We start from the raw sequence: 265233 nt of genomic DNA, 5'->3' as shown, positions 1-265233 counted from the left end.
GATGCGATAGTGGTATCTGATTCAGCCCCAGCAAGATTTTCTCTCATTCCAAAGAATTCCAAGTCACTTCTTTCTTCAGTCACTTCAGGTAACAATGTTTTCCTGTCAATCACACTATGTTTTATACAGCATGAAATGAGGAATTGGAGGGCTTGTTAATGCTCTGTAAAAACACTGGCATCACTGAGAGTGAGATGAACTTCAAATTAATAAAAAGTGGCCACATTTAAAATAACTTCATACCAAAATTTCTAATATATTTTGACTCTATTATGATCTATATAAGAGATACTGATACCTTCTAAATAGAATTAAGACATATCAATAGCTTGCAACAATTTGCTCACCAGGCATGGTCCTGTCTTGATAGAGGTACATATGCCACTCATAGAAACTTCATGTTTAAATACTGTTGGAAAAATAACACACAAAGTTTTTTTGCTTTTGTCGGTATAGTCAATGGCAAAACCTCATTGATCACAGTGCAAGCCCTTTTCAGTGAGCATTCACACTTACTTTCACTGCAGGCCAAATTATATCCCTGTCATGCCTGGAACCCTTAGTATTTTCCATTGCCACATCAACAGCTGCTAGCAAGTGCTCAGCCTTTCCACGTGTGTGATTCGCTGCCCATGTCCCCAGCCGGCTCGCTCCAGAGGTCGTATTTGGAACATAAATGTTCCATGCTTGTACTGTCCTTCCCTCCCTCCTAGTAACTCGTATCAGCACAGAGTTATCCCAAATCAAATGACAGATGTAAGTGACTTAGACAAGTGGGTGTAAATCTCCCCGCACATACTTTGATTTGGAGTAGTACATCAATTTAATGAACCCCAATAAAAAGCCTATTTTAGCTAACTCCAAATTAATTACTTTCATGCAAAATAACAACATTGTCACCAGTTCAAATTAAGTACAGATCCTGTAACAGATCCTGGTGGAGTTTAAAAAAAAAAAAAAAAGTTCAAAAAAATCTGAAATTTACTTCATCTAAGGTGTTCCTCAATTGAAAAGCTCCTAAGCTCAAATAAAAACAATACCCAATAAAGATTCACATATATTCCATGAGAAACTGCCATTTTGGATGTGATCCAAGCTGCCGTCTGACGGACATACATACATACAATACACACAGGTCATTCCAGACTGAGGCCTACATTAACTGCTTTAAATGACAGCGCAAAGAGCAGATGCAGGACAAGTTGTTGTCCAAATGGCCGAAAGCTAATTGCTTGCCAGGTCCTAAGAAGCAGCTGCAAACGCCTGGTTGTGAAGAGCTGCAGTCTTCATTTAATTATTACCACCAAAACACTGATTATGACAAACTCATCCTGTCAATTCAGACAAGTTGTTTTCTCCAGTTCTGTGCTAACGATTCTGTACTCTTTTCATTTATCATACCAAGTAAAATAGGCAACATTTTGCTCTCTGCCAACACTTCTGTTTCTCAGCTAATGGACAGGACCAGTTCTTGATTACAATGAAGTGATGAAGGATAAATCTCTGCTCTCCTGCTCCCGCTTATGCCATCTTCAGGCATGGGTCATCACTTAGAGTGACACTAGCTGCAGTGATGCTGAAGGTACCATTAACCAAAGGGTGAAAACCACTCAGAGAAGCTTTAAAACACAACTACAAAGATTCATTATTCTTATTCAGTCTTTTTAATAAGGTATGCATTTACTGTGCCAAGCTCAAACAAGTAACATGAACAAACTTCAGCTACCTTGTAAAGAACCCCTTATCATCAGCAAAGACATTCACGGCTTCATCAGTGAGATGGGCAATGACAAGCTCTATTGTACAAGGACGATTTATGTTGTAAAGAGATAAAGAGCTGAAGCTATTATCACAAGACAAGGCTAGTGACATCAAGTACGCAGGCAAATATTTGAATACATTCATGGCCATACATCTCCCACAATGTTTAAACACTTTTTCTCTTCATGTGCATGTGTAACTTTCAGGAGCACTAGTTTTAACTGCAGAGCAGCAGGCAAACCTGTTAGATTCATTATACAAATGTCTGGACTCACAGTGCTTGGTTCTTAGTAAATATGAATGTGGACAAAGTATATCTCTTATCTGCCTCATTTTCTTCCTATTTCAAGAGGCATTTCTGTAGAACCTAGAAAACCTGTTGATTGTGCATAGTTACCTGATTTCTCATTCAACCATGAGGAAAAAAAGCCTCAGGGATACATATCCTAAGAACCTTGTTCCATATGGATGCCAACAGCCCATACCAACACATGTGTGTATGAAACGGGAAGAGAAAGCTCCAACCAGACCCCCAACTTATCCTAAGTTGGATAAGTTATTTCTATTCACTTTCTCCTTATCACCCACGAGTTTAGTGGGCTCAGTATTCTCCTACTTCTCTCTCTTGTCCCTCTTGCATCTCAGCAGTTACACACCTCTAATCATTCTAGAACAACCAGAAAATGTGCCAAGAACTTTAAATGTTTACATCCTTTCATCCAGTCAAAATGACTATAGGGAGTTATCAAATGACAAATGGAAAGCAGTGCACAAAAACCATCATTTATCATATGTGTACACACACAAAATGTTAGGCTATAGCAGTGGATTTGTTGGTACCTTTAACATATAATATAGTAATCAATCTTACAAGAAATGTAGGATTTATGTTCTTTATAGAGTTTTTTTAGCTATAGCTAGGTATTGAAGCATAATACAAAATGTCATATCCTACACTACGTCCATCATTTCACTTATGTAAAATACCATAATTTGCCTGGCAATAGGACATTATTTTTAATACATAACATTTTCTTTAAAAGACTAAGACTGGCCACGGCTTAATGCATGCTGACATAGCTTACCCCATTTTCTGGATAATTTGTGACACAAATGAGCACCAAAAGCACTAAAACAGTTTGATGCTAGGAAGAAGAAAAACAGATGAACGCTGAGTGTACTAATTAGAGGAGCAGCTATTTTCAGGATATGTCTCCTGGTCTGGAATCATTTTTCTAGGATATTGAAAACAGATGCTCTTTTAATTAGAAGCAGAAACTCTGAGTTTCAGCTAGCAATACCCAAGACTAGGCTTGATTGTATTGGAGATAAAATGCCTACTTTAGCTGGGTTTGAGCCCTGCTGTTACGTAAAGGTCTGCTTATGTATACATCTGCTAGATGGCATTTGATCCATTAAAGCATATGCATCTCTGTGTGACTAGAGCAGTCTCCTCTTTAATTTACTAGTCTTACATGGGCTGTCCGTAAATAGTGTGGGCTGGTGGAAATTCTCTTTAAATGCAAGTAGCTGAGGCCTGTACCTTTTTAAACTCAGTATCCTGGATTCTATCCTCAATGTCTATATGCAATTTAGTTGGCAGTTGTAGCCTAAGACTATATATAGCGACAGATTTATTACTACTGGTGTGTTACCAAGAAAGCAGATCTAGATGGTTAAAAGGAAAAACATTAATTCTCTGGAGCTCAAAAATGTCTAACAAATCATGAAAGAAAGTGTGGCCTGGACCTTAGATCTTGGATTTACACACGGCCAAAGTCAAGGAAAGGCTTTTTTCTTTCTCCACTAGATTGGCCATCACAACATAGTTAAAGACAATTCTCATCTTTCTGGCTGTTCAAAGACATATTCTGCTCCCTGAGCATTTCTCAAGGTAGGCATATCCTAACACTTGGACCTTTTCCTGGTTAAAATCCTGGATGGAAGCTCAAAGAGAAGAGTACAATAAGTAGGCTGCTGACTCAAGACTATATCTAATTTTCACCATCAGATTTGCCTAATCTGAGCCAATGAGTTTTGATTTTAAACACTCAGAGTCCTGGAATCACTGATCTCTCTCAAAGACTGGTTAGCTCTGATAAAAGGGAAAGAAAATTCCTTCTAAAACTTTTTTTTAGACATTGTCTGAAGAAAGAGCAATGAAAGAGTACCCCTAACACCACAGGGCTTCAATATGGCCCCCGGTTTTAAGGGATGTGAAGTAACATGCTTAGCAAGCAGTTCTTAGCTAACTTCCTCAAGCTGAACAGAAAAGGTAGAGATACCACACAGATTTTAAAGCCATTGCTTGCAGACCTTGGTCCTAAGCAGAAGATCAGGGTGCATCTGAATGCAGACTGTAGCTGCTTGGTACCAGTGACAGGACAGTGTGGGAGGCAAGCTGTGGAGTTTTAAATAGGCTTTAAGACCTAGAAAAAAGGTCTGAGTCAACTGCAGAGAATAGGGAGAATAAAGTGAAGGAAAACTGTTATAGTGAGATGCACAAACAGATTGCAAGACCTGTGACAGTTGGTGTTTTCTTCAGAAATGAAGAATTAAGAAACTCCAGAATTAAGAAAGTAAGGAAAGCCTCTGATCTAATTTGGTATTAAAAGACTTCTAGCTCTTAACCAAGGTCATTTCAACAGTAAATTTTTAATGATATCTCCTGCTTTTCTTTAACAAAAAGAATTCTTCAGAGGAGGGTACATGTTGTGTTTACAATCCAGCCCCAGAAAATCAGAACTTTCTTTCTTCAGATATAGTTTTGCTTTGGGAGTCAAAATTTTTTTGCTAGTGTCCCATTGAAATATACAGTGAACCAGCAAGATTCTGGACAGCAGAAGGATGACAGAGAATGGAGTAAGAAAATACTGTTTCCTTGATGTAAATCTTGTTGCTTCTGCTATAGTTGCCTTGGTACACAGCACTTAATAGCCTGGTTTCAAACCACACAGCACCATCCTAAGTTCATCTAGAAGTCTTGATGCGAACGGGCCGAATGGTGCTATGGACTGGATCACTCAAGGCATAAAAATCAAGATGTAGCTACAAGACAAACACATTCTTCCCAAGGAATGATCTGATATTTTCTGTTGTAAAAAAAAATAGTTCCTTTTTCTCTTCAGATTCAGAGGGATGAGTACCAGGTATATACGTGGTCTCTTGCTTATCACTACTACAGCTCAAAATAAGATACCCAAGCACTCTGCAAATATCAGTTCTTTTATTAACATCCTGGAGCTGTGAAAACAGTCTTAAAACTGCTTTACAGTTGAATAATTGGTGGTTTGGGTCTACCCCGCAACAAGCTCAAGGTCACACAGCAAAGGAGCAGCAGATCTTGGAATAAACCAGGACAAGCCTGTAATTCCCGGTCCCCCTTGGCTGGCATTCTTTCCTACTCCTATGCTTGAGTCTGATGACTGCACAGCACTGTAAATACCAGCCAGAAGGACAGAGTTTGCTCTATTGCTATTTTTAGTTAAGCAGATCCCACTTTTAAATCTGCAACGCCTTCATTTTCAATATCGTGATTATGTTTAGTGCAGCACGGGCAGAGGAGCGAGTTAGCGCGAGGCGGCAGCTCCGTGAGGTGACTCCGTGAGGCGGCTCCGTGAGGCGGCAGCCGCCGGGGGCTCTGCGTGGGGAGGCGGTGCCGGGCAGCTGGACAGGGCAGCTGGGCGCCGCATCCGGCAGCTGCCACGACGGGAAGGTCGGGAGCGAGTTTACTGTGTACTGAGTTTGGTAAATTACTAATTATTCAGCTCAGCAAGCAAAGCAGGCTCGTCATCTGCATGTGACAGTCCTCCTCCCGGGCCACATATGGGGCAGCATGAGACTTCAGCTCTGTTTTGATAGATGGAAGTAATTAAAGGCCACAATAAACAGCATAAAGGGCCATAATGTGTAGGTCACTAGCAGGTCCGAACACATCTCCACGTTTGTCAGAGAACAGGTGTGAAAAATGAAGTCTTGCTCTGTACTGAGGAAAAGATGATCCCCGTGGAGAGCTTGGGGAGAGCTGTGCCAACATAGTGGGAACGGTAAGATGTTGTTTACGTATCCAAAGGAAGGAATGGCCTAGGCCAAGTTAATGATGGGCCTTCATTCCCACTCACTGCAGTAGGGACAGCAGCTGCAGGGACCCCATGGAGCTGCAGAGACTTCAGAAATACCAACTTGCATAAGTGGGGGAGCTGCTTGGTGAGAAGATAGCCTGGTCAGAGGAGAATTGAGGAAGCGCTCCACAACATGAGGGTTAGGACAAAAACACCTTGAATCAATAAAAGAGGTTGGATCTCCCTGTGTCTTTCAGTGAAAGACACAGCTTTGGAGAGAAACCATCTAGTAACTGATGAGAAGAAGACCTGAGACTGGGCTACCGGTACAGAGCTTCAGTGAAGTCTGAACAGCCCTAGGAAACAAGAGTTTTAAGAACACTTGAAAACTCCAACAGTCACAATGACATCAACCAAGTAACACATACACAGCACTTTGAACTTGTTGTTCATACTGAATGATAGTAAACTCCAGGGGTAGCTGCATGGAGGTCAGTGGTGCCTGACCTCCCCACTAACTCAGTGTGGGATTTAAAGGTGACTTTAGGCACTTGAAAACAGAGGAATACAGAGGAACGAGAGCAGTGGCTTCTGTTCTACTGAGAGAAGGAAAAAAAAGTTTTTTTTTTTTTTTTTTTTTTTAAGCTGTCAGGTATAAAAGAAGCATTTAGCATTCCTAGTGCTAAAGAGACCCCATGGGAGATATCATACTGGGCTGAGCTACTGTAGAATATAATGCAACCAGCAGAAGAAGAAAGGCAGGTGACTATATCCTATGTACAAGACGCCTAGAAGCAGCTTCACCCTTTTTCTCACCTTCTCCCATCCAAGAAGTTGCCACTTACCATCTGGGTTTGAGCAGTACCTTGGCTCCCTTTTGCCTTGCACCTTTGTTCTGTGCTGTAACAAATTTCATCTCAATTTGCCATTTGAGCTTAATAGAATAATTAAGAAGTGACACTTAAAAGAAAAAGCATATTTAGAGATCCTCAGATTGTTGAATAATGTTATTATGGATCTTTGGTTGTTGGAAAGGGCAGCGAAATGTGATGGATTATGCTGCAATGATTTTAGCACATCTTTCCAGCAAACTCATAAATACACGTTATAGCTTTATCCTACAGAACTCAGAGCAGCATTAGTCATTTTAGTGGCAGGCAGAAAGCTTCTTTCCAAAAAGAAGGGCACACCAGTGAGATTTAGAGCTTGCACAGACTGATATTTGCACAAGCACTTCTGCTGCCCTGTCAGCACATCTGCTCTGTGCTCGCCCCACACAGACATTTCAAGGACCCTTTAGGAATCACGTGCCCAGCAGTGACCGTGTGGCCTCGCTCCTGCCTCGCTTGGGGAGTGCCAAGTCATCGGCTCCGTAAGCCATAAATTATCCATCCTGGGCAGTCACAGGATAAAAAATATGAAAGCCTCAGCTTCTTGAATACAAGTATGGGCATGTCTTAGTTCCAATCCAACTAAAATAATAACACACTCATTAATGGTTTGTTGTACCTTGAAGACAAATGGGGAAGCAGATGAGGATGGCTCTCCTGCCATCCTTGGCTTGAGAGTTACAGTCTAAGCCTGATTGGAGAAACATGGAAGACCCTTACAGTGGCACTCCTCGATATTCTTGAGAGGGAGGTAACCTTCAGCACTCCCCTTTTCTAAGTTCTCTTCTGCCTTTCCCTGACTACAAGAAAAAAATAATACTGAGATACAAGACTAACAAACCTAGAAAAAATGCAATAGAAAAGCATATTTTGTTCACGAATAGCCATAGATTTTTTTTTATATGATTCCTGCATTTACTGAGTTTTCTAAGTAGTTTCTGCAATAAATGTTTGGGCTACTGCTTGTCTATCAGCAAACTGAAACCCATCGCTTATCGAAATCCCAGCACTTCACAGAGAGCTCAGGGGAGTTGTTGCCATTACTTTGACTGAAACCAGGTTCCTTTTGCACATCGTTGGTGGAGAATTCAACATCTGCTTTCTTTAAACACTTTACTAAGATTTGTCTAATATTATTTGTTTCACAAACATTCTTGGTCACAAATTTCTTCAAATGTCTTTGCTAAAATTCTTTAAGACATTGTGTTGCACATGAATAACCGAATGCTACTTTTATTCCAAAAACATTGTGGCAAAAAAACCCTTAGCCTTATTTGTTCAGCTGTGCTAACAGAATACTACAGCAATCAACTAAAACATTTATCCAGTTATTGTGCAGACACACAGTACTATGCAGTACTACATTTCAGTACCTTGCAAGCTTCTCCAGACACGTTTCTACGAGGAATGGATGCACTGATCCACTCATTTATAGACCAAGGGCAAGGCTTGGAGAGGCTACGCAACCTTCTAGGGATCACCCAGAGCCTTCAACAGCATGAAGATCGGACTCCTCTAATTAACTCTGGAATATCTCTTCTTTCATGAAGGGAAAAAAAATAAAAATAAAAATAAAAATGAGTGGCCCTCCCCAGCCACCACCACTGCAGCTATTTCTGGTTTTTGCCTATGAATTAACTATACAAACAGAGTACAAATGATGAACCAACATCAGTAAGGCTGGTGTTGCGCTATTTCAGAAATCACAGACTAAACATAGTCCCTAACAATTCCAATACTAAACAGAGGTCTGGCCAGACCAAAATCTTGGGTCCAAATCACTAGAATGAGTGACTTGGAAAAACAGATTGCTATTTCAAATTTTGTTTCTCCCTGTTTTACACTTTGGACAAGACTATTAACCATAGAAAATATAGTACCATTTGTCCAATACTTGAGAATACTTGAATAAACTGATAGAAACAGGTGGCCAATGGCTGGTTGCAATAAGGCATAGATGTCGCAGGCCTCTGGGCCTACGAGTGTCCCGAGTAAAGAAGCTGTTTAAAAGCTTCTCAATACAAATAGGCTGGATGTTTGGACAACTCCTTGACTAAACGCCCTGTTGGAGTTCAGCCACCTCCATTGTACTTTTGCAAAGGCCTGTTTACATCAGCTTTAAGTTTGTTGCTGTTGCAGTTTATTGTGGGGGAGTTGAGGTTTTTTTGTTTGTTTGTTTGTTTTTTTAAAGAGGGTAAGCTTTTCAGATGTCCTTTGAAAGAGCTAAGGTGGCCATGCTGTTTTTCCATGAAAAAAGGCTGCCAAAGGAGAAGAGGAAGCCATGTTTCCTATGCCTCAGCACATAAGGACTCACATCCTGAAAACGGGAAATCTTGACCCACTAAGTATCCAAAAATGAGGGAGTAGAATCTTGCATCCCCCCTTTATTGCACAGCATTCCAGCTATAGCCCCAAGGTTATAACTACCTTTCCTGCAGAAAGGACCCAAAATAGGTATTTTGAATGGCATTTTGAGGGAGAATTGATGCTGTCAATGTCTTTTAGAAATATTCCAGGCAAGACTCTCTGACACTTTATCTTTGAATTCCAGTGGTACTAAGGTAGGATATTCTTCAACACAGTGAAAAATCCTAAACTATCATGCAAGACTTACTTAGATACTTTGGATGCCAAGTACCCCATTTACTTTCAACTCTGAAGTTAAAAAATCACAAATGCTTCAACTAGCTAAATATTTATAATAGCTTGTCTTAAACATGCAATGCATAGTGCCTTCCAAGTACTTTAATAAGCTAGAAATAAGGGAACACTTTACTCAAAGATGACAGGGAGCCATATTTGGGGTGAAAAATGAAAATTGTTTAAAAACACACCATCAGTTAGAAGAGAAATGACATTTTAATGTATGGGCTATTTTAAGTCAAGCAGGCTCTAAGGATTATAGTTAGATGTGGCCAGAATATCAGCCCAGGATATCATACTGGCAGAAAAAACACCTGGCAGTAAATAAGCAAAAGGAGCCCTCCAGAGAAAGGAGCCACCCACAGCCACATTGGACCCAAGCTCAGGAGGGAGCTGTGTCCAGTGCTCTTCTATAAAGAGGCACCCCCCGAAATATCTACTTACTGGCAAAAAAATCGCACACAGATGCCCACGGCAGGCCGAGCAACCGTCTTTCAAAGATGGTGTAACACGGGCCTGCCTTCTGCACTGCAGGTTTTGCGCAGCCCAGTTTGGTGTGAGCAGCAATGCCCACGGTTATGTCACCTGGATCTGCTTCCCTCAACACCCCAGCTCTTCGGCAGCTGTATTGCTGCAAGCAAAGTGCCTGCCTAATACCTATGGCAAGAGGTCAAAGTCCGGGGCTTTTTCCAGGGTACGTCTCCTGCTGATAAAACCCATCCTTGTCAAGAGTCACAATATTGGCAAAAACTGCCAACACACATAAATTTCAGTGATCTCAGAGTTGTCAATATTTTCATCTGGCAGCTGTTGACAGTAAGCTTACCACTGTAGACTCGACTTAGTCTGCACTGCTTTGGATACTCCTTTGAAAAATCTACTCCTACTTTCTCTCACGTCACAAAATTCCTGTTATTTTACTGGAAGAGACCAAAGGGACACACACTTGATGTGCAATCAATACATCTCTTTAGAGGCAAAATGTCAGGCAGACAGACAGAGAGACAGCTAATTCCTTTAAGTGCCTGAAAATTCTCACTAAACACATTATATATATTCCCTCACTCAATTTTCTGCAGCTCAGCTATTCAAAATTGTGTTACACTTGTCTGCAAAATGCAAAGTGTTATTCCCTATGCAGCAAAAATTGTGCTGTGGCACTACTGCTCTTTGCCTTTCCCTGCTTTTAAACTCTGCCTGCCAAATACAATGTTTTTATTCCCTAAGATTTCCTCCCTGGCAGGTGGTGGGTGCATATTGATATTAAAGCTTTTTTGCGAGGGATGAAAATGCATTTGGCCATTCCTACAGACTCACAGGGCAGGGAGGAGAGCAGAGGGAGAGCGGCTTCCCTCATGTCCTTTCTGTGTTGAGACTCAGCTGGAAATAGCAGAGTTGAATATTCTGTGACCAACAAATAACAACTTCCTATTTTGTTTCTCAATAGCTATTTTAGCTCCCAACCACCAGCTCCACCATATAATAGTATTACATTATCTTTTTTTTCCCCCACACATGGCAGTTCTACATGTTTTCCTATTTAGAGTGCAGGGGAGCACAAACCACAGATGACATCACACCACCTTACGCACATTTCTATACAAATATGTACCAAAAGCTTGCAACATAAATCAATGAGACTGGCCAAGAAACATAAATGGTATTTTCTTCATCTCTAGTGAGGCAGAGTGAAAACAACTTTGTGACAGCTCAGTATCACCTAGATAGCCTGGGAAGCAAATAAATGAAGCCGGGAGAAAGGGAAGGTACCGCATACAACTTTGGGTGAAGTTTCTTGAGCTGAGGAAGATATATGCCAGTTCAAGTCATAAATCACTGTATTATCATTACCACTGTAGCACCTTCTTATTTTCCCTTTGAGTCTGCTAAGATTTTCATAAAATATCTTATGTCAGACCAGACTGACTTGCCTAAAACTACAGAAGAAATCCTTGATTTCCCAGAAATTGGAAACAATTTTGAGTACCTATCTAGTAGTTTAGTCATCACCTCTTTCCTTATTTCTGCATCTTTCAACACTGCAGAAAACTTAAAGCAGCTTTGCTTTGAGTAAAAATATATCATTTATGTACAGAGGGAACAAGCCTCCTGTACACTGGCTCAAATAATCTGTCCCCCTTTGTTTTTCTGGTCATGATACAAATCAAAAACTTCAAAAAGGATGGAAGAAAAGCAACTACGTCAAAATCACTTAGCTGATAAGACAATACCCCGTTATATAAATATGCTACGTAAGTCAAGATCTAGGGGCAAGTGGCTCCAGAAACACAGGTCTGACCACCTTAGAACATTTATCCTAAGCTACTGCAATTTCAGACATCCTGATTCATGCAAGTCTCTAGCCCGTTCATCGGAACTCACTTAGTTAAAATAGAAAGGCAACTACCATGCCAAAACTCTGACCTGCTCTCAGCTGGGAGCCTCATTTCACACATCTCACAGAAGGGGTTTTGAAAAGCAGCACATTAACGTAAAACACAAATGATAACTGAACAGGAGACTTGTCACAAACGCCTCATCAATAAACATCATAAAAGTCCTGCGTCAAGAAACAACGCTCCATCTACCAGCGTACGCAAACCACAGCAAGTAATGAAAACACAACCAGGAGAGCAATAAGGAAGACAGGCAGGGACTACAAACGATATAATTGAAACACAAATAAAGAAGAAAGGTTATTGGTGAAAATGGAGAGTATTTTCTGCAGCGGAAATCATGGAGAACTTTCTGCTACGAGAGGGAGTAGCACTGGGGTGGAGAATAAAACACGTGGATATAAAGCACTTATATCAAATGTGCTGGAATGAAGAGAACTCAGTTCTTTATATTGGCCACTTAAAGAAAAAAAAAAAAAAAAAAAAAAAAAGAAACAAATGAAATTATTTTCCAAGTGAAGTGCCTTGAGGGCTCTCATTGGAATTCAAGGAGCTTTGCTTCTGCAGTGTAAATCACTTCAGAAAGCCTCTGTTCTAAAACGCATCTGTCCATACTTTCAGTTTGATTTAACCAATCAACTTTCAACTCACATAACTAGAATAATTGCTCAGAGCATCCCCATACAGACGGGCACTAAATGAGAATGGGAAAAGATATACACCAGATAAAAAAAAAAAAAAAAGAAAGAAAAAAGCTACCTGTGAGCAAGACTAGACAACAAGGCTCATTTTACACTGTGCTAAAGGCAAGACTTGTCTCTAAAGATATCAATTAAATACAAATGCAGCACAGCATTCAAACTCATTCAACAAATGCACAAATTGCATTTGGGTGTAAAATGAGTAAGCTACCATTCATGTGGAAAAGGCAGGCATTAAAAAATAAGTAAAAGGTAAAATTTGAATCTATTTGTACTGAGTTCTTAAAGCACATGTTTTCTTTAATTACAAGCAAGCATTCACCTAAGAAATGCAACCTTGTCATTTTTATTAGCCGAAGCATAGGTATAATTAGTTGTGACGGAAGCTCTAAATTACACACGCTGTAATTTTCTGACCTTGGAGTCACCATGTCTCTCTCTGGCTCTAACTGACACCTGGCATTGGGAAGGCAGTGGCTTTGCAGTGAACGCCAGCACACACGGGTATGGAGCAGCCTGAGGACCACAAGCGCCGCAGGTCCAGCAGCCGGGCAAGGCGGCCGCACAGCAGCACCTTGGGCAGCCTGAGCTCCTCGTTTCTGGGCACCACGGGCCAAGGACAGCATTCTTGCACAAGTCCTTGTTCCACTGCAGAAATAGGTCTATGGTTTGCTCATGTGCATCACGGAGACTGGTGTTAACCCAAAATTTCCTATATGGAGTGCGGAAGACGGCATTTTTCATTAAAGTTGTGCAGTCAAGAGCGTGGTTTGCCTGCAGACAACAGTGTCGTCTATTTATGTGCAGCCGGCTTAAACATCATCTTCATTTGGGGTGTTGCAGATGGACAAGTGGAGATGTATTTTATGGTCAAAATGGCAGAAACGAAACAATCAAAAATGCCCTCTGTGAAAGTTGGCAAGCTCCGTGATGGCAACTGACTGGCACCTTTGGAAGGGCTCATCCTGCCCAAAGAGCAAGTGCTTGGTAAAATGGAAGTCTGCACAATCAAAAAAAAAAAAAAAAAAAAAAAAAAAAAGAGAAAATAACCAAGTCTACACTGAGTTGTTTTCTTCCAGAAGTTCAAGTGCAGACAACATTTAGAGAGGCAAATCTCTGCACAGCTCCTTCATTAACAATCTTTTCTCTAAGACAGAGGGAGTACAGAACTCCCCAAAGCAGGCAACAACAAAATTCAGCTTTTAATTTACTACAGATAATTCCCCTAGTGACAGCTTTTCAAGGGTGCCCAGGACTCACCTGTGTGATTAAAGCGGGGCACGTTACTGCTTTGTATGCATTGGAAATCAGGGGTGCAATTTCACTATAGTGCAGCACTCCCGTATATAAATCTGGGGGCTACCCAAGAGGCTGCATAACACACACTCATCTTCCAGAATGAACCTACAGTGGATGCAAACAAACTTGATTAACAAAATATGCAAGTCCTTCAAATTCCTCAGTTCACTGAAGAAGATGCACAAAAGGATAAAACAACAATCTAGAAAGGAAAAATCTATATCTTGCTAGAGAAGAGTAGGGATTTATGTCCATCTCTGCTCTTTATCTGGTTAAACTGACCAAGTCTGTCTGGAATCCATGGTAATTTCCCTTGGAGGGACTGCCCAGCTTCACACTTGTGTAAGACCCGCTTTACCTCAAAATCCAGGAGTACTGAACTGCATTGAAAACATCTTATTTTTCCCTGGTTGTTTTCTGCCTGCCATGCTGTCTCACACTGCTTGCACAGGAGAACTGGCAAAGCGCTGAGCAGCGGCAAAAGCAGGAGGACATTCTGCCCTTGACCTGCAGGAGACACAAGCACCTCCAGCGGTGGCTGCTCCACATCCTTTCTGGGAGACCAGAGGAAACAGGAACCAGGCGAGAAGTAAATTAGAGAAATGCTGATTGTGAAACCTGCTGGAATGGTATTTCCTGGAGTAATTATTTGCCTCAGTGAGTGCACTGAAATCAGCAGCGCTGAGGCACTTGGACTCTTCACCCAGCACCGAGGAGCAGAGTTACACAGTAAAGAGAGAAATGGGACTCTTTGCTTTAAGGCATCACCATTACGGATTTTAAAAATTCCTTATGATTTCTTAAAAATGAGTCTCATGTAATTGCATCATAGTTTTCTAGCTGTAAAAGAGAACAAGTTTCTTGCATAGAAATGATTGTAACCTTCTGGGATAAAACACGGACTCTTCCAAGACACAAAGGGACTCAAAAAGCAAGGCACAGACTGCCCTTGCAGTCCCATCTGCTAACGTGCAGCTCTGCCTCTCAGAGATCACTTCCTTGCTGTTTTGGTTTTTTTGCATTTGGTAATAAGAGTTAACTCTTCACTGACACTCCTGCTCCATTCCCTCTCAACTCCCCTACACATTGCTAGACTTTATTTAAACATGTTTTTCGAACACAGGCAGGTTGCGTTTAAAATCCAAGTGATTCCAAGACTTTTTACAGAATGTCCTTATGGTCAATGTAAATGCAGAGGAAAGGCTGGAGAACGGGGAGCCTGGGGCTTCCAAAGAGGTGAAAACGGACGAGCAAGAAACTCAGCCCCTGTTTCAGTCCCTTAAAAAGAGCAACCCGAAGCGCACGGAGCAAGTGCACAGCAGGCAGAGCTGGAGCACGGCCACGTTCCTGCTCATGCCAGAGCGACACATTTTCTTGTGCCCTTTGATGGTAGAAGTTAGCACTGGAAACGGGGCACAGATCACATCAAAACCTGTACACAGAGGTGTCTGTAATTTGAATAAGGAAATTTAGAAGAGCAAGGTCATGGCCCAGATGCACAGATCGCAAAAGGAAAGACATGTGGCGACTTCTGGTTCGGCCCTGGTGCATTTGCATATGCTGTACAAGACAGCAACACATGGCAGGGCAGTTTGTTGACAAGTTAATGGCCATATTGCTTACATTAGTACCTCAACAAAGGAAAGATGCACATCAGTACTTACAACTTCTGTAAATCAATAATTCTGGAAGGTGGCACCTAAAAAAACATATAGGAAAAAAAATGCTGATATTACTCAATTTCAGACCTTTGAAATTTTAAACCCAAAATTAGCATAACTGAACATTGCTATTTTAAAGGCTTATTTTCTCCACAAATTTGAACATAACATAGGAGTGTAGACAGCTTTGAATATGGTATAAGAGGAAAAGGCTAATCAAGTCACACATGTTTTCATAATGAGAAATGCTGAATCTGTTAAAGCTCACGCACCAGTGACTTCTGCTGTGGAAGTCTTGTCAAACCACGCCGTAGGTTATTAAGGTTTTAACTTCCTGGTACTGCTCTGATTACTCAAAAGAAGACTTAATAAGCTTTAAATAGAGTTTAACAATCTGCCTCTGGCAGAAGCATTTATAACACGAGAAGACTCAATTCTGTTCTTCCTATTAAGGGGTAAAGAGTCCACGTTAGTAGGAAAACAGAGAAACAAAAACCAAATTGCTTGTTCACTAGGCCCAAACAAGAATAATAAAAGGTATCTAATTAACAGGAAACTGAACATTTCATTTTGAACAGAGGTGGATTCACAAATGCAGTTTCAGAAACTTGATCTGATTTCATTGCATCTTACCTGCCTTAGCAGAAGCAGTTTTAGCCAATTTCTAAACTGTGCTGAATCCCGCAAAAACTACAGAATATTTTCTTTGAGGGCTGTGTGCAACAGCATAACAGTCTGCAAGCTTGGAGGAAAAAAAAAAGAAAAGAAAAAAAGCCTAATAAAAGAACAGGGTTTCAGGGCTTCGGTGTTCTGGGGAGGTCCCTTTGCTTATCAAAAAAAGTTTCAACAAAGAGCTGAGCTTACGATAAAAGAGCTCATGAATCCACAGATTTTAACATCGAGTTATCTTCTGGAAAAACAATCGCTTGTGAAGAACAACCATCTGTTGTCCATAAATTACAACGAGTTAAGTGTGTATCGGAAAATATTTATTTGACTAAACAAAAGAACTGCTTGCATTCCTCCGGATTTAAAGCCAATTTCCTTGCTTGTGTATTCACAAATAGGTGGAAAATAACTCTGCATGGGCTACGCGCACTGAGTTGGACAGCATAAACTGTCCCAAAGGCTTTCCTTTTTAAGTCATACCTTTTCTAAGTAAGACTTGATGCTGAGCCAGATAGCCTGATGCTCGCTCATGCTTTTTGCATACTTTAGAGACTAGATTATTATTCTCTGGTCTCAACCAAAGGTCTGTTGCCATACAAGGCTTCGTATGCCTTCATCAATTTAGACTGATTGTTACTAAATAGCCCGTAATAGGTGTTTTGATTTAGCACACCAGAAATAGTGGATAAGATAATGCAGTAAGAAACCTGCAATACTTCTGAAGTTCTTCAGAAATACCATTATTGAATCTCCATTAAATGTGCATTATGGATTGCATCACACACTATTTAAAAGCTACAACTACTTGGCCTTTTCATGCAATTTCTGTGAGCTACCGATGTAGAATAATCCCCAAGGTTCCCACGACTGGTTTTGCTGGTCCTTAAGACAGCTTAAGAGGAAAGAAGCACTATAGAATACATGTTATTTTCTTTATGCATATTTGTCTAGAATGATTTTTATTACTGAAGTATTTCACTTGCTAAAAAAGCAAGTGAAGAATTTTCTGTTAGACTTATGACCTTGAAGATGATATTTTAAAGCTTTGCTCTTAAGATTACAACAAAAACTAATTAGTACTTTACAAAGCATAAGAAAACTGTGAATGAAGTGCTGTAACTATGAGAAATAAAGGGAACATCAGACAATACTTGATGCATCAGTTTGAATCAAGGAGAGTTTCTCTAACTTTGAAAAAGGAAACTTTAAATAAATGCAAGTCATCTATCATGTATCATTGTTTCTGCTAAAGAAATATTCTGTGTTGTTTCATCTGTTGTAATTTTGGTACCAGCAACACGAACAAACTGGGAATAATGACATATATTCACACTCTCCCATACCAGAAGTATTCTTTTTATTTTTACATTTTATCTACTACATACACTAAAAACCTCCAAAGTTTTACATGCTGACTAGTTATATTGCATGCCTCCATTTTTCAGTAGCTGACTTGATATGACTTTTAAAGGGCTCCTTTCTCTTTCAGAAACTACTGAATTTCAATACTGCAAGGAGTGGAAAGCTGCAAGCCTCTTCCTGATAGCCCAGAAAGAGTTCAGGAAGACAAGGAAGAAAATTCTGACAGCCCCCAAAAACCAACAACGAATAAATTGATTTAGATGGGACAAACCATTTTTGGAAAGAGATTAAAGAAATTCAAATTGAGAAATTTTAAGGGAGGAAGGCTGTGAAAAAGAAGCAAGAATGTTTTCCTTCAAATAATGGGAAATCTGGTAAAACAGGACCACCTTAGTTTTGCTGGAACTAAATACCTCCTTTCAAAATTTTCCAGTGAATATCAGGGGCCTGGAACATCTGCCCTATGAGGAGAGGCTGAGGGAGCTGGGCCTGTTCAGCCTGGAGAAGAGAAGGCTGAGAGGGGACCTGAGCAGTGTCTATAAGTACCTCAAGGGAGGCAGTGAGGAGGATGGTGCTGGCCTCTCTTCACTGGTGGCCACAGACAGAACTAGAGGTAACGGCCACAAACTGAAGCACCAAAAGTTCCACAGGAACTTAAGGAAAAATTTCTTAACAGTGAGGGTGACAGAGCACTGGAACAGGCTGCCCAGAGAGGTTGTGGAGTCTCCTTCTCTGGAGATCTTCCAAACCCGCTTGGACGCAGTCCTGTGCCACGTGCTCTAGGTGACCCTGTGTGTGCAGGGGGGTTGGACTAGATGACCTCTAGAGGTCCCTTCCAACCTTAAGCATTCTATGATCCTATAATATGCTGTATTTTTGCAATACAGGTGTAAAGCAGCCTTTTCTTTTCAAGGTAAGCACATAAAATAAAACACAGAGCAAAATAATGAAAAGCCAGATTGGGTTGTGGATTTTTTTGTTTGTAACTCATCAGCTTAAATAAAATCAACTTTGTATGTCTTAAACCTGCAGTTTTTTGTTTCACTTCAACCAAAAAAATCCAAACAAACAAAAAAACCCCACAGGCATCAATAAGACAGTCATTTATCTATCTGTAGGACTACTGACTTCGAGGAACTGTTCTTGTAGTATATAACCGTGGAATTATAAAAAGGTTTCCAAAGCAGCTCTGGCCATTTCAACAAAGCACAGGACCACATACTGTAAAGACAATCTCACAGGGGACATGCCAGCTGACCTAATTTCTCAATGCCGTTTCAGGATGCTTCAGTCTGGTGTGACCATAGAAACATGAACTTGCAACTTCAGTAGGATGATTAGACAAGTTGGGATAGAACAAACCCTTAAACAAAGCACACATCTCAAAAACAGCGGCAGAGGAACAGAAAGCCATAAAAAGCAGCCAGTTAAACAGATCTGGTTTCAGTCTGGTGGACTTGAAAGTCGTCTCTGCATTAAAGGCCTCTTAACAGCTCAATGGAAAAATAACAAATAGTCTGTTTTATAACACAAAATGATTGTGGCAGAGCTAGAAACTTTCTGCAAATAGACCCTTCCTTGCTCCAATAAATTTCACTGCTCTGTGCTAGAAGAAAGCAGTGGTTATTTTTATGCATGGAAAGCTACATTTCCATTTGTTCATGTTGTAGTAAAAACTGACTATAAGCAGTAGGATTTTCTGTTCTCCTGAGGATTAAAGAGCTCACCAAATTCCCGAGGGCAATACCGACCACCTTGGTTCAGAGCAGTTTCACTCAATCTAGAAAAAATGCAGAGGAGAGCTAGTTGGAATGGAGAAGCTACCATCTGAGAGAAGACTAAGAGCCAGGTTTGTTTGGATTAGTACAACACAATCCAGACAGGACAAGCTCAGTACACCATGAAATAAATACTGAGGCAGAGAAGGTAGAATAGTATTCAACAGCTAAGTATAAAAGTGCCACTTATATTTGGTCTGGATATCAGAGGATTTTTAAAAACAAGGGAATTATCTTTTTGAGAAAAAAAAATAATACTAAATTATGTCTCATCTGTTTGATGACAGGATTTCTATTTCTCAGCAACTCTTGCCATTGGTAGCAGGACTGGAAAGGCTTGCCAGGGTCCCGGCACTCCAACAGCCAACACTGCTTGATTGCTTTTCTTGTTCTTTCCCTCGTATCACATACCACAGACTGCCTACGTTTTCCAAGACTGACAATGTACATGGAACAAAACAGACATTAAGCTTTAGTGCAAGACCAGAAGGGGGAAGAAACAATAAAAAAAACCTCCCAGACATATGGCCTGCCTGGTGAATGTCACTATTTCAGACCTTAATTATTAAACTGGTCTCTGGCAATGTCAGTAATGTTCCAAGATATCACAAGAAGGTTATGACTGGTAGAACAGCAACAGTGCATTTGTAGCAAAGGTCAAGCACCAGTTGGAGATTTCAGACACAGGTAGCAAGTCACTCTTGCTATACTTCATCATACCTTATGGGCACTGAACCCCAATTGTATTGCGGGAAAACCAGCTTAATGCAGAAACGGCAATCCCTCTAAAGCAGCAAAGGTCAAAACGCTACGGCAGGTGCGTTGACTTTCACAAGCTGTCTTCTGTGCTTACCAAACAGATTCTTTCACACACGTACTGCTGACAGCGCTGGAAACGCAGCAAGGCATCACTTTCAGAAATTGCAGACTTGGAATCCTTGCTAAAATATTATCTGAAATTGCAGACTGCTCAGTGTTGGAGTGGATCAGCCGCTGCTGTTCACAAGTTCATCAACAGTGAATATAACAAGTGCATAAAATCAAATCAGTAATTAACACACAACCGCACAGTATGCTCTATGAAACAAACAGACTTTACATAATGTCCCAAAATACTTCAAGGCAAGATAACAGGCCGAGGAAGGGAGGGATTAGGTTGCATCAGCAATGGAAAAAAAATCTTAAGAGTTTATATAGGCAAGTAGCTGTGAAGCAATCACACAAGGACAAAACGAACGAGGAAAATGAGGCAAACAAACGCTGTGCTAAATAAGATGCACCTTGAAAGAAGGTTCAAGTCAGCCAAGCACGCTGGAACCAGGACTAGAAACATTAACATCTTCCTGGGGTTGACTCACGCAAAGACCCAACCACTATGAAGGAGCTGGTGGAGGAGGCAGCTGTGGATCGAAGCCACCGCAGCCCCACATGCCCTTCCCCATCCTGTGCCGCAGGAGCCATCCTCGATGCCATTCTGTGCAGGCCTGTTGTGCAGTGTCAGCAGCAGAACGGAAGCCGAGCAGCTCTGGGAGATCACAGCATGCCGACCTGAGGGAAATTCTGCCACATTACACGGGGAAAAAATGCATTGAATTTACTACATCTTCATGCAAATGAATTCAGAGCTGCAAGACAGTCACCCTGGCATAAAATATGTGGTACCACCTTGAAGAATGAATTCTGAATAATTGAACCTCGTATCAGTCAGTCACAGCAGGTTTTAACAGATCACACTGTAATTGCAGCTATTAAACATACATCTTTTACTACAGTACATGTCAGGGTATAAAATATGAATATTCTCTGCACATTTGAATATTGGAAACAGATTTGTAGCCAAAAGCTCCCACGCTTGCATCTGGTCACGTGGTTCAGCCCACCTCAGATATGAGATGCACATCTAACCACAGGAGCGTCCCTTAAGAGATGCTGAGAACTTGCACCTTGTATCATCTTTGTGGAATTAAGCTCCATATACTCATTTTTTCCAGTGATAGCACTTATTCATCTTCAGATTACAAATCTGTTGGTTAGAAAACCATGTGAGCAATTGCCAGCACCCACAGCACATCTTCACCGAATACAAGTTCGTATTCTGTGATGTGAGCCTGCAACTTACCACAGGGTCTTCAGACTAACTCTGCTGGAGTCTTCCTCTAAAAATGCTGTATTAACACCTGTTTTCTTCATAAAACCACAAGATTTAAAAACACATATAGACTCTTTCCATGCTTAGAAAAAAATCTTGACATTCTTTTATTGCTTATATTATTCAAACATGAAAAAAGCTTAAGACTTTAGAGTTGTCATAACCTGGTCCTAATATTTTCACCTAACTTAGGTTAATCATTTAGATGCTTTGAGAAAAGCATGTTTACTGCTTGTGGAATAGACCCATTTGGCACCTGAAGATATAATGAAGACGCATCAAAGCTATTTCTGATGAGTTAAGATGAATCTTTGGAGAAGCACAAGATATTACTTTTTCTGAAGAATGAAGCCACCATTTTCAAAAAGTTCAAGTCCAGAGTTCACCTTATGGGATATCGGTATTTTTCCCTTCATTTTCTTTAGCTTCCACAGCAGTGCACATTTTTCCAATCCCAGGGTAATTTAAAAGAAACTGTCCACTGTGAAAGGAGATGTGGAATCTTACAAATTACACAAGGTCTTAAACATACTTCTGGAAGAGATTACCAGTCTGCACTTGATCCATGAACACATCCTTCTGAGCAGCATCTAGTAAAGCAGGTCAAGACTGCTTAGGGCAGTGATTGGCATTCACTGCAAGAGATTACGAGACAGCCTCCGAATTGATCAGCGTGGAAAAAGCACCTTGTCTGAGGTGGAAGGGGCTCTTGGAGCCTAATTCTGTGTCTAGCAAACGCTTGCCCTGCAACTGAGGTCAGTGTGAACAGAAAACAGAGGCTGGTAAGCAGGGAGATGCATGGGAAAGCACCAGGGGCAGATCAGGCTGCAGTATCTTCACCTTGTTATGCCACTTAAGACTCTTTCATTACTCAAGGGACATAAGTAAAAAGACCCCAATTTCTAAGTAACTCCATACATGCAGTCATATATATTGCACAGTGACTTAGGACAAAGAATAACATAGCCACACTTGGCTTTCTGGATACCTTACTTCTAAAGCACTTTTGACAAGTCACAGAACTATATTTTTTCACAAGAAAACATATGGAAAAGTTGCTCTTTTTGGAGTAATGGGCAAAACTGCCTAAGTCTAAAATAGAGTGCTGCATCAGAAAAGCATTAATCCAAGCTAAAAGCCTGAAGGAATCTGTTTAGCCCAGAACCCTCAGCAGTTCCAGGTCTCTGCAAGCAGAGCAAGCACAAGGTGAGGCTACTATTGACCTGCCAGAAGCTGCCTATTGCTCAGTTTCTTTGTCCTCTGTTTCAACAGTGGCCCTTGCCATGTTTTTTTTCTTGACAGAAAGCAGATAAGACACAGGTCTTCCGACTAAAGACTATTAGGAAGTATTCAGACTACCAAGAGGATTGACTTAAGCATGAGCCAGATGTAAGGATAGGTTTGCTGACTGTTTGACATTTGAGAATAAAGCCACTACAGGAGCAGAAAAGTTCATATACAATAACTGCCTTCTCTTATCTTCCAGGTAAGTCAACGAACAGAACAAGTTGGTCTGTTTAAAGTGTAAAAACCAAGGTACTGAATTCCAGTGTCTTTAAACTAATAATAATCTTTTTTTTCCCCAGTAGCTTTTCCTCTATTTAGAGCAGGAAGGACCACTATCTTGAAAATAGCAATAGTCTTAGCTAGAGAGGCTCTGCAGTTAAACCCTCTATCCAATCAACTGCATTCTCGGCATATGCAGAAAGGCATTTCTCCTTGAAACCCTCGCACACCATTTGCCCACTTAATAATAAAAATACACCAAGACAAAAGAACACCTCAGTTGTTTTGTCATGCTGTTTTTGAAAGCCTTTGTTATTAATTTAGGGAACACTGGTCAAAAACAAACCCAAAATTTGTTTCTCCCAAAACACTCTTAAACATATATATGTCAATTTTAGAAGGCAAAACCTATATGGAGATTCAGCTAAACAGTCAAACAGAGCATCCCATGCAGACACCTTTGATAAACACACCAGGTTATAGAAATGGACCTTTATTTAACACAGTAATCAGTTTAACTTTTTTTCTTGATACAAAGTGACATTTTTATTTTAGTACAGAAAAATCCATGTCCGAACAGTACCTGTCTGTTTCAGCTGTACCACGGCAGTCCACTCTGACCTCAACTTTAAAAAAAACAAATGAGATAAACAAAAAACAACTGCTGTCCCTCACACCATGAGAAATACTTTAACTAGTAATTCACCCATAAAACAGCATACGTAAAGCAAAATTTAAATTTAGGACCAAATCTTTCTCTGAAGAACTGTGCAGAAGAATCCCTTTTTTTTTTTATTGAACTGCAAACAGAAGCAAAATGACAGGCTGTAGTGTAAAACTAGAAACTCCACGTAATGAAATGTTAGGAACAGTCACTGAGAAAGCAGTTCTACTCAACTGATAATTTAAAAACAATTAAAATACAGTACCCAAAAACATGGCACAAAAGACAGAAAAGGCGGTACAAAACCTATGTTAGGAACACAGACTCAGAAGTGCAAAAGCAAAAAAGGAACCGATACAACGGAGTTTGGTACAATAGGTAAATAAGTACTGCAATGAAAACTAAATGATCACTTACTTGTTGACAGTGAAAACACTAACAATTTAGTACCTTTCTAAAGGCTTTTAATCAAAGCCCTAAAACTGTGGCTGCTCTTATATTAAATAAAAATGATCTATGTGAATGCTACACACTGAAGTACAAAGCTTAAGAATTACCCTGCAAAATTGCACCAACATAAGCTTTCAATATTTACAGTATCTAAAAGTGACAAAACACAGCATGCTAGGCCTAGAGCTTATGACTTTCCCACCACTACTTAGACCAGGCCCAACAATCAAAAATTATTTCTCAACACACACTTAAGCTTGGATTGTTCAGATATATTATGACGCTTAAATATTAGATTCATGCATAAAACAAACAAAAAAACGTTATTTTTGACGGACAAGCGTTGACAGAATACAAACAGTGGTCTGCCCTGTACAGGAGTGTTCTTCTGAGCTTACTCCCAAGACGTACCGATTGAAATCCCATGTTATCATCTGGAAGTCACATCAACAACGTGCCTACAAATGGTCAGAATTGCAAGGCAGAATCACATTGTGCATAAACCATTCACTCATCTGCAGAAATTTCACTCGACTGGGGAGAGTTATCTCATTAAGTGAAAGGAGACAGTTCAAAAAAAAAAAAAACTCTAAAAAAAAAAAACAACGAAAAAAATACAGAGACATTCAAGTAAACAACAACAACAAAATACTTTGAAAAGGTTTTTTGTAAACTTGTCATTCTACAGGGTTTTGCAGCATCGCTGTGTTCACGTGTTGGGGAGAGGTGCTCTGAGGCCGCATCCCCTCCTTGCGGCCAGCCCCGTGTGTGTGTTCGACCTAAGGGACGAGCTCTGCGACGTGACCTACCCCTTCCCACGCGCCTCATCAGCTCCGTGTTCAGTGTATCGCTCCCCTTCATGAAACAGAAGTCACCTACTTGCATCTTTACCAGGACAGAAATGGACAGGGTCCATTGGACAGAAAGTTAACGGGTGGTTTACATCTGCAAAGTAGTTTCACAGCAGCGTAACCTAGAGCGGGCCAGCTGGGATCCACAGGACTTTGTTTTGTTCTTGATCGACCGTTGTCATGATCTGAGTGCAAATGCTTGAAAGGGCTCCTCCTTGGACGATGCCTGCCGAGAGAGAAACCCCACGCACAAATTATGCCCTGGAACACACATTAGGACTACCCACAAAGAGCAGAGTGAGGCATTTTTCTGCCTGTGTTTATCAACACATCAGAATTAATTTACCTAACACAATATTTGCCAGACACACGACTCTATTAAAACATGAAAAAGAATAAACAGAGCAAAGCAGGCAAGCATTCTGTATCCAGGCCCTTCTGCTAGCCCCTAAATCAGCCCAGGGAAGCAGAAAAACTGATGGCTATAATCAACTAAGACAACTGTTTGGTTTGAGTTCTGCATGTGCTGTTTTCAGAGGCATCAGATGGCAAAGTTTAAGTCAAAATATGGCCAGAACCTGTTATACCATAACTTTGCTGTTGAGAATGTGGTGCTAATACTTATATATTTATGTGCTTATATACATAGAGATTATAGTTGTAGCAACTGACACTATTTGCAAATGTTAAAAGCAAATTGTGAGATAGCTCATGGAAAGCCAAGGTATGCAAAACAGCCATGGTTGCTACCCAAGTCTTCCTGACAGCTACGTTTAGGGAATCAGAAGTCAACAGCAAACAACTCTGAAAATTGATTCAAGAGCTAAATGAAGAACACCTTGCATTCTACTGCAGCTAAACATAAAAGCCATAAAAGTAAAATGCTAACACTGACATAGGAGGAGGGAATGCATTATTAGGTTTTAAAATTGAAATACTAAGAACGCTGTGACTTGAGAGTTATGTTAGTAAAACCTCTTGGGCCTCAGCTAGCACTAATGCTAGAAGGAAATGGAAAGCCTTTTAAGGCATCAGACGCGTTTCACTGAAATGCAAAAATTTGATCCTACAGAAAAACTGATTCTGCAATACATCCTGCTGCAAATTTGGACAGAGAGTGCCGTAAGTGAACAGAACTGGAGATGGTGGAAAATAGCAGTTAAGTGATAGTTACACAGAGTGCTTAAAATTTGGTACACAAAATAAAAGGGTAATTAGTCCAAAAATGCATTTACTGAAGCAGTCATAGAGTTCAGGTCTGAGGGAGTGCATATGGCAAGCTACTGTGTCCAACATGCTTAACTCCAGGCATGTTTTAGGAACTAAACTACCATTTTATAATTCCAGTATGCCAAAATGTCAGCCCAGTTTGGACAGCAGTTCTCTGTGCCCAGCAAGCTCTGGAAGTCAGGCACAGCTGGGGTGCTCTGCACTGGCTCCTGCAGGAAGCCCTTCCCCGTGGCACACGAGGGGTTGCACAGGGACCCACCGGGCACAGCGACTCCGCTTCCACTCTCACTGAGAACAAACACGTGTCTGGCCAGGGCTGGGCAACCGATTTGTGAGATTTGGGACTTCTCTCAGAACACGCTGGGGTCGCTCAACACTAAGGAGACCCCCACATGATCCCTCCTCCCCTGCACTTCACAACTACGTCCCAAAATGATTCTGCAAGAATCCCTTATGTCTGGGAGTTCTTGAGCTGGGTTTTGTCTTGTCCTCCAATCCAATGAAATTTTCTGGAAGACTGCAGTTTCTGCATTTCTTCATTTTTTTGATTTAAAATTTTTGCCATTGATGTCCAGATCACTAGAATTTCACCCCTACTCTTTTGAATTTTGATGGAAGCCTATTGAAATATACTCCAAAACAGGAACGGATAGTCTTTAAACACCACAGCATTATGTCTTATAGAACTAAAGTAATAACTACAATGCAGGGTCCATATATTGCATTTATATTTATACTGGGAGACTTCTTCTCTCATGAAGCACCAGAGTTTGCTAAAAGAAAAAGTAAAATGAAAAAAAAAGACTCTGAAGAACCACACAAACTTTAGAATCACAATGTAAAGGGAGAAAATGGCAGTTGAATCCTCAGTGGAACTTCGATTAATACAAACCTGTGAAGTACTTGCTATACTCCTGCTCTATTTTTTGAGCTGTCTCAAACTGTTCTTTGGAATGTTTTTGTGTAACTTTGTCCCTCAGGAAGATTGGGTCTTTTTGCTCTCTATAGAAAGAAAAGAAAAAAAATTGCATAAGTGTATTTATTTTAAACGGCTTTGAAGCAACTACCTCCAATTGGGTACATGTGGAAGATGGGTTAATTTGCAAGCATAACTGCGGACATAGAGTGCCATCTACTGCACTTCAGCAGCATCGGCACTGGATCGTTCTGGTGCAACAGCTTTCCTTAAAAATCACACGTCTTGGGATGCTGCTTGAGGAGAAATAACATATTTTTTTCCTGGTTTATGAGAATCGGATTGTCTTATATACACACTCCAGTATTCTCTACAGTCAACTGGGCTCCACTCAATTGCATTCTTAAAGGGCAGGAGTTATCAAACATTGAGAAAATGGACATCAAGAGGAATTTGTAGCATATGTAATATGAAAAATACACAAATATAGGACAAATTTTGAACCAAACTGATTTTCTGTTACACAAGCTGTAGGCAATGTAATAAAAAAAAAAAAAAAAAAAAAAAAGGAGAGAGAGAAGTGGTAAAAATCCTCATTTGAGGACAAGGGTTTTCACATTTTCATCTATGACTCTGGCCTGGGGTTCCTGCAGTAGGGGATTCTGTTCAAAAGCAAGTAGAATCTATGATCAACTAGCCATGACATATAGACAGGTATTGACCTCATAAAAGCCTGGGTCCTTCTAGCAGCAGCAAGGGAGGAAGGCCAAATTTATTTTATAAAGTGTGGTGGGTAGAAATTCCTACTGAACTCATGTACCACTGCTGCGGTGAGCATGTCTACCACTTAGGGATAAGAAGTCTTGAAGAATGCTAAATACCATCTGTGCTACATCAGAATTTTTCTCTTGATAGACTATTGGTGCCCAGACCAGGCAGAAATAGTGTGTTACCGCATCTTATTTTGATAACTACTTCAATCTCTTTCTCACGTTAATAAATAAATAAATAAATAAATAAAGGGGGGGGGGGGGCGCGCAAAAAACCAATAGCTTTAATGGCCACCATACAATTCTCAAAAGGGCTCAGCACACGCCAGTTGCATTCATCATTCCATGCATGATCCTACAGTCGCACAGAAATGTGTCACATTACTTGATTTCTTGGCTATATTTGACAGTGGTTGTGCTCACTTCTTAAATAAACAACTGGCTGTCAAAATTGCGAAAAGATCAGAAATACAAAGAGTCTTCAACTTGCAAAATGAAAACAGCATAAGGAAAAGATTTCTCAAAAGACGTATTTCTGATACTTATTACGGACATTATAACACTTGTGTGGCCAATAAAAATAGTGAAAGCTAGTTAAAATACTAGGGGACAGACTGGAAGTTGTAGCTCCTGTTTCCTGTTCCTGGCTGTATCCAAGTAGGAAATTCTCACTTAAAGAGTCAGTACTTCATAGAATCATAGAATCATAGAATCATAGAATGCTTAGGGTTGGAAGGGACCTCTAGAGATCATCTAGTCCAACCCCCCTGCATACGCAGGGACACCTAAAGCACGTGGCACAGGACTGCATCCAAGCGGGTTTTGAAGATCTCCAGAGAAGGAGACTCCACAACCTCTCTGGGCAGCCTGTTCCAGTGCTCTGTCACCCTCACTGTTAAGAAATTTTTCCTTAAGTTCCTATGGAATTTTTGATGTTTCAGTTTCCGGCCATTTCCTCTAGTCCTATCAGTGGCCACCACTGAAAAGAGACCATCCCCGTCCTCTGCACTCCCTCCCTTGAGGTATTTATATACACTGATTAGATCCCCTCTCAGCCTTCTCTTCTCCAGGCTGAACAGGCCCAGCTCCCTCAGCCTCTCCTCATAGGGCAGATGTTCCAGGCCCCTGATCATCCTTGTGGGCCTGCGCTGGACTCTCTCCAGCAGCTCCACATCCCTCTTGTACTGTGGAGCCCAGAACTGGACACAGTACTCCAGATGCGGCCTCACCAGGGCTGAGTAGAGGGGCAGGATCACCTCCCTCGACCTGCTAGAGATGCTCTTCTTAATGCAGCCCAGGATCCCATTGGCCTTCTTGGCCACGAGGGCACACTGCTGCCTCATGGTCAACTTGTCGTCCACCATGACACCCAGGTCTTTCTCCGCAGAGCTGCTCTCCACAAGCTCGGTCCCCAGCCTGTACTGGTGTCTGGGGTTATTCCTCCCCAGGTGCAGGACCTTGCACTTGGCCTTGTTGAATTGCATGAGGTTTTTCACCGCCCAGTTGTCCAGTCTGTCCAGGTCCCTCTGGATGGCAGCACAGCCCTCTGGGGTATCGGCTACTCCTCCCAGTTTGGTATCATCAGCAAACTTGCTGAGGGAGCACTCTGTGCCTTCATCCAGGTCATTGATGAATAAATTGAACAGGACTGGACCAAGGACTGACCCCTGGGGGACCCCACTAGCCACAGGCCTCCAACTAGACTCTGCACCGCTGATCACCACTCTCTGGGCCCTGCCATCCAGCCAGTTCCTAATCCATCTCACTGTCCACTCATCTATCCCACACTTCCGGAGCTTGCCCAGGAGGATGTTGTGAGGGACGGTGTCAAAAGCCTTGGTGAAGTCGAGATAGACGACATCCACCGCTCTCCCCTCGTCTATCCAGCCGGTCATTTCATCATAGAAGGCTATCAGGTTAGTCAGGCAAGATTTTCCCTTGGTGAATCCATGCTGACTACTCTTGAGCACCTTCTTGTCCTCCATGTGCCTGGAGACAACGGCCAGTATGAGCCGTTCCATCACTTTTCCGGGGACGGAGGTGAGGCTGACTGGCCTGTAGTTGCCTGGGTCCTCCTTCTTGCCTTTTTTGAAGACTGGCGTGACATTGGCCTTCTTCCAGTCTTCCGGCACCTCCCCCGTTCTCCAGGATCTTTCAAAGATGATGGAGAGCGGCTTAGCTATGGCATCTGCCAGCTCCCGCAGCACTCTGGGGTGCATCCCATCAGGGCCCATGGATTTGTGGGTATCGAGGTTCCTTAGGTGCTCTCTGACCCAATCTTCCTCTACCCAGGGCAAGTCTTCCTCTCCACCAGCTTCTTCTCTTGCCTCTAGGGCCTGGGGCTCTAAAGGGCTGCCCTTGGTAAACACCGAAGCAAAGAAGGCATTGAGCAACTCTGCTTTTTCTGTGTTATTTGTAACCAAGGTGCCCATCCCGTCCTCCAGCGGACCCACGTTTTCCCTGATCTTCCTTTTGCTGTTAATGTATTTGAAGAATTTTTTTTTGTTATTTTTAACGTCCCTTGCCAGCTTGCCTTCCAGACGTGCCTTAGCTTTCCTTGTCGCATCTCTGCACTCCCTGACTACGTTCCTGTATTTCTCCCAGGGGGCCTGTCCTTTTTTCCACATTCTGTATACCGCTGCCTTCTGCTTGAGCATTGCCACAAGCTCCCGGCTCATCCACGCAGGTCGCCTGCCCCCTCTGCCTCCCTTCCTACACACAGGGATGCACTGTTGCTGGACGTGGAGAAAGTGCCGCTTGAAAACTAACCAGCTCTCTTGGGCCCCCCTGCCTTCTAGAGCACTAGCCCATGGGATTCTACCGAGGAGGTCTCTGAAGAGGCTAAAGTTGGCCCTCCTGAAGTCCATCGTCGCAAGGCTACTTACAGCCCTTCCTTGACAAGACCAAAGCTTATCCGCCCCATTAAAAGAAGGAACTTACTTTTTTTTTTTTTTTGAATTAAGTTGGGAAAGCTGAAGTGAATTAGAATACCTGCAACAACTGGTGGATGTGTAACAATGAAAAGTTCACTGCATTTTCACACTTGACCCACTGAGATTAAGAACACATCCTTGTGACGGTCACTGCTTAATGCCTAATTTAAATATGTATCACTCACACATTTATTTTATGGTTTAACAGACTGGTGAGAAGTGTCTGGATTATCTCCTGACATATATACAGTTTAGTTTACACCATTCTATTTCCCTAATGATTCACTTATCCCTGTGCAACTAAAATGAAGTTAAGACCATTTACCTCACAGCTTACAATAGGATTTTACAAGAGATTTAAGACAACTAGAATGAAAGAAACAGTAAACAAACAAGCTTATGTTTATTTTAATGTAAAAATAAACTATCTCAAGCTGTAATCCCCACACACTTACTTGATTTGTTTAGCATTTTTGTAGCGAATAAAAATTACAATAGGGTAGATATGAACACTATGGAGCCGTTCAATAGCATGAGGAGCGATGTCCAGCAGACAGTGACAATCCTAAAATCCAGTGTACATGAAAAACAATCAGGTCAAGAGCAGGAACACACATGCAGATCCCCCATTTCTTCCCCTACCTAAAACAGCAACCCAACAGATTTTCTCTTCATATTTGGCAAATAGGGCTACTGAGCAGTTTGTAGTGAAGACAGAAAAAGCATCAAGAAATCCCATTTACACAATCATGTTTAATGATAGACAAAAGTATTTGAAGAGATAATGAACTGAAAACTCAGATTGAAATATATGAAATACTTCCTCCCCTCCACCCATTTTAAGTATTCACATTAATTTTCTCTTTAAAATGTACAGTTAACACAAATATTCCTTTAGCGGCAAGGCTCTGCATATGGTATAACAGAAAACTAAAAGAAACATATAGATCTTAATTAACATTAATCTGCAGGATTATTACGTGCTGACTGCATTAAAAGCAATAGTTAAGAAAATTAAGTCCACAAAGTATTTTATAGAAGATTAAAAAAAAAAATCTAAGAAAACACTTTACCTTAACTTAATAAAACTATAAAAATACACTCACATACAGTTTTTCTGCAACTAAACTAAACTTTAAACTGTTAAGTGTCAGAACAAGTAACTGTTCCACACCTTATTTTATTGAGACAGTAGCCTGAGCAATCCTTCTATGGCTGTCTTTTAGAGGAGGTCATATACTATGACCATATTTTGTAATTATTCAAGAACTTTACCATAAAATGCAACTCACCTTCTCTGTTATCTCCTTTATTGAAGCTACAGTTGTCACATCAAAATGCCCACTCCTCCGTTTATAATCTATAAACAAGCAATCCTTCACTCCCCGTTCAATTGCTTGCTGGGAAGCTTTCATAACCTCTATTTCACAGAACAAGAAGAGATCTGTTGTTTATTCCAGTTCCTTAGGCACAGAGCAAGACTTGCAGAACAATCACCCTAAATTTAGATTTTTCCTCGTCTTTCCATTTCATATAGTTCACTCACAGATGTTACTATCACTTGTTTTAAGTGAAGATGAATGGTGTACTTACCAAGAGGACATCTGCAAAATTTTCCAGGCGATTCTTTGACCAACATGTCTTTCACAGCATCAAGCAATGGTCCTAGAATTAGCACAGGCCTAGGAGAGGTACAGTCCACTTTTTGTACCCGCTGATAAGCCAGACTCCCAGAATCTAAAAACACAGGAAAAAGTTACTTGCAAATTATTTCATCTGACATTACTCAAGTAATGCAGAGCTATCCCTACAGTAATTATGAAAACAAACTCCTGGTAATAGAGAAGGGCCTTGACAAGCATAAGAAACACCTCCTAGCCATTACTGCAATTTTCCCCACTTCAAAGCTTAAAGCAGGCATTTTTCTTATTGAATTTGGTAACTCCTCTCCCTCTCACTCCTCCCACCTCAATCCTTAAAAACAATCATTCTTGTCTTTTCTAAAAATGAGAACAAGGCATAGTATTTAGTTTCTCTCATTTGATCTATTTGGTTCTTTTTAGGTAATAAGTGTTGTAAACAAATAAGTAGTGTAATCAGCATGACTTTTGTAAAGCAATATACAAATATAAGCAAAACACATTGAGACATGCCCAGGATTTCTGTCTAGATTATATAAACTGGACCAAAAATAAATAGTTCAAAGAAAGACTGAAACCACACATCAAAAGGCAATCTCCCTGGGGAAATGAAACATTTGTGCTGATAGACCTAGGAATAAGCTATTAAAAGCTAACAAAATACACATTTTAATTTGAAATACTGTGGTGTGCTATTTAAAACAGTATCTTTGTTAGTTGCTAAAAATAAGTTACCTAAGGGGACATAGGTTCAGCATTTCTAATGCAGACTAACCAGAAGGCTACACTACTTTTAAGACTCTTGGCATCATACACACACACACAAATATATATTTATATATATTATTTATATAGACACAAACACAAATATATATGGAAGCCCCCTCCCAAGTATTACAAAGGAACTTGCCATCCAAGAAAGGAATGGAGTCTGTGCTGATGGTATCAAGAGCCAGTAAATCCTTTCCATCTTTGGAACCGCTTCGCTTGTGTTTATGCTTTCTCCTGAAGAACGATCTCCGGGCCGCTGCTGACAACGTCTTGGAGGAACTGTTTTCATCCTTGGCCTCAGACATGCTGTGCCTCCTATAGAACTCTTGATCCATCCTATAGTGTTAGGGAAGTTTAGTTACTGAATCTTCTATCACAACATGGTGCTATGCACTCTTTTCCGTTTTAGTTTACTGCAGTAAAATTATTTATTTTAGTAGCACTAAATTATTCAAAATAGCATTTCTTTTTAATTCAAGCATGCCAACACTAAAATAACACATCTAAAAAAATAGTTTCTCCCTGAAAGGATAGAAGCAAGTAAGTCTTTTACACTGTATCTCATTAGTCCAACACTTTAAAGACTAGCATAAAAACCCTGTTGCATTGATCACTCACATATACTTGCTTGGAATCTGTCCTCTTTCCAGCTTCTGAGCATTCTCATCTAGCTGCCAAGCCATCCAGCAACCAAAGTTTCCCTGTGGTAGAGTGTCATCAACATATAAAATGTCATCCTTCTTAAAGCTTAAATCCTGCTCCACCTCTGCCAGACGGTCATAAAGTGCTCTGGAAAAGATGACATAAATAGGCCCTTCAACTGATATTCCATCATCTGAAGGAAATTTAAAGTAAATTTTGAATTTATCAAGTGCGGAGAATTGATGTATTACTTTCCTCATGATGGTTAGCATATTATCCTAACAGGCACATGCAGTCACTGCCAGACACACTCAAATACCTGATATAGAATCCATCTCCAGGAAGCTCCTTTATCTTATTGAATTCTTCCAGTCTGTATTGAGTCTTTATTTTGATGTTTTCTCCTGGCTTCAGCATTTCCAGATAAGCTTCCTCAGCTGTTTTATTTCGCATATCAATGGACCCATACTGCAAAACAAAAAACACAAGCCCTCCAGTGTGATGATGCATTTAGCAGGCAACAGAATTAAGTGTGCTTGAAAAATGTTTGAAATAAATTTGATTTTCCCACTGGCAGGCTCCATACACAAGAAAATCTTGCCACTTAACACAAACACAGTTTCAACCTTAAGATGTCTGGGGGAGGGGAGGGTGCGATGAACATTATGCATCTTTTTCACTTAATTTTTATGGCAAGAACTCAAAATTCATAGAATACTCCCCCTCCAAAAGAGCAAGAATCTTTGTACAATATGTTTATACTGGTTTAGACATTTTGTCAGTATGCTACAGTGTTATTCATAACTTACTTCAAGTATCATGTCACCCAACACCAGTCCGTCAGGTCCTTTTGCTGGGCTATCATCATCTACATCTGACACAAATATTCCATACAGGTTTCCACCACATATCTGGATCCCAAGATCCACCTGGGATTTTTTAACAATGACAGTTCTAGGTTCAGAGGTCCTTTTGTTCATGTCCACAGGGCTCCTTTTGATCAGGAGAAATAACACATGTACCTCATTTTAGAAAATATGCATTAGGAATATATCTGCAACCAGTCACCTGAACAAAATATGTCTTCATAATTATTGTCCAAAGTAGGTCACCTAGAGACATGGTTTTGGAAGACCAACTTCATATTACTTGCAGAAAACTTTAATCAAAACAAGCTGGTCTTACCACTTTTTTCACTCCTTACCAACTTCCACATTTCGAAAAGAGATTGAAATCACATTTCCAACATCGGCCCCGTTAATTTCCCAGCTGACTTATTTCAACCAACCACAGCCTCCACAGAAGAATGCTTTTTTATTATTTTTTCCATATCCTTCACATTCACCCTGCCTTTTTTTTCTGTTTTTACCCTACCTTAATGAATTCCGAGGACTTGTAGTTGGCGTGGTTTGCTTGGATGGGGGTGTCATTGTTCCTTCATCCTGTTCACTCACAGTATCAATTACGGAATGATTATCAGGGGTTGCAGCTCCACTGTCTTGAGGGGTGGAATGATTACTCACAGGTTCAAGGCGAGAACTAATAAGAAAGCAGAACAAAACACAGCTCCTAATTGGGCCTGTAATCAAGTATCACAAGCAGAGGGAGGAAGAAGACAGCCACTAACAAAACACCATTCCAAATGGCACAAGTGTGTTGTAATTCTAAGAAAAAAGACAAAACTTAATTTTAGAGTGCCATCAGGCATCGAAATGGTATAGTTAGTTTCACTAAAATATATGCATTTTCTAATTAGTTTCTGAAAACCCCTTAACTCTAAAAGACTTTCAAACTAGTTTAAAGTACGTGAACCTCCAGAGAAAAACGGGATCTTTGGTTTCAGTTGAAAGGGTTTCAGGATTATGTCCAATGAGGAAAGACAAAAACCAGAAAGCGCATCAAGCATTTTTTCTTCTGATAAGCGTGTTATGCTCACACATTACTTTTTGAAGCAGTCACACCTCTTATCAGCAGATGTTTGTAGATGTTATCTGTACAGAGTTATCTACTAACGAGATAACTGCTCTCTGGTCCGTGCAGCTTTTGCCATGCTGACCAGCCTTACCTTGATCGTGAATGATTGCCAAGCTGATACATATGAGGGTTATACTGAGCCAGAATGGTAATGGTGTCACACTGCTGTCCAATGATCAGTCGAGCTTGTTGCTCTGTAGCATTTCTCAAGTTTATTCCATTAAACTAGGAAAAGAAGAAATCCACAAACCAGGATGTCAAGTTTCCAAATGGCAATTAGCAAAATCATTCTTTCAATCTCCTAATTTATTTAGCTTAGAGATGCTTAAGTACTTCCACTGGAGTAAACAGGCAGATTGAAGTGCTGCTGCACAATGACCCCTAGCATTTGATTACTCTCTGAAAGGACTCTCTGTTGTTTTAAAATATATGGTAACAGGTGGCCAAAAAAACCTTTTCCTGTTCAAAGGTGTAAGCATTCTGAGTTATGATTTCCACAGTTTCTCAAAGTTTGTTCATTGGGTTTTTTTCTGCTATATTTCATGCTTCAATATCACTTATTAGATGCAAGGTAGTTCAGAACAGTGATAAAAAAATCAGGATTTAAAGATAAATTCAGATTCATGATCCACTCTGGTCCATTTAGCTCTGTCGCCCACACACAACATGGCAGAATACTTAGCACAGACATGCAGAAGCAGATATGTTTACAAAGCAGCTCTGTTCTTTATAAAATGCACCTCCACAGGACTGACTAATGCTGTAGGCAAAATGATTGTTTTTAAGCCAGTTATTTCAGGTACTGATGAAAATGTAATAAAGCCTGCGACTTAGTACAGGCCTGCTGCTTGAGTATCTACTCTCTGTAGCAGAGCACACTGGGGTGACTATGTAAAATACCCAAATTAGAGTTTAAAGCTAAAGTATGTCTGTATTAGATGCAACACAATCTTATCATGCATTTTTTGCAGTGAAACTTGACAAACAGTTGCTAACAAACACAATCACTACTTGTCCATTAAAATATCTAATAGCCCTGACATTTCTCAAAGCACACAAGCTGTTGCAAGATACTCCTTGGAGGGAAGCAGCTACAGCAGGGCCAGCTGAACTGAGGCAGGGAAATAGTAAAGCAGCACTTACCTCCAGTAGCTGATCACCATATTCCAGGCCAGCCTGATGGGCAATGCTCCCCCCTGTTACTTTAGAGACAAATATTCCACCATTTTCTCCGCTCACAATGGAAATTCCTAGTGGCTCTGAACCCTTCTGCACTTTAACATGACGCGGCTCTTCCATGTAGGGCCTTTTAGAGGAGATAGTTAAAACTGATATGGACAAAGTGGCACTGGAACCATAACAACGTCCAAGTCACATGCACTACTTAACACCTTAATGAATAAATAATAAAACAGGTTCAAACAGTTCTTTAAAAACTTTTACAATCGCTTGTTGTAAATGCATTCCTTAAACACCATGCAATGTATAATGACATAACCAAATATATACCAGTACAAAACTGCATTAAAAGGTTATGATAAATGTGATCTAAAAATAGCATGGCAGTGAAGTTGGTAGATAAGAAGGTTCCAGGTCCATATTATATGAAAGTAATTTAGGTACTGTATATAATATGCAACTTACAAACCATATTCCAGAGAGGTACATTACAGTTATAAATGCCGGGAGACTTTATTGCCAGAGAAAATAAACATCATCAACGATACAGTGGTAAACCAAAAAAACAACAATACACAAGATCAGCTTTCATATTTGTATGCAGGGAAACATGAATTAGTAATGAAAATTAAGCAGTTGCAAACTCAAGCCATTAAGACAGCAGTTTGCATGGTAGCATTACAATTACCATGCAAATTTATTCGCAAGGAAATTATCCAAACATGTAAAACAGCACAAAGTGCGCAATACTGCTTGAGAAGGACAACCTTATATGAGGCCAACCTCAAACTCCTTAGTGATGAGAACCTAGGCCTAGGAGCCACAGGGATTCTCAGAAAAGACCTATTACGGAACAGATATCTGAAAGATGCAGAAGATTTGAGATGAAAAGAACACTTAAAAAGACACACAGCAATAACAGACACCAGCAAGTACAAGAATAGATTATACAGAACAAAACAGTTAAGTTCCCCTCCCCATCCCCAAGTTTCCTTCTTTGGGGATTACTTGTCTCATTCACTGCTCTTTCTGAGCAAGTCTCTAGCAAGACCTCCCAAAGAGCAGGCTGGTCTACACTTCACCCGAGACACAAACTGCAAACTACCGATGGGCCTCCTAACGTGTGAAATCCAGAACTTGCTTTCAGAGCAGCCAACGCTCAGAGCTGAGCTAGCTCTGCGTGGAACAACGTGGCCAGTGCAGCGTCTGGGGCACGTCACTAACGTCAACACGGCACATGCGTACGCCTGGGACAGGGGTTTAATATCACTAACTTGAGCCTGCTCCTTCCTAACACTTCATCGTACTACATGGACATGCTTCAAGTTGTGCAGACTGCTTAAACCGTGGGAGTCGTGCTGTTTAAACACAGCCCACGTTGAGTTAACTGGGCTTTGATTATCGATACGAGGGCTAGGCAGGCTGGGGAAGGGCCAAGCAGGGGGATCTTGGCAAAGGGTGCAAGGGGCAGGGGTCAGGACAACGGCAACGCACAGCAGGGAGGGGGCGCCATTTCAGCAGTGATGTTTATTGCTGCAGTCTCCAGAGGTAACCACCACCGCCAGCCTTCGCCAGCAGCGGCCTACCACTTCGCCGAGATCCCAACGGAAACCAAAGCCTACGTTGTTTTTGTTTTTGCATATGGCATTAACTAAACTGTGCTAACTCACAGAAAACTTCAAGTTATGAGTGCATACATATACACCCCCCCCCCCCATATAAGAATCCATACACACACACACATATATATTTTCTAGTTGTTTTGATCATGTAAACCATGTTGTTAAAGGCAAAGTTTATCTTTTGTAACATCACAATGTGGTAACTTGTTATGTGGCAAAAAAATTTATTAAACCATTTTACCTCATTAAAATCCAGAAGTTACACGTTAATGTTCTCTATTTGTCACACCTTCTGCTTTCTAACCATCTACCACAGGCATTTTGAATTTTTTTGTGTTGGAATTAGAAAGTAGCAATCAAACCTATAAAGACTGCATAGGACTGTGTCTTGGGGTTCTAGTAAACTCAAAACTACTTGTAATTAGTAATGCATATAGCAGCGAATCAATGAAAAAGTCAAATAGAACGGTAACTTTGGAAAGGTACCTTACTTGATAAGAAACGTTATTAAAAATCAAGTGAAGCATCCTTTCTATCAACATCTAAAGAGTACCTGCCAAAGTGACCAGAATCACTGAATATTGATTATAAAAAAAAAGTTCTAATTGATCCTTTTTTTTTTATGTAAATTTTCTTTTTTTAAAAATCAACACAAACAAAGAGATTCTTTTGGGGGGGGAATGTGGGAGTGGATCTCTCATGTTAACTGGGGAAAAGCCAAGTAAGTTACTTTATTCTGAGAAGAAAAAAAAGGAGTAGAGAGATCAAAGAACCATTTAAAATGTTTAGCTCATCTTAAAACCTTTTCTTAAGACCTTTAGGAAAGTGATCTGTAAATCACTGTAATGATATTCTTTACAAATGATCATAAATATGACCAGCAAGAGAAAAATGGCTAGCACCTCGCCAACTATCAATCTTTTGAGCATCATTAGTGGAAATTCTGTTATTTTCCAAAGATAAGCAAATACATCTTACACTTAGGTATGCCAAAATTACAGCATTTCTAGTAGAATGCTTCACGTCATTGATCACATAAAAGAGGAAAAATTCCAACTTTGAATTCACACTGTAGATGTACATTTATATGAAAACAGAAATTGAGTACCTGCAGCACGAAAGTCACAACAAAGTTAAGAAAGAAAGTCCACAGAGAACTCTACATTTCCTTTCATGGTAACACTGTGCTTTGTACACAATATATACTTAATGTCACTGAAATAAATTTGTTACCAATTGTTTAAACAAGACAGAAGGTTCACGTAACATTTTATGAAAAAGCAAACTTGGAGTACAGAATATCCTTATTAATTTATCTTTCGCATTTTTATGGTCAGATATTCAGAATATTAAGTCCCTTTACATATATCAGGAAATACAGAAGGCTTTTCAAGGCCACACAAATGTAATGACTCCAACACATCATGGTTTCTTTACACTACTAGAATTGCATGTGGCATTGGAGTAAAACGCCTGATTCAGAATTTTGTGTCTAGTACAAGTTCATGCAACCGTTCCATGTATACAGCCTATCCAGATTATGATACATCAAACCCAATAACCAAGACTGATACCATAAGCGATATTATCTTGAAGATCTGAATCATGAGATACAAGAAGTCATTAAAACACCAAGATACTGAACTGAAAACAAACAAACAAAAAAAATCATATTCTGCGAACATCTGTGTACTTAAGGTCACTGCTAACAGTGGTCCCCAGAGCCAAAGAGATTAGTCACAGCCATAAAACTGGTCTATACGTATGTACACACGCCTCCTACACAGTTATGCTTTCATTTTATTCCTATTATCCAGCTAAATTGAGTCAAGGCACAGTGGCTAGAACAGGCACTTAACGATAGTAAGGCAAGTGATCATCGGCTACCAGAGGTTACTACATCTTTGTTATGCTTGTTTTAATAGAGTACCAAACAAGCCTAATAAAAATAAGCATCTGAGGTAACTCAACTGAAAGGAAGTACTCCAGTCTAGAGCACTTGGATTTCACGTAGCCATTAATGTAATGGGAAAACATAAAACCCTTAGGAATTCCTTAGTTGTCTAAACTCAAAACTCATAAGGTTCTCAAGGAAAAAAATCCACATCTCCTACACATTTTGTTAAAAGAATAAAATATCATTAAGAATACATCTCTCTCAGATTTTTGTCACTAAAACCAACTGTTTAGAGTCCCTCCATCCATACATAATTACACAACACTTCATCAGATACATTTATATTAAAGAATATGGGGACCTTACCTATCTTTTCTACGTTCTCCAACAGAAACTGGGCTAATAGAAATCCTAGGTAATGTGGAAAGGGAGTTCTGAGATTGGCTGCTGGCAAAGGAAGATGTTTCCAAGTTTAGAGGTGACTGAGGAGGAGTTATCAGGCTGGGACTGCTACATTCTGAGTGTGACAAGGAGCCTAGAAAAAAAAATCAATCAGTTGTGAGTATCCTGCAGCTCTTACATTTTGGGGAGTTATGACACATAATGAGAGATGCACCATATATGTTTGGCATCCAAAAAGAACTACTAATGATATCTTTTACTCTGTCACTGCACAGGGAGTTTAGGGAGACTGTCCACCTAACTTGGATAACTAAATGTAGGAGACCTACTGTAATCAAATTTTAGGTTCCACAACTCCATACCAATTGCAATGTTACTGTGAAGTACTAATATAGTTTCATTGTATTTTAAAACATAATTTATAAACCAGACCGCAATAATATGGAAAAATAATATATAGTTAAACAATTAAAAAGTGCAGTCCATTTCACTGTTAAAAATTTAAGATATCATTCCAGAAGAAAATTAGAGCTGTACAACACACAACAATGCTAACTACTTTTTGCGGATTTTTTTCTGGTGTGTGAAATCAGCTTTCATTATAAATTTTTTCTTCTCCTTTTTGAGGGAAAATGCAAATTTTCTAACCTTTGTGAAGCCATCGTTCCTAAGATTTTGATGAAGCTGGATTCATCAAATACAATGGCCTTGGAGTGGCAATATTAAAAGCATCACAAATCAAGTGTATTATGAAATGATTTACCTCTGTCAGACCCCATGATGGACCTTGGATATCTTGGTGTTAAAGGGATCTTGATTCGTTCTGTCCTGTATTGCAAGTTACTTGAAGAACCTGTATTACAGCAAGATGATGTAACTAAGATCAGCTACACTGAACAAGAAAACATATTTAGATTCTACTTCTTTCATGACCATTAAAAATGGTTTATGTATTTATGAAGAAGCCTTCATAATTGTAAGTATTGTCTATAACAATTCTAGTCAATTGCCTTTCTATTCATCTCTCCATCTCAAGAAACCTTAGAAACACCCTCATCTTTATAGCAACAGCAGGTATTGAAAGGAGAATTTTGCATCACTCACACTCAGCATCTCAAAGATTCTAAAGACTGAATTCAACTTGGCTACTCCCAAACAAAACCTTTTGTAATGAAGCCAGATAAAACTAAGCAAAGAAACAGAGGAAGCCCTTTAGACTGTGCTAGTATGTATGTAAACAAGGAATTCTCCACGTATTATGTCTCAGACATGGAGAACTCATGAAAGAAACAGAAAATATACCTACCAAGTCTTGCACTGGATGGTAGTGAGTTGGAACCATGAGATGCTCGTGTACGTGAATTTTCAGAGTATTCATTGGAGTGTTTATGACTTAAGTCCAGACTTAGACGACCTTGATGCTGAGCACTACATTAAAAGCAAAGGAGGTGGCAACAGTCATGACTGGGCAATCAGCAAACAGTAAATAGGAGGAAAAAAAAAAAAAGGGGGGGTGGGGGGAAGCACTATTGAATAAAACAAATGCAGCCTATCCATCATATTTCCTAATCAATCTACCACTTTATGAATTAAGAAAAGTGAGAAAAAGGAGAATAAAGTGCTTAAAAATGGGAAAGATTTCCCTTATTTTGGCAAGAAAAAGAACCCCAACAAAAAACTAGTTCATTCAAAAACTTCTTTACCTACACTAGCCAATAAAATAGGAAGGCAATCCAAACTATCAAACACTGAAAGACATGAAAGCAACTGGCACTTGACCTCTGTAATAACAGTATTGAGAACCCTGGGTCAAAACAGCATGACTCAACACAAAGCAGTGTGTTACTGGGCACTGGATAAGCTAGCAGCAACAATTTCACCTTTATGTCTTTTAAAAACAAAAACCTAAGGTGATATAAATTTCAAGACACCTGGGATGCAGATGCTGATGGCATATTTGGCTGGCAACTGATGGGCAATTGTTGGTGTGGACTCTATGGCTCCAGGCTGTATAGATTGGATTTCTCATGACAGCAGTTACTGCAGGGCATGGTGCTAAGCTTCTTGGTACAGTACCTATTTAAAAGTAATAAAAAAAGAAACAGTTAACATTATTAGAGTAAATCTAAGTTATAGAAGATAAATATGGTTATCCAACTTTATATAATTATGTACTACAGTATAGCCACATGTAAGCACATGTATCTATAAATATAGATTAGCAGCAGATAAATGGTATTGAACCACATTAATAATTTAAGTAGTGCATGCACATTTAAAAGCTGGACTATAATTTCGTAACAACTCAGGAACGAAGTAAACCTGGATTACAAAAAAAATGAGGCTGCTCAGAGCATCAACAAATGCACTGGGAACTAAAAGACTTTCTCTGCCTTCTGGTCTCCAACTTTTCTATTCGGCAACAACAATTCTGTAACTTCTCTGAAACATCAAGACAGAAAAGCAAAATTCTATTTGCTCTTTGAATTGACTGCAGCTAAAATTATTCTTATTTTTCTGTTGACTCACATACTCATGCTTCTAGGCATATCCTATGGCTTTAAATAACAATGTTTATTTATGAAACTATTTATACAAGCCTTTCATTTAAGTACATTTACCCTTCAGTACGCAAAAGTGCTTGGCCAATTTCTTTGCAACTTAAACAGCAAGAACTTGTTCACATATTCAGAAATACAAGTATACTGTCTATATAGTATGGCTTGATTAGGTTATTATGCAATTAAGAGTTCAAAGAATGAGATAAAATTTTCAGTCACTTCTCAGGAGGAAGTAACTACTAATACGTTTTCTATTATCACTAAATGAGAAAAAAAAGAAAGCACGTGCTAAGTAAGTGGAAAGAGCATAAATCAGAAGTATTTGACTTGAGCCAAGAGAAGCACACTGACACACCAAATGTTGTCACCCAAACGACCACGTCCCACCTGCTGCCATGGCTCCAGCATACAAGGAGGAGGGCACAAAGCCATCACTGTGCCTGGCCGAGCGCTTCGGGGAATACGGGGCCCACTCCTGTACGTCCGGAGACAGATGCTCTTCGCTTGCTGGAGTAAACTTCTGCGCATAAAGAAAAACAGAAACAAAAATACAGAAGTTATAGACAGATGGGGATGTAGAGGAAAAAGAATAACCCAAACTGCTAGGAGGGTAAGCAGTTGCAAACTTTCTATCATCCATTCCAGATGACTGACCACCTCTTAACATAACAGCACTTGTTACACCTTTGCTTTACCTTCCAACAATGCTAATCACTTCTATCCCTCCTCTCGAGGCCAATTTTCAACCTACCTTATCTTCTTTCCTTGTTTCCTAAGAGTCACTTCGTATTAAAAATTTGTCTGTTGTTCTCTTATTCTGCAGAGCATGGCCCCACATCCTACATTATTTATACTTCAGCTGTGCGTGCTGTATTCCTTCTAAAACCCAGTGCGCAGCATGGGGTATAATCCGGACCCATAATAAAAATGACATTACAGTTATTGTAAAAGTGATTATATTCAAGCAAAAATTACCCTTTTTGAAGCTTAGTATTTCAGCTGGGAGAAAATTACATTTGTTAGGTGAGCAAACCTGACATGGTGGGTATGAAACTATGCTATTTATTATGACACTGGATATTATTTTGTCAGGTGAGCAGATTAGCTTGCATAGACACTGCATAATGAAACCTACTCTAGTAATAAACAACCCACAGACTTCCTAGTGCCATGGTTTATCCACATATTTTGCCATAGCTGAGCATTTCAAACCACATTCTCATACCAAAAAGCACTTTCAAGTCATATTCTCACCTACGGTCTCTATACACAGTGTAATGTACCTACCACACTGGGAATACCAGGTTACCTTCACAAAGCTATACAGGCATGCAGATTGATCATGAGGGTGAGCAGCATATCTTTCCCCAGTAATCCATAAGAGGAGTCAGGCAATCCATCTGATTTTTTTAAAATCAGATTAGGTCCTATTTTCAGCTTTTTTGAAGCTGCCTCTTGCCATTTTTTTTTTTACATTTTTGACAGTCTTAAATATCCTTGAGCCTTCATTAAGGAGCATTAAAATCTGAAACATGGATACAAAGCAGATCCCTATTCTTCTGTTTGATGGCTCCCCCCACCTATTTACTACTGCAGCTCTGTGAATTGCTTTTGTATTTTGCGATACTGCAAAGTGACAACCTTGCCTGGCTGCCCAGTTTGGGGTAGCATCTCAAGAGACCTGGATTTTCAGAATGGGCCAAGCCTCTCCCTTTGTGGAAAAAGCTGGGCACTCAAAGCCACGAGTTACTTATGAAATATTTAAATGCCTGGCTTTATGCTTGAAGTCACTTCTAAAAATATTCTGGCCTTATGCTTCAATATATCAAACTTATACCTGAAGCGCAGGATTTGGAATGGGCATAGGGGTCATTTTATGCCTCAAAGCTGGAGCTGATTTTGGCCTTGGTCTTTTTATCTCTGGCTCTTCAACTCTTTGAAAGCCAATGTCATCTTCACAGGATTTCCTTGAAGAGAGATGAGGGCAGTCAATTCCCTCCTCCCGATAATAATGTCCAGGGTTCCTACTGCGCCCCTTGAGAGTAGCAGAGTCCTGTTTAAGTGCCAAGGAAACTGGGGCTTGGGCAGGGGCTGGGCTGGCGGGCGGCGATCCAGTTGTTACGGTGGACTCCGAGGCAGAACTTGGCTGCTGTTTATGCTTAAATTTGATAGAGTCACTTCTCTTAGGAGGAGTTGGAGGAGTGGAAGCCACTTCAGTTTTAGACGGCTGAGGTGAATGGCCTGTCACCTGATTAGGGGAAAGATACTCCACTTTGGGAGGAGTTGGTGGTCTTTTGAAAGTATCAGGGTCAAAAATAGATTTCCTTTGTTTTGGCTTTTTATACACAGAGAACTTTTCCGTTTCTGCTGTTGAGATATTAACCACTACTTTCGGCCAGGTGCCACCACTATGTTTAGCTCCATGTCCTTTGTCAAACACCGTCTCCACCATCACACAGTCAGCTCCTGCAGGATCATAGGGGAGCCGCCTGTTGTCCAAGTCAACAACTCCATAGCCTCGGTCCCCGTATGTCTCGGGATTGAAGGAGTTCAGGCTGTGTTCTGAATTACTGTGGCAACTGTGGACCGTATTCCTGCGAGAGTCGGCTCGTAATGTGTTGTTAGGGAAAGGCTTGTGATCACAAAATGCCCCACTGCCCTGATCACTCTGGACCTTTTTGCCATCCATGATGTCTGGATTGAAAATGTCAGTCTGCGTCGAGCTGTTGAGCTTCAGGTTTCTTTTATTTTGGGCTTGCACCTCTGATGTGTGAACTCTGCAGTTGGATATTTTTTCTGATTCCTTCAGGTTTTCAAATATATTTTGACCACTCCAAGATGAACTTTGTGGAAAAATCTAAAACAAAGTAAAACATGTGATTACCATATTGTCATGTCAGATTTTTGTTTCATACAAGGCATGTTCTTAACCTCCTTGATTTACAGATCCATTAATATAAACAAATAGAGTTGAAAAAAGCTTAATAAAAATCTTGCAGATTCAAGACACAGATCATTAGATAAAATGAAGCTGAGAAACACTTTCTGCAGCATTTCAAAACAATTCCAGAAGAGCAACTCCACACAGTGGCAGGAGCACAGAACTGACAGCAAAGGGACCCGCATCCCACTTCTGTTACTGCTAAGTGATGCTAATAAAACCATGCATCAGTGCCTGTTTTCCCTCAAGCATTTTTAAGAAGACAAAAAGACAAAAGGTAAATTCCCTGAAGCTGGAATTACTAGTCACTAAGCCTGTGACAAGCCAAATGAAATGCGTTTCTAGCCTCAACAAGCCAACCCAAGTAACATTTTTGTATCAATGAGTTTGAGAGAGAGAACCTTGCACTTAACTATCATTGCAGGCAGAGACCAGTTTTCTGTGCAACTCCCTCCCAAGAGCAAATCTTTGTGTAGTCAGGAGGATAGTTTAATTTTTCATGCAGAGAACTGCTGGAGTTGTGCAGTAGAAACGAATGACAAAGCTAGGAGAAATTTCATATAACCAAGAGATAAATGGGAAAGAAACAGAAGCAATCATGATATCTCATCTCCTATCAGATGGCAAATAGTCTTCCTTTGCAAAAGAACTATGAAGTACATGACAAGTGCAACACATCCAGACAAAGTGTTGCTTTTAGCAGATACTTTTCCATAGTAATATATTGCAATGCTCTCTTCATTTTGCAAATATTTCTATATAAATTGAGGAAAATGCTGCAACCTCAGCTTCTCCTACTCACCTTCATCAGTGACAGGGTAAGGGAATCCCTACAGTTCCGCAGCAAAGCTTCACACTCAGTTAGTGACTTATTATCCAGTGCAATGCCATTGATCTATAAACGCAGACACAAAAATGGACATCCATAAAACAAAGGTAGAAAGTGGAGAACATCTTAAGGTGAAGGTGGTATCTCTAAGACAGCCAAAACACTAGTTATCACTCCATTTGAATCAAGGTTTAAATATGAGGCTTGGTTGCTCTTGCCCTATCCTACTACCCTGTCCACCTCAAGAGCATCTCTGCTTCCTAGAGCTTTGTTACAGTAAGTTTATTTCTATAATGGTTATTTTTACTAGCTATAGCTATTAATCATACTTCTGTTCCACTGAATACTGCATTACTGCATCTACAGTAATTATCTTCCCTTCACAGCATTACATAAGTCAGATGCTAAGGTTACAAATGCATATAGGAAAAAGCTTTCTCAGAAGGATGACACCTGTGATGATCATATGATCATATTTAAAAGCCTGAAAAGTCTGAAATTCTAACCAGCAATATGTTTGATAGTACTTGCAGCAAAGAAATTACAAAAGGCATTCTTAAGACTTACAGCAATTATTCTATCTCCCACACTAAGGGAACCCTCTTTGGCAGCTGGGCTTCCAGGTACAACAGCAGCAACAAATACTCCATTTTCTAGACTGACTCCACTATCTGAAATAGACAAAATTCAAGTTTACTCCTGCAATTCAAACAAGTTACTTTCAAATAGTTACACACCTGACATGGCTGCATGAGAAAGAAATGTAACTACCAAAGTGAATCAGCTTCTTAATATCTGAAAAACTTTCTGAAGAAATGAGAAATTGATACAGAGAAAATATAAGTTTCAAGTATCCCGAAATTTAATATAAAAATATAGACCCAGACTGACTAAAGGGTTTTAGATGCACCAAAACACTCCAGACAAATGGCTAACTACAGGTAAATATGCAAAACAAATATTGTCTTTACGCAATAAATCTATCACCACCATTTTTATTCTACTAAAAACAGCTAACGAAAATGCCATCTTATGAGGTAGCATCGGTTTAAGTGAGATTTGAACAAACTCAGAACATGTACCTTTATATCCATGCCATTTCTGACTGGACAAACATGAAACATTTATAACCAGCCTTCACTCCCATTACCTTTCTGTCCAGAAACATTGATGTGAAGAGGTGTTATCACTCGCCCACCTAAGGACTTCCTTCTTCGAACCACCATATTAATAACTCCTCCTCCATTTAGCACAGCTTTTATTACTTGCTTTTTATCCTTATTAGTGAGATCCACATCATTTATCTTCAGCAGCCAATCATTCACTCTGGCAGACACACAAAGAGGTCAGTGTTAAGCCCATATGTGCCTGGACACGGGAAATGTGCTCTTCACAACAGGGATGCTACACCGCTGGTAATACCCCAACATGCTAATCCTAAATTATCTGGACTTCTCCACTCCTGAAGAAGCAGGAAATCACTAAGTGAAAAACAGGACTCCTAGTCTACACTTCTCTAGCAGAGGTATACCCCACTCAACTAACTGATCACTACTCTGCTCATTTAAAAGTGGCTATTGTGACAGATTGGTGAGGTTAAAAAACTCCTACTGACACTGAGAACAGGAATTGTTTTCAAATTATCCCACACACTATCCTCCTCTTTCCTACCCAAAATGAGGTCACCCTCACATCACGAATGTAAGCAAAAAAGGTTCAAGTTTGAAGGAAAAAAAGAGAGAAAACAAAACCCATATGAACCATTTCAAACCCTATCAACTTTCTGAACCATTTCTAGATACTAGTCTTCCCAAGGCAATTTCCCAATCAACATGAAAAAGCTACCTGTAGCCAGTAAGGAAACAGAACTTAAATGGGAACACTAAAAACTTCCTATGTTCACATTTAGTTTACTACAACCATGTAGAAGAAATAGCCTCCCGAGTTACCCCCTACCTTAATCGGCCATCAGCAATACTTCCTTTGTCTACTTTGGTCACGAAGATGCCACAGTCTCCAGGGAGGTAGGGTTCATTCACACCTTCTGCCACATCAAAACCAAGCGCTTTCAAATCCATATCATCCTAAGAAACATGATTAAGTGATTAAACTGCAATGGCCACGACTGTGCCTCCGTCTGTTAGCAAGAGTTCTTACTGCATGCTTGGACTATGCCCTTGCATTTACGTGGTATCTGTTCTACGTAAGTTCTTGTGTTTTATAAAGTCCCAATTCCATTAGATTTTTTTTTTCCCCCTCACAGATTTAGGCTGAAATAATGCATAAGGAGAACTTCACAGAACAGAAATGGGAGAGAGAGTTAAGACAACATGCATAACCTGTTTTAAGTCATGATATTGGATGTTACAGTGTAACGAGAGAACTACAATACCTCAGACATGTCCTAAAGAACAGGCATTGCTCGGGGAGAAAAGAACAAGTAACTTTAAAGGTAAGAAAACAGCATTGTGTCTTGGTGATGCATTCACAAAAAATTCAGCTTGATACGGCTAGAGATCAGAGATAAATAAAAGCTCTACATTATGGAGGTCTAACTGCTAAATATAGATCAGAAATTATGTTCTGCTAATACTGGCACAAACTAAATAATTCTGGATGAAAATAGGGGTAAACACCTTAAATCAGTCATTGAACCAAACTGGGAAATGCTACTTAGTCTTTCTTTTGGTAAATGGGATGGTCATTGTAAAGAGGCTGGTTAAAAACGAAATTGTGCCCAAGTGACTACACATTTACATTTTCTTGTTATTTTCAATTTTAAATTCTACACACAAAAACAACTATCCTTAAAAGCAATTAGATGAACAGTCTCAGGGTACTGAAGGGAGATGGTACTCAGAGCTTAAATTCTAACAGGCAAAAAAAAAAACCAATGGAGCTTTTTTCGTAATAGGACGATATCATACTTTTAAAGAACAGTTCTAGACATGATTTGATGAATAACCCCCTTAAAATCAGAATAGCAAAAACTCTTGAGGGAATGCAAAACAAGACTGATAAAAGCAGGAGAAGTATGTGGAAAATAGGAAAATTTAACAGAAACAGAACTGATATAAAGTTCCAAAAAATAATAAAATCAATTCCACATTTTTAAAATACTCTTTAGAGGCAGAAAGTTCATAGGAAAAACCTGCCACACTTGGCTCAGCTTTGAGCTGAGTGATTATGTAGAATATGAGCATAAACAGTCAGCTGAGGCAAAAATAAAATGTTTTAAATCTAGTGGATTCAGTCTTCATCCTGGAATTCAAGTGCTAGTATGTCAACAAGGATTTCTCTGCAGGTCTATCAGAGTTGGCACAGTATTACCAGTATAGTTTGATAACAGCAAGTTCCTTTCAGTGAGGAAAACATATTTAATTGACTTAAAGTCTATGCCCTTGATTTCATTATCTCAAACATTTAGAACAAACTTTCAAGTAAAAAATAACCAAATAAGCATCCATGAATGGAAAATCAATCTGGATGCAATATGTTGTTTACTGAGGGTACAGCATATGGTAGAAATAGCTACTTTTCTAAATAAGGGAAATGTGAAGGTACTGATTATCAGTTAAAATGGTGAAAATAGGAATGTATAAAATACAAACAGACAAAGGAACAGGTGTAGAGAGAGAGATGAAAAAATTGTTGAAATAGTAATCCTGGAAAAAAATTACAGGTGGCAATCCTGATGAATCACTATTAGCACCTATTTAATTTAGTCTAATCAATAATGAGTTTAGAGTAAGACATAGCAATGTGTTTGGCTGGATGGCCTGAACAGAGATCCGAGGGTCAGAAAAAGGAAGTGACGACCTCGGCTGTTGCAGTAATAAGAGATTTAAACTGAGAGCATTAAACTTCAAACTTGGCCATTCAGAAGTCAGCAAGTAATTGTCATGTGTGTGGAAAATCTCATAAATGAAGGAGGATCTGGAAGACCACCTGTGTTCTACATGGCCCCAAAAGATTATTAGCAGTGTGATGTATCAACCAAAAGTATCAAGTAGAAACATGTACAAGGCTTGCATTCAAAGTAGGGAACTACAGATTTCTAAGCTACAATGAAGAAAAAGAAAACCAAATGGAGAAATGTTATACTATGGTAACAAAAAGAGGAGCCAAAATAGGAAAAAATATATTTACGAAAAAGTTTGGCTATTTTATGCAGAACTAAGTGATTTGCCTATAAGGGCATAGTACTAAGCTCCAGTGTCAGCTTTTCCACTCAGTCTTAGCTTTCTGCTTCCTTAGCATTGCCATTTTTGTGATGAATCATTTGAATGTTAACAACACTTAAGAAAAGATTTTTAATAGCACATGGACCCAGGCAACTTGTAAGCTCAAGCGATCTACTTTTATTTATACTTAAGAAAAGGAAAAAAACCTGTGCAGCAATGATTTAGGCTTTCTTTTGAATTATGTCTAGATGATATGGAACTTACTTCACATATGTTTGTGGTTCCTAGCATAACAGAAATAGAAAATTAAGACTACACAGATTAAACAGTACTACTTTTATCATATGTAGTATTGGGGCATTACAATTAACTATAAGGCAATTCAATATTTAAGATGAGAGAGTTAGTATCTTGGACTTACTCTATCTTTTTCAAATTCTACCACTTCTGTTTCCCACTCCAGAGAATCCGTATCTATGGCCGAGTCGTGTGAACTATGGGCCATTAACTGACGAAATCTGGCCTCCTTTTCCAACTGATTCTCCATCTTCTCTCTTGGGAAAGAAAATAGCTCTTGATAACTAACCCTTTTTACTAAAATTATGTATAATAGCAAATCTGTTGAATATAACATATGTAATTATATATTAAATATGTTGAAATAAAAGTGTAATGTTATCACAGAGATCCTTATATTTTATTTTGCAACTAAAAACGCAGGCTGTGATACAAGGCTGCTCTATTCTTCTGTCTTTCCAGTATCCTTGGGTGGTTCTCAGATAGACTTGATTTCTAAATATTGTGCTAACTTCTTACATCTTTTCGTACTTTTTTTTTATATGTTTAAATTGCACAGCTAGGTTTCACCTACATTTTACTTGCATTTTACCCTTAGATGAGCTGCTTGAGTGTATTCAGGACAAGTGGGGCATGATAAATACTGAAAGCAAAAACTCTTCCACAACCCATAAAGATTGTGTATGATGCACACATTCTTTATGTTCATAAAACAGTGAGAAAATTTTGGGGATGAACTACGTTGCTGTTAATCTGACTGAAAACCTGTAGTACATCAGGTTATCTCCCCAGTGCATGGGCTCAAGTAAGAACTAAAAATAATAAGTGGTGCTTCCATACACAAAATCCTGAACGCCTGCTGCTCATAGCTCCAGTGACACATGGTTCACTCATGGACACAGGTAACAGAGCAAAATTTCAGATGATTTCTTAATTCCATGTGCAGTTTGGTCATTTCGATAACATACTTCAGCTCCTTCAGCTCACGCACAGCATCATTTTTCTGCTTTCTCATATCATCCAGATTGCGAAGAGCTTCAGCCAAGTCACTCACAGCCCGGTCTCTTTCCCTCCTTAAGTTGTCACACAAAGTCCTTTAAAATTAAAAGAAGTTAAGATAAAATTACTTAAAACTGTACCTAAGTAACAAACCAATTTTACCACATGGCACTTTCTGATGCAATGGGAAGCGGTTTCAGAAGACTTCTCAAAAAAAAAAAAAAAAAAAAAAAGTACTCATTGCAAAAAGTTCCTTTTAACCTGGAAAATAGTAATTCTGCCTTCTAAGATCAGCTTCCACGTAAGGATGTAGGAGCACCTAATTAACAAATTAAAGTAATCTCTGGACACTGCTGTGTAATTGTTACACAATTAAATTGTTATTTACTTATAAGGATAACAAGGGAAAGTATTACTTATGCTAGGTCTTACAGCAAGTTTGTCAAGGTAAAAAACTTTTTTCCTCATCCATTTCCAAAAGTTTATTTTTACTTACACTTTAGGCTAGAAGAAAAAAAAAAAATCACGTAGTATTTTTGTACCCTCCTTTTGTCCAGTAGCAAGTATGTTGGATATTTTATGCAAAGGTCCACACACAGGTATGAGCTATTTGCAGGACTACATCGAAATTAAATACATCACAGCTAATAAGAAGGCACAAACTGTTCTTATGAAATAGAGCTGGCAGGCTCTTAAGTAGTATTTTTCAGAGACATGTTATGAGGATGAAAGCACAAAAACAAAATGTCTTGGGATGTGTCCTCAACATTAAAAAAACATATGCATATCCCATGTCTTCAGCATTAAAAACAAATATATATACACTCTTTGATTTAACCAATCTGGAAGTTCCAACAAGTTGAAAGAAGTGCTAGCAAAATCCATCCAATTCTACAATTATATTAACTGCACACAGGTGTGCACACATGTAGACACATATATCATCTAGCATTTGCTTACCTTATACTTTCTCTTTCTGCAACAATCTTATCCCGCTCTTGAAAGGCCCAATCTCTCCTACACTTGGCTACTTCTGCCTCCTGGACAGCTTCCTTGAGTTCTTGGGACATGGCCTCGTATTGTTTCCGAAGCATTTCAATTTCTTTGTTTGCTCTTTCTATGTCTAGGGTAGCAGAATCTTGTATCTAGGAGTTAAAAAAAAAAAAAAAAAAAAAAAAAAAAAAAAGCCACTAGGTGACTATATTCAGCACAATTTTCAGGTCAGTATGCACATTAGCCTTTGTGATATATGTTTGCTACCTGAAGTACTGAATTCTCCTTTTTTTTTTTTTATGAAAATTTCCATTTGCTCAAAAACTCATTTAAATGGCAACATTGGATAAAAAAGTAACCAACAAACAAAACCCTCTGCTGTAATGTTTCACTCACAAGGCACACAAAGTTGTGGGAGCACAACCTACATGAAAAATAATCCTCATTTCTAACTATTATCAGCATGCAGTTTGTGTTTTAGACATCATATTAAATGCTTACATCCTGTTTTGCACAGCAGACAGGAGAAAAGCAATAAAAAAAACATTTAAGCATACTCTATTACAAGCAGTTATAGTACAGATTTCTTGCATTAACATATGTTATTTACCCAGGGAGAGAGAGATACATATGCTTACAAAGCAGACACGTGACTCCCACAAGTCCCTGATTTCTGAAGCAGAGTCAGAATTACAAAAATTCCTAAACTTCCAAAAAATCCTTTGTTTAAACAATGCTGAATTTAGGTAAGAATTATGTTTCTTCTCAAATTAACTTGACATTCGCTGTTTTGAACAAAACAGATGACAGCAACACAGATGCACAGAGGATGCAGTATGAGGAGCATGAGCCAAATACAAGGTTACAGCCCACCACAAAGATCCTGCAAAAACTGTGTGGTTGTCCTCAATTACATAAATAAACCTCATAATGACTTCAAATTTGAGTAAAAATGTGCTTCTTTGAACATATGCTTTTAAAGTCTGAATGCATGTTTACTAAAAAAAAATAAAATAAAATAAAAAAAGAACCTGCACTGCCAGGGTAAGTATACTCAAAAAGGCTCTTACCTCTAAATGGGACCCATTATCACCAGGTTTTTATTCTGGCCTCAACATACAACCAGACCTTTAACACACCTCATGAACATAACTGACTTTTTGAGGCTAAGGATGAAAAGACGTTTATGAAACTCGCAGTACCTGACGAGCTTGGTAATATTCCCTTAGTAGATGGTCTCTCTGGATGATGGCTTCTGTTCTCTCTTTCCTGGCAACATCTCTTTCTTCCTTCACTGTCTCAATATCCTTGCAAGCTTGATCAAGTTCCTTCTGAGCCTCGGCTTTGTCCTTCACTTCATGACAATATTTTTCCAGCAACTCATTCCTCTCACAAATGGCTCGATCCCGTTCCACTAGAGCTGAGTTTAGCTCCTAAGACAAAATCAATTTTTTGCAGTATGTTAAGTACAGAAGGAAATAGTTCCTCTTACTAACTGAATATAAGTGATACTGAGAACCTGCAGAGTTTACCACTGATGTTCTGTAAAACGGGAGCCTAACAGAATTGTGCACACATACAGTTAAGTGCTAGCAAGATTCGATGTGACAATGAAGATATCACAGCATCACCTTAGCACAGGGCTTTCAAAATTAACCAAGAACCTAGGAGCATTCGCAGTTTTGAGGAGACTAAATCAAGGACTACCACTGCATTCCTCAATATTAACCAGTCAGACCCAGTCTTTTAAAAAAGGCTTTAAATAAGGTAAATGCCAACAAAATATTGCAAAATTCTAGTTGCTTCAAAACTAGAGTCTAAACTAGACTAGCTTTAATCAATTTTCTTTTCTCCTCCTTTCTTGCTCAACTTATCATCCCACTAGAGAGGATTGCTGAAAATTGCACTGACAATTCTTGAGGAACCACCCAAAGACATTTAGCAGCAATTGTTTGACTGATTACAGGCTCCGGGGAGAATTTCATTCATGTTTCAGGACAGTACCTTAGTGAGAGACCAAGACCTGAAATGCAAAAAATCCCATGAAGCAGTCCTAGCAAGTTGAAATAGGCACAAAGCTAATAAGATCTTAGGGTAATAAATACCATTCAATGTGGATGATAATCAGCTTTCCATGTGCTTTTCTAGTAAATATTAATATATCAAAAATAAAGCAATTATATAAAATAAAAAGAAGGACCCAGCTAGATCCTAAAGCCAAAAAAAAAAAAAATCATAAATCTGTAAGTCAGAAATAGAGAGGGAACAGCACACACCGGCAGTGCACAAACCAGAACAGAAACCCCAACCTGCACAGACTGGGACACTGACTGACAGCGATGGCTCGCACCAACAACACGTCCCCAAGTGATGCCACACAGCAAGAAACAGCAGCTTCAAGAGATTCGTCCACTCCCTGACTGACACGGAACAGAGTTATTTTATGCAACTGTTTGGGACTGGTGGTAACGTACTCTAATATCTTCCTCTAAGAAATAAAGCACTAACATGTTAAATTTCAGGCCAAGGCTCTGGATGGTCCAACCACCTAACCTTATTCAGCCAAGGACTATGAAAAGGTCCTTCTACATACAGTCACCTCTCTAACTCTTGATGTTTGGATTTGAAAAGGATTGCTAAAGACAACCATCACTGGAAAAGCAGGAAAAGATTCAAATGCTTAAAAGACATTTTTTTCAAAAGCTAGCTCCTACTTTACTTGGCAGTCTGCAAGGAATAAAAATGAACATTTAGGGCATTAAAGACAATTGCATTTTGCTATACTAACATCATGCTTCCTGAGCTGTGACATCTCATTAGGGCTAGCATAACTGTTGTGTGGCTGTATTAAAATAGACAATCTAATGCTGGAAGTAAGTACGAGAATTAATGATGCACTTGGTGAACTTTAAATACATCAGTGTATCCCAATTATCAGAACACTCAAGATATCTGCTAACATGACCAAGAGTTTCAGTCTCTTTGAAAAGACATTGCCCGCCCATCGACGAGAAGAAGTTTCAGTACAGAAAGCAATGTTTGGTGTGGCTGAAGTGCAGCTTGCATAGAAAGTGCATTCAAATGAATGTATATAAAACTTAAACCACAATATTAAGTCCAGGGTGCAGGAGAATAAAAAAATCACTGTATCAAGGCAGAGGAAAAATCCTCAGCCATCCATTACATGAAAACTTAAAACAACTTCAAAATGATGGGGAATACTTGAAAATGATGCGGGGGGGGGGGAGGGGGAACAGTTATTGCTACAGGTACTGCAGTACACTCCATCTCAACACAAACTATCTGGGTAAGCACAGTCACTGCCTTCAGCAGCCAAAGGTAAAACCCCAATCCTGCCTTTTCAGACATCTACACAAAACTATGGCATGACACAAACAAGGTGCTGTTTGCTGGTGATTAGAGCAGAGACCATTTGGAAATACCACAGCACTTGGGTTTGAAGAGCTATTCTGAATTACTGAGGTATCAGCAGATCATCCTTGTCTAGACAGAGGGTTTCTCCGGACACTGGAGATGATAATGGACTGCACCAACATGGAAGCAAGGATTGTTCACACTCTCTGCCTCTGCATCATTCCAAACTGTTCTCTATTTTGCATTAAAAGGATCATTAAAATCCCAGGCCTGCAGCACTGTGGCCCAAATCCTTGCTGAAAAGTTGTGCTGCACACTTGAAAAAAGGAAATTACCATCCTGCAGCTTTTATTTGGAAACATGCTAATAAAACCATAAGCATAGCAACTAAGATGTTACCTCTGCTAACATCTAAATTAAAAGCTAAACTCTAATTTTACTTGGTCCTCCATATTAGCTGACCTTAATTCCAGTAAAATCAATGGCAGAAGTCACGAGGTTGGTGACTTAGTGGTTTAAATGGAAGTAGAATAGGTTTGAAACAGATGTATTAAAACCGCACGCATTGCAGGGACTAAATCACTTAGCTGGCAAGCATTCAGGGTTGAAAGCTTTGAATCTTTAAAGCCAGAAGTTATTTTTAAAAATACTAGTACCATATGTCAAACCACATTATGTGCCTGAACAATCATGTAGTTTAAACAAAGCTCCACAGCTTAATAATTATTCATGAACACTATTTAGTTCAGTTGTAATGGTACCAAAAAAGGAAACTGAGATTTACAGGCAATGAAATATATTTGCTTTATCTATTTCATGCTAAAATAAGTATTTGCAAACAAAAGACTCAAATGGGTGAATTCAGCTGGAATCAATGTATGCTGTAATGCAAACTGCATTATAGGAACATGCACAGTTCTGACGTAAACAGTAAGGATGTAAACTTTTCAAGGACAAATTGCTAAAAGATAGTTCTGGTTTAGCCCATGTTCTCAAGCATGTCTCAGGTCTAGTGAAAAAAATTCAAAATATGCTTGTTAACCTCAAAAAAGGCAAAAAGTGCAAATAAGTAAGGTAAGAACATGCACATAAGCACAAGCTTTGCATAAATACTTGAGAAATTATTTTATCATGTAATTTATGCCATAATGGTTAGTATTCAGTGGTTCTCATGGTGGTTAAAATTTTAAATAATGAATATTTAGAGCCACGTCCTTGAAGAGGCCACTACTTGAAAAAGCAGTAAGGACTGACTCAGTAAAGGGAGGATTTATAACGCACGGAATTAAGGCAGGAGCAACCTTAATCTGACGGGTACTCTATTAAAATAGAGAAGTTTAATATTTGATAGTAAAAACTGCTTCAGGAAAACACGGAATTTGCTGTTTACATCTGATTTTGAAGTCAGTGATAGGTACTCACTGCCTTCCCCACCAAAATGCTCCATTAGTACCTGTCTTAAAGCTTCCATCTCTTCACTAGCCACTCGCTTCTCGGAGGACGTGTTCTTCAGTTTGGACTCTGCAAGCTCCAGCTCCGTTTGCAGCTTATCTACCTCCTTAATGACTTGATCTCTCTCACTCATTATGAGGCGGTATTCGTTGAAAACCGAGTCCCTCTCTTCCTTGTACTTCTCTGCATCCTTCGTTGCCTTCAGCTGCATCGTTTTGAACCGGGTCACCTCTGACTGCAGTCGCTCCATCTCTCTCTGCAACTCTTTGTTTTGTGTTGTGGCATTGCTTAGTTCCTGCTGGACTGACTCAAATCTAAAAAACAAGCAGAAAAGCCAACAAGATACTTATTCCCCACTTTCCTTTTTTGTACTGTAAGGATTTGCCTGGACAATCAAAACTATCCATTGGTACACCATACAGCTGCAGAGAACATCTCAGGGCTGCAGAATAAAAAAGAATAGACTGATTATTGCTCTGAACATGCAAAATGTGGAGGAAGAAGAACTGCCTGAGAAAAAAGTAACTTAGAAAGAATTTGGCTATTAAAAGTAGATCTCTTAAATTATTCAACAAGGAATACAAAATACTGACATCATTTAAAAGTATGGCCTCAACCTGATTTATTGCATTGTGCTCTGAGCATCATAAAAGGCACTTGCCCCTGCATGTCAACATATGAAGAAAGGATGAGAACAAATCTAGAATTTAAAATAAAAAAGCAAAGGACAACTTTAATATGAGCAGACAGACAAAACACAAGGTTTGGACAGGTTACTGGAAGAGGAAAAAAGGTGCTATAAGTGCAAAAACGATGGAATTAAAATAGTTAATTCTGACATTCTTGTTCATTTCCATCAACAGGGCACCCAATAAAACTTAATTGAGAAATACTTTAAACTGCCAAAATCCATTTTTTTGAAGCGGAACACACTGAAATCCTAAGAATCCTATCTTCAGGAAGATAACCTAAATGGATGACATGATTTAATGCCCCTAAACCTCTGGCACATTCAGTTCTCCCTCACACACACACTTCACCCAGCTTAGACATGACTCTTGGTTGATCCAGCATGCTGAGAACATGCTGTAAACCCAGTTTCAAGCATTTCCTCGGGAGCCTCAGTGGACTCAGGGTATTGCCATAGCATTTTACAGAGGCATCTGCCAGGGGTTTCAAAAAGCATTGCCCTGCTCCATGTGGGAGATGTGTCAGTCTAACCTACCAGGCTGGCAGCACAGAATACCTCAGCTGTTACGAGCTGTATTTCTTTCTGCTTTTTAGAAATGGGAGCATGAAAATAAGAATATACTACAGTAGATGCATAAGAACATACCCAAAGTCTAGGAGATCAACTTTGTGAAACATAACCTTGCTGCCATGTAGGAACCCAACCTCATTTGCAAATTATTTGGGAAATGGAGCAGGAGATATGTGGGAAGACGGAAGGGGAAAGAGATTTAAGGCAATGTTTGCCAAACAAAACAAAACAAAAGGCATGAGGAAAGAAATAAAAAGATAAGCATAGTGTAGCAAAAAAATAACATGGCATTTAGGAAAACGACTTAATAAAAAAAAGTTGATTTTTTTCACTGGTTCATCTTTAAGTCACGGGTTCATTACATCTTACATTATGAAAAGTAAACTTTGAGAAATATACAGAGCTGAAACATTTTTAAAAGGTTGGACTTAGTAATCACCCAAAATAATGCATGCTTAGTTATGAAGAAGAGATATAAAACATAAGACAGACTGAATTTCTGTAACTGGACACCAATAAAGAGAGACCAAAAGTCAAGCAAATAACAAAGCACAAGTTACTGAAGCCAAATTACACTACCTCAATTCGATCCATAACTGACGGGAACAAGGATATTTATCTTGAAATTGTTAAGACCACTGTTTGTTTAATACTGAACCATAACCATCATCTTGCAGAACAGATCTTGCTTAACAACCTTTATTTCTACTTGAGGGCTCACAGAACTATAAATTATTAACCTTGAAAAGACTAATTTAAATGTCAGGACATGATGCAAATCCCCTGCCAAGGACAACTAAAATTTAAATAAAGCACTGAGTATAAAATTCTAATTCCTCTTAAGAGGATTAAGAAGGGGAGCGTACAGGAAAAGGCCATAATACATGTGTTATGCTTCTGAGTGTCATGCTTCAAGCACAGATCTAGAGCTTATCATGTAGGTTAGACTTCCCCTCAATTTCAGGAATCCAGTCAGGAACCATTTTTAAGTTACATAACTACGCTCTCTGAAATCTTTTTAAATTCACATTTATTACAACTTCATGCATACTATAAATGTGTATATTATTATCTGTGCTCAATTTTGGTATTGAAAAGGACTAGAGGTCTATGAATGCTTAAATAAATATTTGCTTTTGGCTGTAAGAGCTACACAATTATCCCTAACTTACAGCCATGAAGACATTCCCAAAACACCCACGGGCACTTTTCAGAGTCCTTATGTATATGAGCGTTCCTCCTACCCCTCACTGGTAACGATGCAGGCCTGGCATGAGGCAGAAGCACAGAGATTGAGTATGGTATGAAATAATGTCTCTGTCCTGCTCTGATTCAGCTGCTGGTGGCAGCTGTACAATGAGGGACTTCACAGGCAAGTGAGGCACATCCATCCTGCAGACTTTGCTGCCCACCTGCAGCACTGCAGATTAGCTCAGAAGCTGCAATCCAAGTGCCACAAGAACATGTTCCATGCTTCAGAACATCTGCATTTCCGCACTTAATATTTTAATAAAAAATGCATGTCTACATATGTAAGTAAACGAACACATATGTATACCCACATACACATACATATATGTACATGCGTGGTTTTTGTGCTCCTCCTTCCCCATGGAGGAGTTCACTGTTTGGAACACTAAATTCCGTTTGCAACACTAAGTCTGAGGGTTAACAAAACTTCCGTTGTGTTTTTGGCTCATGCTTACAACTGACAATAAAAATAGCTCAGAAGACAGAATATCCCTCTCTCACATGACTTAAATAGTGGCTAAAATGCCTCAAACAATGCCTACAGCTTAATTTGGAAATCTCTTTCTCAAGAAAAAGCATTATTTCCTCATCTACACATCTGCATCACACCTTCTAGCCTCTTTTAAAAATATCTTACATAAGAGAAAGCGGGTTTACCCATCACACTAAAATAATATACAATAAAGAGACATTAATACTAGGAAACATTAGTGATAGAGAAAATAAGAAACTGTAACAGAATGGTTGCTGTCTTCAGAGCACATCTGAAAGGTCCCAAAACCCAATTATACCTTCTGAGGGAGGAGGAATATTGCTGCTGGAAATGTATTGCTGTGTCCCTCTGCTTCATTAACATGTCAATCTGCTTCTGAAGTCGTCTATTCTCCTCCTCAGCCTGTTCTAGTCGGCTAAGATCTGTATTGTGACTTGCTATCTTCTCATTGTACCGCTTCCTTAATGCATCATAGTCCTTCTTCACTCCCTCTAGCTTGTCCATTGCTGTATCATAGAGTTTATTTAATATCTCTGATGACCCGTTTTGCTTCATAACCTTAAAGAAACAAAAACCTTTGATAAGTCTCAGCTGTGAAAATATAAATACACATTTTTCCCCTCTCACAATGATGTACGAAAATCATTTGAAACTTGCTACTACATGGTAACAACTCGCTTTAAGGTACTATTTCAACATGAATTTCCTTTGATGCTGAGCAATTAGTACTAAGGCAATGCAATCATGAAATTTGTATCCAAAAGAATCTTACTTCCAGACTAACAAAAATCATAATGCCAAGAACTGTATTACCCAACACAGTTTTTATTCATTCCTTTTGTTACCCATCTGACAAATGTGAATGGAAAAAATGGTTTATCACATCTTAAGCACAGAAGTTCATGAAAGCTAATTTAAAGCTAATTTTGCTACTGGAGGTTTATTAAACCTAGATTTTCTTCAAAGTTCTTCATGGGTAATAGTTATTTGAAGACCAAGATAGCTGTAATTTGGGAAACCACCACAAGGTGGCACTCAGGACAGACCGTCTTATTCTCTCCGAGAAAACACAAACAAAATTCAAAAGACTAAAAGCTACACTACGTTATAGACACAGCCATATACGTGAACATTCTGTAAAGATATTTCATCAGCGCTACCCTCGATCAGCGGATCATGTTTCAAAAGCTATAAGCAAAATATTAACAGGAACAGAAAAATCCATTTAAGCTGAATAAACTCCAACCCAAACCTTAGCTTCAAACTAATATCCATTTACGTAAGAATGTTGCTGTAAGTAATCACGGCAAGTGACCAGCAATGGCAACAGAAAGCCCTGGTGAACTTGCATGGATGCAGCTTTCTCCTCTCAAGAGGCTAAAAAACTGTGCCCCCAATGAGACCTCCCCCATTTTTAAAGGGTGCTAGTTTTCTAAGTTTTTGATCTTTTACTGAAATTTGAACTTGGAGCAGTGGTAAGAAACAAAAATATTTGATAGAGAGCAGGGCAGATATACACGCAGTCTTAATGTGACACTACCAAGAACAACTGCTCTTATGTTGGACATAGCTACAACCATAGCAAACTGGGGAAGAAAATAGAAAGCTCGAAGAGGAAAACAAGTCCAAAAAAAAAAAAAAAAAAAAAACACGCAAGCAACAGAGAAAGATGAAACAAAAAGCATTGCAATTGCCCCCCACAGACCAAAGCAACTTCAACTACCAGGAGTGTTTTCCTTCTGCCACCTACTGCAGAGCTGCGATGGTACAGATTCAATACAGAGCCTCCAGAGCGAAAAGGAGCTGAAGATCATTTCCCTGCCATACATGTTCACATACCATCTACCCAGCAGTTTCAGGTTTCACTGGCTCCTCATCATTTTTTGTTTCTTATTCAGACTAAAGAACAAGAATATTCTGTGCTTTCTTCCTGACCCACAGAAGAGCCTGGGGACTGCAAACCAAAAGGAGCTGTCACCATTTGGAGACCACCAACACTTCCAAGCCCTGCACCCCGAGCTGGACCCATTAATACTGTCACGCTGCTCTGGGCCATTTCAGGTAAGTGGTTACATGTGTGCTCGTGTCCCTTCTTATCCGAGGGCATGCCCCTTTTCCATGTGGTAAACATATGTAAAATACAAGTATATGTTGATTTACACCTCCTCAAAAGTGTTCTCCCGAAGACCGCTTCTCAAGCACACTGAACACTAGTTTGAGAAACTAATATTTGAGAATAAAGAAGAAAACTCATACTGTTTAAAGCATATGTCTTTTGCTAAAGAAATTAAATAAAGGAAAAAAAAAAGAAAATAGGCCAAACATACGAGAATTTGCAAGGAGCTTAACAAGTCTCTGCTAACAGAGATTTGATGGAGCTAAAAAGAAAGAACTGCCCTAAACAGGAAGCAGTGCAATAAGGAAAGTCTCCCATCCAAAGTCCCAACCTGGGCAAAGGTAAATAGGCCCGGGCGGACCCAAGGGGAGAGCCATGGCAACCAGGAGCCCCGCACGCGAGCGGCGGCACCGAGCGCTCCGCGGCTGCACGGCCAGCGCGGCCGCCCCGCGCCGCACACGCACGACCTCCTCGGGAGGGTCTGCTCGCGGGGGTTAGCGAGATGCTGCGTTTGGCTACTGCCCGACACTGAAATAACATGTCAGAGGGATCAGCCAAAGCAGAGCCAGACTAATTCGGATGAAAAGTGACACAGACAAGACGAGGTTCTTGGCGTCCCTTCAAGACAACATGATTCACTTTGACAGGCTGAGAAAAGGAGTTATACAAGTTTCTCACCAAGAATTACGCACATAGTTTTATATAAAAAGGTAAGCATGAAGTTCACATGAGACCAAGTTTCTTTAAATAAATATTTGGGATGATGTTTTAACTTCCTTTTATACTGCCAGATAGACCTAACTAACTTAAAGATAGACCATGGATATACAACCTACGAAGGCAAACCTATGAACCAAGTCACTAACCTATTTTATATAGCAAAACAGCCTCCGAGGCTAGAATCAAGAGGAAATACAAACCTCAGTATCTTCTTTCACTTACACCAAGAAAATTCCAAAGCCACCATTGAACACATGGAGGTTGCTTTGACCTTCGCCCCTCTTGCCCTAGTAAATAATTATTTTTGTTTGCATAGGCTTTGCTTCTAAAGCCTGATGTTTGACTTGAAAGTTTGCCTTGTGAATCAGCCTACACGCAGGTGCCCGAAAGGTTCTGCCGAGCCATTCCCCATGTCACTGTAACTATTCCAACTAAACCATCACACTTCTGTGCACAGGACTCTCAGACCTGATCCCTGGTAGCTCCTTACTATAGCTCTTGCTTACCTTTCTTCACTCTCTGTGAACCAAAAATCCTTGGTGTTGAGACAGCCTGTTACATACAGCTTTGAAAGGTCCATTCCTTTCCATCCCCAAAAGCTTGCTTTTTTATGCTTCAGGTTTAAAAAACACAACTAGTCTATGGCTTTGTTCCGACTGAATCATGGCTGGGAACATAAATAACCAAACCAAGTTCAACCAATCCTCCTTACCTTTAAAGTGTCACTGGAAGAAAGAAAAACCTGTCCCTTTTTTTTCCTGTGACAGTTCCAAAGAATAGACAAGGCCCAGATCTCTTGCCTGTTCAAAGCTACTCCTGTCCCATACAATATCCTAAGATCTAAAGGTGCCACTCCATGCATCTCCTTAGATTTTTACTCACACCTGTATACCCAGTTAAAGAAAAAACTATGCTGTATACTGCCTTCATTTGCATGGCTGTTTTTTAAACCTTTTCTGCAATAAGAAACTACCTACTCTTACTACCTAGTATTCTGCATCCCTCCTCCTTCCTGATGGAGGCAAAAGATCAAATCATAGCGAAGATCTAATTTTCTCCTCTTAACAACTGAAGGCATGTGTTTTTGAATCAGCAAGACCCAGAAGGCAGCAATGCTACACCTTGAGCTGTATTCACTAATTTAACAGAACGTGCATTGACATGTTCTAGGTGATAAATGTGTGCTTCTGGTCTCAAAACTGCTTCGCACAAAGAAATAAATAAGGAAAATTAAGTCTTAAAAAATGAAAGACTTAATCCAGATATGGAAAAAAAAAATGAATTTCTCTAAAAACAATTCACGATTTCTGCTGGCACTTGCACCCCAAACTGTAGCTTACCTGTTGCTGCTGGCTCCGTAAGTCTGTTATCTCTTTCTGATCCTCATCATGAAGTCTTTTCATTTCCTCACACGACTGCTGGAGATGATTGTGCTCTCGTACCAACTGCGTGTTTTTCCTCTTCAAGGTGTCCATGTCCTCCTTCAGCTGGGACTGGTCGCTCAGCAGGCGGCTGTGCAACGTGCTGGTGTGGCAAACAGACACACACACACAGGAGGGCTCGTGGAGGCAAATTGGCCAGGACTGACTGACGCCAAGGTGCTAACCCAGGCTAAGCAAAAACTGACTGCCAAGAAAACATGTCACACTAACACAATTCTACAAATCTGAGCATTTTAAGTACCAGCAACTAAGAGTAGGAATATAAATAGGAAGTCTCAACTGAAACTTGAACCTACATGGTATCCTTACACAGCATTAAAAGATAATGGATTTATGCAAAACCAGAAATATCCTTCCAGTGCTATTCCACAGTCATTTAAAAAGCAAGGAGATGCACACATAGATGTAAGTATCATAGGAACATAGTTAGATCCTGGAGATAGCAGTAATTATACTATTAGATTATCTCCACTTTCCCTTGGGCTCCTTGTCTCATCAGCAGCTAGGCTAACATAGGTAAAAAATATTTAAAAAATCATTTTTTTCTACTGATAAAGAAAAAAAACAGCCCAGTTTAAAAAAACTAACAACATTATTCCATACTAATTACACATCATAACTGTTGAAAGAAGCACACACTAACCTAAACAACTGATAGTCACGCTGCTGAAAGTGCAAGAGTTAAGCAAATGTACTTTACTCTGGTGGATTAAATAAAATGACACTGTAAAGCTTCTTCTGTTTAAATAGGCTGACTCAAATTAAACTCTCACACCTGCTAATAAAGTGTTTAAAGTCTATATTAAAGAAAAAAAGGAAAAATTAGAGACAATGTATAGAATCAGCTTATATTTTAAAAATATCTAGTAAACTAGCTAAAATAGACTTTATGCTCCCTCCTGGTGAAGTGAAATACCAGCATTTTCTAAAGAGAAAGACCCAAAGGGCTTATAGAAACCTTCCTTAAAATTAGGGCAACAGCCTGCTAAAAAACTAAGCCCTTAAATTACATTCATAAGATTAAGTGTACCTCATCTTTACACGCAGGTTACTAATCTCTTATACAGATTTTTACTATAAATCAAAGATTTTTTAGATAGATAGGCAATAATCCCCTGTCCCCCATGCAAGGGTGGGCAGGGGAGAACCATTTTAAAAGCATATCATGCCAGCCTTTTTTTTTTTTTCTCCCTCAAAATTAATCACAAAACAAACAAGAGTGTTATGCGTGGATTTTGACGTGTTGTCATATTCAGGGCATCTAAAACCCAAGGGTGAGCTTTGCCCTTCCTAAAGTTTTAAGTAGGAACTTATTCGAGTCTCAGTAAATGAGCTGCTCTAGTAAAAAGAACAGTATATGCGCAGTTACAGTTAAAGGAACAACACTACCTCTGAAAAGATTAAAATATGCTGCACTTTCTTCAGCGCAGATAATCTTGGTCTCTACCAAATGTAGACAAAAAAAGCTTCTAATTTCCTATGGGCAGCACTGCAGAAGGCTACACTGTGGGTCTCTGGAATACTCCTATATACTTAGAACATGAATATTTCAACCAATTTGTTTGCCTTTCAAAACTCAGATTTCCTTTTTCCTAAGATGAGAAGTTAGATCTTTCTACACTATTATGAAGATAACAAAATAAACAGTATGATTTCAAAGATTACATATCTCCTAAATAAGAGGAGCTAAATGACTATCTTTCAGGACAAAGAATACAGAAGTCTTCCCTTAGCATTGGATAAACATAGATAATTCTCCTTCGGGGGAGGAAAAAAAAAAAAAAAAAAAAAACACACACTTCTACAACAGGCTTTGCACAGAATTAGCTAGCAAGTCGAAGTAAGGTGCTCCGGATGTGACAAAACTTCTAAAAATCATGCAAGAAGCAATCTTTCACAGAAAAAAAAGCATTAAACAAACAGAAATGAGTACAAAAGTGGCCATTGATTTAGAGGAAGAAGAATACACGGGCATAACTCTTAAATGAGACCAGGTAGATGAGTAAAGTTGTTTGCAAGGAAGCCACACAACTTGATAGACTGACCTGTGGGCAGCCTTTCATACTTTTTGCAGGTTTGGCAAGAACTTAAGAGTTACTGTGCACAGAAACAATGTGTATCTTTAAAAGGTTTTTAAAGTTTTGCGTCAAAGTGCAATGTAGGAGCTAGCAGTATTCAATGAAAACAAATGCTGTCAAAATATCCTAGTCATACTTCACAGTGTAAATTTAACTATCTTGAACCTCGTTGTTACCCTCATTTCCATTTCTGAGCCATTCTCCTTTCAAATGAGTAAAATGTGCTGCTACTTACATCAAGAAGAGATTTTGAAACAGAACTTAATGGTGGGAATACTCTACAACTTATTTTATTGCATCTCCATAAATGCTTATTAGTGGTCTAAGCCTATGGTAAAACTTACCAGATTTAGCAGGACAGCTATCAAAACCTAAAAAGAAACAATAATTTCTCACTTTCAAATTACATTCTGCTCTCAAACTTGACAGAAGACTTCTGGATGTCATTATTAAGTCAGGGACTAGGCTTTCCCTGTCAGGGATTCCTATCTCCAATTCTTCAAAACCAAGGTTTCTGGTCTCCTGTATGCTTATCTAATGCATTCCAACATACAAAGTTAAAGAGGAAAAACAGATTTAAAATAAAAATCAGTTATCACATTCTAATACCTTATGATCTAGCAGAAATTGCCAAGCTCTTACCTTTTACAGCTTTATTGGTACTTACTGATAAAAGTCTGCCTCTTTCGCTGCTTCCTCGCACCTTTTTAGTGTCTTAGTATGTTGATTCTGCAGAGACTGCAGGTCTGACATGGCCTTCATACACTGTATTTTCAATCTTTCATAATCATGATTTGGTTTTGGACTTGGTCTGGCATGGAAAAAGAATATGAGGTCAAAGCTACTGAAGGGACTGAAATGACTAGCATTACTCAACCCTTGATACTTTTAGGCTACATTATGCTTTAATTGAAGTACTGAACACCTGACATTACGATGCAACCACAAATGAGAAGATCTGATTTTAACCTCTATCAGCGTGACACGGAGACATGCCATGTCACCCAGCACTGACACAGTCGATGTTGACCTGGATGCACACACATCCCTTCTGCACAGGGGATGCACAACTGCCACCTCCTACGAGAACTGGCCGCTCACAGCTCACTCTGTACAAACATGCCCAAACTTTGTGAGGGGCAACACAGAGCTGCAGAGTGAGGCTGGAAGGAGGCGGCCGAAGGAAAGCGGGGACACGGAGCCCTGGGCTTGGGAAGTCAAATTGGCTAGGAAATAGCTGGAGAACCTTGTCCACAGATCCCTACGAAAGTCAGGATTAGGATTAAGAGAAAACATTTCAGTGCAACACCAAATGCACACCATCTGTGCCAGTGGAATTCGACTAGTTTTGACGAAGAGTCACATCACTAAATGAAGTACTATCTTATTTTAAACTACTAGGAAGGAATGAGAAAACATGTCAGGATCTACCACACATTTCCATACAATATTCCAGATGTTGTTCAATATTATTTGTAGTAATTTCTAATACCATATGATCTCTAATAATTAATTTTTATTAAGATAGATAAAGTGAAAGCCAGAATCAGTCAAAAGATATTAAAATATTAGTTAAAAAATTGTCAGAGACTTCTTGAGGTGGGGGGAATTCTCTAAAATAACACATCTCATCCGGCAATTGACCAACGTAGATTACAGTTAGACCTTTGGCCTTCCTCAATTTTTAACCGTTACCTGTTGCACACAATCTTTTATTTTTTAATCTCATAAATGATGTTAGAAGCAAAATAAACTAGCAGGGTTATGCCTTCTGTTTTTGAAGCACCAAACTTAAACATGGTCTGAAATTGAGATCTTTGTTCTTCCTCTACAGAGTCACAATACTTTTGCACCACTAAATCTCCTAGTTTGACAATGATTTCCCATGTCATTTCCCAGGTATTCCACATTCCTATCAGTATCTCATATGTCAAGTCTGCTCTGCTGCCACAAATCATCCTTTCTCTTGTCCTTCTCATCTCAGGCCCTTCCGAACAGCTTCATTGCAAGCTCAGCCTGAAAAGCCATGAGAATTGTGTTTTGCTTCATACAACAGCCATACGGATTCTGGAACTGAAATTCAGCTGGAAATTGAATTGACAAGGGAGAATGGAAATGGTTTAACACAGCTGCAGTGCCGAGAGCTGTACAAAACAAAACACACCACAAATTACGCCCGATTTGGTCTCTTAAGGAGTTTCTGTACAGTATGAAGGTGTTTTTTTTAAAAAAACCAATCCTGTTGCATTTGGGTTCCTGGGTAAAATGGCTTTTCATTGCAATTCCTCTTTTCTTACCTCACCTCTTCCACAGAGGAGTAGCGCTGGGAAAAAAACCGTCCTTGACTGAGAGTTAAAAAACCAACTTAAAGCCAAATTCAGCCCAAACTAACTGAACATTCATGCCACGTCTTCACTGATCGTTAGGATTTAACTCACTGTCCAGTGAGAGATGCCAAAAGAAGCAAGACTCAGTGCTCAGTTATACATAAATACTACTTTTAGTACTTCACTGAATCTTCTTTCTAAAATATAATCCTAGTTAGCCTAAGTAAAACTTAATTTGCAAGTGTTCACACCCTTGACAGAAGTACTAAGAACCTCAGTATTGATTTAAATGAGACGTTAGGGTGCAGTTATTGAAAGAAGACACCATCTGTCCAACACAGTCATTAAAATGACAACATTAATTGAAGTACAATTCAAATCTCAGAGAACGCATTAGGCTTCTCGACTCCCATTAACACCTGCTCATGTTAGGAATGTAGATTTCTGATTACAAGCCTACAGAATATTCCAGTGTGTGTAATCTAACTCTAGAATAACTGTAGGACATTTTCAAAGCCACAGCGAGTGTTTGAGCTCTTTGAATGCCACCGTGTGTCTATTTCACATGCTTCTGAGGCATCACTAGTTTGACTCTGAAGAATCCTACATGCACAGAGGTGCCCTATAGGTGAATTAGTGTAGTGCTGAACAAACTGCTATGATACTAGCATTCCTGGTTCATGATATCCTGCATTCTAGCTTGACTGCGTCGGGGATCCAAGCATCTGGATAGCCAAGGCTCTATGTTGCGCCCCGCTCACTCGTCGCAGGGTGTATGTCTCAGCAAGAAGAACTGGGGAGATGGCTGGCAGGAACTATATTCTCCGTCAGAAGTCAAAACCTTAACCGTTGCAACAAAGCGATCCGCTCAGAGCCAGGCAGTGGCTGACTCGGGTTCAAAGCGGAGCACCACAATTTGGTGCTGGGGGACGGAGCGGGAAGGGTACACTGAATACAAAGAACTATTATTTTCATAAAGGAGAGGTGTCAGTTACTGTTTTAGAAGAACTGCTGCAAATAAAGAACAAATTTTAAGATGCTAGGGTCCAAGGCCCAACTACTCTTCTGATACTCATAAAATAGCTCAAAAAATCCTTTTTATTCCAGTGGAATTAGCCAGAGTACAAGTCAGGACTATACTGAGAATGACATTTAGATGCACTTGATTACAGTAAAAGCCAATGCCAACAGCAGATCCAACTTTCCTGTGGGCAATGCCTTAACAACAGCTTGAAAATATTTTCATTCACTACATCAAGTCCATGGAAAAATAACAGTTACTGATTACACATAAAGCAGGGTCTTCTCAAAGGCAGCTTGCAAGTCTTTTTGCATTTCACTTCTCTAAGGAAAACATAGTAAGTACCAAGAATGGCAGTTTTCAATACATAAGGTGCACCTTGAGTATGTGAAGAGATCTGACCGAAGCTTTGCTGAACCACCACCACTTGTGCACAAACACAGCTCCTGCCAAGTGCCACGGGCGTCGCACAAGCCACGGAGCTGCCGTGCAGCCGAGCGACGCCCGATCACCCGGCGCGATCACCCCGTGCGGCCAAGCAACACGCGATCGCTCCACGCGGCCGAGCGACACAGTTGAGAGACGCGCGATCACCCGGCGAAGGCGCCCCGCGCGATCAACTGGCACAGCCGAGCGACGCCCGATCACCCCATGCGATCACCCGGTGCGGCTAAACGACGCCCGATCACCCCGCGCGTCGCAACCCGCCACAGCAGCTCCGCTCGCCACGCGCGGCGCTTGGCAATGCGGCCTTCACAAAGCCGCCCTCCCTTTGGCGACCTGCGCTCCCAGCAGCCGGCACAGCCCGGCCCACAACGTGTCGGGAGCTGTGGCTGTTGAGAAGCACTGCGCCACGGCCTGTCAGGATCTGTCTGTGCACCACCTGCCCTGGGTACAGCCCGTGCTATCAAGTGGCTTATACTGATAAGGAAGCAACAGCCCTTCCGGGGCTGTAAAAATCTCCCAGGTCTGCAAGACTGCATTGCTCAGAGTAAGAGCTTGGGGCACCTGCTTTGGCTCCTGGAAGGTTCAAGATGAGCTGTGCATGAGGAAAGGCTGCAGAAAGTAATGTAAAAAAAAAATCAGCAAGTTATAGCAAAGCACAGCTATGTATGTAGATGGGAGGAGTAGTTTCTTCTTTACTAAAGGTAAAAGACTTCAACTAATGATCTTCACTCTCCTTGTGCTCCTATGTGCATCTTCCACATAACCAACTTGGAAAGCACTGTCCAAATACAATGTTTACTCCACTGAGTTCTTAAAGCAGTTTTCCACTGGAATGTATACCCTATATATTTGCAACAGAAGATTGATTTGACAATTAAAGAGAAACTGGGGCAGTCCAGAGAACAGCCAATCATAATCTTATTAATCATATCCTGGATTATAAAGAGAACTCTTTTAAGATATAAAATCCTTAATTCCTCAACTCTGACTTCAAACAAGAAGTCTCTGTAAGAAGTAACTCTGAAAGCTATGTAAAAGATGTTGACATTTGACATCCTTTTCCTGTCCTGTCTCACAACAGAGAGCTTTGGAGGGCTCACAAAGCCCCCAACACTCATAAAATAACACTCATAACTCTTCGCAAAAAAGGCAAGATGATTCACTAAAGAGCATGAGTAAGACGCATCTTCTCTCAATTCTAGTTCATTGGTCAAAACCTTGACTTCATCTTGTTGGGACAAGAAATTCAATTATTCACCTGATTACATACAGAGAGAGCCTATAAAGTAGCAGATAAAAAGGGCAACAAACAGAAACCATAACTGTTCAAAGCAGCTAAGCATTATGGCAATGCCCCCAAGGAAACCTGTGCTTGGCTCTTATTTCAGACTCAGTGTCAACGAGAATTTATTTCAGGGTTCAAAAAAACCTCTTACATGTGCTTACTTACAGATAAAAAGTACTTGCTCAATATGCCAAAAATTATGTTTATGAGTATAACCAAATATTCTGTGCTCAAAAATAAATCATCTCCTATCCAAAAATTCTGTTATCAACAGATAACAGTTAACAGGTAACTCATACTCTTCCTTAATACTACGCTCCTTATAACTAATCATTCCTCAAATTAGAACAGGCCGTTAGAACTGACTTTGAAGAATACTATTTAAATTGTCAGTGCCCACTACCTCTCTGGTTGAGAGCTCCTTTTTCCCCCCAAATGACTGAACTCCTTCACTTCCCTTATTCCTACAGAAACTTAGCCAGAGAAAGCAATAATAGACATTCAGCAGGTGACCTGGAAAAGGTCCTACATCCCTATCACCAGGATGCACTTACTTTACAAGCAACATTAATACACTGCAATAATCATGCTACTTTATGGCAAAGTGGGAGTCAGGATGCTTACAAACATTCACAAAGATTGAAATCAAGTAGGTTTCCTTTATCTATATTTACCTGCAGTCATCAAAAGTTGATCCAGGAGATGAAAGTGCCAGTCGCTTGCGCAGTTCATCTCTCTCACGAGTTACCTGGCGGAGCTGAAATAATATTGTCTCCAGTTTCTCACTCATTTGTCTTGTGTCCGTTACAGGTGGTGGTGAGGATGCTTTACCAGTCGTACCTGACGAGGAGAGAAATAATTGTCCATCAAGGAATTCCTCACAAGAAGTCACATAGAAATCACACAGAACTCCTCACAGGAAGTCACTCCATCACTAAAGGAGTCAAGACTAATGATAAAAAATGCTATATTTTTGCTTTAAGAATCCTATTTAAAAAAAAATGACAGAAAAAATTTGGTCAGTGAGCTGATAAACAATAATTCCAATACCGTCAGCCTCTGCATTAGAAGAGCAGCTGTATCTGCCTGACAAGGTAAGTTGGAATGAGTAGTGCCCTTCCTTGCCTGCTTACAGTTTACCATCAAATCAAGAGTTGACAAACGATGCCAAGTCAAGACCATGACGATGACAGAGAAAGCATGGATACGTATTCTACACCTATGGAGAAGCATATTCTCTTCTCAAAAGAGAAGAAGCAAAGTTTACCCACAGCAGCTTACACAAGAGAGACACCACAGAAATTTCACAGAAAAATAAGAGAACATAGGACATGGCAATCCTACAGTCTCACATGTCATGACTTACCAGTCCAGCACATCAGCTTTAACATTTGAGTTACCAACAATTCACAGAACGTGTTTCATTTTTAAACACCTTTGTCTAAAATGAATACAACCACAAGCACTGCAAACGGACTACTGGAAAAAGACAGTTTCCCTTAATGGACATTTGTATGTTAGGTTCACAGGATTTTATATTTCTCAGCATTTTTTGTATTGTTTTTAACATCAGAGATGAACGATGACACATACAGTCTTCTCCAACAGTGAAACGGATAAAAAAAAAAAAAAAAAAAAAAAAAAAGGTCATCTTCCACCTGAGAGAAGACAGCCTGGAGCTTAAGTTTCACAACATACAGACACTTATTTCAACTGTAATCTTAGTTCTGTCAGGGGAATATCAGGTTCTAACTCTAGATGAGACAGCAGGAGAGAGCCATCACAGATGCAGAAGTTAAAGGTTTGATCTGTACAAGAGCTTATAACTTTCCACCCAGGAGAGGAATTCTAAAAATATTTTTCTAATTATAGAGGTTGTATAAGATGTAGAAATGAGAATAAACTTGATAGGATTTGCTTTTGTTGCTTTTTAAATAGAGAATCTAAAATAATCTTATCTCTAGCTTTTTAAAGACAAGACATTTGAAGAAAAGTTACTGTATCAGATCAAGGGGTAATGAATTGCAAAGCTTGTCTTCTTATCTTCAAACCCAGATCAGAAAAGAATAAAGCGCTTGCAGTACGTAAAATCTCCAACTTCTAAGTAAAACTACCTGTGCTTAAAAGTTTCCACACCAAAATAACTTCTGGGTCAAGGCTAATGTTTATATAGCATCTAGTATAATAGGATTCCTGTTCTTACTGCCTTCAGCTGTTACTGTAATTCTGTAATAAGGATTTCTGAGCACAGACAGTTCCTTTGATCTAACTATTGCAAAATAATGCACGTAAATGCTATAATAGCAAGCAGAAGAAATTAAGAATTGCAGAAAGAGCCTGCAATTGTTAGAAAAACACAAACGTTCATCCCTCAAAGATAATCTTATCAGGTAGAAAGGAATGGACTAAGTAGAAAAAGTGAAAAATATTTTTTAAAAAGCTCATATTCACTTGGAATAGTTTAGACACACTAATGATCAGAGCGATTTCAAAAACAAGCAAAAGATAACAGCTAGAATAACTTGAGTAGCCTTCAATTCACATACTAACTGGCTGCACAGGCCTGGGTAAATTCAGTGGCCACCTGCACGTGCTCTCACTTCTCCCTTTCCACCTTTACAGAGATGCCCAAAGCCTCTTTCCCTCGCGCTGGGGCTGCCTGCCAGCACAACGCAGGAAGAGGGCAGGAGGGCACGACGAGAAGGGCCTGGCCCATGGCCAGCCTCAGCCTTGGCCCCAGCAGCAGCCCCGCGACAACCTCCACTGCAGGAGGCTTCTGCACACACTCCACAACTCACCACGTACAGCTGGATCGCCTTCAAAAGGGAAAGGCCAAGCAGCCTCAGGCCAAAGGCTTTCTGGACCAATGTGAGGCCATTCATCTCTGAATCAGAGTGATTTTAATTTTTTTACTATCAATTTATACCATTGTTTTAAATATTTTCACACAATGGCATGTTCAGCAGAGTATCAGACCATCAAAAAATGCATCCTTTATAAGAGCGGTAAAAACAAAGATGAATGCAATCCAGATACTATCACCCTCTTAGTCTTTCAAAAATGTTTATCTTGGCTCAATTTAGTAACAACCTTACATTTTCAGTAACAGCGCAAAATATCTCATAATGTTAAGGGGGATTTCTGGATGCCGCAAAAAGACTTCAATATACATTTAGTTCATCCAAAAAGAAAAACAAACAACAGCAACAAAAAAAATCATAGCCCTCATTCCTCCAAAAGGGGTTTTTATAGCTGGCTGCTGAAAGCCTTTCACTCCTTCTGGCATCCTGATGCACTCCAAGGCAAGCGAGCTCTAAATCCTCCCTCCATCTGAGTGCATATTTTACACAGCAGTATTTCCTTTCTGCACTTTCACCAAACTGGTCTGAACATGCACAAGCCTGAAGGCTAAACTTCCATTACCCCAATTATGGTACCTTTCAGGAACTTACCTGCTCTCGCACACAACCTGGATTTGTCAAAATGCATTTGCTACCTGTCCAGCCAAGCGCAACTCACTTGTCTACTTCTGTGTGCCTTTAAACAGTGTGGGTTTTGTTGTTGTTTCTGTTTAAGAAACCCCAGTTCCGCACTGGCTCTACGAATGCAATAGTTGTTAAGTCACCTTTCTTGTCTACCTCAAGCAAAGTTGCAGTCCAACACCTGAACGGCCTTATGGCAGGGATGCGTTGTGGGGGAAAAACAGATTTTGCCGACAACACGGTACATACGCTAAGTTCCGAGAAAAAGTTAGCTTGGGAACAAAACATTTTCAGCAATACAACGGATTTGATTCTAATTTTGGCAACCTCCTCAGTCTATCAAAAATATACTGGCCACACACAAGAAGGGCAGGATCAACAACTTGTAAAGGCAACCTGTCATACACTACAAAGTTTGCAGTTTTATCATGATGTGTTTAGAAGTCATCTTATAAATTGTGTCATTTCTTGCTTGCAAACAAAAGACTATTGAGCATACAATCAGTTTTTCATTGCTTTCATTCATTTAAAAAAAAAAAAAAAAGGAAAATGAAGACGTTTGGAATATTATTGCTTTATGGTCTTGTAAATCATGACAGACACTGTTAAGCTAACTGTGAGACACAGGCATACACAGGCCATAGTCCATCCAAATCAGTGTTGAGGGAATTGTCAGAAATTTCACCTGCCAGACATGAAGATATAGCACCATAAAGTGATCAGGTATTGACTCCTGTTCTTAAGTCCAACATACGCATAAACCTTAAGATGCCAAAAATATATCAAGCTTATTCATTACAGGAAACAAAACACAACATCCCCAGAACAAGCAGAAAACAAAGAAACAAACAAAAAATTCCCTCAACACTGTATCAGTTTTCAAACAATTTTTTTGGTTTTGTTTTTTTAAATACAGGGCAGCACACTTCCAGTGAGTAATTCATGCATGCCTCGGCAGTGACCGAGGTTGAAGAACCAGTGTGCACGAGCACATTTGCAGCTCCCCCCAGCACTGCCAGGAAATGCTGGTCATACAAGGAGGTCAGCGGGAACACCACAAAGCTATTCCAAGTACTTACCCTGGAGAAGATGTTTATTAACAAGCATACTGAAAATTGGGCAAAGAAACTAGACCTCAATCCTAGAACCATCTCCACAATTCATGAACTTGATGGATTAAAGTAGCAGGAGACATAAATTATTCTGCATCAATTCATCTATGCCCTGTCATGCTACAAATGATCTTTTACTGAGAAAATATCATAGACCACATCTGCAATGGCATCCTCCCTATGAATGGTGAAAAATGCTACTCTTACCCACAACTGCAGAAAGGGAGGCAATAAAGTGACATCACAGGGACTTAAAAGGATAGTTGTCAAAACGGCTGACATGGGTCTTGACAGCAGTGAATGAAAGTCTGGATGTTGTTGGCGAGGGCTCATCTGACCGGGCACAGGGGTGATGTTTGCTTTGGAGCAAGAATAAAGGACCCCAGATTAAGCAGCTTGAACTGCAATTAGTGAAAACCTGCACCTTTCTGTAAATAGACTGTCAGGCTGATAAGTTATCCAAGTATTAAGCAAGGAAACACCGTTGGTTCAAGTCCAAGTTGGACAAGCCTAGTGGGGACTGATATGCACCTACCTAATGGCTGCAAAGACAAGTCATAAAGTTACAGTGCCAATGAAGAGTTTTGTTACAGACTGCATTGCAAATTCCCCTAAGAAAAGCTAATTCAGCAATACGATGAGCAAAGAGAAAAAGACACTACTGACTAAAAGAATAATTTTCACTTTCTTTTGCCACTTGAAAAGAATTGAAGGGCTGAAGCAGCAACAGCACATTAGAAGTCAAAAGGCAACGACAACTGCAGTGTATGATGTGGGAACGGAGGGGAGAGAAGCCTGATGGCTGCAATCCCAACAGATTTCTGTCAAAAGGACATCATACGTATAAAGGAAAGATGGAAAAACTGTACATAAAATATTACACACCGAAAGAATATACTATGTGAGAACACTATGCAAGCAAAGAGATGTTAAATGAAAAAAAAAATCAGAAGGGAAAGCACACAATACCTTGATGTTTAAAACATGTGGTCTCACTCCTAGACATCACAAGCAGCAGTGTCAACCACGCTCAGTCATACCCACCTCCTGCACAGGATTTGCTAGTTTCCTTTCAACACAGGTACAGAAGGTTCACCAAGGAGTACCAAGAGACAGACAAAACCACAGACTTAAAGCTATCCTAGATGTTCATAATTCCAGTGAAGAAAAAAGAAGTTCAAGAAAACACCAGCTCCTGGACATCAAGAGGAATAGGGATAATTTCCTCCCTGTGTCAGTTTGGCCTTGGGCTCCCCTGCAGCCCACCCTGCACTGATAGGTGACCTCCAGCATGTGTACTCAGAACAGCTGTCAACGGAAGTTCTTAGTCACCCATGACATTTATCTTCAAAAGAAGCAGCCTCATGGAGCACTCTATGCAAACCAACATGCTACAAGACTGAAAAATTAATCCAAATGCAACACTTCTTTATTTTGTGGTCTTATCTGCCGGCTAGGTCAAGCAGGAGATCAGCCAGCGACTGTCACATACAGCTGTGTTACTGGTTCCTATCCAACTCCTAAGCGACAGTGTTGATCCGTGCTTGGCACGCCAGGCACCACCACTCCATAAATAATTATTCTGATGTCAGAGGCCGGATTGGAGCCCCATTCAGAGATGCTGCCAGGCACGGGTAGACGCAGGAAGCTTCTATTTACACACAAAAATCTTTGTGATCAGCAGGGAGCCAAGAGAAGGGAAACGCAGCAAGAGCAAGGCAATTTAATGAGGATTTGTTCCTTTTGGGGGAAGAAGGTGGGGCTGAAGCACAATGGTGGGATGCAGGGATTACTGCAGCTTACACCATCTCTCTCTTGGGAATCAACAATAAACTTTTGCCTCCAGTACTGTCAAAACAACCTCTTTCATACGCACAGCATGGATTTTATCAAAGCATGAAAAAAAGAAAACGAAAGTTAAGAAACAGTGTCTCGTACACAAACTTCTAACAGTAAGGAAGATACACAGGAAAAAATACTCTAAGAAATAATGATCCATCACTCTGCTTTTATTTATATGCTTGCAGACTGAAAAGGAGGAGTCCTGCACAACTGCACAGGCAGAGAGGTTCATGAAGAGTCAGCTGCTTCTCCAAGTCTGCTACCCTGCAGCTGCATGGCTGGGAAAAAAGGCTTGGTGTCAATGGTGTCTTCTAGGCCTTTTGTGCGAAGTGGAAATGCATTCTTGTTGCATCCCTCATGCTCTGCAGGCCCAGCTAGGCAGGGGGAGAAAGGGAAAGAGGTTTGGGAGACGATACAGAAAAGGGATAGACTGGCCATGAACTTTTAGGTGAGTCACATCAGTTACATTGTAGAAGTTACATCAGTACTTCCTGTGTTCCTCTATTAGGCCTATGAGGATTAATGAAAGCTGATCAAAAAAAATCAGCGTGAATAAGTATTACTGATATGAAAGTGAAGGAGACTTCCTAAATTGGCTCCAAATCCCAGTTATTTCTGTGCTTTTCTGTTTCCAAGTAGTGCAAAGGGCATGAAATACGGACACAATTGCTGTGGCCTGTAAATGAAAATATTGCTAAGCTGGTGGGCATCCTCCACTTGGGAGTGAGCCAAAATCCTTCTGCAAGATTCCTTGTGCAAGCAGCAAGAATTCCCCTACTTTCTTACTGGCCAAAAATGCATGTTTGAACTTTACAGCAATAACTAAACATAAGCTATTATGAAAAGCTCACGGACTGAGATGATGATTTTGAAAAAAAATTACAGATTCTTGTTTTAAGTTGACCTTAAAGTAACTGGTAGGTCAGCAGTTCTGTTATCCTCTCTGCATTTAAACTCGAAAAAATATGGCAAAGCTACTTTTTTTTTTTTTTTTTTTTTTGCGTAGTCTGGGGAGCCATCCTGTGTATTTACAGCTGATCCTTAACTATTCATCATTCCACGTCCATACGCCTTCTCCTTGGGGCTAACCAAGGATAGCTTTGTCAGGCCGCTTGTTTTTTATTGCCTACAGGCCAGAACGGGTGTATAAGCAGGCTGAATAATTTGCTCAGCAGCAGAGGGCAAAGACAGAAAGAGATCTTGAGTGTTCTGTATGTACCATGGTTCCTTTTTAACATCTGAAATAATCGAGAAAGCAACATGGCTCACTAGTAGCAGAGGCCTTTGCCTCCACTGCCTCCATGCAATTACAGAACTCATATTTTTTGGTCCTAAAATCTAATAAACTGGTCAGATTGCAACCAGTTTGCCTCACCCTCTGCCTCCATGCTGCCTTTTACCAGAAACCACGCTTCTGGGGTTTTTGCCTCCATCAGCTAATACAGAAAGATGGAGGAACCCAGCTCCATCCCCAGACAGTCAGGGGGACTGTGCTGCCAGCACCTTCCCTGCTAACGTGCTCTGCATGAATTTTCTGTCAGAGTCCCCAGACACCCCTCAAGGCCTCAAGCTTCCACCTCGAGCTCCGTTCCTCTCAGACCTATAAATCGTAGGCGCCAAATCTCTGTATTGAGGCTTATCTCAGACCTCCCAATTCATCATAGAGCCCAAGGGTGACTCAGCTCAAAGTTTTCTTGCTCCTTGCAGCTCCCACTTCCTGCATCCCAAGCTGGAAACCTGCATTTGCAGTGCCCCTCTCCTCCTTTCTCTGTGTCCACTCCGCTTCAACTTTACTAGCAACTTCCGCACACCTCCAAGGGGCTAAATCCACCTCTGCACCCGTTAGCACTGCCTACTCTCATTGCCCATCTCTTACAACGCATTTACCAGAAATTCACCAGAATTGGACTCTGAAGGTTGAAAAATAAGTTACTAGCGAAGAGCCTGTGGAGACATCTGTGGAGGAGCATATTTGTACCTTTGCTACAAACAGGGCAACTTCTCCTCCTTCAAAATTGGTTCCGCATCTAAATATGAACAGACAGATGAGGTAGCTCATGTTCCTGCAGGAACTGCTGCTTCTCTGGTGACGGTCCCCACTGCAGGCTTGTCCTGGCCCCTGGGAGTGTGGGGACGCAGGCACAGTGCGTGCAGCAGGACACCCTGAGGAGCCCAGGAAACCGGCAGTGAGGCTCTGGAAGCGTCACCTCACGCCAGGCACTGCCCGCCCCCCTCGCACACCACCAACAGCTCTTCCTTCCCTCTGCTCCCTCGGCTACCAAGGCTTCCAAAAGGTTCGCAGCCGAAGGAACGAACACGAGCCAGCTCACTGCTGAACGCTGCACTAAAAAGATCAACGCCGCTACACAAGAAAAATATTTTTGTAATGGAGCATCTGCTATGGAGCGAATTAAGCCAAGGGTATCAGCTCTAAGCGAGCAATGTATTTACCTGCCTACAAGGTGGTACCAGGTGACATAAAACCTATCAACGAGGATTTACTCGAGCAACGTGAAAAACAGGAGAAAACTGTGGCACCAGAACAGACTGCAAATCTAACAAACTGATATTCAGAAGATAATCAAAACAATTTTGCTTTTCCCCTTCAGTACTATCGGGCTTGTCTTTCCCACAGGGAATACAATCTGTTGATAAACTCTGTTCATGCAAAAATATATCAGGATTGACAGTCACTGGCATCAGCTCATTTTCATTTCTCCCACACTAATAATATTTTACTACAACTCATGATTTTGGGAGATCAGGTTCTTCACTCTGTAATAACCCACAGAGAAGGTACAGATTTGCCACAGACAGCTCCTGGAAGGTATTTACACCATTTCCAGCACTGTGACCTACGAGAGAAGAGAGAATAACAGTTTTACAGAGCAAGCTGTCCTACCCACCTCAAAAAAAGATGAAGTAAAACAAATTAAAAAAACAGCAAAAAACATACCAACACACATAGACAGTAGACTCGCACCAGCATTTTAGATTAAACATGATACATGAATGCCAGTAGGTATTTCAGGAGCTGGAACTGTACTAAAAAGCCAGGCACACATGAGCTGGCAAAGCTACTTTTAGTACTCGAGTGGCAGAAGCCAGTTCAGCTCTAACCGTCAGCAGGGTGAACATGATGGCTCTCAAGATATTCTTAGATCTACATGAATTTGTACATCAAGGTCTTTTTCTGAGAAATAAGCCCAATTACTATATATCTCAGTTTCACAAATGAAGTCAGAACACTTGGACTGCCGTAAAACTGATATAATCATCTCAATTTAACCAACACCCTGGCTTACTTGGAGCTATTTCAAAACAAGACCATCTAATTAAGAAGGCTGGCAGCAGAAGCCACCTCCAACAATAGCTACACTGATGAAGGTTGGGAAGATGTAGCACTTCACTAGTAACTTCCACGAAATATGCAGTCCACAGAGTAAAAATGACAAGTTGCAGTAGCTCTCCCAGTTAGAGGATGCAAAGATTCACTGTTCTTTACCTGGGCTTAATTAGTACCTAGACAGCTTTCTCATTTCCTCTGAAAGGTAAAACGCATCTCTACTCTGACGGACAATCAGAGCAAGGTGGAACACAAATTAATGAAATGGAGAGGATCACCGGAGTGCTTTGAACCCAGAGTAGAACACATGCCTTTCCTCACTCACAGTGGGGGAGGGGAAATTAAAATATACTTTTATGTGCATGTGTGTGTACACAACCAGTGTCCAACTGAGAACACGCCAAAGCCTTTTTTTTTTTTTTCCTCTACAAACTATTTATCATTTTCCATTGGTGCATTAATTTCACAGGCAAGATTTACTATTTCCACTACTCAATAAAGTATGTGCCATTGAACAGGAAGGCAGTTACGCAAAATTCCTGAAACTCTGCACTGGTTGGGATTTCATTAAAACAAGTCCCACAAAGCCTCCAGGGATTAGGCAGGTAAACAGTTTCAGTTAGCACAGCTTGTCACTCAACAAACAAGTACTAAGATAATTTGGCTGCAGCTTTAGAATTACTTGCAATCATGTCTGTCAATAACAACAGGCAGGTCATTAAGTAAAAGAGTATTTGCTATTGATATCAGACTACATTAAAAAGAGTCACCTCTTGTAGAACAAGATGCAAGTAGGATAGTTCCCCGCAATGCTCACAAATAACAAGTCTAAAAGTACAACACAGAAGAAACATGGCAGCTTCAAATGAGCAGGGTAACCCTGGCTGCAAATGCACTGCGCATTTAGTAGCTAATTGACTTGAGTAATTTCAAGACAGCAAAAGTATGAAGAAAACTACATTACACATTCTGTTTAATAGTTGTTCACTTCATTTTTAGATTATAGACAGCTTTGATCACTGCATGACCTAAAGACATGGAACACTTTCAAGGATAACCCTTTCGGTAAAATGCATAGATCAAGCGTTTAGCAAAAACTGTGAAATATTCAAGTGAAAAACAAATAAAACATGGTTTGGAAAAATATCAGTTCCAAGTCACATATGGAAATAATGGATGTCTGAGAAGCATCGTGTCAAATGCCAAATAAACATTCAGACACCCTGACACATTTTAAGATAAACAAACAAATCAGATTCTAAATGAAGGGTCTAACCCAATCTCAGCTTCTGGCTCTCACTTGACAGAAAACATTTCAAGCCAAATGAAAATATTTTCATCACTGACATTGCTACCTGATTTGTACTAAGCATCATGCAAATGACTCTAGTCACACTGGAAAAAGGAAAACTACTAGACAGATGAAAGCAAGTGTAGTGCAGCCACAGCAATGGCACGTCAACCATTAAGCATCACTGAAATACAATCCATAGAAAATTAAGAAAATGGAGATATTAATAACATGAGCTGGGGATCCAACTACTTTTCCTTTCAAAACTGTAAAATGACTAGCTACAAAGAAATGAGGACATCTACTTACAACCCTATAAAAATTGCAAAAACTTGACCTGTTTTAAAATTGAGGATAAGGGACTAAGAGAGGACCACTTGCTTCAGCTTCACATCTCAGGCGCACTTCATCTCATGATTCCACTCTGGTCTTGCTGCACTCTGCCTTGAATGATCTTATCTTTGAAAGGTCCCCTTTTTGAGTCTGGCTGTCGCCAAATGGAAAAGCCTTCTTCCTCCTGTTTCCATCAATTTAATCATAACAAGCTTCTTTCCGGTAGTGATCTACAAGGGTAACCTTGGTAAAAACCAAACTAACATGTCACAACTTCACCTTTTTTCAGTAGTAGTTTAGTCAAGCCTGAAATCCTGTTCCTGCATGCTGGAGTTAAAAGTTCAACCCGATGAGTACAACACCTCCTTTAACAGACAACTGACTTCCCTCATGCTGTCAGGGTCATCGACAGATGCCTGACACAACACTGGATCTTTAAATATGCAAGAGCCTACATTCTCTACCTAAAACTAAGCACTTTTTATAGAATTTTAGATGCACCTCTAAGTAAAGAGCACACAAACTGACAGAAAATATGGCTATTCCAAGGTCATCTGCCTTTTTTTTGTCCACACAGCTTCTGTCTTTCCCAAGTGGATTTAAAAACTGAGAAAGCCGAGCGACTCCAGGCATCCAAAAAAATACAAGTCTGTATGACCTTGGCTTTTTTTTTTTTTTTTTTTTTTTTACAATGCTTTAAAATCTCACTAGAATTTACAAGTAAACACATACGCAAATATATAAGCAGTAATAGGCATTTTATATAGGTCTAATATTAGGCTATTGCCTAACAGATGCTATGAAAATCTTCAACGTTGCACTACAGAGTAGCTATACCTTTTCCTAATTAAGACACATCAAGACTACTACTTGTAGTTCAACTCTAGTTATTTTATGTTATATTACAAACCAACTCTATCTCCATTCCATGAAGATAATGTTATTTTTTTTTTCAGCATTCAAAACACACACTTTTTTTTTGTTTGTTTTGTTTTAAGATTAATACTTTACTCACCAGTGCTACTCAAAGAACTGCTGCTTTCGGAATCAGAAGGCATTATGGACAGCACACTGTACGTAGATCCTGAAATTAGAAAAAATAAAGACATTATTTTTTCCCTTATATTTCCCTTATATTTTTTCCCTTTCCTTAATAGCCTCAAAACAGGCTATTAGGAACATTCCTCTTCCTGATACACTAGGGGCCAAACACACAACATGACAGAAAGCAAGCATCATTAACATACAAAAAAACTGCTAGGAAAAGAATAATTTGTTAATGAACACAGCACTGGTCCATCAACAAGAAGTTATTTCAGGTAAAAACATAAAAATAAATGCAAAGAAACAAGTAGGACACTGGTTATTTCAAATGCACTGAAAACAGAAGGTTTCTTCTCTACATTATGAAGACTGATTTAAAGTGATGACTTAACAACAGTCAGAACATAACCTTGTCTTTTTAAACTACCAGCTTCTACTACTTTGTGTTATTCATTAACACTCCTATTGTCAAGCTTCTTTCAGATTTAGGAAGAGAGTTTCCCTGCTAAGTGATTTCTGCTTGTATCTATTTGCAACTTCCAGCAACCAGTCCTTGAAGTGACAACCTACAAAATTATCTGCTGGTACTGACGATACCAACAGCAGATTTCTTTCTCGTAAAGACAGACTAAGAGAGGCTTCTTATTATAGTTAATATAGAAGTACTAGAGAGTCTACTTACCAGAAGAACTAGAAAAACAGGTCCTATTACAAAACCTTACAATTCAAGCAGCTCTACCATCTCTCATAAACAAGATGAACGCCCCACAGAAAAGGCAGGGAGTGATCATGGGGAAAGGTGTTGAGCCCAAAGCAGGACATGCAGCCTGTCCTCACAGGCTTGAAATTAGAAAAATAAAAGCTGAATCAGATCTAAGCAAACAGATCTATATTTCAAATGGAGTAAAGACAAGACAGTTTAGGAAGTGAGCACATCCTAGTTTTTCCTATTAGGAAAAAAAACCCACAATACCTGAAGCTATTGTTGTCTTATGATGGAGGAAAGATGAGACACGATGCAAGATCAGGAATTTACTAACACAAGCAAATAAATAAAAAAAAAAAGTCAACAACCACCACCACCACCACCCTCCAAAACCTCACACACAATTTAGAGACACACTTAGGGACAGATTGTCAGCCAGCAAACTGGGGTGGCATCTGTAACCTTTATCACTTTCATTTAGCCATCTGCACCCACATACTATCAAATCAGTGAAAATAAAAAAGCAGGTCATGTCTAGGTAAAAGTAAATTTCCTTAAGTAGTGTAGGGAGGACTCCTTCTCAGCAAACCCTCTAATTTTACTGGCAGACATTACTGAAAATAAGTAGTACCAAAATGGAAGTGTTTCATGAAGCTACTTGTTTCACCTCACAAATATTCATGGAAAAAAAAATCAAAATATATTGGTTGGAAATAATTCTAATTGATTAGACAGTATTTTTGCTTCAAATGAAACACATAACAAGCAAGCCACTCTGATAGTGGGTTCAGAAAGAATAACATCAGCTGCCCACTCTGGCTTCCATTTCAAAAGTAACTCCTTCAGCTGAGTTTTTCATTTATTAGCAGTCATCAGAAGAAAGATGATTCATAATTACATTCAGCAGGAATTAACATGAACCTCTCGGCATATTCTCAAGTCTCATTTGACTTGCAACAACTCTTGTAGCCTGGACAGGAAGGACTAGAATAATAACACAGGCTGATCTAAACAGAGCAGCATATTCAAGTACGACATTTTATGACGGACAGCTTGTACCAAGATCGTTATCAAGACTCAGTGGGACTCAAACAAAATAAAACCTTGTGTCAGTGAGCGAGAATTCCCTATGCTGGGCCAAAGTAGAAGATGCAACAACAGACCCAATTGCTACAGCCATGCTAAGGAATATGGGATTAAAACAGACTTCATTTTATAGATTTGAATTCACAAAGTAACTTGCTATTCTGTAATAGGACAGGATGACTCCAGATACCCAGATAATCACCCAAGATACCTTTTTAAATTGAGGTAGACCAAAGCAGTAGGATAAGGATTTTACTTCTATTTCTTTCCGTTTTCTTGTGCTACCATGATCAAATCACATATTTTCTATACCTCTAACTCCCACCTCAAAGCACTTATTTTTTCTTCTTCTTTTGGGATAAACTGATCAAATTGGAAAGCTCTCAAGTCTGCTGCCTATGCACGCTATAAAGACGTCCAAAACAAAACACAAGCAAGCACAGACTTTCACTCCTAACACTTGATTCTAATCGCAAGTCGGATTTAATAATCATCAAGGAATTTTTAACCAGTACTTAAGACATATTAAGATTCATGACATCCCTCATCAAGTTTTTAAAAAAGATTCCTTTAGTATTAGACTTAGATGTATAATGCTACTTAAAAATAATTGCTACTATAAATCTGCATATAATCAACTATTGCAGAGCGTGTTTTCAAGTAGCACAGCAACTCTTGTCAAACATTTGGTGTTATATTAGAAGGCAGGTGCAGCCTCTGTGAGCGTTCACCTTAAGCTCAGAAGGTTGCTAATGATCTACCTGATGACAGCAGAGACCCCTTAAGTAACAAGGAAATTCCCAGGCCAATAAGAAAATGCATGAAATAAAAACCTTCCTTCACAAGTTAAGTGTTTTACCTCTGTACAGCTGTGAAAAAGGTGACAAAGTTGCACAAAGCCAAAAGAGGCATGGAAGAAAAGATGCAAAGACTGAAGCAAAAATTGGCAAGGTCGTGTTCTGCAGGCATCTTACTGACTATGATCAAGAGCAACCCCCACACCTCTTGGGTCAACAAGTTTGATACAATAGCATTTTCTTTTCTCCTTCCTTAGGCTACTCCATGTCAATACTCTCTCATGTGCAACACTCAAGTGGTGCTTAACTGGCACATGGAATTGAACAGAAATGACATAAAAGTCACGCTTGACTTTAATTCCTAGGGAAAGAGTCCATTCTCTACAACATGTGCCAGCACTATTGGTGGCAATACCGCTTAAGTGTGAGAAAGAATATTCAGAGGATCCCACATAGCTTGTGCTGTATTAATCTTTATCCGCTGTGTCAAAATCTACGTAGAGGCTGAATTCAGACAATTAAGGAATTAATAAACTAGCAGGGACCAAAATTGTTCTCGGACAGCATTTCCTCACCCCAGTGCCTCCTCACATAACAAATGAAAATCCCCACTACCTCCCACCCAGAAGAAGTTTGGACATAGGGAAAAAAGGCAAGGGGAAAAATATACAATCTAGTTTCGCTAACCAAAGGCACTAGAAAACTATTCTTTTTGAATCACACAACCATCGTATTTAAGAATACTATTGCAAAACTGTTCCCTTGCTCCTCTCTCCCCCAAGCCAATGATCTTCATTTTATTTTACGTATTGAAAACTTTCTGGATGCTCATTCATCTTGCCAGATTCAAATACATATACACACACACACACATATATATGTAAAAAAAAAAAAACACCAAACAAAAACCACATAGTTCACAAAGTGTATCAAGAAGCCGCAACTATTTAATGCTGAAAATCTTTCAGAGATGAGGGAGTTCACATACCTTTCAATACGCTTTACCAAATATTTGCCTTTTTCTCCCCCGACCCCTCAGATTTTCATGTGGCACAACCAAGTCACTCACTACAAAACCATATTTCATTAGGGGGAAAAAACTTAATGATCAGACCTTTACAGATACACATGTGTACAGGGAGCAGAAGAGCCCAAGCGTCCCCTCCCTCCTGCACAGCAGATTTGCTTCCTGGGCTGCTTCTTTCAGCTCATCCTCCTTTCACCTATTTCATCCTCATTCCCAGATTAAAACAGAACATCCTACTCTGCCTTTCTAACCTTTAAATTGTGAAACACCACATCATACTGTATTGCAAAAGGAGACTGAAACAGCCAAGCAGCTAGCCTCAAAGCGAAGCCTCCCTCTGAAATGAGAGCTAAGACACTTAGTAGATTTTGGAGGAGATCAGAGCACAGAAGCGAGTGAAATTTCTGCTAGCACTAAAAACTGAGTTGTTCAGTGACTTTTGAGGAAGAAAAAAAAAAAAAAAAAAACTCCACACCCATAACACTGTGTTTGAGTTGCATTATGTGGAGCTAAGCTTAACTTTAGGATTCCTCTGCCTGCTTAGGAACCTCTCCTCCTCCATACATACATGCACATATGCTCTGCTCCCAGCTGTGAAAGCATCTGTATCTAGGTGGACCGCAGTTCCTTTATATAGACTGGAAAAATAAGATACAGAGTTCTTAAATAACTTGCTACATGTGTTTTACTTTTTTTTTCTCCAAAATGCACTTTACTTGAATCTTTACAAAACTACTAACATGCTTCAACTGAAAGAGAGGGCTACTTTATCTCTCAAATTGGCTATACCAAGTAGACAATTGTGCAAGATGAAGTCTAATTACTTCCTCGGACATGAATCTCGAGCAGAGGGCCAGAGGCAGGTAGGTATACTGAGCCTGTTTCAACGTGTGAGGAATAAGGGTCTAACTTAAGGAGCACGTGGGGCTGCAGCCCACAGGATGGGGGGCGCCCGGATCTCAGCCATGCAGCTCCCCAGTGTATTGCCCTGGCTCAATTAGTAGCACTGCTGGAGCCTCAATTAACTATGTTTTATGGCCTTGTAACCCTTAGGGCTTAGCAGGACCGAGGCTGCAAGGGGCACCTTGGCTACCTCAATTCCTTCTGCAACACCTCCGCTGGTAGGGACGGCACCAGCCATCTGCACCCTTTGCACACCCCCCTCCTATGCATTTCCAAACTCACTGGAAACTCTGCTTCTCTGGCTCCCTCCTTTCCTGGCGCTGCAGTCGCCGGCTGATTCTGCTCCTTGTCAGCAGACGATTTCCCTGATGGAGCTCCAGCCCGGATGAGAAGGCAGCATGACAAGTGTCTGTGTACCCAAAACTCAGTGCTCCAAGCTCAGCTGACGTTGGCAGGTCTCTCTCGCTTGCTGTGGGGGAGCTAAAAACTTTGAAACTGGAGATGACCCAGCCTACAATGTTCCCGTTGCTTTCCACATTGCAACAAGCACAGCTGCCCAAGTTGCTTACGAACACAGGGGCCTGCCATGCTCCATTTCAAAGCAAAACGTTTTCTGCTTCCAGATTTCAATACATTCAATCCTCGTATGGCAAGAATATGTCTCAAAACACCAATTTGCTCAAGCTGCCTTTCTACAGCAGGCTTAATCTTCACAATATGCCCTAAGGTTTGTTCTCAACTCTCCAAATATATTGCATTTGCCCAAGTCCCAGATATATTTGCCAGCTAGTAAAATATACTCCCTTCTAAAAAATCTCAGTCCAGGAGGCTTGGGAGAGGTCCTACACTGTATGAATCATTAAGAATCACTACATTGGTTTGCTGAATTATGCAAGATAAGCCAAAGGCAAAAAGAGAGAAAACAAAAGCATTTGACTTTAACAAGCTTCTTATAATCTCTCTCTCTGACTCTCACATGTCTCTCCATGTTACCTTCATAATCAAGATGACTCTGTAAAGTATATGTAAGAGGATACATGGTTTTTATGCATTAAGAAGGAGATGCAGATTTTCATTAAACGTTCCAGATGACTAAAGGGCAATAGAGGACAGTTGCCAATGGAGGACTCCAGTCCCTTCCTATGCAAGGGAGGTAGAGAAGCTATGTCTTAAAAATCCTGAGCAAACACATGCCCATTCAGCACTCATCCCCATCATCTTATTAGACTATAATTCCAACCTACCCATTTGTAAAAACTTTCTTCCAATATGCTGTAGCCAGAAAGGAGTCCCTGGAGTGTCAGAAGCAAGAACAGTGTGGGCTGAAGGTGACACAAACACTGTATTCTTACAAACACATTCCTCACCCATTATAGTCCTCTTACAAAATTCAGAAATTTTTACTTCATGTAGCTTGCACAAATATAAACACAGCTTTGAAACATGTTATTCCTTCAAAAGTAATACGATTAACACCACTCCTAAATGCTATATTGAAAATTTCATTTCAATTTTGGAACTGAATCAAAGTAACCACTTAATTATGTTTGTAGTGGGGCCATGCCATAACACACAACCGACAAGGCAAAACAAACAAAGAAGGATCTGCAGGTATTTAAGACTGCAGACAGTGACGGTCCAAGGCCCAGGAACGTCCCGGGCAGCGGGAACGGGAGAACAGCGCAGAACACGGCGCGGGACGCCTGCGAGCGCGGTGACCATGGGTGTCATGTCCCCTCTTCAGGCTTTTCTTGCAGCAGTTCGAGCTTCTCACACATTGACGAGTGCTGCAAGTGCAGCTTTTTAAGGAAAAGGCATCGGGAACACGCACCAGCCAAGCAGGTATCTATGCCCATTCATAAATGTAGCTCAAGAAACAGGACAAAGGCCGCTTCTCAAAAATCAACCTTTGTGATCGCTGAGGAACTCAAGAGAGCTACTAATTGAAGTTATGGTTAGCCAGTTTCTCCTCATATACTGCTCTCCATGACAAATGCTAAAAATACAAGCTCATTAAGAAAACTTAAAAGCTCCTTTTTCTAACCTGAATTACTCATCTTCCGACAACTTAGCAATCAGCTCACTTCTACTGCTCATAAGGCCTTCAAGAAACATAGATCGTTGTCCAAACTCAGACTATGTGGGAGTCAATGCTCCTCTTTTGAAATTCAAGTGTCATGAGATTTGATTCTATCAGAAACACTCTACTCCTTGATCAAAGCAGGCGCCTTTAGGAAAAAAAAGAAATCACCTTACTCACTATGAAACCTGGCACAATACAAAAGCAATTTCCCTTCAGCCTTGAAATGAGATGCACGCTCCCCAGTTAAGCCCTAGAATTTGAGTTCCCTTTATACTGCTTTTCACAGCACGCTGCAGCATTCAGTTTAAATAACTCCCTCTCCCCCAAGAACAACAACAAAGCAGTGCCCTAGGATGAATAGTTTCCTTTTAGCCATCTCAGAGCAAGGCATTAAATTTGACTTTGTTGCATTGTTGTACAGGAAAAATTAACACACAGAGTTTTATACAGGAGATGGCTCATATTGCAGTCCCTCCTTTCAGTTTACAGTGATTTACATGAAAGGGTAACAGAGAAGACATACCTCAACTAAATCACATACTCAAAGACTTCTTGTGCCTCCCTGACAAGCTTTTCCAATACTTTAGTCGGTCTCTTTCATTTAGAAAGAGAAGCATAAGGTGGGTGGCTCTTTTTCCTTTTGGTATAGAGAACAGAAAGTTCTATTGCTGCCAGCAGTAATTCCATATATCTGAAAGTAATATTCTACAGAAACAAGGTCCAAGACTCTATTCAGGAAAACCAATATATATCCCAGTTCCCTACAGACCTCAGGTCTAACTCTTATTTAGGATAATTTTAATTACAAGGAGATTGCCAGAACTGCAAAAAGGCCACTAACACACAACAAGTGCTGTGAACAGGACATTAAATGGATTGCCAAAGTGACCAAGACACCAATGCCTGAAGAAGGGCAAACAAGAGCGAATCCTGCCCTTGTCCATGCAGGACCTTTTGAGCAACCCCCAAGTAGTCACAGAGGCCCCAACTAAACCGCTCTGCACCGCTGGATGCGCCGGGCACCGACACGAGCTCGGACGCGGCGGTGTGGAAAGCGCAGTATGAACCCCGAGCACACGCAGGCCACAGACTGAGCTGCTTGTGAAGACAAACACGCAGATATGAAAAGGCAACTGCACCTACGCCCTCATTTAACAACGCAATTAAGTATGTCCTTAAGTGCTCTGCGCACTGGGCGATTATCACACACGCCAATTACCTATTCTGCAGGAATAATTTGTTGCAAACATCCCCCAGGGAAAGCTTCATGCCTGCTCACATGTTCTCTTCTCGCTACAGCTGTGCCACCCACAGCAGCTCTTGAACCTCCCCAGAGATGGCCCTTGGCAGGACGGCAGCACTTGGCAACCTCTTCATTTAACCATATCAACACCCACATTTTGCTGCTCCCCATCAACATCAAATATGTAGTAAAAACAGTGCCTCTATACCCAGACTTGACGCATGCGTAAGGCCTTGATAACTCTTCCTCATTCTAAACCTCTAGGGAAGCAGCTTCCTTCACATCTTCCTTGAACAGATTGTGATGTTACTGACAGCATTTCTAATGGAGATGGGGAGCAAGATCAGTGTATTGGTTTGCTTAAAGCACTCATTAGATTCCATCAGCACTAGGCATATCCCTACACAGCAAGAACACTTAGTTAGTTACAGCGCCTGTAATTAAAGGTTTGAATCTGGTTAGGATGGGAGGCACCTTCAACTCGCCCAGTTAGCAACGCGCAAAGGAGCTTCGGAAACGGCTACGCAGTGGAGCAGCGCGGCCTTGAAACAGCCCCCGTCTCCATTTGCTGCAGCCTCTGCTACTGGAGCTCCTCTCTCCAGGACATCTTCACCACCTCCAACTGACTCGCACACAGCGCTGTGTCATTTGCTGTCACGGTAAAAATATTTTCATACTCTACTCTTATTACATACTTAAGAATATTCAAAATGTTGCAATTATAAGCAACTGAGTTACAATTATTTCACACTGTTGTCACATGTACCTTTTGTTATGTTACTGCAGCAATTTTATACCAAGAGTGAATGCTTGGAAAAGAGCAGGATGTCTAAATGTGTAAAGTGAAGAGCACATAAATCAAATAGCTGACCTGAGCTCAAGTCAGCAGCTCCTGCTTTTCTAATTGTGGCATAATCCCTAAATTCCTCAAGAGAAACATTGCATATTCTCTCTGCTTGGATAATACCTTCCAAAAAGTGACATTTTGAGGACACTGGAAGATTTGTCAGAGATTAATCTGAATATTAGTTTTGATCCAATAGGAAGTGATTCACACTTCAAAATCCCCAGTGCAATAATTCTCAAGGGATTTTAATATGTATAAAATAGAACTGCTGCTTTTCTTTTTAAAGAATAAAATCACGGGAAAACTTCAGAGAAAACAATGCAACTTCTTTTATATAAATATATGTATAAAAATTGGTCTTGAAATGCCCCCTGAAAGAGGCTGATAGTGTACAGGTCTCTAAGTCATTGTATTCCTTGCCTGCGCTATTTTTAATCCTGATGGGAAAACAGATGCCAACTTTTCAATGGAAAGGCTATATTTTATGAATAGCTAGTGGTGCCTATGCTCACTGTTTTATCTCAAATAAAATGCAGATAATCTTCCCCAAATGGGTAATAAAACTAAAATAAACAAACAAAAAATGAAGAAAAACAACAACCAAAAATAAAATTTCATATACTTAAAATAGATGTGGACTTTTTCATCAGGGGCAAAATCTGATAACCTTAACACTACTACTCTTGGTATAATGTCAAAGGGATACAATGGTGAGATATAACCTGGACAGCACATTTATTTTCTAGAACATTTTCTACATGTATTCATTGGTTTATCCTGACCAAGGCTGGTAAGCAGCTATGGAATCTGGTTTATTTTTCCGCTTTATGAAGTGTGCTCTTCTCCATTCCCCAGACATATTATCAGTGCAAAGGGCCTCAACACAAAATGTGAACACGTTCCAAATGGCAGCAACACCACCACACCGTCATACAACGACACCCGCCTTCCCTCCCACTCGGCTTGCCTGGCACAGTCCCCCGCGCTGTCAACAGGGATCCCAAGCAGAGTCCCGCGGCCGGTCACAGGCTCCGAGGAAGCAGAGCACAAGCCGTGGGGAGCTGCTCGGGTCACGCTGCCTGTGCAAGCTCCCTCTGCTTCCTGTGGAAACACAGCGCGGGATCCAGCCACGTCTCCACAAATTAGGCAGGTCGCTGGCCACCGGCTCCACAGGCATAAAGCACAGGAGCTGTGATGATCAGTCTTGGCAACTCTTCCACATCAACCGAGGGGAAGCAGCCTCCAAGGCTTAAGAGTGAGCCCAGAAACTGCGCCCAGGAAGAATTAGAAGCTGTTTGATTCAAATAAATAAATAAAACAAAACACGCACACCGAGTAGCTTCCTCACCGAAAAGCACAGCCTCAAGTGCTTTCTGGCAATGCCATCTGGGAGCAATTAAATCATGGAAAAGAAGCCAACAGGAAAAAGTTTGGAAAAAATGAAACAAAATCTGCGCTACTGTGGCCCTTTGGTTAAGTGAGCAACATCCTTGCCCTGGAAGGCCGCATTACACAAACATGCTTTGTTAGACAAGGCAGAGCATCCTCCTCACGGCTATTTTTAGACCCAGCCTCTGCGAGTTCTCATAAAAGTTCAAATGCTCAAGAGGACCATTAACCACTTCTTGTTCAGACACAAAACAGACCAGCATCATTTCTCCTAGCCTCCGTGGGGACATCCATACAGCAAGGACGATCTTGTTTCATGACCAAAGGATTTCAGTTACGTTTTTTAAAAACCATTTCCCTTGTTCCTCATCTCTCTGTAGAAGGGAAAGTATCAACTGGGAGTAATTTCCCATCCATTGATACTTCCTTATCCACACAGCAAGTCTCATTCCTCCGGCCAGGAACACTCGGAGTACTTCACAAACCACATATTGGCATGTCTGGACTTGGAACACCTTCTTGCCCCCAACAAAATTACACATTCACTCCTACACCAAATTAAGAGTAGATGCAGGTAAAAGCAACATCCAACAAATTAAGCATCGGTGGCAATGGCAACTACAGAGGACAGAAAGCAATATTCTAAGGAATTACTGTGGATTAATATCCAGTCAAAGGACTCCAGATCAAATGACGCCACCATGTTTTAGTGAAATATAGAGGTGCAGTGGGATTTACTTGGTGGCTTTGAAAGCACAGTGCATCTTGCTAACCATTCCTCATCCATCAGATAAGAAAGAAAAACAACTAGCAGGGCTAGTAGAAACAGGACAGGGAAATGCACGCTGGCATCAGCAGTTACCCTTTGTCCATTAGGAGACTGGAAGACAATAGGGAGAGGCAATTCCACTCTTTAGTTTCCCTCACTCGTGGGAATCCGAGCCCTAATGAACCTGACTGCTCTTTATGATTCCAGGTCTCCCATCCTTCCCATCTCCCGCTTGCATCTCGCTGCAGAAACACAGATCTAGTCCTAACACCCCATCATCCCTTTTCACCTATATCTGCTTTCTGATGTGCTACTGCCTTACTGAAGGCAAACTCTTGAATTTTTCTTCTTTTTAAATTTTGTCCATCTTAGCAAGAAAAACAGAGATTTTATCACTGAGTGGAGGGGAAGCGGCTATGATTAGTCTTTTAGACAGGAGACAAACACGATTGTCTGAAAGCAAACAGATCAATTTTTCTGGGACCAAAAAGTCCCCATCATGACCCTTGGCTCCAAACCAACACATGATAATCTTACAAAACATACATGGTCTCATCAATAGTACTGTCTCTTACCAAAAAGCTAATATTCTTTTTCAACATTGTACTGTCTCTGAAGAATATATGCCCACAAAATAATGGGAATTTTAAGTGATAATGACAAGTGAAAACCTAATTAGTGAGACAGGTAGATTGCTTATTTGATCCAATTCCTGACAGTGTGCTTGGTGTTATAAAGCATATCAACTGAACAATTTTCTGTAAAAAGCCTTACTGCAAGACAGTAAAGGTGGCTGAATTAATTTCTAGAAGAAAAAAAAATAAAAGAAAAAAAAAGTCACTGATGATATGATGAAGAAAGATCAGGTTTAGGCTCATCTTTCCAAAACTATGAGCTGTCAAACTACTATTATTTCCCTATTCCAGACGTCTCTAGCTGCAACACCAACAATATTCTGAGCTAAGTGCAGTAGCCTGTATCTGCAAGATGCACATGAGTGTATGCCTAGTAATGACTGAAAGCATTATTACCAGTTTTGAAATTTCCAGGGAAGATTTGCTAGAACACAGAATGCCCTTGCACTGCACACTATGCACCTATGTTCCTTCCACGAACAGTGCAAGTAGAGAAGAAGGGTAGCTGACGTTTCCACATGGCCAGGAGTCTTAGCCTGCACAACTCATCATGAAAAACTGAAATCCACTTGAAGCACGGTTTAATTACTGGGCATTTCTCCCAAAACTAATGGGAAGCACAAAGCTCTCAAAGACATTACAGCGCACTAGTACCACTCAAAATCTCTTCTCCAATGGTGAAGTTTTGAAAGGCCACAAATACCCATAAGACATCGTCTCCCTGTGACAGATGTAGGCATGGAAGAAGTGGATAAAAAAAGAACGAGCAATAGACTGTTTGCAATGCAGCATGCTTACTAAGAGGAATAGGACTGGAGAAACGTCTGCGTCCTGACACCAAACGCTCACCTGCTGAGCAGTAGCGTCAATGGAAATGCGCTCCTCAGTGCTCTGCTCCCTGTGCCAAACCTCCCCACAGACTCCCAGGGCACTTAAAGGGAGCTTTTGTGCCCCTGAAACTAGGAGGGGATAAGCCAAGATGGGCCTGAGTGTCACAGAGCTGGTGTAGAGAGTGCAGATGAGGGGATAAATGTGCAGGTCTTCTTGATCAGGGACAGTTAATCCTGTTGGGGCTGCTGATCTCACCATGACAGCCAAGCTAACACAGCTAACCTAGCATAGCCACAACACCAAGCAGCCTAATGCCAAAAATATCCAGAGAGCAAATCCTAAGACACATAAGGCAAGATAAATTGGTGAAACTTTATCATTTTCTATTCATTTTGATACTATGTTAGTGCATGCTACATTAAAATCTAGTCAATAAAATTCAATTTGCTAAACAGAAATTCATGTTAGCATACAGGCTTATTTCCACTAGGAAAAACTTTGTGAACTGAAAAGTAACAAGTCCTGTATAAAACAACCTGCAGGTGGCTTTTCGCACACATGTGCCTTTCTCCGCTGCAGTGAGGCAACACTGAAACTGTAACAGACAGCATGCTTTAAGAGGAGGAGGTCATAAAGAATAAACTACAAGTTTGCTTTAAAATGTCCTGCTGCCTTGCTGTTTAGCTATGAATGACAGGAAAGTGGACAGTGCTGCACCCTGCGACTTGTAAACGCAGGTTGCAAAGAAAACGAGAATGACAAAACCCATACGCTGCTACCATGGCAGGCAGCTGCACGCAGGACCGTGTGGCACTATTTTGCTTGTCAAAAAGCTGGGCTTGGAAGATGGTGTTTTCCTGCCTGACTGGAAACACTGCTGAAGAATGGAGGCAGCCAAAGGTTTGTTTGGGAGTCAAGCGCTGAGAGAGACTGCAAGGGAAGGGTGAGACCAAGAACCGGTGCTACGAGGGGAGCCAGCGCCAGCCTGTCTTCACGTGCCCACGCCGGCACGGGCCGCGGCGACACCTCATGGGCCGCGGCTCACGAGGCCGAGCAGCAACGCGCCTCCTCACCTGTGCTCGTCACCGAACCCACTCGCGCGTTACTCAGCTCAAGCAAAGCAAAAGCTAAACCCGTCTCCCCGCAAGATGCCTGTGCCACAAAATTGAGCACCACGCAAGTGGAAGGAAGTATCCAACTGAACAGGCCTCATGCTGCCCCATGGGGTTTTGTGCCAGGATACCCAAAACAACAGCCCTGACTCTCCAAGGCTGGCGCTTCACAGGGTGAGCAGCAGGCCCCACTCTCCTGTTCTGCCTGGTTTTCCTCAGAAGAGCCAGGACATCTCTTCCTCAAGCTAAACCATCCTTCACACATAGCCCTGGCAGAACTACTGCTGTGCGCTGCACTGCACGAGTATTGTCCCTCTTTGTGACTTATTTTTGTGTTGAGGAGAAGCTGATGCGTAGAATGGAAAAACATTTATCCTTTTAAACCTCCAAACAAAGCTTATTTAGAGCAGTATGGTGATTTGTCCCTTCTCAAGTGCTACAGTAAATATTGCACAAGTAAAAGCTCTGAGAATTGGGATTGTTCAAATTCCAGATGTTCAGTGATCAACCCTCAAAAATAAGTCTCCTTAGTCGGAAAGTCTTCTGGTGATATACAAATGTACCTACTATATGTATATGTATTAAAAAAAAGTATATATGTGTGTGTGTGGTGTCTACATGTATCTGTGTAAATACAAGCAAACAAAAAAAAGCCCTGTAAGTGTTCCAGTATGAGTACCTACCACCTTCCTTTCCCTTTAAATGTATTTTAAAATAAACTCAACTACAAACACAACATATTATAAAAAACAAAACTGTTCCAAGTTGCTGGTCTACCCAAGTCCCTAATTGCTGGTCATGAGCTCTACCACATACCTTACCCTATATTAAAAAAAAAAATCTTTTAAGAAAATAATCCAGATTATCTTCCCTTTGGTGTGACTTTTAATCAGTCTCAAGACAACGACAGGAAGCCGCAGCGGTTGGGGTTTGAACTGAAGAACTCTGGACTCCTGAGCACTGAAAGGGAAGTGGGTTATGACAGAGCCATAATCAAACCACAGAAACAGTCTTTTAACCTTAAAGTGTTCCACTACATTACACTGCACAACTCTTACCAGAAATCATACAAATTAATGCTTGGATAAGAAATCAATTTACATGATTGCCAGTAAAAATATCTTTCCTTCTTTAAACAAATTTTAGCAATGGATTTTGATTAGTTTTTGCTTGAAAGCAGCAACCCTACATACTCCTACAGCCCAACTCTTGCAAATAAAGTTCAAAACTCATGGATTTTTTTCAAGAAGCAAATCACAGCTACAATCAAATCGCTAGGAAAGAGAAGGGCAGCATAAAGGAAGTGCAAGAATGAAAAGAAAAACATTACCCCTAAATTGACGTATTCTTATTCCATTTCCTTTCCACATCTTTGGGGAAAACCAAGCAGAAATGCAAAGGAATAGCTGATTTCTGCAGAGAGCCCCCGAAGCTCCCCAGCACCGGCTCAAGCAGCTCAACTTGCTGGTTGCAGCTTTGCAGCAACGCGCTGCAGCGTCTGCTCCCTTCCAGCTCCAAAGGCTGCAGGTCCATCGCAGACAGGATCTCATCTAAGCCACTCCCCAAGGCCTCAAAACCCAGCAGAGCTTTGGTATTATCACTTCACCCTTGTTCTCCTCATCAAGTCTATGATTTGCAAATAAGTCTCTGATGAAAGCCCCACAAGTTCACTTAATAACCATAGTAATTATCACCTGGTCTCAGCTGCTTTCTGAGTAACACTTGCTTTTCATTGGCTTTACTAGATTATAGGAATAATGTATTTGTTGTACTCCACAAAGTTCTTTCAGCATTGCTTTCGGGATGGGTGAGCGAGTCCTCATGAGCTAATGCAAGCTTGAAAAAGCTCAGAACAACACACCATGAAAAAAGCAACAAGGTGTATATTTAAAAGTAGCCACACCGCTTTTCCAGGCAGTATCTAGTCATATACATCAACAAGTATTCAGTTGAGCACCTGTGATTTAAAAATGCAAGCTGATGCTAGCATGGAGGGAAGCTGAAGAAATTAGATTTGCGCACACTGAACAACCCACTATTACTAGAACATTATTTAACTGAAGCTGCTAGAAGTATTTGTATTAAAGGGGCATAAAAATAGTCAGAACTGATGATGCTAAACGTGCGTGTGGCACAAATTCATAATAAATGATTCCTGCATGCAAATCACTTTAGATATAGTTTCAAAATATATAATTAAAATGATACACTTACTCATATGAGCATATTGTTATAAAGACAGGTCTGCAAAACCACCCAGAGCAAAAATCTTTACAATTTATGACAATGTATAAACATTTTTACTTTTGAAATATTTTATTCAAAATGTCAGGTCATTTATCTGCACAGATATGGGAAAGGTAAACCCAAAATCAGTTTCAATGATAAATAAATACAAGTCCCCTTCCAAGAGTCACTAGAACAGTAAGTTTAGACCAGAAATTTTAGTAGAAAGTAACACATAAGTGGGCAAATTGTGAGAACCTGGGCTGAAAACCCCGAGCGCTGAAGGGCTGCGAAGGCAGCCAGGACACGCGGTCTCCCTGGAGCACCACGGACTGCGCACGGCGCGCAGAGCGAGCGCGGCACGAGGAGGCCGACCCGCGGCTGCAGCCCCCGCGCACGGCTGCACCGGGAGGGCCCCGCGCGCGCCCGCGAGCAGGGGAGCTGCTGCGGCCCAGCCACGGCCGCGGCGCCCACAGCAAACCGCAACAAAGGCCTCTTGTTCCCAAGCCAAGCGGGCGAGGGGAGAGCGGCCCAACCAGTTGGCCCGGTCCTGTCCGCGGGCTGTGCTGCAACAAAGCCGCGCTGTGACCTCCGCAGACAACCAGGGTACCGTGGTGTGGGGTTACACACTTGCAGCGGGTCACTCGCCCACGGGTTTTGGGGCTGCGGTGCTGGTCTCTTCGCAAAACTAGCTTTCCCATTGCCCCCAAGCCTAGGGAGATAACTGCAACACTGGCTACTGTGCGCAAGGCTTATTGCAAAAAACAAACTACAATTCCCGAGATGAGCTAAGCAGCCTCAACATACATATTCTTATTTTACTTCGTACAGATATTGAGAGATCACACAAAAATCAGACTTAAGATTCAACTCCACAGACTGAATAATACACACAAGCATTTTCTCTTAAAGAGCAGGGCAAACATGTTAACTGAGCAGCGGGTAAGGAAGGGGGTCTGGAGCCTCTGGAGCAGTAAGTGAAGGCCATAAGCATGCCGCTGCCATGGAAGATGCTGTGTCACAGCAGTGAAGAGCATCACTCCCCTCACAGAGGCAACGGCACAAGCCTTGCTGCAGAGGAAGAGAAGACCATGATGAAAGAAGGAATGTTTCTCAGCTTTGCACACACACTGTGCAAACAATTCCAGAATTGTACCTCCTTACAAAGAAACCAGACAGTATTTTCTTCATCATTCAAGACATGACCAGAACCATCACCCCATAAGATCACTCTTAAGATATCCACTCTTGACCACAAAGGGGGAAAGGAGGCTTAATGCAAACAGGAAGAGAGTTGAAATGTCTAGACACCCACACAAGACAGCCAATCTTTAATACAGAAAAACTGGTTTTAATTGTTAAGATGCCACAGTAGTAAAACTCTTATCAGACATCTTAGTCCCTTGCCAACTCTTACCATGGCTCTAGTAAAGCTAAAAATCCCTTCCTCCTCTGAGAACAGGTCAACTCCTCTGAACCAAGACACAACCCAGACAGTTTTGCAGCAATCCTATTGAAAAAGGCTCCTTGAGACTGTCTATGGCCAGCTGTAAAATACCCCAAACGGCAGAATTACTAGGCCTTTTTCATGTTGCAAAATACGGATCTTACACAATTGACAGACAAATAATAAATACTAAGTATATCCTTGCACTCAAGATAAGCATGAGAACTGTAATAATGCACAGACACAATTAAGTAAATTAGATGGACAGTCAATCTGACAAAATGACCCTTTAGGCTGACATGTCCTCTCATATCTGTCTCAAAACTTATAAGAAAATGTCAATGACAGTAATTCAGACACTTTTAAAAACAGAATTTGGAATTGCTTGCTATCAAAAATTAAAAAAAAAAAAAATAGAATCTGCTATTGCTCCAAAAGGAGATAATAATTAAGCAAAGTCACATTAAAATGCTTTTTAATCCTGAAGCTGCTTTTTATCTATATAAATTCAAATTATTTTCTAAAAAAAGTACATTTAGTGCAGATTATCTAAAGACTCCGCAGGCAGCAACAGCTAATGTTTCCAAATTTAACCTCAATTCTCAAGTTCTATTCTTTTCTTTTTTCCCCTCCAACAACCAGACCATGGTTCACAGATCATCCTGGTAGATCTCGCTCTGCCTAGATGCTGCTCTTCACAAGTCCTTCGACTGCACAGGATCTTGTTAAAGGAACGTTCAATATCAGTTTTAAACTACACACACACAGTCCTACAAGACTCCTGCCTAAAACAGAGTTTATTTTCCACAAATCCACAAATAAAATTAATTCACATTTACCAGCGCCTTGGTTTTCCTAATTTTTAAGCAACTTCAATAGGGGTGCCAGCTCATGAATGGAGTCTCTACGTTTATGTAAATAAAAACACAGGAACCCTGGAGTTTGCAAAATATTTTTCAAGTTTTATCTTCAGCATTTCTTTGGCATGTGAAATCCTTCTCCTGCAGGATTATCAACTGAGACCTGGCTTGACAAGGTAAGTGTGACCCTAATGCTAACTCATGAAAGCAGCAATATCTTCATAACACATAAGAGAGGAAGCTCTTGCTTAAGAGGAACACATGCTTATTCACCTTGTTAAATTGAACTGGAAAGCACTGCTTTTAATGAAGGTTTTTTCTGTTGTTGTTGAGGAGGCATAAGGTGTTACCTTACTGAAACTCACTTTACCTGAAGAACTAAAATCAGGGGCTCAAAAGACTGGTTTTCCAGAGTAAACAAACAAAAACAAAAACCAAACAAAAACACACATTCCATCCTCCATTCTGAAGTTATAATTTAGCACATAAGATGAATTTAACCAAGATAATAAGTAACCATACATTATCCCTCTAATTCCTCCATGCTTAAATACTTTGAAATCATAACATTTTGAAGGGGATGGATTTCAGCCAGAGTAGCAGCAGAACAGAACACTTAAGAAAAAAGACAATCTTAGCATCATAGTTCAAAAAACCCAAAATATCTATTGCTAAAAAATAATATTTTTGTGGGGAAAGAGCAGTTTAATAACACTAAGATAATATATTCTCAATTACAAAGGTTTTACTAAAGTCATGCCAACATCAGACTTATGTTCAACAGGAGTGCATCTCAAAAAAAAAAAAAAAACAAGAAAAAGCACTACCTTCTGTATGTTTTCTTTTTTAAAAAAAAAAAAAAAACTTTCAAACATTTTTGTGATAAGAGAAAAGGTGCTTCTACTTGCTTTTTCTTACTAATTATAAAGGCAAAGAGGAATAAGCAAGATGACAGGATAAGCAAAATTGCCAAGAGCAAGATAAAAAAGTGAAATAAACCAAAGTGGCATGGGAATATATTTATATATACTTAATTTATTCCCAAATTATGAGAAAAGAAAGATCAAAATGCTTTCATTTCATGCCCTATAATCAATGCTCTTTCAGAGCTGAGTTTTCAGACATTTATGTAAAGTTGACTCTGAATTTTAATTAATATGTTGCTGTAAGCCTGGATTCTCCATCATACAATTCATTTTAACCCCATCCTCTAGCAGAACAGGGTAGAGATAAGAGTCAGACTGATGTAATTACAAAGTCCATCAGCTGTAAGCTACTGGGAGAGGTTTTCGGCTTTCCCTGCAGTTCTTCACTGTACAGGGTAGTGGCTATTGTTTTTCCTGGAAATTTACTGGAACACTTCAGTTCCTGTTACCCAGTGACAACACTTCAAAGCTAGCTTACGGTTACATCAGATGCTTTAATATATTGATTTTGAAAATTATGACAAGCGCATTCATATTCCTGCAGGCTGCACTGACTATGAGAGCACTGGAGTGTGAATTCACTTTTGAAAAATACACTTTCAAGCACAAACTACACAAAAAATACAGTTCAGCTTGGCAAGCCATTTGTTTTTCTACAGCACCATCTTCTCTGTCACAGAGCTTGATCTTCACACACTAGCTGTATTCTAAACAACAAAATCCCTTTCCGTAAACCTTCAGTTCGTTATTGCTATTGTAATATAGACATTAATATAAGCTGGCAATTTTTGTTAATTTTGAGAGAACAGACAAAAACACCTTCCACCTAAGGATACACTACTCTGATAAAAATGAACTTTTACACTCATAGCATCAAAATAAAACCTTGTTTAATGCAAGTCAGTTAGAACTAACTCAAACAGGCTTACATAATGTTTCCAACAGCATGAGCCATGGAACAGAGGTATCTAACAGCAAGGCACAGGACATTTGGCATCTACCACTCACTGCAAACCTGTCAACACCCTTTTTACTGTTTGAAAACTGTATGAGATGGCTCATTTGAAAGTTTATGATGCTTCCATTTTGAACCCTAGACATTTAAGCAGCGCAATAAGAACATTATATCTCTGTATGCACAGTGGATTCACACAGTACCATCTTGCACAAACAATTTCTATATATGAGAGTAGGAGCCCAGGCTGACAGTAAACTAAGCCCTGAATGGCTATTGCGCCCATCTAAAGGTCGAAGTCTCCCTTGCTTTACAAAACACTTTTTAATTTGATTTTCTACATAAAATTTAGAGAGCAATCAGGAAATGGACTTAATGCAATGGAAATTAAACCTGGCAAAACTTTCAGAGGTTAAAAAAAAAAAAAAAAACTTGATTTTAGGATTGTCCATTAATATATGTAACAAAATACAATTAAATCTATTTATATATATTTTCCAATAGAGAACACTGCATATCTGGCCATGCCCAAGCCCAGGACATGGGCTCCTGACAAGCCTCCTGACCTTCCTTTTTTCTTTTTTTCACCCAAACGAGTTTGGACAGTAGATATATGTTACTAGAGGCAACATCTACTACATAACTGCTGGTAAGAAACGGCTTTTTAAAGCACTTCTTAATTATACATGACAGGCAATCTTTCACGCAAGCATTAAGCTACTAGCACAAATTATCCAGGCTAACTTAGATGACTTTGCACCAACTCGCGCAGGGGATGCTTGGAACGGCCGCTGCGGATGCAGTTGCAGGGGTCTGTTCTTGCTGCCCCGGCACAGACCCGCAGCCCTGCTGGGCAGCTGGCTCTCCGCAGCACCGCGGCTCCCCAGTCCGAACTGCACAGCAGCTCCGAAACCGTGACAGGGATTAGTTGGGTGCATGGGCATTTGCACGGGCGAACGGTGCTGGGCATTAGCTAAGCAGGGCCCAGCAAGGGTCCCCAGCTCTGCGCACAGGCCAACTCACATCAGTTCCCAAGACCACTTTGTTTTTACCCCCTTAAATACCTATCTAGTGTTCATCAAAAGGAGGAGTTGATGCTTTATTAACTTTATTAACTACACAGTATTTAAGTTGTTCTCCAAATACAGCCTGCACTCTGTATTGTCCACGGCACAAATGCTCAAGTCCCTCAGAACTGCTCCATCACTTTACAGCGTTCTTGCACTTACGGAATTTTGTTCCCTATTTTTTAAGTAGGAACTCAAGATGGGAATTAACATCAGTGATGCTGGACGTTCAGCCTAGATATTCTGCAGGGCAGAGAGGTAAACAGTCCCTATAAAGTTGCCTAATACATGTGTTTGATTTGGCTGCTAAGTATGGCACTAGGCATGGTTAAGGAAAATCTGAACACAGTTCTTCAGAAGACACCGGTCACATGTGCTCTAAGATTCTACTTTTCCTTCATGCCACCCCCTAAAAATCCAGTACCTACCTGCTGCCTCCAAGCCAAGCAATGCTCCTCATGCTGCTCATCGCTGATGCCCTCTCAGCCATCAGCCCGCCCTGTGCCCTGAGCTGGACAAGCTCTCTGAAGGAAGGCAAGACGTTGGGTTACTAAGCCAACAAGGTGTCCATAAAATGGCTGAGCTTAAATTACACACAAGGCAGCTGGAAAAGAAAATTGCTCTGAAGAGGTTACAGGGCACTATGTGAAGCTGAAATTTGGTTTCGAACTATCATGAAATCAGCATCCTTAGCTTATTATTCTGAGGTTTATTTCTAATAAACCCTGCACAGATAGAGGTCTTGGGGACAGAAAGCTCTCTAGAAGACACAGAATAAAAACCTGCGGGGTGTCACTTTCAGTCAAAATGCATATATGCGCTATGCCCGATAGATACAACCAAACAAAACTTTCAAGGACTCAAAGTTGTTGTACTTAAACCCCATTCTTGATCTGAGTAAAGTTTTAGAAAAAAACAAGTGCTAATTAATCCACATTAACAAAACCTATGGTTAAGTAAACTTTGGGTAAGCCGCATTTAGAAAAGACAGTGTCAATTTCTGTGGGCTGGTAGAAAATTAAGATAAAAAACATGAAACATTAGCTTTGAAGTGATTAAAAAAAGATCATAATGAGCTCAGCAAGAGCTGTGATACTATTATTTGTTAAAACAATCCCTAATTTTATTTTCAGAGTGTTGCAGATAGTAGTTACCTTTATAAATGTTCAAAAGAACTTCACTGTCCAGAATAACTTCAGATCATACAAATCTGACACCTGTGATGTTTGACATGATCTCTGCAAACCAGTAGGTAATTCTGGAAAAAAAACAATCTAATCTTTCCTAAGTTTTTGAGTGAGACTGAGGCAATCAATACTTGTCATTGGAGACACTTCTTTAGAGAATGCAGAGTAATCTGTCCAGTTAGTGCTTTCCTGTATTTGACCCTGCTGTACATAGGAAAAGTGTGCCAAGTGACTCATGGGATCTTGAGTCTAAGGCTCTTTATGATATTGTGCCATAATTACAAGCTCTACTTGAGACCACACCGTTGGGGCCAGGGCACAGAAGAACCCCAAGGTACCTTTTGATTAAATTCTGTAGTATTAAGCAAAATTAAAGAAATCACTTACTTAAATGGTATGTCTCATTTCATTACCTTGTAAGGTATTCGAGTCTTGGTGTGCACATATCTAACAGGTCTCAATACCACTGTCACGACAGCACCTAGATTCCTGAGGGTACTCAGTGGAGCAAGGGGAGAAGGCCACCTTCACTGCACAGCCTGCCTGACTGAAAGGCACACAAGGACACTAAGGAAATGCAGAGCAGAATTCAGTTAATCAAACTGGGGCTCCATTCCCTAATTTAAGGCTCTACTGAAATCAACAGAATTCAACACACTTCTAATGGCTCTCTGACACAGTGCTAGAAAGGGATTCCTTTGATTACTAAGAACTCTGAATAAAATGTAGGTATGACCCAGACCCTGATACTAGTTAAAATTACATCAAAATAATCTAGCTTATGCAATCAAAAATGCTACAGTCCCTATCTATGATTCAAAATTACCTTCCTTTATTGTATTAAGTTTGAGGAATTACTTTCAAAAACTACAAAGTTTTAACCATGGCAAAGCTAACACATTTCTGTGACCAGGGCAGCTCAGTGGAAGTGCACAGCTGCAAACCCTGTTATTTCACCACAATGTGGAAGACCTACTGCATCTGAGCCCTCCTTCCAGCTTCCTCTTCTAAATAAGCAACCTACAATCCAAATAAGTTAAACTGCTGGATATGGTAAAATAGCACCAGAGACGTGACCAAAGAGAAATGCAGGCACCTATGGAATGTATCATCATAGTTTGGAATATTGACACCATCATCTCCGGTTCTGTAGAAATAAACAGGCCAAGAAGCTTTCAGAAAGAAAACAAAAACACTAATCTTCTGGTATAGATACATAACTGTATGAAGACAGTTATAACCATTTTATTTTTTCTACATTCAGCTTTTAGCTATAAAAGCAAATACAAAGTATGATCAGTTTTCCACTTTCTCTTTAAGGTCATGGCCTTGAAGATACTGATGGCATGGTCTTAATGTGTTCCCACACACATACCCCACTGAAATACTCACTAGCCCTGAAGAAGAATTAAATGATCTCAAATTTAGCCATCCAGGCTTCAAGAGGTTACATAATTTGGAGGACTTAAAATCCGACAAAATCTTACCCATTATTTACCTGAGTGTTTGCAAGGTTCTGTGAGGGCTTTTTGCACTTCTGCTGGTCAGGTTTCTGTACGCACTCTGAATATAACCATCACCAGCTGCCCAGGACCTGCAGAGTCTTGAGTAGTCTGGCAAGGATATGGTGCAGGGGAGGCTGTCACACTGTTTGCAGAGCTCCCTCATTGATGACCTTTCAGCTGCAGGCATGGAAAATGTCCCTAGAGCTCATGAGCTATAACCTCAATAAACCTCACACAGCTAAAAGTTTAACCAGACTTTTGTTCCCTAGTTCTGACGGCAAAATAGCATTATTCATCTGCATAACAAAGCATCACTACTGCACATAAGAGGCTGTGTGGTATATTGATACCATGACCACATCTGTAATATAATATTAATACTGGAAAAGAATGCTATTCTGAACTGAGATTGTGGCTGCGAGGAAAGCACAAATATAAATCAATTGCAATAACTCAACATTTCCTCCCTCCCTTTTTCCCCCCTCCTTAAAAAAGAACAATATATACATATTAAATAGACAAGCATTAATAGCTAAAAGTAAAATAAAAATCTAAAATATAGGACGCAAACGTGGACAGTTCTATACAAAGTTATAAGAACTCACATACCATGTTATTACAATATACTCTGATGAATGCACATCACGTAACTTAACTCACTGCAAACTGTTACTTCGATTGCATTTTTCTCTGTTCACTTTAATTTGTAGCATTGCCCAAAATCCAAAGCATTAGCCTTACTGTTCATGTGCTATAAATTACGACCATGTTTCCAGAAGCAAAACACAACAAAGAGTGCAAAAGTGTAAAAGCTCTGGCATACAACCAAGTTAAATATATAGAAATGAAAAAAAATAGCTCATACAGAAAATAAGCCAGACTTAAGGTTTCTATTTCTTGTTTCAAGCTGAAAACTTTAGGCAAGTAAATAATTAACATATGCGACAGTCACTCATTTTTAATTGAGAACTTAAAGACAACCCTTGTTATTTATGACCTTAAATATTTTTCTCTCATCAAAATGTGTTTCTTCTGCCTAGCCTATACAAGGGATTACAGCAGCATTTTCTGGTTGCTTTTAGAATAGTTCCCTCAGTTTCTTCCATTATTGCCATGAAGAAAAATGATGGGGCTACTGCTGACACAGACTCCAAATGCTTTTTCTTTTCATTCTGTCCTCATTTACTCTATTTGCCCCAAGGCTGTAATATGGTTTTAGCCATCACTGCAGGTTCTTGTCTTACACAATAATGATAATGTACGCCACGATGCTTCAGCAAAACTCCCCATATTTCTTTTCTATTTGAGCTTTTTTCTGTTGCTGCTTGTGGATGGACTGCAGCAATAAGCCAAAGCACACAGCAGCTATCCTCATTCTAAAGATTTCTTTCCCAGGCCCCTTCCCTACAGAAGCAGGGCGCGCTAGGAGGTTCCAAGCACACGCACACAAACGCCTCTGACGAGCTGAATTCTCAGAACACTTCACGTGGATTCAGATATGAGCTCAGGTACCCACGAGAAAACCAGAGAGATTCAGAGCAAAACCAATGAAGCTAACACTGTATTCTTGCAGTGCAGACTTGCAAGATAAAAGAACTTAACTTTCCAAAGAGATGCTGAGCAGCATTTGGCCCAGTACTCCCAAACTCCTTAGAAGCAAGTCCCTGGTAGATAGCACAGAGCATGCAGCAAACTGCTTGTAGCTAGGGCCAAGTCGCTGTCACCCTGCAATCCCTAGAGCGTCACCATTCTACCTTTACTTTTTGGCATGATAGGCAAGGAGGACACCAAGCACCTCAGAAGAGTAGGAGTTTTGGACTAAAAACCGTACTAATAATCTGCCTCTTTACACTAATTCAATAATTTTCTGTAGCTGAATCTAAAATTATTTGGCACTTTTTCCACATCACTACTACTACTTGGCCACCTCACCAGTTCCAGGCACCTGGAGAGGCAGAGCAAGGACAACCTTCTCTGAGGACCTGGGCAGCAGGGACCTCTGACCTCCGTATCCGAAAGGGTTTCTCAGCACTACCAAGCCACGTTCTCGCGCACAGTCAAAACACTGCCCGGCCACTCGCAGCCCCTGAATAGCCCAGACTGCTGTCAAGATGCCAAAGACAACAAGGGAGGTTCACGAACCGGAGGAACAGCAGATAAATACATGGGAATCATGAGCTACAGTCATGCACCGCCAGACTCTGCGCTTTTCAAGGCCAGCAGTTTAGACAAGTAACTCGCTGTAAGTACCGCAAAGGTCATCTTCACAGTCTACACCAAAGCAAGACACATGTTACCAATGGATCTATCTATCTATATATTTAAGTTTAACAAGACAGGCTAATCAGATGTTTGACTTTCAGAACCTCCAGCTCTTCACTAAAAGGCTACCAACAGCCCTAGAGGAAGTATCCACTCCTCACATAACCAAGTGTTAACTGCAAGCCTTACAAATTCACATTTCTCCAGCAAAAAAGAGAAGGATGCTTGTGCAAACCCACAACACAAACCCAACTGTATGTCTACTTCAAAAGGGCTCTTGTAATTGAAGCATTTGGTCCCCCCACCTGCATCTTTTTTTTTTGAAGCTTCTAGAATTCAGGTTACACCTACCTTGCTCACAGAGTACAGGGCAACTCAGGAGCGTAGGCTGGAAGAGGTGACTACAATAAAAAGCCAATTAATGAACTAACAGGGAAGTTCAGCTATTGCTTCAGGGCTGTTTGAGTGTTTGCCCCTCCTCTTTTTTTTTTTTTTTTCCCCTTTTACAAAACTAACAGGCCTTTGATGTTGTTTTTAACCTCACCTAAGTTAAATGGCCTTGAAAGGAAGAAAACAAAGAACAAGTCTGTTAGATTAAGATGAAATATACCCCATCTTCAGTGTAGACTGAAGAAGCTCTCAAGTAAATTCAATGCTCTTCATAAAACCATCTAGATGAGAAAAAAAATACAGACTTGATACTGACAATTATTTTAAAGATTAAGAATTGGAATTGATAGTTCAGCATTTTTTGTTGAGGTGACATATACTTCCTCACAAAAAAAAGCTATTAACTAGCTTTATTAACTAGCTAACCACGCACCGCGTACTTGCAAATGACCAGAACAACAGAACATTCCATCTAAACGTAAAGTTCATTTTCTTAAAAATCATGGCCAATGATTATAAATCCACACATGAAGTGTTTAAGATAACTTCAAAACTATGCAACAAGCAGCTTTTCCTTAAAGGAGGATCGCTAACAACACATCTGTAAATCTGTTGTCAACTTCTGGCAGAAGAGCCTCCGACAACGGAACCAACCCCTCTGCTCCAGAAGAGCAAGACCCCATCCAGGACCCTCAAAACTAACTCCACTTAGATGTACATTTCCATAAAAAGATGGAAGATAAACAGAAAACACGGAACAGGAGGAAGCTAGCCACAAGAAAAACAAACGCCAGTAAGAAACAGACACAAAGGAGAAGGCAGATACAGGTTTGCAATAGTTAAAATCATGTGCACACCTATGCAGAAGCTTAATAACTGTACTGGTTAATTTTGATATGGATACTGACATTAGCTTTATTCACCAATTAGTAAGTTTTGAAGCTTTTAAAGAAAATTACAGACAAATGTGCTTGCTTGCATCTCTGAAGAAAAAAATGCATACACACACACACACACACACACATTTGAGGAGCAAGGCTTTCAGCATCCACTCAAGTAAATTGCAGAAGACTCCTCAGGGCAAATGGAGCATTCGGCACCAGGCCTCTTCCTTCCCCCCAAGCCCCGTTCTGGGCGCTGCGGAACGGCGCACCAACAGCAGCCCCGCGCCGAGGCCCTGCCGCGAGACACGGGCTAACCCCAAGAGCCCCGGACGCAAGGCCTGCGTCCTGCCGGCACTCACACGTGCCCACCCCGATGCACGTCAACAAGGATTACTCACGGGCTACGAGGACGTGAATAATGAGCGTGTTCATGAATCACCAATTACGTTCGGATACAATAAAAAGGTGAGCGGGGAGAGGAGCACAGAGGCAGAAAACAAATGTCTCAGCACCTCATAACCACAGCAGTGGAGACTCCCAACAGGATTTTTAGGCAAGGCAAAGGACAGCCTTAAAGAAGGTGCCTCTGAGGTTGCAGGAGGACAGGTACAAGATATTTAGTTCTTATTTACATTTTTCCCTGTACATTCCTCATAGGCAATAAAACAACTGTCAGAGAAGGACCCTTCCACCGCTTCCCATGCCCGCACCGGCTCCGCAACGGGCACCCTTGCTGCTCTCTTGCTCCAACTGCAGGCTCGGCTGCTGCCTGAAAGGCTTCTGAATCGGGTCATAACATCCCATTTCAAATTCAACTCCCTGATCAGCCAACCCGTATTAAAAATATATGGTTTTCTAAAAGGGAAAGAGCAGCTATCCAGAACAAACTAATTAATGCCGTGAACAAGCAAACTGCTGAGCAAGCCATCCCAAGAACTGTAAAATGAGAGACCGAGAACGGCAGGGGAGAGGAAGAATTTTCTCAAGTGTAAATAAAATGGCTCCTCTCTACTTCCCGTGACATAAGCTGGGGTAGGAAGGGCTTTTCCCTTGTAGGAAGTTATTCCTTACTGCCCAGTAATCACACAAGGTCACGAAAAATATGTTTGCCCCAAGCGGACCCAAGTAGAAGGTTGCGCTGTGGAAAACAGATTCCACTTGCACAATAGCCCTCAAATTGGTTCCCAAATTTAAACTAACTGATTAGTTATGCAGCAGACCCAGATGCTGCTACACTGCCCACCACCACCAGCATGAGCTGTAGCAAGTACCCTGCCACGAGAGCACCGCAGGTCCCCGAGAGCACCGTGTGCCGCGCGCAGCACTAGAGCACTTCTAGTCTGGTTGGCGAAAAATGACCTACCAAAGCAATGCCGAGTACCCCAAAACATGGCCTTGTTTAAGGGTTTGGCTCAAACATTCAAAAAAAAAAATCCAGTAACAGCAGTCGCCTTTTCAGGAAGACCATCTCTCTCCTACACTTTCATTAGAAAGGCATCGGTTAGCCTCGAGTGAAAGCTCAGCAGGTGCCAAGTTCCTGCATTTCTAGCTCCTACATAAGCATGATTCAGTCCCAGATCAACAGCATTTACCAAAAAACAAACAAACAAACAGCTATGACTTTCATCTCAAAGGTCATAAATAATTTTTCAGTAGTGGCTACTCAATATAATTGGGATAGTCGGAGAAACCTAGATGCTTTTCTATTACTGCTTTTTTTCATGCAAAATTACAGGCATTAACAAATTCTCCTATTTAAATCAACACTATGAACAATCTATACAAGGAAAAATTCTGACTGGCAGCATTTCAAGAAAAGTTTATTTAAAAGCAAAATACAAAGCAACCAAGAACTTCCAACTGAAGCATCCAAAATGTGCTGGACAATGTCTAACACTGAAAGATGAAATTCTGCCCTCAAGATTTACGGTGTAGGAGGCATTTGAAAAACGTAGAAAGGAAAAAGAACTCATTAAGACTCATCAACCTTAGTGATGACCTGCTTTTTTGAATTGGTAATTATTATGCTACCATATTAATTGAAATATCAAGAAAAGCTAAATGGAAGAGATAGAGTTAAAAAAGAACAAGGAAAGCTAAGAGGAAAACTGGATGAAATGAAAGAAAAATCATGGGGAAGAAAAAAAAATCAGACAGTGGTTCAAGCTAGCAGCAAAGCAACACAGAATACTTGGCTCCAATCACAGGCTACCAGCAACACGAAAAAGCCCACAGCCACTACCCACGCCGTGGCTCAAGTCTTCACTATCTACACAGGAGGCCCAGAAAACTCACAGCAACACTTGTAAGGTAACGAGAAAACGTGACCAAGTTTGGCAATAATATAATAATCTCAAAAACTGATACTGAGGTTTTGAGAAAGACCATCTTGGACCTTAACAAATAAGCTGGGTAGGAATTACAGAAAGTCAGTGTAAGCTTTTCTTATCGACCACTTCTGAAAGTGAACTTGCTGCTTCCATTTCAGAACGATCATATAAAAACAAACTGAAAAGAAATTCTTCAAAATGTAGTATATTTGCATATTTTCCTTTTTTAAAAAAAAAAAAAAAAATCCTGAGTGTCAACCCGTAGTTCTATGCACTAAGAGCACAAGAAATGTTCTTCGTTTTACTGCAGCCCTATGAATTTATCATGGGTAAGTAGAAGCTTCGAGTTTTTTTTTCTCCCCCCTCCCTTTGATCTCAGCAAGAACATAAATGAGAACTACCACCCTTGGGATCTGTGAACTACTAAAACACGAGTTTCTTTCTTTGGGATCGAGAGACTGCTTCCATCTAATTACTGTTAGGCATCTCGCTGGGAATATCCCACCTGAACACTTGTTGGAAACTTCCTGCTTTCTTCAGGCTGAGCATTCCAAGAGATATTTGAGGACATGAGAAGGCCCGGTACTATAAATCAGTTAGCATTGGTTATTTTAGCAAGTTTAATTGCTGCTCAACACTGCAAGAAAGCTATACTTTTCCTAGGGCAAGTGACTTAGGCGGATCAAAAAGTAGGCAGGATGGACAATTTAAAAAATCCTGCAACAAGGCTGGATGAGCTGCCCTGGAAACTAGGTGTGCGGAGAAAACAAAAACAACCAAAAAAGATAACGCACACCGACATGTGCTCTACTTCTCCTACTCCCCAACGTCAGGAAATGGAAGACAGCATAAACATTAGTTAATTGCAAAACTGTCAGTTCAGTCCTTGGGTCACTAAGTTACGCTTTTATAGCTTCCTTTCACTCCCATCTCTCCCATTTCTCAGAGAGCATAAACTGACAGCTCTTTCTCCTGTCTTCCTCCAACATTTCCACCACTTTCCTCCTCCTTCCTTCCTCCACTTGATCCTTCAAGCCTCCCTGTCATCTCACTCCTATAGGACAGCATAGCCTAATTCCACACTTCACATCCTTCCTCCATGGAGTCTCTTAGCTACTCGCTAGGTCCCACTCTTGGCCCTGCTCTGCAGCTGCTCTCCTGCTCCCTGGTCTCCAGGAAGACCATTTTCTGGGGGACAGGAAAGAGGAAATACAACATGGAGGTCCCACAAACAGCAGCGTGTAGTTTGGCTCCCAGTTTCTTTGAGGCAAGCAGGGGATTGCAGCATCTTTTGTCCATTCCTGGCCCCTATGCTGCCAGCAAGAATGGGATCCCAGCTCTCCATCACTTAGCTTTGGAAATGCAGAAGGACAACTTGTCTGTTGGCTCTTAAATGCGCTGGGTGATTCAGTAAGAAGCATCTGGACTTCAGTTTAGCACCTAAAGGTAAGCAACTTCCCAGAAGCCACTTAATTTCACATTACAAAGATGTCATACAGTCAAGATATGAGATTTCTCACATACATGACGGACTTCATCAAATAAAGTACTTGATACTCACCAGTTCACACAATGAAAGAAACAGAAACAAGCAACTGGCAATCGACTTAAAGGAAAGAATTAGTTCCTGCACAAAACACCAAGAAACCTGAAACCAGCGAAACTGTCACTTTCACATGGACAGAGTCAGTTTCTCACAGGAAACAATTCACATTTCATGTGAATTTCAAGTGCCATGTTGTAACTCACCATATCTCTCAAGGAAGAACTCTGTGTTGTCCCTAACCATGACTAAGTAAAATAAAGTAAACAAGGCAAGCATGCTCTGGTTTGCTTTGATAGAAGGTTGCCTGTTGCTCTGTGCTCTTTTTACTAATATTTAGGCACAATATTCTCACATTAGAAACAAAATAAGGTTAAAAACATCTTTTATAAGTCCCCATACAGGTTTGTACTTAGCATAGGCAATCAGCAGCAACTACAGATGTCAAATATGTTAAGCATAGATTGAACTGGAGAAGAGTGTACACAGGAAAGGAAACTCCTCAAGTAAGGACACCGCAGCCCCTGTTAGACATCTCTGCAGTCATTGGGGCTCCAACTCTTTCCCATTAACCATGGGAACAGCTGTTTACTTCCTTTCGTGTTGCGGAGATGAGCACATATAAAAGTGTCAGCTATACATTACCCAGCCAGCTACAGGAATTGTCTACATAAACAACAGTCTGAACTTCCATCACAGTTTACATATTGTCTAGTGGGAGGTTATATTTAAAATAAGGAGGAAAAAAAAAACAACAGCGTAATTTTTAAAAAGCTATTCTGCAGCTAAAAAGATAACAGAAACTTGTGTGATGATACCTTCACATACATTAAAGCAGAAACAGAACCATTTATGATGTCCCTAAAGCAGCAAACAAGCCAACACACACACATGCAGACTCTGGCAGCTCTGAACCAAATCCTGCTGCTCACTATCTGTCCCTCTCCCTCGCTCACAAATACACCACATACCACAAGAAACCAACAGTTTCCATCTGCCACAAGAATCCAACATATACTGTAATATAGTTTGTGTTAGTTTTCCTCTTCCGAACAAGAGGAATTAAGTGCATCTCTGTAAACTGTCATTTTTCATATTCATATTCTAAATGAAATTCAAAGATGAATTTGCCTGGGTAGTCTACATGAAAGGGATATTTAAGTAATGTTTATTCTTTATCCTAAATAAGATGAGGATTTTATGCAATATATGCTGAAGAACTGCTCACTTAAGGGTTTTAAATCACAACACAGCAGTTGCGTTTGCTATGAAGTTTGGAGTTTACTCCTACATCCAAAGAAAAATAGAGAGAAAGAGAGAAGGAGAGAAGGAGAGAAGGAGAGAAGGAGAGAAGGAGAGAAGGAGAGAAGGAGAGAAGGAGAGAAGGAGAGAAGGAGAGAAGGAGAGAAGGAGAGAAGGAGAGAAGGAGAGAAGGAGAGAAGGAGAGAAGGAGAGAAGGAGAGAAGGAGAGAAGGAGAGAAGGAGAGAAGGAGAGAAGGAGAGAAGGAGAGAAGGAGAGAAGGAGAGAAGGAGAGAAAGAGGACTCATCTGCCTCCAAAGGTAAAAAGGGGTTCAGAGCCTCACGGCAAGGGCAGCGCAGTGGGGCAGACCCCAGCGCGGTGGGACAGGGCCCAAGGAGGACACCTGGGCGCAGGTGGGGACCAGGAGCCTCCCAGGCGGCCCAGGGGCGGCCGGACGCCGGCTCCTTCCGCGCGGTGTCCGCGGGGACAGGCCCGGGCGCTCCGAGGGGCTCGCGGCAGCCCCGAGCCCAAACGCACACGCCAGCCCTCGAGGGACCGGCTCCCTCACCTGCACGAATGCTGGAAGACTTGTTCCTGAGGTCCCTGTCAGTTGTATCTTCTGTACTAACTTACTCACATGTTTACTGCTGGAGGGACGGGGGGAGAAACCTAACTCTGAAAAAGTTGCATCTTTATTGCTACAGCGAAATGGAGTATTTAAACCGGCAGCCCACCAGGGAAACACCCTCGTGGAGGTGAACGGGGCTCGGCTGAGCCCCGCGGATGCACGGCCAGCTCGCTGCAGGCTCCACCGCCCCCCCGGGAGGCGCCGGTAACTCCGGCTGCCAACTTGCGCATGAAGCCCCGCGGCGCGGGGCGCGGGGCCGCGGCGCGCGGCGGGGCCGGGCAGGCCGCGCGGCTCCCGGGCGCACTCACCGGCGGCGTCGGAGGCGGGCGGCGCGGCCGCGGCGCCGCTGAGGTAGAGGATGGCGAGCAGGTGGGGCTGCGTCTTCTCGAGCGCCACGCGCAGGTCCTGGAAGTGGTCGCGCTCCTTGGCGAGCAGCAGCGCGAGCAGCCGCTCCGCTTTGCCGCCGCCCGCCGCCTCCAGCTCGCGCACGTCGCGCGGCGCCAGCGCGCCCGCCGCCTCCAGCAGCTCCACCACCTTGTCCACCTCGGTCATGGCGGGCGCCAGGCTCTGCCGGCACTGCGCCAGCAGCTCCTTGTGCTTCGGCTCCATGGCGGCCGCCGCCGCCGCCGCTCCCCTCTTCGGGCGCGGCGCGGGCAGCGGCTCCGGCTGCCGAGGCGGCTCAGGCGACGCCGCTGCTCCGCCCGCCGCAGGCCATAGGGCCGCGCGCCGCGCCGCGCCGGGGGCGGGGGAGCCCGCGCCGGCCCCAAGCGCCTCCTTTCACTGCCGACGTGCCGCCATGTTGGCTGCGCGCGGCCCCGCCGCGCTCGCCCGCGCGCGCCCGCCCCCGCCCCGCCCCGCCCCGCCGCGCGCGCCCGTCCCCCGCCGCGACCGCGCGCGGCCCGCGGCGGCGACACGGAGGGGCGGAGGAGGAGGCGGAGGAGGGGGCGGAGGAGGGAGCGGAGGAGGGGGCGGAGGAGGGGGCGACCTCGCTCCCAGCCACGCTGCACCGCCCCCGCCCAGCACAACCCCGCCTCCTCCCCGCACGGCCCCGCCCCCGCTCCGCACGGCCTCGCCCCCGCTCCGCACGGCCTCGCCCTCCCAGAGCACGGCCCCGCCCCCTCGGAGCAGAGCTCCGCCCCCTGCGCCCGCCGGGTCCCCCGCAGGGTTCGGGGGCCGCCATTTCTCTTCGTCATGAGGTGGGAGGGAAAACGGCGGGAAAGGGGATATCGCCACGGAAAATGGGAGGGAGAGAGGAGAGCCGGTCTTGAAACAAAGCTCTTGCTCTAATGGCAGGACATGTGTACTTTAAAACACACAAAAAGAAACTAACATAACAAAATGTGGAGCTCTGTCACAGGATGTCATGGGTGCTCAATGGATTCAAAAAAACAAGGAAGTAATAGAGAAACATCAGTACATTTTCTAAGGCTTGGACACTCATCTAGATGGAATTTTTATCTGCATTACAGCAGCCTTGACCATCAACATACAAAACAATCTCTTTTGTCAGACCTAAAGAAATCACTCTTAGGAGCATCACTGTGTCTGTCCTGCAGAGTTTTTGCTTCCAAAGGTGATAAGATATATATTCTACTTAAGTGATCCACATCACGAGCGACACTATTATATTGTTCGAGTGTGATATTGTCTGATAAGGAACCTTTGAGAAACATCTGGGCTTTAAAAGACGTTTGTTGTAGTCGTTGCTGTACATGCCCTGATCCTCTGTGCCTGGGGTGGAGGACGCCGACACGGACGCGGGCAGGGCGGCAGGAAGGAGGGTTATCCGTGGAACGTGCAGGTGGCGGCTGAACTAGGGCGAGAGCTGCCTAGGTACCAAGTAAACACAGCAGAGAAGATTTTGCAATGGGCATTGCTTGAAACGAGAGCAGCTTGGTGCTTCTCAGCGGTTTCAGGTTGATGCAATTTCAGGATAGCTAATTAGTATTTGTAGGATAGTAAGGCTCTGGATAGGAAGATCAAAATACATCACCTAAAATAAAGCCCATAGCATGAGCAGTCTCTGCCCCGCCTAGAGAAAATATTTCCCCTGGCAGCCTGACGTCCAGTGAAGAGCTGATCCTGTAAATCCCAGCACTTGTCGGTGCTCCAGCTGCTGCTCCAAGGAGCACAAGGATTATTTCTCTTCCTAAAAACTAAAACTACCCAAAATGGTGCAGCCTTGGCCCAAGCGCGCTCCCATGGCGTGTGCTGGGCCAGGCAGGGGACCACAGGCTCACGTGGCTTCCTGCAGCCCTCACATTGCACAGGAGGGCTTTAAGAGGGAAATGATTTTGGCTCGCTCCTGCTCTGGGCAAGGTTTGAACCAGTAATTCATTATTAAAGAAGAGAAGATAAGACAATTTCTCCTGCTAGCTTCAATGGAAACAAACCGCCAGTTCTGCTGAAGGATTTTTAAAGTACCTGGGCTGTTGGAAAAGCAAAAGCAAACCACAATTATATGTTCTGCTTAAGCAACTCAGGATTTGTCCTGATAAGAGAGGAAGAAAAAGCCCCTCCAAGGGCAGGGGAGGTGGTGGGTTAGGTGAGGGGCTGCCACGATCAGGTAGTGCCCCTGCCGGGTGACGTGCACCAGGGTTTATGAGCTGAATGTAGCACATTGACCAGCTCTGTTATGAGGAGCATCAAGTCACGGAAAGGATCTAGCGCTTCATCCGAGACCATTCGAAGTACACAGTTCTCTCATTTGCTTTCCAGGGCATTGAAGCATCTTGCTCATTATCCACTAAAATACAGACATTTCATTTTACCATTAGAAAACATAGTATCTTCAAAAACAACCCAGGTGGACAGAACGGGAAGTTGTTTTGACAGAATATGTTTTCTGCCAAACGTTAGTCCTCTGGGTACAGAGAGAGCAAAAATCATCTCATCATGTCCAGCAGGCAAAAATATTAAAGCAGAGCCCAGTCTACAGAGCTGCATAGGAAACGTTGCCCGAGAAAGATGAAAACGCACTTCTGCAAATGAAGAATGCAGGAAAGGGCTTTAACTGTGGGACCAGCAGAGGTCAAAGTTACATCTAGAAGAAAGGCTTCTGCAGCTGAAGTAATGGAGCTGAGACAGAGTTGCAGGACATCCCGGCTATCTGTAGTCCAAGCCCAAAGAGTTTACCATGGTCCAAGATGGAATTCAAGACAAGAAGAGTTTAATGGTACAAAAACACCAACTTCAAATCAGTTTTGAAAACAATACTTAACAAGAAGCTCCGTAACTCCCAACTCTCTGACCTTGGGAGTTCCTCCATGCCTCGGCACAGATAGGAAAACCACCAGAGTTTTCAGGATTACACAATGTCTTAGTTTGGCAAACGGCAGGTCCACTACCAGCTTCCACCAGCTTTGGTCATCCATAGACCCTGTTGAAACCAAACTGCAAGCCTTGAATACAGCTCTGCTTTCCCTGCCCACACGCCACAGCACAAATATGAAGCTTGAAAGTCTAAAAGATTGAAACTTATTTTTTCACAGAATAATGCCATGACAATGATTTTAACTTATTACAAATGCCAAGATTTGTTGGAGTTCAGCATTGTATGTCTAAATTACCCCATCCTTGGGCAGCTGGTGAAATGCACACACACAAACCCTCTTAACACTATTCACTTAAAAAAAAAAAAAGAGGAAAAAGAAAAAGAAAGGAAAGGAAGAAAACCTCTTGATGCTGCACAGAAAAAGGCAAATACAGAGTGGTCCAGGTCAAGCAGAAATGTTCAAGACTAAACCCTGAGCAGCACGCGAAACCCTGGAAAGAATTTACATTTAAATGACTCTTCATGGATCAAGTCAGCAGCAATGACGTTGAGAGAAGTGCTGTGCAATTGTTTGAAACTTATAAAGATGCATTAACTGCAGGAGGTCTGATGGCTAGAAAATTTAATATAACAAATATATCAAAACCCATCCAGCTAGGCAAAGTTATAGAGAGTCCTTTAATTAGTTTCTAGGGGACTTGGATTAAGCTCCAAGTTGGTAATGAAAAACACTGTTCAAAAGAACAACTGAAATAAGAGTTCTCCAGGTCTATTAGGGATAATCCATTAAAGCAAAATGCACTTGATCAGCATGGCAAGCCAAATACCGCTCTTTTTACCACGGGCCATTTGTACTAATAGATTCTTTTCCCTGGGTTCATGTTAGGAGATGCCTCCCGCCCCCCTCCAGCAATCCTCACATCAGCAGAGAGCTTCATGCTTTGCCCTCTCCTTTTTCTGCTCAAGTGAGTGTTGGTCTTTTACCCGACAGAAGAGCAAGTTCTGGCTTTTTTCTGGTTTACTTGGAAGAGATGAAAGCATAAGAAGAACTACAAAAAGCAGACGCTAATCATACTGCTTAATCCTGACTTTCTGGCAATAAAATTCTAGAAAGACAAGTACGTGCAATTTGCTCAATATAGTACAATAGGTACAGTCCCATAAATCAGCTTGATAATCCTGTCTCTCTCACTCAGCATGTTGCTAAAGGAAGACTATTCTCAATTAATTGACATAATCTAAGGTGAAGATAGCCTAAAGATTTCCGTGGGTCATGTAAGACCGTGGCAGCCACAGGTACCTGATTGCGCAGGTGGCGATTGCCACGCTGCAGCCCCCGCGTTGCCGCAGGTTATTGTTCTCCGTGAAGCACGGACGGACACGGCCCAGGAAGCAACACGGGGGTCAGGCCAGTGGGGAGGTGCAGGAGCAGGGCAGAGAGAAAAGCAAGGGGAGAATCGAGCCATTGAGCACAGTTCTCAGAGGTAAGAAAAAGCCACGTCTAGCTGGGACACCCGTCCCTTCAATGCGGAGCAGAAATACGTCATGTTATATAACAAGGTCATCTCTCCAGAAGTTACTCAGGGAGAACTGTCATTTAGGTGGCAGCAGATCTCCCCCCGGGACATGCTGAGGGACCCGGGGGTGCCACGGGGAAGGACTCACAGGGCCCTGGCCTGGCGGAGCGCGAGGCGGCCGGCAGCGCGGCCTGGCTGCCCCACACGGCCCCACGGGGGCCAGGCCACCTGCAGCGACTGTCACTGCGGGCCTGGCACGCAGCAGTGCCTACAAGGAACACGGATGGGGAGGGAGAAGGACAGGGCAAATACAAAATGCCCAGCAGTAGCATCAGTCAAAAGAATTAAACACAAGTCTTAAAGCAGAAGTTTAAAGGAAGCCTGAAATGCAAATACAAAACACTTGTATCGTCTGAAAATTTGGATTTTTTTTCCCCCAAAAAAGGAATGGGGGAGAATCTTGTGGGTTGCCAAGTGTACTAAAGCACACATCAAATAGCACAGCACCAGGAAAGTGCAGGCATCAGTATGGAGTGTGCGATAGGTTGGACCTTCCTCCTAGCTTGTGCAGGCGGAAGTCCTCTACCTGCTCTGTCCTCCCTCCACAAGTGATGCAGGGTGGCAGCTGGTGCTTCAGGCCGACGCTACACATGGCCAGCATCACCCTCATCCTCTTTGCAAACAACCAAGCGTTTACAACAGAAACGCCAAGAATCAGCCTTCGGCAAAGAACCCCCAGGCTGCAAGTGCGTATTGCTTAGGATCGCGTTCGACGTAGCAGCTTGCAAAAGTACTTAGAGAAATAAGGCCTGTAGGAATTAACAGAAGAAAATTACACTGTAGGATTATAATCAGGGATTAATCATGCCACACTACCAAGCATGGCTTCTCGGAAGCAGAGAAAACCCAGAGTAACAGCAACGAATGCCACAGCACAAGCAGCTCACCCCGTCACAGTCAAGAGATACCGTGCTCCCTCTGGCCAAAGGAAATGCAAGTATTCCTAGGAAGGGAGTGCGGCCACCTCCGCAGCACTTCTCTTACACAGACAGGCACACATGGAACAAACCCATCTTAAATCATGAGAGAGCACGTCTGGACTCCTGTCTGCCTCCAGGGAAGGGAGGCCCCTCAATCTGCTTCCTCAGCAGTAGCTTTACCTGTTTGCCTTCCTTTTCTTAGTCTCTCTCTGCTCTGACCTTGCAAAATAAGATAAAATCAATAGAAAATAACTACTACCCAAACACCTTTCTCTTCCCAAAACAAACTGCTGCTCTCTAGTGGAGGTTGATGATTTCATCTAGTTATGTTAGAATGAAAGTCAAAAATATGCCACTTCCTAACTTACAGGAAACCTTAATTCATTTTCACAAGCACTGACACACTAGCATAGCAGGACTGGATTATTTTTTTTTCTGTCTTTCATATTGTCCTTTAGATTTTGGTATTTATTTCTCAAGATGTATTTGCTCTGCAACTTTATCATTACTGTAATGACACCTCATTAACTTCCCAAATATTTGTGTGTTAAAATACTTGTACATTTCTTAATTCATCCTTTTTAGTTGTTCTGTTTAGACAATATGATGCTACAGATTTTTTTCCCCGTAATTGTCTTTCCACATGGTTAATTACTGACAGAGTTTACTAGGCAAAGTATAGATTTAGCTGCTTTGAAAATATAGTATTTATCAGTCATAGTCACAGGAGAGTTTAGGCACTTACGTTGATACAGTGAAAATCTGTATGCTCTTTACTAAGGGTTTCTAAAGACATTTCGGTGTTCAAGTACTAGGATTCAGAACTCGGTACAGAAATTGTGGCATTATGCACGGCAAAGGCACAGCTCCTTATGTCTATGCTGCAATGATGCCAAATAGCCGAGTATCACAAGGAGCATCTGCCCTGGAAGAACCAAATTATAAGAGTTGGTATTGAATTTCAATTAGCACATGAATTTGTGAAGAGGGAAGAATAAACTTGCTCTAAAAGTGGTTTAAAAAATGTAATAAAACTGTAAATGTAACTGTAATGAAAGAGCCAAAAGTTTCAGTTGACTATTGAAATTGACCCTTAAAAGAGTGCTTATGAGCAAAATCCAGTTGCTAGCTTTAACTGTACATACAAAATGCTTAATCATTGCAAATGCGAAGTTTTGTTATAAACAGTCAATTTTTAGGTAAAACGCTTATGAAGTACATTACTTGCTCAGAGGAAGAGATGGCATTTGTACTTACTTGACTAAGCTAGATAGATTTTATATTAAATATTAATTTAGGTTCAGTCAGCCATTTCCTGGAGCTCTCCATACAAATGCACAAGATGCTTCTGTGGGTATTTTCCAATATACACTGCACATTCAGTACCAGGTTGATAACACACACATCTCAAAATAAATCAAGCTATCGTACAAGAATTTTATGTCTACTCAGATGTTACAGAAATATGTTTTTATTGGAAATGTTTACTGTTCAACTTGACCTACATCTGTATTAAATATTACAACTTTACACAGTACACAAGTCCCATGACACCAATGCCAGGAAATTCTCCCCAGTTTCTAAAATTTAGATAGCAAAAGTCCAAGGAAATCAACAAGTTTCGGAGTTATTTTCCCAACAATCTGCAATTTTTACAGCACTATTTGCTGTAAGCACTGCTTTCAGATCCGCCAGCTAGTAAACCGGAGCATTGACGCTGGACACCCCCCCGCCACACACACAGCTCCAAGGGCAGCACTTCCTTTCCTAGAAGAGCAGGTTCCAACATGCACTTCACTCTTGGCTTTATCTCTGCTGCACAAAGACCTTCTGAAGCACCAGCGTTCAGTAGCCTAGATACCGATCTCCATGGAAAAGTGGACTTGAAACAGGATTTTTTCCAGTCAAAGAATACCAAGAAAACCTTACACTTCCACCTATTCTTAAACTGGCACCTGGCCCACTGCAATTAGCATTCAAAACAGTAGATGTATTTTGACTTAAGAAAATATGTATTATCTTAAAGTTACTTACTTTTCTGGTTCATGCAAAGTACCTTAACAAGGTACACCTATGATTTAAGAACCTCTTAGTATCCTCCAACTTTAACAGCCTTATTTGGTCATAATCTAGTTTTACTGACACTCACCGTAGTGCCAATATAAGGTAGACACTTCTCACTTATAAAAACCCCATCTCTGATGTTGCAATATCAATATTGTATTTTCTTCCTAAATCACTGAAAAGCACATTTCCATTTGAAAGCTTTACTTGTGATCATGAGGAAACAAACAGTTTCTACAAAAACTAGCACCCACTACCCTGGGAAATAACTTACATAAAGTGACCAAGTTTTTATTCTTCTCAAGGCATATTGTTGATTTATTATTTGTAGCATGGAGAACTCTAGCACAAAACCTTTTATTATTTACTTATTTATTTTTAAATCAGTCGCAATCCACGCAATCCTCTCTGGTGCGGAGAAGCCTCTTTCATATCTCTAAAAACAGGTGGTCAGCAACGGGGTAGTTCTCACATTATTTCCTTTACAATTCACTTACTTTGGGAGACACAGAACTGAAAATATACATTCCTTAATATAAATTATATGTCTTCTTCCTGTTCCTTGCTTTGCCCTCTGTTTTACCCCAGTGCTATGTAACTATGGGAATATGAAACTCGTTATTATCAAATATCAGAGGCCTCCTAGGAGGGGCTGATTCTTTGTCTGCTTTGTGCAGCAGCTTAAAAAGTCCCGTTCCAATATTCATTGGGATTCCCATGATGATGCACTCGGAAACACCTAGTGGAAAAAATAAATAAATTGAAGCATCTGAAGAGTAACATTTTCAAAATATTTTTTCATTCACTATGCTGTATGCATTGATTTCTGAAATCTTCTGGAACATCACACGTACAGACCAACATCTCTATGATGTTATGGTCATCAGAACAGCAGATCACTATGTCACACAATTCTTGTTATAGAAATTCTAAATAATTAGAGAGAAACAACGTAAACATCTTTTCTACCAATGAAAGAATATCGTGGTGTATGTCTTCAGAGAAAATGAATTCCACCTATTATCAATTACAGAAGTTGCAAGGCAAAGTTAATTCATGTTCCTTCATTGCTCAAAGACTTTAGTCAAATCCAGCCAAATTTCCTTGAAATTCCTGCAATTTATCCATGAAGAAGGAATATTTACTACAGTTTGACTAATTTGAGATTGAAAAAAATTTTTTTAATCAAAAAACCTTTGCAGTGCAAAGAGAACTACAGCAAATAATTCAGGAATGGGACAAATTTCCTGGCATTTCACCTATTTAAGAGGTGAGAGGAGAAAAACATAAATTGGTCAAAGTCTGCCTTAAGAAACCTAAGACACTTGCTCATCTGACTTCAAGATTTCCCATTGCCAGTCGAAGGCAATACTTACAGGAACATCTCATAAATTTCTAGGATCAAGACAACACTGACTGGCCTCAGTCTTTACATTTTTGACACCCAAGTTGAACAGAAACTTTGACAAAGGGCTCGCAAGAGTTTTCCTGCTGAAAAAGGACCACAGACTGTGACGAAATTTGCAGTACTTACCACAAACAGAATCCTTCTGTCCAAAGTAGGCGGCATCAAAGAGATGATCTGCAGTCTTTTCAAAAGAAGCCAGCATCAACACGCTTTCCTTCATTTTTGCCAGTCCAAATCTCGTGATGCCCAGCACTTCACCCTTCATTGGTGGGGAAACGCAGAGAAAGACTGTCGTTATAATGCCTGGAAGTCAGTTCCACTTACTAAAGAAACCAATTAAAACAGTAACAAAAACACTGTATTTACTCTAACAAAGTTATGATAAAAGAACAGTACATAAAAAGTTGCTATCTACCATATAGTATGGAATATAAAATATGCTGCTTCAGAATTAAACATCTTGAAGGTGAATATTTTGATAGTCCTCAATGCTTATGTAGAACAGAAGCAATTATTTGTAAACTACAGAACCCATTACGAACTGTTAAAGAAATTCTTTTTTTTGAGACAAAAATATTGGAACCAATGAAGGACACAGACACAGGAGCAAACACACAATCATGTATTAGTTGCTGAGCTACAGACTTATAGGGTGTCTCAAGAACAGAACTACAAAAACACTTTACTACAGCTACTGCTTTTGCCTTGATGAAGATTTGGTCCATTTGTGCTTCTGCCACTACCAAACATCCTGATTGTAAAAGGCCATACAGCTTTTGAGGCACAAATCAGAAGCACAAACAAGAGATAAAGTACCAAACCCCAGTGAGTATAAAGCCCTACACTGTGCTGCCCCTGTCCACCGCAGTGCAGCAGCTCAGCACAATCAGCCTGAGGGGCTGCTGTAGTTAGAGAAACCTCATTTCCTCCATTGGTTTTGTCCAAATTAAACCCCTGCTCTCTGGCAAGGCAAAAGCAGAAAAACTGACTTGACTAGGCAACATGTATTAAATTAAGTATTCAAATACAGCTAACAGATCAGTTGCTAAGGCAAGCATCCACCAATAAAGAGCAGATATCACCTTGTAAGAGCAAGTCCTGGAAGGCTGTTCCTACTCGACTTGCCACCTGGTCCTGTTTGCAAAGCCTGGATCCTTTGACTCCTGTACACAGTGCAGCTGCTACGAGCTACAGCCCAGGTGGTTCCCTGCATCCCAAGCCTTAAGCTGCATGTGTGGCTACCCCACACTTGACTTGATCCTATCATCTTTAGGCTTTGCGTTTTCATGGTGAAATTATGATGCTCTACTCCTTACATCATTTTTTTTCCTATCAAAGTAGACCTTTTTTCTTTCCCCGCCAAGAACTGGATTAGTGAACCGTTTTGTTTGATGTATAAGCAATAGTATTAGATGGCACAACATTGCTGTCAAACTATCTCTGAACCCAAGTTCTATCAACCTATAACTGCTTTCCATCTTCCTAGCTGATCCCTATTCTTCCCAAACATGGTAATATGATTTGAGTAGATTGGTACAAACCTTGTATGTCATTAGATCAGAGAGCAGCATAACATGTCTCCTATCGATGCTCATACCATGGTTCACCATTGTATATTGAATCTCATTGATAATGGTGGTCCGAGCAGCTTCAATTCCTAAGGTCTTCTCTACCTAGAAAAACAAGATTTTGTTGGATTAACGACTAACCACATGTGTGAAGTCAGTAAGTTTCTGAGCACATGTCTGTCATCAGAAGAACACAGCTTCTACTGCAACCATTTTGTATTCCTCCATTTAAAAACCTTTTCGGAACAGTGCTGCCAGCAGAATTATTCTCTTGTATCAATACATTCTGACCACTATTAGTGAAATGAGGTATGATTGGCTATAAATTGTTACATATGAACAGAAACAAGCACTTGTAATAAACACAGAACGAGGAGAGAAAAAAAACCCACAGTACCGATTTGAGCATTACCTCATAAGTGTTGTTAGAGGTTGTCTTGGTTCCTTTCACTCCATGAGTAGCCATAACTGCTCTCAAGTTATCACCTTCAACTAGAAGTTTGTATTTCTCCTTACCACTTTGTTCATCAATATGAATGACAGCTCGAGAAACCTCTGGTATACCTTGTACAACCACCTTGACAAAACAGAAGCCCGATGGAGTTTGATTTGTACAGCAATGCAGTATATAGAATATAAGGTACATTCTATCAGCATTCAAACTTATTTAAAAGCTCCAATCTCAACGTGATGCATTAAAATAAACACAAAACTAGGTGTTGCCTTCTTAAATACATTAGTGTACATGTGACATTCACTTTACACCATTAGCCTTACTCACTACCTGAATTTTACATCAAAATCCTCAAATTCAGATCAGGCTATCTGAATGGTGCATCCACACAACTAAAAGGGCACCCTGTCAATAATAAGGTCCCCTGAGTGTCATTTTTAAAATCCAAAGTAAACCATCTTCTCACACCAACCACAAAATAGGCCAGATGCTGTGATGGGGTCCACCAAATCATCGTTCTGGACTCAGACTACCTCCACTATAAATACTGACAAAAAAAAACACTCCATCTCCCACTGCAAAGCCCAAATTATTACTAATGATTATCTCCCAAAACACGAGACAAGACTGGGCTTTTACCTTAGGCAGCTCTTCCTTAAGGGACTGCAAAACATAATACATGGAACTCTTGCTATTTTCCCGAGGGGTCACACATACAACTGCCTCTCCATGGACAGCAACATCTCCAGGTTTCACTCGGAGTTTGGATATGCAAATCGAGTAGCGCACAGTCTCTGCATTCACCTGGGGCAAAAAGAAACAGCAGTCAAACACTAGTATATAACTTAAAACTTTTAAATCTGCTCAAAAAGATGTAGCAGATTTTTGGTCTGAATCAAAAAGTGGAATGTAGAAAAATAAACAAAGGGAACAGTGAATAACAGCGAATTATTTCACAACAGTGAAATACTGTCAAGTGTTGAGGGCCTGCACCTTCCTTATATTTAGCAAGACACTAAGAAGTAAGTCTGCTAAACAGAGCAAAAACTGTCCATTTCAGAAAAGGAAAAAAAAAAAAAAAAAAAAGACTAGGTGCAATGTAGCACAGCATATGCTTCATTCACTTTCTACTTCTCACTTCTGATGGTCTGATTTCTGCTTCTGAAAAAGAAACAAAAGATCCTTTGGAATTTTCCCAAAGCACATCATGAACATAGTCTGAACAACTCACCTCTAATCTCAACAGTCTAATGCGTTCCAACGAGAGCTTGACCAGAATGAAACAATCGTCAGGAAGAAACACTTCTTCAATATATTCAGAAATCTTCAAGAGAAAGTAATGAAATAGTTAGCATGAGAAAATAGCTAAAATGTCCTAGAACAACAGTCTAAAAGATTAATTATGACATTTAAGGCATTATAACACATTTTTTCCTACCTCTCCTAATAAGGTTTTCTCAATTCTTCCTTTAACTAGACGGGCAAAATCAGGATCATCATCTTTGTCCAACTGTGCTGTTATAATAGGTGTGCTACAGAGAATAATCACACATGGAAAAATAACAGAGTTATGAAGATGACCATTTGTATGACAGCCAGACTTAGGAAATCTATCACATAATCTAAGATAATATTAACGAAGATAGGAAGACATTTGTTCTCCTCAGTACATTTAAGAATGTTATTCTTCAGCTACCTCAGGTTGCTAAAAATAAGCAAACACACAAGAAATTACTATGATAAAACACCGGATAATTTTGGTGGCTTGCACTACTCTAGTATTACTTAAGCATGGCTTTCAGGAAGCCCAGGAACAGGCATGTTTCAACTATCACTAGACTCCAGAAAACCTTACAAGACATGGGATACCTAATGGAACATTAAGTTTCAGGGGACAATATTGCTTTTCAGTCAGTAATGGGTTTAACTCATTTGATTTTCAAAAATAATAAAATTTGAAATACTGTTTTCTAGCTCTAATTCATCACTTCCTGGGACAGACAATATATTTTTCTTGTTCAGGTATGTAACAGAGTCAATGTAATGTACTGATATCAGTACATATATACTGATATACATCGTATGATATCATATATACTGATCATATATATATATTGGTATATACATATTGCCATGTGTATATACTAAATATTCCATTTCCATATATATACACACACTATATATATTCAATTTCAATTCGATATACGATTCAGTATTCATATTGACAGTTTATCACTCTGGCTTCACTAAAGCAAATAACAAGATATCATTAGTACCTAATTGCCTTTGAAGCATTAATGATTTCTTTGATCCTTGGCACCCCCAAGGTAATATTCATTGAAGCAACACCAGCAAAATGAAAAGTCTTCAGAGTCATTTGTGTGCCAGGCTCTCCAATACTTTGTGCACAAAGAGCTCCTACTGCAGAACCAGGCTCCATCTGGGCCCTGAAAAGAAAATCCTTGTATCAAACACACGAAGAGACATGAAACTCAACAAGGCATAAAATCCTAATCAAGCAAAGATAAAAAACTCTCCTGTACATATGAGTTTGGTAACTTTTTCAACTTTTTCTTTTTTTTTTTTTCTTTTTTTTTAAAAACCCAAACACACAACATCAGAGAGTCAAAGGTCACTGGTACTCAGACACTTATCTTATGCAAGGCGAGAGGATGCCCTAGTAAAATATCCATAAACAGCAAATAAAAAATGTACTTCCCTCCTCCTAAAAGTAAAGCAGGAAATTCAAAATTCTCCAATCAGGAAATGGAATATTCTGAATACTCTGAATTGAATACTCTGATGTTTTCACAACTCCCATTTAAATGTTTAGGAGAGGAGAGCTTCAGTCTTTTAAGTTATTGTGAACATAACTCTTTAAATGAGATCAAAATCCAGAAATTAATGCTTTACTGTTTTTAGTTTATTGAAAAGCCTAAATTGATGGCCTACTTTTCTTCTAACTCTGCACATAAGGGGACCATTTCTTATCTGACCCTTTACAAAACCTACAGGCTTTGAAAATTGATTGTCCTCATAGTAGAGGAAATAAAGACCATCTCGCTAAGTAGTCTGAAAAGGAGACTGAAAAGGAAATTTACATCTTCCCCTAAAATTCTGTTCAGATTCTGGAATTAGTATTCTCCAACTTGCAAAGAGCGCAAAATGATCATCTTTTCTAGAGCAAGCAACTTCAAGAACTTACAGGACAATACCACTTCCTAAATCAATCTAATTTGTAGCATCATCTTGCATTTTCCTTCATGAGCTCTTACCAAGTAAAAATGCTATCTAATAGTGTTTAGCTTGTAACATCTGATGAAATTGCGTGGCTGCAAAACAAAATCATTGGAGGTTATTGTTTTCACTGTTATTTGGAGATCTCTTGTCACTCATTCATGCTCTATCTACCCCCAAATTGCAGCTATCCCAGAGACTTCGGTTCCTGATAAAATAACAGAAGCCTATAAAGCAGAAGCATGCATCACAACAAGAACATCCTTTCCTAATATAGCACATTTCAGCTAGCAGACCAGCATCAGCCACCATACACCAGCATCATGTAACACACTAAAATAATATGCGACTAAAAATAGCCCACATTTAAGAGAAGCATACACTAGTAATGCTAGCACCTGAAAACAAAAGCAGATAATCACTTTAAAGTATGTAGGTAAGGAATTTCATATATACATGAAGTTTCTAGAAAAGGAAACCACATTAGCAAGGAATTGATGCAATAAGACAGTGACCAGCAGCAAGCTGTACACCCAGGAACAAACCCCAGGACACTCGGGACTTTTGCTAAGTCAGTGAAACAACTTTCAAGGATTAGTGTAGAGGTGAGGCTACTCATGCTAACGCTGTCTTGTTAAAGATCAGCAAAAATGGAAATAACCCTCCCAGAAGTGAGTAATAGATTCAAGAACATGAACATCAAAGTGTAACATAAGTCTTGATAGATTGTGTAGCTCAAGATGAACCATCAAGTTTGTTCTCTTCCAGCTCAGAAATTATTTTACATAGACTCTGGCTGTTGGAACAATGTGCTGCAAGGAGGGTCTTGCAAGTAACAAGTCTATACAGATGTTTCCAAGTGTTAGTGTTTAAACAATATCCTCAGACATTTTGAATTCCAGCACCTTTGTTTTCCACCTCAATCTACTGTCCAAGTGCAGTCTGAGGGTTCAAGCAACTAAGGAGTAGTGACAGCAGAAAACTGTGCTCCCAGGTATGACTAGTGCCATTTCAGAGGACAAGTGCCTCAGCACAAGCAGATTACTTGTCATGCTCAAGTCTCCTGAATCATGGATTTAAAAAAAAAGAAAAGTTTTTTTTTTTTTTTTTTTTTTACCCTAAAACATAAACGGAACCCAACCAGATTTGTAACAAGTCATCTAATGAAAACATCTGATTAGGACTCAAGACAAAGGTGAAAATCCTGGCTCTGTCAAACCCTTAAAACTCTCACACCACACTTAGCTCTGTGTCGTTCCCACCTGTAAATGGCAACTTTTTTTAATCCTTCTTCTACCTTTGTTTTGCAGTGTTTATGTCTTTGGGGCCATTTGTGTCTTATTGCTTATTTTGCCTGAATCAGTATTTACAGAGAGCAAAAGAGGGAAAAAAAATACTCTGCTTATAATTACTGACAGTTTGCAAACCAAATGGTAAAAAGTAGACACGCGCAAGCAACAGGCCAAGCACGTACCTCATATACTTGTCCCTGCAAGTCTCCAGGAACTTTTCTAGCTGGGTTGGAGTAATCCTATCCAACTGATACAAAACTCGTGGCTGAAAAGAGACAACAGCTGATGATGCAAAAGCTTATGAAGATCTACAATAACTGCATAATTAGCCCCATGAGACTTAGTTACCTCAGTTGTGCCATTATCATTAATGCCGTATTTGTCCCTGGTTTTCTTTATCTTTTCGGAAACGCCTTTGATGAATTTTTTAACTTCCTGAAATTAATAAAATAGGGGTCAGCAAAGACTTTTTTTTTAAATAGAAAATTTCAACAGTAAGTTACTTGCTTACAGCAAGAGTTATCAAATCATAGACACACAAACTATAATTTAGTAAATCATACTGCGTCCCGTGTAGCCACAGATTAGTATCACTGCTTGAAAATAAGTAGCCTGAAAGTATTCTTCCTGAGCACACACTGAACACATGAAGATTTGACTTGAGTACATCATTTTTTTTCCAGTCACCACTCACTGACACTCTTCTGACCATTCCACCTCAAAATTTGTAGGGAGAATTAAAAAGAACCTCAAAAATACTTATTCTCTGGGCATATCAACCCAAACACTTTCTCACTCACTTCTCAGCATTCAAAATAAGTCAAAGTGGAAAGACTGTGTCACTAGAGAAGCATATAAAGGAAACTGCATTTAACATGGGCTAATACATAAACTGGCCCTCCTTCATCAGGTTTAACCCCAAAGGAATTTTTAAAAGCCCTTACTGAAATGCAGATTGACATAATAGTTTCATAAAAATATTCAACATCTCTATGAAGCATCATTCAGGCATTATGCCTAGCTTAGGAGACAGGTATGTACTCTAGAGATCATGAAATATGAGGCTTATTAGTGATTTTCCTCTGAAACTGGATTCAGTGCAAGTCATTACCAAAGCACGGGCTATCCAAAACAAAACAAAGAAAAAAACAAAAGCAAATAACTCCTGTCTCCTTCAGCAATGATTTAAGAACATCTCTGTGGAGGAGTGAATGCTTTGATTCTTAAGAGTGCATTTGAACCCCTTCCACCCCATTAAGCCTGCCTGACCACCAGAAAAGTTGCTATAAAGGAACACTTCACTCGGCGCGAGGCTCCTTCCAACCGCTGCACAGATGGGCACTGAAAGTTACCTGCAGCACTGAATAAACCTCTGAGCGACTGTATTTTTAAAATTTCATTCATAAATTGTTATCTAAATACTGTTCTATTACCTCCTGAGAGAAGCCTCAGATTCTCCAAATAGTGATACTCTTTCTGCTGCTCAAGGTGTTTTCGGACAGCTCATTATTTTCCATGAACACTAGAACAAAATGCTAGTGAAAGAACTGACGGGAGAAGTGTGCTAGTGGCATGAGGCTTCAAGCTGTTTCCCTCTCGCATGACAACAAACTGCATTTATACATGTCTGCCTCTTTTGTCCTGCAGTAACTCAGTCATTTACAGACGAGCTATTCGGTCACTGGGAAGGTGTTTTCACTCTTAGATATTTGATATAATACATCATTTAGTTTCCAAGATAAATATCGATTATTAATGTCATATGAAAAATTAGTCTTTCTACTACTTGTGCAGTAAACAAAAAGGAATATTGCATGGCTTGCAGAAGATCATTCAGAGCATCCAGTCAAGGGGGAATAAAAAAAAAACAAAACAAAGCCCTAGAAATACTTAAAGGCAATTGCTTCTGGAAAGATCCTTCTTTTATAGGAAAAGGGGCAGAACTGAGATGTGACAACTTGAACTCTCTCGCAAAGAAGATATGTTATTTTATATTTTTGCCTACTCAGATATAATCGGGGACAGCAATAATAACGAAAAATAAAAATAACAGTAACAACCACAATAAACCACGAATCAAAAGAAGTTATCACACTGCCTGCGATATTCGTAATATGTAGAAAGGCTGCAATAGGAATGGCTTAGGAAGCAGAGCAGCAAATACAATGTTAGGATCACCAATTTATTTTTCTCTTTGGCAGTCCCCGAGCACATCCAAACTATGGATGCATTTATGTTACCAACTGTAGCTGGTCTGTGCTGAGCCTCTCTGTGGAGTTTTCCTCTGGAGTGCAACACTCTCCTCCCTGAGCACAGAGCTAGCTCAGAAAACAGCTTCTATGATGCAGCCCTGACCCACTAGGCCCTTCGGCCTGAGCCTGGTGAACGGGGCAACCAACAGACTTGGTAAGTTCAGGCTCTACGTGGACCTTGTCAGCTCCTACACAGCTGACATGAAGCCCAAGGAGCAGCCAGGGTGGAGAGCCCAGTCGTGCAGGTGTTCATCCTGTGTTTCCCAGCACAGAAGCCTGGAGCTTGACCATGTGGAGCACTGAGAATCTGGCTGCAGCATCCCTGGCCTAAAACACTAAGCTGAATCTGCCAAAAGCCACATCAGACAGCAAGGGGCTTATTGCAGCAGTTGACTTCCCCTGAGGGAGGACAGAGTACAGGCAGAACCAAGGCCAGTGTACTTGAAAAAGGCTGTTTAGCCATTCTGGATAGACTTATTCTGCACTACAGCAATAAACCCACCAGCTTAACCTGCTGGTAAGGTAACAGCAGTAAGCAAGATCTGTTCTGGAAGGGAAAAGTGGAAGAAGGGATAGGAAAACATCAGGAAAAATACATACCAATACCCCTGGAGGTCAAGAAGACAAGTTTTAGAAAGGAAGAGGAGGGATGTATCTCTTAAGTAAGTTAAATAGATCTCTTAAGTTTAAATAGATATCAAAACAATCCCGAAATTAATTGCAGGGATTAATTCGTGTGTCATGGTGTTCACCATTAAAAATGAATTTGGCCAAATTGCTGTCATGTTGTGAACACCTAGATTAGAATTCACCAAGCAGGCACATATATATTCTAATCACTTACTGGAGCACTATACAAGCATCTTTAGCTAAGAAGCACTAACAGTTATGCCCACACAGTGCACACACATGCTACAATTACCTCATTATATTTTTCATAACCTGTCTCAGTTAATGTCTTCCAGGATGAAAAGAAAAAAGAAAAAAATGAAACAAAAGCTGAAATTTAAAAATCAGAAATACAAATTATTACTGATAAGATGATGCAGCTATATAGCTATATCTATGCCTCTGAAGTGAACAGCATTTATTCAGTTTACTGATACAACATTTTCAATTCAGCTCTATTAACTGAATTGTTTATCTGGTTCACACGCACCCTATTACTGACTTTGTCACCTTCTGCTCTGAAGCACTCATCTCCTAAGCAAACCAACTCGCCAAAAGCAGGTTACTGAATTCATGACTTTGTCGTCACCATCAGAAATCAAAAATGACATCAAGGTCCACAGACAGGTTAATTCTACTGTTTTTAGCTGCTCTATCCTAACGAAGCCATAGCCCAGGCTGCTAACCAAATACTCAACTTAATGCTCCCCTGAACATGAGACTTTCACAGTTCAAACTGCAAGGCGGCAAAACACAGTCATGTGAACATTCAATCATTCATTCTTAAAAGATGTAAGTACTCCCCCGAAGATAAACCCTGCTAGTGGTAACACAAGTGCTTTGCTGGGTTAGTATCAAGAAAAGCAAGCTAACTATATGCAGATGTATATGGCATTTTTACTGAAACAAGCAAAGTAAATGACTAAAGCCAGGTACTTGGAAGACAGCATCAAAACATACATAATAAGGGAGGGTGCGACTCTGTCCTAGCCGTTCCTCACATGCAGTCCATGAGGATTACTTTTCTTTCCAGAATATGATTATAATTACTGTAATATTTTGCAATAGATAGAAGTTCCAGCAAAGTATCTCAGATCTGACCAAAGGCACCTTCTACTCAAAAATCCCTAGAAGTTTCTCCCATTTCTGAAGTTGCTTTTGTGGACACAAACAACTTGCAAGAGAATAATAATTCATATTACCATATTAACCTGATAGTCCCACATATACACAGAAAATATCCAGAAATGTCTTACTGGACAACCCAGCACTGCTGCTGCTAACGTAGCAAATTCAGCCATTGCTCCTACAGATTGATATTAAAACAAACAAAACACACTAGCAAAATCAAAACGAAACATACACACATTTATTTCTTTTTCCTAGATTTATAAGGTTAAGGGAAGGTTAATCCTAATGTGAAAAGGAAATGAGAAAATGATATTACCTGCAGAAAACTGTCTCTGCAGCAAAGAAATTCATTCTTCTTCATTATGGACTCAGATGTTAATACCAATTCATTTTTACTAAGGGCTGGTTCATTACGGCATGGATACACGGCCTTAGAGAAAAAATTACTCCATGTAAAAAATATGCAAAAAATATGCAAAAAAAAAAAAAAAAAAAGGCTACACAGAAGGGGCTACTTCTAACTAAGACTTCAGTGATCCTTACTCTGATGTTGTCTAGAACTCGCTTGAACTCCAGTGGTTCATCCTTCCCCTCCATTGCTGCAGGATCCAGACCATCTCCTCCATAAATAAACTGAATAATGTCACCAGTAGAGCTTCTGACTGTTAAATCATATTGAGAACAGAGATCTTCAAGTGACTTGACCAGCCGCCTCTGATGGAAGAGAGAATAAGAGAGTAAGTAAGGGGAGAGAGGAAGTTAGAGGTTCTTTTTCAAAATAGCTATTGATTGAGATTGCCTACACCTATAGTAACTTGACTTAAATTTGGAAATAAATTCCATGTCATCATTAGCAGGCACAAAAACCAATTTAATTCATAGATTATTTATAGAACATAATTTATAGGACTTTATGTACACGGCAAACACTCACATAGACTTCATCTTCCTCACCCCCCCCCAAAAAAAAAAAAAAACCCACCCCAACGACAAAAACAAACACCAAAGAAAAAAACCACCATGACAAATATCCTCCTTTTGCAAAATTGCTAATACCCTCATTCCACTGACAGTTACCTGCATATATCCAGTTTCAGCAGTTTTTACAGCGGTATCAACCAGACCTTCTCGACCAGCCATTGTATGGAAGAAAAATTCAGTAGGAGTTAAGCCAGAATAGAAGCTATTCGCAACAAAGCCCTTTGCTGCTGGAAGCTACGTAGAAAAGTAGAAGAAAAAAAAAATTAGAGAGATCCAAACACAGTGCATATTCTGTATACATGTAACAGAAAAGTAGGTATTATAACTTTGCCTAAACTACTTGAGGAAGTTAGCTGATGCACACATAATTAAATAAAGCTTAATACACGTTGAGAAAATTGCTCTGTAAAGTTCAATGTTTAGTTCTGAATAAAGACTTGAAAACCCTGTCAAGATTTTACTAAGTTATATTAAGATTTAATTTCTCTATATTTAAGACACTTAACATGCACCAGATCTGTTGCTTGTCCTTCAGTCCTAGAATGACACTGCACTCTGTCATGTGTCCCTCTTAAAATGCTTTTAACAATCTATTTTACTTCGTTGACAAAATACTGCAGGTGTCCAAATTTACCTTAGAATGTTTTTCGAAGTGAGGCAAGGATCTGTTCTCAAACCCATCGGGAACTCGTGACCCACTGATGGCCTGCTGACCCACACAGGCAATCATCTGCGATATGTTAATGAAGGAACCTGCCAAGAAAGCCAACAAACCAACCACAATCACTCCCAAATGGGCACATCTGTGTTCCTTTAATCACAGAGCTGTCTTCACTTAGAGGAAAATCTAGTATTTAGCTTGGAAATTCTTCCAACATGTCCTCAGAAATGCATCACCTAACCCAGCTTTTTTGTTATTTATCCTGTCATTTTAGCATTTACACAGTGACTAACAATAACCAACCCTTTTTGTTTTACCTTTAGGCCACAGATAATCATGCCACCAGTATCTGATTAAAGGTTAAACATCATCTTGTTTTATTATATATTGTGGTTTACATGGCCCATGATCCAGACCTACATATTTTGTCTCCCCATTTATCAAACATTTTACAATATTTTTAATAAGTTTTACAAAGGGTTTAATGTCTACTAAGATTCCTACAATAAACTAAATCCTGACGAATCAAGTCACATTGTGTCCTTCTCCCACAAATTATCCTCCTAATACATTCTTCTTCTTAGATTTCAATATTTCTTCAGAAATAGAAAAGCTCCATCCTAAGGCTTTCCTCAATTTGTCAGATAATAGATCAAGAAAGGCAGAACAATTAAAATGATTTCTTCTAAGGTATCAAGAATAAAAAGAAACCTCAGACAAAAATTTTAATATAAAACAAGTATCTACTACACAGATGGTGCTTTAGAAGCTGAGGACTGAAAAATACCTCCAATTCTTAAGGCATCATTTCTGGCTGTTTTTCTGTGTGATAGATTTCTGGGATAAGAAGTCCACCTGAGATCTTTTTACTGATTTTAAAGAAAGCATCTTAAAAACATCTACAATACTAGAAGGATGCTTTTCATCTTTTACAACAAGTCTAAACATTCCCACAATATGTCAGTAGGATTTCAATTAACCATAGCCCACATATATTTACCAAGAAGAGTCATGCCAAACACACAGGACAAACTCAATACCTGCACCTTTGACCACCTGTACAAAACAGGCTATAGAGGGAGCACAAGCAATGACAACAACAGTGATGCAAGCAGCACTTAACTCCAAACCTGAGCAAGTCCTACCTTTAGAACCACAGAGAGCCATGATGAGGGGACTGTTGCTCTTGTCCAGCTCCCTGAGACAGGCACTGCCAGCATGATCTCTGATAACAGAGAGTTCTTTAAGGATTAAGGCCTAGAATCCAAGAAATCCAAGATACAGCATGAGTTAGAAATACCATACACAAACAGTACCCTGTCACTCACTACCAGTACCTTCAATACTCCATAGGGAATTAAAAAGAGAAGAAAAACAAACTTAGATGTTTGCTTTTAGTGAAATGAAATAAAACAAATAATTGCAGTTTGGCTTGCTATAAAATGGGGGGTAGCTCTGCCTCTTTTGGCAGCATCACCAGCACAAGCTAGTTACACCAACCATCAAGTTAAGCTGTTAGTCAGCCTAATTCATCCCCAAAATAAATTTTGGGCATAGTTTGCAGTGATAATATCGCCATGTATTAAGGGCTTACTAGCTGTATCAAAAATACATATACTGAGTAAAGAGAATGACTGTAAGACTCTGCTTTCAGACATAGAGAAACAGTTAGAAATGAGTAGATAACTGTGCAATAATTAATTATTGGTGGATTACAATCACTGGTGTTGCTATTGATTATTAACCTACTCAGTAAATATTGGTAAACGTGACATGAACTCCATTCTGCTTAGCTGCTGTATTCTTTCTTTCTTACGTGCTACCCCAATACTTCTGGCAGGGTGGGAGGATCACACAAGTCATTCAGTGTTTATCTACCATTAGCATAAAAATCAAGAAGAGCTACAAGATCAGCCCTAAGTGGCCTTAATCCATTCACACATGCATCTCAGCAGACAGCTTTGAGCTTTCACAACAGCAATGCACTCATGAAATCTCCAAACATATATTCATTTTGTTTGAAGTTTTACCTCTAGTGTCTCTTCTGCAGTACAGCCAGGTTGCTGCTGCAGCTTGCCAGTGTTCAGAGCTTCAATGTACTCATCACATTTCTTGTAGCCAGCATTCAGGAGTTCATACTTAGCTTTTAGCAGGCCCTGTCCAGGGGTAACATCACCAATTCCAATCGAAAAGCCACGGTTAGCTGTATTAAAATAACAAAATGATTCTGCTAACTCAGTACCATAGGGAGAAAACACAAATCAAAATAGGAAATGTTATTTTAGGTGTAAGATGCTGTCTGGCAAAGAAACGTACTTCCTCATTACTTACAAAGATAGACAGGAGCAAGCCTGGCTAGCCGTGACATGGCATCTGCAGCTTCTACCTGACCCCAGTCCCTCAGCAGGATGTAGAAGATATTGTTCTTGGATCCTGAGCCTAAGGTTCCTTTGTCCATACTGCCACCCATTAGCTCACTATTTTGAATTGTGACATCTAGAAATGAAATAAAGAACTCATTTTTTAAGTAGTACTTTAACTCTAGCAGTACATTTTGAAACAAGTTTTTATATAAAAGCCGAGTTAATGAAAATAACAAAGTTCCAAGCATATATTTACCGTATCTGCAGAAGTGCAAGAAGGAATGTTTGGTATAACAACTGCACTGCAATGTAAATCAGTGGTTCCTCCCTAGGTTCCTTAACTCACACTTCCCAGCAGTGAAAACCCAAACTAAAATTATCTGCTCATTTTTTTCCCCCAAGTGTTACCATACGAATTAAATTATTAACCAGAAAAGCTTTGCTCATCTCCACCTTTGCTTCTCTGCTACACTCTGACTTCCCTAACTGAGAGGACATAGTTGGTCCTCTCAGTTAGTTTGATCTCTTAGAAAAATTCCCATCTTCCTTTCATAGCTTTACTCCTTTTGCTGTTTGACTTCTAAGCCCGGCATCACTATTTCCATGTGAGATATTACATCTTCCCATTTGCCCTCTGCACAGCCACCCTAAGCTTCTCGGCTTTTCTTGCCTTTCTTACTTTCAAATATTGCATTAGCATCACTACAAGCATAGCATTATATAAAAGAAACATTATTACAAGAAAGCCTTTAGGTCTTTTCTTTGATGTTCAATAGGACTCCAGCCTTTTGAACAAATGCATAATTTTAGTTTTCATTTCAAGAACACTTATCAATTCCACTAGAGCTCAGTAGCAGCAAACTCAATCTCTACAGATTATTTGAAGAGCTGTAAAGCAAAGCTTCCGTAGTGTCACTCACAAGAATCATTGAAACACAGGTCTTCTCCTTTGCCACAATACTGTTTGCCCTTCGTTCGCAGATTGGCTTTTACAGGACAGTCATCACTGGGCTTGAGAATGAGGCTGAAAACCTGTTTTCCTGTCCACAGTGTTACAGGCTTAAGAGAACAAAGGGACAAAAATTAGGGTTGGAGGTTTTATGATACAACTACATTAAAAAAGCAGGCAGAGTTTAATTGTAAAATTTTGTTTTCAAAAATGAACTTTTATATACTGAACTATGATTTAACAAAAATTACATAGCTATCATCCTCTTCAATCCTTAGATTCCTAGACTAACAGTTAAAACGTTATTTCACAGGTGTGACATCTTTTAAGGCTGGAATACTGAAATTCAGAAGCACCCAGCATCCCAACACGTTGCTTCAGGGCACCCATGGAATAATGTGGTTTCTCCATTTGGCCAGACAATAGTCTGCATAGAAACCTCAGTTTTACCAGCTAAGAATAAAACATCCTCTACAGATGATCAAGAGCCAGGCAATCCGTTTGACAGTAGCATGGTATCAGAACTACTCTGCTTTAACCCCAAGGGAATTGGCTGGTGACAGCTGATGGTTTAGGAATTCACCATGCAAGGTCAACTTGGTTAAGCCTCAGGCACCCAACTCCTGTGTAGCTTTGACCCCGGTTTCTTGAATTTTATGCCTTACTATATCTGATACATTGGAAATGTCAGAGAAAACAAGAACTGTCACTGAAATTCCTTTGTTGAAAGCATCACCATAGGTCAAAAAACATAAAACAGAGAAAGGCCTCATAACATTAGAAAAACAAAGATACTTTGACTCACCTTCAGAATTGCTGGGGGTGGAAGGCGAACTTTAATCTTTTCATCCTTTCCCACTAGGATAGAAGCAATAATTTGACAGGCTTTGGCTCGATCAAAAAAGGTATCTTTTAGCGTAAGAAGATAGGCACCTAGATTGTATTAAAAAATGATTAATGATTTCATTCTGGCACCAGTTACCACTTAAATTACACAGCATCAGTAGTAAATCCTTTCCAGACTTTTTTTTCCTTAATTCCTCCAGTGATTATGTAACAAAAATAAAACAAACAACTGTTCAAACACACACCTCTAGGAGAAGCTTATGTACATACCTGTAAGGAAATCTTGAATAGCAGCAATTAGGGGTTCTCCATTTCTTGGCGTTACCAAGTTAGCTTTAGTCTATGTGAGATAAGAAACAAAGATAATGCATTTGAAAAGACTGATATTGCATTTGTGAATCAACAGTGCCCTAAACGAACAAGGTACTGGAAAAATCCTCAGATTGTTGCCACTGACTCCACTCCCACATCACAGAAAAATGACAGCAGCCATCAGATCCCTTGTTATCTACCATCCTTTTGACCCTTTATCTCTCAGTTCCATCAGACAAATCTCCTGTCTTGTCTTCTCTGGTAAACACTGCTCCACCACCACCTCACCATTGCTGCCTCATTTCCAATTGGTCAGACAGCCCAAAACGCTGAGATGTCAGACTGGAAGGCAAAATACGAACCTGGTAACACAGCCATCTTCCTCTGGCAGTGCTCACTATTGCTAATGTTAGTCAGGCAGAAAGATACTAAAGAAATTCACCTAATCTAAAATCATGTACTTGCCAAGGATAATAAATACTTGTCTAATGGACAAGCTAATGGACTTGACAAGTAACAGATTTATTTAAAGAACCTTAATTTTCCCCTCAATTCCCTTTCTCATACTTTTTGGGCTACTTCACAGTTTAGCATTATCATTATCAGGTAGCTAAATAACTAATTCAGATTTTACATGTGACATAAAAGGTTCAGGGCATAGCTCATCTGCTACTAGCCAAATCCCAACAGCAACATGATCTCCATACCCCCATTAGAACAAGTGCTTCTGCTTTTGCTTCTTCTGTCTGAGGAAGGTGAAGGTTCATCTCATCTCCATCAAAATCTGCATTATACGGTGTACAGACACACTCATTAAACCTGAACGTCCTATGAGGTTTTACTCTAGCCTGTAAAAGAGGACAAAGACAAACCAGCACACAGTCAAACACATTAATAAAATGAAATGCCATGTCACACGACACACCTGAGTGTCTCCTTATCTGTCTTTTTATTAGAGACTTAAATCATAATTTCTGATCAAATGATTTATTGAAACCAGGTACTGACAGAAACCGATTGCATTACACAAATCTGAGTACTAATCTACGTTATCTAGAGCTTATACAAAAACTAGAATAGAGCATGCTTGGCAGGGATCACATCTACTCTGCAAAATGAAAGGTCTAGGCAAGAAAAGATATCAAGATCCATTATGTCCACTAACAACAATGCACACTGCCTAGTTCCACTTCAATTCTCAGGCATAATGACAAATAGACTGGTCCTCGTCATACCATGTTTCAGAAAAAGCTATTCATTTTTGCCAGTTTGAGAGATGAACAGCAGCAAAGGTAAATTATCTAAGACTCAGGTGATGTGCTAGCACTCTACTAGCCTGTGTGCACTTACAATGTGAGCCATGATGCTCAGCTTGTGTAGAGAGGGTTGTCGGTTGAAGAGCACTATGTCACCATCTATGAGATGCCTCTCCACAATATCTCCAAACTTCAGCTCCTGGGCCATCTTTTCTCGGTTCCCGTATTTCAAAAACCTTATAGCAACACGTGGCAATAGAGACAGAAATAATTAAGTCAGAAAGACATAGAGAAAATATACTGCATTTATAATGTAAGTTCTTCCATTAAATGTTGGAGTATTTCTATTATAATGACTAGGGGATAAAGTGGTGTGCAAAATGTTGCATATTAAACACCAGCCCTGTTAGTTTTAAATAAATCATGAATCTGCAGTGTTAATTACCAAAAGCACTGTTACAACTACAAGTCAGAAAAAAGCCTAGGCATAAAGATTTGAAAATTCATAACCCTATGATTAGGAGTTTCATTAACATACAATTCTTGTCACTAGGCTTAACCAGAGGGCAGACTAGCCCTTCCCTGAGGGCAGTCAGCAGGAAGCTCCTCACCGCTGGCTCCTGTGCATCATTAAACCCCCAAGCTCCAGAGCTCCCAGTACCAGAGACAGCAGCCCTGAGCCAGCCCAGACCATCTCAATTGCTAGTGAGAGCACACAAATAAACTGCAACAACACAGCAGAGCCATGTGCACTACGCCTCTCAGTACTTCCCAGAATACAAACCTCATTCCACGTTTTTACATTATCCAGAGTACTTTAGCGTCTACTACACCAAACACAAGATAGCCCATCCTAAAATAATCTAACTGCGGTTCACTATCACTAGAAAACAAGAAGTTAACGTCATTTAGAATGGATATTGAAACATATATATTTTTAATCCTTATATATAACTCTTTTCACACAGCAGTAAAAACAAGCTGACAAAATGAATCATTTCAGATCATCACAGTACCTTTTCATCTGAGTGTGCCTTTGTTGAATGAAGTTGGCTCCAGGATGAACATCAGGACCATTTCGGACAAGTTTTCTCATAAAATTAATGTTTGCTTTGTTCACCTGTTGTGCAAAAACTTTGATCAGAAACAAGTGAAACACACTTGAAATAATTTGCACCTACTAGCAGCAACAGAACTAGCATAGTATCATTGAACCGCTATCACATCCAATGCTTATTGCCTTCCTCTGCTGTTCCAGTTAGAAAAAACTACAACACTGATATCTGGTAAAAAATGAAATCAAAACAAAGCAACAACAACAAAAATTAAAAAAAAACACCCACAAACAAGAGTAAGTTTTGGTTGTAAACTCCTTACCTTTTCTGGAAAGGTTAGTATTTTAGCAACATGAATAGGCACTGCTACTTCATCTATTCGTAAATTAGGATCAGGTGAAATGACTGTTCTGCCAGAGAAATCCACTCGCTTTCCAGACAGATTGCCTCTAAATCGACCTAACAAAACAAGCAAGTTAAAATGGATTTACAGAAAGGCATTTTTAAAACATTATCTGTAAAAAAAGCTTTCACATTAAGAGAGCATATCAAAACAACTTTAAAGGAAAATCACACGAAAACAACACAATGAAGTGTGGACAAAGTGATGCTTTGAAATTGCCTGTATTTATGGCTTAACTAATTAAAACAACTTTGCAGACAAACCTTGCTTTCCCTTCAGTCTCTGAACAAAACCTCTAGTCCACTTTTTAGGTGCCATATTGAGAGGAATCCCAGAGAGCTCACTGTTGATGTACAAGGCACACTGCAGCTGAAGGAAGTCCCAGTCTTCCATAATCATCTGTGTTTTGGCTCCTGATATCCTATGCTGAACAAAATAAGTAAGCCAATTTACAAAATAATCAGGTAGGAAACTAGCAAAGAATTTTCTGATAATGACTACAACTACTTGTTTTTGTGAAAACAGCATGAAAGAAAACTTCATAACCCATTTTAATATCCAAGGCAATAGGACAGGCCTCTCAACAATACGTTGCGGAATACAGGGAAAAAAATAAAAAAAGAAACAGGAAGGCCTAGAAGTAGCAGGAAGAAGCTCAACAGTAAACAAAAAGATATTTGTTGAAAGTTATAGAATGTTTTCCCTATCCAAACATTCAAAAAGTATTATTGCCATGGGAGGGGGAAAGGAAAAAACAAAACAAACAATCAAAAAAAAAAAAACCCAAAAAGCACAGCTCCATTTGAAGCAAGACTGTGTTTCAATAAAAGGTTGAAGGACATAGCACTGCAGGATAAGCTGCTTTTTAGATGGTAAGCAGAGACACACATAAAAGCAGTTACTACCTTCAGTTCTAACCAAATCTTTTCCTGAGGTGGCAACCCTGGCAGCTGGAAGGACACTGACCTTTTTAATCACATCGTTGAGGAAAATGATCTCGGTCAGTTTCATGGTCAAGTCATCTTCATTGGTGCCAGACTTCAGGTCACTCACAACAGAGGGTCTGATGCACAATGGGGGCACTAAGAGCCGTGTGAGGATCAAATCTGAAGGTTTCCCTGCTTCTGGGTTCATCAGAAGCAGAGGGATGTCTTCTGCCTGGATTCTTTTGAAGAGGTTCAACACTACTAGTGGATTCAAATTTTCCTATCAAATACAAACAAAACTATGTTTCAGCTTGCTTATTCTTGTTTTTCTTCTGTTTCTCCTTCTTCAATAACAGAATATACTTCTCACTATGTTACTCTCTTTTTTAAATAGACCTTGAAAGCATTTCATAATCACTTCCCAAAGCAACTCAGTAAACTGTTTACAACAAACTTACAGTAAATTATGAATATCCAAGTTTTAGCAGAAAATCAACACCTCCATAACTTATTTTTAAAACTTTACTTCTCTCTTCTCAGTTCAGCTACTGGTGTAGTTTAAGAAAACCTCTCAGATATACACTACTTTTTTCTACTCAGTTATCTACATTAAGATATGCCTGCCTTGCAAAGAGCAGAAAGAAACAGCACTTCACATACAGTGACAAACTGAAAGAAACAAAAAAGATTTCTGATTAATTCACATCTCTCCTCAGTACTAAATCATTCTGAAGCACAGAAAAAAAGTGTATTGTAATCATCCCAATCTTCAAGTAAATCTACAAGGATGTACAAAGTTTATACAGCTCTACATTTCTTCTCCCCTTTTTAGCTTTTAAGTTTCACATACCAAGATGCATTTCTGCATAGCAATGAATATTTCCAGCGCTTCAGCAAAAATATCCCCCCTCTTAGCAGAGAGAATGTTAGTGTGTTAATATAATCTGACACATAAGCTGCTTATTTTTCCAAGGTTAATGTTACTTTAATGGATAAAAAGAAAAATCATTTGTCTTACTAGTATGCAAGACTCTTAGTACTTCTTAAAGGTTTTTAATGTATCTGCTTGTGGTGGTCTATTTCATACACAAACACTAGCAGGAAATGTAAGGGATAATAAATTTTACCTGAGCTCTTCCCAGTAAGGATTCTACTTCTTTATTATGTTCTATGGCAGTTTCAAAGGATTGGAGGAAAGTGGATACTATTGGATCTACCACTTTCTTATTGGTCTTGTATTTTTCATGTATTATTTTCAATAACCCACACTTCTTCACAGTTCCTGCAAGCAAGTAAAAGTTTTTCAAAAATAAAAACTTATAAAACACGTCAACTTCTCTTCCAAAACTATATATACCTTCTGTATAAGCACAATAATCAAACTTCATCAGCTTTAACTGGTTTCCCAAAGTCATGAAACAGGAAGAGGACAATGACAGCCTTCCCACTTGTACTGCTACCGTATTGCATCTTGATCACAAGGTGTTTTCTGAATACACAAGAGGGTAGTCTCTGATCCTTTAATTTCATTCAGATCTCCTTCCATCAGAAATTTCTGTTTTTCTTTTTTTATTTTTAATGTAAAAGTTCTCACAATAAAAACTGAACTAAGGTGTGCATTTATATATTATCTAATTAATTTCTAAAGTCATTTTGGAAGCGAATCATAGAAAAAATCTGGAAAGCCTTTTCATTTCATACGGGTATCACTATTGCTAAAACTTACTAGACTAGTACAAATACTTTCCTAATTCATTTTTTTTTCCCTGAAATATACAGACCTATGTCTATACTGTTTCGATGAGCAAAATTCTGAACAAACAGGAAGGTAGCTACTTGGTTATGAGTGCCATATATATGTTTAAGAAAATTAAGTGGCAGGCCAATACATTTCAGGAAGAAAATTGAATGTTCAGAAAGAAATCTGAACTTCTGAGAGTTCAAATAGCAAAATCTGCATTACAAGTTTTAAATTATCTGTTCAATTTAAATCTGTAATACTGCAGCAACCTCTTGCACAGCAGTGTTACTTCATCAGCACACATATAGAAGAAAATGAGTTTTGAAAAATCTGTATAAAAATTTTACTGCATTTACAATTTCACTGCGTCCTGAAGAACAAATTCCAGTGAAATTCAACATCAAAATTCCAAGCTACACTTTTAGAATTAACTTTTCCACAGGACAAAAAATTCTAAACTTACAAAATGCTATTTAATACAATTATGAAGACTAAAGGTCAGTCAAAATTACAAGGCCTACAAATGTTTCTAAGATATTTATCATGGACAGTAAATCTCAGTTTCTCAAAACATGTTAAGCAGGCTTTCTGCCATTATTCAAGAATCAAATATTGATTACTGACACAAATGGCTACCATATCAGACAAAACAAGCCACTAGCTCAGCGTTTATAGACACACACACGAGATACGAAAACTCTTTGAATTGAAAATGCAATTGTCTGTTCCCTAATACCCATTAGCCCTGGAACTGACAAAGATATTCAAGATTTGGATGCCTATCACAAGAGGTCAAAGTAAAGCCAAACGCTGTTCACAGCTACCACTAACTGCTCATATCAGCACTCACCATTAAAGGCACCACAGTAAGGACAAGTATTTTTCTTTCGGCATTTTTCGGACACTTTTTTTTTTAGCCCTCTCTTCTGAAGATATGTCAGGCCAGGTCGCTTTAGATAATCCAAAAATTGTTTCTTTTCTTCCACAGATAGCATGATACGGCAGCAGGTTTTGCAAATCATCTTAAATGTAAACATATGTAAACATGATTTAACAGAAACACACAGAGTTTTAACAGAAATAAATTTAAGAGGTTTTGCCGTAACTTGATTAGAACCAGCATATACTTTTCTGATTGAGGTACACAGTTTGGACAGAAAAAAATCAACCCACATGCCATAGGTTGTATCACAGAAACAAGTACATGAGAAAATGATCTGCTCGAGGAGACATCTGATGACAACTGTCATCCAGCCTCTTCAGAACTTTAACAACCCACAGCTTTGATGTACTTGAAATTCCTATCTATTAAGTACAACTCAAATATTTGATTCAAACTATTATAGACAGATACCGGATTAAGGTGATCAGTCTAAGATCATACATGGCTTACATAATTAACACTGCCTAAGTAAATGCATTTTACAATACATAAAACGCCCAAGATGCATAGAAACATAAGAACCAAGAAAAGCTACAGCACAACCCTAATTTGGTCTTCTGAGCTACTATGCTTCAAAAAAATTTTTTGATCATTTCCGTCCTGCAGACGACCCACTGACGACAAAGCATAAATACATTTACCTGCAAGATGCCTATCACAGCTTTGAAGTAACCAACGTGGAAACACGGCAGTTCTAAGTCAATGTAGCCATAATGTCCTAAACAATCAGCTAGATTTTTTCCACAGGTTTCACAAGGACGGTCTTTTTCACTGGTTCCCTGCAAAGAAGAATAAAAAATTAATTTTAAAAAAAGTTTTTGCTGTAATCAACAGCTAACTGAATAAATGGTAGGTCCATGACACTTCTGAAGCTATCCTGCCAGCAGACCCAGGGTGCTATTTTTTTTTCCCCCCCTGCATCAGCAGCATGCCCAGTAACATTGCACTCTGCCCAAGCTTTGAAACAGAGAAGTGATATTAACTCATTCTGCTGTTTTCAGTTGCTACCGATGCATGTTACCGATGAGCAACCGAGTCAGGCACTCTACAGATGGGTCTTGTGCCACCCAACAACCAAGCTCAATGTATCTGTCAACTGCCTCAGAGGAGTTTCCCTAACCCCCCCAAAGGGATGAGGAAAGTCCCCGTCACACAGCAGGTTCCAAGCCCACTCGGGTGTTGTTCCACCAGTGCAATGCTCCAGCAGCACAGTGCAACTGACAGCCTCCCCGCTCCAGCAGAGGCATTTGCACATTTCTCGGAATGAAGTGGCAATTCCACACTTCCTTTCACGCTATTTTTAAGCACTTCAGGAAAGCTCCTAGCACTACGATCAAGGGGAGCAGGGCAGGGGCTCTCACCATGCGGTGGTCGAGCACGCCGTACTGCAGAGGCGCGTGGTGGTTGTCCTGGCTGTACAGGTTCTTGCTCACCACCTGGATGTGCGCCTGCTGCCGCATCTCCTCGGGGGACTTCATGCCGAAGCAAATGTGGCTGCTGCGGGACGGGAAGGGACAAGCGCACACGGGTGAGCGCGCACAACCGCGACGCGGACACGCGAGCGACAACCCACGCGCGGCGGCGCAAACCGCGTCCAAACACGGCGGAGACCGCGCTGGCCTCCCTGACACGCCCGCTGCCCGGCGCTGCGGGGCCAGCCGCCCCACTCACATCTTCTTGGCCACATCGGTCTCCCTGAACTGCTCCTTCACCATGATGGCGACGGCGCGGCCGTTGCGCGGCCGGCGGAGCTGCACACGGCCGCGCAGACTCCGGCAGCGGCGGCGGTGCACGCACCGCGCATGCCCGCGCAACGCCCGCGCAAGCGCCGCGTCTCTAGCGCTAGACTCCGGCTCTGGGTTGGACACCCCCGCGAGAGGCCCCGCCCCCGACGCGAGGCCCCGCCCCCGACGCGAGGCCCCGCGCAGCCTTATGATTGGCGGCCGGAGAACGCTGCTTCCTTTTGCCGCCCGCCGCCGGGGAGGCCGCTGCCGCCATCATGGTGAGTCCGCGCTGCCATCCGCGCCGCACCGCCGCCATCCCGCGCCCGCGCCGCCATCTGCGCTGCGTCGCCGCCATCCCGCGCCCGCGCGGTGCCGCCCGCGCCCCCATGGCGGGCCGCGCTGCGCCCGCTCCGCGCCGGGCCGCCCGCGGCCTGCGCCTGCCCTGCGCCCGCCGCGGCGGCTCAGCGCGCCCCTGGCCGCGGCCCCGCGGTTGTGTCCGCGCCCGCGGTGCTGCCTCTCACTCTGCGTGTCTCCTAGAACGACACGGTGACCATCCGGACCAGGAAGTTCATGACCAACAGGCTGCTCCAGCGCAAGCAGATGGTAAGAGCTGCGAGGTGGCTTCGGGGACATGCGGCTGCCAGCTCGGCACTAACACAGCTTTCAGTTACTGGCATTAACAACTGCTTAACCTTTTCCTTGAGATCTTTTTGTAAAAGCAGGTATTTAGATGCTTTGGTGCATGGTGAGGGTAAATCTCAAGGATGTAGTAAGGGCTGGCTGGGATGTTTTTACTAATTTATTGTTGGTAACAGTTGAGCTTCAAGCCAGCAATTCTCCTTGCTGCTGAGGTGGATGTTGGAGTGCATGGGCCTGGGGTTGTAAAGTCTGCCCGTTAAAATGCCTCTTGGTCTGTTTTGTACTTAATGTGACTTGTGAAAACTTCTTCTTAGGTGATTGATGTTCTTCATCCTGGGAAGGCCACAGTGCCCAAAACAGAAATCAGGGAAAAGCTGGCAAAGATGTACAAGACAACCCCTGATGTCATTTTCGTCTTTGGCTTCAGAACTCACTTTGGTGGTGGAAAGACAACAGGTTTTGGCATGATCTATGATTCCCTAGACTATGCAAAGAAAAACGAACCAAAGCACAGGCTGGCCAGGGTAGGTTTTGCTTTTAATGGAGATGGACTTGGTGTTCTGCAATTCATAGCTTAGACCTGTGGAAGACTTGTGGAAGCAGTGTTGTGTGGAATGGAGATTGAAGTGTTCTGCAAGTGCTCGTGTAGTTTAATGTGTGTGTTGACTAGCGTGAGGTTTTTGTAGCATATTGGAGGGGGGACCTGGGGAAGGCAAAACAGATGTCCCTGGATAAGCTTAGTATTAAGAAATAACTGTAGGGATATTGATGCTTTTGAAGAATTAAGGCACAGGAGATGGGACTGGTATGTATCCAGTATCAGATGTTATATGTTGTCTTACATTGACTTTCTTTTGATAGCATGGTCTGTATGAAAAAAAGAAGACTTCTAGGAAACAGCGAAAGGAGCGCAAGAACAGGATGAAGAAAGTCAGAGGCACAGCCAAGGCAAATGTTGGTGCTGGCAAGAAGGTAGGATGAAAATGTCTGTGAGCTGAAGATGTTGCCTTAGAAATGTTGATAAAAAATTCAACTGAATAACTTGGTTTTTCTTCCTGTTTCTTTCACTTTTTCTACGGGATAACAGAAGGTAATCTGTGTGGTCATGTATAGCTTCCTGTTGGCTCAGTAGTTTAGTTCAGCTCCTCCCTGCTGCAGCTTAGCTTATACAGCATGAAACAGCCCTGCTTTAAATAATTTTTTGTGTGTGCGCGTGTCACTTCTCCAACTGAAGTTACATATTTTTCAATTTACTAAAAGCATTGCTTTAATGCCATAACTCAGCTATGCAATATAAGAATCTGATGCACTTTCTTAACACTTGTTTTTTCAGTCTATCTGAATATCTAACACTTATCCCACCAAGATATAATGTTCCTAGTAGTGCTACAAAGGAGATTTTCTTAGGGTTATGTGATGTGCTAGGTGGTGAGGCTTGTGTGGTAGCTCAAGTAGGGGAAGGGTAAAATGAGTCCTGCTTATTCATCTTGAGCAACTGATGCATACTTTTGGGGGGTTCTGGTGGTAGCTAGCATTGTATGACAAGCATGAAACTTGGGACTGAGTTCCTTCCATCAAAAAAGTGAAAGCTGAAGAATAATCTAGGAATAGCCAGTCTCTTCGTCAACAGCGGCAGAACTTCCTGCAATATGGAGAATAATTGAGTAAGCTTTGCAACCAAACACTTCAAGGGAGGTAGGATGATGGGTATTGATCTAGCTGCTATAAATTACTTTTAACATCTTGAGGTTTAATAATCTTTACTCTTGCTTTTTTTCCTACTTTCTTGGAATTCTTCATCAGAAATGAAGTATCTAGCAGGTACTGAAAAGATGAGCATGGATGTGGTGACCGAGTTATATATATGCACATAGAATATCATTGAAACACTTAATCCATTCTTTTAGTGTAAGCACTGTACTGTTTTGCCTGCCTACACATTTCCATTAAACCTAATTCTGGCCTGTAAGGGCTCTAATAACTACAGAAATCAGCTTGATTCTATACAACTTAAAATATGTTTGGGTGATAGCAAACACTACTTTTGATAAAAATAAAATAAGTAGTTCACGCTGAGAAACTAAATGGCTTCATTTGAGACATTGGGTCAAAACTGCACAGATGATGGTTCAAAGTAGTACAGTGCAACTGCATGTGTAATTTGACCTTTATGTTCAAGTGATTCATATATGCTAATGAAAATCAAATCATATGCCAGCTTAGTGCATTTGAGATGGTTGTTGAGAATCAAACAACTCTCTGGTTTTAACTCTTGATCTGAGGTTTTCTGAATTTTAAGGCACAATTTGTAGTGATTTGTCTGTGAAGCTAGATTCTCCTCATTTAAAAAGAGCACAAATCTCCCAAGTTACATTGTTGGATGGCAATAAGTGAGAATTGCTGCTACCTGCTAGGTGGGACTCAATGCCTTTCCTTTCTCGTCTTCTGCTGTTTACAATGTAACAGTAGAAAGGTTGACTGTAGCAGCAGCCTGTAACATGCACGCTTGTGTGCATGACAAGGGAGTCCTTAGCACTGCACTGATATCAGTAGCATGAGGTAAGTTGCTTTGTTCAAGAACTGCTTACTCGAAAGTGGCTGTTCTTGACTTCAATAGTTTCCCCTTCTTAGAGAGTTAAGTGACTGTCCCTTCCTAATATGATTCAATTCATTGAAAGATTTTTTACTTCTGAAAGATCTTACTTTAAGATCAGGGTTTTGTGCTGTGTGTGATAAGTGCACAGCAGATGAGACTTTGGTACTAGGCATACTGTTTCAGCAAGAGAATTGTTTTGGGTTAGAGATTCTTTCAATGTCTTGAATGATCTTTTAGTTGATAATTATATCCAAGTTAGAGGGTATTTGTTAATCCTGGTGTTATGTAAAACTTAACCTGAAGACAAATTAATTGGCATGCCTTGTGGAGAACCTGACTGTGAAGAGTTCTAAACTGCTTCACAGAGACTTGCAAAATACACTCTTGCTTTAGAAAAATGCATGTTTGAAAGGAATGGTGTGGTGTGGTACAGCAATTTCTCACAGCTATCTGTAGCAATCTTAATACAGATGTGATATCCCCCTGTGCGAGTGAAATGTCTGTTGAGTAAGAAAGATAAGTTTATTCAAATTATCCTAAAAGAAAAGCAATCAAAACGAGAAACATGATCGGCCCTTGAAACAGTTTTGTGACTTGCAGGTGGAAATGAACATTGAATTGTGTTTTGAATATTGTAGGACTCTGCAGTGCTATGGCTAGCTCCCACTTCACGTTTAAGGAATGCATGAAATCTAAGCTTTTATCCCTTACAATAGTCAAAACTTGTGTGAGTCAAAACTTTTGTCATGTTTCACTATGCTAATTGAAAAAAAAATTATCAGCATGTCCTCTAAAGCTAAATCTTTCACAGTAGTGAAACTCAGATAAGACCTTTTTTAATCAATTAATTCCCTTTTATTTCTTTTAGTAAATGAACATACTTTGGATGGAAAGTGGGAAACAGGTAAGACTTTGCAGTGCTGTCTTAGACTGGATGTTTGGTAGCCCTGTCATTCTATGAGTCTAATGTTGATCCATGCCCTTGGATTTGTGCTGGTACAGAACCCAGTGCAGAGTTCAAGGCTAAGGAACATGTAAATATTTACAAATCACTGTGTGGGTGCTTGTTGAGTTGTGGTTGTGGATTTGTCACTTAAAGCTCTTAAATTATATACCTGGTTAGTGGAAAGAAGGTAGTAATAGGTGGTATCAGTTTTCCTCTTAAACAATGGATTTTTTAATTACTGTGAACATGTTCCCTTTAAATGATGCTAGTATGTTATGGCTAGGGTAGCATACATCATTTTTTTTCTGTCTTGAATCCATTTTTTTTCTGTCTTCTGGTTTAGAAACAATTTAATATTTTCTTACCAGTACTTAAGTCAATTAAACTGCATGAACCTCATGGCATTTTAGACAAGTTCTAAAATGCATTTGATATTAAACTGTTTTAGCTATTTGATGTTTCAAATGCATTTTAGCTATAGAAATCAGTTTACATGTGCTGTGAGCAGAAACAGTTACAGACAAATCTTACTATTACAAATATTCTGTGACTCATTTTCAACATTTTGGGTGTTGGTGGACTGATGCTAGTCTGTTAATCAGATGGTTGACAAAACAATTCTAGCTTGGTCCTACAGAAATGCTGTGACCTAGGCTGCTGCTAAGTCCTATGCAAGTACTATGAAATTCTTTCTTCAAAGACAAGAGATATTGTGGTCCACCTGCTCAGTTTGCGAGTTGGTTGTTCAGGACCTATAAAGGTTTGATGGCTTAAAAAAAAGTTTTGCTAGTTTTCTGTATCTGTATAGAATTGATTTTTCTTTTCCTTTACAGACTAAATTATTCTGGAAAGAAGTGCAGGAAGACTTATTCTGGAAAGAAGCTGCTCATCTGGCTTTAACGTCAAATAAACTATGTTAATTAAATGTCTGTCTGCTCTTTTGTACTGATTTGACTGTTACAATTTTATAAAGTAGGATAAATTAATTCCACACAATGCTGGTGCGGTATTAAAAGTTTTTCATAAGTAAACAACTTATGAGTATTGCTTGAGTCTGTATTGATTGTATACTAATAGAACTTAGTTCCATTATAGGCAGTGGTATTTAGCAGAAGCAGGTGTGACTGTCTTTTAACTTAGAAACCGTAGCTTGGAAAGCCCTTGATGTGTCTTCACATTTTGAACTAGTGGGTGCTACTCTGTGTTGCAGCAGCATCACACATGCCCATAGTCATATTTTACTTGATGATAAAGTCTCTGCTTTAAGGGGGTTAGTAATCATGGCTAGTAATGAATTACCCTGCTAAAAGGTTAGGGACTGTTTTGTTTTGTTTCCTTGAATAGGGGAACTAAGAACACTTGACTGAGGAGATAGAAAACCAGGCACTAATGGCTTCTAAGATTAATAGTTTTGATATTGAATTTGTTTAAAAGGTTACTCTTGTACTTAGCAGATGCCTTCAAGTATAGATGCGTGTAGGATATTCCATAGGGATAAGCAAATAAAACTTGAAAGTATTGATAGAGTGGTATTAAGTGAGATATGTTGAATAGCATATGTGCACTGAAATAGTGTCTGCTGGTGTGTTTTGAATTACTGGGGATTACAGTCTCTTCACTGGTCAGAAATTCAAGATGTATGGAGAAGAGCTAATTCACATGAGGCACAGCTTTAGCTTAGAACTAGGCCCTAAGCTTCAAGTAATACCTGCATTAACCCCCTTTAATCAGATAATATTCAACACCGAAGGATGTTGAATAGTCACATTATTAAATATAGTAGTTCAATCACTGGGGGGTAGTGTGAACACAGCAGTACAAATAAAGAAAAGTTGTTGCAGCTTTTAATAGACTAGAAAGAAGATACAAAAGAGGCTAATGCCTTCTCTGCAAATATGTATTTAAAATAGTTATATTTAGGATCTCAAGCTTTGGTCTTTTTTCCCCTTATTTAAAAGGAATGCGCATGGTTTATCTGGTCTGGTGAGGTCCATGGTTGCATGTGTTAAGCACTCCCATGTAGCCTTGCAAAGTTTGGGTAGACTCCTGTGTTTCCCACTCATCTGATGCATCCTATGCAGAGGTGATGCAGTTTTACCTACTGTAAACTGCTTTTGGGCATTCGTATTATTACATGTTACAATGTCAATTTTGAAAGCAGGATTCATTTAAGAGAGGCAAATAATTCACTGGGCTCTAGGTAGTTCATAAGAAGTACAAATGAAATACTTTTTTAATAGCAGAACCTTCCAAATCAAGCTCGTGGGGTCAATAATCTCAAAATGATCTTCCTAGAAAATGTTTTTTTTTAAACTCTTGACTGTTTGTCATTTAAGTTTTCTTGAAAAAGAATGGAAAAATACTAGTAACTTTAACGGATAGAAAAGGGTGAGGCACTGAGTGTTAGTGTGGGTTGCCCTAAAGTCATAGCAATAGGTAATCCCCATGAATGTGATGGTTACAATGTTTTAATAGAAACAATATTAGGAATAGCAATTCCTTAGTATATTACTGCTTTTGGTAGTCTTTGATTGAGAAGGGATTTATTGGAAACCAAGTCTTAGATTGTCACCTGGTAACGTTTATGAATTTCACCTAACTGCCTTTCGGGTTGGGGTTTTTTTTAAAGTGTGTCCCTGTGGAATTTCATCCTCTTTTTCCATTTGTTTCCTTTTATATTTTTAGACTTTGCTTTCTACAAAGGCTGAGGCTAATGAAACCGTTGCAGAAGTGGATAAAAGGCATCCTGAGCACTGGAAAAAAAATATGTATATATGTGTAAATACATATATATTTTTATCCCAAGAATTGACCATTGGCGAGCAGGATTGTTGTGTTTTCCTTTATTAAAAACTGCTATCTTTCTTGCTGGTTAGTGTGCTGTTCATGCTCAGATTATAAGTAAAGCCAAGTTCTGAGCTGAGGCAGAAGTAGGATGAGCGTATCTGTAATGCTGCTTAATATAGTGGATTTTTAACAAGTGGCCAAAAAAAGAAGTGTGAAGGTAGCACTTGACAAGGCACAGATGATGGTGGTTTATCCTTGTGCTCACTGGGTTAGAAGACAGCTTGTTATCTAATGAAGCTGCCAGACTTGAAATGGACCTGCATTAAGGCGAACACGCTCCAGTGCCTTTCGTGAGGCTCTCATTTGATTGTACTGGAGTTACAACCCTGCTATCATTTTCTGGCAATTGTTGCTAGCTGTTTGTTAGGCCAGGCATCATTTGGGGTGATTTGATAACCGGTTTCCATCCCAGGTAATAGATCTCTTTGACAACAGATGACCTCAGATGTGCATCTCCTGTGCAGTGTCGGCTCTAAGTAGACGATTGGGTTTGATTCTTTCCCTTTTCAGTGTTTTCCACCTGGTTTAACAACCACAGTAAATATGACAGTGCAAGTGGGTTAATATTGTTAAATTATATATTATTATATAAATACATATAATATACATATTGTTAAATTACAAGGAGGGCAAAGTTGATTTTTAAGGGTGTCAATGGTAGTTCTTACATAGTTGATTTCACTGTTTCCTTCATAGTTTGAATCCCACTACAGTGCAGACATGGGAAGAGAAGTTTTTTTTTTTTTTTTTGAGACTATACAGATATATAATATTACACTAAGTATTATATATTGAATACTATGAGACAGCTGCTAAATGAACACTAAACACAAGGTGCAGTATCTGAGATGTGTTCAATGAATACTCTTCAATAACTTGAATGCAGGTAAAGCAAAACTGCAGAGAGAACAGATCCTGGAGTTGGAGATGTGATTTCTTAGCTTTTCAGCTCCCTTAAGAGTAATCACAATTTTCTGCCTCTTATTGTTTTACCATATAAATAGCTGTCATGGGACTCAAGACACAAGACCACGTGAAGATACCCTGCATAAAGTCAAAATCAAAACCTTCTCCTGTGGCCATCTTCAACCTGTAACAACTTCAAGAGCAAACATAGCCTGCTTTTAAGCCATGCCGCATGGAAGAAAAGAGCTCAGATTCTCAAAGAGATGGTGCAAAGTCATCTTATAGCCAGCAGAGGACTGTAGAACCACATACACAGCTGTTCATGCAGAAGTGTTCAGTCATGAAGAGTAAACACAAAATCTGTGTAGCAAACAATGCAGAGGAGAGATTATCTTAAAATACTGAATTATTTACATGGATACATGGTAAAATAAGTGAACAGTGAGGGTTGTTTTCATTCTTTGGTCCTCACTAAGGAATTTAATTTGCCATTCATCTTCCCTGACAAAGTAGGGCCATTTTATTTTTATTTTGAAGAGCACTGAGCAGTACTGCAAAAGCCAAGTGCAGTGAATCTTTGGGGGGGGGGGGGCGGGGTATCATGGCACTACGCATGCAGAAATGGTGGTTCAATCCCAAGAGGAAAGTTGCTTTGTTGTGAACATTGTTTCTGCACAAACAAATAGCACAACCTCCTATTCTGTTTAGATAAAACAAAACAGGCCATATGTTGCTGCCGTGAGAGTTTGGATGTTTAAATTAAATGTAGTTTAATGAATATTCCAACCCACTTCCTCAAAGGTTGTGCTCAGTGTAGCATCTTTTTCCTCCACCTTCGATCTCGCATGGCTTACTAAGCTGTTACAAGAGTACTAAAACTGAGGCATCTAACTGAAATATAGACTGCCTTATTGATGCATTTCCCTACCAGTGAGGCCTGAAATGTGTTGGGCATTCCAGGAATGGGGCTGTGAGGCTCCTTTGACTTAGGAAGGATCTCTTGCTCGCAACTGCACGGTTGAATCCGGTCTCGTGCGTTTATGGTCATCCATATTTTTCACATCTTTAATTCATAAAAGCATTCTGATGCATGTTCTAATGTATACTGTTTCGAGGAAGTCCTTTAAGAGCAAAAGTTAAATGGGTACTTAAATATTTTCAGGAACTTTACCTTCAAGTTGAGAAATGACTTTTTGAATGGCTTAGAAGAAAAAAATCTCATGAGAAAACAGCTGGAATGTAAATGCAAATCATAATAATTGCCATTTATGTGTTTCCATGAGGGTTCTTGAGATGTTTGTTTTTACTGCACAAGTGCAATATTGTGGATATACAGTGAAGCCCTCTTCAGAGAATAATTGATACGTGGTTAAAAGGCATAACAGCATTTCCTAATGCTGTAAATATAAATGAAGGCCCACACATTACCTGAGAAAAACAAATATAAAGCCCATCATATTCATCATAATACTGTTACTAAACTCTTATGGCCTAACTTTATTTCTCTGCATAATAAAGCATCCATTTGTGCAAGACCAGGACAAGAAAGTGGAGGAGGAGGGAAAAAAGAAGTGTCACTTGGGGATGGTTAACATGTTCCAGCCATGTCTGCAGAACATAGAAATTCAGCATTTTTCTAGCTCTTTAAGAACATTAAACATATATTAAATATTTCCAAGTAGAAAAAGAAATATGTATATAGTTTTCTTTAAAAAAGCTGCTCATATGATTGAAAAAGACGTAGTGGGGTAATGATTTTTAAAGTGTAGCTCTATGCTAAATTTATTTTTTATGCAATCCCCTTGGTGTATTCATAGTTTATCTATTACTGGAGTGAAATAGTTCTTCCTGATTTTAATATTTATTATCTTTATGGAGCCAACACTAAGAACCAAAGAACATGAAGCTTTTCCTTCTTGTCCATCAGCAGTGGGAAAGTTCATTAGTTGCAGCCTGCAGTATAGCGAAAATAGAATTTTCCCAAGACCTTGAAGAAGAGATGGGATAAGCACTAAGCCTAACTGGGCCAGAAAAGCACTAGCTTCAGTAAGTTCAATATATTCCTTCAGTTTCCAAAACTGTATGTATTTAAAGTCGTAACTAAAGTACAGGTGGGTCAAAATCACCGTCCAATGGTTCCCCAAGGTACTAGAGTCTGTCAGACTTCAAGTTTCTGGTGTCTTCAATGAGCTGCTGCCGCTGCCAGTTGCGTCTTCAGCATTCAGGCCCCAAGGCCTGTTGGGTTTCCCTCCCTGCTGCCTTTCTAAGGGCTCCCCCCTTCCCTGCACTTCTGCAGTTACAGCCTATGGAAATTACAGAGAGAAAACTCTTCTCCAAGCACAGGGAAAATAAGACAGCCTGTGTTTTCTTTCCTATTATGCTTTAAAATACACTAGCTTTTTCTTCCGCACCTTTCTTCTTGTCAGATGTGACAAACACAAAGTGTCCCCAAGGAGAAAACAAACACTTGCTGTGATATGCAAACAGGCCGGGCGTTCGTGACATCCGTGCTAACACGCAGCGTTTCAACAGCAATTTAAAACCCTTTCTCCTGCACCTTATGTCTTCTCTTTCTGGCTATCCAGTTTCTTCCAAGTTTGTCGTATTAATGTGGCATCCGCCTTTTTGACTGCAAAAATGCGTGACGCCCTCTCTCCCTAGCAGTGCGCGTGTCGGGAACAGTGAAAGATTTTTGCCTCCTCCTCATAGCTATATAGAAAAGATGAAAGAGAATGTGGAGAACAATTGTACGTCGCGGATCTAGCCCTCAGGACAGGAACGGTACTGTTGACAACCTGTCGAAATGCGAAATTTGTGTTGTTGTATGGATGAAAGAGAGAATGCAAATGAGGGATAAGGAGAAAATAAAAGCAACTCAGTGCTTCAGGAGGGGCAAGGGGGATTTCACAGCAACAAAATAGCAAACATTATCAGAGCATTTGTGATTACAAGTCATATAACCCTCTGCTGTTGGGACCCAGAGGGGTATCCACACCATTTAGACTGCTTCCCAATGACTTTTCAATGCCTGAAAGATGGCTAGACATATTCCACAAACAATAGAAGGAAAATCTGCTTTATTAAAATCCTAGAAAACACGCTTAGACTGCTTGCTTACTAGCTGCCCAGAGATACCAGCATAGAGTACAGGAGTTGATTTCTCACTGTGATATATACGTTCTGGGTTGCACACATGCTTAAGAGTTCTGATAGGCTAATTAAGAGGCACAACCCTTTCATGCCAGTGTTCCTACTGGGTTTCCGTTTATGCTACATCTTAGGCTCATTAGATAGTTAAATTAACGCAGCTCTCTGCATGGGCATTTAGAATAGTACCTAACTACTGGGATTAATGGCAAAGCTGCAGGTGACTGTTTTGGGGGGGATTATAGGTGTGATGGTGCTGCAGTCTGCTAAAGGCATTGCCAAGCTCTACTGGGGATAAAGAACCAATATGCTGTAAGACCTATACTTTTTGTAGAGGACAGATAGTAATTATGGTACGCATGAAGAAACCAATTCCCAGAGCTCATACACATGTTTTCAGAGATTCTAGGGTTTCTTTTTATATATACTTTTTTTTCCCACAGCTATTAGGCAGGACAAGGCAAATTTAATGATATAATCAAAAAGAGCAAGCAGCTATGGATAGAATCAATACAGAGAGCAAAAATGATTCTTCCCAGTCCTGTTATTTTTGCTCTACTCCCCACCCCAGTCTTTATTTTCCCCCGTTGCCTGGCAGGTAGGATGTTAAAAGAAGTTGCATATGAGGAACTGAGAGTAATCGGAGCACAGCAGTCTTTCTTGATTTATTACTTCATTCATTAATCCATATATAAAATGCAATTTAGGATAAGCCTCAGAAATCGCTCTGACATGTTCGCACCTATTTGATAAATGATTCCACTGGAAGAGGCTTGAAGGGCATCTGCAGTAAATTCTGCTGAGATCTATTTCTCAAAACATTTTTACACTTTCATATCAAATTAGAGGATATTTCTTAGATAAGAGTAAGTGATGGGATTTCAATCATTTGGGTGCATGGCTCATAACTCATAAGGTGGAAGAGTACAAGTAACTAGCAGCATAAGAAAGCAATAGCTTCACAATAATCTCCTTGAAAATGGTTCTCAGAATTGTCTTTCCTTGACCTAAAGTTGTTAATAGCCACTGAGAGGCCTGAAGATATAAATATTGTTTTATCTAACTATCCAAAGGAAAAAGTAAAGCAACATGGAGTCCACTTCAATTACTCCAGGCAAAACACACATTCTTAATAATAATTTTGGGAAGTTGAACAAGTAATTTTAGTATAGCAGTCACATCTGCTCTACCTCCATATGGAGGAGAGCACAACAGACAGCTCTGGAAACTTGGGAGCTGCCTTCCTTCGATGAAGTTAACGAGCAGTAATGGAACAGTTCCAGTGTTACCAAACCTTCCCTTCTCCAAACTGGTTCCAGAATATCTGCCCATCACCACACGAGCTTTCTTTGCCCTTCAATGAGGCTTTTCGCAGATTATCCTTACAGGAAGTGTTTGGGAAAAGGAAGGCGCTGGCAGCAGTGTGCGGAAGCAGCTCCCTGGGAGGCGTCTCCTTCGCACGCCCCTGAAGCAGCCCTTGCTCTTGCTTGTCCTGACACCTTGCTGTGACCTGTGCCGTGTTTGTGCGGTTATTCGCACTTACACAGACACACACGCTCCCGGGCTGCTGCTGTTTGAATTGAGCACCTTCTGGTCAGATGATTCCCAGGCTGCCCTTGGTGTCACAACAGGAAAAAAGGGATGAGTGTTCATCTTCTGGGGTCAGGGCTGCGCCATGCTAAACCAAGCCTGCAAATCAGGGAAGCAAATGAGCTGAGGGAAGCAAGCAGGTACTAATTACAGTCTTTTACAGTTATTGTAGAAACCTACTGTCAGCAGCGGGACCTTTCGACAGCATGAAAGAAACTTTAGTGCTGTGTTTTTAAAGAAAAGAAGGAATCTAAAAAAGCAACATTTGCTCTTCAGCAAACATCTTCAGCTGAGACCTAGTGAGCTGATCTGACAGCCATTTAAAATTTCAATTTTTAAGAACAAGTTTGAATTGAATTTTCTTACATACAGATCCTAAGAGCTCAATTTTCTCTCTCTCTTTGGAATATACTTTCTTGTATATTCCAAGGTAAGCAAATAAGTTAAACTGAATTCTGATGACTGCTTCCTTTTCTCACCCTTCTCCATCTTCTAGTTGGGCGAAAGGCCTTGAAAAAGGCCTTTTGTCTGATTCTCTTAAAATTTAGTACCAAACATCTTCCTGAAGTCCATGCTTACATTGTTTGTTTTGTAACTAGTAATTCCTATGCATGAATTCAGAGATTCTGGCATCTAAAAGAAACTTAGCTGCAACAGCAACTCCACACCAGGCACAGCCATCCTGGAACAAGCAGAGCTTGCTGCACATCTCAATCTTGCATTTACGTTCTCTGGGGGGGTTCTAGATGATTGCTGCTCTGCAGAGGAAATCTTTCCGCTGCCCTTGAGTAACATCCTCCAGTCTTATTCAGCCTGAGTGTTTATCTGAGAGTTGTTTGCTTGCATACAGCTTTCATTCCTCATACTTTAATGTCTGGACAGCATTAGCTCAAATTGTCTAATGAGTAAGTAGGTCTTCTGCTATTAACTAGGCAATTAGTTCATTGGTCCACAGGTAATGTGCTCAGTCAAACAATGGGATGTCTCATCAGGACTGTTCACAGGAACTTCATGGTCTACTGGTTTGGTATTTTCACCCAGTTCTTACTGAGGAAGAAGAGACCGGCTAATTCCTGCATCTGTTTGCCTAAAGCATCAAAGCTTTCTAGCACAGACACCCCTCCTGTCCTACTCAAGGTTTTGCCAGGGAGGCTGAAGTCCTGCTTTCTAGTGCAAACCGGAGAGCTTCACCAGGCTGGTAAAGCACCAGGGAGAGAAATGAAAATCAAGGGCCACAGTCATGTGAGTTCGAGCTGATACCTCACTACGACATCAGAAATGGGGAGCAAAGTAATGGCATATATAGCAATTTTTTTTCCCCCTATTTAATGTAATAGAGAAAACTCATGCTGACTTTTATCAGCAACCTTTTCTCCAGAAATACCACTCTGTGCAGTAAAAGAAGCATATAGGAACAGCTGCAAATATGATTGTTGAGCATCAGAAAAATTCACTTAGAGTCTAATTTGGAAATTAGCAGCTCTACAATAGTCAGCTTTTTCCCTTCCAGTCTCAAGCCTTTTCTCTCAGGCCTAGAAAAAGACAGCAGCAGCATAACCACTAAAAAGAAATCATTCCTGTGTATCACAGGTCTTTCCAAACAGTAACTATTTTCCTCTTATGATAGCCCTCTGAAGTAAATAAAAACATATTATTATCCCTATCGCGTAGATAAGAGAGCAGAGTAGTTTACAGACCGTACCTTTCAAAGGGAAAATGTGAAAATCAGACTCTGGGTCTGTGCCCAGCCATTCTTAATTAAGGACTTTCCTTAATTATTACTAATAATGCTTATAATACAGGTTTTAATGGCCAGGCAGATAACACATTAGGTGAATAATGCGTTACAAGGCAACACTTTCTTAGGAATCAGCCCGAGCCTGGGAGGAGCCTCCAGAAACTCCAGAGCCATCGGTACCTTTCCCCTTTTGGATAGAAAGCATTTCTCTTTGGCCTTGTTTGGGAGACTGCTCTTCAGCACAAACCCCGTAAAAGCACAGGCATGTCTATTCACAAAACTGGACTGAAACAAAATGCTCTATTTTATGTTTTTCTAGCTCCAAATTGAATAAAAGAATAAATACATGACAGATGACAGGCTGCTAGAAAAAGCTGAGTTGCTATAAGGAGCTTACATGAAAACATACACTATGAAGTAGAAACAATTAGAACATATAGTGCTATGTGTCTGTAAAGGAGCTTCTATCATTTCTTAAAAAGCAGAATGAATTGAAGTCATACCTATTCCCTCACTTATTAAAAAAAAAATAGAAAAAAAAAACTCTTTAGTTGACTGAACAACCTACTACAATCACTATTAGCCCAGACAACAATTCCTACCCCCAACACAGCAATAACTACTGACTTGCTAAAAGCTCAGGTGCTGCCCATTTACTGTGCCCAGGTGCTAGGAATATATCAGTGATGCTCTCCAGGTGCTTCCTCTTGCAGTCATGCAAGGGGGGAGGCTTCAGACGGCTACATTTTCTACCACAGCAGTTTCATTGCTTAGAGTCTGAAAGCCCAAGTAGGGAAGAAGCAGCAGTAAAAGAAGCATAATAGGTATGGCAATAATATTAATATTATGATAAGAATGATGATGATGTAGATGGCTGGATATTCACAAGTTTGCTTTTCTCTCAGCAACTGTGTAAAAAGAATATTTTTTAACAAAAGTTTTTTTTTGCATGTACCTGCACTGTCATTCTGACCTGAAGTTCAAGAAGTCTTGAAATCAAGTAGAGGTAAGAAAAAGTTCAAGAAATCTGTGTGAGGATGCTACTATCTCAGTATGTGTCTAGCTGAAATTTAGCTTCTTTTTATTCTTTTTCTTTAAGTAATAAGTAGTTTTATTTGCTTTTCTTTACCTTCTGATTGTTTTTCTTTGTGGTGTATCAAAACCAAACAAAAGAGAATACAAGAGTAAAAATAAAGTGCTGCTATACTGCTAACTGGACAAAAAAAATAATTTCAGAGAGAGGTATCTAGAATTTTTTTTTAATCATTTTTGCTTATTATCCCCGGGGTTTATCTAAAAAAGTGCCTCTGTTTTGGCTTTTTTTAAAAATAAAAATAAAAAGAATATTTTTGTCTAGTCTTCAAACTAAAATTAGAGTGTTCAAATGAAAGTTTCATATTCACTCAATTTCTATTTATCTCTTAGAGCCTGTCTCCCAGGAGCTTGTCTAACTTGATTGCCCTTAAGTTGTGCCTTTTAGACCAACTTTGCAATTCACATGATGAATAGCCATAGGGGGGTAACGTGAGAACGCACAGGCTTTTCCAGCCATCAGAGGACACGGGACAGCCAAGCCACTGTCTGCGCCACCCTTAGTGCGAGTAGGAGTATTCTGATTTTCGGGACATTCCTGAGCATTGCTGCAGGACTCCCGTGTCTTCAATTCCAAGGGGTTTGCCTTGCAGGAAATGCAGGCTGCTTTCTAATCCCCAATTAGGGCAGTGACAGCAGATGCTAAAGTTCTCTGGAGAAAGGTGTTAGAGCATCTCTTCTGAGTAATATCATCAGAGCTTGCAGTGAGGGGCCGTAACGAGTAGGGGAGTTGACAGAACCCAAAAGCCCTCTGTGAGGGGCACATGCCAGAGGCTTCCCCGAAGGGCTCGCTGGGGCAGCCCAGAGGCCGGGTCTGCAGCCCCATATGGGCAGCTCCCATGGGGCTCTGGCAGCTGTAATGCCTTTTCCTGCTGTGCAGCAGCAGCATTATTGGTCATGTGGAATGGGAGATCCTGACTAGCTGTCTACTGGAGGCCAAAGGAATTTCTGAAGCGTCACAGACATGTTTTGGGAGCCTTGGTTGGATGTTGCAAAAGGAATTCTATTGAAATAAACAGGAAAATATAGCCTTTAACTATTTCATATACTACGTATTAAATGAAACTGATGGATGTGGTGTAAGAATTACTTTTGTATGATGCAGGTATTCATTTAAAACAAACAAAAACACTGCAGTGGAAGAGGTTGTCATTAGGAAGCAATTTTGCTTCCTGGCTTTCAGGAAGCTGCTGAGGTGTTTTTGTCAGGAAATAGGACTGGCTTCTCATATTCTTGGCATTCAAGGAATTTTCAAGTTATTTCCAAGGGAAGTCATTCTTCTATCCGCCCCTTTCTTCCCTGCTGCTGCTCCCCTCTTTCACCATGTCGGTGAGGACGTAATGGATGCCTCTTGTGCTAGGGTCAGCTGCAGACCATGGCCTGCTGCTGGCATGTAAATAATCATTGCTATGTTCCAGGGCTAACAAACAGTTCAGGGTCAACCAGAAGAGGAGGCACTTCAGAGGGTCTCGGCAGTGTTTCAGGGAGCCACTGCTCTCTTCATTCACTTGTTGGGAGATTAGTGAACAAGATGTCTGTAAACAATTTAACAGCAGAGGGCAAGCTTTGTACTCATGACAAAACTCTGAAGGTGCACGAACATCCGTTCTGTTATCTGTAGGCATTTTTAGTGCCTTTGAAAGTCTAGTGCTGTATGTTGCAGATGCAGAAATATTGATTTGTATGCCATAAAAATGTGTCAGCACATCAGGAAACCATTCGGATCACAGTACTGGTGGTATAGATTGCCCATGATCAAAAAAGCACTACTGTTGTTTACACTTCAGCTTGGGATGTGCTTTATTGAAAAATCAAAATACATTGTATTCTGGATCTGCCTTTTCCTTCCCATCTAATGCTGCTTTTCTCTCCTCAGTAGAATTGTATGTAATCTATGATAGTACAACTCTAAAACAAGTTGGAATTTCAATTTGTAATCATTTATATATTTATTTATAAATTGGTCCCCATGTGTTGCTATCTTATCTTTGAACTCTGAGTGTTGATAGAGTAATTTCTGATGCCTTCCACTGAATCAATATGCGTTCACATAAATTCATGTGGCAGTTTAGTGCCAATTAAAATTTATAAGCCACAAGTAGTGAAAGAAATTCTGAGGTTTAATTTACTCACTGGAGTATTAATCTGTGTAATGCAGTATGTTATCCTTCAGTAAACTTACTTATATGGAGATAGGGAGATACATTTTCTTGCATGTTTTACTGTAAATGCGGTAATTAGTCCCACTGGGCTGTTGAGCTTGAATGGCTGCAGCCAGTGGTACCACTGCAGCCTTGGTGTGAACTCTAGGAAAAAGAACCAAGTCAGCATTATGAAATCCAGGCATGTTTATCTAGCAGAATTTGTTTTGCTTTCCATTCCCTGTTCTGAGTTTCAGACGAGGAGAGGAGGAGGAGGAAAAAAATTCATTGATTGTGGATCACGAATGGCCCTGAAAAGATGCCTGAACTGATATGATAATTAGGTTACTTTCTTGCCTGCTGTAGGCTGTTCTTCCTCTCATAAAGCTCTGCCCTACTCCAAGTTATTAACTCTGGACTTACTACCATGAAGGGACTAGAAGTCCACGGGGACTTAAAAAGGGGAGCGGTGAAGAGGATGAGGTCAATGGGAGGGGGGTGGAAAACAGCAATTTTAAAACTCCAAAAAGCAGGTGTTTGGGGGTGATGCGGAAGGTAAATTGTCTTGAATTTTGCCTGGGATTTGAGACAAGCAGGTGAATAACTAAACATGCTGCAGGAAGTTGGATCTTGGGAGCCTTGAGACCTCACAATTAAGAGCTGTATTGAAAATTCTTTCCTAAAGGATATTTAAGTCTGGTTTTCAGTCCTTCTTTGCTGTCAATGTCTGGGAGATGGAGAGGCAGCTGTGTTGTTATTATCTCGCATTATTGCATTCCTCTACCATTCTCCCTGGGATAGCCAATAGTACTGGCTGGGCAAAACCTGCTGAACTATCTTTATCTGCCTTGAATACAAGATTATCCCTTTCCAACCTTCTAGTTCCATTTTTCTTTTGCTAGGAATTCAGAAAGCATAAAGTGAATTACTGCAGGAAAATGGAAACCAAGGCTGAAGGGCATAACTATGCTGGTAGGGAAGAATCCTTCACAATTTGTAGAAAAATTTGCAGCTTAATCTGTTGTTAAATCTCGACTCTTACAGCCAAAATCTTTTCAGTTCTTTACGTAGTGGTAGGGGTACTGACCCAGGACTGCTCCAAATGCTCATTAGATCCTTCATCTGGTAATTTTGCTCCAAATGGCTTTTTTTTTTTTCTTTACTGAAAATAATACTAGTATGCACTTGCTTGCACAAGACCAAAGAATGCTCTAAGTTTGTAAAACTCTAAACAATTGTTAAAAGTAGTCATATGGTATGGGCGTTGGTAGAAGCAGAAATTACTTTTCAGGTGTGCATGGCCGACAAAATGAGTAACTTCTGTTGGTATTCAATTCAAACATGAATTATCTAGTTGTAAGCTTACTAGATACAAGTAGGTACTCTGAAGCATTAAAAAAGAAGTTGTGATATGTTATATTTTGAGCCAATCATGGCAAAAAGCTTCTTCTCAATCTTAGTTTATTACTGAACTGTGAACACCAATTCTCTCATTATTGAAGCTTGAATAAATTATATTTTTATACATACCTTTTTCTAATTATCTTCTATGAGACACAGCTACTATAACCCTATAGAGAATAACAGAGCTAGGTGGTGACTTTGAAAATGCATACAATATTTTTGCTGTATTTTTTAGCTGTACTCAAACAGTGAATTTTAGCAGGGATTTGTTTAGTGTAGCTTGTTCTGGAGCATTATTTTGATGGAGGGATCAGGTGAGAGCTTCCTTCCATAAAGCCTTCCACACAAATGCCCCTTGCTTGTTTATACTGTTCTTGGTCACTTCTTTGTTTTCCTTTGACTCAGACATAGTTCCTATTTATTTTGATTCTCAGCTGTTTTCATCAAACAAGCCAATTTGCATGGCTTAGAGCGTAAACTTGCTGGATTTTTTTAACATTTTGTTCTTTTAATTAGTTTATTTATCAGTATAGATATTTATTTACTGTATATCAGTGTTATAATTGGTGTTTGGATGAATAGTCTTTTCCTCCATGCCGTTAACTGAAATGGAGGTAATGGAGGCCCTCTGTCGGAGCCGCTGGGCCGGCTCCTCCGTGCTCTGCCCGCGCGGCTGCCGGGCCTGTTCCCGCACCCAGCACCGCAGAGGTGGCCCCGGCCTGCCCTGCTCCTTGCTGGTGGCGGCAGGACTGGCCCTGCTGTGAGCCCAGGGCTGTGCAGCCCTGATTGTGCCGCGGTCGGCGATGCCGGGCCGCGTGGGCCTTGGGTAAGTGCGGCGCTCACGGATGGAGCGGTGTAAATACCGCCCCGACGGGGCAATGCTACCTCTCTGAGCACATAGAGAAGAGTTCGAACTTGTTCAAAGCTCTTTGGGGGGAGTGGGGAAGAGAAAGCCGTTTGATTTGTTTCAAATCTGGATCTCTATCATGGAAGAGTAGTAAAACTGCAAGCAGATAGGGTGTTTTAAGTAGATCTATTGGAACTGCACAATTTGGTATGGTTTCTTATAATAGCTGTTTTAATATCATCCTGCAGTCTGCTTCAGGCTGTAAGGGCAAAATGATGCATTATTTAGTGGTTTTTGGACCTTAAGTGGTCCAAAGTGCAAGTATGTGTGTATAAACATATAAAATCTGCTTGATTTCCTGTAGTATATTTGAGCTAGTCATATTCATACATTGGAAAGCACATCACTGTGACGCCACATCTCTGCAACACCCAGTGCTGCTGCTGTTTTGCTCTCCCTGCCGGTGTGCCCTGCTCCTTGGCAGAGTTTCTCTATCTACAAGTGTACCTTACTCGGTTTCTGAAGGGTCTCTGTTTGCTTCAGGTTGTTGATCTCAATTTTGCTTTTCTCTTGCTATAACATACTGCTAGAAATCCTCTTCTCTGCTGATTAAAAGGCAGGATGAACAGGCTGGCATTGCTCTTGGCAAACATGGCCCTGGTCACTGGGGTGGGGAAAACATGGAATAATGAGCTTTAATCCTCATTAATGATACATATGAAACATGCAGGCCAGCCAGCCCCACTTGTCAAAAGGCCCTGATTTACTAAGCTTCACTTCTTCAGAAAGAAGCGATGAAGATTGATCACTGCTTTCTGTCTACTGCTGTTTGCTGCTATTTATTTGTTCCTGCCCTTTGTCCCTTGTGGGCTTTATCTCATGTCAGCAGGTACCAGTGCGGTCTCCTGCATGTCAAAGCCAGGCTTGTTGGGCAGTGGGTTCCTTCTTCCCCAGCGTAAGGTCGTAACTCCGTGTTTGTGCCCCGGCAGTAAGTCCATACTCAAATTGAATCAAGAAGGCCCTTAGCTCGGCTGCCTGTCTCCTGTGTTTGAGTGGCGGCGCGCGGAGGGAAGCTGCGCCAAGGCCGCCTGCTCAGGGAGCCATATGCTCACCTTGCGTGTGGGAAGCCCGTGGGCCAGGGCACGTGTGGGGCCTGGAATGGCCACTGGCCCGTGGGGGCTGTCCTCACAGGCTATGCAGCCCTCTGTGATGTGGGAAAAGGGGCATAACTTAAAAATGTCATCTTTTCTTTTTGACGAGAGATACGGTGCCCATCTCAGATCGGACAGGGTGCCCCTTCACCTTGGCCCAGGCCTTGTCCCAGCTGGATAGAGCCTGCCAGCCTCCCAGCTGCAGGCTGGCCTTGGAGAGCAAATGTGCCACTGCCTGGAGCTGTGGCAGTAAATTACTATCCTGATGCTTTTGCTGCCTCTTGGCTTGTGCTGAGAGGGAGGGGGGGCTGCATTAAGCTGCTGTTCTGACTCCTGTGTTGCTCCATGGCTCTGCCCATTTCAGCTGCCACGGAGCTCTTGGCCAGGATTACTGGGAGGCAGGATATCTGGTCAGGATAAACTGATATTGGAGGAGAAGAGGAGGCCAGCTTCATTTTGATTGTTCCTTTCAAGCTAGAGCTGCTTCTGTTTCTATTCAGTGGTTTGTTTTAAAGGCAGCCTTATCCTGAAAGATAGGTCAAGAGCAGCTAATGCCCTGCAAGAAGTCTTTCACTTAAATGATCCCACTGCAATGCATTAATTTCCCCACTACATGTGCACTTAAGAGTCTGATAAAACTTCCATGGATGCATTGAATGACTTCCATAAGGCCTTATATAGTGGGCTGTTTCTTAAATAATTGCCGTCTTGTGTAATGTGCGGACAGGATGCACTGACTGCTTATCCATTCCAGTCCTGTGTGTTCATCAGGCTCTGTACTGCATGGAAAGTAAAAATACGAATGATATGGTTATCCAAGAGTGGTAGGATACTTGGTCTTCTGCAAGGACCAAATTGTATTGCTGTTGTCAGCTTATATTTGTCTGCTAGGGTAAAAGATGGAATCCTCTTCTAGTGCCTGGCTACATGCAGAATTTGCAGAAGCACGAGATACCTTCAGGCCTCTTAGATAAATTTTGCAAGGTTTCTAAGATTTGTGTTGATATGTGTGAGGGAGAAAGAGTTAGCTTCTATATATTAATATACTTTTTTCATGAGATTATGCCAGAGGGGCACTACGCAATGTATAAAGAGTTTTTTCTATGGCAACTGAAGCATGCGTCAGATCTTTCAGACTCCTGATAAAAGCCAAGCTCGGACCTGCCTGAGCACCAGCTAGTGACTCTAAAAGGCCACTTCAAGATGTATGAGCTATACTGGCGGGGAAAGGTAAGAAGGATGCAGGACTTAAGACGATCGTGGCCCTCATGCTCCTGACACATCCCAAATAACATGATACTTGGTAATATTAAAAAAAAAAAAAAACTTATGCATTGGTTATGACCAGGTACCTGTAACGGATCATGCATGCAGCACAGCAGTACTGTGTCACTGTGACTTTCCAGAGTTCAGGATATATGCATGTTAGGTGAGAAAGGTCCCAAAGATACTTGGCTGTTAAACTCTCATCAACACCTTGAACACTGATGAAATTTCAAGTACTAGATGCCAGAACTGCTCCCCCAACTTGTGAGTATTTACTGGACAAGTTTGCACGCAGTGTGAGCTTTCCTGTGGTGCCTCTTGTGTCTGCACTGGCCAGGGTTTCTTGCTGGATCTTTCATGCCTCCCTTCAACACCCCATCTGCACTCTGAGCTCATAAGCCTGTTTCTCAGGCTTATGCTTTCAGCTCCTTCCCCTTCAAGGAGGAACAATGCAGGCCTGAAGTAAGAGAACGGCTGCACTGGTTTGGACCAGGCAATGGCTGCTGTTGCTCTACTCCCTCCCCTTGCAGCTTGGTATGCTTTAGTGGCCTATAACCTTATCTTGTCCCAGCCAAATAGCTTGCATTCATATAGAGTCCAGTCTTGGCTGGAGAAACCAAAAATTGAGTGAATTAGGGGTTGTTGAATTTTTGCTTCAACTATTTTAAACCTGCAGGTTGTCAGGTGACATGAGCAGGCCACTTGCAATCTATTAGAGAAATGAATGTGTGTGGTTTTTTTTTTTTTTTTAATCCTTGATATATTGCCAAATTGCAGGACTGTATTGATTTGTCTGCTTAATTATCTTTAGTAAACACTGAGCAGAATACGGAGTCCTGACTCTCTGGCTACAGACTGTTACATAAGGAAATGTCTATGAATATCTGGAAGCTTCAGAATTGTCACCCTTAGGACAAAAATGATTGTCCAGTCTTTACCTGTGTGTGTGTATATATATATGTATGTATTATACACCCCCCACAGTCATAATTCTTGGGTTTATTATTTTGGCATTTTTAAGGAGGGACTAACTCATTTTTCGGAACAAATATATGGACAATGTGGTTTAAATGTTAATTGTTTTAAACTCCACATCATGTGAACTCTTAACATTAATATTTAATGTAGTCAAAAGATTAATGCTTGTGTTTATTTCAAAAAAAAAAAAAAAAAAAAAAAAGCAAAGATGCTGCAGGATAACATCTAGCTATTTCACTCGAGGAAAAAACAGCTGAAGAAAACATTCATGCTCTAATCATACCAATATTCCTTTCCTTCCCCCTTTCCCCTCCCCACTCTCTCCATTCTCTCATTCTTTATTCCTAAAAATAAGCCATAGGGTTCTAATGGGGACACTGATTAAATATTCTGCTCTGTAATTTATGCAAAAGCAAATCCCAACAGGAATCAGGGACTCTGAAAATCTGTTGTGAAATAATTATCCTGAATGACATTGTAGAAATGGTCCATGAGGATGTTGTCAATAATACATTACATAAAATCTGTTTGAAATAAACCTTGAAAATTACATGGTATTCCTGGGAACCTGAAAGAATTATCAGTAAACAAATTTAATCAGCTTGATGTTATGCATACTACTCAACCTCTTATTATCTGATCATCTAGGTTTTAGAAGACTATGGGGAATTGAATGACAATTAATACTAAGGAAGAGCTGTAGGAGCTCATGTGGTGGCTGCAGGACTACCTGATTCTCTTAATTTGTGCTCATCTCTCTTCATTTGCATTCATTTCTTGCAGCCTTAGAGCCGTAGAGACACCCACTGATGGTGACCTGGCTGTTTGTTGTTGCAGTCCTTCCCTTAACAAGAAGGCACTTCTTAACAAAGAAAGAACCCGCTTGGCAACGAAATCATTCTCATTCTTCCCACACACTGTCAAATGGTTAGGCCAATGTCTAGACACTTCCTATTGTGATATCCAAGAGCTGTGGTGAGCTCATTACAAATGGGTACCAGGGAGGAAAGACCTGCTTCTGCTTCCCTTAAATCAGTGGGAATTTTACCACTCACTTTTCAAGGAGTCAAAATTGGAAATGCATTCATCTGAAATCCATGTTGGCAGTCTGCAGGGTAGTTATTAGACTAGCAAAGCAGACCTGGTTGGTATTTCAGGTCATCAGTCACAAAAGTGCCAGCAGCTAGGACACAATGTCCATACTCATTCCCTCTCTCTCTCTTTTTTTTTCTTTCTTTTTCTTTTTACCGCATTTAGTACATCCAAGGAGTTTCTGGTTTGGATTTGGATGTATTTGGAGCTAATCATGTGATGCCAGAAATGGGCAAAACTGACAGACTTGCAATTCATTTGTAGCTTTGTCTAAAGACTGCCTAGTCTGCAGCAAGCTACAACAGACACTACTTTGGCAACTGCAAATGAGCTGTAGTCTATAACTGAGATGATCCAAAAGTGACTGTGCTCCTTGTTTTCCAAGTACAGCTTAAAATATTTTCTCACCAAATATGAGATGTTATTGGGTCGATTATATATTTGGAAAGTACCCTGATGCTAAGGTGATGAGGAGTGGCAAGCAGTCTTTACTGAAGGTGCTGTCGTCTTTGCTTTCACAGGAAAATGCTGAATTGTTACTTTGAAAGCTTCTGCCCTTCCTAACTAGTTTTTAGTATCTCTGTGCATTAAACTTAATGGGCATCAACTCTTCAGATATTTAGTTCAGTGTAGTGCCTCCCTGAACCAGTGCAGGAACTAAGGAGGAGGGATGATGACAAAATGAAACCCAGTTGTTTTATTTCTAGCACCTGCTTTAGCGCATGAATACTCTTCTTGCTTTATTCTACTTTTTCCTTTGTCCTGATAGCATTTTGTTTTGTAAATGGCATTGAGACAGAAGAGCAGAAGATAACTTATTGACAGGTAGAGTGCATAAACCCCTCTATGAGGGGAAATGATGGAGACCAGCCAGCCTTGGGAGATGTGATTTAGGTCTGTTACTTTTATCTAGTTGAAGTAATGTCTTTAAATAGTGATTCTCTTAAAATGTATCTGATTCCATTACATCAGTTAGCAGTGTACTTCACTAAAGGTATAATTAATAAAACCCTCAAGTCAATAACTGAAGAGGATACTGGGCAGGTCTATTAATGAATTATCATCAGAATAGCCCATAGATTTTCATGGATTACTTGGGATTCTTTTAGTATGTGGCTTAAGAGTGAAAACACATGTTTAGTATCAAGAATGCTATATTTCATTTGAACTTAAGCTGGGAAAACAAGATTGTGAAGAAGACTAAATAAAAACCTCATAATCCAAACAGTATTCTTGCATAAATCAAGTCACAAATTAGTACTTGATTGTTTTTGTTCCAAGTTATGGATGGTCCATATGCTACAAGTTAACTAGATTTGTTGGCACAAGCTTAGTTATAAACATTTTGAAATGTTGGCACATGTGTTAACAGTAAGAAGTTGGACAAAATTTACCTGCTATCAGTCCAAGAACTGCATGGTCAAAATCTACAAAGGAAAGAGATTCTCCACTAAGCCTAACCACCCTTCACTGAAAGCATTGGTCAAATACTTTTTTTCTATAGTTTGATTATACTGGTCAGTATGTAAAGATCAGTACACACTTCGGATTCTATGGACAAGTTTTGGAGTCATAATTTATGATTTGGTCTAGAACCAACATGTCTTCAAGTGGTGCAGCACATCGGTCAGCCTGCATCCCAGTTGGGTGCTGCAATATATCCTGGTTTGGAGGGTAGCTCATGCAAAATTCACTTGAGTAAGTATGCCCCTTGAGCATAAACACTTCCTAAAATACTTGGAAACTGCCAAGTCTTGGCTCTCACATGACTAGATTCTTTGGCAAGTTTTGTGTGTGTCGGATACATGAGGAGAGCTGATAAATGCTGACAGTTTAAAGACTGAATTGGTTCAAATTACTGAAGTACTGTCTGGTTTTGAGTGACCGGAGGAAAAAATGTTTAATTAGTAAGTGAATAAATACAGCCATACAATATCTTCCTTAGAGCTCTTAAGTCTCTACTTATCTCTTGCCACCATTCAGCTTTTGTGGTGGTGGTGTTTAAGCAATTACTGTGGATATTAGGAAATGTAGGGTTTAAAGAAAAATCCATATAAAAGAGACAAACTAAGTTCTGACTCCTTTTACTGAGTTAATTGACTCAGAGCAAGCTTTCACCATCACTTCATAGTCTTTATTTTGCTCAACTAGCTTAAATGTTGAGCTTAAATGTGTGCTTCGTGGCAGGGAAGGAAATTGACTTATGCTGATTTATATCTTCAAATCCAAATGTTAGTTGCTGTTTATTTAGAAACCGATCTCCCCATGGTCCCTTTGCAAACCTGAAAAACTCAATTCATCTTGTACCCAGAGGTTTATGAAAGAATGCTACTGGGCTAAGGGCAGAGATGTATTGTTAATGACCTGCTCCTGCTTTTTTCCTGCACTACCCATCAAATCAGAATGAGGTGCATAATGAAAGGCAAATGGTGTTATGTGTTCAAAATGCTTATATAGGTAAACAGTAAATCTTTTCCTGTGTGTTTGTGACATCAGTTGTCATAGACTTTCCAGTCAGCTGGATAGCTTGGTCCTTCATCTCTCCTTTGCCTCCTGTATTTCTCCTTCATGCTAATAATGCACATGAACCTTTTATTGTAGGGTGGCAAGCTGAAACACCTCCTGAAATTATTGGGATTTTAATAGATACAGGCTAGGGCATAACTTTGGCTTTTAAATATGCCTTTTATACAAATGGGATTTCATAATATTGTATGCATCAGACTTCCCATGTTAGCCTAATATTTTTCTCAATAGACTGGAGTAAATTGAAGATTGGAATACATCTAGTTCTGAAAAGGGTTAGAGATAGCATTACCCATGTATGGTCTAAACTGCTAGATTTTCTGAGGCCAGAAACAGAAAAAAAAGAAATATTGCTTCCTCGAAAAGGAGACTAAATCTATGGGGGGGGGGGGGGGCGGGAAGAGAGGAACTTTCAAAATAATAAAGAGCCACATCAGAGAGGATACTGGGATAAGAACTGAGCCTACAAAGAATTGGAGACGGTATAACAAACAAAAGGGAGTTAGAGAGCATGAAACATAATTTTACTGAAGTGACAGGTACATATGGCAATAGAACTGAAACATATGAATAAAAATCTCATGTTTATGACAGGAAAGCAAAGAAGAAAGATATACTGTGCACTGTGAAATATCTAAAATCAAGACTAAATATGATCCCAAAGCTAAATAGATGCTTTGCCTCAGTTAGTGATAAGAGTGAGAGTACTGAAGAGGGCAGGATCCCTGAGGGTAGGAAGTACATAGATGTAAAAATGTTCTCGTTCAATAGAAGCTGATCCCAAAGTGTGTGGTCAAGTAATGGGAAGTAGAGGATGTTGATACCAGGTAGCTGCTAGATGCACTTGTATTTGATACCTTGCTACTCCACCATGGCACCTACCCTTGCCTGGATGAAAAGGGAAGGCTGCCTGCTGTTGTAATGCCCCCTTTTTCCTCACCATGTTATCAACCTGAGAACTGAGAAACTAGCTTTGCTATCATCCCGACAGGACTAAAAAAGTCTCCGTGAATACTTTCTTTAAAATAATATGCTAGATTAAAAACATCTTTCAGCAAACCACCAAATAGTTAAATAACTGAGGAAAAAGGAGTATATTTTGTTTGATCTGTTTCTGTTTTTGATGCTCTCATAACAGTTACTTGTCTTGTTTATGAATGGATACAAGTTACTGGGTTTAAGAAAAACAGAAAGAAATTCAAATATATAAAAATAACTCTGTGTTTCAGACTAGTGATCATTTAAAAATTCTTTTCTGTTCTGGAGGGAAAAGTATGCAGCGTTCTGCTATTCACCTGTACCTTTTTCCTTGCAAGGAATTTAGCTCACATTTCCAGCTGTCTTCATATTTATCAAAGTAAGATACCTGGCCTATTTTGAATAGTCTAAAAACATGGGCCTCACCTGAACCTGGAGCGGACAAGCTCAGCGCTGCCTGCCCTGCTGAGTGGCTGGATGTGGTGCTGTCTCCTCTGTGTAGGAGAAATGGAGGAGGGAAGATGTTAGCTCAGCTGGCCCTGCCATGGATGAGATCTGCTCAGTCTTCCTACTATGTGGGGCGTCTTCCTGGCACGTCCTTCACTGCTGCGTGAGTGAGGCGGGCGGCCGCTGGCTGGGGGGTGGAAGCTTCTGGAAGGCCCAGTGTGGGGACACGCGGCCCCTGGGCTCTGCGGGTTTCTCACTTCTCTGGGGCTCAGGCACCCTGGTGTGCCTGTGTATCGGCCCCAGCCAAGGGTTCAAAGCCCAGATCCAAACCTCCGGCCTCCTGGCATAGGCTGCGGTGCTGATCTAGACCTGCAGCTGCTTTGTGTTTCTGTCAGTGCTGGGAAGGGATCATGTGGTCAATAGGTGGGTCCAAGAAACTTTTAAACCTGTCTTATATGTACTATAACTGATTATATTTTTGGCGGTCCCAGCTTGTCTTGATGGAATAGAACAAGAAAATAAGTAAGGCAGAAGATAGTGGTTTTATTATTTGAAATTAAGGAATTGGGATAAAAACGCACTTTTTAAAAACAAAGGAGATTTGAGAATGGCTATTTAAGCCAGTCAGTGCTAAGTGCTAGAAACAGAAAATGTGCCTGTTGAGACAGGCTAGACAGAGATCTGTTTGCTGACACATGCCTTGTCCTGAGAGTAGCTTTTCCTAACACTGGGAGAATACTTAAGTCTTGGGTGTTTGGGTTGCTTTAGACTTCCCAGAAGCTCTTTTTATTAGTACTTGGTGCAACTCCTCATCTCAGGAGCCCTTGCCCAGTAGCGGTTCAGCAGAAGGCACTTGGCAGGGCTGTGGAACATCACTTGGTGCTAGTGGGCGAACAGGGAGGTCTATGCACTTGGTGGTCCATCTATCACCCTCTCATATTGGATAAGACAAATATACTCCATATGCATATCTACATGTACACATTTGCATACACTTAAAGAGAGTCTAATCTATAAGTACCTGTATAAGTGTTTATAAAATTTCTGTTTCTCAGTTAAATGAATGTGAATAAAACCACATGGTAGTTAAAATGTTTGTGTGGAGGTTTTCAGTATCAGAGCAATGAGTTTGCAGAAAACATCTGGAGATTTCTAGGGCAAACTAGTGAACATTAAGTCAGTGCATTCAGTAGTTGTAAATACAATAATTGGTTATCTCAATTATATTTTTCAAATAAGTCTTCTTTACCTTGTATATGTGTATGTCTCTGGTTAAAAGGAATCTCAGAAAGGATGAGTGTGGGAGTGTGGTTCTGCTGTGGTTTAGGATGATTGCCTGAAGAAACCAAAACAGATGCTTTAACTGTTAAATTTCAGTCAATACTACAATACAGCAAAGCTCTTAGATCTTAATCCTGATTCACTTAGACCCTCTGTAAAAGCAGTGTGTACTGTATGATTTGTGCCATTTTTGCACTTTCATTAAAGATATCTAAAACCATTCTCATACTGGTATTAGCAACAAATAGGAGAGCTCTTTAAGGATTAGAGAGTTAAGTTCTCATTCAAACTGAGCACAGATTTATAGTCCTTATTTGAAAAAATAGAATGGAGAAAATGTTTTGTACTGGGAGTACAGGATTTACTGCTGGATTCAAGTGTAACTTTGGAGCAGTAAGTATTAAATGTGGGTATTGTGCAGAATTGTTTTACTGGCAATTAGATTTTGAACTGGCAGGGATGTATGAAAACAAGCTTCAGTTATGGTACTGTGGTGTTTCAATGCCATCTGTCTATAGTTTACTCCTTATGCCACAACATGTGTACCTTTGGAGGGGGAAAAAATGATTTAATAGAATGAGGGAGAAGAGATAAAGCACACAAAATTGTACTCCAGTTCTTATAACAAATGCTATCATTTATGGAGTTTGACATGGTATGAACATACTTGCGTTTACACAGACTTAAGCCATAAGGTCTCATGGTTTATGTGATATATTGTGAAGATAGAGCTTGTACTTTCTCATCTAAAACTTTTTGCAGAATTCATATAATGCGCATAAAAGCATTTCTGTCTTTATTCACTGAATTACTGTCTATTGCAAATGTCTTGTTAATGTATCAATCCTACTTGCATGAGGATTTTCAATGTTACTGTGGAACTTTCTGCAAGTGTTTTTGCCAGTTTCCAGTGTAGGCTATTGTATCATGGTTATTGCTGATCACTTTTGCTTTTTAGTATTTTAAATATTTTAGACATTTGGTAGCAACTAAACTGTTAGTTGTTATTTCTGCAATAATGCATGGGACTCTCTTCCCAACCACTCTTAAGACTTTCTTGGACTACAGGCAGTATAAAACAGGACAGTGGATTGTGGCTTCTCTCCCCAAATCCCAGATCCTGGAGCTGAGGGCAAATCTCTAGTCTTATAAACCTTGACATTAAAATCTATTGCAAATATCGTATCATGTATGCAAGATGTCTAGGTTAATATTTGGTTTAAAATATGTCTGTATAATATGAATTATATATTCAAATATGAGACAGACATAAGATTGGAATGTGTTTTTCATGTGAGTTCATTTGAGCTGTTAGTGAGGTTGAATACTTTAATTCCATTAGAAACAGGCTGTGCGATTGGAGGGTTTGTCTGGGACAGGGTCAGCACTGAGAAATGTTAAAAGGGAAGCATTCACACAGATTTTAAACTATTGTTTTTTCTTTGAATTCTCATATTAGGCAATTTTCTTCAGTCGGCTTTTGTCTTCTTGAATGTCAACAGTAAGATAGATTCCCTGGCTTTGCCCTCAGGATAAAAAATACATTAGAGTAACCATCACTATTTTAAACTAAAATAAATTGGGAGTATTTCTGGTAGTTTTCAAGTGAAACCAGCCACTGGGTGGGGAAAGAACTGGAATCCTAGTATTCACTGCTCAGCTGCTTCAGCTTTGGTTTGTTTGATGTCGCAGCCTAGAGACAGGGGCAGAGCAGAGCTAGAAGCACTACTGCTGCAGGCATGAGCCTTGGAGGAGAAGAATTGGCTGTCAAGCTAAAGCAATTTGACGTGAATGTAGGGTCAGGTTTTGCAGAGAGAGAGGTCAAGATAGCCTGTTAAAATATGGAAAGGGGTTGGTGGGTGGGAATTGAAATGGCGAGAAAAAAGGCAGTGTAAGGAAAAGACTATAACAAATGGAAGAACTGCTTCGTTGAAGTGATAAGAAAATAGGGGAGAACTGAGGAGAGTTGATCCTAAATAAGGCAATCCATATAGGAAGGAGGGAAATATATATGGAAATATGTGTTTAAAAACTTGAATATTACTGAGCTAATTTTTTGTTTATAAGTTCTTGAATGGTTTTTCTGAGGTTGGGGAGACTATTCCAATGCTTCAAGCTGTTTACATGCCAAGTGTCTTTCTGACCTGGTGCACTGATACAGTCCCTCAGGTTGTTTTGATCCACTGAACATGGGAAATTATCAGGTGAATGATAGGGCAGAGCAGACAGTTGTCTCGTGCACTGGAGCACTCACCATTGCGTACAAGAATGCCATGGGAAGAAGAAATTTTTTATGAAAAGAATCGTAACAGTGCTAAAGGGCCAGAAGTCTAATAGCTGAGAAAATGCATTGATTAAATAGGAAGTGACTGTCCATGAAAGGTCAAATTTGATGCTTTCTATGACCAGCTGTCCTGGCTTTACTTTATGGTAAGAATCTTTATTTAAGAGGCTTGGTCAGCAAGGGTCCAGCTTTTCCCTCTCTTCATACACACCCTGCTCGGGTCAGTCCTCTGGGGTGGAGGTTGGTGCTGGCTTCTGTTCTTGGCTGAAAGACCTTGTTCCCTAGGCCCGATAATGTGTGAGCCTTCATGATGGCTGTGCTGAATGGAGAGCTTTCTGAGATGCTGTGCGTGTGCAATGCAAACACGGTACTAATTCATCTAAATATGTTCACTTCACTAACTTACACATTTCCTATACCAACTTTTGCAGGGAGGCTGTGAAGGTTATTGCTCCTAAGTTACAAAGCATCTTTTGGGTGAAGGCTCTGTCCCAGGGGCCAGGCTGTTGTGCAGCTGAGGATGATGGAGCTGATGGTTCTCTTCTGCGGCAGTGTTGCCTCACAGGCAGCCTCTGTGCTCCTGCCTTGAACACAAATAGGGGAGGTCTAGGGCTGAACCTAGTGGCTGACAGAGGCTGGGGTCAGGGTGAAACTTGCTTCTTTGCTCCCTTGAAATTTGTACAGTAGCACTGCTGAAAGAAGCTCTCAGTTAACATTATCAGTCCAAGCATCCCATGCATCCAAACACACCTCTTGAGCCTAATGTTGATTTGCACTGCAGTTCAATCAGTCCCTAGGTTGCATTTTGCCTTTCAAGCAAATGAAGTCCATGTGTTTTCTCTGTTATCTCTGGAGGTTTTTGCCACTTGGTATAGCAAATGAGATGGCAAAACACGAGGGAGGGCATCAAGGAAAGAAAAGATAGGGAAAGAAAGCAAAAGCTCCAAGTGGCTCTTGACAGATGGTGCTTGAAAATTAGTGTGTCTTTGGCATCATGAGTGTTCCCTGAGGGGTTCTCCATCCTCCAACTCTTTCTTTTTTCCCTTCACTTGCTCCCTGACACTTCCCTTCATTTGCTGCAATCTAAATGAGAGCACAGAAAAGGCATATGCAGTTTAGTATGTAAGGAGCTGCTCGTGGGTTGGGAGCAGCCATTTAACATGCAGGCGGAGTGAGAGGAGGGATGGGGACCGGGGCTGCTGCCTGTCAGCTCCTGCCGCAGCAGTTGCTGCCGCTGCCTGGCTGCTCGCGAGGAGTCATCGGGGGGAAGTGGCTGCTTTGCAGACAAAAATAACAGATGGTCGTTCGTGTTTGCCTGACTCTGGGGGCCTCGCCACAATGCGCAAGGTCCAAGAGAATTTGCATGACTGGGGGTGGCTGCTCTTTGTCTGTGTGTGTGTGTGTGTGTGTTCATGCATATTTGAACAGATTTTTTTGTTTTTGGATTTTATAAACTTGCTAATGAATTGAATGATGAACCTATAGCTTTTCTGATATGCTAACAGGATGTGTTGGTTTTGAAGTGAATTTTAATTAAATTTTCCAGCACTCATAGACAATTTAGCACTGTTCTGTTGCAAAACAAGCATTTTATCACAGGTGGTGGGGCATAGATGTGTCTTTTTTTTTTTAAAAAAAAAAAAAAAGGAAAGGAAAAGAAATCCCCTGCTGCCAACCCAAATAAACATGGTTCATTTTGGAAAAACACTGATCACGCTCTTTTTTTCTTGCACAAACTAAATAGTATGTGGGCTGAACAAATGTCTATTTCAGTCAAAGGCAAATTGAGCAGAATGAAATAATCAGCTACTTTAAACCTTTCTTATTTTCATATATTTAAAGTTAAGATGATGATTGTTTTTGCCATAATTAAATAGCCTACCTTTGCAGTGAAGTTCTGTTACCTAAAACTTAATGTGAAACTCAGTCAGGTGCCTCTCAACAGCAGCATACGGCCAAGAACTGTGACCTTCAGAGCCTTTATGTCTTAGCCTTATTATTTTATGGCCTCCTCTTAACTATGTTTCATGGTATTAAGACTTCCTGTGTAATTGTATGTGTGTTTGCTGGCCATCTCTGAAGAACAGAGCTTGCGAAGAGCAGCACTTTTGGGTTTTTATTCCCCCTTTACCATTAACAGGTTTACTTAAAATGGTCACAGTCTCCCACAACATAAAAAGAAATAAAGCTGTTAACACAACTGCGCTCCTTCAGAAATGACAATTCTGTTTACCAGGGTGTTTTGAGGGTGGCTGCTAAGGCCAAGGGCCAGACAGGCCCCTGGCTTGGTGAGGGGGAGCCTCCCCAGCCATAAGGAGACGAGAGACTGGACTTGTCCATGTGTTTGCCCATACGCACTGTACAGCGTTCCGGTGTCCAACAGTTACAGCAAGTCCAGGAACCAGATATTCTCCTGCCAATATGATCTGACAAGGTGTAAAGGGAGCATGAACTGAAGCCGACCATTCCTGTTCTTTACTGCTGGTGCTTGCTGACATTACTGACATTCTCAGCCAGTAATGATGATCACAATTTATCATCTGCACTGACATACTGATCAGGTTTCCAAGCTGCTGCTTGACCATGCTGGAAGGCACTGCCGTTCTGATGAGTTTACAATCAAATCTGCATCTCTGAACTAGTTTTAGCTAAAGATAACTAACTATTCAATAACTAGTGTGCTGACAGAAGTTCAAATCTTTTTAATGATTCATCATTGAAAAGCTGAGCATTTTTTGTGCTATGTTCTTCAGCACTTACCATGTGAGTTACCTTTTCCTCTGCACATGAAGTGTGGTCTGTCTTTCTCTAGGTGGTGCTTGGTCTGTTTGTGATCTCTGTAACTGCCACATGTGTCTGATCCAGCTGGAATCAGGAACCTGGAAATTCTTACTTACAAGTCAGATGCCTCACAAAGAGCAAGAAACCCTCTAAAAGGCAGACAGGGAGTAACTTATCTGGCACCAGTATGAGCTCCTAAGGTGAAGGAAACCTCTTGTGTATATACATCAGGGGTTTGTTTAATGCCAGTCTGTGATTTTGACAAAACCATGTCGGATTCAGCCTGGAAATTTGGCCATGAAATAGGATGTGATCAGTGGTACTGAACACTCCTGTGAATTCCCAAGGCAAGGAACGCAAGAGATTAAACTTAGTCTGCTTTTGCTGTCAGCTTGGAGCAACAGTACCAATAAAATGGTGCCATGCTGACCTACTTCTAATATTAACCATCGTCTCTGACAGAAAAAGAGCCAATCCAATCTCAACTGCACAGATGTGCATCATGTTTGGTGTTTCCTTTTGATAGAAGGGAAAGCTCAGAAAGCCTGAGTAGAGGTTTGGAGAAAAAGGTATGAGCATCCTTGTATCCGAGCAGCTTTTCTCTGCAGGACAGTGACAACAGTTTTTCCTGCTTTAATGTTCTGAAACTGCCTGAAAACACCTACCTCCCACAATAGTTTGACATGATATTACAGTAATAGTCCAAAACCAACAAATTAAGCCCTGTATGATATGTTAGACGTGTGAGTGGTGCAGTGTAAATCAGGACTGGAGCACCAAGATGTCAACTTCCTGTCAAACCCTTTTGAAAAAATAATTTGGTCGGATGGTTTTGTTAATAATATAATAAAATCTCCACACTGGGTCTTGCCATCTTTTTTGCTTCTTGGATGCACCATAAACATCCAAAAAACCCATAAACCAAGTCTCCATGATGGTCTCTGCTCCCTGGTGGTATAAATGGGCTTTTTTTTTCTGTTCCCCATCTTGTCTGTTTAGATTGCAGAATTTTAAGAGTGGCCCCTGTTGATTTAATTTTCCTATGGGTTTTTTGTTTTGTCTGTAGCCCTTTATAAAACTGAGTTTTCAATACCTTTTCTCCATTCACTCATGTCTTTTGTTTTATTGTTTTAACACATAATGGAGCAGGGATAGAGATTGGGCAGAAAACCAAGGCTGGAAGATGGTATGAAATACAAATGTTTGCATATAATCCGTGTGCAGTTCTGGGCTCCGCAGTGCAAAAGGGATGTGGAACTTCTAGAGAGGGTCCAGTGTAGAGTGGCAAAGATGATTAAGGGACTGGAGCATCTATCGTATGAGGAAAAACTGAGCGAGCCAGGCCTGGCTAGCCTGGAGAAGAGCAGACGGGGAGGGGGTGTTATCAATGTATACAAATACCTGAGGGGAGAATGTAAAGAGGATGGGGCCAAACTCTTGGTGGTGGCCAGTGACAGGGCAAAGGGCAATGGGTATAAAACAGGAAGTTTCATTGCCCTGTGAGGAAGGTGAGGGTGACAGAGCACTGGAACAGGCTGCCCGGAGAGACTGTGGAGTCTCCTTCTCTGGAGATTTTCAAAACCTGCCTGGATGCCACCCTGTGCCACATGCTGTAGGTGTTCCTGCTTGGGCAGGTGGGTTGGGCTAGATGCTCTCCGGAGGACCCTTCCAACCTCAACCCTTCTGTGATTCTGTGGGTGTCTTGGTCACAAGGGTCTCTGATGGCATGGAGTTGATTGTAGCTCTCTTGGCAAAACAATGCTGCAGTGAGCACAAGAGGTTATGAACAGGTTGTGAAGACTGTGCAAATTCATTTGTATGCAGGACTAAAAATTGGCAAAGCCAAATGTTCCAGTGCAGGAGAAGCACTTAATGTCTGTGTATGTGTGTTTGTGGCTGTGGAATTTTTTTTTCTTCCCTCCTTGCTCTGTCTAAAATCAGGATGATTCAATTCTCCAAAATCAGGACAGTTCAGTTACTTCTGTCTGTTAAGGGTCATAAGACTCTGGACTCGGGCACTGCTGAACGCTACATTAGTTCAGTGTAGAGGTAATGATGTATTCTGAGAGACTTGCTTTGGTTGGGTAGTGCTACAAGCTGACTGTGTGGCAGTCAGTGGGTCTGGCAGGGATAGGGTTAAGGGCCCTGGCTTGCTCTGCCTACAGACTAGCAGATGCTCTTTGGTGCACTAACAAGGATGGGTGGATTAGCAGGTGCTTCATGCAGGAAGGCTAATGAGGTTCATTGGCAAGTGGGATGTGAAACAGCAGGGGAGGAGCAGGAGGGGTTGGGCCTGGAGGAGGGTGATGGTGGCGTTTCTGCATGGATAAGGCTGCCCACTCTGTGCTGCAGCTGGCCTGGCTTTTTCCTCCTCTGAGTAGTAGGAACTCTTTTGTAGTACGCTTTACTTGGTTGCTGTTGGTGGTCAATAGCAGGAATTTCTCTCTCCTTTATAGTAAAAAATGGTCTGTGGATTAATTGCTTGGCACTCTCTTGACTGCAATTCTTACCACCTCATTTTGTTTGTGTATAACTGCATGGAAGGAGCACATGCAGGACACACTCTGTTAGCTTGGTCCTGAGAGAGATTGTGCTGCCAGTGACTCACCTTTATGGGGTGGACTGCAGATGGCCCAAGTTTCCTTTCCAAAGTTCCCTAGCTCCAGCTGGCCTGTCAGGATGAGTTAACCAGATTAATATGGTCAGTTCAGCTGAGTCAATTCTGATGGTACAGAAGCTGAGGGAAGGTACTAAATGCCCTAGCTTTGCTAAACCTATAATGCTCTAGGATCTTCCCATTGCCCTCCCCAAGAAATGAAAGCTGGAAGCTTTTTTTTGTAGAATAAAACACTTTCCTCTATCCCAAATGTGTGTGCATGTAATGTTTTTCTCTCCCCCAAAAGAGATTTCTAGCATTTGGTGTAAGAAGTCTACAGTACTTCCTAGTTACAGGTGAGTTGCTTAAGGTCCCCAGGTTGGTCTGGAGTCAGGCTAGAGTACAGACCCTTACATTAGCCTCCTGCAGTGATCAGTGTGGCACCAGGAAAAATAAGTGAACCAGCTCATATTACTTCTGTGCTATTTGACAAGATATTCCTGGAAACAGAAGCTCTTTGTACAGGCAGGTAGGGTTGTCTGGTAAGCTGTCCATACTCCTCCTGCTAATGACAAGTGGCAGCTCTGTATCTCCAGTGCCAAGCGCCTTACTGAATCATTTGGCCTCTTGTATTTTAAACTTCTCCTGGGAGGAGATTGATTAGTCAGCTCTGTAACCTGATTTCTGCATGTTTCTCACTGGAATGTGGTGATACTTGGGAGCAGAAAAGAGATTATAGGAGGTAAAAGCTACCTGTGGCCTAATGTAGGAGACTGCAGGACAGATCCCAGGGGCTGCTGTAGCTGACAAAGGAAAAACTGTGTGTGTGCTTTTTACGCAATTTGCATAGCAGTATGACTGTATTCCCCTGTTTATTCTTGGACATGTTTTATAGCCTGTTCATGGTTAATCCTGTGTCTTTGGGAGTTTTTCTTGGCTTTATGTATCGGTATGAGCTCAAAATTCAGTCTAGCCGAGTTTTCCTGTAATTTTCAGATTTTACAGTAAATTTGGGCCAACTGACCTGAGAACCTAAGCATCTGAATTTCAGAAAGAGTATTTCTATTAATTCTTTTGAAGGCCCACTTCATGATTTAACCACTGTGGGCTCCAACTTGGAAAAAAAAGAGCAACAGCTGTGCAAGGGGAAGCTTCCTCACAAAACAACTTGCATGAGGAAATACTGACACCTGAATCCTCTGCCAGGTGCTCAGCATTTAGTGAGAATGCTCTCACTCTCTTTTTCTCTCTCTCCTTGTTCAGGCTGGCTTACTGAGATGCTGTGCTAACTAGGGGGAGACAGTTTAGCATATAAGGTTGACTTCTCTTTTGCTTTCACCATGGACTTGTATGATGTGTAGAAAATCAGGAAACTCTTCTTGCTCCATCTCCTACCTTGCAGAGGACTTATGAAGGCTCTTCAATTAACTGTACTTCATGAGCTTAATTGCTATTCTTTAGAAGGTTTTGGAGTATTGCTGTTTTCTAAAGCTATGTCACTGTACAGTGAGAGGAGGAGCAAGTAAATGGCTGTTTCCTTAAGCATACAAAGGTAATACAGTCTCCCAGTGTTTCTGTACATGTACCAGAAGAATTATTCAAGTCATTCATGTTTACTGATACATTACGACTTGGCAGCGTGGGAGAAATGACCTTTTCTTCCTATTGTGAAGATTCGTTGACCCTTTGCCAAGCGCTTTAAATAGACAAAGGATGATGAGTAAATATATTTGTCAAGTACATAACTTTCCTGTATTTTGTGGATTAGCATCTGTGCCCAGATGTCTTCCAGCAGCTTTTCCTAGTCTTACCTTCAGCTGACTCCATGTGTCCAACTTGGAGGCTTTCCCTTTGGGTCTTTCAGTAAACAAGTGGGATGAACAAGTTAGGAGGGGTGGCACGGAGTCGTCAGTGTGTGTGGATCCACGGCTCAAAGGAGTGAACAGGATTAGCTCCCCGGCAGAGGGAAAACAGTGGGTCTGAGGAGGAAGAATATATTTCTCAGCTAAGTTGTTCAGCTAAGCATCAGCCAAGATCAGAATAATATCCCTGATGTAGGAGAGCACTTGAGTTCAAGTCTCATAATCAGTTGCTGCTGGTGGCAGAGATGTTGGGCTACCTTTGGATGGGGAAGCACAGGTAGTATTGGAAGCAACTGAGGCACAGAGCATCCTCCTGAGGTATCTAAGCTACCTTTTTAAAAGCAAGCCCAGATGTTTTCACTCTAGTGCAGTCAATAGTTTAACCAAATTCTCATTCTCTTCAGCTATATGAGAGGCAAGCAGTGTGAGAAACAATAAAGGAAAAAAACAAACAAACAAACAATGTTTTAGAGCACTTGGTGTCACTTGTGGCCTGTGTCAGTTGAAATAAGTGTTCTGTTGATACTGGCCAAGGCAGGGTCAGGCATGTAGGCAGGGGCAGGTACTGGAATGCTGCTCCCTTCCCTTCTGCCCCCACTTTTTTTTTTTTTTTCCTCCTGTTGGTAATTGGGATAAAAATTGTGTGTAGAAAAGAACTACACATGGTAAACCACCGGTTTTCAGTGAGGTATGTAAGGAATATAGTGTATTACAGCTATAAGTGATTAATGGATTGAGGTATTGGTAGCTTCTCTAGGTTGAAATTCTAGAATATTAAGTGCTGTTTTCATCTAACATATAAAAATGTAATGAGAACTGACGCTGGGAAACTGAAACCAGGCAAATTCAGATGAAGTGTGTGGCACAAATGTTTGATAGGTGAAGTTGATTAGCCACTGCATCAAGCTGCAAGAGAGTTTGCCTCTGTGAATATTCTTCTCTGTGTTGGAGTTAAAACTAAAGGCATTCTACAAAGTATATTTTAAATTAACATGGTTTCGTAACTGTAACGTATAGATAATTCGTTTAAACTTTAAGTTGTAAAGTAGGAAATAATATAACACCATAATGGTGTTCTTGTTCAAATATATATGTATCTGAACAGTTGGGGAAAAACAGGATTTTTCAATAAAACTAATCTTATTTTTTTGATCTGGAAAATGAAAATAGTGATTTAATTAGTTCTTTGTGATTAAAAAAATGAAGATTTCTCCTTTTTGAGGATATATGGCCCTATTGCTTGGAGAGCTACTTCTGTCAAGACCAAGGCTGTCCTGCACGCCCGTGCCTGGCCGTGCGCTCGGGGAAGCTGCGCTCTCGTGAGCAGCCGTGTGTGCCGGCCCCGTGTCGGGGGGAGAGTCCCTGGCCCTTGGGAGGGAGGTGTCTGCTCTTGGTGTAGCCCCTGCTGCTGGGCTCAGCTTGAGGCACGTGGGTGAGCACGATATTCCAGGGGATGCCTCTAAAATGAGGCAGCAGCCCCTCAGCATTTTGTTTGCCTCCTAGCACGTTACACTTGTTCCGTGTTCTTATATCCCTCTTCTGAAGTAAAAGTAATCTGAAAACCATAGCAAAGCAGACAGTTAGCCAGCTGCTGGAGCTTAACAGACCGAGTTTCCCTTTATGGAGAGGATGGTTCCTGGGAAAGAATGTTCCTGTGCTGGGGAGCTCTGCTCGTGGTGTCTTGCTTCTATCCTGGGAGTGTATGATGGGTGTATGAGGGTGTGATTACAAGATAAAGCACGTTATTAGGGGCTGCCCAAGTCCTCAGTTCTGTTCAGAATTTTGCAAAATGTTTCACCATGGATGGGATTTATCGACTGCATTGATGGAACAGTGTGATCAGTAAACTGCTCGTGAACACATACGACTGAGTCTGTGCCACTGCTTCTTCCAAAGGCTTTTCAGTTGGTGGTCCTGCTCGAATAAGCAGCGGTAGTGGTCCAAAACCTCCCACCCAACAATCTGGTGCCAGCAGTCAGCCTGCATGGTGCCTTCCACCTGAATGAGAACACAGTTAATATATGGCAGTGTATTAGAATATCAGAATAAAAAATTGGAGGTGTCTCTCTACAGCTCTGGGCTTTTTAAAGATTGGTTTTATCGTAGGTTAACTCTGAATTTTATTTTGTTAGTAAACTAGGAAGAGAAAATGATTTAGCCTAGAAGATTCTTTTGGAAAATAAATGTTAAATATACATAAAATAGGGAAGTAGCAGCAGTTGGTTATTTTTTCCTGGACAGTTCTGACACCATGTCCAATTTTAAATAAAATGGAAACAAGGCATTTTGGTGGAGCATGTTAGAACTTCTGGTCTTGGAAATCTTTTGGAAAAATTTTAAATGTTCATGGAATTATGCTATGCTGTAATAATTTGGGGATCCAGGCAGCTCTTTGAAGAGGTTCCTAGAAACATCAGATGTGTATTTCACATCTCTTAGGCATGAGACCTATTTATTTTAAATGTAATATTTTTTTCTGCCTTGCAATGATACAGATTACAGTAATGGTGAAGACAGTGTTTCCTTCAAGCCAAGCAAAATGGAAATAGGTGCAATTACTTATATTTAGTATTCTCTTCAGGCAAATGGTACTTGGATTTCATTTACCCCTGTTGCACTCTAACTATATTCTATAATTCACTGAATATTTTCTGCATGTTGCCCTAGGCTTCAGTGCTATTAAAGCTTGATCAAAGGTAGAATAGCTAAAAGCAGCTTAAGGAGCAGGGAGGGGGAAGCCACCAAACCAAGACAAATGTGATCCCAACTATTCAAAGCCTGATCTAAGCCTAGTCTGAAGCCAGAGGAGGAGTGTGCTACTAGAAGAGGTGTTTTTATATGCTCTGCAGCTTTACATTAATAGAATATAAAAGGAAGAGGCCAGACCTCTGACCCCCATGTTGTATGTAACTAGTGTTTGTCTTCAGTTGAAGATTTAGCAGAGGCTCCTGCTCAGTTACTGACTTAGAACAGGCTCTGTCTGTGCGTCCTGCTCTTGCCTGGTGCTCTAAACCTGGGCCAGCTGGTAGAAAGGGTCATGTACAGCAGAGAATAGCTGCTGCTTCAAAGCAAGCTCTTGAGGTTTCCCTTGATGCTGTCAGAGTTGAAGTGCTCCTAAAGAATTAACCAAAGGCACTAGAGCGTTGTGGATAGGGACTGTCACAAATTTGGGCCACCGTCATGGCTGGACAGGAACCAAGCTCCTATGTTTGGCTCCCATGTTGGCTCAGGGCTGATTCCTAGCAGTGAGCTATCTGTGCCGAGGAAGCCTTTTATGTACTGGGCTCTGCTGGCTCTCTGGGAATTCCACTCCATTTCCTGGTTTCCATTCATTCTGATTTGCTATTTACTTTCAGAAATTATATATCTGACTTTGCAGGAGGATGTCCAGCAAATGCTACTTTAGTTGCTCCTAGAGATATGCTTATTAATGGTACGGGAAGAGGAGGAGGCCAGTATTCCTGCTCCGTGAGACTGTGGGGCATTTGTCAATGTGTTCTTAAAATTCCAGGTCTGTGTGGCTGTCTTTTTTTGTTAGGAAAACTGATACATAATACAAGGAAACATTTGACAATAACCATGTGCTTAGGATGTCTTGAGTCTCTGTTCAGTCTCCTGTTCACTTGGGCCTATTATGAAATTGTTTGTGTTTGTGCACGTAATAGAAATGTGTTATTGTCTGTCTGATGTCGTTAGCAGTGAAATGGTTAATGAACGGTAGACACAGAGTGAGGCTTCAGCTTCCACAGAAGTCAAGTCAGGAGAACAAGACAAATCAGTTGAGCACTGCAGTGTCCACAATATTATGCTACTGATGTTTATATATGTATATTTACTTGCAATATTTGTGTGAGGGCACTCATGCAGGGTCTGCAATGCTAAAGGCAGCATTGCCACATTGTGATCCACTGGTATAAGTCGAATCTTTCAGCTGTTACATAAAGCTTCATCCCACACTTGGCTGTGTGAATTTGACATATGTGTGATATTTAATACCATAAGTGTCTAGTAGACAATCGGGCAGTATCAGCCAGTTGCCGGTGTCATGGTTAACATGGAACAGTTAACTGCACTACAGGTGTCTTAAGTTTTCCGCTACATTTATTTTGTGGTAAGGTACTAGCAGCAGCAATGTCAAGAGGCTCTTGGAAGTGTCAAGCTTGGTGCAAGTTTTGGGGCAAGGGCATGGAAACGTGTAATCTGTCCTGGTGCAAGCACTATTAGCACAGAATATTAACAACTGAGAAGGCTGTAGGGCAGGATGAGTGAACCAATGGAAAAGGCCTTGGGAAAAAAGGCTAATATTCTGTGGTTTACTTTGGGTGTAGAAACAGAGTCAGTGGCTTTAGGCCTCATGGTATCTCAGTTCTCATATTTAGTCAGCAGGGGTCCTGATTTTGTGCAGTTAAAACAATGTCAGGGCTGTACCTAAGTTGGACAGTAGCGTTAGGTGATTAACAGGACTACCTGTGCTGGTGCTGTCAGCTGAAGGGTGCGCAAGGGTTACTGCACTGGGAACGACTGCACGTTACTACTGTGTTTAAATAAAATTTTGCTGAATGATTTTTTCCTTTCTTTGATGCACTTTTTTTTTTTTTTTAATACTGCTTTTATCTTCCTTTGATCCTCTAAAGCAGCAAGGGCAGCTGGCATTTGGATGTGGCCTGAACTGCCTTCTGCAACAAAGGCTTCACTGCTGGCGCTTAGGAAGCTGCTTGCTTAATTGTGTGAGATAACTGTGAAGGTGTAAATCAAGGTGTGCTGAGACTGCCGTGTCCCCCACTGCACGTGCAGTGTGGGGGCCTTAGTCGTTTGATGTCTCTGGGGTTCCTTTCTGCTGTCCTTGACGCGGTGACTGGGAGTGGTGGGAGATTGACTATCTACATCACTTCAAAATAAAAGGTCCTTCTTGCAGAAACCTGCCTAAAGGAGATCTTGGATCATCCTTCTGCTCTGCAGGAGTTAGACTGAACACATAAGGCTAAGCCAACCCTTAATGATCCCTTGTGAGCTTGTGTGTGGACCAGAGTTGTAGGTGCCAAACACACCAGGGAACTGGACAGTGGTTTTTAAGGGATCAAGTCTGTTATGTCCTGGAACTGGGCATGGATGTTCAGAAAAGGAATCTGGTCCTACAGGCCTCATTTATTTGGTTTGCTTATATGGCTTAAGTTTGGAAATTAGTGGTGTTTTTTGTTTATTTCTTTTATTTTGCTGGTTCTGTGTGTGTAAAGCTTGGATCTTTGGGCATGGAAGATCTGCGAACTGCTGAGCAACTGAGTGCCCTGTCGGGGTCGTGGCTGCTCATCCTGGTGCTCTGCCTATGGATACAGCGTCTCTTAGAGTTGGAGCCCTGTGAGGCATCTCACTGGGCCTGTTGGTGGCAGAAGGTCTATCTTTTTTCTGACCAAAGTGTGCTTGTTTGATTTGTTGTAAATAAAAATATTTAATGCCAAGTTTTTTATTGGGAAAGCAGCCTTTATTTCGAGCAGGTTTCTATTGAGTTCTGGAAGTTAACAAGCTTTAAATATACGTTCTGTAGAGATGCCCACTGGAGATCATTTTGCAGATTAACACGCAGGTTTCCAGGTTAACTGAAGTTCCTACTCTCCTCTGTAACTCCCCGTCCTGCCTATAATCACAGTGATATTGAAACCTAGGTCTAATTCTTTGGCTGGGAAGGTAGATACAATAACACTCTTGATACTGAGCCTGTCCTGGAAGTTTTATAATTTCAGTGGAAAGGCTTGCTACTAAAATGTTGTATTTTTTTTAGGTTTGTAATGTGAAAAGAGTTTGTTCCTATAGACAGATTCTATCCTCTGTCCTTGCCACACAAAAGGTCGATATTGGTCCCTGTTGCTGCTGTTCGTGGGACCTCGGTGGGTAGTTTGTGAGTGGAATGCGCTGGGCGCAGCGGTCACCTCAGTGCGCTCTGGCTCTTCTCAGGCCTCCAAAGGGACGTGGCTGTGCGTGGTTGAGGGGGGGTGAGTCCATGTAGCTTAAAAGGAAAAGGGAGCATCATTCCTTCAGTTGAGGAGAACAGTTCTTAGTTCCATTTGGATATGGAGATTGATAGAGAAGAAACAAAATGGTAACAAAAGTTACTGTAACCAAGTTGTGCTTAAACAAAACTATTTTATTTAGTCTGGGCCTTTTTAACATAATAAAAGGTAATCAATTATGTGCTTTGTGGTTTGTTCTAAATGTGCATGTATTGACCCAAAATCCTTTTCTTGACTTCAGGGTGTAGAAGGGAATTTATCAATTAAATTTGTCTATTTATCCTGGCACTTAGATTTTTTTTTTTTTTCTCAATTGTCCTTTCAAATGCTTGCTTTGTTGGAGTGTTGTTGGAGCTGAATGGCAATGCAGGAGGCTGATGCTCTGGTGCTGTGTGTCTGGTGTGTGACTGTCTCCTGCCAAGAGCTGCCTTCGCGCAGTGCTGTTGGCTGCAGCTGGCTGTTTATTTGTGGGGGGAGAGGAGGAGCACTGTGACTGAGTGACCAGATTGGGAGGCAGGACAGGTGGTGGGAGATCAGCAGGAACTTGCTCAATGGAACAGAAACTTATTTTGATATGGTGGAAACACCACCAGTAATTGGTTTAATGGTGTTTGTGACTAAACTTTGTGTTTTTTCTGCTTGTCTCAAGCTTGTACCCAGTGGCCAAGGTGGTGGGGGAAATGGCTTGCTCTTGCTAAGAAACAGTGCCCAGGTACTGCCAAGACAGTAGCTGCTTGGTGATTAAACGGCGCACGTTCCCCCAGCCCTCACCTCGGAGCAGTCTGTTTTCATGTGTTACCCGGTGTCGCTGCCAAGCCGGAGGCTAAGCGAGGCGATGTAGGTACAGCACATACCTGCCAGAGGAGCAGGGGCCTGCGATGTTTCAGCCTGGAAACAGCATCTGTATAATAAAGACAGGATCCTGCATCTTGTGGCCCCGGTGTCCTTGGTATTTGCATCAAGGGCCCAGTGTGAATCCGCTGACTGCGGCAGCGGTCCAGCCCACGTGACTCGCATCGATATCAGGTGCCTGCTCGCAGGATGGAGGCTGGGATGTGACCGGCATATCAAACTGCTGCTGCTCTCCCCTCGGCATCTGTGCTGGGGATGGGAGCCCGCTCAGCCAGGCACCGAGTTCTTCAGGGACACAACAAACCCGATTAGGCGAAATGGTGATGGGTCGCGAGGGTTTTTGTGCAGTCCTTGCCATGCTGCTCGCCTATGCAGAAAATCCTGTGACCCACCCCTTTGGGCTGTGTAGAAAAATAAGGTTGAAATGTCAAATATTTTAATCTGACAGTTAATTGTGATTTAAAAAAGAATCTATTTGGTTCCAAAATACTGTAGCCCAAGTGTCGTGTTCCAGTATAGTATTTTATGATGTTCCTCTTCAGATAGCTCTTTTACTTCCAGATAATGCAATGATCACTTCATACAACTTAGTAATTTTTTTGTTATATACAATCAGATAAAAGGACTTGGTTTTCCTTTAATCCAACTGTACTGACTTCAGTGGCACAACTTCTAGCTGGTACTGCTTGCAGACTGTCTAATAATGTCTTTCCAAATTGGAGGTGATTATCAGAAACTAGAATACAATGCTATTTTTTTTTTAACCCGTGGGTGGGTTCATCAATGGTTTCCACTTTCTGTGTGTAATTCAACTTTGTACTAGGTAATACCATCAGCAGATGTTTATGTTAGGATTTGTGATTTTGTCCTGTGTACAACCTTACTTCCAGTACTGCCTAATATTTGAGGAGTTACCACTGTACCTTAACTGTCCTTTTGACATGGACTTTTTTTTTCTTGGTACCTTTGCAGATACTTGCTTTTGAGGTTGTGAGTAGCCAGATGAACAGGACACTTAGAGTATTTGGAGCGCTGATGGGTGAAGTGAGATGTGCATAAGCCATGTTGTACTTAACAACTGCATCGCTGTTAGTCCATCATCTTTTAATGATGTGCCTGTACCTAAGAAAAGCAGTAAATAAGAATGCGTGGTTGCCGATGAAGTGTGTTTGGATGAGGACAGAAAAAGAGTACTTGACAAAATGAGAATTTTGCTTCTTCATGGCTAACAGGCCCGGGTATCAAGGCTGTAATCTGTATTTTGACTTCTATATGTGTTACATTCACGTGTGCTCTATGCCCTGGCTTTGACAGATATAAATACTGAACAGGACATCAAAAACCTGAGTTTGGAATTGCGTAGTTTGCATTATCCAATATAGTTCTTGAAAATCAAGCTGTCACTGTTAGCTAGTGTGACCTATTAAAACAGATATCTGAAGGTTGAACTCAAAGATCCCTTTGAAAGTGAGTATTTCCTCCCCCTCCCCCTCATATATATAAAAAAAACTTTTTGGTTTAAAAACTGAACTATGAAATCATATATGTTGTTTAAAATTTAGAGCAGAAGTGGAGGTATCCAGAAGCTTGAGAGAAGTTTTCACCTAATATTTGCAGCATATTTTGCAGAACTGTGTAGGCTGCGGATTTGAGCTTGAAGAACCCTGTATTTAAAGTCTCGCTTAGTTTTGGAGGCATTCATTTTCAGATCTATACAAGTGCAAGTTGTGTAACATCATGATAGCTATATTTTTTTGAACTCTTCTAGTTATTATTCATACTATTTCTTTTCTGAACAGTTTAGAGGAAATCTGAAGTTTTTATGTGCTTCTGAGCAGTAAGAGAAGCACTGTACCTTTTCCATGGATAAAAGTATACAGTGTGGCAGTGAGCTCCCAGTATCCTTCCTCCTGTGAGCTGTCCTGTTGTTAGCTGCTTTCTGATCCTTGGCTGAATTATTTATATCTTTACCTCAGCATCTCTTTCAGATGAGGCACTGGAAACTCCAGGACTACGTCTATCACATTTGCAGTAAGACAGTGTAGTATAAAACTAAGTGAAGCTTTTATGATGAAAATGCTAACGTACATGCTAGCAGGTAGGTAAATACTTATTCGTCAGTAAGGAGAACATCATCTTGAGTTAGAAGAAGACATTCTGCATTAGAGTGAGTCTTACTGGATCTACAAGGATCTGTGGGTTTTTGCAGATGATTGGTCTTCCCGACTATCCCGATATGAATAAAGCACTGATCATACAGGATCCTGTACTGCTTGATCAGTCTTCACTAGTCATTCTTAAGCACAGCACTCCTGGTTGTGAAATGTGGTTCTGCTGCTTGCACAGTTTTTAAGTACATATATTTGTATGCCCCTATGCTGCCCTTAAATGAATAATGATAATTAGCTATGGAAACTAATATGACCAGGTAATTTGTTAAACTCTTATTTTGATAGTGTAGTCAAAATATCTTTCTATACCTGAGTTTTGTGTTGACAGGCAAGGAGTTAACACAACTAAAATTTTCAGTTGCAAAGTCATTTTCAGTGACAAGCTGTGTCTGCTAGAACAGGAGAACAGGAAGCACAATCTACAAAAGGCTTCTTGTGTTTCTAGTATTACCTGACATGAGAAATGTGCCAAACAGAAACAGACCGTGTCCAAAGGAAATGACTTTAAATAGTTTGGTCTGTATTCTGACAAAACCTATTGTTAAAAGTGAATCTTTTCTACAGTAGTAGGGACAGGAACGTTGCATGTTTAAAAAGAATTGAGCAGTCCATGCGTATGGGGAAAGCAAAGGAGAGAAATGCTTCCCCTCAGCTCTGGTCCCCAAATCTCTGATAGATGGGATGCATTTTTTTGCATGCAGGGCCCTCGCGCTTGCAAATCCTCTTTGAGGAGCTGTGCAGTTGAGCTAAGCTGTGAGGGACACTTTGGTGGCACCTCAGTGCTGTTCCTGCTATAGCAGTGGCCAAGGCTGCTTCCCATGTCCAGAGATGCCCTGTGCGTGTTCTGCAGGACTTCCAATCTGTTTTTTCAAAACAGAAAAGCTATTTAAGTACCGTTTCCTATTGCTTACTTTGTGATAGTGAGTTCTCATCAATGTTGTCTCATCTTGTATTGTATTTGGGGAAGTTAATCACCATTTCCAAAAAGCATTTTGTCTTGCCATGTGTGGAGCTTAGGCCTTCTTTGGACCTTTAGATGTTATTGGCTTGCTTAGGAAACTTGTGACAATGTATAGATTCTATCCTATAAAGAATAGCCTGTGAAATATGGCTATACTAAAGCATAATTAAAAATCCCAATGTTTTTCTCCCGTGGGAGGGGGGGAGAGCTATTGGGTCAACTGAAAAACTTGTTTTTAGCTTTTTTATGTTTCTTGGTTATAACTAGTATTATTTAAACATTTCAGTTCTTCAGAAGATTTTCTGTCAAGTAGTATCCGAGTGTCTTGGATTGGGTGTCTTGATCTGCTGAGTCTCTGCCAACTTCCCTGTGTAGAACAAGTCTAACAGCACTGAGTAAGGCTTCCAAAGGGCTCCTCTTGGTGCAGCAGGTTATCCCTGAGGGGTTTCCCCTCCTACCTCTGCACAGTAGTGTAGCTATTTATGTAGCATGACTAAATACAGACAGGACAGTCTCTTCGGAATAGTGTTTCTTGCTATTTTTTCATTGCACAGTTGTTTGAGTGCTCTGGCTGTAGCTGCGAGAACCTGTGCTTGAATTGTGTGTTAAATGGGGGTTTTGGGGTCGTGCAATGAGCTGTAGTGAAGTCAGCCTCGGGTTTACTGGGTCTGTAGCCAAGTTGATGTAACAGGTGATTTTCCAGCAAATTTTCTTGTGTGCTTAGCATGCTCTAAGCAGAATTTGTTTTGGTTTTGATTTTCAGTCTTTATGCTTCTGTGAAATTGGCACAATTAACTGCTGTGTGTTTTTTTTGTTCCCCCCCCCCCCCCCCCCCTCATTTAAAACCTATTTTGTTCGGCAGTTTGTTCTGCAGTCCTGAGTGAGCACTAGTGCTGGTTAGTCCCTCATTCTGACTATATCTGCTAGTGATAGGTTTAAATAAATGGCTTTATTCGGAAAGCAAGAGCAAGTCAGTAGGTCTGAGGACACGAGAACCTCGCCACGGGGCCGTTCCCTAAACACTTTACAACACTTGCAGTTCTCTGCAGTTGGCTTTGGGTTCTGGAGATGCCCTCAGCAAAAGTGGAAATGTGTGGGAGCCTCTAAGTATAGGGTTGGCCATTCATAAGTCTCTGATTAAAAGATGCATCCACTAGTAGATTGTAAATATTTTGTTCAGTGTTCCAGTATGTGAAGCCCAAATATTTCATATTATAGATTACTATTAAAAACAATAACTTCAGTGCTCTTGGCCTGAAGAGCTATTCACAGCTCCATGCTATATGGTCTCTCCAGAACTACATATTTTTGTGATTCTGGCTTTTTAAACCAGTGTTTGTTATAACTCTGATATTTCTTGGGTGCAAGCAGATGCCCAATAAATAAAATTGTTCTATGTCTCCTTACGGAAAATTATCTAGAGATAGTTATGTTTGATAACAGGCCAAGTAACAGCATGTAATGGTAGTGCCCTCCTTGCAGAGCCTTACAAGACTGGGGTGACTTTGGTACAGTGATCTACCAGGGCAGTGGGACTGTCACGTTCAAGGGGAATGGGAAGGTATGTTCAGGGTATAACTTAAGCTTATGGCACAAAATAAAATGTGTACACAATGGAAAAATGGAAGCTTTTGCATTTTAAATGTAGATTAAAAATCTGTATTGGCCTGTATTCAACCAGTTGCATTTGGTTCTGCTGATTTCCTTGTTGGCAACTTGTAAACTGTAGGTAGTTGCGTTGGACAGGAGCGTTTGGTGGAAAGCAGAAGTCCTGTCTTGAGGAGGTTTGACAGAAACTGGTGTATCTGATGCAGGCTGGGAATGTATAAAAAGCCTAACACAGTGAGAGAAGGCACTAGAAAACACTAATGCAGTTTCATGGGGTGGGATCTTAAAACAGGGAACATTTATGGTTTATTGAAATGGGTTACCTGCACTGTGATCTGTTTAAAGAAGTCTGCAAAAAATCCTTCCAGTAAATATCTTATTCTAGGACTTTCTCTGTAACAGTCTAGTGAAGGTGGCTTTCTGTTTTGAAAGTGCCATGATTGGGTGCCTTATGGAAGGTGCTAGGCATGCCTTGAAGCAGCAGTCAAAGACTCTCACAGAAGATAGAAGCAAATCCCAGTTCTCTTAAGTGCTGGTGGGAGCAAACCTGAGATGTGTTGGGTGCGAGTCCAGTGTCTTAACCCCAAGACACCAAAAATCCTCCTTGACTGCTCTAGGTAAAGCAGCGGGGCAGCAAGGTGGGTCTCTTGGGACACATGCAGGAAGGAATGAGTTTGTCAGTCCTTCTGGTGTTTTTCTGGTGGGCAAATGCATCGTCCCCAAGTGGACTGAGCCTGTGATAAGAGACTTGACAGTGGTATAATATATTATGGTGTATTCACACTTAATTTTTATGGCACCTTCTGTGGAAATGATATCTCAAAGGCTTTCCACAGTTAGATAATACAGATAGAATGCTAAATAATAGCAAGGAGAGAAAGAGGTTTAAGGAAAGGGGACAAGATCTGTTTCCAGATGACACTTGAAGATAGATGGCAAATCAATAAAGCAGAGAGAAATGAAAGCTTTTTTTCTGGATGGCTGGAAGTGTAGAACAGTCTCTGTACTAAAAGGAAGGCACAGAGGTGCATGTCTAAAATGACTGCCCAGTTGAACTTGCCTCTTGGTTTTTGACTCTTGCTTTGCAGTAGGCGAGCTGACTTGGCCATAGCTGCCTGTTCACATGAATATTTACGTTTAGACCTAGATTTTATTTGCTAATACTTGTGATGATTGCAATTAAATTATTTCTTGTTTATGCTGTTGTAAGTGAGGTACAAGTAAGCCTTTGGAAGTGTTTTATTCAGGTGCCTCAGATCATAGGAAGGCAGAAGACGAACCTCCTTTTCCCAGCTTTTTGGTGGATTTCCTTTTGTGCCGGATCTCAAATAGGGGCTCCTGCTGCCCAACCCTGCAGTGATTGTATAGGAATACACCTAGGTCTGGCTTCAGGAGCCCAGCATGAAATTGTACCAAATCTGGAGAGCATCTTACTGTGGAATCTCTTTTGAAGAAAAAATGGAAAACACAGACCTATTGCTAGAAAAATGGAGAAATACCCATGGAGAGAGGGAACTTCCACAGCTCTTCCTCACCAGTGCAAGTGGATTCCAACTGAGCAAGTACTCAGAGCATCAAAGCTGGTGCAGGCAGCATTGAGCTGTTCAAATGCTGTGTCTGATGGTGCAGTTGTTGTCTCAGTACAAATTTTCCTGCTATTTATAAATCTCAGGTTTTACTGAGTGCTGATGTACTGTGATTTGCAGAAAGGCAAGATCACAATCAAGGAAGGGGACCAGTAATGTACCCTATGAAAATCTGAAAGAAATGTAAAGGAATGCTTACAGGGATCAAAGATTAAAGGATAGGAAAAAGGTGAGAAGCATATATTGGGGAAATACGGATTTAGCCCAGGGCTGAGTCTTCATGCATGTTCTTAGCAATAGCTGTTACTTGTTCATTAAATCTGGTACATGGGTTTTGAGCCTGGTGAATGGCTTCTTTGTTGTTTATAGGCAAGTATTGTTTTTCTTCAAGATAGGCTTGAAATTACTTTTTCATGAAAGTATTTCAGGAAGATTTTCAGCAATGTAAGTGATCAGCTTCTCATGGATTTATAATGCCTTTTGTCTCTTTGAAAATATCAGTGTTGACTCTTGAATTCTATTTGTTTTCACTGATTTAAAAGGGTAAAACAACACCTTTTGCCACTGCTAGCTGGAGAATCACAGCTACCTTATAAAACACCTTCCTATTTAAGAATAATTGTTAAGAATATTAAGCATGGATGAATTAAAATCTCCAAGCAATCTTGTTACCCGGAAATCATTTTCTTCACGTTGTGCTTTATAAATAGTGCTGTTGCTTTCCACCCCCCGCCCCCTTCTGTCTGTAAAGGAACAAGGTTAAATTTTCTACCTTGGGTTATTAAGCTCTCAGCTCCTAGAACTGCAGTTATTAATCAGCTGTCATAGTCCATTATAAAGTAGTAGTCTTAAAAACCATGTTTGCTTTTTTTAGGCAGGTAGTACTAAGAGGTAAAGCAGGGAGAAGGGTGATGCATAATGTATAGATTTTAGTATGTCTGTGATAATGCTGCGATCTGTATTAAGATTTGTATTAATCCCAAAGTAAATGTCGAAGACAACTTGCCACCACGAATGTGATTGTCCCTTCTCGTGTTGAGTTGGTGCAACTCCTATGCCATAGCCTAATAGATTTGACATGGACTCGTTTGAAGATTTCTCTTGCTCCTTTTGATCATTTGTTATTAGCTATTACAAAGCAGCAGGGAAGAGCTTAAGGATTTTCTAGAGATGAAAGAATAAGACAAAAATCCAAATTTTTGCGAATTCCACAGCTGTTTTTCAAGGGTCGTCTGCTCCGGGGCTTTCTTGTGTCTGTAACGTCGCTGTGGTGCGAGGCTGCTCGCCGCGCGCGAGGCCTACACAGCTCGCGCTCTGCCACCGCGGAGTTTGTGCCGCATGGAGCCAGTGCCACGCACCCCTGCTTGTGCTCAGCTGGCTTAAACTGCAGCAAACTGGGTAACAAGTCTTAACACTTCACAGTTAAGACCTTTTGCCTTAGATAAAATGTATAGGATGCTGAGGAATGATTTTCTGCTTGTTGTGGAATAGCTAACACTAAGTGTGGCAGCAGGCTTCTCTGGCATTGCCTGTGTCCTGCAACCGAAGCCTGTCTCTAATGTCTGTGTTTTGTGCTCTTGAGATCGAAAAGAGACTGAAGGTTCTTCCTTGTCACTTTGGGCATCTGAAGGTTTTTTGTTGCTGGTAACATTGCTTAACTGTAGCCTGCATCCTTTTGGGTAGTTATGTAGTGTCTAGCACAAAGAAAGCCCTGATTTCCAGCCAGGTTTCCAAGGTGTTATTCCAAGAAGCGACAAAATCATTGCAATTCCTTGCCCTTCCGTGGAATGAGACACAGCGTCTTCTGCAATCACCATGAGACATCAAGAATAAATGAAATATTCCAGACCCTATTTAGAGCACACTGGAGCATGTCCCTCCTACCAGTGCTGTTATTTGAAAGGTTTCTTGACAGACTCACTTTGTTGCCAACATAAAGAAGTGTTTGAAATAAAATTGCTATGTTAGACTCATGATTCCTGAAGTTCTGGTTCCCAAGTTAGCTATGTATTTTGCATCCCTTACATTTTTATTTTCCTATATATCCTCAATCCAACTGCTACTGAACAGTCATGAAATTCACCAGAATATCAGTCTTGACATGAAAACTGATTTAACCAGACTTTGTGTTGAACCCTTCAGATGAAAAAGGAAGACAGCATTCCCTCAGATGTAGACAGTGGTTCTGCTGCTGCTTCGACGTGAATCCCAGGGAGGCCAGCGGGCAAAGAATACCTGTGAGAGACTAAACCGGGGTGCAGTCTGGCTGATCTAATGACTTGGGCAGCAAATGGGACCAGCAACTGACTGACAATGTTGTTCCCTGGTCCTTGGGAGATACTCTGACAAGAGAGTGATCCTAGCATTACAGGTAAGAAATCCAACCTTGTCTTGTTTGTCTTAGTAGAGTAGTTATGGGGAAAAAAGGGCCGTTTTCCTTTTATGTCTCACATGTGATTTTCCATTAAAATGCTTGAGATGTGAAAAGCAGAGTGCAGTATAAAAATTAAGTTATTAAAACGTTTTTGCTCCTACAATTTATTTCCAAGAATAAAGGCCCAGGATAGAGGTGAGAATAATGTTTAATGACAAATGGATGGAAATGACATCAAGGTCTTCTCATCATTAAAAATATCTATTCAGAGCTGAACTGTAAGTTTTCAGAGCTGGTAGGCTCTTTTTAGGAATTCAGCTGTTAATGCTATCCAAGCATTAGTATTTCAGCAATTCAGAAATGTAGAATCAGGATTTAAAAATGAAGGAGATAGATTATCCTCAATGTGGGGGGAAAAGCTGGTCAGCGATAAATCATTCATGAACTGTTACAGTATTAGATTGCTGGCATAGATTCTGTAGAATATTTTCTGATTTGATTAATACAAAAGATAGAGGTTTCGAGCAGCCTGTCAAAGTAGGAGTGGACAGTTAAATGATATAACTGCTTTGCTAATGTCTGATTCAGTATATAGTTTAAAAATGTGGTACTTTTTTAATGCCATTGTATATGCTAGTAACATTCATACCTTAGTGTGGATTTTTTTAAAGCTATCGCGTTATTCTTTATATTCATCAAGCTAATGCAGCATAGGAAGCTTCTTTTTCTTTTCCCCTGCAGTGAGAGATGCTTATTTAGTTTGAGTTTTGTCTGCAACAGAAGTCTTCATAATCAAATTGAATTACTACCAAAGAAAATCAGATGCTGCTTTTAAGAAAAGACTTGGAGGATAATAAAGCTTCTTCATGACGTTCAAGTGGGAAAACTTGTGTACTATTTGTACTGTACCATGTGTCTCTTGTTCGCACACTTGCAAGCAGTTTGCATGTTAGCATTTTTTCAAAATCTGTGCAGATTGAAGAATTACTCAAGTTCCACAAAGGCAGGTTCTCACAGTCCTTTCCTGCAGATGAACTGTAATACTCTGTTCCAGAAAAATGTGTCTGTTAGTCATCTAGCTGGTGCAACAGGAATTTAACCCAAAGCATTGTTTCTGCTTAGTGTCAAACAAGCAAATGTTAGGATATAGCTTGTAACCATAATTTGCTTAATATATAAACATACTAATCAAAACTGTTAGGTTTATGTTGAAATAAATAAAAGGTCAAATTCAACATATGTTAATGATACTTTTGCTCTAGAGAAGAGACTAAACAGTGAGGCTATAGGTAGTGACCCAATGCTGGCATTATCATTCTGTAGCCATAAAAAATATGCTCTTAAGGTAATTTGCAAAATGACCATAAATTATTTGAAGTTGTTAGAGCATAACATACATCAGAAGCAATTCCCAAAGCCTGAAGTTTGAGGGTATTATAGGTGAGGGAAGTATGGCATACTGGTGGTAATAGTCCTAAACTTGGTTAGCATTTCATAACTGCCCGTGCCTAAAAGTGTTGAATAACTGTCTCTGTCAGAAATACTTGTGATGAATTTTTCTCTCTAAACTTGTAGCCAAAAAAGATAGTCTAGGCAGCATTCAAAGGTGGGCATTGATAAGGGTAACAGGTAAGAAAGTGAAAGTTCAAGACTTACATGTATGTGTAGTTACTGTGGATCATTTGGAAAGCATCTGTTCTCCTTGTTCTATCAGTGGCAATAGATACTTTGCACACTACCTGCCTTCATTATTTGTAATGTTTAGGCTGGAGCATTGGTTCCCTGAATCTTCAGTGACTCGCAGCATCTAAAGCAAGTAAATTAAGGACATGATTTAAAAAGAAGTCCAGCTTCATGAACCCACATGAAGAGGGTTTATATGAAAGACTTTCCTGGGAACAGTAACTCTTATAACCAGAGCTATGATTTTGTTAGAAAAGCAACTGATGAATTCCAGTGTGGGATTGGCCAAACTCTGGTTGGAAATTTTGATTTAGGGTCACAGAAGAGATTATTTTTCAAGCTCTTAGTTTTCATCCAAATTTCATTTCAGCAAATTAAGCTTCTAAAGCCTAGAAAAGAATAAGATTTTCTCAAGGATGACGAAAGGAAAGGAAGGGTTGAGGGGGAGGTACATTTAGAAGAGAATACAGAGAGGTTTGCCGATAGAGTAGAATGGCAAGTTTTGATGACAGTGAATTTAAATAATAATAATAATAATAAAATCCAACCTCATCCTAAGTGATCCCAGAGGGAAAGATTGACTTCCAGTATATAGGTACTGCTTAAAACAGGTTTGCCTGTTACAAGCACATAGGGCATTGTCAGAGTATCTCGGCTATATATTATTTCAATCATATCATTCACTTTTCCCTCTAATAAATTAAATTAATGATGGTTGGCTGACATAAGCCTTGGAGTGATAAAACTCAAGATCCACCCTTAATGGGCAGATGAGGGACTCGCAGGCAGCATGCAGCTCATCTCCATTTTGACCTTGTGCCTAAACTGAGACCTGTCTAAAATGAGGAGAGGAGTAGGCACTTTGGGACACTAATTCAACTTAATGCTGAGTATGATTGAAGCTGTCTCTCTAGACAGTCAAGTATACACTCCATAAGGTCTAGGAATAATGACATGTTGTAAATTTATTTAATTTTAATTTTAAAAGCTTCCTCTAAGGTAGAATTACTAGAAGCACTTCATCTTTAGTGTGAATCTTGGGTTTGGAATATTTTAAACCTAGAGCTTCACCAGGCAGCAGTTACTTAAGTGTGGTTTTAGCTTTAACCATCCAAAGATCTTGGATAAAAATTGTTCCTGTTGTGGGGTCATTCAGAGCAGGAGTCACTGTAAACTCTTTTAGTATTTGTCTTGTTAAAAGTCTGATTTTAAAAAAGGAATTGAATAATATTGTCAATCATGCATTTCCCACTAACAAAATTCTCCTCTTGACTAATACTTCTGTGTGTTTTATTTTTTTCTCCTCATTTAAGTCACTGCATTTATGCTCTGTGGATTCAAATTTATTATTGTCCTTGCTAATAGTTGCTCTAGTACCTTTGCTTTTAGGGAAAACCCTTAAACACCTTATTTGCCTACCAGCTTCCAGAGTTCATTAACCTTGAGTGATGATGAAAATAAATCCTGTCTCACCTCATGGGTTACTAAATTATTGTTTTGTTGCAGTGTTTCTTGCCTAGTCAGCTCGGGAGTGAAGGAGTTAAGATGGTCAGATGTGCAGAAAGGGCATATGGTGTGTCCCATGCTATAACCTTGCAGTTACTTCAACCTGATATATAAGCAGACCAAAATATATGAGCTAGAACAGGCAGTCTTGCCCTTGCTCCCTCAGGAGCAGGGTTTTGTTCTTTCCGTGTGCAGCCATGGCAGTGGTGAGGCAGCTCAGCAAGAACAAGGAATGAATCTAGCTGAAACCAATGTTTTGTGAGTTTTATATTGATTTAATCATTTCTTTTTTTCCTGGGTTAGTGTCCATCAGTTGTGTGGCCTGCAATTGGGACTGCAGGTCTTGAAACCTGTCTTGCTTAGTTCAGACCTTCAGTGAGTCTGCTGCACTTAGAGCTCTCCCGAACCTAGGCAGGTAGAATTGGCTACTGAATCTCCATGGCTTTCTCTGCATATTCATAGTGCAAAGCTGTTTTTGTTCTCTCCTCCCCCAGTAACAGAATGCGGTAACAGGATGCCTTTGGAAGATGCTTGAGAGAAACCATGGCCAACAAACAGATTTCCAGGTCATTATACCTGTACAAGGGATTATGTTGCTAATATTAAGAGGCGTAAATCCGGTTGTTGCTCTGCATTACTAACCTGTACTAGCTTTTGGTTGAAGACCAAGTTTACTGGGTTATATGCTCAGTAAATCCCTGCTTTGTAAGATGAGCTTCTCAAACTTCAACACTGTCTTGTTACCTGAGCCAGTGGAATCATGAGCAGGCTCTGTTCTTAGAGGTAAATATTTCTGTATTTCCTTTATTACCCCTTTATCTGAAAGACAGATATGATAAAAAAGCCCCCCCACCAGAATCTAGGAAAACCAGAGAGGAACAAAGAGTTGAACAGGGTTAGAAAACTAGAGTGTAAATACTGTTTGGGAGAAGAAATGTTTATATTTATGTAGATCCAACCTGCCTGTGAGCTTTCATCTGATTTAGTTTTTTTAACCTGAAGTAGTTAAATGAACTTGACAAGTTTTGGAAATGACAAGTTTTGGCTGGGTCTTGCACTGCTCATGTTCGGTTGGTTGGAGCTGAAGTGTCTGAAGCCAGGTCTGTCAGAAGCCTGCGGTGCTTCCAGTCCTGCTGGAAATGAAACTGGGCAGGTTTCCTTGCAAGATTTCTAGCTGATCTCTGAAGAACCAAGCTGTTTAGGTAGTTTATGGAGAACTTAGCCATACATGTAAGCTTTAGCATAGTTCCCCAGCCTGGATAAAAATAGAGGAGGGGCTTATTAATTACAGTTTTGGGGTCACCTTAGCCCTCTTGCTGGTAGAATTATCGAATTATCGCCCAGTAATCCAAATGTGAGGTAGGGGTACAGGAATTTCTGTACAGGAACTCTTGAATGTATTTTAGCGGCTGAAATAAATTATGTTGATTGATGTGATAAATTAATACTTCTAGTCCAGTCAATTTGTGACTGGCAAGGTTTTAGTAACTCTATAGTTCTTGAAGTATGGGTGCATGTGTGTACCTACTGGGGAGATGTGAAGGATTAGCTGAATTAGTGCACCTTAATATAAATGCACTGCAGGAAGGGAGAAGGTATTTTTTCCTTAATGTATTTCACATGTGAGGTGATTAACTGCTTCAGAATTTAGAAGCTGATAGAGAAGAAGGTCTGTGTGTTTCCTAAGCCGAAACATGAGATTCCCAGCAATTTGGAAGGTATTCAGGCTGAACTTGCATTTAAGTGGAAGCTATGGCACTTAAATGCCCAACTCTGAATTGTTAAGTTTCCCTCCTCCTGGGAAAAAACAGTGTATTGTCTGCTTTCTAGGGAATACAGTTCTGGCCTGTGGAGACAGAGAAGCAAAAATAGGTATTTGAGAGGGAAGTGGGGCCAAGAGGGTGGTGGTATCTGTCTGCCAAGTAGTAGTTTTATATTAAAGGGTATCAAGTGGCAATATTCTCAAATGCATTGAAAAAATCTTGCTCACCGACTTAATCATGAGCCACCCATGTGCTGTGTCCTAAATGCAGAAATTTATTATTCTAGTATTATTAGAAAGGTACTTTACTAGGGTGTGTGTCTTAGGGGAGGAAATGGAGGAGAAAAGACTGCTTTTTGTTGAACATCATATTTTACTGGAGCTATTGAGACCTAACAAGTCAATACTGAGCACTCACTAGCCATGGAGGTAGTAGTACTCCTACCCCATTCCACAGAACGGCTTTCACAGAAGTGGCTCAGCAGGGATGTTCAGTTCTGTCTGACCTCTGACAATCTCTTAAACTTGTAAAGGCAGAAAATCTCCTATGATGATTCTTGTGATGGATTACTTTTTTTTAATAGCTGCTACTCGGCATGTTTCAAAATAGTAAGTTCAGTCCTTAATACTAAGGAGAAGATTAGGTGACAAGTGAACTCTGTACTGATGTAATGAGCATTTTCAGCAGAAGTTTGATGAAATCAGAAAACTACTTGTGTGTGTTTTTTTTTTTTTTAAATAAACTTAAAACTAGACTTTTTTCAGGCTTCCAGTGTGATTTAAACATACAAATATAGTATTTTTTTTAATCCAGCTAACCTAATCCAGGTTTTTCTATAGGATTTGAGATCCTTTCTCAAAATATATCATGTATATAGCATGGGCTTTGAAGCTGTGAACTTGGAGGCATATGTGGGTCTGCAAACAGATGTGCCACAACTTTGTGTTGAGCTGAGGCCTTTCTGTAAGTGATTTCTGAACTTGCTTAAAAGTAAACTAAATACAGTCCTATAGCATCAATGGGTGGGAGTACATCTCTAAACTTATTTTGTTTAGGTCTATTTTAGCTCTGTGTTTAAATTTTAACATCTCCATGCTACTGTAATGGCAATTGCTTTATCATGTGTTCTGGAAGTTCGGTTTTCTCAGTAGTACTGCAGAGATGATGAAGGATCTCTGATGTGGTATATATGGAGGTATAAGGGTTGCATGAGCTAGGTGTCTTGCTTTGAGCTCGCCAAATATTGTTTTAATCTGGGAGCTGTGCAGTTAGGCAGCTGCTGTGTCAGTGCTGCTGGTTATCTTGTAGGCTGAAGCTGGCTGATGTCTGCCCAACTTGGTCTGATGGCAGGGGGAGGCTGTACAGCTGTGAGGACTTGTGTTGTGTAGGTGGGGTAATGGGAGAGACCTTTAATCCTGTGATTAACCTTTGCTAATCTGTCCTTAAAGAGAGCGTGGATCTGCTTGCTTCTGCCTAAAGGTTACATCTGACAGGCCAAGTTGAACAGAGTGAGGTTCTGTTGTGCTCTCTTCCTTGTCCCCAAATAGGCTCTTGGATGAGCTACAGCTCGTGGAGAGTTTCTCCTCTGTCCCATGGCCTGGTGAATGCAGGGCTGCCTGCTTGAGTCGCTTGGCCCAAAGCAGTTAATCTTATGCCCTGCTACTTTGGTGTATGGGGAAGGCTGCAGAGCAGCAGTGGTGGTTCAGGTTTTTGGAGCCCTCATCTGCCACATAAAACACTCAGGTAGAAAGCATTGAAGTGTTGTGCAGCCATGTCTTTCCTATAGCAAAGCTGGTTCTCAGGCTTGTTGTGTCCTTGTTTCCCTCAGCTCTACCTTCCTGACAGGGCTACAGGAAGGTTAAACCAAACTGAAGAATTCATGTGATGTTTGGATGCTCTGCTATCAAGGGCCATAGAAATGCCATAACAATTATGATGATGACTCAAAAGGTCTGAAAAGTCATGTATTTCACATGTTTCAACATCCCTTGTCCCATATTATTCAGTAGTGTTGCTCCCTCCACAACGCATGCTAGAACTGGTTTCTATCTCGTACTAGTTTCTACTGATAGGCATTTCTCTAAGTACACATTTATTAATTCTTCTTGTTAATAGTATTTACATTCTTAACATTTTTTGAGGGAGTATAATTTTTTTCTAGAGGGTGAAACATTCAACTTTTTTTCTGAGATGATTTTATAAATCCAAAAAAGCTTGAGATAAATGAAGATACCATTTTTTATTTACGGTGCACAATGTTCTTGCCAAAAGGTGCCGCTTCTTTAGTCAACCTCCTATGCCTTAAACTGACAGTAATTAGGATTACTGTAATAAAGAGGACTCTGAAGAATACTGAAGTGAAGCCTCTGCTGAAATATGCCAAAGCTTTATAGATCAAACCTAGCACTTACAATATCCTTTGGAATGGGAAGAGGTCTGAAATATATAAAACATGAATTTACAAATGCTCTTTCAGGAGCAGACACACTTGGATGTTTTGATTTTTTTTTTTGATTTCTATGAAACAAAATGCCATGGATAAATACAGAGTCTGAACCTCTGCTTTGGAAGGTGAATTTGCCCTGCTTCTGTCAGTTGTTGTTCCTTCTTTGTCTTTTTTCATGAAATTGCAGATGCTATTGGGAATATTCTCCTACTAGAGCTGTTGACTCAGTAAAGAGGAAGTTTCTGCAAGCGAGATGCAATTCCATCACAATTTTTTTCTTCAACTCAGTGTTGCAGATATTTTTCCGTTGCAAACAAGGGGTCAAGCTTCAGTTGTCAACGTAGGCACTGTAGTCTAATAGGAATTTATTTTGTGTAGTATAGACTGTAAGTGGATTTAATGCTGTGTAGCTGAATAATGACTTTTCTGTAATATGACATTCTATAGCTGATGCCAGATCTTCCTTAGTCTGTAAGTGGTTGGTGTCAGATTGTCAACAAGAAGGCTTTCTGTATCTGGCTAGAGAAGGGTGGATATGCCAGTAGTACCAAATCTTGCAATTTTTAGTGGGAGTTATTTCTTCTATAACTATTAGTTATATTAATGTATATTTAAGCTACTGAATTTCCTTCTAAAGTTGAATTAAAATCCGAGGCTGTTAACCCACTGGCCAAATCTGGCCCTAATTGAGCTCCTTTGCTCTTCAAGTTAAGACAAGCTTAGTGAATTTTAAGTCACTCCTTTGCTTTCTTTGGACACAAATCTTCAAAGCACAGTGAAAGGCCAAGCCTGAATTATTTTTTCCTTCAGATATTAGACTAGCTTAGTCAAGTATATATGCAATTCTAACAGCTATAATTGTAAAATTAGGCTTCCCTGAAAATAGAATAAATCGTGTGATTTAAATCTCAAAATACCTTTCTCAATTGTATAATCACTATAGTCTTTCTCTTATTGATGTTACTGATGAAAAACGATGAAATATTTAAAATACAATTACTTGCACATTTGTTGAGTTTGGAGTCCATTGAAAACAACTCTGCCACTTTTAAGCTGAGATCTGATACAAGTTATTTTCAATTAATTTTTTTTTTTTTGCATTTAGCCTGTGATATTACTTAGTTACCTTAAACAAATCAGTTCTATCTCTGTCAAGTCACTGGTCTAAAAATGGTGTCAATATGCTCAGATCAACAGTTTTCAGGGGTGGTTATTTCCTATTTGATTATGTTCAGTGAAATGCAACTTTTCTGGTTACAAAAGAGTATTTAGACTGGAGTTACTGGCCGGTCATCATTTGGTACTGTGCATGTTTGCACATCTTTAGCCTGAAGACGGGTTCGTGTATTTTTGGATTTATCAGTCAATAACGTGATGGTGAAGTATCTTTTCCCATTTGCTGATGTGTCTATGTTGTTTATTCTCTTCTGAAGCCTCTATAACCTGTTTTTTACTGTATATTGCGGATAAGCATTCAAACTGGCCATGTTGCTCCACATGGCTGTTTAACAAACCTTTCTGCAAGTATCTGCAATTTTAGGCCTTTGGAATCTGCATGGTAGTGTCTCAGTATGGAAAACATGTATTGTTTTGTATGAGTAGGCACTGGTGATTAAGGAGGAAACACATTAGGATGTCTTTATTAAAATAAACAGTAAAATTGATCTTCTTTATAAAAGGCTTCAGGTATTGGGAGGCCACCCAGAGAACTTGTTAGTTAGTAGTAGAATTGCTCTTACATAAACCTGAGGAAAGGCAATATTATAGCAACTCTAGAGCCTTCTACTGCTCTGGGACAGAAACTTGATAACATCCTGTAATGTTTTTCCTATGTGGATTAAAAATGTTAAAATATCTTTGGGCAGAAATAACAACTTTTAGAGACTGAGTTGAGCAGGAAGCAGCATTCCACTAAATCACTAAACAGTTTTCCAACTTACTTGAAAAGCATGGATCCAGGCAAACTTATGGATATGTTTCTTAATGTACCAAAATATGTTTTGGAAATTGCTGTCTCACCTCATTTGTGTTTTGCCTTTTGCAACAGGCCCTGTGTTCAGTACACTTTTCAAGCAGTGTTTTCAATAGTCAGAAACTGGAATAGCTACTCCTGTTAAAACCAGTTCCCTGATCACCCATACACATATGAAGCTTTTCATCAGGGCTTAGAAAATGTCACTGTTGTAACAGAAATGTAAAAATACTCTTGAAATAAACAATACTTGTGCTGTTTTAAGACCAAACTCTGATAGATTTATAGAAACTGAATATGAGCTTTCTGTTGAAATCAACTGTTCTAAAAGTGTATTTCTCTCTGGAGACCATCTGTCATTATTAAATCATATTCTTTAAACTGCTATTTACTGTTAAGATGAACATTTTTACCAATTATACTTAGAATGCAAATCATAAATATGATTTATGGCTTCAACGGTTAATTTAGTACAGTTGATTTGTGCACCTTTGCTAATTATCCAGTTGTAAATTTATAGGTTTTCAAATTTTTTATTTTAAGTAGCACCTTGACACCGAGGAAGACGCTCACAGAGGTATTGGGACAGAAATAGTGTATTTTTGCCATGAGAAGTCTGGAGGCAGCTGATTAACTGAAAACCCAAGTCGTTTTGACCTGTCAGTCACCTATGGTCACCTGCTAGATGGTTTTCTCCACGAGACTATGGATACATTGTGGTGGTGAGCACTTGAAGAAGGACCATAACTGCCATGTTCGTCCAGTTTACATGTGGCACAAAACATTAAGAACACTGTAGAAATTAATATGTATGTGTATATACAAATGATAGAAAGTCAATGGGTTAGATCAGTGACACTCAGTGCCAATGAATGTGAGTAAGTGAGCTTATTAGACGGTCCTATCACATGTCTACAAAAGAAGCTAAAAATATGGGGAGTGGAACTAATGGGACTAGTTGGACTAATATGCAGGAGTAACTTTATAGCCATTTGCTTGGTCTGTCTTGAGCAGCCTTGTCCTTCTTGGATATTTATTTTTATTTACGGAGAGTTAGTAAAAAACCTCTCTGAAAAGTCAATGTATTCTCACTCAGCAGTTACTTTGCTAGCTAAACAAGCTGTGTTTCTACAGGATCTCTTCAGCCATTCAACTTTTCCAAATTATTCTAATAGACCTTCTCTGAGTTTGCTCCCCTTTAAATACATAGTTCTTCAAGTGAGATCTTGTTCAAGTTTTGTACAATTTTGCTATTTCTATGAAATATATGTTATTTGGTAGGTAGGTTTGAAGAAAAATTACGGTATTAAATAGCTCAGGGCCATCTTCATTTTTAGGTTGCAGATAAATATCTGAGATTAATTCTAAAATCTTTTTTGGGGTAGTATCTCTGAAATATGTGTCAAGAAGACAGTAATAGTGTGCATTACATGCAGCTATGTAATTTTTTAGGCTTTTCCTCTGCCAGTGAAGTATTGAAGTGGGTGGCTCATGCTATGACAGTAAATGGTTTAGCAAAAATATTTACTAGTTGTGGTAGAAGCCTGTGTTGTTCTACCTAGAGGTATGCAGCTTGCTTTTATCAAAAGAGATCCCTGTTTGGCAATTCTTCTGGATTATCCATTGCTTCCACAGTTAAAAGAAGTATGTAATACTCAAGAAAGCTCTGCTGATTCACTTTGGCTAATGGTAATTTTGTTTGAACAGAGACTACCAAATTTTTTATGGTTTCAAGCTTTTTCCCTGCAATCCATTTGCACAACGTGGTAAGAGCTTGTTTACCTTGTAACCTCCCTGCAGATGCTGTCTACGTAGGTGCAGCTCAGATGAAAAAGCTTCCTTTAACATGCCTGTATGCTTGCACTCACTTTGCTGTGCTGTAGAAAGCCAACTTGTCTGTAAATAGCCTTTTATTTTTCCTTATTAGTATTTTCCAGGGACTGGGTGGAGTCAACTTCAGTGTTGACATGAACATACTCACGGACTTTTGTTCCAGGATGGTCAGAAACTGCACTAAAGTTTTAAGAAGTAAAATTCTGTGTTTGAGCTCCAAGGCAGGATTTTGCCACAAATCCTTTTGAGCCCTGTTGGTGTTTTCTCTGAGTGTGAGGATGATGCAGCTGGTTTCTTTGAGGCTTACATATGTGTTCATATGTAAATACACAGCTACGTATAGGTATAAATAGTCATGCACTGTATATTCATATATGCTCATACACAGCTAGTGGGATATATTTAAGCCATCTTGAATAATTGCTGTATATTCTTTAGTCTATCTCAGACTGATAGGAAGTGATAACCGTGTTAGGGAATACTGCCTAGCAAAGCATCTTCAGCTCATTCACAGGTTGCTGGTACAGTCAAAGCTTGATATTTGTGTCTGCAAGTTACCATAAAAAACAGTTTAGGAGTGCAATGTCTTCCAACTTTGTCCATGTCATTGATGCTTCAGACCTTGGTTGCTAAATGTTGTTGGGCTTGCAACAGCACTGAGTTTAGGCACCACAACACTTGCTGAACTGTCAATTCAAGTGTTCTGTCCCTATTTAAAGGTAGTTATTTCCTCCAAGACTTGAATTTGGATTTACGCATTAGTCAACATTACTAAACCAAGTATAAAAATGCTGGCATTAATGTCTCAGTGCCTCAGTTTGTTCATCTGTAAAAAGACAGGAAAACTTCCTGACTTTACAAGGCTGCTGTCAGTTTTAATTCATTAGCATCTCCAAAATACTTATCTCGGATGTAAGGCGCTTTGTTAGTGCCAAGTGTTAACGAGCATGAATACTCCAGACTGTCTAGTCCTGAACTCCAAGTACGGGCACTGTAGCGTTTTTATCAGATGAATTTCTTAGGAAATAGCTTACCTAGAGTGAGGCATTCCGAGTGTCTGCCAGAAGACCCTTCTGTGTGAACCATTACTTCTGTCTCCTGATAGTATAAAGTTTTATACTGTGTTTCAGGATTAGAGGTCCAAAGATGTGAGAAGCCTGAAGGCTTAGACCTTCTCTAGTCGAAAGGTGCAAGACCTCAGAGTTTAGTTATTAGGAATATGGATAACCCTGTGTTGGTAGGGGCTGCTGGAGCAGCCCTCAGTTCAGTATCTGCCTGCTCTAAGGCTCCTTGGTGTGTTCAGGTGGTGTGCAGGGATCTAAAGTAGAGAGAGGCATCTGCTCCTTTGGCCTGCAGTATTTCTGGCTGGTCTGTCCTCTTGACTGAAATAAGTTTACAAGGGAGAAAAGCAGTTGAGTGTTTTTGTTGAATTGCTGCATGACAGAGGGAGAAGTCATTTCTGTCACTGCTGCTGTGGTTTTAACAATCTTCTCCCTGTGACATGGCCCTTTTAGCTTTAATTTCTTGGTTATTTAGAGGATACAACTCAATGTTAGTTTGTTCTTTCCTTAAAATCTAGTCATGTGGAGATAAGAGTGAAAAGTCAGTGACTGAAGTAGTATAGAAATACCCCTAATCATGCAGAAACCTTACACTTAGGTAGTATTTCTCATTCAGTGGAACTGCAAGGAATTTTACTAGATAGCAGGCCAACATGCTTGAATCAGTGGACTACAGCCACATCTGAGACACACGTGGTGATCAAATGGTACACAGCACTTAACTTCACAACGATGAAACATGTGGCCTCAGGAAAAGGATTCTGAGTCTTAAGGAAGTCATTGAAGACTCCTCAGTTGTGTGGAAACAAGATCTCAGCCTGAGCTGTTAGCTCATGGGATTGATGCAGTTCATGAAGGAGTAGAAAGCTAAGTGATCGAAATATTAGATGAACAGGTAATTTGGGTGCATTTAGGTAATTGTAGGTGTGTCATTATGAAATGAATTGTGTTGACATGGGAATGATGAAAGTGGATTTGGTCTTTGACTTAGTGTGTGACTAAACAAATCACCCATGCTGTGGAGAAGATGCTTAAGTACTAGGAGACAGATTTGCTGGTTGCTTTGTTAGGATCCTGTGAAAATAATATGAAAACTTTTTTAAAAAAAGAATGTTGCTTTAAAAATTGCATCTGTTTGGTACTATTCTCCTGTCTCTTATCAGAGCTATAGTTAGATGAAAAATGAAGGTAATGTCACTGTATTTTAAACATATACTGTGGTGGTTTTTTTTATTTTTATTTTTAATACATCAAGTAATTATGGTTCTCACCTCCTGCTCTAAAATGGGCAGGGGGGTAGGAAGACTTAAGGATGCACTCCAAGGGGGATGGTTTATCCTGCCGCTTGGAGTCCCTACCTTAGGGACTTTTGCCGTTGATTTCCATGATACAGGGATTGCCTGTACAACTTCTGCTGCTTCAACTGGGAAACCTGAAGTGTGGATTCTAAAGAGGTTCTTGTTAGAGTCTTAGCAGTAACAAATCAGCCATGTTAATGAACTGGTCATAAATTATGCTGCCCAAGGCCCCTAGATGTGCTAGTACGGATCGATGATTTCCTGAGGCAGATTGCTGCCTATTCAGTGATCCAGGAGACACGGCAAAAACAGGGTGCAACAGCCTGTTTGTATCCTTGGGGTTCTGTAAAGTGATGTTTGTGTGTTCCCGTGTCCCTTGCTTTCCTCTGTAGCGCTTCAATCTCTCGTTGGAATGAAGGAGTTTGGCTGTGTAATGTTTTATTTTGTGGGATCTGGGTAAGGGGGAGCTGTCGGCGCTGGCTGGCAGTGGGAGGCAGCTTGCAGCAGGTGGCACTATTGGGTGACTTTTGCTAAAACTGGTTTTGTTAACTCAGTGCATGTGAATTTACAGATATATGATCATTTTTCTATAGACATTTTATGGAAGCATTAATTTAAGGTATATGATCTGGGGAGGTTTATAGGTATGTGTCCTCTCTTTTTTTTAAGTCGAGTAGCAGTTACACTGTCATTTCTGAAGCAGATGAAACACATCCATTAGGGAATAATTCTGTGCAATTATTAAGGAATTTTTTTGCTATGGTAGTTTTTGGAGTGCTGCTTGGCCTGGGTATGTTTGACTCTGATGGAGGCTCTTTAGAGGAGAATTAGTGTCTAACACTAAAGCGGAAATGTGATAAATAATTTTCAAGAGACCAGGGGTTTCGAACATTTTTGATAAAGCAGAGAGCTTTACCTTAATGCCCTGTTACTATTTTCACCATATCATGAGAAGTAAACCAGACTGTGGTGCTGCTTGCGTGCTACGGTGTTTCTAGTGGGAGGGAGATGTGCTGTTGCATTACTTCTGCATAATAACTTGTCCAATAAATGCATGTTCCATTAAACACTGACAAATAAATGGGTGTATATGTCTGGGTATTTTATATATGTTTATATACACCTAAATATGCACTCATAAACCATAAACTATTTATTGTCAGATTCTACTCTTGTACTAGTTTTTTAGTGGGGACATTTCCTTGAACCCCTGTAGACCAACATGGGTGTTGGTTAAAGCAGAATGATGCTGATGAGACTTGCACAGGTAAAATAAGTACTATTTTCAGTTTCTTTGTTATTTTCTGTCTCTTAAGCAGCTGTTGTTATCCTAGAGATGTTGGAAACACTATGGATGAATTGTTTCTCCCTTTAAAAAAAAAAAAGGGTGAGGGCGAGAAAGCGATTTGCCAGCACACACTGGTGACTGCCGCTGCTCCTTTTCTAATGTAACACCGAGTTATTTTTAGCAGCAGAAAGTGCAAAACATGTTTAAGAGAAATAGACTGGAAAATGCAACATGCATAACCCATCTTTGTGGGTGGATGAGGTTTCTTTATCCGGGCTTCTCAGTTTGGTCTCATTTGCATCCTCTTGCTGTGTGCCCTGCTCTTCTGAATTAAAGATGTGTTTTGTGGCTTAGAAACCCTATTCAAGCATATCTCTACATGACTGAAAAAATACATTTAAATGATACAGCATTCATGCTAGTGATGTTAGAAGCAGTTCTGGGAAGAAGTAATTCTTGACTCAGTGTTCGTATATTTTGTTTACCGAAATTAAACTCATAAAAGAGCAAACAGGAGCCATTTAATGTCTTAAAACTTTGTGTTTAGCAGGAGCAGAATGTGAACATGTACTTCATCTTTTTTTCTGAAGATGAATAGTATATGTCTAAAACAGGGTTGGAGGGTGTTGAGATTTGTGCTTTCCTGCTATCCCTATTCTTACCTCTGCCAATGGCCCTCGGGGACAAGTATTTTCACTTCTCTTTTTCTTCTGTAGCTTTTAAAATGAGGATGATGGTTTCGAACCCTTTGGGGAAGGACCTAAACATATACAAATGTCTAACAGTGTGGTCATCTTCAAATGCTTCACTATTGCCATCTACATGCTCTTTGAATTTGCTTATCCAAAAGGAAGGATTCTTGCTACAGCTTTTTCACCCTTTTCTTCAGTGTATTGAAACTTGAAAGCTTTACCTTGCGCAAGCCCACCTGCGTGCTCCATAATTCACATCCTACCAGAGCCTGCTACTGCTTCACCATTTAGCTCTGTGAATTCTCCAGCTGGAGTAGAGAATGGCATAGCAAACCAAATATGCCACTTGAGGCCCCTAGTTAATGCCCTGTGTCATCACAGTAGATTCAGCTGTTCATATTTGGAATAACTAAGCGGGGATATATCGGCGTGGGGACAGAAAACTCCCATGGCATGGAGACAGTGCTTGGGAATTCCCATGCTTGGGAATCAGCAGATGAAGTCCTCTGGTAGACGCAGTACTGAATGCGTAATGATCAGAGGCAGCATTAGGAGCTTATGTTTTGCTTGAAACTGGCTCCTGAATTAGGAGTATGTGAACAGTGAAGAATAACTGTTTATTGAGGATGTTCAAAGCCAGGATTCAGCCTGGAGATGTTTCATAAATAGCTCTTGCCTTAAAAATAAACTCAACAAAAGCCTTTTAGCTTATTTGCTAAGCAGTTAAAGTAAGCATTAAAATGCACACATTTGTTGTGTATACAGTCTTATATAAACATTAATCCAATCTATATATATGTAATAGTAGCACTGTAAGTGCTACTTTTAGTAATGTATTGATGGAAGCATTAGGCTTGTGTGTCAAAATTCCCACAGGATCTGTAGGGAAAGAAGGAAAAAACTAAACTCGTTTTGTTTCTGTGTAGAATAATTTTGATTATTTGAACCTTAATTACTCCAAACTTTGTTTACAAACCTTCATCTATTAACTGGCACCATCCTTGATTACCTGAAATTCTGATAATCTAAATGCATTTGTTGGCCTCAATGACTTGGGAAATGATCAAGGTTGTAAACGACATGCAAATCAGGCCGTTAGCATTTGGGATCATTTGCTTTGCCATCTTGGAGTTGTTGTCATAGAGAAAGTGTTTAAGGTGTTGAAATGAAAATGAATGTGCATGGCACTCATTAGTGAGACTGGTTTCAGATGGATCAGGCCATCTGAAAAAGTGAGGGGCTCCTGTCCTGTCAGGAAGGCTCTCACAGTTGGGCCAGCGACCAAGACCCATCACCAGCTGCTGTTGTATAGAGGGGGTGGATGCTTCTTGCTGTCATCCTGCTGAGCAGTCCTGTCTGGACAGTGTCTTGCATTTTGTGCAGTTAAACATCTAAAAACAGAAGAGATGAACCTCCACTCATCAAAAACAAACCCAAAACATGTTATGACAGTTGGAAATGCTTATTTTGAATCATAGCACAGAACATCGTGCTCTGAGAATATGGTTTGTCAAATCTTTGCGAGGGCCTAGGCTTTTTTCAAAGCTTTTTATTTGCTTGGCTTTGGATGCCTTGTGTAGATTCCTTCTGGTCCTCGCGGGCTGGTGCTTAGAGCTGACTGCAAAGTTACCGTCTCCACCTGGGGGCTCGGAGACATGTTCAGGAGGGTAGGCAGACTAATTCTGACATGATATTGCATTGCTCGCTGCCCTGTGTTGTCTCTTGGTTTTGCTCCTTTTGTGAGGATGTAAACGATTGAAGTTCCAAGTGACAAGCACAAGGCAAACGAAATCATAGAGGCTCATTATCCTAGTCAGAGCCATTTGTAAAATAACCACTTTGGAGGGTTTACAGTTTGCACAGTGTTACAAATATTGGTATGAATTTCTCTTTGCTTCTCCAGGTGCTGGTTTCTGCAGACAAATATAACCTCCAATTCCCAGCACACTGATCTGTCTAAACACAATTTGACATGCGTTGCTATTAGCTTAGCACCTTATCAAATAATGTGCCCTGATAGAGATAAAAGGTTTTACAACCTTGCCGCCTTTGTTTCTGTGTGCGTTCACCCACAGAGACAGCTCTGCAGCAGCTAATAATTAACACGGAAGACAAAGACAAATCTATATGGCTCGGTGTTGGAGGCTCCAATGTGCATGTTAAGCAGTTGGGGAAGCGAAATGCTCAGCAAGAGGGGCTAAAATGGGTTCTTCAAACAAGGCTGGAAAATGATTTGAGGTTGGGCTTTGCAAAGTCGTGTTTTTACATGATGCAGCAGATGTCAACCTGTTGTCTGGAAATCAGCACAGTTGTGTCTGTCAGAGCATTTACTCCATTCTTTAGAGAAGCTCTTGCTACCCTGTTAGCTGTAACCCTCTGTTGCTTTGCATGCCAAACATAAGCAAAGAAACTGAGAGTGGAATTAACTGTGCAAAGGAAATCAACCAGGGAAATGATATAAAATATTCACTGCATTGAAGCCTCCTTTCTTTATCCTTCAGTTATTTAGGAGCTATGTGTCTCTGGTTATATGCAACCACACTGTCTGAGGTGGCAGCTTGGGGGCCTGAGCCCAAGGCTTTGCTGGCTCTCTGGTTATCTCCATTAACACTGCAGAGGCCAGTGAGGGCACTTCTCTTACTACTCATCCAGCATCCTTAATATGGATTTTAAATGTGGTCTTGGCTAGGCCAGCTATTCCAAAATCAGTTATTCAGATGAATGTTGGGGTGGAGGCAAGGAGAGTATTCTTAACTTAATTATTTGAGCAAATCTACAGTTAGAGCAGCGGGACACTTAAAACATTAGGTAAAAAAAATGCTACTTGGGTGTAAACGTGTTCTATTTTTCATTTAAATGATCTAGAGCCAGATTTGAAAAATATTTGGCTATCTCAAAAAACATATGCAACGATCCAATTTTGACACCCACAAGTGCTTTTAAACGTTACTAGCCATCCATTTGTGTTTTAAAGCTTGTGAATGCCTTAATTGTCTGGATATGGATTCCTTAAGAAATTTTCTGAGCATGCATTCACAACCATATTAGTATTCCTGCTCTGATTTTTTTTGAATGGGGCCTTGAAAGAAGTGATCCTTACTAGAACTGGAGGGTGTATCAAACACTCGAAGTGTTTAACAGCAGGAGGGAGACTGAAGAATGTGATCTTTGGTTAACAAAATGAGTGCGAGATAGATTGGCTCCTTGTTGTTTGTATCGCTACGCTAACTGGCTTGTAATTCATCGGTCCATCAGAAATAATGAAATAAAGCTTTTTTTAAGGTCCTAATCAGTTAAAGCTTGATGTGCTTGTTAGATGGTGCCTAGAATAAGGTAGACAGGAAACGGAGTTTATGTTTAAGCATGTCTGTAAAACATAAAGTAGTATGGGGCTGCTTCTTTATTAAAGGTGGCATCATGTTGCCCCTACAGTTAGCATTGGACTTGTATGGCTGTAAGTTGGCTGAGGCTTTGTGAGGCAATTTAAGGAATTTTTATACCCAGTTCCCACTGAGACTAGTAGTCCTTGGGAAGTTCTTTCTATTCTTTTTTTTTTCCTATATTTCTGGGTTTTTTTTTTTTTTTTTGGAAATTTTTCCAAAAAGCCTTTCTAAAAATTTTGGTAGGATAAATTGGTGTCCTCTCACTTGGCTCTGTCAGGTAACTTCCCAAAAGAATATTTTCTGGGTGAGGTTGAGTGTCTGGTGTCTTGGTAGTTTGGATAGAGACATGTCCCATGATGTTCTGCCTTGGGTAGTGATGACTGTTGGTTTTAAGTACAAGGACCAAGGCGGTTGCAAGCACATTCAGTGTGTGATGGAAGTGCAATGGCAGGCAATAAAACTGTTGTCCTCTATGGCACTGCCAAATGTGCAATGGAAGCATGTTGTGCTGTTGCCTACTGCCTGATTAGATCTTAGATGTTTGTTGTGGGTGTGTTATATAACAGCCTTGGTAGTAGGGCAGAGCTGCCAAGTCTTATAAATTCACTATGTCACTTAGGGCAGTGCTGCTGTGTCTATCAGCAGGATGAAACAAAATAGGGCAAAAGGCTTTCTTCTTGCAGAGTTATTTTTAACCTTCAGAAATAAAACTGTTTGACCTGTGTTTTCATTTTAAACCATAGAATGAGATTTAAAAGATTGCCCAACTACCAAAACCTAGACATTAGTCTTGCCCAAGCTGAAAAGAAAAATGGTAGCAGACCATATGGTCATGAGTAGCTGTTTCCCTTATGATGTCTGCAATTTGAGCGTTAAGCAGCTGTTTTTCTTCAAGCATTGAACATACTAGAATGGCCTCCCCTAGGTTTTGAAATAAATTTGAGTATGCAGTATCCCAGGCTTTTTCTATTTTTGTTCCTGCCTCTCATTGTTAGTTTTCTGTCTGTCTTGCTACCTGTTTTGGGTTTTACGTCTGCGTTTTTCTGCAGTAGAGAATCATTCACATTCATAGAATCATAGAATGCTTAAGGTTGGAAGGGACCTCTAGAGGTCATCTAGTCCAACCCCCTGCACACACAGGGTCACCTAGAGCACGTGGCACAGGACTGTGTCCAAGCGGGTTTGGAAGATCTCCAGAGAGGGAGACTCCACAACCTCTCTGGGCAGCCTGTTTCAGTGCTCTGTCACCCTCACTGGTAAGAAATTTTTCCTTAAGTTCCTGTGGAACTTTTGATGCTTCGGTTTCCAGCTGTTTCCTCTAGTTCTGTCGGTGGCCACCAGTGAAAAGAGGGCAGCACCATCCTCCTCACTGCCTCCCTTGAGGTACTTATAGACACTGATCAGATCCCCTTTCAGCCTGCTCTTCTCCAGGCTGAACAGGCCCAGCTCCCTCAGCCTCTCCTCATAGGGCAGATGTTCCAGGCCCCTGATCATCCTTGTGGCCCTGTGCTGGACTCTCTCCAGCAGCTCCACATCCCTCTTGTACTGTGGAGCCCAGAACTGGACACAATACTCCACATGTGGCCTCACCAGGGCTGAGTAGAGGGGCAGGATCACCTCCCTCGACCTGCTGGAGATGCTCTTCTTAACGCATCCCAGGATTCCATTGGCCTTCTTGGCCACGAGGGCACACTGCTGCCTCATGGTCAACTTATCATCCACCATGACACCCAGGTCTTTCTCTTCAGAGCTGCTCTCCACAAGGTTGGTCCCCAGCCTGTACTGGTGTCTGGGGTTATTCCTCCCCAGGTGCAGGACCTTGTAGGTGGCCTTGTTGAATTGCATGAGGTTTTTCACCGCCCAGTTGTCCAGTCTGTCCAGGTCCCTCTGGATGGCAGCGCAGCCCTCTGGGGTATCGGCTACTCCTCCCAGTTTGGTATCATCAGCAAACTTGCTGAGGGAGCGCTCTGTGCCTTCATCCAGATCATTGAGGAGTAAATTGAACAGGACTGGACCAAGGACTGACCCCCGGGGGACCCCGCTAGCTACAGGCCTCCAGCTGGTCTCTGCACCACTGATCCCCACTCTCTGGGCCCTGCCATCCAGCCAGTTCCTAATCCATCTCACTGTCCACTCATCTATCCCACACTTCTGGAGCTTGCCCAGGAGGATGTTGTGAGGGACGGTGTCAAAAGCCTTGGTGAAGTCGAGATAGACGACATCCACCGCTCTCCCCTCGTCTATCCAGCCGGTCATTTCATTATAGAAGGCTATCAGGTTAGTCAGGCAAGATTTCCCCTTGGTGAATCCATGCTGACTACTCTTGAGCACCTTCTTGTCCTCCACGTGCCTGGAGACAACGGCCAGTATGAGCCGTTCCATCACTTTTCCGGGGACGGAGGTGAGGCTGACTGGCCTGTAGTTGCCTGGGTCCTCCTTCTTGCCTTTTTTGAAGACTGGCGTGACATTGGCCTTCTTCCAGTCTTCCGGCACCTCCCCCGTTCTCCAGGATCTTTCAAAGATGATGGAGAGCGGCTTAGCTATGAGCTCTGCCAGCTCACACAGCACTCTGGGGTGCATCCCATCAGGGCCCATGGATTTGTGGGTATCAAGGTTCCTTAGGTGCTCTCTGCCCTAACCTTCCTCTACCCAGGGCGAGTCTTCCTCTCTCCAGTCTTCTTCTCTTGTCTCTAGGGCCTGGGACTCTAAAGGACTGCCCTTGGTAAACACCGAAGCAAAGGAGGCATTCAGCAACTCTGCTTTTTCTGTGTTATTCATAACCAATGTTTGTAACATTGTGCTTCCTGAAAATATTTCACCCCACTCTTCCCAAGTGATGTATTTCTCAGTTACTTATATCATGCTTTTTGTGATGCATTAACCCAGTTACCTGCGTGGATTCTTTAGTAAGTCTCTGTTCAGTGAAATCCCAAACCAAGCAGCAAATAATAGGGACTAAAATGCAGCACAAAAAGCTTTCTTGGGGTCCTGAATTGCAGTCAAAGGCAACACCACGAAGCAGCAGTGATAGTAAGTTTAAGAAGAAAATTTCATTAAAAATTGCAGAATCCCTGGGGAAAGATTTGGACGGGACATTTAATGCTGGTGTTCTGTGGGACTGAAGATTGCACTTGAAGTTCATGACAGAAGATGCAGTTATAAAAGACGAAAAGACCTTAATAGAGATAGCCTGAAGGAGAACAGCAGTGATTTCACAGAACGTGTCTGATTGTACAACCTGTTTCTGTAGGCTGAGCATCTCTCTCGCTATTGCAGATTCTGGGGGACTCGTATCCCTCCCCAAACTGGGGCTCCTTGTTGGCCGTAGGTAAAAATAGGAAGAACAACAATGTAGGTAAGAGTGAAAGGTGCCAGAATTTTGTAAGTGGTTGTGCTGCAAAGAGAAAAAGAAGCTAAATGGTTGCACAGAATGTGTGTACACTCCCTGAAATACTGCTGTCACTGTTGATGCTTGAATCAGTGATATTTCAAAAAAGAGAAGCAAGATCCTCTGAGAAGGTCAAGGCATGCAAAGATAGTCAGTGCTCTCATTCTCCAAAGTGTCTTGGTGAAAGTTGGTATGGGAAGAGAATGGAAAATAAGAAGGGACCTGGCAAGAACCTGAAGATACTAAAAGGCCACAGGCACTAAAATTTCCCAAACTTTATAGTGAATGGAGACCAAGTGTCTGAAAGCTGAATTGCTATTTTTTTCAGTCCGCTACTTCATTTTTAAACAAAGGACTTATAGACTAACATCCATTTTAAAATCATTTCATTAATATTCATTATAATAAAGTAAGCATCTAAAAAACATTTTTTATTAATATGACATATTTGTGTTTGAATATTTTCTTTCCTATTAGCTGGTGACAAACTGTGAAATTTACCATTTGTGCCATGACCAGCCTGAGAACCTCCTCATCTTTCTTCCTGATTTACAGCTTCCAGAAAGAGGACAGATTAGCTGCTGAGTTGTGATTTATCCCCTGACTGACCCTGCTCTGGCAAGTTTGCTTTGTTTCAAGGCTTTTTATTTTGTGTGTGAGGTTTTTTGGGAAAGCTGCTAACAAGATGTAACTTTAAACTCTTATAGCTCTAGTAGTTCTATCACAATTTCTCACTGTGGGGCAAGCAGTGCTTTGGAAGCATGCAGTGCCTGCAAAATTAATAATAATAACTATTATTTTTATTTGCATTGTAACAACTTAGAAATTCTATCTAAATATTGGAGCCCTGTTGTGCTAGGCACTGTACATATTTAATTAACCAGATGTCAGAGTCATTCTTTATGCAGGGAGGCCATAGGTGGATGCAGGAGACTAGAGAAATTCAAGGTAACGGAGGGATGATACTGGCTTGTGTAGAGCAGTAGTTATAGAACACCTATTGACTGAAGGGTGGCAGCTTTCATGGTTAAAAGCAGAGGCTTGTTACACCTGAAGCTGCAAAAAAAGAACCAAGCAACAGTAGTATCCTTCTGTTTGTATCCTTTGGGAGAAGGAGGGCTGAGGAGGGTGCTGGGGAATAAGTGCATCTTTGCATATCGAGCCTGTTTTGGTCAACAGCCAGAGCAATGCACAGCATGGCTCTGCCCCCGCGTGCTCCAGTACTTGAGGCAATGGGAAGATTTGACCCGGATGGATTGTTTCTTTTCCTAGCATGGGCACCCAGGTGATTTACTTTACAGCTTTCCTCCTCCTTTGTCACTTTTCCACCCTCTTTCCTATGAGGGGGATACTAAGGCTTTGAACCTAGGGAGTCTTATGGCAGATCAGGGCCTGGTCTTTGAATGGGGTTAAAACTTCAACCACTTCCTTCTAGGATGTGAATAGAGGTGCAGTATTAGGAGTGAATTGTAATTCTAACTCAGATGTTTCTGCTAAGTTCTGAAAACTATTACTTTGAGGGAAGAAGCAGGTCATTGCTTTTGATTAAATTTTGAAAGGCATGATCTCTGTGCAAATTTCATGATTTCTTGCATTTCAGATTAATTCATCCGTATGAATACCTTTCCCTTCAGTGTCTTGGAGTTTCACAGACACAGTTTTGTGACCATTTACATAATTATCTAAATGGGCCACTCTTTGTCATCCATCATGCTTTTCCCCTCAGGACACCTTGATTTTTCTCTGCAATCTTTTGAAGTCCAGCCCATGATTTCTGGGCTGTAGGTATTAGCTTGATTAACTTCAAAGCGACGCGCCACCGACTACCGTGGGAGCCTGTGCGCTGGCCTCCAGTGGACGCTGTGATTGTCAATGGGTTTCAGTAGCTGTGCTGTAGGGATCTTTTTTTTTTCCAGAGCAGTGGCAAAATAATTAAAGATGAAGGTTAAGCAATGTCATTTAAAAATACGTTCACTTGCTTTCCTTAAGTGTTTGCTGCAGCTTTAAATGCTGGGATGGAGAGAGGTGTGCAATTCCAAGCTATTTTTCATGTCAGTAGTTCACTGTTTTGTTATCCCAGGAGAACATGGAGATATGGCAGAATTACAGCCCAATCCCTTTCCCAGGACTTGGGGAATTTGAAATAACATGAGACATGGAATGATACTGTCTCATCATTTTGCTGATCTTAAACTTGACTGATGTTTTACCAACATCTCTGTTTCTATTTTCCTTGTAGTACTAAGGATCCAAATGTCACCGAAACATTTCTTTAAAAAAAAAAAAATCAAATTATAAATTCTGTTGTGTCTAGTCACTTGTGTGAACTGTATCCTGTTTCGTTTATGTGATGCAGTTATATTTCTTTTTTGGTAGATTTCTTCTTTCTTCTTTTCAAAAAGAGATCGAAAGATATTATGTAGTTGCAGTAGCAGATAAAGAATTATTTAGTCATGAAGCGGTATGTGTGAAAGATTTCTTGATATTTCATGATGTTGGCTAAAGATTTGTAGGGAAGATGATGTTTCTTGTTAGCGGCTTTCTCAGTACGGTGTTTGATATTGCATAGGTATTGTATCTTTTCTTAATAACCCTGTTTTTGATTTTTATATGTGACTGACAGAAGCCCAAATGTAGGTTCTCTTAAACATGATGAAATTGAAAATTACATATGTACACACTGGGAGAAAGGTTGGTTGTCCTGAGGTGATTTATCTAAAGACCATATGAGAGATACATGAAGACAAAGTTTAAGGACAATATTTAGGTTTCCAAAGAACTACCCCTATGCTATATACAAGAAACTACAAGCTTGTTGTCATCATCATATTTAGAGCACACTAGCTCTCTATAAAGATATAGTGGTGCAAGATGTGCAAAATGGTTGCTTAACAACCCGATGTTGTCGAAGGATCGATTCCTTAGCAATCGGTGGAATCCACGTTGTTATTTGGGCACAATAACAATTGGAAATGGATGTGGTATTCCAACTACCTCAAGACTTGCCTAGCCTAAGATTATAGCAGTTCAGATGATCAAGAGACTCACATCTAACTTGTTCATATCATAAGTTAGTAATCTATTTCAGATACATTGATGATATAGATGCTGCATGTTTGCATTTCTCTTAATCTTCTGTTTACTAGTTTGATGCATCTGAGTTGACTGTAAGATCTTAAAAATGCTTTATTTATCTGTTGCAAAGTGATTTAATGCATTGCAGCTTCACAGAGAATCTTTTGTTAAAATAAGGTTGTATGTAGCATATGTGATACCACTGTGACATATAGAGTGAAAGGAAAAATAGGGAATCAAGAATACAGACCGATGGGATCACTTGCACGTCAGTCCAGAAGCAAGACTAACCATGAAACACTTGGATTAATGCTGAACAGTGCTTATTATTTGATAACAGTTTACAAAACTTTTTTCTTTAAAATAGTTCACAGCAGGGCAGCTTAATTTAAATCGCCAGTTTTAATCATGATTTAAGTCAGCAGGCAGGATACCTGAATTTAAATAATTAATTTTAATCTGCACTTAATTATTTTTCTAAAGAAATCTTCATTCCTGTTAGTGGGGGTAAACAATTACAACATGGTGATTTGCAGCCAACTGAAATCTTACAGTAGTGTGTTTTTTTTTTTTTTTTTTTTTTTTTTTTTTTTTCAGACAAGGAGGCTATATTACACCTGTATTGTGTATATATGTTTAAAGAATTATAACACTGTATGTTTACTCAATTTTATGATTGATATCCTCTGCTTGAGGATACTGTTACCAAGGATTATTTTGGATTTTTTAATTTTTTTCCAAGAAGCACATGTCTGTACAGGGGGGAGAGAGATAGAGAGAGAGAGAGAGAGAGAGAGAGAGAGAGAGAGAAAATCAATATCTTAGTACACTTAAATAGAACAAAATTAAATGAGATGGATGCTTTGTTTTGAAAGTATATTTATAAAAACTTAATTTTCATCTGTTTTGTTCAAGGAACATACTATAAATATTAGTTGCAGTGAATTGTTAGCTCAGTATGCATTGGATATTCAACAGTATTTAGGAACTTAAATGGGATACAGTTTCACTTTTAGCTATTATCTACATAGTTTAGAAATGCAACTGGGCATCCAGATCTTCAGATATCTAGACAATTTTGTATGTCTTGGGGTGTTTTAGAATTAGAATGCTTTTCTCACTTTTTTTTTTTTTGATTCATAGATAGGAAGAGAGGATCATCTCTAAATTTTTAACTTAGTTTGGCTTCTTTACATGAACTTATCCAAATACAGAAAATTTTAATGCCATTTTGAATAAATTCAAACTTTAAGAATAAATATTAGATTAAATTTTGATTTCAATATCTTTGTAAATAAAGGTTAAACTGTGATTATGAAAAAAAAATTGAGATGTCAAGAAAACAAGGAGGAACAAAGCAAGAGCAAACAAGAAAACAGCTCCATTTCTCCATTACTCATGGAAGCTATTGAACTGACATACTGAAAACCTTCTGAGGAGCCATTAGACCGTATTATATCAATGGTCTCTGAACTAAGGACTATTAAAAGCCTTTTATATAGTTACTTACAAAAAGTCATTGTGGACAATCTGATGGGAAGTATGCTTCATGAAAATACCGCCATCATGGATTAAGGAGTAAGTATACTGAAGATTCTATGACTATTTATCTAATCTGTAATGAAAGAGGTATCTGAATGTGTATCATCTACTGCAGATAACTTGGAAAAACTTTATGCCTGCTTATCAGTCAATACTGAATTAGTAACCTCTAAAGGGAGGAACTAAAGGGAGTTTAAAACGACGTTCACTACAGCTCACACATGCTCTATCCACGATGGTATTGCAAGAAGAGCCAAGGGAAAATCTGTTCCAGGCAGATTCCAGGCTGAGTTAGGTTCTAGCTGTGCCGTGATGTTGGTGAAATGCTTGGATTTGTGCTTTCTGGGTGGCTTCAGAAGAGAATGGAGTTTCTCTCGGAGCGAATCACTGCAGAGAACTTCTCCGGCTTGCTGCCATCATCAGCAACGTCCTCTGTCTAGGAATAAGCTCATTCCTCCACAGTCTTTTTCTTGGCTGAAAGGAAGTGGCTCTTAAACATTTCTACTTGTGGATTAATGCTCCTACCACAGATTTCAAATGATCCCCTCATAACTTGATCCTTTTCCTGTGCTACTTGCTAACTAGGACTGCTTGGGGTTATTGAGCAAAACAATGCACTGCAAAAAGGCTTTGATTCTGCCTCCTTGTAAAGGTAGCTTTGTAAGAAGCAAGTCCAAGTAGTTCTCATTTGAACGGTGGTGTGAAGCAGGGACAAGAGCAGATCTGATTTCTCAGCTGTGAGACCCTAGGAATGATCTTGACTGTCACGCCAGATGACAATTCATGAAGCGATGCTGTCACCCTTTGAGGCAGCGTAATAGAGTTCCTACGAATTTCTGTTTTCTTCCTGTGCCACTTGTCTTTTTAGCTATTAAATAGGGTTAAAGGCCCTCTTGTCACTGTTATTAATACAGAGAAGATACGCAAAGGAAGTTTTTGGAGTTTTTGACCTTGTATTCCTTGGGAAGTTTCTCGCAGTGTAAGAATTAGAAGTGAAGTTGAAAGCCATGGGGAAGAAAATGGAGGCAGAGAGAAGGGTAGATGCTCCATAGCCCTTTTTCAGGAAAGAGGAACTTAAGGCAGATTACATATGTAATCAGCTCTTTGGGTGGCACTTCGGAAGATACAAGGAAGAAAATCTAGGTCTAAAATAGAGACCTGCAACCTCTCCACAGATCATGTTAAAAAAAACTAAAATCTAAATCCCTCTTTAATCCTTGATGTTAGGAAGTGGCTGTTTGTTTCTGCAGTTAAGTGATTCCAGTTGCTCCCAGGAATTCTCTCTTTTAGGCTTCCTTACTCAGGGAACCAAAGTGTTTCTTCAGGACTATTACCACTATCTCCTGTAGATCTAATCAACATAAACCTTGAGCCCAGCAGGCAGGTGCCAGGGTAGCAGTTTGTTTAAAAGGTAAGTACGTGTGAGTTGTGGGAAGTTCAGAATTAGTAATGCAAGTCTTCTGTCATTTTTATCATTGGTCCCTGCAGGGAGGCTCTGATTAAATGGATATTCAACTCTGCATTAATGTGCACCCAATTTTAATTTGCATATAATTAACAGCACAAAAACTATAGTGTTATTATTTGCTGTTGGAAAGCTGATCTCCAGTAACAAGCTACATTCAATTGTTAAAATATGATATGAATGACTTAGATAATATGTCTTCCTCTTTTTTTTTCTTGTAGTGTGTTAATTTCAGCTTCAATTTTGCTCAGTATAAAACACAACATGCGAATCATTTCCTAAACCAAATTACATCATATATTGTATTGTCTTCTAAAACCTTAATGTAAGAATAATAATCCTGTAGATCTAGTGACCTTGAAATGTCCTATGTTTTGTTGCTGAAAGACATGTTTAAGTCAGGCATATGAGAGAGGAGGAAAAAAAAAAAAAAAAAAAAAAAAACCCTAACCTAGAGATGTGGTTTGGAGCTTGTGTGGTTTGGAGCCTTAGTGCAGTTTGTATCTCTCTTGCCTCTGGGATGTGACTAAGAGCAAGTTTGTTCTCTCAGGAACCTTAGTTTTCCTTCCCACTGTTGTAAGCCTTGTCACTTTAGACTTTTCAACCACAGTAGGATAAGGAAAAAAGAAACTGAGTCAGAATATAGGTACATAGTAACATTTGGTTACGCTGAGTTATTCATGAGTATTTTATGATCAGAAAAGCAGGTACAAAGCGTTTTTAGTAAAGCAACAGCCATATAAATGGCGTATAATGGGACTGAATCACACGACTGAAGCTGATGGCTTTCACAGTTGTACTGGGAGGCTGTAGCTGATAGTGGTACTGTGGTGTGGTCCAAGTCTAACTGCACTGGCTGTTCTAAGCATCTGCAACACTCTTCAGAATTTTATTTTTAAGCAAGTGAAACCTTCATCTGAGCTGCTTCCTGACTGAGGTACCCATGCTATCTTCCTTTCTCTGGCATTTGTTCGTTGAATCTGAAGGTGCTGAGGACCTTTCCTTGGCCCATGTGTGCCAGGGAAGGCAGTGGCTGTGTTGGGCATGGCTAGCAGCAGATGCGTCATCCTTAACTATGACCTGGCTGGTGTGGTCATAGTTAACTCCGTGGGAGAGGTGCTAGGGCTAAATGGTACTATGATGTTATTCCTGCTCAGACGACACCAGCCTAACACAGATTATCAGGAGATGGAAGTAAGCAAGCTATAAATTAACATTTACTTTCTGTTAGCAGCAGCGTGAGCGCATTGCGCTTTGCCAGGCGGGCTTCGTCAGTAAAGCGATATGGATGAGCTTAACTAAGGAAGCAAGTTTCCAACTTGTTGAGAGCAAGTGACAGAGCAGACCCCAGCGGAGTTTCAGGACTTTCCTCTAAGCTCTTAGGCTGAATGTATTTGCCAAAGGTGGGAATGTTTCAGGTGTGAAGCCCTTGAAATAGAGGTAGCTTATCACCAGCAGAGTGTCATTGGGGGTAACAATTTCAAGCGAAGCACTAAGGCTCAGACTTTTCCAAGAATTTAGGCACTTAGTTGATTTTTAAGTGCTTTTAGTATTACTGATTTGAAATCAGGAGGAATGACTCTAGGGTCAAGTCATGCTTTCAATGCTGTTGCTTCTTTGACTTTGTTGGATTTATTTATTTTTTATTTTTATTTTTTTCTTCTAAACCAAACAGTACATGATTGCTTATGATAAAGGGAGGGCTAGGCCCTGATCTAAGGCAATGCTCCAATTTTTTAGGGTGATACAGGATTTTCAGAAAAGGCTTAAGTGGTTTAGGAACAGAAGAATTCCTAACTGCAACTGTGTTCCTTGATCCTCTGGGTACCCTATGACAATATTACTGATATTTGTTATATTTTTCCTCATAACATTTTTATATGTACTTTTATGTTTGATAGGAATGTATCAAAGCTTTACTTGTGTTGGTAGTATATACATAAACTGCAGTTGCCTACCAGAGGTGCAAACTCATTCGGATCAACTGTCTGCAGTTGTTTTGGGGTGAAAGAAAAATGTATTTAGATTAAGAAATGAGTAGAAGGCAAATATTGCAGATATGGTATGCCCTAGGACTTTGAGGTGCATGGGATAAAACCAACATCATGTAACCCCAGAAAATCAAAGGCTCTGAAAATCTGCAAGTACAATATAACTAATTTTCAAGATCTAACTGTGGGAAAACATTTTTCCAATATTCACTCTTGTAATTTAGTAGATGTAAGCTTTTACATGGTTGTTGTTGCCAAGGTAACCACTTCCTTGATATCCATGTGTTCAGCATATGGATATCACTTGATCTCTTAGCTCTTAGAGGCAATATCATGGCACTGCATTTGGGAAATGATTTTTTTTTTTTTTAAGTGTATAAAACCCCTTAACATCAAGAAGATTCATTAAATGATCTCACTTGAGAGGCTTAAATTATTCTTTTTGGATCCTTTTATGTGAAAGCTCTGAATGTGACTGAGTCCTTGTAATCTCTTCAAACTCATGTAGGACAGAAGTAAACTTAAAAAGTAAACAAGTCACAGTCAATATTTTATTTCACGTGTATATCTATATTATGAATTTTATACACACGTGCAAGCACATACAAAAATCTCTTTATTTGTGTATGCAGCATGGAATGACAAAAAGAAGCCTACAGATCTCTTGATACCTTGATCTTAATAGTTGGTATATTTTTGTCCCAAGTTCTACTAACTTCCCAAGTAGTTGGACCCTCTTTGGATTGGGTCATTTGAGCCTTTTGTCTCAAACAGAAGGGTATGCATGAGGAATATCATTGTACTGTAGTGCCTTTAGAGAAACAAAATGTTTAAGATGGGTTGTTGTGTAGCTTGTATTGTGCATAGCAAAACATGAAGGTTTCTGCCAGTTGTGATATTTGTCAGTTCACTCCAGTGTGTCAATTGAATTCACGTGTAGATACCAACAGGACTAAAATATGTCATCTACATGGGCATATTGGATGCCTCAGTTGAAATACCCAGGGTGTTACCTTTTAGAGAAGCTGAGCAGCTACAGCTCTCATGGGCTTAGGACAGAGAGTATGACAGGACAGCTCTTGGAGTTTGTCCTTCGGAGTCTTACAAGTCACAAGTTAACCCTGAAAAAATTCCTAAATACAGAAGACAGCCACTGTGAGCTGTCTTCTTACTCTCACAGGTACAAAGTGTAAATAAATATCTGAAAGACAAACAAGAAAACGGAACTTGTGCAAACACAATTGGGAAAATATTTCAAAAGAAAATCTTGAATAAAACTAGTCATATCTTTGTCCTAGTTTTGTTCCTTTCAAATTCTGACTTTCTGGAATGTACTTTTTTAGTCCTTTTTGCCTCTTATTTTTAACTTGGAGCTTAGCATAAGTTTGAGCTGATGACTGATGGAGACAAAAGTATCTTAACTGATTTGGTAGTCATCAGATTCTTTGAGTAAGGCCTGAGTAAAAATATCATCAGGTTTATCTCAGTGGCTGAAGTATCAAACTTACTGCATTTGAAAGGCTACCTGTGCTCATTTTGAGACCTCACTCTGAATGCGTGCTGTCCTTGAATTCTAAAATTTTGAACCTAACCCGAAGAATATCGAAATAAATTAGAAGTTTTCTCGCTGGTTCATATTTCTATATACTTTTCTTGGCACTTTCTGTTCCAAGAACTCCTCTGCAAGTACAAGTTTTATTAACTTATGTTTTCAGGCAAACAGCTGGCTTGATATGATGATATCAAGCAAATGACTTCTAGAAAATCCTGTCTTGATTAACCCACCAGATAAAGTTCAGCTTTTTATGACTTAATGCTATAGTGCTTTACAGCTGCCGAAATTTTATATCAATTACTTCAGACATTTTTTTCTTCTCTTTTAAAGAATAAATTGTCAAGTCAGTGGATGCTGTCTTGTCATGAGGCTTATTCAAAGATCATCCACCTACACCAAAGCTCCACCCAGAGGTGGAACTGTCATCTATAAGCACATAAGGGAAAAAGTGATCATTCTTTCATGAGTGTAAGTAAAAATATGCCCTAGCTGTTTTAACTATGAGATGAAGAAAGATTTGAACTTTTTTCTCTTATTTTCTGTGTATGGAAGATGGTTTTTGGTTTGTAATTTTAAGCCTCTAAAATTAAAACATAAACTCTAGAAGTAGCATCTCTGATGGTTTTACTTCTCTGTTTATTTTGCTCTGCGCATTAGTGGACCTCCCCACCCCGCCTTGTAGGCTCTGAGCTTTCTCTTGATGATTCCTTACCCCTCTTTATGGGCTCTCCTTATTCTGTGAGTAAAGGTACGCATTTATATTTGATGCTTTTCACACTTCATTTTTAGGCTGATTTTAATTTTTTATCTTAAATATACAGTACCTATTTGAGCTTATTCTCTTTAAAGCTTTGTCATTATTTAGTTTTTCTGATTGAAGTACCCTTGTTATGTATTTAGTAACTGCTGAAATATTTAGGTATTAGGATTGACAATATGTCTATACTTGATTTCAAGTTAACTAAATATGAACATGGGTCTATTGGTAACCTCTCTGATCAGTCATTTGCTGTCACAATTTCAAGCATTTCAGTTTTCAGGTACTTGAACAAGTCAAATGACATACCCTGCTTCGGAGCATGAGTTTAAGGTGTGTCAAATACAGGAATCTTTAAAGAAACCGTTCTTGTGCATTATGTCAGGGAGAGAGTGCCTTGGCTTTCAGGCCGCTTGGTGCAGACTGCACCAGCAGGAGCCTGTATTGTTGGAGTCGTATCAATTCTGCCTCCTTTTGGGTAACGTTCAGCCTTTCAGTCCCATGTGACATCATGTCCCTTCATGTCCCAAGAACCCTACATCCCTGATATACAGTCACTTCAAAGTGACAGGGTTGTATCTCAGCCTACCTGAGTGATCTTTCTGCAGAATCATGTTGACAGGGTTGATATATACCAAAGGTATGGCACGTGCACTTGCGTGCACAGGTCCTGCTTGGGTGGTTTTGGAGGTCTGCCCTAGTCAGCGGGAGACAAGTATGGCATAGTAATCCTTAGGAGAAAGCAGATTGTGGAGTGAATTGTCTTACTGACAAAGCCCAAGTTTCCTCTGGGAGAAACCTGGTTGCAGTGTCCGTATAAGACAACCTTGGAGGTGCCTGTGAGTTGTGGAAGGCCAGAATGCCAGATTATTACCGCTGACACATCCTTGCATAGTCATGTGGATACTCAACGCATTTCAAAGCCTTGTCCTAAGAGTTACTTGGTTTTTTTGGAATGCTCTTGGTTGTTACAGTTATTTGTGTGACTGGTGGCCTCACATCTTCTTTTCACTACTGACCTCTGTACTCTTCTTTCTTGAAGAGTAGTTGAAGGGCTAGGTTCAGTTTTCAGAGAATAATGATAAGACTCAAAGTAAAGAAATTGCATAAGAAAGCACTATCACTACTGCCTCTAAACTTGATCAGTGGTAACTGAGTAAACAGAGCTTCTTATGACCTTCTGATCCTTTGGATGGAAAGGTTGATGTTTCAACCTTTCTCTAATAGGAATGCTATTTGCTTAGCATACTGAAAGAATCAAGCTGTCTTGAGATCTAAAGCATTAATGAAAGGAAAAATGTGGATTTGAAAAAGCATTTTATGATGCTTCAAATTCTTCTGCTGTCTTGGCATTCTTTCTGGACTTCTAGTATAATCTGCATTGCCACTTTTAGCTGCTTGCCACTTGAAGGTAATAATTTGCAGTGGGCAAGTCCTCTTGAGTGAATCTGCCATGTCAACATGGTGCTTGCATTGGAAAATGTTTCCTTCTAGCTGTCAGTTTTGTTACCAAGTGCTACTGTGCACTGATGTTAATTAGTAATGAGTGGGGGCTGATTTAAAGTCCAGGTGCTGTGCAATTTAAGAAGCATCAGTTCCCTGCAGTGAAGCAATTACTCCCTGGAGTGTTTTTGTGTCCTTATCCTGCCTGAATTTGAGTCAAGCAAAATGTACACATATTCCTGCTTTTTACCTAATGGGAAAATTTTGGATTTTGTTGTTTCGTTGCAACACTAGAAAGGAAGGTGAAACTTTTCTTTGTGGTGTTATGAAGCACTTAAAGGTGTTGATTTCTAAATTCCATTTGGTTTTCTTGGACATGGCCTGCAGACATATTATGACTTATTTTTTCTGCTTTCTCTAAAGGAGTTGCAGGTCTCTCAAGCATTGCTATCCCCAACTGTGTTAATTAGCAGTGGTGCTTCAGATCAGTTAGTAGCACATGAGTCTGTCTGGATGAGCAAACCCAAGTCTAGGTACTTATCCTGACTGTCCACCTGATGTCAGGTACTGCCCGTGGCTCTTTATGCCCTCGAAGGGAGTCAAAGATACAAAGACATTTTGGTTTTGCATACTTTTTTCAACAATACAAAGATTCACATAATGAAATAAAAGTAGAAAGTCAAGTAAAGAGTTTATGGTAATCTCTTTATCTGCTGTTTATTTCAAAATCTATTCTATTAATTTTCTAGTCAAGAGCAACACAATTGTACTGCATTTGAAATACACGTGGTCACTCAGCTTGTGACTGAATTGAATGAAAATCTCTCTTGGTCAACTGATGAAGGTGGTGACTGGAGCTCTCTGGCATACCAGGCTGTTGTGGTGCAACATATTCAGCTGTAGGTGTCGTTTTGCCCTCCGGAGTTAATGCCCCAGCAGCAGAGGTGACAAAAGGAGATGGGTTCATCTACTTGTTTTTCTTTCTATCTGGCATATACTTCTAAACCAGAGTTTTGTTGATGGAGGAAAGTTGAAGAAAGCTCGGGTCGATTTGGGCAATGGAGAGATCCTGTGTGCTTGAATGGGTTTGGTTCTTTCCCCGAATAGGTTAATTAAACTTGGCTTTGTTAATTATGTTCATCGGAGGCAGAAAGCTGAGAAAATTCTAATCCCAAGTTGTTCTGCATCTTGGCTCTGAGGTCCGCAACCTCTTGCAGAGGGGCAGGGTGGACAGATGAGGGCGATAGTGTCAAACTCCTTTAGTTAGGATCGCTGGGAGGTGTCTGTCATCATGAGCATTAGATGTCTGTGAGACTCCTGTAGTTTATCCTAAAGGTTTCTCATCTTATTACAATCCAAGAATGGAAACCAGAGCAGTGAAATGCTCAGAAACGTTTCCAGTGAGCGGAAACACAACTCAGGGAATTGAAAGAAGCATCATTTTTTTGATTGGCTGTTTTGCTTTCAAGGATTTCAGAGCTAAATTATTTTTTGTTTCCAGGGTAAACTTGAATTTCTCAGAACCCTCTTTTGTTGCGAATTTTCTGATGACCAGCAATATGTTGCAAGGAGAACAATAATTTTGTTTTCTGCCAATGCTATTCCCAAGTTGATGTTAATAGGTTCTTTACGCTTGGAAGTCGTGCTGTGAGGACTGAGCACTAAGAAGATCACCTGGTAGGAAATTTATGAAGAATAACCCCAGCTTTAACAAAAAGGAAAGTGATGGCACTTTTTTCCCCCTCTATATCTTGTTGCTATCTTTAGTTTTAAGCAAGCCCTAGGATTCATATTTGTACAAACTTTGATGTAGAAATGAGCCAATGCTTCCTGAAGCAGCTGTTCCTTTGCTTTGCTTGACCTCTATTAGTTCAGCTCTTACAGTAGATTGAGGAACTATTTTCACACCTTTTCTCTATGCTTCGTTCAGCAGGTGTTGGGCAGCTTCTTGGCTTGCGCTGTTGCTATCCAGAACTTGCAGAAATTCTCTTATCACCAAGTAGTGCATCTCCTGAAATTGGAGAAAGTCCATGTGATCTTGCATGACTGTATTAAAATATATTCTGCCTGCAGTAGTTACTCTGAGATATATTTAAAAGTGAAAAGTTTTGGCACAGTTAAGAGAATGAGAAACATATTCTGGCCACAGATTCTTTTGTAAAGAGGATACTCAGGGAGGCGTAGGGTATATCCTGTGAAGGAAAGAGGAATAAAGCAAGATTGTACTGGTGTACTGCCATTATACCAGGAATTGGACAAGTAAATAATTACTTAATACTATCAGTAATACAGAATGAGCGTCTGGACTAATGAATTCAGATATGAATGGATTGATCTAAAAGTTGTTCAGATGAAGGAGATTTTTCAGTTGGCTGTGGGCTTTCTGCTGCCTGATTTCCAGGGCATAATGTGTGATAGCAGAAATCCTTCTCCTGGGAAATCCTAGACCTCATTAGCAAGGTATTTAGGTAATTATGATTTTATCATTTTGATTACCTAAAAATAATAGCTGAATATTAACTTAAAAGTAACATGATGTGAAATGAAGAGTCTTCAGTCTATGTATAAATATATAACCCTTGGTACCAAGCTGCCTCTCCTTCCCTGCCATCTCACCATTGAGAAGTCCCCTAAGTTTCTGAGAGGTTCCTGCACAGCTCTAACTTACCATGCTGCAAAGCAGCTTAGGGCAGAACTTCAGCAGGGCTAAATGGATTACGGAAACATTTCAGAAGCAAATTAGTGAACGTATTGCCCTTCTCTTTTAATCTTTCTTTCTCCTAGTTAATATATTAACAGACTGATTTCAGACATTTATAAACATTTTGCTCTATATTTTTGTGGATTAATTCTAGCATGAGGTTAAAGGGCAAAGTGTTTATGTTGAGTAGCCATTTGAGTGTTTTCCTTTTAACTGGTACTCTAGTCCTTTGCACAGGAAATCTACTCCAGATGTTTGAAGTGGTAGGCTGTCTTTTCTTTTTCTTTTACCACTGGGAACCTGGAAATCAGCAGACTTATAGTGCTTGAGTAGTAGAATAATCATGTAATTTCAGTGTTAGGAAGAGTATTTCAAGATGACTGTAGATGTGCTTGTGTAGTGAATCTCTGCAGTGAGAATATTCATGAAATTTTACATTTTCACCAGGACTGTGAAAATAAATAAGTAAAAACAGTGTTTGAGAGAAGTGCAGTGTTTGAAATACTGTCAGATGAGATTTGGGTAAAAAGAGATCTCTGCTTTTTCAGCTCCTGTAAGGAGTGATTATCATTTTTCTTTTGGCTTGGCTATGGTGTCAGCCAACACTTTAAAAAAAAAATGTAGGGGGAGTTTCTGTAATTGCAAACTGAGATTACAACAGCGTTCAAGCAAATTTAAGTGTAACTTGACAGCAAGGCAGCCGAATAGAATATGAAAATGGCTGCCATGATCTGATTTTTACTGTGTTTTGGTCTTTTTATAGAAGTTTTTCTTTCAAATCAAGCTTTAAGCTGTTCATGTTGTTATAAACTGTAAAATTTCCAAATCACTAATTATAGAGTCCACTAGTAATTAAGTGGTGTTTCAGATTGGATTTAGAATATATATTTTCTATCTTCCATTGCTTATCTGTTAAGAAGTAATGCATCTTATTATATTTTATTGAGTTAGTCCATTTATTTTCGTTTAATTCATGTAATTGGGTATTTTCAGCTTGGATAAGAGAAACTATGTGGTTTTAGTACAAATACACTCTACATTTAGCACTGGTATCTGTGGGATTAGAAGAAGTAATATGAGCTCAACAACAAAAATAATGACTTCACGATTTCATTCTTTTTATTTCCCTCTTCACCAACAGTTTCCCTTTAAATGCACTGCAGCCTAAGCATCTCATGTATTAATTGAAGAGGCTAGGTTGGTACCTGCTCACTTCATTAACAGCTGTTACTAATTAGAAGAGCTTAGTCATTAAGGAACCTGCTGGGGTTTGAGGAGAATAGTTTATATCTTTTCATGGCGTTTAAGCACACAACGTGCCCGTGCGCGGAGGAGCTTCGTGCAGGGCTGAGCGACGTTGGAGCGCGCGTGGCGGCCGCGCTCGCGGCTCGGGGCTGGCCGGGAGCAGCTCTCGGAGCTCTCTCTGTGCCCCAGCCCAAGGGCAGTGCGTGACCAGCACGGCTGGCGCTGCGGGAGGTCTCTGGGCTACGCACCCCAGTGCCTGGGAGATGGGCAGCGGGAGGCTTCCTAAGGGATCCAGAGACTGTTCTTGTGAGGGTGCCGGGGGCTGTCTGGGATCCACGAGGCCGGGCTCACTTGCTGTGTGCTCTTTGCAAGGGGTGCGTTGCTTTCCTTTGCCTCATTCATTATTTTTGCTCTGTGGAGTGGAACCGCTTTCTCACCTTCCTCAGCCCGGCTGCTGCTTCCCACAGGTATTGCTGCGCTTGAAGTGCCCGTTCCCGGAGCACGCTGTTCTCATAAATCCCAGTATTAATTCCAGAAGCTGGGAGGCTTTTTAGCCTGTGTCTGTTGTGCTCCTGTACAAGCCCTGATTGTGAGCTGCCCTGTGAGGTGTTTGAGGACAGCAGTTTTGATTAGTTTCTCTGCTGGTGAGAGATGCAAGAGGAAGCTTTCCTGCTCCCTCTCCCCTTGAGCAGCTGTGTAAGACAAGTCACACACTGTTGCTCTGACTTCAAGATTAATGGTAGTCTCTTGTGAGCTTACCTCTTCTAATGGCATCTTATTTTAATGTGCCAGGTGAGTTACAGTAGTGGGACAGTGCTCACAGTTTTGCATTTGGGCTTGTCAGATTTATCTGGCTGTGTTGGACTTGCATTTTAGGGACACTCTTAATGTATGCTGCTCTGCAGCTCCTCACTGATGTGCCATGTGTTATTCCTTAAGTTGCTTCCTTGATTTCTTCCTTAAGACAGTTTTATTGCATTAGATGCTGCCCGTAAGTTATTCAAATAGAAAGTAATCAAGCATCTTAGGTTTTCTTTAAAAAAAAAAAAAAAAAAAACCTGAACTGAAAAAGAAACTATCTGAGCTTGGTGAACTGGGTGGAGGATAATTCATGTTCTTTGAAACAGAGGCGGTGCTAATGTATCCATTCTATTTGTTATTCTTGACCAAAAACAAACAAAAATAAAACAATCCAAAAAAATCCCTCAAATTAACTGGAAGTCATCTAGTGCCTGAGCTCTTTCAGTAAGAAAATAAATAAAAAAAGGAGGAGTAAACATAGCAGGGATATGACACCAATATGAACAAGAGTTGGCTACAGATTTTCCCCTGAGCTTCAGTTGAAGGGACATGTATCAATGGATATGCCTGCAGATAGGATGGGTGAGAGGCAGAAGTAGAGTCACTTATTCCAGTGGTCATTCAGAGTTTCCTTCAGCTCTTGGGGACTGGGAATCCACAATGTTAACCTACAGATGTTTGATGCAGAGGTTTTTGAGGAGTCACCATCCCGGTCCTTGGGGAACATCTCATGTAGAACACCCACTTGTTGGAAGCAGTTCTGTTCCAAAGCCAACCTCTTCCCTCCCTCTAATTATTTCTTGGTTGTAACTTTACCAGTCCCAGAAGTGTATGATGTTGGGCAGGCTTGCTTTTTAGCACTATCCAGAAAGTGTCTGAGCTGCAGGAGAGGCAGAAAAAACTTCACTACTGCACTGTCAGCACCTCGCCTGTAATAACAACCCAAACCACCATTCACTTCTGTTGGGTGGCCCAACTTTTGGAGGAAGAACTTGCGAGAGCCCCTGCTAACATGTGGCTGATGACAGCCAGGTGCTGTGCGGGGAGAGCTCGTAAAAATGCACCTTGGTGTGGAAGAACAGAGGAAACAAAGTAGCAATGAAAGCAAGAAGAGGTGATAAAATGGGAACTAGAACAAAAGAAGCATTTCTTACATGGGATGTGTCCTTTGTAGAAAGTATCCTTCCAACTCATGGTTTCATTTTGTTTGCCTTGGTTACCCAGGTTGTCTCAGGTGGAGGACATTTGCAGAAGGTCACAGCTGGGTGGTGGAGAGGACTCCTGTTTCAAGAAGGTTTGGGTAGGTGAAAGGCAAATGCAAACTGAGGTTTGTTTATAACTGGAAAATTGAACTGTTATACTCTTTGGACAGTGTCCCCCTGCCATGTTCTCAAAAACACTTTCTGGCTGAAGGGATTGGTGTTTCTAAGTGTTTTGGCTTTAATGGGAGAATACACGGGCTTTTAAAACTTGTGAAATTGCTCTTTTGGGAAGTAAGTTGTGGTAGTGTAGCAAAACCCTCAGGATAATGGAATTTACCAATGGTGAGGGGAAAATAGGTGCTTGTTCCCACTTGTTAGTGTTCCCAAGTGAGCTCTGTGTCACGGGAAGCTGCTTCCCCTTCTCTCTGACCGCAGAGCTCTGGTCAGTCCCTGATGCAGGAGGGACAGGTAGTTCCTGGACTAAAACAAGTCTCCTTTTCATCTGGAGGACCAGCCCTGTGTTCCTGCCTTCCACAGCTCAATCCTCAGGGGTTTCCCACCTTTCTATGTCCAGTAGTGGCTTGCTGCAAACCACGTGTTGGCCATTTTGGTGGGATGCCTTGACATGAGCTACTTCTGTAGGTGTTAGATGGTTGTGAGCATTATTTTAGTAAGGACTGGTTTCATTTGCTTTTGAGCCTGCCTGTCAGCTTGTTTAAAAAGTGGACTAGAAAAAGGAACTAAATTACCTAAACTGTTCTGTTCCTTTTCACTCTTTTTGCTTCCCCATCTTAAATATTACTAGGAGGGAAAGGCAGAGTTGACATTACAAAGCATGCTGCCTGCATATTCCAAAAAAAAAAAAAAAAAAAAAAAAGGCCACCTTGGACAAAACTCTCAACAGCAAGTCAAGCTTGATCCTTACCAGGAGAAGTAGTTTCCCTCACGTTTTTACACCCAGTGTCAACATAGCAGGAGCTCAAGTTAGTGTAGTGGGTAAGAATGAGGCACTTTAGACAGACAAGAGGTTTTTCATATGCTGTACAGCACTTTAAAATGCTAAATACTTCCAAATATGGAAGTACTTATCTTTTCGTATCTGCCATATCTTCATTTAAAAAAAAAAAAAAAAGCCACAGAATTCATATTGGATTCCTGAAAGTGTTTGCTTTTATATTAATACATCTTCAGGGAAAACACATAATTTTTCTGATTGATTTATAATTTGACACCTGCTTCTTAAGAAAATATTTAATGTTTAAAAACAGTGTTAAGCTGTCATCAGTCATTTGTGTTAGATGGTGTCATGATATAGCAGCAGATCCATCACTGCCGCTCAGTAATTCCATTAACGTTTCAGGTCAATAGATAGTAGGGAATTTGGACACACGCATGCTAACAAGACATTGTTTCTGATATTTCTTCCTTCCTGTTCCTTTTAAGGACACTAAAAACAACTTGAGAGATGTAATATTGCTAATCCTCCTGCTTGTTCAGAATTTTAGAAAGGAAATTAATGCTAATAAAAAGTGTAAGATTCAAAGAACTGTACACCAAATGATAAGACTGAATCATAACAGGTAAAAGGGGTATCAGAATTACAAAATTCCATTTTACCACTTGACAAATACCCCACATATGACGTGTCCTCAAGTGATGCTCTCGGTGGGGAGCAGGAGGTTCCGGGGCCTCTCCCGCCGGCCGTGTTGCAGCCGGCACCACCGCACCTTGCCCGGCCCCTTTGGCCAGGGGTGTCTCTGTGCACTGCGGCTCAGGCTCTGCTCGCTCACGTTCCAGCCCCAGTAAGTAGTGAGCAGAAATTTTTGCGCCGTTGCTGAGACCTGTAGTAATTGCTATTGAGTGCTACAGCTATTACTTTGCACCTAAGTAATGCTCAAGTACTGCCTGTTACACATGTAACAGACTTGAGTTTTTTCAGGCTTCAGAATTATCAGATTCAAGATACTGAACTTAGAATGAGAAAATCAGTTAAACAGTGGATGTATACTTAAAAATCAAATGCTGCTGTAGAGCTTTGGAGTGTTCCATATGTTGCTACCTGCTGACAGGCACATGTGGATTTCAAATGTTTGTGTGTGGCCCTTTGCCTTGTTCAGCAGGGAGAACTGATAATCAAGAGACAGAGGTGATGAGGGAGAGTGTGGTATGTATTATAGTGCCTAGCTAGTGTATGATCTTAATCCTTCATACTGGTTTCTTGCTCTTTGCTTGAATTTAGCATACAATTCAGGGAACTTGTGGGATTTGGAGTTTGCATATTGCCTGTCTGTGTTTTGTACTTAATAGACTTGAAAAACTACTTGTATCTTGGAAAGCTGAAGATCAGTTGAAATATTAATTTAAATGTTGAAAATGATTTCAATATTTATGACTCCAAAATTATTCACTAAGCATAGCAATTTTCAACTGGAAAGGCCAAATTCAGCCTGACTCTAAAGAGGAATGGGCATAGTGGCAAAGTTCCTGCTTTATCACAGGAGTAGATGGTATAATCTGATAATTATATTTCTTCTAGTTGTCTTACCTGATGTCTGTTTGTTTTACTATCATTTTAGCATTATGGTATTATCATTACATATAGTAGAAGGTTAACATCTCTTTGTGGAAAGTTTCATAACGGAAAAGCATTTTTGCTAAAGAAACTGCTTATTCGAGGAGAGCAATAATAGTTTTGACATAATGAAACTTCCATTGGCGATATCTATTACACGAGCACTGGGACAATCTGTAGTAAGTTTTGAACAATTCCCTCAAGTTTTATAGAAGTTTCTTGAAATTTTCCTTTTATGATGTTATTAAAACCATACAACTGGGATTAATTGGTCTCATAGTTAATTACCTACTCCCTGGTGTGCTACTAATAGTGGAACACGACCTTTCTATGAGTGGACTAAATGTTAACGATGATGGTTGAGGGGACAAAAGTGGGTGTCTTATTTCTGTACTGTTTTCCTTTTATATTGATCAAGAAGCAGCATCAGCAAGAGTTGACAGACAAACTTTGTATTTGTCAAATAACTTGGGCACAGGAATATTATATTTTTGACCGCAAATATGTGCAGAAGTAGTAGAGGAGACAATTGATCTAACTTAGAAACAGAATGTTCTTGGAGAAAAAAAAAGAAAATTATAATATCTTGTTGATTCTCAAATCAGAAGCATCTGCCTCAGGCCATGTCATTTGAAAATACATCTCACTTGTAGTGATCATCTGTTCCGAAAGCTGTCATTTTGATAGTCAACTCGTTCTTTTTTGGGAGCTGGTAAAAATAGCTGTAGCATCTGAGGTCACAGAAACTATGCTGATTTGAATCAGTTGAGAATAGACCTAGAGATTTTTTTTTTTTTTTTTTTTTTTTTAATCTGTGAAGTGAGCAAAGTTTTCCAAATTCAGAAAATGAAGGTTTGAAACTTTAGGCTCTGTATTTTATGCTGTCTTCTATTTGGACAAAATTAAGTAAAAATAAAATATACTGTTAGTCTACTTTTTTTCCCCAGGCTTGATGGATCAGGCTTGCAAGCTAAAAAAACAAATGGCAGCTTAAATACGCACTAAACATCCCTGCAGCTGAAAGCAAGCCTGTGTTACTGACTATATCGCTGCAATTTCTATGTAGGAATAGGCTAGAGGACAGAAAGCTGGGGTGAACGCAGTACAGTTGTGTTCTATTAACTGGACCAAGGGATCGCCTTAACTCACTTTTTAAAGGAATGATTACTTTAAAAATGCTCCGTACCCTAAAGATCACACTAAGTACATTGAGTAAATGTAAATCACTAGCGTGAACTGTTGAGCTGCATGGGGAGGAAAAGAGAAAAGATGCAGTCAGATATCATGCCAAATGTTAATCTTCACAGCAAACTTGATCAAGTCTTTGGTCTTGACAGAAATATCTTTAACAGTCAGAGCCTTGTGAATAGCAATTTATTCTACAGGAGAGCTGCAGGTTTTTCAAACTTTACTGGAGTTCTTGTTCTAAGAAGATTGGCTTTAAATAATACAGAGCTTCCCAGGTTTTCACAACATTGTGAATCTACTATCTAAAATTGTATTTTTCTAGGTTTAAAAAAAGCAATGTTTCTGGATTTAGCTGAGCAGTGGTCAAATTCTAATTAATCCATTAAAAATGACTGGGATAATCCTGATTTCAAATGTCTGTTTTGATTATGTAATGAGCCTGCACTGTTTAACTCAAAAGTGAAGCATTTTTTTTTATTGATATCTTTTGCATTTATGTCTCTAGGACAAGTTTATGCAATTCTTGCAAGTAAATGATTGTAATAGAATGAAATAGTCTTTTTAGAGGCTTATAAGTTATTTTGTTAAGATGCAAACGTAAGTTCTCTTGGAGATGCATAGGAGCTGATATTGCATCAGTTTACAAAGTTACACCAGTCAGTGCTAGTCCAATCTAAATTATTTGAACATAAGTGGTACCAGTGTGTGAAGACCATCACCCATGTACTTGGTATAAAAACATCATGGGATCCTCACCTTGCCAAACATGAAGTCAAGAGGGGCGATGAAGTTTGTTCTTAGATACAAATGGTTAAAGATTCCTGGGAGATGATTTCTCTGTATTCTTTAGATAGGTTTTCATTTCTGAGGTATTTACTGAAATAAGCTAGGAATGAAATACCACCTGCTCTGAGCAGATGGTAAATTTGTGGGACTTTATTAGATGCTGAAGCTTGATCAGTGTTCTGTGCGTACAGGGATCGAGATCATCACTTCTACTCCCCGTCTCCTTCCTTCAGCATAAATATTGCACAGGGGTTCAGGAACTGATGGAGCAGAGAGAGTGCTCACCACATTCTCTGGATTTCTTTACTGAGTCTACTCAGTAACAGAGCAGCACTGCTATCAGCCTCCATAGTCCGTGTCTGTGCTACGTGTGTTGCAAAATTCTGGATAAAAGATATTGGTTCTGCCTAGTTTCATTTATGTCAAAACTTAGCCACCTGATACTGGTTTTGACTAAAGGGTGTTTAGCCAGTGTATTTTGTCTCTGACAGTAGCTGCAACTCTGGGTCCTAGGATGAGTGAAAGCATGGTGTGCATATGTGGTACTTCCCCTAATACTTCCAACTCATCCAACTGTTATTAGGCCTGGAGACTTCCACTGGATGTTATTTCTGTGTATTTAGTAACTCAGTGATGTTTCTTCTCTGAATTTGTTTGATCTTCCCTTTATTTGGATCTCCCTGGCTCTTGTCTAGGAGTTGCAATTACTACTGCCCAGATTTCAGGCATTTTAACAGTTTTAAGTAAAAGCTTACTCCTCATTATTAACCATTCAACTGTTTCATCCCCGAATTTCTCTTGATTTCTTGGGTGAATGTCAGATGCTCCTGGGAATTTGTTACTGTTGGTGTTTTCTTTTGTTATTGCTTTAATTTCAGAAACATCCTTTAGATTACTCCAAAAAGAAAGATTACAGTATGGGAATCTCACTGTTATTTTTCATGACAAGCACTGCCTCAGGCAATTTAGTTAGCTTTTTATGATTACTGTGTATTCTTTGAGAAGATTTATGTTCTAATCATCGTTTGACTGACAAATTATTTTATACTATTTGTCTTATTACAGATGACTTTATGCTATTAGTACTCTTACAGATTATGTGATAATATTCATGTTTCTTTTTTGAAGAGATGAGCAGTTCTGAATCTTTGATAGCTCTTCCTCAAACTTTTTTTGGCCTACCTTGTTTTTAGTTTAATAGAGTTGGAGGTCCTAATAATTTCCATTACCCTTCTGGTTAGCCATGTTTCTTTAAATTTTAGACCTGTGCTTACACCAGGCTGTCCTGAAGTAGCCATCGTACTGCTTGTACTTGATTCTTTTAGTCATTCCTTTTAGCTTATTTTAAGATTTATTTTGCATAGGTGTGTTTTTTTAGTACAATAGTGGATTTTTTAAAGGTTTTATTGGTCTTGTGAGGATGGAGCATCTTCATATTAATACCTTCTGATAGGTATGACTCTTTGTTTGTAAGATTTAGGACCAGATTCTGCATGTTATTCTGTTGCAATTTAAGGGTATATCTCTTCTTGTGGGACTTCTAACTAGCTGCTTCATGAAACGTTTATTGATAAAGCCTAAGAATTTTGTCTGAGGATTTTGTCCTAATATGCCATTTATCTAATGTATACTTGCATGGTTCCTCAATGTGTTGCATTTAGCTTGGTTAGTGCAAGACACAATATTACGACCTTACTGTTTAGGCATGGCTGAATCCACAGGGGATTTGTGGCAGTTGTGCAGATACCTGGTTTGAACATTTGGTTAACAGTGAATGTTTGTGACGTGACATGGAACATTTTGATCTGTCCTTTTGTCTCGTGGTGTAGTGTGTTAGTCTGTTACAGACTGGGTGTTGATACCCTTTTGGGAAGCTAGTGCTTCTGCATGTCACTGTGTGGGCCTTGTTTGTTTGTTTGCTTTTCCTTTTGAAACATGGTGTTAGGGAAGTCAGTTAGGAATAAAGGCAGTAATTCAGTAAGGCCATTTAGATATAATTTGACTGTTAGACGGTTATCCTGGTACTCATATATGAATTGATAAATAAATTATTTTTTTATTGGAAGGCACGTAAGGGTGGATATATAATTCATTTCAAACCCTTTCAAGACATGATCCTTTCTGTCTTTTTGTCTTAAAGAAACTCCTTAGATCCTCATAATGGAAGTAAAATCACCTCATGGTGATTCCTCTCCCTCCCCGCCTTTTTTCCCTAAGCATGATGTTATGAAGTTGCTAATCCAGTCTTTTATCTTATGTTCACAATTATAATGTCAAGTTTGAATAATCTGCCTTTATCTTCACGGTGGCAGCTATGTCAAAACTTCAAAAGGGACAGTCTTACCAGTATCTAAAGACTCTTCTTGATTACTGTACCTTGAGCAAAATGTATCAAGCAGGATGAGGAAAATGATACTTCTGACAGCCTTGTAAAAATATCTGTGATGAAGTAGAAGTACCTTAACAGTGCATTTAACTGAGATCAAGATCATTCTAATCAGTGTGCAAGTTAATCTCTGGAAGTTGCACACTTAAGGAAAAACACACGTGCATATAGTACAGATGGTTTAGAAAACTCATCATGGTAAATAAAACATTTTGCTTCTACTTTCCCATTGAAATTAAGCTAAGTTAGTGATAGTGTGGACAATGGAATGGTTTGTTATGAATGTCTTCAACATAAATATAATTTCACAGTTTTTACCTTTTTGTGAACTCCGAGTATTTCGTGTTAATGCTCCTTGCACTACTGTTGGTGTTACATGACCTCATGTTGATTTGACCTGTAACAAGCGTTATCTCCTCATCATGGACTCCTACCAGTGTATTAACCATATGCCCGGAGTTCTGAAGCGTTGGGGTTTGAGGTGACGTTTCTGCAGTGAGTGCAGGTTTGTGTGGTGCTTCTGGAGCATCAAAAGCCAAGTGAAGGGTTCAGACCCATGGAAAGAGGGGTACTTGTCCTGTGGGCTACACGTGCCGTGCCCAAGGACTGCTTAGACCAAGCCAATAGCCCAGTAAGTAACAAGACAACTGTGGATATGTTCCTGTCAAGTGCTATTAGGCTGTTTTTCTCTGAAAATCCTAGTTCAATGCAAGCAAGCAACCAATCACTTGCAGAATTCCCAAAGCAGTTTATAGCAGCTTAAAAGTTATTATTTGTATTGCCATGATAAGGGAAAGCAAACCCAGGTTGGCTGAAAATATGTAGCATTTCTCTTTCCTCTTCTTTTATGATTTAATATAAGTTTGTCCCTATTTTTTTAAATACATAGTGTAAAGCATAGGGGAGATTTGAATACCCTGAGCTAATTTGGGTGTTAAAGATTATCTTTTTTCATTGTTTAACTACACTCTGAATTCTGATTTTGTCCATTTAATGTTACATCAAGGGTTCGAATTGTAGTTAAGAAACAACTGTTACACTAGCCCTTCTGCCCATGGCTCTGATACCCTTATATTAGTTGTAGACACCAGATGATGTTTTCAGGGAAGGAGATCTTATAAAGGACTTAACCATTTAAAGAGATTTTGCCTAGGCATGAAGGGGGGAAAGAAAATCCCTTGTTTCCCATAGTTCTCATCCAAAAGTATTTAACAGTGGTTTTTCTTAGCCTCCCTACAGGATCTATAACATAACTACACAAGAAAAGCCATTTCCCCTGTTATTGACCAATCATGAGGAGCTAACACTTCATGTCAGCAGTGCTGTTCACCAGGAGCATTTGCCTCCACGTGCTGTATATGTTCATGCCTTGTGAAGCTTAGGAAAACATCTTTTTAAAAAAAAAAAAAAAAAAAAGACTAGAAAATTAATGAGATCTAATGCTCCCTCCTGGCTCTGTAGAATCTATAAATGCAACTTTCCTGCTGTTAGCAGAAGCTGCAATTCTTTTTCCAATGTACAACTTGCAGGTACAAAATTCCTGGTCCATCCTTGGAGTCTCCCACACGTTTAGTCTCCTGCTGGGCACAGGGCTTGCCCAGAGGGCGAGTGTCCTCTCAGCAGCTCTTCCTCCCCCTGCCTGGAGCCACTGCCTGCGTCATGCTGGTTAAATGAGGATGAGTGCGAATAGACAGCTTTAAGGAATTACCCATGTGTCATTAAGAATAAACCATACTGAAAATAAGCCATGTAAACAGAAGCATTGCAGTGTTGCACGTTTTAGAAAGAAAAAAATGCCCATTAGCGCTAAGGTTTTGCAAGATCTTTACTTGAATTTGGAGTTCACTGGAGTCACTCAAGTGAACAAGTTAAGTTCACCGGAATCTGTCAAGTGTTCTGGTGGTGTTTGGTACTGTTGGGGCTTGTATGCACTTTGCGATGGAAATATTTATTTGAGTATAGTTATTGTTATCATGGTCCTTTTTAAAAATTAGAAGGAAGTTTAAGTAAAAGAGGTACTAAAGCCCAGTTTATCTTAGCGTTTTTTTAAAGATAGTTCTGGTGTCTGAATAGCTTTCAGAAGTTAAACCTTGTATCTGCAGGACACTCACTTTGTAGTGCAGATGCCATTTCTGAAAGTAGGCGTAGAAAACGAAATCCCTTTTCGTGTCCATAGAGCTGTCATGCGGCCGAGGCTTTTTCAAGGCAGCAGTCCTCAAAGCGACTTGCACAAAGTCGGTCTGGGCACATCTGTGCTGCCCTGCAATCAAAAGAGTGCCTGCAATATTGCCAAGTGTTTTATGCTGCTTTTATTACAACAAGGCAACGTAAGGCTATGTAATGCAAGCATACCTTGTGGCATGTGTTAGTAAATGTGAAACAAGACTCACCAGTGAAATGTAGTGTGTCTCAAGCTACCCAAGCCAGAAGTCATGGCTGTTTGGTGGAAATATGGCTAGGGGAAAGCAGCCCTTTGAAACACATCCTGCATGTGGGATGTGCAAAGAAAGTCTTTGCCCTACGAATGCCAATGCAGCAATCGGCTTGTAGAGTTCTCTATTGCAGTACCAAAAACAACAACAGCAACAAAATAAGCCCAGTATGTTAACGATTTTTTTGTATAGCACTGGCACAGGGCTGCCTTAATTTTTTTTTTTTTTTAAGTGGTTAAGCCAAGTCATGTCATTAGCTAGCGACTTTAACTGTGTAAAGAATGAAAACCGCTCCATCTCCACTCATTCCTTTAGGAAAATGTAGCAGTTTCTTATTATGTGTACATCTAGGTTTGGATTTCAAGATTAGTTAAAGTTGGGTAATTAGATTGGAACTGAAAATGATCACAACTGCTCCAGAAATGATGAGATGTAATGGGTCAACCTTGGCCTGTGCCAGTTGCTGAATCTGTCATGGTGTGTTTAAAAAAAAACAAGATTTCATGATACGTGTTTATCTAACTTTGTCAGAACCGTTGTAGTGGGCTGGAAACAAGTTGCGCCACGTGGGCAAGGATAACTACTTCTGCAGTATTCCAGGGACTTTTCTGGGCTGTCACCGAGACTCTGCGTTAGGAAGTGGAATATAACTAAATTCTGAGCATCAATCTGGGAGAAACAATGTGTAAAAGGTGATAAGACATTAAAATCTTCTGAATGGAAGTGATTCTCTGAGCGAAGTTATGCTGCATTTCTAGGAATGTCTGTGAATTTTCAGTTGCTCTTGGTTCTGGTCCCCTGAAATGGGGGTTTCTCGGGACCCTGGGGGTAGCACTGCCCAGGCACCGTGATGGGGCTCCCAGTTCTGTGGTGGGTCAGATAGGCTTTTCCTAGGGATGTTTTTGCCTATTGTGTGGTCCTATATAATTGCAAGTGTAAAATTATATCTGCTGGAAATACCAGACACCTAATAAATCCAGAAAACAAGACTATGCCATTTTGTTTCCCTTTCCATCCATTTGTCTGTGGGAACTGATTCATAGTTTTAATTAACCTGTCTTGTTTTGTGGAAGACTTAAAGGAAACAAAAGTATAAATATTTTATAAGACTTCTCTTATTCTACAAGCTTTCTTTTGTTTCTAAATTCAGTCTTGCAGTGTTGTTTGCTTAGGTATATTAAGTGTTAGACCATTCAAAAATTCAGATGAATTAGTGAAATAGCCTACTTGGAAACTAGTGATCCATGTATAAGCCCTGTGAGGGAAGGACAAATTGATTCAAAATCTCTCATTAACTTTTTGAGAAGTCTCAGAAAAAGACATAGAAAGAGCTGATGAGAAAATGCTGTCAATGGTGTATTACCAAGCTCTTTCTCTGGTGAAGGAGGAAGGGCTGCTGATTTGGAAGGAATTATGTGAAGTTGTCTGTATCGGTCAGTTGAAGCATTTCTTCAGGAGAAGCAAATAATTCATTTAGAAGTGGTATAGTCTTCGTTTAAAGTCTCTGACAGTCCTTAGAGTGTAGGCACCTCTGTTATTAAATAAATTACCTCCTTTTTTTCTCTCCCGAGTCTGAAAGGCTGAACATGCAAGCCAGCTAATTCCTTTTTGATGTGAGCCAGAGTGGCTCACAGGACAGGTAACTCCAGGGACTTGGCCCTCTAATGGATCCCATGGTGTCTAACGTAGCTGCGATAGTGTTAGATTGGTCTCTATCAGCCTCTCTGCTGGGCCAGCAGGCCTGTGCCCTCGTGCCATAAGGAAAACACCCTGGCAGGTAGATTAGCTGGGATATGTCGAATTAAAAAAAGTGACAGAGGTGCTACATGGCATCCGGGGAGGCGTGAGCCTGGAGATGGGAAATATAGAGGCAGCCAATCCACACTGTGAAGGACTGTGCACCACCTAGGCTGTGGTCTGGGTCTATTGATTCCTCTTACAAGATGCATCTTTCAACAGTGTGGGTGTAAGCCTTGATTCCGCTGTTGCAGTTGCCAAGCAAACAGGAATTGTGTCTCTGAATTTTTTTGCTTACTATTAAATTTTAATATTAAACTATTACTTTTTTTCATTTCAAGATGTTGGCTGGAGGAAGTCAACATTTTATCTGACAAAGTATTCTCAATAATAGATACTGTTTTTCTGAATGGACTTTTTGGCTGAATGTGATCTATAAAAAGTTGAAATCCTTAAGAGAAAATCCTATCGTAATACATCAAAATGAAAGTTATTGCTTTTGTTTCTAATTCTAGAGTATCTGTTTTTTTAAAAAACCTTAAAATACTTGTATTCAAGCGATCTGATTATTTGGACAGTTGTCTGTGTCCAAATTTTTTAGTTTATATGTATCAAACTGACTTGCTGAGGAAATGTTGGAAATGCCAAACTCTAGATGTTGGGTAAACCTTTTCCTGCCTTCTAGTATCCTCTAGTACCAAGCAAAATCAGTTGTGGGCTTGTGGTCTGCCTTTTTAAAATGGTCCAGCATAAATTGTTATAGTGACAAGTCCTAACCTGCCTGCTTAAAAAGTCAAAGTGTCTATTAGGAACATTATAATTAACATGTACTAATTAGATCAGTTTCCCACTAGTGACTATGTATAAAAAGCTAGTCCAGAGACTCCTATTGAAGTTGGTGTGATTGAAGCTATGTATGTCCTTAAGTGCTTTTTTGGATTGGGGCCTGAATACTTACCCCTTGCGAAGAAACTGCTGTTCAACTCCTGAACATATCTTCATGCTCGTAAAAAGAAGTTGCAACCTCAATATCTGAATGATGAGAAGGTCTCCACTCCTAGCTATTTGTGGAGCTTAATTTTTACACTCTCCATTTGCCTAAGCACATATGATTTAGGTCAAGACATCTATGGCCACAAAGAGCAGAAATATTGGGAAAAGCTGGCTGCATAAGATGAGTGTGATAAGCTTGCATCCATTTGCAGGAGAAGCTTGGATAGGCTATATGAACAAGAGGTTTAGGCAGATACACATTGTTGTCGGTTAGCTATTAGTGTCATCTTTTTTCTTTTTCCTTTTTCCTGAAGCTACAGTTATTAGTTAGCAAGCCTATTAAATGCTTGTGTTCCCTCATGGGAAGCACTGCGGACTTGCTAGGGAGTGCTAGGAGCCACGTCCTGGAATGGGAACCCCGTCTTCACAGAGGTTGTGTGTGTGTATGTGTGTGTGAGAGGCTACCAGAGGTGAGGGCCTTCTGGGCAAGCAGAGTGCCGGAAAGGCAGGAGCAGAGCAGGGACAGGTTCTTGTTACTGGTGTGTGGATTGAAAAGATGACAAACCACAGGCAACCTTGGGATTCATTTTTCATTCCTACCAGAATTTTTGGGATTTTCTCTAGTAAATCTCTCTTCATTTATGTGTATATTCAGGACTTGGGAACTCAATGTGGAGTCTGAAAGGAAAATTCTAGGGAACTCTGGAAATTGATGTTTAGAGCTCTCTATTCTGAAACCTCCTGATTGCCATATACCTCTGCTTAGGTGCCTCACTGCAGATGACAGCACCTTGCAGGAAGGTGTCAATATAAGGCAAATGTATAAAGATTACCATTGACTGTATTTGTCTCCAAGGTATATTTCTCCTCAAACGTGTTGTGTGTAATTCATTTAATGTAGCTGTTTTGATGCCTGCAAGACACTGATCATCTTCCCTCTTATTCAAGCTTAACACTTCAGTTAAAAACAGAAGCTTCTTCCACCCACATACTATTCTATTAAGCAATTCTGTTACTCTGCCAATTTTCCTTACTCCTGTTCTTTTGCCTTCTCTTTTATCTGTGTCTTAAAACACAAGCAGCTTCATTTCCTCTTAATTGTGCTCTATCTGGGTGGTTACTGCTTGGCCCTTGAGTTGTTGCACAGCACAGCAGCCTCCTGCAAGGGCAGCAGAGGCCGTGTCTTCTCTCGTGTTGTCCTTTTCTTATTGAGTAGCGTAACTGAAAAATAGGACTGGCATAAAAAGCAGTAGCTGTGCCCTACTTGGGCTGTAGGCACACTGCTATCAGGGCTTCTATACCCACGATTCAGATAGCAAAGCCTGTGGCACGAGGGACCTATGGCAGCTGCTGCAATGGATAATTAATGCAGCCCTGGAATACAGTTGTGAACACGACAGGGCAGTGCACGCAGGGAGCCTCCAAAATGGGTGGCATTTTTCAGTAGTCAGATATTTATGATTAACTGTTTAATGGCCTTTGTTTATTTCTTCAAAATTGAGCAGAGGATAGATTTCCCAAATAAGTCATAATTACAAGATTCTAGTGGAAATTAATGCCATTTTCATCAAGACAAATTTTTAAGTGCTTTTTTGTCATATACAACATAAAGAACAAAATGAGTACTTGGCTGGTTTGTATCTAGTAGGTAAAAATAAGATACAAGAAGAAGCAAAAAATGTATTAGGATTTGGATAGTGTGATCAGAGAGTTCTGAGGCAAGTTTGCAGGGCAGCAATAGTTCTCAAACATTTAAATCAACAAGTACCTGATTCTTAGATATTCCTGCCTGGTAAGCTGAGGCCAAACAAAAATGGCCCTGTGGAATACAGCTTCTGCGTGCTGGTACCCTTGTCATGCAAGAGGAGGCTTTTGTCCTTCAGCTGTGACTTGGACTGCACAAATTCAGAATATTACAGGGACCTATCCTTAGTGTTTAGTTGTATCCTAACCTGGGTGTGCTTGCTTAGCTGGAAACAAACTGCAGTAATAAGGAATTGTCTGGGGCAAGTGTAAATGTTTTGATCAAGTTGCGCCCAAAGAACTTTGGAGCCCAGTGTGCTGTGTACTTGGTTTTCTTCAGCTGGGGGTATCTAACTGCGCTGTGATGTATACTTCGAGACCTGTTCCTTGATATGTTTAAGCCTTAATTCAGGTATGAAAACAAAATATTGGCTGAAAAAATGTAGTGTTTTTTTTTTTTTTTTAAATTCTAAAATGCATATGAGATGAAATAGTTTAAGGAGCTTTGAAAGATTCAAGAGTCATGTAAGACCATATACCAAAAAAAAATGCTGGAAGAACTGATGTGATTAGACAAAAAAAAGTCAATAATGAAAACTGGTATATGCGTTGCAGTAAAACTGTGGTGATGTTCTTGCTGATTGTACCAAAACTTTGTGTAATCTTTTTGTAATTAGATGGCTTTTTCAAAAGGCACACAACCCAGTTCTGGAAGAATTTCTTCTGTACTGGTATGGGTTTGTTATTTAAGTGTGTGTATGTGTGTTTATATATATATATATATATATATGTAATATATTGTAATATATATAGTGATTTTGTAATATAATAAATAACTGGGCCCATCAGGGAAATTGATGCAACAGTTCAACTGTGGAAAAACTTGGAACAGTGAAGTCTGAAGGTGGTTTTTCTGATAAGTATCTCTTAAGTAGAAAAGCAGTGGAAAACCTGGAGTAATGAGAGGAACTGGTTGTGGTAAATGCACTTTCAGTCAGGGGAATGCTGCCTCCCAGGCTTGCTCTGCAATGTGTCGTTCCGAACCTGGCTGCTGTTTAATCCCCTCTGTGTTGAGAAGCAAAGAAATTATGCATCAAACTAAATACCTTCAATTTTACCACAATAAAAAGACAAACATTTGTATTGCATATTTGGCATTACTGAGGAAAAAAAGATGTCAGACTGTATTGGAAGAAAAGAGCCCCCTTCTCCTCTCCCCCAGCCCTCCCCCTGACAAAAAAAAAAAAAAAAAAAAAAGAAAGAAAAGAAAAGAAAAAAAGAGGGAGAAGAGATGAGACCTGGATCAAAGGAATGTTTTCCATAATTCTTTGTTCCTTTCCAGACAATCTGAGTAGAATCTCATCATAGTTGATTTTACTTCAGCTAGAAATCCAAATAATGCTTTAAATATAAGGAAGGAGGAAATTATTCTCCTACAGAGTATATTTGGAGTTTTATTAATATTATATGGAAATAATATATATTTTTGGAGTAATTGGCAAACATTAACTAGTCTAAGATTAATTCAAAATAAGTAAGGCACTCCCTGCCACAGGGGGAAAAATAAGGGCCTCTTGTCATGTCATAGGCTTCGGTGATGCTTAAATGAGCCAGAACAAAAGATCTATTTGGCAAGAAGTTACATTAGGATTTGGTCCAGTTACTTCATATGTGTCCCCTTTTGTTGTCAACTGCAGAAGGCGATCCCATAATGGGTGGCCCTGTCAAAGACCATTTAGATAAAACAGAAGGAGACTTCGAGTAAAAATGAAAGCAATTTTTTCATCTACCTACAACAATGAACTGAAATGCTTCCAGGGAGGGGAAAAAACAGAACAGTTTTTTTGTATAAAAGCCCTCGCGCAGCCCCTGCACAGTTCCACAGTGCAGTTCTGACCTTTTCGTATACAGAACTAAGTGGTAAGGGAAATTGGGTTTCCTGTCAGCTCTTAAAATCTGCTATTTCTCTCCTTTTTCTTGTGGTCAATACTTGGCTTTTCTCTAAAGCCTTGCTGGGGATATTGTTATTTCAGTTAGACCATAAAGACCCTCACCTGCCACTGCCAACATGTTTCCTAGCAGAAATAGATTAGCTCAAATGACAGGATTCAGGCAAAAGTTCAACTTTAATGTCTGATGCTTATAGAAAGCTAGTAGCATGCAATACTTGGCTTCGCGGCACTTCACTGTCAATATGTGCTTTATTCAAGGCTTGCTCTCACCTTTTTTGTTTTTTAAAAAAAACATTTTAAATGCAGAGATATTATAAAATGGATTTTTTTCTTTCTTATAAAGAAAAACATGTTTCTGGCTTGTTGTGAGATGAGATGACAGGAAAGGGCAGACGAAAAGCAGAGGATAGTGACAGAGAAAATATGAGAAGCAAAAAAGATCAATTTAACGCATCAGCCTGATTTGAGAAACTGATTACATTGGACAAAGTTCTAAGCTAAAAGGGAATATTATTTATTGGTACTGATTTATAGGAGCTTATAGAAGGAGTAGGCTCATCTCTGTCCCCTTTTCCCTCACTGGCAATGGTCTTAGGAGATGAGTTTTTAAAAATGCAGGTAGCTGAAAACCCTTAAGAAAGGGACTGTTTGGTATGAACTGCTTCACTGGTGTTGCTATCATTAACTGAGGTTAAAGCAAGGGCTCAGAAAGAATAAGAAAGAATACGAAAATTAAAAAACGGACAGAGATGAGCCCCTGCAAGTGCTGGGTGGTCTGGTTGGACTGTTGTGATCTGCAGCTCTTCTTTCTTGCATCTGTGACACTGTAATTAAAGAGAATTAATTACCATGGTTGCCTTGTTAAGCCTAATGTTCATAATGAGCATAAGGAAAAGGGCTAGAAGGGATTGTCTTCCATATCCTGACCTAACCCATGAACTGCCTGTGGAAAATAAAATACACGAGGAAAGATTTATTGAAGCCTGGCTGCAGTGTTGGGGTATCAAAAAGACTTTACACAAACAGGTAGTGAGTTCAGCCATCAATTAGGGAAACTGAAACATGTGGGACCTCACATTGTTTGCTTTTTATCTTGTTCCTTTAACCCCAAATTTGGGAAGGAGTGTAGAATGCTAATGAAAAGATGTTTTTGGTGATCATTCTTGGGGAACATGTACTTGGGAAAGGTAGAATGTAGACAAGTAATGACTAAAATTTTTTGGTGGTTTTCTTTTTTTTCCTGCAGAGCATATCACACAATGTTTAAATGATGTATGACAGGTAGAAGATGGAGAGAGATCAGGATAAGAGGCAGTGTATAAAGTCATAGTGTGATGTTCTATACAAAATGCTCTACTTGGGGCAAAGCTCAGAAATGCCTTTTCAGGAGATGATGTCTATCTGCAGAAACAGTGTTTGGCAAAACATGGCCCTGGTTCCCGAGGCAGTGATTGGCATGACTTTATCTCTTGTGCTGAGTTTTTATGTTCAGTCTTATTTGTTCAGAATGGACCTAGATTAAAAGAATAAAAGTTTAAATTAGAGGATGATACAACTGAACATCTACTTGGGGTGAATAAAACATTTCTGATCAATCCGAAATAAAGATTTGGTGGCTTGAACCCATCTAATTATCTTCCTTCTCACCAAGTGACTTTGTTAGTGACTTCTGAAACAGAAAATTGTGCTGATCAAACTCTGTAGTTGACTTGAGTTGCGTGTGTGTGTGTGTGTGTGTTTTTTTTTTTTTTTTTTTACTACTAAAAAATGTGGTGCAGATGAGTCTTGATGAGTACTTTACAATATTTTTAACAAATTTGTGATATTTAGCTGCCTTGACAAAAATGACCTTGTATAATTTGTGTTTAACAAGACCACTTTAACTAAACCTTTAGATTTCAGTTAGACTTTTGCTATGCTTTTTGGCAAGCTTCAGTGGGCAAACCACAGTTTTGGTGAGGACAGGGAAGCTTAAATGACCCTGTGCTGTCACCAGTGCTCCTGATGTTATAGATGAGGGTATTGATGAGTGAGGATGGAGGAAATGTGGTTCTGATACTTCTTGTGTGTGTAACACGAGCCTCCACAAAAGGCCATTTAGTCTCTGACTATCAATCAGGCCGGTATCATTAGCATGAATTTCACCACAGGCAGGATAACAAAGTCCTGGAAGCAAAACGTTAATGAGGAGAAGGTGGCTGGAATGATTCAGAATAATTTAATATGAAATTCAGGAAATATAGCATGAAATCTGCTCAAGTGTGCGAGTCTTGATTTTACTTTTGTGTGTAGGGCACCCCAATGACAAGGATTGAAGGGCCGCACAGCTTCAGATGCGGTCGCTTTTGTCTGGGGTGGGATTGACGGCTGGTCTTGCCGCGTTTCCCCTCCCCGTTGTTCCTCATTGTGCTCTCCAGTCATTAGTCACTGACAGCCTC

The 265233-nt window shown here is 40.4% G+C and overlaps 3 protein-coding genes across 4 annotated transcripts; 1 reads left to right on the top strand and 2 right to left on the bottom strand.

Moving 5' to 3' along the window:
• Window positions 1-23353: 23353 nt before the first annotated feature.
• On the bottom strand, window positions 23354-118836 carry DLG5 (discs large MAGUK scaffold protein 5). The gene is given in 34 exon segments (XM_088526446.1): window positions 23354-25067; window positions 26964-27073; window positions 31146-31255; window positions 31983-32110; window positions 32284-32427; window positions 33241-33437; window positions 33720-33890; window positions 34063-34211; window positions 34553-34736; window positions 35118-35282; window positions 35809-35942; window positions 36861-37023; window positions 37680-37757; window positions 40782-40950; window positions 41581-41670; window positions 42124-42245; window positions 42749-42893; window positions 43766-43898; window positions 45210-46235; window positions 47122-47214; window positions 47716-47819; window positions 48299-48474; window positions 49105-49232; window positions 51754-51886; window positions 52598-52723; window positions 53589-53773; window positions 54824-55054; window positions 58450-58762; window positions 61752-62011; window positions 65630-65813; window positions 68477-68620; window positions 73564-73729; window positions 85311-85379; window positions 118527-118836. Coding segments are annotated over 34 exon segments (6135 nt in total). The 5' UTR covers window positions 118828-118836; the 3' UTR covers window positions 23354-24963.
• Window positions 118837-126526: 7690 nt separating this feature from the next.
• Window positions 126527-152221, bottom strand: POLR3A (RNA polymerase III subunit A). Of its 2 annotated transcripts, XM_088526401.1 has the most exons (32): window positions 152172-152221; window positions 151862-151997; window positions 151142-151279; window positions 150408-150579; window positions 148944-149098; window positions 147857-148096; window positions 147154-147316; window positions 146810-146946; window positions 146449-146552; window positions 145527-145668; window positions 144884-145024; window positions 144135-144204; window positions 143824-143951; window positions 142990-143128; window positions 142038-142202; window positions 141737-141909; window positions 140852-140963; window positions 139680-139798; window positions 139142-139279; window positions 138608-138778; window positions 138381-138494; window positions 137187-137222; window positions 134361-134447; window positions 134195-134277; window positions 131760-131930; window positions 130922-131015; window positions 130715-130807; window positions 130123-130287; window positions 129442-129606; window positions 129003-129134; window positions 127588-127720; window positions 126527-126792 (listed from the first exon to the last, which is right to left on the bottom strand). In XM_088526401.1, the coding sequence occupies exons 1-32, from the start codon at window positions 152213-152215 to the stop codon at window positions 126644-126646; spliced, it is 4209 nt and encodes a 1402-aa protein (XP_088382527.1). In that variant the 5' UTR covers window positions 152216-152221; the 3' UTR covers window positions 126527-126643. The 2 variants fall into 2 exon arrangements, with proteins under 2 accessions (XP_088382527.1, XP_088382526.1); XM_088526400.1 differs by lacking the exon at window positions 137187-137222.
• A 238-nt stretch (window positions 152222-152459) lies between these two features.
• On the top strand, window positions 152460-157330 carry RPS24 (ribosomal protein S24). The gene is made up of 6 exons (XM_088526389.1): window positions 152460-152502; window positions 152762-152827; window positions 153178-153387; window positions 153725-153835; window positions 156328-156363; window positions 157239-157330. The coding sequence occupies exons 1-5, from the start codon at window positions 152500-152502 to the stop codon at window positions 156328-156330; spliced, it is 393 nt and encodes a 130-aa protein (XP_088382515.1). The 5' UTR covers window positions 152460-152499; the 3' UTR covers window positions 156331-156363; window positions 157239-157330.
• Window positions 157331-265233: the final 107903 nt, after the last annotated feature.

The sequence above is a fragment of the Tinamus guttatus genome, unplaced genomic scaffold, assembly GCF_059628265.1.
Source record: "Tinamus guttatus ecotype Peru unplaced genomic scaffold, ASM5962826v1 Tinamus_guttatus_pri_ptg000246l, whole genome shotgun sequence".
Lineage (NCBI taxonomy): Eukaryota > Metazoa > Chordata > Aves > Tinamiformes > Tinamidae > Tinamus > Tinamus guttatus.
This window is presented reverse-complemented; position numbering and strand designations above follow the sequence as displayed.

Excerpts from the sequence above, each read along its gene's own strand:
- POLR3A (XM_088526401.1), bottom strand. The coding sequence starts at position 152,215 with ATGGTGAAGGAGCAGTTCAGGGAGACCGATGTGGCCAAGAAGAT. Across the intron at positions 140,964-141,736 it reads CTGCAGAAGAGACACTAGAG|GCCTTAATCCTTAAAGAACT; the intron begins GTAAAACTTCAA and ends CTTGGATTCTAG. Across the intron at positions 127,721-129,002 it reads CTGATCTAATGACATACAAG|GGTGAAGTGCTGGGCATCAC; the intron begins GTTTGTACCAAT and ends CCACCAATGAAG.
- RPS24 (XM_088526389.1), top strand. Across the intron at positions 152,828-153,177 it reads TGCTCCAGCGCAAGCAGATG|GTGATTGATGTTCTTCATCC; the intron begins GTAAGAGCTGCG and ends ACTTCTTCTTAG. Across the intron at positions 153,388-153,724 it reads CAAAGCACAGGCTGGCCAGG|CATGGTCTGTATGAAAAAAA; the intron begins GTAGGTTTTGCT and ends TTCTTTTGATAG.